Source organism: Hesperophylax consimilis, chromosome 29, assembly GCF_061612785.1.
Source record: "Hesperophylax consimilis isolate HC1 chromosome 29, BYU_Hcon_1.0, whole genome shotgun sequence".
NCBI classification, from domain to species: domain Eukaryota; kingdom Metazoa; phylum Arthropoda; class Insecta; order Trichoptera; family Limnephilidae; genus Hesperophylax; species Hesperophylax consimilis.
Genome location: NC_142864.1, coordinates 5,194,221 through 5,407,608, shown reverse-complemented (window position 1 = coordinate 5,407,608; position 213,388 = coordinate 5,194,221). Strand labels below are relative to the sequence as shown.

The following is a 213,388-nucleotide window of genomic DNA, read 5'->3' as shown; positions in this document are numbered from 1 at the left end:
TTTTCGCATTTAGTAACTAAATTATTAATATGGGAAGACCATTTAAGTTTCCTATCAAATGTTACTCCCAAAAATTTTACTTCAGAAGCGTTGGGGATTGGAGAATTTTTAAATAAAATTTGAACGGGGGGGTTTTTATGGCGGTTTGAGAAGGTGACACACTGAGTCTTTTGGATTGAAAGTTCAAAACCATTTAAGGTGAGCCATGTGCAAAGGGCATTCATGGCTTCGTTAAGATATTTGACGGCGAGAGGGATGATTTTGGATGATAAGAAGAAAGCTATGTCATCTGCGAACTCAATAACTTTTACTTGTGGGGGAATAGTGACATGCATATCATATGTATATATATTATACAGTAAGGGGGACAATACATCGCCTTGTGGTAAACCCTTCCAAACAGACCTACTTTGAGGAGAAATATCTGGAAGTTCAATGAAAATTTTTCTATCTAGAAATAGATTAATAATAGATTGGACAAACATGGGGGGAAGGCCAAGGCCTAGAAGTTTTTTTTTCAGGATTGGGATGGAAACATTGTCAAAGGCGCCTTCTGTATCTATAAAGACGGCAAGACAAACTTCCTGTTTAGAAATTGATAAATTAATATCAGTGCTGATGATGGCAAGGTTATCTTGAGTGGATTTTTTTATCCTAAATCCAAATTGAGATGGAGAGAGAAGCTGTTTACTCTCGACAAAAAATTCTAATCGGTTTTTAATTAATTTTTCATAAAGTTTACTGAGGGTGGATGAAAGAGCGATCGGCCTGTAGTTGGATCCAGAATTTGGTGATTTGTTTGTTTTTAAAATAGGGATGATTATTTGACAACTCCAGTCATCAGGCATTATACCAGTCTGGAAGATTTTGTTTAAGATGCTTAAGAAGTGGTTTAGAACATTATCATTACTATTTTTGATTATGCTGTAAGGTATACCATCTCTGCCTGGAGATGAGTCCTTGACTATTGATAAACAATTTTTTAGCTCAATTAAGGTGAATGGAGAGTCTAGCCAATGATTAGACATAGGAGTATTATAGATAGGCGTTATTTCATCTAAGTTAGGTACAGAAGGGGGGGCAATTTTGTCCAAGAATTCATCTATCCATTTAGAATGAGACGCTCGAGGAGATGGTGAACTGAAGGAGGATCGAAATCTTCGGATCATAGACCAAACTTCCGAAATTGGAGTGTTCGGAGATACTGAACTGCAGAAGTTGTACCACCCAGATCTTTTTTTTGACCTCAATACCCTTTTGGCATTGGATTCAGCGTTTTTGTATATAAGATAGTTCTCCATAGTCATATTGTAACGATAGGAAAGAGATTTAGCTTTCCGAATTCTTACTACTTTGGAACATTCCTCATCCCACCAGGGAGTTGGAGGGAGTTTTTTTAAAAGAGATTTAGTTTTAGGGGGAGGATTTGATTTATTTATTCCAGTTATGAGCATTGATTTGAAGTTATTATAGTCATCTTTGACGGAAAATATATTGGTGTCGGGTAAATTTAGTAGGAACTTGTCCATATGAGAGTTAAATTCATCCCATTTGGTGTGTTTCGTTTTAATCTTTGTCGAAATATGAGACTTGTCCGATTGGAAAGAAGTTTGATAAGTAATGGTGATCGGGAAATGATCACTGGAGCAAGGGTCGGGGGACACCACCCAAGAGGAGAGAGAAGCCAGACTAGTAGAACATATCGAGAGATCCACTGTACTGGGGTTTGTGCTGGGGCGAGAGATCCTAGTAGGAGATCCGTCATTCAAAAGGAAAAGGTTGGATTGATCTAGGAAATCCATCACACTTCGACCATCTCGGTCGGAGAAAGCAGAATCCCAGACGGGGGAATGGGCATTAAAATCGCCGAATATAAAGAAAGGAGGGCTTAGTTGACTTACAATTTGCAACCAAATTTGTTTATTGAAGTGGGCTGTTGGGGGAAGATAGACTGAAATAAAGGATGTGTCCTTTATTTTAGCTGCAACCATTTGGAAGTCAGCATTGGGGGGTTTGATATTATTTATTGGGGAAAATGATATGGATTTCTTAATAAAAAGGGCAGCACCGCCGCCCGAACCTTCCGGGCGGTCGTCGCGGAGACAGGAATACCCTCCCACATTAAAGTGGGTGGATGGAGTAAACCAAGTCTCCGAGATAGCAGCCAAAGAAATAAAGTTGGAATTTAATAGGTTAAGGAGATCAGATTTGTTAGAAATAGCACTTCGGCTATTCCACTGAAGTATTTTGAAATCTTGAAGAGTCATTTTGAATAAATGATTTTAATGTGGAAATAATAGTAGCAGCGTTGGACGGTAGATTAGTTTGAGAAGAAATAAGGTCAATTAGAAGCATAATGAGAGTTTGAATAAATGCAGAATTGTCTTGGGAGAGTTTTTCAGAAAGTTTTAGAGAGTTCATTGAGGACGGATTATAATTATTTGCACACCCATTTGTGGCATTTGAAAGAGGTGAACCATTGGGATTTAAGAGCAGTGAGTTGTGTTGTTGCTGATCGTATCCAGGAGCCGGTTTAGAGATATCGTTTTTGTATGTGAATTTAGTTGAACGAGAAAAAGTTGTTGTAGAAGAGGGAAGAGGGTTGGATGAGGAGTTGCTGGATAAAGCCTCAGCAAATGATTTTTTGACAGGCGGGAATAGTTTAGAAGCCTGCAGAAAAGACAAGTTCTGAGAGGCCATAGAAATTTTTATATTTTTTTGGCGAGATTGTTCTGGGCAAGAAGTGTTGATAGCTGTATGTGAGCCTGAGCAGTTAAAACATTTGGGTGAGGAGGAAGAAGGACATTGGTCAGCTGCGTGGTTTTCTCCACATTTAAAACATCTGGGTTGAGATCTGCATGCAGCTTTGGTATGACCAAAACGGCAGCAATTGAAACATTGAGTGGTGGGATAAGTATACATTTCAACTGGTAATGAGTTGAAGAATAAATATATATGGGAGGGAAGAGATTGACCTTCAAAGGTGATAACTACAGATTGGGAGGGCTTCCAGGAAATTATACCCTCAGAGGAGTCCTTGTAATTTAGCCTCCTGGCTTTTATGGGATTGCCAATGTGTTGGGGGGTTGAAAGTGAAGACAGAATTTCTTCGATGGACAGGTCGGTCGAGATACCTCTGACCAGGCCCATGCGAGTGACATTGAAAGTAGGGATATATGCCTTGAACTTTGAATTAGATGAAATGAAGATATTTTTGATGAAACTGTTGGCAGCTGACCCTGAGAGGAATTCGACGGAGATTCGGAAGCGACCCTCGGCTTTTACACCTCCAGGCTTGATTGAAAGGTTCTTGCTATTTGATAGGAATTTGCCAAATTCAAGAGGGTGGATGGTTTTTCCTTGCTCAGTTTTTTGGGCGTATGCTATGAATGGGCCACGGGAATGAGGAGAATAAAAGTTTGTTGGAGGAAGTTGAGAAAGTGCTGGTGGGGATTGTGAAGTCGAAGGAGAGTCAAGTTTTATTGGGGAAGAAGGAGTAAATTTCCTTTTTTTAGTAGAAGTCAAAATGACAGAATCACTGTCAGAAATTTCTCCATTTTCCCCGTCTGGGGGGTCTGGAGAGGGATCTGGGGGCTTTGTAGGGGGTCCAGGAGGGAAATCTTCCTCCATTATTCACAACAGTAAACAACTACAATAATAGTATGGAAAATGACAGAAGTAAAAAAAGGTTATAAATATCTGGAAATCAGCAGCGAAAAGTGACTCCTGGAAGATCAGGAGGGAGAAGAAACCTCAAGGCACAACACACTACACTTTTTTTTTGCCAGAAAACAAAAAAAGAATGGTAAAAAATTAATTTTAGATAGAGCAAAACAAAACAACTGATGACAGCCAAATGTTATTGTTGCAATCTCCCCAAACCCACCTCCCAGATTGAAAATTTGAATGTTCTAGATGATAGCGTATACCATTTTTTTTTTTTGTGCGCATATATATATATTTATCATACGCCATTCAAGTGATTTTTCAAACGGCGCTATATAAATTAGCCAAATATTATTCATTTTCGGGAAATTGACAGTTTACATTTAATCAGTTTGTACATAAGTATTATATAGTAAAATAAAACCAATATATGGATTTCCTCAGCAGTCCACAATGGAGTGCTGGTACCTACCCTGATGTATGGAAGTGAGGCATGGAACTGGCAAAGAAAGGATTAAAGTAGATTGAATGCTGTTGAAATGAGATCCCTGAGGCATATGTGTGGTAAAACCATGTATGATCGTGTGAGGAATGTGGATATCCGCAAAGAGTGCAAGGCTGATGTAAGCGTAATGAGTAAGATCAAGAAAGGGACGCTTAGATGGTTTGGGCATGTAGAGCGAATGAGCGAAGAAAGGAGTGTAAGGAGAATATACAATGCAAATGTGAATGGTAGCAGAAGTCGGGGACGCCCGAGGAAGACATGGCATGACCAAGTAAATCAGATACTTGAGTCGGGCCATGTCAAGAGTCAGAACAATAGAAGAGTATGTATGAGACGATGTATGAATGTGAATGAGGCAAGGAGTGTGTGCCAAGACCGAGTTGTTTGGCGGTCCGTCCTCTCTGCCTACCCCTGCGGAGAAACGGCGTGATGGTTAGTTAGTTAGTTAGTTAGACTATACCTCTACTGAGATAGCATAATATGGAATAAGTTATTTCAATTTGTGAGAAAGGAATATGAATTAAAAAATTTATACAAAACAAAAGATTATATAAAATGAAAAATTTACAAAGCAATACATTTATAGCCATGGAGAGAGGTTGTAGATATAAATCAAATCATAATAGAGATATAAACATTTTTCACAAACCATCAGAGAAATATTCTTTTATGGACCTCTTGTATTTGGTAAGTTCGCAACTGAAAATATCAACCTTGGATAATAATCTATTGTAATTATTGCATAGTCTGTTCAGGCAAGAATATGTATAATATGTATATGTATAAACAATGTGAAATTGTTTATTGTTTCTTTACATTGTATCGTTTTTATGTTAGAATTTTTAACCTCATTAGGACAAGCCTGTGTTGAGGTATAAGTCTCTCCCATTTTTATATCTTCTTGTCTCTTGTGTGGAAGAATATTTAATGAAAAAGAAACTATACTAAACCTTTAGAATGGGTATAATACATAAACGAAGATGCGAAAATCCCAATTCTTTTTGTACTAAAATATGTACATTTTTTACACATAAAACATCACTAAATGGCCCAAAACTGACTTTAACTTCAGTTTGTAATGATAATTGGATAACTTATGTAGCTAGGTTTTGGTGAAAAATCGGGCTTTAATTTCAGACAGTATTTTTATAATTAGGGTGCGGTGACTACTGTATAAAAAAAATCCATTTAAAACAGGGTGCGGTAAAACAGACAGTGCAGCTTTGAAGGGCTGTTAAAAAAGAAAACAGCACAACTTACAGAAATGGGGTTTATTTTATTTTATTCGGTACATCATGCTGTTTTATGCATCTAGTCCTGAAGATGATATCAGAAAGATGTTGGCCCCCAGCAAAGATACATTGATGAAGGCAATTTATACAGTTTTCGGCTTCATTTTCCAGTAGGGACAGGAAGAAGTCGCAAATTGCAGCCGAAAGGCCGCTGGGTTGCGACAAAGAACAGCCATTTTCAAGAAACGAGAGGACGGTGAAGCCCTTGTGTTGTCCAGAACAAACCATGGTAACGACTGAAAACGGTACGACCCACCCGATAAATGAGACCCCTCCCAGGTTCCTACCCATACCATACCGGCCCTTCATAACTGAACTATCTGTTTTGCTGCATCCTGAAGATTATTATTTTCAAAGATATAGCTAGCGGTTTAAAGCAAATTCATTTTCTTGAGCAGAACCCTATTTTTGACCTACAACGTAAGCACTTACATAACAATAATTATTACAAAATAAAGTGATTTTACACAAAGTTATTTGTTAAATTATTGAAGATAATATAAACAATCCTCGAAAGAAAAATGTGAAACAGAAAAAGATTCAAATAATTATAAGCAATAATTAGTCGCCTGAAATATCAATACAAATTGAAAATATCTCCCAGAGTAAAATTAAATGCCGCCAACGGGAATTGAACCCGTACCTTCTGATGTCCGGTCAGGTGCTCTGAACCACTGAGCTATGTCGGCTTATTTCCAACCCGTCAAATAAATACTAGTACCTCAATCGTACCGCCAATATGTACTAGTACCTTAATCAACAATTACTGCTTATTATATTATCAGAAGGTATTACTAATTATTGCTTATAATTTTTTGTTATCTATATAGGAATTGAACCTAGGACCTCAGCCCTGCTGGGGCTTTGCTCTAACACTTAGAATAACTATATATAATAACACTAATCCGACCCTATCACCTTCGACATATGTAACTGTTTCATACTTTGACTATATTTTTCATTTTCTTAACACTTTCCAGGCCATGCCCGGACCCTGTTCAGTATGTATTTTTCTTCCATTTGGCTGGCACCTTACTCTCCTTCTATCCTCATCCGGCCGAGTAAGAACACTGTTTGCGTAAATATTATCGGCTCATTCGAACTGTGTTCATTTTGGTTTGTATATTTTTCCCATCTAAACTACATGTCCTGTTCGTGAGGTGGTTTAGAGTCAAGTGGGATTGATTTATCACGCATACTCCCAAAATCGTCACTGTATAATAACAAACCGTTTTTATATGGCGAGAGTTCAAGTGTTTCAGTTGCCGCGCAAGCTTGGCTTGTGATAAACATTTGCGACTTTTAGCTCTTAAATGGCTAAACAATGAAATTATTTTTAAAATGTAATAATAAATAATCATTCTAACACATTCAAAAAGAATAACCTTAATTTAAATAATGGTTATGTAAATATGAATTATTGAAGTATGTTTACTTAAATCAGAGGTTTCCAAACTTTTTTTCCCCGTAGACCACTTGCCAAATTTTTTTTTTCCGTAGACCCCCTCCTGCCGAATATTAAATTTTCCTAAAACTATTAACGTCCCATTTGATAATCATTTATTTTTTTAGTAAAAATATTCCCTTCCCTCGCCTGCCCTACAACCGGGTGGCGGTATAGTTGCTCTGTCTTTACATTGTGCAGATAGGGGCACCCTTGTGAGGTATTACACCAAATGAAAATGGAGCAGGATAAGCAACGGGAATTTCTTTCTGTAGCTAGCCCTACAGAACAGTCCCTTAAGTTCTTTGTTAGCGCTTATTCCGATCAGTTCTTCTTGCCATATGATATCCGATTCTTCAACATTCCATTTCCATAGTCAAAATGTCCTCAAACTTAGTTTTGAAGTCTGTGTGAAGTACATCTAAATGTTGAACGTCATTATTACCCTGGACGTTTTTAAGTTGGGGAACTAGAAAGATTCGCGGCTTCCAATGTGCAATGCTTTGGTTCAATATATTAATTCTGACGAGAAAAGGAACATAGACTCTATTTATATACTTCAATAAACAACTTTACAATATATAAACATACAAATATCAAGTAATTTCTTAGTTTATTATATTTGTGTTAGGTGTGTTGTGTCATTTACGGAACTCCTAAATATTGAGTTGAGGTAAATGGGGGTCTGCTCGTATGTACCCCAATTTCAATCTCGTGGACCCCAATTTTTTTTCTCGCTGACATAGACCCCAGCAAGCCGATATCGACCCCTGGGGGTCCATATAGACCACTTTGGGAACCTCTGACTTAAAGCAACCCGGCCAGTTGGATGATAACTGCGTCACAAACTATATTTGGACGCAGTCGGATATGCTTACCACGCATGCAAATTGTTAATGCATATTTTTGGCTGCTATATTTTTATCCAATTGCAACATTCTAACTGAATTTAATTGCAACCTAGTGTCCTGGTTAAATATATATATTTTTTTTTAATTTCCGACATTTATTGATGTTCTAATTAAAATCTAGGATGAATATACAATATTTTATAGAGGATTAACTTATTGAGTAATGCCTTAAATTTTAATTATAATGCCAATACTAAGGGGCCGTTCAAGTATTATGTAAGCACTATAGGGGGGCAGGGGGGTCTTGCGCTTTGCTTATTTTTGATGACATGTGGGGGGGGGGGGTCGAGATAGTGATTACGTCAGCACTGCTCAGCAGTAGTTATTTTTTTTTACACATTGTCTATGTTTGAAAACCGAATACATATTTGGGGATTCCCACAAATAATTAATATGTTTGGGTACTCTCTTAAAAAACAGAATACATTAACAGAAAAATGCATATAGGTACCAATTTTTACGTAAGCATGGGAGGGGGGGGGGATAAGAGCTTTGCTTACCTTTGGTGACAAGGGGGAAGAGGGGGTAAATAATTGTAATAAATCTGCTTACGTAATACTTGAACGGCCCCTAAGTGAAAAAACTATTTAGAATAACTTTTCTTTGAAAAATGTACTATTACTATTTAGTTGAGAACCCAAGTTTTCAAGAATTTTTTTTTAATAAATATTCCACACGGAACCAGTTCCCCAGAGAAATCATATCGACGGTTACAGTGACAGCAAAGAAACCGGTTCCATGCACCAGGGTCCGGAGTATCAACCATCTCTATGGTTGACGACATCTAGATCAGATATTAGCTGTAGCCTAATATTATCTACAAGGGAAACACACTTCTATATAGGCGAGTGACGAGATGTCTATAGATATATCTCCCATCCACAGAATTTACACACAATTCAAATTCAAATTAAAAAAAATATTTATTGCACAAAAAGAGTGCAAAGGGTATAGCTTATAGGTTAAATCCTATTTCTTCCAGCTAACCCAACAAATACACATTATTTTACATAACCCAACAATTACATGTTAAGGCGATGCACTACGTCGTGTAATATTTTAAATTGAGCCGCTATCAATAACAACCCTTACGTAGATGGCGATAAGGTTTACATTCCCGTTCGTAAGTAAGAGATTTTGAAATAGCAGTTTTCATAGGCCTTAAAAATTATTTTTTTCTGGGCTTATAAAAAGGCTTATCTAAAAAATACTCGATTATTTCAATCGCAAAGATGTATTCTACTCGCAGTATTTATTAAAGCATCTGAAACATTTCTAGGCGACCAAATTTTCAAACCAAAAACACATGATTTTGCATTACTACGTATGGCATCGCCTTAACAAATGTATGTAAATAATAAATAAAAACTGAAATTGATTTGTATTTAATTTATGTAAGGTATTCATTTAAGGTGTAGTGACATTTGTTTAAAAGAAATGTTTTTATTGTTGATTTAAATTTAAGTATCTCGGTTATTTGTTCGATGCTACGTGGAAGGTTGTTATATACTTTAATGGCCATGCAGTGTGGTCCTTTTTGAAATATAGTTTTGTTTGCTTTTGGGATTAATAAGTTTTCTGTGAACTTTGTAGCGTGTTCATGTGTTGAGTTTTTTTGTGGGAACTTTTCTGGAGATGATCGAACTCCGAATCCCAGTGATCAGAATTTGTAATTTTTCGTAGGCACCTCTTTTGGATGATCAAAACATCTTTCGCGTTTACTGAGTTTCCCCAAAAAACTATTCCGTATTTTATCATTCAATATCTAGTATTTGGTAGAAAAAAATACTAAATTTGAAAATATTTTTGACATACCTGCTCCAAATATCTATTCTAGTATATAAGCTTCACCTTCAGTATTAACCATCTCTAGTCAGATCAAATATTAGCCTAATATCTGGGAATGATATCAGTATTAGGCATTTTTGTTGTTTGTTTTTGGGGTGTTATGCCGTGTTGCGCTAACTCCTTCTTTAGCCGACGTTTCGGACAACGTTGCAGTGTCCATCATCAGGGCAGATCCGGTAGATCCGAAGATGTGTCTACCGGATCTGCCCTGATGATGGACACTGCAACGCTGTCCGAAACGTCGGCTAAAGAAGGAGTTAGCGCAACACGGCATAACACCCCAAAAACAAACAACAAAAATGCTTTTGGCCGTGAGAATCTAAAAACTTACCTCAGTATTAGGCAATTTTACAAACAAAAAGGTATGACCGAGGCGTCGCTAGTCGGCGACTAGGGAAGCGAATCGACACTCACAAGTCCTCTGATGCATTTCTCACCGCGCAGAATCTATGACTTTCGTCTTCACCTTGACACAAACCTTGACAGAAGAAGCTATGAAATTTTGATGACGACACTGCTTACCATAAGAGAGGTTTTGCTGTTTCAGAAAATATTTTTTCAGCTTTTATTTTACGGTTAAATAATTGCACGGGGCCTCCATCGAAGAAAAGTCAAGTTAGCTTCTCAGAAGCTGGGCGTACTGTGCAGGGTCCACAGTTATGCTGACTGTACAAATACCTGACCCAGCGCAAGTGCACCCCGCTGTTGAATTTGACAGCCAGCTCTGGTCTGAAAATATATATTTACAAATTATAAATTTAAATAAAAGGGAATAAATCAGTGTGAGAATGTCCATTTATTATTTTTAAATCATAAAACTATGCAAAAATCTCCAGCAATCGGCAAACAGACGATTTACAAATAAAATGATTTTATATAAATACTCCACGCTACATTCATTAATTAACAATAAAACAATCTCATTATCAAATCAAATACTGACTTAAAAATAATATATCCATTTTCTTCATTGATCGAATACTTGGATGGGCCGACTCAGATTAATAAGAACAATCTCTGTACACTGAATAATATTTATTATGAAAACATTTTCAATATATGAAGAATAAATAAATTTATTTTATTTTTAAAATACTCTAAATATTATTATAAATTCTGATTCATTAATTCAAATCATAAAAGCGTTAATTCTACATTTTCAAAGATAATCTAAAATTGTAAAATTACATGCGATTTGTTAGAGCCGGGACTTCAACCAATAAAAAAAATAATTGAATTTAAATAATCGTAAAATATTTTTTGAGATTCGTGATTTGCAGGTTGCAAAAATATCTAATTTAATTCTATTGCTGAAATATATTTTAATTCTGAACTGTTTTCACAGCCTTTAGAAAGATTGTTTTTAAAACAATTGTCAAAATTTTTTAACCCTTTGAAAGCCACGGGTAAAAAATTTCAAGTGACAAAATTCTTAACGCTTTGCCAAGGAAGGGTTAAAAATTATTTTATTTCTAATTTCTGTTGATAAATTGATTAAAATGATGATTATTGTGAAAAATCATTGCTTACGAATTACGAATTAGCCCAAGCTCTGTGATTAAGTAATAAAAAAATCTTCAAATAAAATGATTTAAAAATGCGACTATGACTAATTTGTAACATTTTCTGATTCACAAAATGCAGCTAGAAAAATAGCACTGGGGAAATAAACAAAATATTTTTTTTAAATGTGTAAAAAAAAAAGCAAAAATAGCAACCTATATAATTATTATTTAGTACTAACAATAAAGTTTGTGTTATTTACAATAATATAAAAAGAAAAAAAAAATAGTTACACAATCATAATATATTAAAAAAGTTTTGTGGTCATCTTCACATATTTTTAATGAATTTTACAGGAAGTAATTAATTTTTCGTAATATTTTGAAGTTCAAAAATGCTTTTCTTAGTGATGTCCTTCGATAAATTAAAAATAGTTATTTTATGTAAATAGCATCAGTTGATTTTGTGATCTATCACTAAAAAATTTAAAAAAACTATTTATAATCAAAAATTGTGCGAAACCATGAAACTGTGTTTCGATAGTACCTATTAAATAAATACAATAATTCAATTTTTTTTTTTTCGTAAAAGTACCATACCACAATTAATTAATAAATATATTTCGGAGTATTGTCAGAATTATAAATGATTTATTTTAGAGAGAATTTTATAATATGCAGATATTATTTGATATATTATAAAAATTAATACAAAAAAAAAAATAATTATAAAAAATCACAAATATGTGCCAAAATTCTGATTTAGTTGTAAAAAAAAATATATATCCAAGCAAAAAAAAATCTGAACATGTGGTAAAATTTACATTTTAAAAATGTATTTACTAGGTACATAATGAAATAATTAGTTTTCACAGAAGCAACCATCATTATAGTAATATTTCCAATACAAATAAAAACAATTTGTTTATTAACGCTTTTTAAAATAGCCGTAAAGCCATTAAAACAACAATCAACATCGCAACATCCAGACCTGGCAACACTCGTATATTTAACTATTCATATATTTTGCGCTGAGCGGGAATCGATTCTGGCAACGTCCCAAATTAGTGTTAAATGCGTAGACCACTATTCGACGGAGGTCGTTAATTGTATCATTCTGTCCTCTCTGCCTACTGCAGGTTTTGCAGGCAAGCAGTCTTAAAGTTAATAAATTTATAATGTACTTAAATCAGTGGGATAACTTCCATTGGCACTCTTTGCTGTTTTCTTGTAATCATGATTTTAATTTGCAAGGAAATTCATTAGAAACCGAACGTAGTAGCTTTGAGATACGACCGGCAATAGAACTTCTGTAGAATATTTAATCAGGTACCCGATAATCGATATCCTACTGTTATTTAATTATTTTTAATAATCCATCGACTTTACCAAACGTCGCACAGGCAATAACACCGCCTACTGCTTACCGACAATTGGCTTATGATAAGTTGCTCGTATGTCCACAAAGAGTTAATTTAACCTTGTCACACTGGCGACAACACCATCTACTCGTTACCAAGAATCAGCTAATGATAAGCTGCCAGTAAGTTCACAGTACTCATTAGCAAGTTGCCGGTACGTCCACAAAGATGCTAATCAGTAAGTTTCCCATATGTCCACAAAGGTATTCATTAGTAAGATGCCTGAATGTCCACAAAGATATCCATTAGTAAGTTGCCTGAATGTCCACAAAGATATCCATTAGTAAGTTGCCTGAATGTCCACAAAGATATCTATTAGTAAGTTGCCTGAATGTCCACAAAGATATCCATTAGTAAGTTGCCTGAATGTCCACAAAGATATCCATTAGTAAGTTGCCTGAATGTCCACAAAGATATCCATTAGTAAGTTGCCTGAATGTCCACAAAGATATCCATTAGTAAGTTGCCTGAATGTCCACAAAGATATCCATTAGTAAGTTGCCTGAATGTCCACAAAGATATCCATTAGTAAGTTGCCTGAATGTCCACAAAGATATCCATTAGTAAGTTGCCTGAATGTCCACAAAGATATCCATTAGTAAGTTGCCTGAATGTCCACAAAGATATCCATTAGTAAGTTGCCTGAATGTCCACAAAGATATCCATTAGTAAGTTGCCTGAATGTCCACAAAGATATCCATTAGTAAGTTGCCTGAATGTCCACAAAGATATCCATTAGTAAGTTGCCTGAATGTCCACAAAGATATCCATTAGTAAGTTGCCTGAATGTCCACAAAGATATCCATTAGTAAGTTGCCTGAATGTCCACAAAGATATCCATTAGTAAGTTGCCTGAATGTCCACAAAGATATCCATTAGTAAGTTGCCTGAATGTCCACAAAGATATCCATTAGTAAGTTGCCTGAATGTCCACAAAGATATCCATTAGTAAGTTGCCTGAATGTCCACAAAGATATCCATTAGTAAGTTGCCTGAATGTCCACAAAGATATCCATTAGTAAGTTGCCTGAATGTCCACAAAGATATCCATTAGTAAGTTGCCTGAATGTCCACAAAGATATCCATTAGTAAGTTGCCTGAATGTCCACAAAGATATCCATTAGTAAGTTGCCTGAATGTCCACAAAGATATCCATTAGTAAGTTGCCTGAATGTCCACAAAGATATCCATTAGTAAGTTGCCTGAATGTCCACAAAGATATCCATTAGTAAGTTGCCTGAATGTCCACAAAGATATCCATTAGTAAGTTGCCTGAATGTCCACAAAGATATCCATTAGTAAGTTGCCTGAATGTCCACAAAGATATCCATTAGTAAGTTGCCTGAATGTCCACAAAGATATCCATTAGTAAGTTGCCTGAATGTCCACAAAGATATCCATTAGTAAGTTGCCTGAATGTCCACAAAGATATCTATTAGTAAGTTGCCTGAATGTCCACAAAGATATCCATTAGTAAGTTGCCTGAATGTCCACAAAGATATCTATTAGTAAGTTGCCTGAATGTCCTCAAAGATATCCATTAGTAAGTTGCCTGAATGTCCACAAAGATATCCATTAGTAAGTTGCCTGAATGTCCACAAAGATATCCATTAGTAAGTTGCCTGAATGTCCACAAAGATATCCATTAGTAAGTTGCCTGAATGTCCACAAAGATATCCATTAGTAAGTTGCCTGAATGTCCACAAAGATATCCATTAGTAAGTTGCCTGAATGTCCACAAAGATATCCATTAGTAAGTTGCCTGAATGTCCACAAAGATATCCATTAGTAAGTTGCCTGAATGTCCACAAAGATATCCATTAGTAAGTTGCCTGAATGTCCACAAAGATATCCATTAGTAAGTTGCCTGAATGTCCACAAAGATATCCATTAGTAAGTTGCCTGAATGTCCACAAAGATATCCATTAGTAAGTTGCCTGAATGTCCACAAAGATATCCATTAGTAAGTTGCCTGAATGTCCACAAAGATATCCATTAGTAAGTTGCCTGAATGTCCACAAAGATATCCATTAGTAAGTTGCCTGAATGTCCACAAAGATATCTATTAGTAAGTTGCCTGAATGTCCACAAAGATATCCATTAGTAAGTTGCCTGAATGTCCACAAAGATATCTATTAGTAAGTTGCCTGAATGTCCACAAAGATATCCATTAGTAAGTTGCCTGAATGTCCACAAAGATATCCATTAGTAAGTTGCCTGAATGTCCACAAAGATATCCATTAGTAAGTTGCCTGAATGTCCACAAAGATATCCATTAGTAAGTTGCCTGAATGTCCACAAAGATATCCATTAGTAAGTTGCCTGAATGTCCACAAAGATATCCATTAGTAAGTTGCCTGAATGTCCACAAAGATATCTATTAGTAAGTTGCCTGAATGTCCACAAAGATATCCATTAGTAAGTTGCCTGAATGTCCACAAAGATATCCATTAGTAAGTTGCCTGAATGTCCACAAAGATATCCATTAGTAAGTTGCCTGAATGTCCACAAAGATATCCATTAGTAAGTTGCCTGAATGTCCACAAAGATATCCATTAGTAAGTTGCCTGAATGTCCACAAAGATATCTATTAGTAAGTTGCCTAAATGTCCACAAAGATATCTATTAGTAAGTTGCCTGAATGTCCACAAAGATATCCATTAGTAAGTTGCCTGAATGTCCACAAAGATATCTATTAGTAAGTTGCCTGAATGTCCACAAAGATATCCATTAGTAAGTTGCCTGAATGTCCACAAAGATATCCATTAGTAAGTTGCCTGAATGTCCACAAAGATATCCATTAGTAAGTTGCCTGAATGTCCACAAAGATATCCATTAGTAAGTTGCCTGAATGTCCACAAAGATATCCATTAGTAAGTTGCCTGAATGTCCACAAAGATATCCATTAGTAAGTTGCCTGAATGTCCACAAAGATATCTATTAGTAAGTTGCCTGAATGTCCACAAAGATATCCATTAGTAAGTTGCCTGAATGTCCACAAAGATATCTATTAGTAAGTTGCCTGAATGTCCACAAAGATATCCATTAGTAAGTTGCCTGAATGTCCACAAAGATATCCATTATTAAGTTGCCTGTATGTCCACCGAGATATCCATTAGTAAGTCGCCTATATGTCCAGATAATGTGTTTATATATTATAAAAATAGTATATAATCTACCATAATTTGAAGTTTCCACGGAACAGCTAGTTATATTCATAGAAATGATATTTTTAAACGTATCTTTAAGGATACACTAGCGTTTGAGAGGTTAAAACTTTGACCAAGTGGCAAAACATTTTTAAAATTAACAACATTAAGCCAATGGTAAGCATTTGTATCGTTCAAAATGTAAAACAAAGATTCAAACTGACGTACAATATTACTGTCTGTTAAATTACAACTTGCGTATTTGCCGGAGGTGTTTTAAGAAATAGACACAAGTGTTTTCATTTTTGATTCGTTTGGTAAAGTCGAAGTTTACACATCATAATGTAAAGTAGATTGTTGCAAATATTGGCATCATATGCAATAGAGATATTAATATTACAATGTTAAATATTAGTCAATGTCATAAAAACGCACATTCTACAATATCGACATCGCGAAATTTGTTAAAAATATCCGAAAAAACATTTTCACTGGTGCTCAAATTTCAAGTATATATTATAATAAGCATAGCAAATATATAATATTCTTCTATACATAATTTCTAGACTTAACCACACTAACTAGGTTCCAATTGGTTTCATTTTAAAATAAAATATTCAGGGATTTTTGCAATTATATGTATCGCGAAATAGTTATTTGGCCTCGTTAAAGTGTTCTAATCTATAGAAAACTAAAGAGTCTAGTATATTTCGCAAAACTTTCATGCTCCAATCCCCAAAACATGTCACATTTTGTAATAGACAACATTGTAATCTCATTGTGACACGGGTGTTCCCCATAAAAATATATGTTTATATACAGGATAAAATGCAGTATTGCCGTTGAAGATGCCAGCAATATAGCATGCCACAAAGAACGACAAATATATGCTGAATGTTTATATGTTTGAATGTGAATACTGGACAAGAGTCCTGTCTGCTCCCAATCATCAAATCTGGAGCCAGTGGGACTATGGCATCCCCAATTGAGATATGTTGTGATGCTGAGGGGAAGGAGATGAGAAGCGGAAGGCGCTGAAGTACCTCGATGTTCATATATGATCACCAAACACTGGCAAAGCCATTTCAAACAATGTTTCAATTCTGAATAGTGGTCTCAATCACGCTAACTCGGGTAGGAAGGGAACAGTTGAGATTCTTGTGCAGAATTCACATAAAAAAAGCGAAGAAAAAAAAAAAAAATTGGTGATGGCGTAAAACGTACAGAATTATTTGGTTAGCCAAATGCGTCATGGCTTATAATAGCACCTTGTAATGCGCTATAATAACAGTTATTAATTTAGCTGCCGCGATTGGATTAGACCAATTGGAACTGAAGCGACAAGTTTGCCTTAATTACAATAATGTATTCATTACAAATATTCAATAAATAAAGAACGCATCAAACATGCTCTTTACAATACAATAAAAATATCTATGATTAAAAATGCACCTATTCCATTTTGAACATGCCGTTTTTGACAAATCTCCAGTATTTTGCTCTCAAAAATATACATAAGTTTAAAGATAATGTAATGATCATTTCCAGGTTTTTACCCTTGTTCGTAAATCGTTTCTAGGTTTTTACCCTAGGTCACAAATCGATTCCAGGTTTTTACCCTTGTTCACAAATCGATTCCAGGTTTTTACCCTAGTTCACAAATCGATTCCAGGTTTTTACCCTTGTTCATAAATCATTTCCAGGTTTTTACCCTTGTTCACAAATCATTACAACGTTTTTACCATATTCAGCAACAAGTTAAATGGATTACATTTTTAACAAACCTTTTGGTAGGTTTTTGAACACATATCCAGTTTAGGTTAAGATTTTTTTACTTTGTAAAAAAACTTCACATAGGAACCTTTCCGAATACAGCTTAGATGCAATTTGAACACATTTTCAAGTAATTTGTTACCAAAAACAATATATCCATGCAATTTGAACACATTTTTAAGGAGTTAACCAACAATATAGGTAAGTAACTCCTTTTAAACAACATTGACAGCGTAAGTCACATTCAAAATGGAATAGACAATTAAGAATATGTATATATCATATTTACAATTATATTTTGAACAGTAGTGTTTTGAGATAAAATTTATAATGAACAATAATAGTAGCAATAAAGATGACCTTCTGGTAGACGGATGGATTAATAATTTTATCCTTAAATATTGAATATAATAATTTGACAATCTAATATATCATAAACGGCGACAATAGACAATAGAAACAAAGGGAGACGTGGCATGGAAGCGTGACGACTGACGCCAAGCTACAACTAAACTGCACAGACCATCAAAGCGACACCGCAATGAAAGTTATGCATTTGGTGCGTAGTTAGAAACAAGGCAGCTGTGTTTAGATGCGATTTGCAATAGTACGAGTGAACAATGTTGGCGATACTTGGTTTCATATTGATGACAGTTCATGGTCCGTTTCCCTTGTTTCTATTATCTATGACGACGACGCAAGCATTCAGTGGTGACGACGAATGATGCCGGGGACGCATTATTCTACCGCAGTCGATCCCGAGCTTAGATGATTCAAGGTAAGTTCCCTAAAACACAATAAAAAATGTATTAGTAAAAATAATTAAAAAACGTATTTGAAAAATTTCCAAAGCCCAAAATTTTGCACCTTTTCCAAAATAAGACATCATATTAAAATAAAAAAATAAAGCCAAAATAATAATAATATATGATACATGGTGTCCGGGTAACTTATCAAAATGACAGTTCAACACACCTACAAAAAGTGATATAAAGTCATGAAAAGTGATGAAACAAAAACTAGGTTAAACACTTTTAATGACTCTATATCACATTTGAAAGGTGTGTTTAATTGTCATTTTGATGAAATATCATGAAACCATAATACACATAGACCATGGTGACCAGATAAATCATCACAATGATAATTCATCACATCTTTAAAAAGTTATATAAAGTCATGGAAAGTGATGAAACAAAAACTTTATTAACTGGGTTAAGTAGGTTAGGTTAGGTTTAAATTTATTTTTTTTCATTGTTGCCAATGACTTTATATCACTTTTTAAAAGTGTGTTGAATTGTCACTGCGTTGAGTTATCGTGGGACCATAGACCACATGTGGACATTTTGTGACAGTTTTAATGTGTTTATTTGCAGTGTATCTGTTCTAATTGCAGTGGTTTAAGTGTGTACAAATCAATTACACATTTGAGGTGAAAAACATAATTTGGATAAAGAAATTATTTTGTAAAACTAATATAAATGTTTTCTCTTATTCCTAGTATTGCAAAGAATATTTTTTCTTTAGTAGAACTTGAGAAAACCTAGAATAAATGAAATGCAGTGAGATAAGCCACCAAGATCTACCTACGAACTTCTTCTGCAGGAATATCCAAGTATCCGTTACTGATGTTGTGTATTCACGTTACAAACAACTTGTCGCGCAAAGTCCGTACATGTCGCTACTAAAATTACGAGCCACCACCTCTTGAAACATTAAAACTAGCTTTCATAACCTCGATCACAATTTCTGTAATTTTGATCTTAGTCTTTGTCTAATTGTTTTGTTCTTAGCATTAATATAAATGTATTCACATGCATTGTTACATAATGTCTGACACAAGCGACAATGAGAATGGTTTTAATTGCTCTGCCACGTCTAACGTCTCGACGACGTGAATGGTAACAATTTTGACTGGTTGGTTGAGATAGACTGGCGTCGCCGACAAGTTTACATAATGTCGGCAATGTGTGCCAGATGAAAACAGTAGTCACCAAGATACTTGAATCGTAGCGTATCGGATGCTTGCATATCCCTGTGCAAGAACAGCCTAAGTGTAGTATTCTTGAAGTTTCTTCAATCTCTACAATCCATTTTGCAATGACCCATGAATACAAGCTTACAATTCTAGAAGTTTCTTCAGTTAGGACATTCTGGACTCTTTGATTTCATTCAATTTTAATTCAATTCAGTTTATTAATTTAAAAACGTTATTCATTTTGCTGTTTTTAAATAAATTTGTAAAGGAGAACTAAATTATACTAGTAGTAACAGAGCTTGACTTTTTCATTGATGCTAAATATGTCGATATCCGAATTGATTCAGTTCAACAGCAAGATCGCTCTCCCCACAGGCATGAACATTGGCAAGTTAGTTCTGCAGGCTGGGAGATAAAATAGTCTATGCTGTCGGTGACGGAGATAACCATCGGGAACATAGAAATGAATGCTCTCCATGATGATCGAGTTTACAAACCATCCACGATTCAGTCTGAAGAAATGTGAAGCAATGTGTATATATACATATATCCCTTCTGACCGAGCATACCCAAAATAAAGTCAGTAGGATAGAGCCACGGGTAGTAATTTTACCTTATTACCAAAGTGAAAATATTAGTAACAAAACAAAAAAAGCGTTAATGTGATTAATGAGTGATTTTTTACACATTTGTGCAATGTGAACCATTCTTAAATTAGTATTAGTTACTTTTAGTATCACTATCGTGTTATCTTTCTTCAACCTTTAAAGTTCAATGGCATGTATTTTACCACAGTAATTTTTTTTTTTACCGATGGTAAAAATACCCTACCACTAGCACTTGAAAGGTTAAGGAACTGTGCAGTGTTGTAAATGGTTGGCCCTTTTGTCGGCTTTACCTAATAGCGTCCGTTAATGTTTCCCTTTTTTTGAACCTTTCTTTTTGCCTCCGCTCTTTGGGGATTTCATGAATCCGGTAACTGTGAACAGGTTCAAACACACAACCAAATAAAATCATAAGAAAAATAATAATAAAAAAAATAAATAAAATTAAAAATACAAGAATCTAAAATGTAATTCATTTACAGTCGAATCCGTACTAACCGGAAAAGGAAAATAATTGCAGATTGTAAAACAAAGATTATATAGTGTAGCCAATCCTGGACACATAGAAATACTAAAGGATACAACATTACTCGCAATACACTATCAATGCGATTAGCGGAAAACGTCCCAGACGCTGTAATCCCTAAACAATGGCATTCGCAACTTCAGACTTGATAAGCCACGTCTCTTCGTCTTGTTTGCTTACTTGTGTATCATTTGCACAATATCTTGGTCTTAATTGAAATTTTTTTTTTTTTCATTAACTCCACAGAGGCCCTGAAGGAAAATATTTCCCTCGTGGCCCATGTCATCTTTTGGGATGCTGTGTGGAGGGTCTTTTTGAAGGAGAGGATGATCTTTCTTCATCTTACGCATTACATTTACATCAGCCTTGCACTCTTTGCGGATCTCCACATTTCTCACACGATCATATATGGTTTTACCACACATACGCCTCAGAGAACTCATTTCTACAGCATTCAGTCTACTTTCATCCTTTCTCTGCCAGTTCCATGCCTCACTTCCTCACATCAGGGTAGGTACCAGCACTCCATTGTGGACTGCTAGCTTTGCATCTTTTTGACATTTTTTTGATAGCACCAACTACGTTCAATCCTCCATTAATGGAGTTACCTGCATTTAAGTTTTTTCTTTCACTATCTCTGTCAGCCTTCCCATCTCTCGTAAACATACTTCCTAAATACACAAACTCATCCACCTGCTCCAAGTATTCCTCATTCACAACTATATTGCACACTGTTTTCGTACTCTCTCTTTCAAACACCATGACATTACATTCATCATTAACTCATTTTTCATACATACTTCGTACATCCTAGACACGAGAGACTGTAGATCTTACATTCTGTTAGAAGAAAAAAAATATATTTTTCAGTTGCTTTTGAATAAATTCAGTGTTTTTATGCTACATTATGACTAAACAAAACTACATTTTTGGAAGCTTTGATATGAATGAAATGGAACACTTAAAAAAGAATGTAATATTATTTTTCAACGAATTAAGACATGCTATGTACAAGTAGTTAACAGAGAATTGACTGTAAATGTAATGAGAAACAAAATGATAATAAAATAAATGTTTTGCAAATTAGTCCAGTTAGTCTGAAAACTGATATAATGAAGGAGTTCCTCAATGATCTCTCTTAGGGCCACATTTATCTCAGTCACATTAATTACTAACAGTATGCTTTGTCATGTGACAAATAATACAAACAGGTCAGAAAAATTATACTATTTAACTAACTGGACTAAGATTGCATGTACCAAAACATTTGAAATAAATTTTAATTAGTAAAATGGACAGTGAAGTTGTCTTACATTTGTCTGCAAAGTTTTTGGTCTCAGCTATCCCCGCATCGATTGCTTTTTGTCCCTCTTCCGCTGTTTTGTTGGCTCCTTTCTGTGCCCCGTCTACCAAGTTGATCAATCCTTTCTGTCCATCTTCTACCAGGTTGCTCACTCCCTTCTGAGCACCATCTACCGCATCACTTGCTCCTTTGGCTAGCTCGTCCGCTTTTCTATCAGCTTCTTCTGATACCTGGTTTAATCCTTTCTGCCCATCATCAACTAGATTGCTCACTCCTGTCTGAGCCTCATTCACTATACTGCCAATTTCTTTCTGGGCTCCATCTACCGCACTGCTTAATCCCTTCTGACCATCGTCTACTAAACCGCTTATTTCTTTTTGCGCACCATCCACTGCACTGCTAATTCCCTTTTGCCCTTCATCGACAAGGTTGCTGGCTCCTTTAGATAGCTCCTCTCCTTTTTGATCCACTTCTTCAGATATCCTGACCACCTTGCCACTGACATTGTTCTTCAGACTCTCTTTCCTGTCCAGAACCGCTGTGGAGAACTGATCAAACTGGTTACTGGCTTCGTCTCTTCTCGCACTTAAATCTGTTGAAAGATATCCAAATTTACTTGCCAAAGCGTCTTCTTTGAGTTGCAGCTCTCCTGTAAACTGTTCTGTCATCTCATCGAGATAGTTACCAAGGTCCTCTTTTTTTCCCTCCAAATTCTTGGAGACCTCCTCACTTTTTTGGTTTGCCTGGTTGGAGAGATCCTCGAATCCTTGTCCCAGGGCGGCTTTCTTTTCGCCAAAGGTGCTCGACAGCTGGCCAAACTGTTGAGTAAGTTTATCTTGCTCGTCATTTGCTTTGTCGGTCAAATCATCAAACTGGTCTTTGAGGTTCTGGCTTTGCTGTGAAAAGTCGTCAGAGACGTCATCATATTTCTGACTCAAGTCCATGCTCTGTTGATTTGAGAATTGTTGAACCCTCTGTGTTAAATCATCTTCCTTACTCTTGATACTTCCAGAAACATCCTCGTACTTTTTCAGTAGTTCATTGTTGAAGTCGTTTGAGAGCTCTTCGTATTGCCTTTCTCTGTCGGAGAAGTCGCTTGAGATCTGGCCAACTTTTTGGACCAAAAAGTCTTCCTTTTGGTTCAGTCCTCCGGTCAGCTCATTGTATTTCTGGTTGAACACATCTTCCTTTTCCTGCATTTCTTGGATGAATGAATCCTTCTTAGATCCCAAGTCGTCACATTCAGCATTGTATCTGTCTTCCATACTCTCATTGAAGTCTAACAGTTTTTTGTCTGCTTTCTCTGGCAAATCGTATTTGAGTGAATCTTCAACATCTTCCTTGAAGCTGACAATGTTGTTCCCCATGCTGATGATCTTACTCTCCAGTTTATTGCTCACTTCCTTGGCTTCACTTTGGATATTATCAGATGCAACCTGGACTTTATTGGATCCATCCTTCAGTCGATCATCAATAGCAGTATCGAACTCAGCAAGTTTTTCATCTGAATCAGCTAGGACATTGTCCATCCTTTGTCCTGCCTTTTTTACTGTTTTGATGCAGACTTCATGGACCTCTACTCTGTCATCTTCTAGATCCTTCTTGAACTCTGCCACCTTCTCGTCAATATCAGTTTTGATGTCCTCATCAATGATCAGTCTAGTATTGTAGACCTCCTCTTCCTGCTTATATCTAGGCTTGGCGAGATTTTCAAACATATCATCCATCTTCAGCAAAAGATCTTCATGGATAATTTTGGGAGAAGAGGGAGCTTTTTCTTCAGCATTTAAATCTGGAGAAGGAGATTTTTCTCTGATCTTAAGATCTGGTAATGGTGAGTCTCCCTTTGGCAGTTTGATGTCCGGTGAAGGAGATTTTTCTCTGATCTTAAGATCTGGTAATGGTGAGTCTCCCTTTGGCAGTTTGATGTCCGGTGAAGGAGATTTTCCTTTGGGTGGCTTTGTGTCTGGTGATGGAGATTTCCCCTTAGGCTTAATATCTGGAGAAGGTGACTTTTCCTTTATCTTCAGATCTGGAGAGGGTGATTTGGCTTTCTTCTTGGCATCAGCAGGTCCATCCTTAATGAGGTCTGGAGTGGAATCTCTTGGCAATGTCTTGGGCAGATCATTTGGATCAGGAGAAGTGGATCGTTCTCTCTCTCCCAGCCTGATGGGTTCAGGAGATTCAGAATACTCCTGGACTGGGGGAGTCTTGGATTTTTCTTTGATTGGAGCTGGGCTGGGGGACTTCTTTCTCCGTTCCATTGTGGAAGCCCTCTCTTCGTCAGAATCGAAGATCTCCAAGGACTGCCTGGCGGGCTTTGGAGGAGGTTTTCTGCTGTCATATTCGGAGCCACCATTTTGGATCACTGGAAAAAGAGGCACAATCATTATTTACAAAAGTTCAATGTGTAATAGACACTTGTAATAGACACATCGTTCTTGTGTTATGTTGGAGAATAGCTTAAAGACTTACCTTGTCCATTGGCCTTGGCTTCCTTGTTCAGAAGGTCTTTAATAGGTTTGGTCCCCTTAGATTCAAACTGCAAATAGAAAGTACATGTTATGAATTAAGGTTGACAATATTCATCAGAAGAAACAAACAACACAAAAACCTGTGGATTATTTGGCAGGTACACATAAATTATCTCAGCCTGGCTTATTAGCCAGAAAAACCCAGTCATTGCCTTATATGATTTATGATGAATTTAACAATTAAGTAGACTTACCTTGTTTTCATCATCTTCAGAGTCCATCTCCTGGTGCCGGGGAAGAGAGAACTGTCCGTGGCGGCCGAGTGAATCTCCCCAGTGACCGCGGAGGTCATCATTGAGAGCGTCGAAACCTAAACAACAAACATAACCAAACAAACGTTAATACAATGTGCTCTGCAGCGGTTAAGTATATTTATCAGGGTAGGGTTCCATCAAGAGAACAGCTAAAAATCTTTGATGATATTGTGTGCAGGTAGGCCCTGTGCAGGCATAATTGGCACAATTTGCTCCGGGCGCTGTCTTGCCAAGGCCCTAATAAAACCTAATACAGCCCCCTTGAGGTTTTACTAGCGCCAGGCGCGGTTTGGCTCATGGCAGACCCTGGCTGTGTGGAGGGTATATTTAAGGAGTTGAAAGGGTGAATCTGGGCCTTGAAGAGATCTATTTTGAAGGAAGGAAGAAACAGGCGCTAAGTCTTTCAACAGTCAAGCTGTAGAGCATGAAAATGAGTCGTAAAAAGGAATGTGCCAAATGTCAACCTGCTATGCAATTTCTTTGGCGCAACTTCTGTTGCAATGCCAGTGAAACACAATACATAATCAGTAATACATGACAGTAGTACACGAGTTCTAGTTCTAAAAGATTACAAACTGTCCATTAAGATTGGGGAATCTATTGAACGGCCTCCCAGTGGACCTGAAATCTCTGACTGAGGAATACTTAACACATTATCTCTGCACTGGAATGAGGTACGGAGTTGAATTAAGGACGATAGAATGTAATTTTTCAACAGTAACAATGTGGATTTCACAATACTACATGAAGTGAATGGTAGAAAAAGTCGGGGACGCCCGAGGAACACATGGCATTAGAAAATGAACCAAATACAGGCTTTTCCAATAAGAGGTGTTATTTTGATATTCAATCGTAAAAGATCAATGGTTTCGTTGCTTGTGTGGCACGTAGCGCCGTCTTGTTGAAAGTAAACGCTGTCCAGATCAATACCATCCAATTCTGGCCATAAAAAATCATTAATCATCTCTCGATAGCGCAATCCATTCACCATAACTGTTGCTCCAGCCTCATTTTCGAAAAAGTAAGGTCCAATGACTCCGCCGGACCATAAACCGCACCAAACAGTCACACGTTGAGGATATATAGGCTTTTCAACAATAACTCTTGGGTTTTCCGAGCCCCAGATGCGACAATTTTGCTTGTTGGCGAAGCCACCGAGGTGGAAATGGGCCTCATCACTCAAGATGATTTGCATTTGATTCACTCAAGTGAATTTTAATAATTACAATGCGTTGTTGAAGCGTGTATCGTTCCATTTTTATTAATGGCGTAGTTTCTACTTGTCAAATGTCAAAAAATGACAGCTTCAAAAGTAACATCTACCGAAATAGCAGGCTATTCAAAATAACACCTCTTAATGGAAAACCTTGTATTTATGCGGCGTACATGATGAAAGAAGAAAGGAGTGTAAGAAGAATGTATGACGTGGAAGTGAATGGTACAAGAAATTAAACTTTTTGAATTCTTTACAATAATATTATTTCCAACTTAAAAATGCACCCAGTTTTCCGCTACACTGGAATACACGATCCATAATCCTGGAACATGTCAGCTGATTGATATATAAACATGGGTCATGATCTAAATCTAAAGACAAAAGTACATTTATTACAATTAGAAAGTATGATTTATAATCTAATGCACAGATGTTAGCTTACCGGACTGGTCCAGGTTGAGGCAATCAAGATGAGACTTGGCTGCTCTAGGAGCCACAGATCTTGGAAGCTGCACATCCAGTGCGCAAGACGCTGCACCACTCACTTCTCCACGGGAAGCCTGCAAACATATCAAAAAATGGTAATTGCACAATTGAAACCTCCATCGTACGCATGTGTCGTTTATACATACAAAACTTGGAAAAATAGATTGTATCTATCGTATTTAAGTAGAAAACTTTGTAGAAAAGTTAATAGATGTCGTACATTAAAAATAAAAATGGATATATTAATCCAAGACACTATCTACATTGCATTTAGTTCAGGTAGAATCTTACAATCATACACATAAAGATAGCAGCTAATAAAAACGAAGATATGTTTAGGCTTACCTTGGGTTCTCCCATGAAGTAGATGCGTCCAGCGGCCATGTCTTCTGGGTCCTTCACTCGTACAGAGAATTCACACCTGTTATCTTTGAAGGCCTGGAAAAACAATTACATATTGTTTAAATAATTGAAATCTCTAAAATTACTATCCTCCACGTAAAATTTTAAATAGAGACCTTACAATTTTGATATTTTTGTATTCCTACTCAGTAATGTAAAAAAAAAAAGTTTTACAAATCCTACAATTATAATATCCTGCGATTTTTCATAGGTCTTCGCTAGTTTCATACTAATAATGGTTCATGGCCCATCTCCCTTGTTTCTATTATCTATGGTGTCAATAATGTTTATAATTAAATTTATTTCCTCTTATGGTAGTGTCAAAACTTACCTCAAACTTGAAGTTGAGCTGGTGGCCAGCCTTGGACACAGGAAGTAAGTTCCCGGAGAACTCCAGGAACAGGCTCTTGCTGTCCATCAGGACTATGGGCGAGGACTGCGCCAGCTCCGTGTAGTGCTCCTGAGGAAATAAGGATCATCGTTAGTGAAGAATGTCAATAGGCAATGTTGAAATGGGACTAAACTATCAATAGGCAATATGAAATGGGACTTAACTATCGATAGGCAATATTTAAATATGACTAAGCTATCAATAGGCAATGTTGAACTGTGACTAAGCTATCAATAGACAATGTTGAAATGGGATTAAACTATCAATAGGCAATGTTGAAATGGGATTAAACTATCAATAGGCAATATGAAATGTGACTAAACTACCAATAGTCAATATTTAAATATGACTAAGCTATCAATATGCAATGTTGAAATGTGACTAAGCTATCAATAGGCAATATTTAAATATGACTAAGCTATCAATAGGCAATGTTGAAATGTGACTAAGCTATCAATAGCCAATGTTGAAATGGGATTAAACTATCAATAGGCAATGTTGAAATGGGATTAAACTATCAATAGGCAATATGAAATGTGACTTAACTACCAATAGGCAATATTTAAATATGACTAAGCTATCAATAGGCAATGTTGAACTGTGACTAAGCTACCAATAGGCAATATTTAAATATGACTAAGCTATCAATAGGCAATGTTGAACTGTGACTAAGCTATCAATAGGCAATGTTGAAATGTGACTAAACTACCAATAGTCAATATTTAAATATGACTAAGCTATCAATATGCAATGTTGAAATGTGACTAACCTATCAATAGGCAATACTTAAATATGACTAAGCTATCAATAGACAATGTTGAAATGTGACTAAGCAATCAATAGGCAATGTTGAAATGTGACTAAGCTATCAATAGCCAATGTTGAAATAGGATTAAACTATCGATAGGCAATATGAAATGCGACTAATCTAACAATAGTCAATATTTAAATATGACTAAGCTATCAATAGGCAATGTTGAAATGTGACTAAGCTATCAATAGGCAATATTTAAATATGACTAAGCTATCAATAGGCAATGTTGAAATGGGATTAAACTATCAACAGGCAATATTCAATTGTGACTAAAGCCTCTATCTATTTATATACAGAAGAGTGTCTTTGGCGGGCCGCTCAGATTTGTGTATAAATCTATAGTTTTATTCCGAAATTTCGCACAGTCCTTCAAAACGAGAGGAAGGTCACTACCTATATTAGATTTCGAAAAATTATGTGTAAAGCCCGGACAACGCCGGGGACATCAAATAGTAGATTGCATCAAAAGTCATTAATGAAATACATGAGAGCCTGACCTGTTCCAAGAGTGTCTTTCCAAGTTGTTGGTCCGTGAGACACAATATCAATAGTCTTCCCTCCAGGGCGTCCACCCTCTTTCCCAGTACCACGATGCGGGCCTCAAATGGAACCAGGAGCATCTCTCTGCAAAGGAAACGTTATACATTAGTTGGTACATGTTGGTGATGACAAGAATCTTATGTAGTGGTTAAATGTATGTCGCGCCAAGAGAGAAATATGAACTGTGATATGGAGTAGTTATGAAAGGCACAGCATTAGAATTCAATATTGGAGTGTGGTATTAAATTAGGAGTATGTAAATATTAATGTGTGACATTGCATCAAGAGTCAATATTGAAGTGTGACATTGCATCAGGAGGCAATATTGAAGTGTAACATTGCATCAAGAGTCAATATTGAAGTGTGACATTGCAACAGGAGGCAATATTGCGACATTACACTAGAAAACAATATTGAAGAGTGACATAAACTATAATATAAATTGAAACATTGTATGAATCAACATTGAGTTATTGAACTGCAAAGACAATATATTCAACTTTGCATAACAACTCAAGAAATATATGTGACATTGCTTTTGATTGCATCATAAGTCAATATTAATCGAGTATAATGTATGACATATTGAAATGTACTTACTTATAGAGCTCGGTGGCCATTTTAGTGGCATCTGTAATGTTGCGGCAATCCATCAACCAGAACCTAAAAAAAAGAAAAGTTCACATAAATAAGTAATTAAAGATAAAATATTTATGATCCACCATACCAGGATATTTAAATGATTTGACTTAAACCTCGGTAATACCACCATCAAGAGATTGCTTGTGGTGAAATCAGGAAGCACAGACATTAACACATATAGTAACTTCCGATGCCATCAATTGGCTGAATAATCTCGGCATCCCACTTGACCTCCCAACAACTCTCCTTCACCACAGAAGTAAGAATAATTAGAAGTTGGTAGCAGATGGTACACGTGTTTGTTACCTGGCAGACACGGTGGTGGTGAAGCTGACACAGTCTCCGACCTGCGTGAGAGGGGTGGAACCGGTGACGTCCTCCCAGACGGCGCTGGCCTGTCCACCCATGATGGAGCACAGCAAGCGCAGGGTGCTACCACTTCCTGTGGCCCCCTGGGTACCCTGGAGGCAAAAACAACATAATTCAATTAGATACTGTGATGGTTTTATAAAGCACACACTCTAGGAGGAATTGGAGAAAGCAATCGAAATGAAACAATCCATAAATTGTACGAACCTCAAACTTTCTAGGAAAGTGTTCATTTTGATTAGAAATCTTCTCAGGGAGCGATTAGGACCATCGACAGGAGACTGTCGACTCACAAGGAGTGGTACTAATCAGTGGCGGCTAGTCCTAAGGAGCGGAGGAGCAATGCACTCACTGAATTTCTGCCAATCTAAACATTCACGAGCGCCGAACAATATAGGACACACGCCTCCTCACAAATACACCCACAAAACTCGATTCGGTTATAACATAACGCATAGGTGTCTATACAATGCGTGCTGAACAAAAGCAGAGCAATTTGTTTTTGCAATGGTTCGTTTCACATATCACTCAAAAATTTTACGAGAATGTTCGCTTATATTGTCATCAAGTAAAATCCGCGGGTAGAGACCGCGTTCGAAATTTTTCCACCACATCAAACGGAACGGTTTGTCAGTAGCATTTTTATCGGGACGTATTTGTGTCATATATTGTTGTCAACACTGACTCTTTTTCATTCAATGTTCCGCTCAACATCGATCAAGGCAGAGTAGAGACACTTTCACTCAATGGGGTTCTACTGTCTGTGAGTCAATGGCCTAAGCGCTTACTTTACTTTGCTTAAAGCTTTTTAGCTGACGATTTTTTCAAGGAGAGAAAAAATTAACGTAGGTCTCCTAAAGACCTAATAAACAACAATTAAATTAAATGGGCTAACTTGAAGAGAACTGAGGTCTTCGAATGGTTAGGAGTAACATAATGAGTGTCTTTTTAATGGAAATCTCATGTTATGATGGATGTATGCACTAGATGAGTGATGGTACATGGCATCTCTTTCTCCTAGTAGTTAGTTACCTGTGCGGTGGGCGGCAGTGGCATGGTGAGCGTAATGCTCCTGTGGAACTTCCTGCGGCGGGGCTCCACAGTGAGCACGGGGCTCGCGGATCCCCCGCGGCCCAGCACCCGCTGCACGAGCCCCGCGGGGGCTGGCTGGGCCTGGAGACCCACGCGGATGCGCTTAGTCAGGGCGGCTGACGGGAACAAGGCTTGAACCTGGAGGAATACACATTTAATAATAATAATAATAATAAATTCTTTATTCCAGGATGTGGGGAGGTTAGTGCAATCCCACACATCCCATAGAGGATATAAGTACAGATAGTATTTACATATAGTAAAATAAATAAAAACAAATAAATAAATAAAAAGAGATTAAAAATTAAAACTTAAATTAAAAATGAAATTAAAGCAGAGAAGCACGGGAATCCATTGGATCTAAGATTGTGGGAGCAAGTATCTTTCTCCAATGGCCTTCAATGCTCGATCCTGAAGTCAGACGGGATTCTATGATAAGAATGTTTCTGGAATGGTTTATCCTTCCCCTCAGTCCTGCAATCCTGGTTCTTAACAGAGCTGTAAATCCTGGAACTCGCCCTTCTGTAAACATCGAGGAGGCACTGCAGTGCCTGGGGAGTCCGAACATCAATCGGTAAGCGTTGTTATATTGCACCCGAAGCCTTTCCATTGTTCTTTTCTTGAAATTAGCCCAGAGCTCGCATGTGTACAGGGTGGTGCAAAAGGCTAAGAAGAGCGTCCTTTTCACTCGTGGACTACAGAGCCGAAATCATTAAAGATTTAAAAATAAATTTAATTTTATAATAGGCCTATAACAGAACCTTGTGTGACCCTTCTAGAGATATCTTATGCACATTTTAAATGGATTCTGTAAATACTGGCGATTTTTGTTAGACAGGAATTTGAAGTGTATTTTTACTAGGAGGACCATATCTAAACCCTGTGGGACCCTTCTTGAAAGATATGAGGCATAGTTACTTGAAATACTGTTAATTTAGTTATATGGGGAATTTATTTTATTAGGAGGAATATACTAGAACCATGTGTTTGGTGACCCTTCTTGAAAGAGATATCTACGTTTTACAAGAATTCTCTAATTACATACTGGTCATTTTGCAAGATACGATTATGGAAAATATGTTTGTAGAAGGCCCACTCCAGAACCATGTGGGACTCCTGTTACCATGATCAAAAAGAGATCTATATTCTATATGAATTTTGAAATGCATGTTTATTCACATAATTTTTAATACTAGTATCACGAGGACCAAAAAAAGATTGATGTAAGGCCGTAAATTACGTATAAATTACGTAAATTACGTATAAATTGAACATAAATTTTGCAAACCGGCAGTAGACCTAATTAGATAGGGTACAGATCAGATCCTTGTGGGTTATCTGGTTTGAGTTAAATTCCATGTTTTAAGGCATTTTCAAATACAGTAGTGGATTAACTGGTGTGGACTGAGTTAGTTTTGGCTGCCATCAAAACTCTCCAAATAAAATGAAACCGTACCTGTGGAATGGCACTGCTGGAGATGGTGCCGCCCTCGGGGCCAATGATGTGCATCTCCTGCTTGATGCGAGACACCACCGCAAAGTACTGCGGGAAATCGCAGGTGATGATCTTGGCTATGCGGCCACCGGTAGGGTCACCTTCTAGCTTGTCCTTTGCAAGAGCTTCCTGCAGGTCAAAAATGAAAAAAACATGAATCAAATAATAACTCCCACTTTAGAAGATCAGCTTTGTATGTGGTAAGTTTAAGTACAACCATAAGCTATACCAATTCAGTTGGTTTGAAGAGCTGTCAATAATAAGACCATATGTCTATTCATCCGTTTCCTGAAAGTGTAACTGTGAAGTGTAAAAGCAAGTTAATGACAGTGCCGTTGACTTGCTGAATAACCTCAGCATTCCACTTTGACCTCCACCAATTCTCCTCCAATGTACGAAGAAGAAGATTTATAAAACTGGGACCATTCTGCAGTGCAGGACATGTAGTAGCAAGGATGAAAGACGGATGCACAAAAAGGCTTCTCTATAATAAGGCTGCAGAATGAAGGTATGTTGGAAGACCGAAACCTAAGTAACTGGAAGATGTTAAGGCAAACACAATATCCTGGGGTATGACGTTCTCCGTGGTTGAGTTGCTGCATACCATGGTTGCGGGTTCGAATTCTGGCATGCACAAACAATTTTATTTATTTACTTAATTTCAAATAATATATTATACAGAATCAAAATGTTGCTTTAAATGCCTTCTTGAGGACCAGATCTGAATAATTAGTTACTTCCCCACCTCCCTCTCCCCATCTCCTTCCCTTCCCCACTACCTACCTCACTACCACTACCGCCCTACTAAGTCACTAGTTATAGGCCTTAGTTGTCCCTAGCTATTAATCTTAACCCACTAGTAATAAATCGAAGTTATAAGTCCAATTAATAAGGCATAGGTTTGATGTATAAATTAAGTTGCTAAGTGCCCTTGAGGATGAACCAACAGTATTTTTATAGCCTTCAACCTCATAACATACTATGGGGATGACATAGTCTCACTAACTCCAGACAGTTGGGAGTCGTTGGTGACTCCTGTACGGTGTTCAGAATAATAATCAGGGAACTAGAGTTAGAAAGCAGGAGATCGAATGGAGGCAATTACAAAAGACAGTCAGAATGTAGCGCCGATGATGATAAGTGCATTTGCCTAGTGTATAATCGCCAAATAAATTGTTTTTTCTGTGATATTGTGATGGCGGAATATCAGCCAATTTCTTCTTTTTCATATGGTGGAGGATAGTTGGAGATCAAAGTGGGATGCTGAGATTATACAGCCAGTCGACGGCATCAGGAGTCTCTTGGTTCAGCACAGATGTGCCTCCAAGGAACTGATGATGACGGATGTTTCTACGATACATTCTGTTGTTTGAATATGACCACATTCCCACAATTCAGAATCCTTTAGGCCCCATGTACGCATCACACGCACATAATGGCTGACTCTGCATACTCATAAACAACATCTGTGGCACTTTCATTACAGCAAAGATGAGGATGAGAACAGTATATTTTAAGAGAGGACTAACCTGTATCATCTGGTTGTCATTGTTTTGCAAGAAGTGATCATGCCATGTTTCTCCCGTATCGGATCGGAGAACCACCAGTTCTCTCTCTTTGCACTGACTGGTGAAAGCAGGAACCTCAATCACCACAGGACTGTAAGAATTCATACAAATACACAAGTTAAAGAGGGAATCAAACTGAAAATTGAAACGGCAAACAGAGCTACGGTGATTATTTGCGCGGTGTTGAGGGATGTAGCGTTACAGACAGCCTTGCAGTATCCAGTGCAGTTTGTTCAAGAGTAAGGAGGTAAAATCCTACGAATAGGATCCTAGAAACAAATATAGGGGGTTGAGTCATGTTTCCGAGGGGAAACCATATTTTGGATGGGGAAAATTACTTTTGAAGGGTGGACAAGGTGTTTAGAGAGGTGGACAAGATGTTTCAAGGGGTGTACATGGTATTTTCAGGGGGTGGACAGTGTTTTGAGGGTGGGCAAGTTGTTTTGAAGGATGGATAAGGAATTTTGAGGGATGGACAAGTAAAGGGTGAGCAAGGTATTTTGAGGGTGGACCAAGGAATTTGATGGGTGTTTTGAGGAGTGGATAAGTTATTTGAGGACCTAATGTGGATCTGCGTTACCTGAGGAAGGTAGCTTGCGCCGGCGCCAGCTGCAGTGGTCTAGCCGCTAGGGCTTCACCCTCCATGAGCGGGGCGGGGTGCGGGGGCGGGCGACGTGCCGGGCGGCAGGTCACGCGAGTGGGCTGAGACACGGCGCCGGCTGGAGCCACCACGGCCAGACCAGCGCGGCGCGCGCTGCGCATGGCGCCACCACGGGCGTCCACTACAAACGAGGCCAGGAAACTAGAAACATGAAAAATCAACTAGTAAAAAACAACATTTTTTTAATATAATTTATCAATTTTCAAAGAAAATTTTTAAAAATGGTTTGAGTGAGGATTGAACCATCCTCCCCAGAGCTAACTGTGTCAAATCGCGGTTGGGTAGGACTGACACTTATTTCATACATTAACTGCTGTTATGTGATTCTATTTCAGAAAAATGCGTATATGTCTACATGTGTGTACGTGATTGCCACGAAAGTTGATAGAATACATTGTCATCGACAACGAATCAATCTGCCGAGTTTCCACCCGATCAGATGTCAGAAAGTGGGTTAATTTCCGCTTCCAAGATTTGCATTCATTCATTTGATTTGCATTTTAATAAAATGGTTAGATGGAGGATAAAAATTATCGGTGAAGAACGAGTCAGCACTATTTAGTAATACTTCGTTCACAGAACTGCTCAATTTGGGAGGCGGGTATTAGTATTACCGCTCCGGTAACCATTCATTGTTGACGCTTTAGCAATCACATTTCCAGAATCGAAACATTGCTTAAAATGGCTTGAACAATATCAAGTCAGCATATCCAAATAACGAGGCAGTTACCAACCTTCTCATGAGTCTCACAATATCCCTTCCACTGGAAATAAATACCATAGTTCCACCAACTTTAGGCAGAATGAAATGAATCCTGTTGCATTGGAACCAATTTCACATCTCTAATGTTCAGAGCCTGCTATAATAATAATTTGATACATAAATATAGATAGAGAGAGAAAAAAAGTTGGTTGATTGATTGATTAATTGTTGACGTACCCGATATGCAATGGTTCCCTGTCCACGTTGACATTATTGGCAGACGCCTGCAGCAGGGGCACGTTGTCGGGCATGTCACGTGTCCTCTCAGCCTCGCGCATGTATCGGTACTGTTGCTGTTGTTGCGCCGGGCATTCCACTTCTCCTGGGGGCAACAAATGCACACTTTTTATATTGCCCTTGTATAGGGGTGGACCAGGGAATTGAGAGAGTAGACCATGGATTTAAGAGGTGGACCAACTGTTTAGAGAGATGCAACAGAAATTTGAGGGATGGAAGAGGAATTTAAGAGGTGGCCAGGTGTTTTGAGGGATGGAACAGGGATTTGAGAAGTGGACCAGGTGTTTTGAGGGATGGAACAGGGATATTAGAGGTGGAGCAGGTGTATTGAGGGATGGACAAGTGTTTTAAGTGATGGACAAGGTGTTTTGAGATATGGAACATGAATTTGAGTATTATTCAAGTATTATTACGGATGAAACATAAATTGGAGGTAGTAACAAGTGCTTTGAGCAGTGCACAAGATGTTTTGATTGGAGTAAAATGTATTTTGAAGGGTGGACAGGTGTTTTGTGGGGTGGGCCAAGAATTTGAGGGGTAGAGTAGGTGTTTCGAGGGGGTGTAAAGAGCATCATGAAGTGTAATCCGGATACTAAGAGGAGGGGGAGTATACCAGGATACCAGACGTTTTGAGGAGTAAATCAGAATTCATGTCAATGGAAACTTTAACTATCAAAAATAAATGTAGGTTATCTTACCTCCTTCATCCTCAGAGTCACTCATGAAGGTGTCTTGCATCAACTCCGGCGCAGCAACTCGGTACCTGCCCTCAGGTCCAGATCCTGAAACACAAAGAAAACAATTTAATAACATGCAGGTGCTTGTTCCAGAGCGGAAGATACTCAATTGCTCTGGTTCAAAATCTCTGGTTTAAATGGCTTTAGCTAGCTAGTAGCCAGGTATAAATACTGCTTCTCGTCCACTTCCTCAAATATCACAAAATTCTCCAAATGAGGAGGCAACTGTCCCACCGGCTCCGAACATTTAAGACTCTTGTGCATTACGTCTGTTAAAATTCGCTGCGAAAATAAGTTTTTTAACCTATGAGAAGGAGCGCTATGAGCATTTTGCTCAACAATTTTGGTAAGGTTAAGATTATTTATTTTTTGTGTTGAAAGCTGCTGATGTCACTTAGTTTTAATAAAACACCATATATAGGGTGTCCGGGGATAAAGTGATCTAACTTCGGGAGATGATTCTACATGATGGAAGAAGTAAAAAAGGTAAAAAAACTTTTTTCGAAATTACATTGTTTTTTTCCATAAAAAAATATTTTTCCATAGAAGAAAAACATTTCCAGACAAACACAAATATAACTATTTTACCTCAAAATAATTTCGAATATATTTTTTACTTATACTAAATCATTTTTTATTATCTTCCGAAGTTAGTGAACTTTGCCCCGTCAGCTCGTATAATATAATTAGGTTATAAATTATGTTTAAAATAGCATGAGAATTTTACTCACGTGCGCCTTTCCATGTCATTTTTAAGACGCGCCTCTTCACAGGTTAACTGTCTTGAAAACTGATGGACAGTTGCATTCACAGTGAAGATAAACAAACATATGCATCCGCAAGATCATCATCGTGAATGGCGTTGTTAAGCTGAAAATGTGCGCACTAAGAGTAGAATGAGTAATGAATGCGTGATAATACCTGCAGCATTACCTGTGTCACCGACGCTCTGACTGACCGTGTGCTCCGTCACGGGTCTCAGGGCTTCCACAACTCCGATGTAACCCAGTCTGTCCGCAACACCGCAGGCTGTTTGACCGCTCTGCAAACATATCATATAATAACATATAATCCTAAATAATGGTCTAGACTCACCAGAACTTACCAATTTAATAAATCTTCATATTCCGTCTAGATCAACCCGACAATCTGATTTATTTTATCTACCCTCTTGTAGAACAAACATTCGAAAAAATTCCCCAATTCCTCGTATATGTGCACAATATAATACAAAATTTTACATCATTGACATTTTTGGTAATAACCTAAAGAAATATCGATATGAAGTAATGCGTACAATCGATTATTAATATGAGAGTATGGAATGTATCGGGAGCATCTCCTATCCTCTTCCTATTTTCCTCTTCCTCTCCCCTTCCTTCAACACAAAATTAATTTTAAGATATTAAAACTTCATTTCCAATGAACTTTAGCATAAGAAACTTCTGTGGCTTGACTTCAGTTAACTTGTATATTTATATCTATCATTGTATATTATGTAAAAGCTGTTTATTTCTTACAAATAAATAAAAGCACCCAAAAAGTCCTGTTTTAACTCGAACACTTTTTTTTGACGCATTTCGTCTGTAAATTTGTTTGTACATAGTATATTCGTAGATTTGTGAAATCGTTGTGTGGATTTGGATTATTTTATTTGCATTTTTTTTAATACTATGGCACCTGCAGAATGCTTGAAAAATGTCTCATTGAGATAGAGATGTTTCTTCAAACAAATTAACATGTTTTTTTTTTTTTCAATGGCTCACCTGACGTTTTTTGTAACTAAAATTACTGAAGCATTTTATTAGCATCAAATATATTTATACAAAGTTATTGTCGTCTCATTTTATTGCAGTTTCATATAAAAATAATTAGTAAAAAATTCGTAGTTTCAGAGAGTTGTACATTTTAATTCTTCTGTGGTTAATTTCTTGATTAGAATGTTTAGCTTTAGGTTTTTTTCTTTTTAAACCCTCCACATATCCAACAGAAATGCTATTTGCAGATTTTGGGGTGCCTCGAGTAGAGGATATCTTCAAGAAAAATGCAATTATCCAAATTTACAAAGATAATATAATCAAAAACTTTGAAACCCATCAAAGAGATATCAATACAACATCAAAATACAAAAATTTAATACCAAACAAATGCAAAACAATTATATCTATTTAAGAATAAAGTATTTGAAAGATTGAAATAAAGAAATTAAAAGATATCAACAAACTGAAGTTATACTTGTCAGGAATAATTAACGAAATAATTGCCTAATTTTCCCTTTCTTTATATTTATTATCAGTCTATATTCATTTCTACTTTATTTAGATGTTTCTAATTACTCTCTTAATTAAAGTGATTTGTTTTTGGGGTATTATACCGTGTTTTGCTACCTCCGAAACGAAACGTTGGCTAAAGAAGGAGGTAGCAAAACACGGCATAATACCCCAAAAACAAATCACAATCAAACATGCAATGACAAACCCGGGTGAACTTTATTAAAAACTGAAACTAGAGATTCTATTTCAGTAATTCAATCATTCTATCTACATAGATTTATCCTTATACTTAGCCCGCTCATCTGGAATAGACTTCCCTCAGCTCTTACTAATCTCCAGAATCTGGCTGAATTTAAACGGGCTTTAAAAAGAAAAATTATTTAAAAAATCTTACCATTCATAAATCTTAACTTCTTTTCAATATTTCATAATAAGCCATATTCTAAAACTTCCGGTAATTGTTTGGTTTCGGTTGCCTCCTAATTGTACCTTTTAAAATGTCTGCCCAGAAGATTCTCATTTCTGAGCACAAACTGCCTCCTGTTTTATATTATGTTTTAGTTTTAATATTCTTGTTTTGTCCTGTCCTGCTGTTATTGTTATTCTAAGTTTTGTCATCACTTTGCATAAACAGTATATTTAGTGTTATGTATAATATTAGATCTGTATTGGCTAAGGCAATACTAAATTACCGTTTTTAAGTTTGTTATAGTAAAGCGCTCTTGAAGTGAAATAACACTAACCTGCGCTATATAAATGCCATGTTTTTATTATTATTATTATGTGTAAATAAATAGTTACGTTGGTGAGAGCGTTGGGATCAGCCTTGTTCTTGAGAAGGATGTGGATGACCAGCGTGTGTCCTTGTTGGGCAGCCTGGTGAAGAGGGGTATATCTGAGGAACAAAGTACAGAAGTAATTCACTTGTTCTTTGTTAGTCCTTATCTTTTCCAATCACTGCAAATCATTACATTTCAAATCGAAATATTTTCAAATAAATTAAATACCTATAACATAATATTTTATTCAGAAAATTATTTTAACCACTTCATGCGGGCGAAAACAAGGGTTCCATTTGAGAAAATAGATTTTGTTCTAAACAGCTATATCTTTGAATAAAATTTTTTACACAAGTCACAGCATCCCAACTATAAAATTATTATCTGAAACTTTTTATTTTATTTTTACATTTTAAAAGATTACAATTTTGTTGATTTTCTCAACTACCACACAAGACTCATGCCCGTATTATGGTAGTCGTACATGATTTATGTAAGAATAACAAAATAATATTTTGTAGAACAAATAATAAAACATAAGGGAAAACAACTAACTAACTAACCATCACGCCGTTTCTCCGCAGGGGTAGGCAGAGAGGACACCCCGCAAAAAAAACTCGGTCTTGGCACACACTCCTTGCCTCATTTACATTCATACATCGTCTCATACATACTCTTCTATTATTCTGACTCTTGACATGGCCCGACTCAAGTATCTGATTCACTTGATCGGGCCATGTCTTCCTCGGGCGACCCTCCACATTTCTCACACGCTTATGCATGGTTTTACCACATATACACCTCAGGGATCTCATTTCTACAGCATTCAGTCTACTTTCATCCTTTCTCTGCCAGTTCCAAAAATGGAAAGGGAAAACAAAAATTTAAAAAATACATATTATTACAGAAACCATATTAGAAATAAAAATAAAGATTAAACTGATTGATAAAAAGATATTTTAAAGAAAATAAAAATAAAATTATTAAATATAAGATTAAAATACATGCAAAATTATACCTATTATTTTATATCATTATTATTTTTTTTCTTTAACACAGGTTAATCCTTAATTAAAGCCCACTTTTGTAATACATATAAACTGAAGTTAGAAGCGTGGGGAGTGTGGCGAGCCCATCGCTCAGGAAGTGGAAACACGACCTGCAATAGCCATCCCAAGCTAAGGTGTGAGCTACCATGCTCAGTCTCAATGACCTGGGGAACAGTGTCACGAACGGTGACTCCGAGATACAGGGTCGCATCTCGGAGTGTTTAGACCTTACTCCAGCACTCGGGGCTCTGCTGGAGTAGACCTTCTATTTCCCTAGATACCCGTGGGACGAATATTGGACCATTTGAAAACTCCCTTTTCCCTCGTGGGGCCTTCAAGGAACTGAGGGGGAGTGGACTCTTCTGCCATGTGGCCTTCAGGGAACCAAGGAGGAGTAGACTCCTCCGTTGCGGGGCCTATAGGGAACCAAGGAAGAGTAGACTCCTCCGTAGCGGGGCCTTCGGGGAACCAAGGAGGAGTGGAGAGGAGAGACGAAGTCCTCTTCCATCGTGGGGTCTTTAGGGAACCAAGGAGGAGTGGAGAGGAAAGATGAGGCTCTCTTCCCTTTTGGAGCCTTCAGGGAACCAAGGGGGATTGGAGAGGAGAGATAAGACCTGGGAAGACACATTGTGGAACCAGAAGACATAGCCACATACCCAATGACAACCCCAGTGAACTTTATTAAAGGGACTGGGTTGTTGTTAAAGGATTGAGGTAAAATGGGAGACAGCACAATGGGCCTATGGCCTAAGTGCTCACGGGAACTATAAAACTGAAGTTAAAGTCAGCTTTTGGCCATTTAGTGATGTTTTATGCATAATAAATATACGCATCTTATAACATTACAATTTTTTTCCATTTTCACAGAAATCATTACAAAAAAAAAAGCAAAAAATATTCACGCATTTTGGGTGGAATAAGGGAACGGATGTGTTACCCGTTCTACGAATTTAAATATAGTTTAATTTTATTTATTATTATTTATTTATTCTTCCACAAAAATGACAAAGAATTTTAAGATGGCGAAGACTCGGTTGACATTTTTAAATATGTATTTATACATATAGTTGGGATCTTTACAAAGAGATTAATAAAAAATATTTATATAAAAAATAATTGAACAGCAATGCCTTTTCCGCCATTCAAGAAGGACCGGCGTTAAAGTTAGAACTATGTACTACCCTTCCCGCCAGAATTGTGTTAATTGCCACTTTGAAAATTGGAACTGATTTGTTTGAGAATTCAGACTACCCGTGATTTTTCACGGGTCTGCGCTAGGTATTTTATAAATAAAATAAATGTTAAAACGTGAACCTGTCGACAGGAATCCCTCTGACCCAAATATACCAACTCTATAATAAGACGACTGTGCTGAAGTAGACATTTTCTTCGACAATTGATATAAAAATATTCTGCTATTCTCTCTTTATATCTCCAACCTCCCTTTGAAATATTTGTCGCTTGAGTGAGCTTTTACATATGTTTTATTTATTTTTATGTATTCTTATTTTCTTACAACAGGCTTATACCTACAAACTATCATGTTTCCATTTGCTTTTTGCTTGCTTTTATATGTCAAATGGTGAAGGTTATAAAATTGCTTTTACTATTCTATACTTATAATCTTCACAATATTTTTTTATATAAACTATTTAAAATATGTACGTAAAATGGCAGACCGAACGCCCTCGATTTAACAGGCCACGATAACCAGTCAAACGCTCTATATTTTGTTAACAATACATTTTCTTATTTTTGTACAAGAGGTTCATACCTACAAATAATTGTTGTATGCATTTACTATTTACTTGCTGTTATAATATGTCAAATGGATTTGGTTAAATGTATTATTACTGTAACTATTGTGAACTTACAATCTTCAGAATATTTTTCTTAAGAACTATGTATGTAAAAGCCCAATGGCCGTATAAATAAATAAATATATTATACACTCTTGAACTGAGTGAGTTTTTGTAATTTTACGTACCTATTTGTATATTAATTGAGCATTTATAACTGGATTTGTACTTGTGTAAGAATTCTTCATCAAAAGAATTTCTATAAAAGAACACATTAAATCGACAAATTCTGATCAATTCTTTTATAAGAACATCAGAATATAATTACCCGATTGAAGTGGTGGCCCCCACATCAGCTCCCTTCTCCAGCAACATCTTCACGATGGCGTGTTGTCCAAAGTGCGATGCCACGTGCAGGGGCGTGTAACCATCGTGCGTACGTACGTCGGTGCCCGCTCCGGCGCCGAGCAGTGCTGCCGCTGCCGGAGCGCGTCCCTCTTGCGCTGCCAAGTGCAGAGGCGTCAAACCTGCATTCATCATTTTGTATTAAATAACATTTTATTTAACAAATTTAAATTAATTGATAAACTCACTGAGCTAGCTAGCGGGATAATTAACAGGACACTACCATCTCGGAAGACACATGCAGTTGTTGGGAGCAAGCTGCTCGTGAATTTTTAGCGAGCTAAGTAGTTATCAGTTGCTAGTAATAAATCTTAGTTGTAAATCAATTAGTTGCTAGCTCTAAGTCTTAGGCAGTTGTTGTCCCACGGGTCGGTAAAGAATAGACAAAAACCGAATGCGATATACCCGTGGAGAGCCCACCGATAGGCCTGCAAACAGTGCAAACGGGTCGGGGGGCAAGAGGGATCGAGGCGATATACTTCCCTTATACAGCTAGCGGTACCAGGTTTCAGTGGGCGCTCGGTATTAATAGCGAAATAACGAACTTCTAAATATCATTTTTACCAATAACTTTTATTTACTTAAAAATTTACTATTTAATACATATCAGGCGCGGTCCATCCATACATGCTGTGGATGCTCCGCATCCCTTGCATTTTAGATTAAAAAGATTTGGACTTCTAGCCGTAAACAGCAATACTGCAATTTAAATGTTTTAATATTTCTACATGATTTGTGACCTTAATGTGATTTTTTTTACAAAAACGGCGGTGTAAAAAATCATACAAATACTATTATTATAAGACATTGTGCATATTATCGTCTAACGTACGTTCTTTCCGCGCATGCGCACTGAGACCCGCAAGTCAATATCTTCGTCAACTTTATACGATATTAATGACAGCATCCAACGTGTAAAAACCGTCTTTAATGCTCATATGTATAATGCACAGAATCGTATACTCTATTACTAATCCATTGGATTGTATGCGCGCGCTGCTTTGACAGTTTGCTTTGAGCTTGGATACTTCGCCAACTTGTTCTAAATGATAATAGTGAATTGTGTGGTTGTATAATTGAATCATTAATGCGAAAAAGTTTTGTGTCTCGGCCATTTGCGGAAAAAAACTTATTCTGGATACTGTAAATATTGAGTTATGGAGCTTAATGGATTTATGGAGATAATTTTAGACGGTACCTAATTGTATCTTGTTCGTGGGCTAGCGTCTAGATGCGCATATTTGATATCAAGTACGTAGTAAGTATGAGTATAAACATTTGATGTCCAGCATCCCTTCTACAAAAAGGCACATCACAAAAAATTCCTCAATCTCACCGTTACACAATGACTGACTTGATTCACAGTTGTTTGTCATTGTTCACACGTTTACATGCCGTCGTCTCAATATTTTGTCAAATTACAATTTGTATTAAATTACGTGTTACTATACAATTGACGATGTTAAGATAATGACATTCAATGCAAAGACAGAAATCTGCAATACCGACAGTTTGATGAGCTACAAGCCGCCACTAGCTACCTAGCTACATAGCGGAGTACTGCAGAGATCATGCAACATTTCCCGTGCCTTTACAGCATTCGGTTTTTGTCAATTCCTTCCCGACCCGGGGACGTCTGCCTTAGTAATAAGTGATAAAACTGAGAAGTTACATCATTTTCAGCTACAACAACATCAAAAATGTTGTGTTTTTTTTCAATCTTAGCACCCTAAAGTCACAACTTGCCCTGGTTAGGAGTTTTTTTATTTCTAGTTTCAAAATTTTTTTATACAATCAATGTTTTATTTCATTAGGTTCTTGGAGTAATATTGACAAAAACCCTTTTACTACAAATATTATCAAAATACTGACCTGTAAAAACTTTTTTATTGATCCTTGAAGGACCTTTAATACATGAAAAAATAAAAAGCATAATAATTTTAAACAAGCAAAACAATTATTTGTGACGCATGACAGAATTTTTAATGAATGTTTCACAAATAAGTGCGTTTCATTTTATGTATTTATCACCTAACATTTGACGTGTGAATTTTTGGATCTGTGGAATTTAACCGGTTGATACTCTCAGTATCACCCTGGCCAGAACCGTCTCAACAGTTAGTGACAAAATTTGGATGGGTACTATTTACTTCCCAGTGCTATCTTCCCCTTCTCGTTCCCCTCCAATATATCCTAAAGCCTCACAACATTCCCACTGGCTCCAGAAAAAAAAATTAATTAAAATATAGAAAAAATTAAATTTTTTTAGAAAAATATTTAGTAAAAAAAAGTGTGTTATGGGGTAACTGGACAAATTAGAACAGTGACAAAGTGGAAAACTTTTGAAAAGCGATTACGGTTAAGGTCCTAAAAAGTAAAGAAAAAAAAAGTAGGTTAGAATTGGCTTTCACGCTTTATTATTTAATTTTTTTAATGGCATTTAATGACTTTATCCACTAGGTGTTTATCAAAAATATAGAAGTTTCAACAAAGTAACATTCTTCTTTCATATGGTGGGGGGGTCAGAGGGGGACATCTAGGTCTGCGAGCCAGTCTAGGACCTCAGGCGTCGCCATGTGAACCTCATCAATCCCGCCGGGGAATGAATGGAGCGGGCAATCGTTGACCACATGGAATAGAAAATCCACCTTTGATCGCGAGGTTCCCTCAATATTCAGGGACAATGAAATGACAATGAAACAGGAACAAAGTAACGTTGTTTCTAACAGATAGCCCCCCTATAAGCGCCCCTGAGGTGATATCTCACAAAATAATAGCCAAAAATTGATAGAACGGTCACTCTCCCGAGAAGGTCAAAAGGTGTTCGCGCATTGGTATTTTCATTTTAAATATTTACTATATTACTAGAATTATTAATTAATTATTAATTACTATTGCATTGTGGCATTAAGAACTAACTAAGTTTAAAGTTTCATTTGAAAATATTTAAAGCTTTCCGAAATAATCAATATTTTGTGGTTCAAAAATCACATTAGTGCAGTTTGCAATGTTTTCTGTGTATTTCAAATGCGCTATATACATCTTAAAGAATATTTCTCCGATGGTTTGTGAAAAATGTGTATGTCTCTATTGTTTATATTTCTATTATGATTTGATTTATATCTACAACCTCTCTCCATGGCTATAAATGTATTGTTTTGTAAATTTTTCGTTTTATATAATTTTGTTTTGTATAATTTTTTTAATTCATATTCCTTTCTCACATATTTAAATAACTTTCTCCATATTATGGCTGTCTCAGTTAAAGCCACAAGGAGGAAATCCATAATTGGTTTTATTTTACTATATAATACTTATGTACAAACTGATTAAATGTAAACTGTCGATTTCCCAAAAATGAATAAATAATGTCACATCGATAACCAATTTAAAGTTTGATTGGATTCTTATTTGGAGAAAAGAAAGGATTAACTTATTTTAAATATAAAACAACTTGATTACTGTTAAACTTATTGTTATAAGCCACTAGTTATAAGTCACTAACTATCAAACTTAGTTATAAGCCACTAGTTATAAGTTACATGTATAGGAATAGATTAAATGCATAAATTAAGTTGTTAAGCGCCCTTGAGGTGATTTTCTCACGAAAACGGCGCTGTACAAATAATCCAATCATTATTATTATTAATGTAAAGAAAAATATAATTTTCTTTAATTCAAGGCAATGCCGAGCTTGTCTCGTCATTGTGGCTGTGTGTGTCGTGGACTGTCACTGGCTGGATGTGCGCCACAGTACCTACACAGTCGACTCGAAATTTCGTAATCTATGGTTTAAGACATAGTAAAAATAATCTATGGGTTGTGACAAGGCAGATTGATGGGAATAATTTCAATAATTTGTAATTGCTATCGTGATTGTGATTAAGGAATTGACATAACAATTAATAACATTAAATTTCGTTTTATATAATGATATTTTCCTTGTGATTTATTTATTTATTTATTTATTTATATATTTATTTAGACGCCGTAAAAGGCTTTTACAATATACATGATTTATGTTTACAGTGGTTCACAGGAGCGAAACAGTATTATGTTAAACAGAATAATTACTGAGAAATTATGTTGAAAATTAAACAAGAATAACATCTGGTATACATAGGTACAATAGCATTTTTATTTTCAATCCGTACAGTAGTTTAGTATTGAGGTTATTGTTACCTTCAATATTGAATTTGGTTGAATTTGCTGAGAACTAAGAGTTAGCTCTATTGAAACAGGGCTGTCAGTAAGACATCTCATAACAATTTTGGGAAAAAATATAGTTTTGATTAAGTATATAAAATTATTAAATAACACTCTTCTGTCTGATATCTGATGTAAGTGCATAGTTTAGGTTCTGTGATAACTTGTGAATAGAATGGTATTATGCCTAATAACATTGATAATTACGACAGAGGTATGTTATTATAGCCTTCTTATAACTATATTCCGTGCAGTTGAACACATCTACTACTTCTGAGAAAGCATTGCCAACTGCATGCAATCTAGGTATAAGCGAGTTTCTAAATGACTCAGTCCTGATATTGTTATTGAAATTAAAAAGAATTTTGGATCGAGTGGTTCTAGTGGGTATATGGAAGGTAATTAGGCTTAATATATCAGGGCTGTCTATAATACCATTGACAATTTTAAAAATAAAAGTCAAATCGGAAATAAGTCTTCTATCTGAGAGTTTAAGTAAGTTTAATTCTTTCATCAAGTGATTGTAATTTATTGATTCTATAGGTAGACCGAGTTTATAGTTAATGTATCTTAGGAATTTATGCTGAATTTTTTCAACAGAGTCGGAGTGGATTTTAAAGTAAGGACACCAAATAGGAGAATTATATTCGATTTGACTTCGAACAAGTGAGGAATATAAGATTTTTAGTGTTGAAATATTTTTAAAGTCTCTGCCATTTCGGAGAATGAAGCCGAGCATTTTTAATCCTTTGTTGATGACTGTTTCTACATGTGAAAGAAAGTTAAATTTTGAATCGAAAATAATGCCGAGATCGTTAATTTCACTTACAGAGGCGAGAGAAACATTATTAATTTTGTATTGATAGTTAAGGGGTTGTGTTGTTCTAAAAAATCTTATAATGTGGCATTTACTAATATTGAGATAAAGTTTGTTAGTTTTGCACCAATCTTGAAGTTTATTTAAATTTAATTGAATTTGAATACAGTCATTTATTGTTTTTATAATTTTAAATAGTTTAAGGTCATCGGCAAAAAGTAGCACTTCAACATTTTTATCAAATACAGTAAAAATATCGTTTATGAAAAGGAGAAACAGTATTGGGCCTAAATGTGACCCTTGGGGTACACCGCTAGTAGCTATGAATTTGTGTGAAAGGTTAGAATTATTTTTTACTTGTAGATTTCTATTTGTTAAGTAGCTTTTTATCCATTCCAATAGTTTACCCTCAATTCCGATTTGACTAAGTTTATTGAGAAGAATTTTATGGTTAACTTTGTCAAACGCTTTTACAAAGTCTGTATATATTGAGTCGACTTGGGTTTTGTTTTCGAGTGAACATGCTATAAAATTTTCATATAAGGAGAGATTTGTTAGTGTGGATCTGCCTGGCATAAATCCATGTTGATTAGTTACAATGATGTTGTTAATATGTATGGAGATTTTATCGTGGATAAGTTTTTCAAACAGTTTGGGGATAGTTGAGAGCATGCAGATGGGTCGGTAATTAGTGACATCATGAATATCGCCTTTTTTAAATACAGGTGTTAGATAGCAATTTTTCCATAGGTCGGGGAAGCAGCCAGAATTTAATGATTGGTTAAATATATGACATAGTGGATTGGCTATTATTGATGCACAGTTAATTAGAAAGGCAGGACTAATTTTGTCAGGACCCGCTTTTTTCTTTAAGTCGAGTGTTTTTATTTTGCGTATAACATCAGGAACATTTATATGTAAAGCGGGAATGTGGACCGATTCCTTTGGATGAAAGGGTGGAAGTTGAACATTTGGGATATCATTATCGTAAACATTTTTGAAGAAGTCGGCAAACAAATTAACGATGTCATTAGTATCACTACTACTTTTCCCTTCGAAATACATGTATGTTGGTAGGCTAGGTTTGTTTTTTCTTAGTGAGTTTACATGTGTAAAAAAGTTTTTGGTATTTGAAGGAATAGACTTTTCTGTGTTGAGTATGTATGTTTGATATAATTTTTTGGAGAGCTTTTTACAGTCAGTTCTATATTTATGAAATATTTTGTAGTCAGAGATAGAGTTGCTCTCTTTGAAATTTTTGTGCCAGATTTTTTTGTTAATTATTAAGTGTTTTAAGTCATTATTAAACCATTTGGGGAACTTTGATGGTTTGAATTGAATTAAGGGAACATATTTTTCAATAGCCGTGTTGATGATGGAGTAAAAAGATTCAAGATTTTGGTTAACATTTGTGTTTTTGTCTAAAAAGGACCAGTCTGTACTTTCTAAGTATTTTGTTATGAGTGGATAATCTGCCCTTGCAAAATTGTATGAATATTTAGGAACACTATTAGAGTAAATGTTTAGGAAGTTGTTAGTAATAGTGATGTTTAAGGGAGGATGGTGGGAATCTTCGGGAAGAAGGGGGTCTATGGATTTACATAATTTTACTGAAGGATCGCTACTAAATGCAAGATCTAGTAAATGGTGATTAGAGTTGTATACGTTATTAATTTGTTTAAGACCTAGGAAATTTGACATATTTATAATTTCACGAGCATTAGCAGATGTATTAAAATGAGTTGATGAGTTATCGCTATGGGTAATCCAGTCTGTATTGGGAGTATTGTAGTCGCCGATTAGCAGCATTCTAGCTTCCGGATATTTGAGCTTGAGGGCCTCTACATCTTCAATGTGGTTTACGTAAATTTGTGTAATTGATCCGGGAGGAATATAAACACATCCAAGAATGATTTTTCCTAGGTTCGTCTTGAGTAGTAGGAAAATTTGTTCTATATTTTTGTGTTTGCATTTTAGCCTGGATGAAGTTATAGATTTGGTGACTGATATTAATACACCTCCTCCTCTTGATTTGGCGCTGGTGGCGGTACTTCTATCTAAGCGGTAGGTGTTGTGTGAAGTGAAGCCTAGTTCTTCTGTGTTAAAGGACGGATCCAACCAAGTTTCAGTCAGGAAATATATATGAAAGGGATGGATTGGAATCGATGATCTTAGCTCATTAAGTTTTGTGCGGCAGCCTCTGATATTCTGATAGTAAGCCATGATAGGTTTTAGTTTTTTGAGTTACTATTTACAATAACAGGTTTATTATTTTTGTATTTTATTGTGAGTCCAATCTCACCATCTTTGGTTCTTTGTTCTAGTGTTAAACGTAGCTTGGTGAGATAGTTTCTTTGAGCTGGGGTTTGGTCTGAATAAATTTTAATACCGGGGTATTCGGTTATGTTGTTCTTTTTCTTCAGTATGTCTATGGCTTGGATGGAACTGTCAAGGATGACTTTAAGAGGTCGAGGTTTGTCAGGTTTTGTGATTCCCAGACGAAAAGTTGTTATGTTGGCTCGGGTGATGGATGAGTTAAGAGTTGTTAGTGTGGTTAAGATTCTCGTTGTATCATCAGTATTTTTTTCTATATGGGAACTGGCTGAGCTTTCAGGGAAGTTAAAAATAATTATGTTTTTTGACCGTTTTTTCCTCTCTTCGAGCTCATCGGCAGCTTCACACATTGATACAGTTGATGAGTTTGTGGATTCTTGTGATGAGTTTGAATCTATCAATTTTGAAGAGACCATGTGCTCGTACGACTTGACCTGTCCCTCGAGAATTCCAACTTTTACACCTACATCCAACATAGTGCCAGAGAGGTTGGACAGTTTATTGAGTAGTTTGGTCATCTGATCTTTAGTTAGTTTTAAAGCGGGATCCGTTATGTTACTGTATAGAGCACTAATTTCTTCTTTCGCTTTATTGATATAAGAAAGAGCATCTGTGGCACTCATTTTGCAAGTTGTAATTTATAAAATTATTTTAATTTTATTTTATATAATATAGCGGTGACAACCCTGCACTTGAGTTGTCTGTGACAAGTTAGATGGGCAATTCACTTGCACACTTCGATACTCTGAATGTGTATGTCAGTAGTGCTTCCAAGTACTTCCTTCTGTATGGCGTTTGTTTGTGTGTGTCTAATACGCTCTGGTGACAGTTGAGATTTGAGATATTAAGTTATAAATAAAGAGTTACCAGTTAGGCAGCTGCAACTATTATTTCACTGTTTAAGTTTAGATTTTAGTTGAGTTTTTGTAATAAAAATCACTACATAGAGTCCTTAGATTAATGTTTACTGTTAAATTTTGTGGAGAAAAAAAAGTATGTGTTCACTGTGACACTTGGTATTGTTGTATTGAACGACACAGTCAATTAAAACACAATTGAGTTTCTCTGTAAGGAAAGAAGAGGTTTATTTTGTTAATCTCACAAGATTTACATAAAGAAAAGCATTCAGTAATAAAACATTACCAGTAAGGAAAGAAACGACATTTAATGTTATTAATTGTTATGTCAATTCCTTAATCACAATCACGATAGCAATTACAAATTATTGAAATTATTCCCATCAATCTGCCTTGTCACAACCCATAGATTATTTTTACTATGTCTTAAACCATAGATTACGAAATATCGAGTCGACTGTGTAGGTACTCTGGCGCACATCCAGCCAGTGACAGTCCACGACACACACAGCCACAATGACGAGACAAGCTTGGCATTAGCTTGAATTAAAGAAAATTATTTATATTTTTCTTTACATTAATAAAAGAGTTGAGTTGGCAATGCTGAAGCTGTTCGAGTCAAAGTTCATTTGGCAGCTCCATTATGCAAGGCTAGTCAAGTGGAGGTGAAATTAATGGAGTTGATGTATGAAGCGACGCAAACGCCTGCGCAAAGAGCCGCAGTTTGCCGACCCCTGCAGTAGACTTTAAACAAGATATAGAAAGAGTAATAATCAATATTGTTAATTAAGGCAATTTGAGCGAGTGAGGCATCCCCAATTGGGGTATGTTGTGTGGCTGAAGTTAGTGGGGAGGGGAAGGATATGGGGAAAAGAAAGATGGGCTAACAAACACAGCTAAAGCCATTTCAAACAACGTTTCAATTCTGAATGGTTGTCTTACACCGGGGCGATACTGAGAGTATCTTCCACTCTAGGACGTATCCCCAATATACTATATTTATTTGAATTTACTTGCGCACCCCGGGATTTAAACGCGACCTAAAGTTTGCTAGTCGAGAGCCTTACCCCTCGAACACTGACTCCGTCAAAAATGGCGTCGCGTTTACAAATTTTATTTTGCATTCGAAGGTATGATTTTTGGAATGAGCGCGGCCGAAACCAAAATCGAATGCCCGTAAATCTCTATCAGTTAAATTACTTTTCAATAGTGCTCTGATTTGTCATAGAACGATTGTGCTGGATTGATTGAATTGACTTACCATTGTTGGCGGTCTCGTTAACATTGGCCTGCCTGTCCAGCAGCATCTCCACGCAGTCCGTGTGTCCCTCCTGCGCCGCCATGTGCAGCGCGGTGAAGCCGGCTCGCGACTTCACACATGCATCGGCACCTGCACATTACATTACATTATTCACTTTCATTACTATTTTATTAACGCTCCCGTTTCGAAGGGGAATAAATGCACTCACCCAGGATGAATGTAATCTTTCAGAGTAGCTGGACGAATACAAATATTTTTTGTAAACAACGAAAAGACAACTAGTTATGGGAGATTTTCTGTAAATCAAAGTTTCAAAATATCATGAGGAATGACAGTTTCGGCAGAAAATATTGTAAACCTCGTAGTTCAGGATGGAAATGATGCTGCAAGCTAAAACAGTTTCCGTGACCCTGAAAATAAACACAGACTGTTTTTGCAAATATAATGACACCAGAGCTCACAAAATATGAAATAAATGTATGAAAACAATGATAATTGTGGTTGTGTAATATTTACCATGCTCGAGAAGCGCAAAGGCGATATCGGGATGGTTGTGCCGGCACGCGACGTGCAGCGAAGAGTGTCCGTTCTTTGCCAGCGAATGCGGAGACGCGCCTGGTGATGGGTACACAACACACACAAGGAGTTAGTACAGGTTACGCAATCAATGGGGAGTAGATGCAAATCAGTGTTTCTCAAACTTATTTTGTGTCATGCCCCACTCCAACAGTTAAAAAATCTCCAAAAATTTTCATAGTTCAGAGTCAAATATCCAGTGAAAATTGCATGTTTCATTAATTACGAATATGTTTTTATTCACGTCTCTCTTCTATGTGGATTGCATGGAAATTTTACACAATTTCAGTTATAATTGAGTAATTCCAATCTGGTTCCAACGAGGTTGTCTTCTATTTTTTTATTTCAATGAAAATGTATTATATTCAAAGAGTTAATAACGATGGTAAAATCAGTTTGTGAAAGTTATGAGCTTTCAAAGTGAACTTGGGTAAAAAATTGTGTATCGTGACGTCACACGAGACACGATTCAGTACAATTCATAATTCGAATGGCAGTGCTGCAGTACCGCTGCGCATGCACCGTGAAGTCACATGCTTTTCGGTCAGCCGCAAATATCAACACTTCGACGGCTTATATCTTCGGTACTACTCGGTATTTTTAAAAAATTGAATAAGTTCTATCCTCAGCATTCTCTAATTAATATGATACTTTTGTAACAAACTTGAAATTTCGTTGTAAGCGACAATCTCACGAAACAATATTAATTTTATAATTTTTGTTTACATGCAAATCAATAAACCGTGTATAACTGATTTGAATTCATGAGAAAAAAAATGCCCCACATCTCAGACCTCCATTTCCTGAAAAAACCAGGGTTTAAAAAAAAAACTTTCAACAATTTCAGCCAAAAATACATATTGACGGTCCCGAAGAACAATGTCGGAAGTGCAAATTTGTAGTTTTGCAGTAGAGATGTTCGAAGTTTGTTTCTGAATTTTTACTGTTTTGATAATACAAACACTATATTATTCTTGATCACAAAAACAGTAAAAATGCAGAATTTGCACATCGCACATTCGTTCTTCGAGACTGTCGATATATTATTAAATAATTATTTGCGCATTGCGTGCGCCCCATGTTGAGAAACACTGATTGAAAGGTTATTCACTGGTGATGGGAAAACTTGCAATGAAGTCAATTAACGCAAATCAGTATTATAAACATTAATACAATAAACAAAGGGTGATGGGAGAATTGTATCTATCACTTTGTTTACACATATACATATTTATAGTTGAGACCCTTACTAAAAGATTGGTATACAATATTCATAAAGAATTATTGGAAAAACCCTTCCCGCCGTAAGTCTGTTATTACATACCACCAATTTGTACTCAATTACAAAGTAAACAGTATACAATTATAGAATTTTTCCAAAGCACACCAGAATACTAGCTTATTGGAGGGGTTAAAGTCAAAAATATGTGATATTTAAAATAGGTATTATTGAAATGTGCAATACACAAAACACAAACGGACAATAAAATCACACAAACAACAATGTTCTTGTTCTTGTATTGATTGGGTTCACACGGAAACTATTGACGCATGAAGGTCTGTTTCCACAGACAACCATATTGCGCATGGTATCATGTTACCAAGCCTTGATTCACAAGACAAACAGATTAGTTTTAATGTTATAAAATATTTTCTTGGATCAGTTATAAGCAATAATGATTTGAACTACATTGATTACAAACGAATTGATTAGGATTTTTTCATCATACCTTTATATAGCTGCATAATTATAGTAAATGAGAACTAAATATTCATAAAATATGATTAAGAAATTTATAAGTGGATCTAAAAGAGATCCTTGAAGAACTCCTGAGAAAAGTGAAAACTAACAATTATTGTTCATTGTACCTGAATTCAGTAACATAGATACTGCTGTCATATGCCTGTAATTTCCAGTTCAAACTGGGAGTAAAAACAACTCCCCTATTCTTTTTCTAGCCAATGAGAATCTCAAAAATGGGCAACACATTAATCATTGTACATTGTTGCTGACTTTTTTTAACTCCCAATAAATTAACCAATAATTTAACCATCATCAAAAATACAAATTTTGGTTGTGTGTCTGTCTGTAACTCTGGTTAAATGAACTCTAAAAATTGGATTTGCTTTAATTTAAGTGCCTTTTTCAAAATTAGGTACCTATTATTTACTAATGTAACTATTTTAATTGTCTTTTTCAAAATCGGAATTGAATCCTGTGATTTTTCATGGGTCTGCTCCAGTATTATACTAATATACAGGATAATTTTGTAATACATGAGAATCAAGCAAGCAAGATCTGCCCTGATGATGGACACTGTAACGCTGTCTGAAATATTGACTAAAGGAGGAAGTGCAACACGGCATAATAACCCAAAATTTAATCACGATAATACTTTTGGCCGTGAAAATCTCAAATCATTTTGGATAATCATAATGTTTCAGCTAATACCGATAGTAGTTCCGGATCCAAGGATTAATATAATTTTTAGAGTGGTCCTAATGCAAATCCCTGTAGAAACCCAAAAAAGTTATGTGTTATTTTTTATACCTTTATCCAGGAGCAACAGTGCAATGTCGGGATGTCCATAGTAGGTGGCCATGTGCAGCGGAGTGATGCTGTTCTTTCCCAGTGCATCGGGTTCGGCTCCAGCCTTCAGTAATGCCCTGGCTACACCTGGACGTCCGTATTTGGCGGCGAGGTGGAGGGGGGTGAATCCCTTGCGAGTGGCACTGGAGACTGGAGCTCCCTGCTCAAGGAGGATGCCGGCTACCTCTTCTTTACCTGGAAACAGTAACATATATTTATAACATGAGTTCATAAAAGAAAATTATTGGTGAGAAATGAAAGGTGAATTTAAATATTAATTTTGTTTAAATAGGCAAATTTCAAAATTATGATGAAAATTGGAGTCGAGTTCAGACTTAGAAGAGATGAGATGTTGAATGGAGGGGAGGCAATTTTAGATAAGGCTTGATAGAAGAGAGGATATTTGTTTAGAGAGGGACAACCAAAAAATATGTGATCTAAAGTTCCCACTTCTAGACCACAGAATGTACAATCTGGGGAGTCAAGGACGTGAATTTTAAAAAGATGGGAAGGAACGGAACAATGTCCGATCCTCATTCGAATGAGTGAAGAAATTTCTTTTTTGGAAAAATGAGGGAATTGCTGAAACCACGGTTTTGATGGAATAGTCCTTTGTATTGGGGCATAGCAGGCTCCCTTGAATTGACTAGCAATGTGCCAATACTCCGACCAAACATTGCGGGATCTATCTTTGATGATGGAAAAAATGTCAGATAGGGGAATGTGGTTTACGAGGGTAACAACAGGGTTGGACGCTCCTTGTTTTGCCAAGGCATCCGCAATATCATTACCCACGATACCAACATGTCCAGGAATCCAAATCAGAGTTACAGTTTTACCAGATCTTTGAATGGAGGCTATCATCTCTCGAATAAGGCATACAAAGTGATCATCAGGATGAAGAAGAGGACTGGATTTAAGTTTTTGGAGGGAACTGAGAGAGTCAGAGAGAACGAGGGAATGTTCAAAATTATTTTTGATTATATATTTGAGAGATTCTATTATTGCAATGCACTCGGCTGAAAATATTGAAAATTGATTTGAAATTGAATAAAATATTCTGTCATTAGAATTATTGTGGTAAACGTTAATACCTATACCACAGTTAGGAGAGTCGGGAGATTTGGATCCATCAGTAAATAAAAGAGAAAAGTTGGGACATTTAGATGAAATAATGTCATTGAACATATTATTGACAGTTCGGGCCGGGAGATTGGAATGACTTTTAAGGATTCCGATCCCTTCTAATATTGTTGGGGATAGGGTGACGTGACTATATTTTAATTTGTATAAGGGAAGTAGATCATTTTGGACGATGTGAAGCTCTGAGAGAGACTTAAAATTTTTACAGATGTCAGGAAGAGGTTTAGTTGAAGCTCTGATTGTAGATGAATGGGTTGAGTCAATGAACAACGAGACGCTGGGGATAACCTGATGACATTTAGAATTTAAACATTTAAGAACAAATTTGTCAGCAAATAGTTGACGCCTTAAATAAAGAGGAGGATCAGAACATTCTACTTGAAGGGAATTAATGGGTGACATGTATGTATGTTATGTTGAATGAAATTGTTACCTTCCTTGGCAGCGATGTGCAGAGGTGTGTATGCGTCCTTAGTTCTGGCCTCAACAGCTGCTCCGTGCTGGAGCAGGAGTGAGGCAATGTCGGCATGACCAAGGCGAGCGGCCACGTGCAGGGCCGTCTGTTCCTCTCTGGCTCGAGCGTCAACCTGTCAATCCGCAAAAAAAAAACATTCAAGTAGTTGTGCAGTAATTAAGGCATTTTTCCATTTTTTCTCTTTTTTGGTGCATAGTCTGAAAGACTGCAATAAGAAAAAATCAAATGCCAAGCAATAAATACAGGAAAATAGATATTATAGAAATATGTATATCCCTGAGAATTGAAAATACGCGATCAATTGAATCCGTTCAAACTTAGCGAAACAGAATTCAAAAAGTTGTTCAGAATATCAAGAGTTGAGAAATGTATTTCAATTCGACATCGTCAATTTATTTATATTTATGAAGCCGTTTGACGTTTAGGAATGTCGATTCCTAGACAATACCTGCCGGTGTTGCCGTCGTAAAACGATTTCTTATTACACTGTCAATGTCGGCCGGGCTATCGACATGCCTAATGAGCGCAATCGTGCTCGAGAAGTTGATATAAAATTTTTGTCAGTTAAACCTATCGACCTGATATTGCTAAGGTTATCGATTAGATCGTTCTAGACCCCAGAGCCTGCCATTTTAACAGTATTAGTAGTGTTATGCATGCCTTCCTGTCGACAGCAAAATACACCGTACATTTGAATGTCACTTAACATTTGCCCATGTTAACCCGTCGTCCCACGGGTCGGTAAGCAAACGACATAAACCAAATGCTGTAAGACCCTATGCAGAAAAGTTCCACACTGACCGTTACCTTACTATAGTGTACTTAATTTTCTGCGTAAGGTCTTACGGCACTCGGTTTATGTCGATTGCTTACTGACCCGTGGGACGACAGGATTAAATGTCTATATACTGTATTTTCACTGGGTGCTCCACCATACCTGAGCTCCGTTCCTCAGCAACACCCTGATGAGGTCGGTCTGCTGGGCACGGGCGGCGAGATGCAGCGGAGTCTCTCCACGTGCAGTAGCCCTGTCGGCGGGGGCCCCCTGCTGCACCAGGTGGATGGCCACGTTGAGGCAGCCCATGAAGGCGGCCACGTGAAGGGGGGTCAACCCTGACTCTGTGGTGGCCGAAATATCTGCAAGAGAAAAATAGGCAAATTAGAAAAATTGAGTGGGTCCAGCGCTTGGGATATCCCAAACATAAAACTAAGAAACTATAGTAAACTGAGGACCTAGTATGGCCACAATGATAACCATTCGAGCGATTATATTACAAAATAAATGCCTTGAGCGAAGGAGATTTCTGGGCATTCAGTTTTGCTCATCAAAAAAATTATATTATTTATATATTTACCTCTACTGAGACAGCACAATAAGGAATAAGTAAAGTAAATTTGTAAGAAAGGAATATGAATACAAAAATTTATAAAAAAACAAAAGATTATATAAAACGAAAAATTACAAAAGAAAACATTTATAGCCATGGAGAGAGGTTGTAAATATAAATCAAATCATTATAGAAATATAAACAATAGAGACATAACATTATTCACAAACCATCAGAGAAATATTATTTTATGGACCTCTTGTATTTGGTAAGTACGCAATTGAAAATATCCACCTGGATAATACGCAATTCTAATTATTGCATAGTCTGTTAAAGCAAGAATTCTGCTTAGAGTTAGTTTTGTATTGATCCACCCTGAACAGGACAGAAGAGCGTGTTGAACGCGCAGGTACATGGGCAAAGATATTAGAAGAACGAGATATGCTATGTTGGCCGCCGGACCGTAGCCGGAGTACTACCTAATTAGGGTACTTTGAACGGTATCGGGACGTGTACGCACAGAAATCTGTTCTATGTATTAGTGCGGATACCTTAGCGCAAGCGAAGGTGTGTAGTATTGGTGAACAAAACTGGCGACACTCGGCAAAACAATTCCACTCAGTACTGCGCATAGCACATCTCGTTCTTCTAATATCTTTGTACATGGGCATTGAATATTATTGTTACTTACTGATATACCAAGCATATCAATAGAAGGCATGTTGAGAAAGTTGTTTCCGTTGAAGGACGGATATGAATAATAATAATTTTTATTCTACTCACTGGCTCCGTACTTCAGAAGGAGTTCCACAACCCTAAGTCTGTTCTTTTTGCAGGCTATGTGCAGAGGAGTGAAACCGTTCAGGGCACGGGCGTTTGCGTCAGCATTTCTATCCAACAGCAACTTAGCGACCTGCAAATAACAAAGAAAATAATTATCTAATTTACATTTCAAAACTTCACAGCTTACGATGGAAATGACATTGAGAGCTTATAGCTCCGTTATAAACAACCACAATTTTGTAATCTTCTCTGTAATATATTGGTGCATAACCGTTTTATAGAGAACATAAATAAATAATTAAAAAGAAGATGGTTTGAAAGAGAGATATGAGACGTCGACTTGCAAAACCCGCTTTGGATATTTCTGCTTGTTCCGATACATTCGCAAAAAGTATTTAACTCTTTACACGCGGCCGTATCAACTGTTGTTACGGCAAAAAGTCTATACTCACACGCGGCTGTATCAACAGTTGATACGGAAACTTTGACGGCCGATATTCCAGCGCTCTTTCGTCATAAATGTATTTCTTGCTCACTTGGACATTCGTAGAACTATCACGATGCTGACATCTACAAGAATTTCTCAAAAATAAAATAGTATTTCATAAAAAATGATCGATAATCAAGTGCGCCTCTTCGCGCCTTTTAGTCCTTTAGTTTACATTTTTGTCAACGGATGGCGTTAGTACTAGTGTGTCATTCATAACTAAAAATGATAAGTGATCATGGTGTCCCACTTGTGTCTATCACCTAAGTACACACACGCCGAGTGAATGGCGGGACCACATTCAAAAGATACGGTACGTCTTTGTATGATATTTTATGTTTTTGTTTTTATAAACATCTAAGAGTGTTGACACACGAGGATTTGTTTTCATATTGTGGAGAATAATCTGTTCTGTCTATATAGTCCAATAAATCATGCCAGAATGATATAATTTGACATTTAATTGCGTGCATAGGTGTTTGAAAATATGTACTGCATACTATTTGACATTTAATTGCGTGCATAGGTGTTTGAAAATATGTACCGCATACGGGTATAGATAAAACGGAGCAAATCAACGCGTTCAAAAGGTTAAAGAAAATTGAAAATAAATAAATTAAATATTTTTCACTAAATATCAAAAGAATAATGTATAATTATATTGAAATTTAGGATAAAAGGTATATTCAAAGTGTTCCAAACAGTTTTTAGTGACATCTACAGATTTCCAAAAAATTCCAGTGCAGATTTCTCAATTCGACGATACATATATATATAAATACGAATGTTAGAGGGAGCATGCTGATATTAAAAAATTATTATAATGAATAGGAGTAAGCGACTGTTGTTAAAATCAATATACAGGGTTTTCCAATAAGAGGTGTTATTTTGAATAGCCCGCTATTTCGGTAGATGTTACTTTTGATTTTGAAGCTGTCATTTTTTGACATTTGACAAATAGAAACTACGCCATTAATAAAAATGGAACGATACACGCTTAAACAATGCATTGAAATTATTAAAATTCACTTGAGTGAATCAAATGCAAATCATCTTGAGTGATGAGGCCCATTTCCACCTCGGTGGCTTCGTCAACAAGCAAAATTGTCGCATCTGGGTCTCGGAAAACCCAAGAGTTATTGTTTGTAAAGCCTCTCTATCCTCAACGTGTGACTGTTTGTTGCGGTTTATGGTCCGGCGGAGTCATTGGACCTTACTTTTTCGAAAATGAGGCTGGAGCAACAGTTACGGTGAATGGATTGCGCTATCGAGAGATGATTAATGATTTTTTATGGCCGGAATTGGATGGTATTGATCTGGACAACGTTTACTTTCAACAAGACGGCGCTACGTGCCACACAAGCAACGAAACCAATGATCTTTTACGATTGAATATCAAAATAACACCTCTTATTGGAAAACCTTGTATATTATAAGAGTAAGTGTACAATGTCCGTGCCGCTAAAAGTCAGAAAGGAGTCCCAGTACGATAAAGGGAGTTATATGGTGTGGTAGCCCTCTATCCCACATTCATGCAGAAGGTTCCCGTTTTTACCTGAAGAGCGTGCTTTTGAAGATATAAGGGCTGGAAGTTTCACCCTCATTCAAGAGTATTCAAGAGCATTCTACAACATTCCAGAACATCCTGGAACATTCTGGAATGTTGTGGAATGTTCGGGAACAGGCTAGAACGTTCGGGCACATCCCAGATCATAACTAAAAACGGGATTACAGGCAGTTTCCTGATAAACTTTTAGTAAATTCGTAATCGTGACAATACATTGGTATCTCTAAATAGTATAAAATAAAGTCATTATCCGCGCCTGTCTGTTTTTTTTGGCTTAGTTCTTCTAAACTACGTAACGTTTTCACTATCATTTAGAGTATTTCTTCCGGAAGGTTTACACATATAATACAAGGATATTATATTTATTGAAAGTAGAGAAAAGTCGAGTACATGTCAGCTTGTCAACGCCGGGTACATGTCAGCTTGTATTTAATAAAACAGAACATATTTAACCCCTTAGGCCTCTGGCATATTTTGTTAGAATGTGGGAGAATTTCCTATTTGCAATAAAACCCAAATAAATGAAATATTTTTTTAATGTATCCGAAAACTAAAAACTGTTTTTGAAAGATGATGAAATAAATATAGGAATAAATACATAATTTTTGAAATATAAAAATTTTGAATGCAAACACAATTATTTTTTTTAAATGGCTCATTTAACGTTTTTACTGAACAAAAATTACTTTAAATTACATTTTATTTTAAGATTTAAATAATTTCAAGAGTTAAGGCATCAAAAGGTGCTAAAACCGTTGGTGCAGTTTAAAGGTGGAAAGTCATTCTTCTGCTAACATTACAAAAGCGGCCATAAAAAAAACCTGAAACTTAAAGTGCACGTACCTTGGTGTGGCCGCAGTGTGCCGCCACATGCAACGCCGTCAGATAGTCGACCGTCACGTCGTCGATTGGCGCGCCTGCCGTCAGCAGCGCCCTGGCTACTTCCACATGCTCTCCTTGCACGGACATGTGCAGAGGAGTGAGACCATTCTGAAAACAAAGAAAAATATTTATTTAATAATAATAATAAAAGTCTGACAGGCAATATTTCAACTAATAGACCGCCACAAACACTCTGTCCCAGCACACTCTCCTTGCTTCATTCACATTCATGGACCCAATTTTCATTTCAGTAGACAATTGCTCGCATGCGAGGATCGCGCACGATAAATTATCTACTGTTTCGATAAATGCGTATTTTCGACCGTCGTAGATAATGTAAAACAACCGATATTAATACCAACATAAAAATGTAGCAATTTTATTTTTTTATATTGTAACCCGTGTATTTAACTCCATAAATTTGATACATTTTTCTATATACATCTATTTACGACTGTCAATTTTCAATTAACTTTGTTGTTCTTTGAAGAAGTAGTAATTTGACCCAACAGGATGTTGGTAAGATCCTGTGCCAAAAAAATTCAACGCAATTAAAATCTGAAAAAAAAAACAATGTTTTATTATCATATAACTGATTTGAGTACAAAAAATGATTTGTTTGCATATAACGGAGATCATTAATCGTTCTTACCTTCGTTTTAACATCTACAGACTTGATTTTATACGGTTCTTTCATCAAAGGCGACAATAGATCAATTAATTTGAGCACCAATTGTTTAGATAGTCGAAATTTTTTTATGAACAGTTCATTACTCAGACTAAATGCATCATTTCTTGAAAAAAAATTTCTTGGTGGCCTTTCAGTTAAATATTCAGCCTGTTCCATGTCTTCGATCGCTTGTATGTGCGTCAAATCTTCAAAACTCACCATTTTTATAATAATTAACAAAAATACGACACATGCAAACCGTACAAGTAACACTTTTTGACAGTTGAACTACTACTAAAACCAATAGTCCAATTATATACTGCTTTGTAATAGATAATTATCTATTAGAAATTCCAAAATACGCTTTCTATCGAAAATTAGTAGATAATTACTCGATGATAGAAAAACCATAGACAACGTAGATAATTATCGCATGCGAGCAGTTGTCTACTGAAATGAAAATTGGGTCCCATATATTATCTCATACATAGTACTCTTCTATTCCAACTTGCGACATTATCAGTTACTTAAGTATTTAATTCACTCGATCGTGCCATGTCTTCCACAGGTGTCACCAACATTTTCTACCATTAACTTCCGCATTGTATATTCTCCTTACACTCCTTTCATCTGCTTTACAGGCCCAAACCATCTAAGAGTCTCCTTCTTTATCTTAACCCTTTCAAATTAATATGAACTTTGTGAATTTTTGTACCGTAACGGTAGCGATTTAGAAAAGCCATGTTTTTGTTTTCTTATAGCTTGTAATCTTTTCTGTGGCGTCTATTTTTTCCACTCGGTTCAAATCCTTATTCCCGCCACAACAACGATAAATATTTTGACATCTGCTGATTGTGAGTTTCATCGAATTTCTGCCGTCATTGATTACTTCATTTAAGGTGAGATATCAATATTTTCTACTCGAAATACAAATATTTTAAAGCATTAAGATGTGTTCTATAATAATAACATTAGTTCAATTCACTGTTCACGGTCATTTTCCAGAATATTGTAAACGAATTTCAATGTTCATTCAAATTAACACTGGTAGTGACGGACATATTTTCGACTAGTATGGCAAATTTTTAAAGATTATCATCCTAGATTATTTCGTTATTTCTGAATGAATTTTAGTTAAAATGTTATTTGTTTGTACCTTAGAGATTATCACTACATTGTAAATGTGCATTTTTGACATGAAATAGTTATTTGTATTACTTTTGTGTTATGTTTATTTTACCTTAATATTTAAAAAATACCCTCCGACGTCCAATGTTAATCCAAATTAACATAGAATAATTTCTAAAAAACATTACATATTTTATATATTATGTGGAAACAATAATGCGGGTGTGAAAGAGTTAAGCCCACGCATACCAAATTTCTATCGATTTATAACTAGTTTCTCGTTAACTCTTTAAGTTTTTAAGTTCCAAAAAAAATATGTGTTAATTTTGAAGATAATATCTATACATTTGTTATGCCGAAATGTTAATTTATAAAATTCCCTCGATAGAAAAAAATCGCAAAGTAAGCTCTGAAAATTATTAAAAACACGTTTTGTTCTGTTATTTAATATGTTATAGGCATGAAAAAATTCACAGTGTATCTTTAAATGCCACTAAAGCATTTTTCGGGAGATTTTTGCTCTATTTCAAACGAGTCGTGTTTTATTAAATATTTTCACCGTTTTCGCTTAATTATTATTGTTTTTTTAATATTAGCGCGCATCTCTAACATTCGCATTTACATATCTCCCTTTCAAACCATCTTTGAACGCTTACTACGGGGCCTTAATTAAAATATTTGTAACTAAATCTGAATTGTACAATTTAATGAGAATTATTATTGGCAAACTTCACCCGCCATAAACATAGGGATATCCAGATCATTTCAAAAATGCATCTACTGTACAATTTCTTTTTGCATGAAAAAACCTGCGAAGATATTTATAATTCGTATTGTATTTTCGTAAGGTTGATAATTACTCTCTAAATAAAAATAAAATCGATTCAGGTTATCTTGTAAATATGTGGAGTAATGTAACTTTGAAAATATGTGGAGTAATGTAACTTTGAAAATATGTGGAGTAATGTAACTTTGAAAATATGTGGAGTAATGTAACTTTGAAAATATGTGGAGTAATGTAACTTTGAAAATATGTGGAGTAATGTAACTTTGAAAATATGTGGAGTAATGTAACTTTGAAAATTTGTGGAGTAATGTAACTTTGAAAATTTGTGGAGTAATGTAAATTTGAAAATGGGAAATATTTTTTCCTTTCCCCAGTTTCAACAAGCCATGCGAAACCCCACTTCTGACCTGTTATTTTCTTGACAAGCGATTATAGTTGATAGAAGCTACTATAGCCAGACAGCAAGCAAAAGATGAGCAGACGCATGTCTATTGCTGTGCCCAGAAAGGACATGATTTATTAGTAGTTCGCTAGAGGTTCATTGGTGGCTTGCCACGCCGCACTCGCCGCCCCCACCGTCCTCTATTGTTTAAATTACATATACAAAATTACATATTGAAGATGCGTACCTTGGTCTTGCAGGCGATAGGTGCACCCTGCTGCAGTAGTCTAGCTACCACAGCACTGTGTCCCGATCTGGCAGCGCAGTGCAGCGGAGTCAGCCCATCTCGGGTCACTGCGCCGATGTTGGCTCCTGAAATGATAAGAATTTAATTTAAAAAGTAGATAGATACACTCACAATGTGGTTCTGGAATAAAAAACATTTCAGGATTCCGGTATACTAATATATCCATTCTGGAAGAGCTAACATCCATAATAGACTATCAACTGTCTGCCTACAGCATATCCTAGGATACTTTGAACACGTTGCTCGCCGGGCTGTGAACTCAAACCTAGAGAAACCAACGATCACCGGCAAATTCGTTTGGCAGGAGAAGCAGAGGATGATCACTAATACGTTGGAGTGATTAAATACCGCAAGTGTCTGGTACATACCAGAGTCTGCGACTATTCATGCAGCGCAGGACCGCGGGGAGTGGAGGAGATTCGTTGGTCATTTTAGAGACACCCGGGTTCTCCAAGTGCTATACATTGCGTTGGTTAGGAGTAGGCTTCAGAGTGGGTCGGTGGTTTGGAGCCAACATCAGGTGTAGTATTCTCTCATGTTGGAGAGAGTGCAGAAGAAATTTCTGAGATTCCTCTACCTGAGGGAGTATGGCTACTACCCGTGGCTCTATCCTATTGACTTTCTCTTGGGCATGCTCGGTATGAACCATCTACATGTCAGAAGAGATGTGCTTATTGTATCACACTTCTTCAAACTGATTCGTGGATGGTTTGAAAATCCGACTATCATGGAGAGTATTAGTCTCTATGTTCCTGATGGTTATCTCCGTCACCGACAGCATAGACTGTTTTATCTCCCGGCCTGCAGGACTAACTTGCCAATGGTCATGCCGGTGGGGAGAGCAGTCTTGTGGTTGAACAGAATCAATTCGGATATCGACATATTTAGCTGAAGGTGAAGCTGCCTTTAAAAGGCAAGCTCTATTGATGCTGGTTTAGTTGATACACCGCTTACTTATTATGTAATACTATTTTAGAGAGAGAGTAAGACAGAGTAGGGGTGACCAACCATTATCGATAAGCATGTCCACCATGCCCGCCTGCCCCCATTTAGAGGCCACATGCAGGGGCGTGATGGAATGCTTGGCCGCGTGGTTCACGTCCGCGCCGCGCGCTCGTAGCACCCCCGCCACTGCCGTGTTGCCGTAATGCGCCGCGATATGGAGCGGGGTGAATCCAGATTTGCTGCAGGCGTCTGGGTTGTGGTCATTCTGAAAAAGAAAACATACTAATTTAATCAAAATTTCTTTTCAATGTCACACAATCATACGCCATCGCCACCAATCATTGAATTCTCGAAAAGTCAATACAAGAATACATTCATAACCTCACTCATATCTGATTTCACAATAAGTTAAACAGTAATAGAGTAGTTAGTAGTAAAATTTGAAATTAAGTTAATCCTTTCTTCTCTCCAAATAAGGATCCAATCGAGCTTTAAATAGATTTATATATTTGTAGAATGGATGACATGTTGTGGAAGGATATTACATGTATCCACTACTCTATGTGAAGGATTGGATGCAAAAGGTGCTTTGTTAATTGTTTGTTGACGGTTTGTTGATTATTTATTTATTTATTTTGTAAGAAACAAACAGCTTTTATATAATATACAATGACAGATATAAATAAACAAGTTAACTGAAGTCAAGCCACAGAAGTTTCTTAAGCTAAAGTTCATTGGAAATGAAGTTTTAAGATCTTAAAATTAATTTGGTGTTAAAGGAAGGGGAGAGGAAGAGGAAAATAGGAAGAGGATAGGAGATGCTCCCGATACATTCCATACTCTCATATTAATAATCGATTGTACGCATTACTTCATATCGATATTTCTTTAGGTTATTACCAAAAATTTCAATGCTGTAAAATTTAGTATTATATTGTGCACATATACGAGGAATTAAGGAATTTTTTCGAATGTTTGTTCGACACTAGGGTAGATAAAATAAATCAGATTGTCGGGTTGATCTAGACGGAATATGAAGATTTATTAAATTGGTAAGTTCTGGTGAGTCCAGACCATTATTTAGGATTTTAAACAATAAGATTTGATCAAAAATTATAGCACATGCATGTTAAAAAATGTCTAACACGAGTGACGCCATGTTTAAAGTTTCGACGACGTGAATGGAAACGACATTGTTCAGATGGGCGCAGAAAACTGGTGTCGCCAACGAGTTTACAAGTTGTTGGCAATGCGTGCCGATGATACTTGAATCGTCGAGAATCTGATACTTGCGTATCCCTGTGGAAGAAAAGCCTTATTCTTCTTGATGTGGCCACTCTTAAGCAGAGGCGGTTCCTTGGTACGTGCATTTGTGCATTGCACTGCTTGTCTACAGTCTCCACATGACAAATTACAACGACATCTGTGCCCCAGTGATCGATGTAAGAAATTCGTAATTCCCGTCAGGTCATTATTTGAGCTATCTTCTAGTAAAAAAATCCCGCGCAAGAGCAAGCGGTCGTGCATACCCCGATATGCGCAGAACCAACTTTTACCATACCACTAAAACAGCATCGGGCGGTATCGAGACAGCCCGAAGTAGCCCAAACGGTGACATGAGCGAGACAGATTACACTCTTAACGTCAAATTACGTGTTAGAGCAGTGCAGATACATAACCCATCCGTCCATTATCGAAACGCTTTGACGGCGAGTGAACTTTGAATCACTTTGATGATGTGTAATCCAATGCGTCTGGAATGGATTCGCTTAGAAAAACTAATGTTTAATGTTAATGCTACGACATTCACACATTGGAACTCGAGCGGGGTGATTTCAAACGGTTTCGCTATATTTTCAACGATGAATTGCGTGTCCTTTATTTTCGAGATAATTTTGTATTTTTGTATTATCAGTTATTTTACAAATATAACTTAGAAGATAGAATGAATTGCAGTAGGTGTTCCCATTCATTAATTTGCTCCACCTAAATTACAGACTAGGTACATTTTAAAAGTGAATTGTACTGCTGGTAATTACAGTCACGGGCCGCGTCTGCTCTTAAGACGAATACAAGTCACCGAGAATGGCATTTATACCAGAATTGTCAGTTAGTAAATCACAATTTGATTGTGTAGTTGTTTTGAAGTTGTTATTACCTCTAGCAGTAGCGTGGCGGCCTTGACGTCGTCTTTTTTGGCGGCGATGTGCAGCGCTGGGAGCCGAACCTTCCCTCTGGTGTCCGCCTCCAGGAGCTCCGCCACCACACGCTCGTGTCCCTGCTGCATAGCTACCGCTAGAGGCGTGAAACCATCCTGCAAAACAACAAAATAAACTGAAATTAGCAAAAGCGCTAGCTATGAGAAATTCAAACAAAGAATACAGTGAATCCCACGTATTGGACCTTACTAATAAAAGTGTTTTAAATTTTACACAACTGATAAACAACCATTAAATGTAGGTTAAATGGTTGTATATCAGGTGTGTAAAATTTAAAGGGGATAATAAAGTTCTTATTAAAGAATTTTCATGCTATGGACATGAATTTATATTCTGATGATGCTTGAATTAAATAAATTTGTGGTTATAAACAAACTTGTTGTTTATAAACACAAATCCCCGTTATAGTGTTGTATATAATTTGTGAATTTCCTTATTGTATATAATTTGTGAATGTCCTTATTGTACATAATTTGTGAATGTCCTTATTGTATATAATTTGTGAATGTCCTTATTGTACATAAATAATTTGTGAATGTCCATATTGTATGTAATTTGTGAATGTCCTTATGTATATAATTTGTGAATGTCCTTATTGTATATAATTTGTGAATGTCCTTATTGTTTATTTATTTATTAATTTTCGGGAAATCGACAGTTTACATTTATTTCAGTTTATACATGAGTATTATATAGCCAAAATAAAACCAATTATGGATTTCCTCCTTGTGACTTTAACTGAGACAGCATAATATGGAATAAGTAAATTAAATTTGTGAGAAAGGAATATGAATTAAAAAAATTATACAAAACAAAAGATTATATAAAACGAAAAATTACAACACAAAACATTTATCAATATATTTATAGCCATGGAGAGAGGTTGTAGATATAAATCAAATCATAATACATAACATTATTCACAAACCATCAGAGAAATATTCTTTTATGGACCTCTTGTATTTGGTAAGTTCGCAATTGTATATTATTTGTGAATGTCCTTATTGTGTATAATTGGTGAATGTCCTTATTGTATATAATTTGTGAATGTCCTTATCAATGAAATGGCCCCACCCTACATCTCAGAACTAGGCGTCCCGGAAAACACTGGTCTGAGGCAGTCAACTCTTAGATCAGCAACATCATCAGCTGTAGGCAGACTGATGGAACCTAAGCGCAAGCCAAATACTAAGTTTGGTGATCGCGCTTTTGGAGTATCTGGGCCGAAGGCTTGGAATAAACTCCCTCCGGAACTAAGATCCATAACAAGTCCAACAGAATTCAGATCTAAACTAAAAACTTACCTTTTTAAGCTGTCATACCCTTAAATTAAATATACCATTCCTGAGAGAAAGTCCAGTTATATCCAATTTTCCAATTACGTCCTAAATCCTGTATCTAAATTTCGCTAATAAACAATTAGTTAATGTTAATTACGTGTTAATCTCAAGTGACCTACCAGGTAAGTATTATCTCCATATATAGTTAGTGATAACATAGATCATTGTAGAAATTATATATTTGTACAGCGCCCTTGAAGTGATTTTGCACAAAAACGGCGCTATACAAATCATCCAAATATTATTATTATTATTGTATATAATTTGAAAAATATTTTGGTAACAGGTTTTTTATTATTTTATATATAAATATCATCGCATTCAAAGGTAGCCAATTTAGCTACTTTTAAAAAATCTATTTTGCTTAAGTTAATTATTCTCGTTGCTCTGTTTTTGTGACGGCTGTACCTGTCAAGTCAGTTAAGCATGACTTATGAGCCGCAGCAAGCAATTATTACGACTACTGAAGCAGTATCAATTATGTATGGTATTTAGTGACATCACATTCCATCACTAATTTCACCAACACCAATAAGACTTCCTATTTAGTTTCGCAACATAACTAGAATGATAAAAGTTTGGTTGATAATTTCGAGGTAAATATGCTTTTTTAAGCACTGCAAATTTAATGTAATTGATGGGTCATACAAGAACATAATGTCTGGCAGACAATTTAACACTTTTTAAGTGTCGTTAATAACAAGAATTGTACAACTGGGTCAATGATTAGCAGGTCTATGTTGAGTTTGTTGTAAGGATATTGTATATCGGACGGGTTGTAGTAAATTTTTGTATTTTTATGTGTGTACCCTGTTAATCTGCGAAACTTTATCTGGGTAGGCAGAGAGGACGGACCGCCAAACAACTCGGTCTTGGCACACACTCCTTGCCTCATTCATACATCATCTCATACATACTCTTCTATTATTCTGACTCTTGACATGGCCCGACTCAAGTATCTGATTCACTTGGTCGTGCCATGTTTTCCTCGGGCGTCCCCGACTTCTGCTACCATTCACATTTGCATTGTATATTCTCCTTACACTCCTTTCTTCGCTCATTCGCTCTACATGCCCAAACCATCTAAGCATCCCTTTCTTGATCTTACTCATTACGCTTACATTAGCCTTGCACTATTTGCAGATCTCCACATTCTTCACACGATCAAACATGGTTTTACCACACGTACGCCTCAGGGATATCATTTCAACAGCATTCAATCTACTTTCATCCTTTCTTTGCCAGTTCCATTCCTCACTTCCATACATCAGGGTAGGTACCAGCACTCCATTGTGGACTGCTAACTTCGCTTCTTTTGACAATTTTTTGTTAGCGCCAACTGCGTTCAGTCCTCTATGTGGGGTTACCTGCATTTACCCTTCTGTCAATATCTCTGTCAGCCTTCCCATATCTCTAGAACACACTTCCTAAATACAAAAACTCATCCACCTGCTCCAAGTATTCCTCATTCACAGCTATATTGTACACTGTTTTCGTACTCTCTCTTTCAAACACCATTACTTTAGACTATTTACTTTAGACTTTTTAGTATTCCTCATTCACAGCCATATTGCACACTGTTTTCGTACTCTCTCTTTCAAACACCATTACTTTAGACTTACTTACATACATCATTAACTCATTCTTCAGGCATACTTCGTTCATCCTAGACACGAGAGACTGTAGATCATCCATACTATTAGTAATCAGCACCGCATCATCAGCATACAACACGCAACATATGTAATCTGCGAATGTGACATTATTAAACTATTTGGGATTGTTGACATCCGTGGACACTTGTTTTATGTACCAATCTTACAAATATTACTTGTTACGAATGTCTTCTGAAATTTGTTAGAAAATAAATAATGACATACCGGCAGGCAATAAATACGGGGTTCAGGCTAGCCCATACGATATGACGTAAATGAGATTCAGCTTCACCCTTCAGTATACCCGAGGTCGGGCTACGAGGCTTATAAAAAGGCATGTCAAAATCACCGTTCTCTCTCTGTTTGGATTTCCTCGAATACGGACTTGCCTGGACCTGCTGACTTCTGGGACTTTCATCGCTGAGGCAACCGACCCACCTATCCTCTATCTACTCCAGCTTCTTCAGTACACGAGGAAACACAAGACGTGCAGCAAGCCTCAACATTAATATATGTACCAGGCGCGGTCTGTCCGTACATGCTGTGGATGCTCCGCATCCCTTGCATTTTAGAGTAAAAAGATTTGGACTTCTAGCCGTAAACAGCAATATTGCAATTTAAATATTTCTACAGCGACTTTAATGTGATTTTTTTTACAAAAACGGCGATGTAAAAAATCATACAAATATTATTACTATAAGACATCGTGCATATTTTTCTGCGTACGCACAACGAATCCAACGAACGACACAATACAAACAATGCTGGCAAATCTAATACTGTGAAACGCGTAAAACACACTGTGGTGTGGAAGCGATCTGTAAACCGTATCCAAGAATGCTAGAACGTACGTTCTTTCCGCACATGTGCACTGAGACCCACAAGCCAATATCTTCGTCAACTTTATACGATATTAATGACAGCATCTAATGTGCAAAAACCGTCTTTAATGCCCATATGTATAATGCACAGAATCGTATACTCTATTACTAATCCATTGGATTGTATGCGCGCGCTGCTTTGACAGTTTGCTTTGAGCTTGTCTACTTCGCCGACGTGTTCTAAATGATAATAGAGAATTGTGTGGTTGTATAATTGAATCATTAATGCGAAAAAGTTATGTGTCTCGGCCATTTGCGGAAAAAAAAATTATTCTGGATACTGTAAATATTGAGTTATGGAGCTTAATGGATTTATGGAGATAATTTTAGACGGTAACTAATTGTATCTTGTTCGAGGGCTAGCGTCTAGATGTGCATATTTGATATCAAGTACGTAGTAAATAGGAGTATAAACATATGTCCAGCATCCCTTCTACAAAAAGTCACCGACTACCACTGATATGTACATGTATAACTGTCCTCTTTAAGACAGGTCATCTTTACTGTAAGATACAATATCGTGTGAGGAATGAACTCCTTTTATCATAGTTTGTGTATGTGTGACGACAACATGTTGGTGGGAATACTTACCTCGGTGGCAAGAGCCTGGCTAGCACCCTGCCCCAACAGCAGGCGGACACAGGCAGCGTGGCCTTCCTGTGCCGCCATGTACAGCGGGGTGAAGCCGGCAGCGGACTGCGCGTCCGCAGCAGCCCCGGCACCGAGCAGGGCGCGGGCTGCAGCCTCCTGGCCCGCTAACGCCGCTATGTGGAGGGCTGTGTTGCCTGCAAATAGTTACCAGAATACATAAGTACAAGTAGATGGAGAATACAGGAGTATGGAGAATAATGCCACTAATTGGTAGAGAATGCAGGAATTAGGAGAATAATGTCACAAATAGATGAAAATTCAAGATTACGGAGGATAATGTCATAAATAGATGAGAAATTCAGGAGAAAGGAGAGTAATGTCACAAATAGACGGGGAATGCGGGAGTAAGGAGAATAGTGTCACAAATACAAGGTGGGCCAAAAGTAATATCATTTGTTAGAAATGAAAAAAAATTGGGCTGTTTTCACAGAAAGTTTATTTGAAGGTGCAAAATGATAACATTATGTTGAAAAAATGATATCGGTCTCATGACCACCTCATGGGTTGATGCAAATTTGTACTGGTTTTACGGCATTTTGAATTGTTGCTCGCAAAACATCTGGCTCCAAATAGGTGATTTCTTCTTCAATATTGGCTTTCAAGACTTGCAAGGTGTGTGGTTTGCTGTGGTAAACGTGACATTTAAAAAGCCCCAAAGGAAGAAGTCTGGCGCCGTCATATCAGGTGATCTGGCCGGCCAGGTCAAATCACCAAAACGGGATATCACATGGCCCGGAAATGGATGTTTCAAAATCTCCATCGTCGTCCGAGCTGTGTGAGCAGTTTCTCCGTCCTGCTGAAACCAACAATGCTCGAGACAACATTCAGCAAATTGCGGAAAAAAAACTCGTTTAACGTCTGTCTGTAGCACTCACCAGTTACGGTTACCTTGGTGCCGTTGGCGTCCTAAAAAAAATAAGGGCCAATCACTATTTCACTGCAAATGCCGCACCACTCAGTGCGGACTCTTTGAGGGGATGCAACGGCTTTTCGTGCATTTCATGTGGAGTCTTCTTGCCCCAGATTTGCAAATTTGGTTTATTCATATAACCAGTTTAGTGGAAACGGGCTTCATCACTCATTATGATTTTGGATACGTTTAATAATAATAATAATAAGTGTTTTATTATCTTATTATTTTGTGGCAATTAGATATAATTATATCCTCACTGGGATCTCCCGTGCTGAGGATAGAGCATGGAAGTAAGTTAACCTCACTTGACGGTCAGCATCGAGCATTTGGTGAACGGTTTGCACTTTGTATGGAAACATCTTCAGGTCTTTCACCAAAATTCGACGCAACGAAATGTCTGTTGATGCCAAATTGTGTGCATCGTTGTCTCGTCTATGTTTGTGGACTCTCTAGGACGTCCTCAGCCACAGCAGCGATATTCTCAATACGGTGCTGGCCACTTCTTGCGACATCTCTAGTGGACCCAGTTTGCACGAGATGCTCAGCCAAACGCATAACTGTTCACGCACATGGTGCAGGACGATGAGGAAAACGAAGACGAAATTCATGCTGCGTTAAAATAACAGACCGGAAATTTTCCAAATAAGCAGTAACAATAATTACACAATCTTCAGGTGTATATCACTCCATTGCTTGTTGTCAACTAATAATACTCTATCTGTCTGCATAAATGTCAAAGCACAATGACATTTGACATCATTTGCAAAAATTATGGCACATTCACATAATGACATTACTTTTGCCCCACCTTGTAGATGGAGAATGCAGGAGGACGGAGAGTAATACCACAAATAGAGGAGAATACAGGTGCATGGAAAATACAGGAGAAAGGAGAAAACAGGAGTATGGAGAATAATAACACAAATAGAGGAGAATAAAGGAGTATGGAAAATACAGGAGAAAGGAGAAAACAGGAGTATGGAGAATAATAACACAAATAGAGGAGAATACAGGAGTATGGAAAATACAGGAGAAAGGAGAAAACAGGAGTGTGGAGAATAATAACACAATGATATGAGAACAATATCACAATGGACAAAAGTGTCAATGCTAGAGAAGAAAGAATACACAAACGAAGTGGAGGAAAATTGACAAGAAGCTAAGTAACAGGCAAATATGTCAGAAAAATTACAAAAATAAGTGAGAATATTAGAATACAAGAATGCAGGTGAATGTAAAACTTTGTCGGAAATTGATAAAAATGACTCAAATTACACAGCAAAATTGAAAGAAATGTCAAAACTTTACAAAAACAAATACCAACAGAAACATCACTAATGGACAAGATTGAAGTCCACCATCATTATTGGTATACAGAACTCTTATAGAATAATAATGAACAAACAGAGAACAAGCAAAGAAGCGGTTACCTTTCTTGGTGGCAGCGTCCACAAGGGCGCCCCTTGTGAGCAGTTCGGACACCACCTCGACGTGGCCATCCTTGGCTGCCAGGTGGAGGGCATTCAGTCCATTCTGCCACAAGAGAAATGACAAGTCAGTTGGATTGCCTGATACTTATTCAACATTAAGACCGGTTATAGGAACAATTGTTTCAACTAACTAACTAACCATTACGCTTGTCTCTGCCGGTTAGGCAGAGAGAATTAACCGCCAAATCACTAGGTTTTCGCTCATTCAAATTGATATAACGTCTCATACCTGTCTTCCTCGGGCGTCACGGTCTTCTTCTACCATTCTTCTTACACTCCTTTCTTCATTTATTCGTTATACATGCCCAAAACATATAAGCGTCCCTTTTTTAACCTTACTCATTATCTTCTTCTTCTTCTTCCTAGCACTATCCCAACTCATTGCCTAGGTAGGCTGTTGGGGTCGGCTCTTCTCGTTCTCAGGTTATAGCTTCTTCGGTTCCGAGTGTCGCTTTCATCTAGGCCGTTTCTTTGTAGGATTTTGGAGCATTGGGTCATCCAGGAGTTCTTTGGTCTACCTCTGGATGACTGTCTTTGAAGCTCTATAGACATTGCCTGCTTCACAGTGTGGTCTGGTGGTCTCCGTCTTATGTGCCCATACCATCTTAACTGTCGTTCCTCTAGCTTACTGTTTATGTCAGTGACACCCAGGCTACCACGAATGCGTGAGCTTTTAATTTTATCTTTTAATGATACTCCTGCCGTCCATCTAAGCATTCGCATTTCTGCTGATTCGAGTTGCCTAGAGTAGGAGTTGTACATAGTCCATTAGTTACTTAATTACCTTACTCATTATGCTTAATAATATTATGTTCCTACACATATATATATATATTTTTTTGTATTTGTATATTATTTGTGTTTTTTACAATAAATATACAATGTTTACAAGTCATACTGTTTTAATTTATACTACACTTCCATTAAAAGCATTTGCTTGTGGATGGAAGAGGAGTGTACATTTGCGAAAAAATAATATAACTAGGTTACAAAGTAAAAAAAATTACAAATTTAAAATCCATACAAATTATTGTATTTGGAAGGAAGAAAAAATATATATTATGAAGGGTAAATAGAGTATAGTGGGATAATTTGTGAGATTTTCAAGTGAAACTAGGGGAATCAGTTTTTTTGGTAACGATTTCCCTAAAATATTTTTTTACATACATAGTTCAATATTTGTTTTTTATTATTAATGCTTCTAATTTCTTCTGGTAATTTATTAAAGAAATGTTTTCCTTGGTGGGTATAATGGTGCTGGGCAAAAGAAGTGTGTAGTTTAGGGCATGCAAATATATATTTAAGTGTGGTTCGATTTTCAGCTATGAATGAGTATTTATCTTTTTCTTTTATAATTTGAATAATTGAATTTGTCATAAATAAGTGTTTAAATGTAGGAACTTTGAATTCTTCGAATACGCGTTCAGTGGGGAAGTCTGGAGGTTTTTTTAGTATTATTTTTATTATGACTTTTTGAACAATTTCTATGGGGGTCAGGCTAGTTTTGTAAGCTATATGTCATTAAGATAGTAGTTATAAGCCTTAGTCATAAGACAGTAGTTATAGGCGTTAGTCGTAAGTAACTAGTTATAAGTCTCAGACGTAAGTCACTAGTTTTAAGTCAGTAGTTCTAGTATTAACTATTTAAGAAAATATTTGTACAGCGCCCTTGAGGTGATTTCTCACGAAAATGGCGCTATATAAATTAGCAAAATATTATTATTTACATCAGTCTTGCATTCTTTGCGAATCTCCACATTTTTCATACATTCATACGTGGTTTTATTTATTTATTATTTATTTATTTATTTTTCATGTTCTCCGTAAAACGGTTATTCACCAATACATTATGGAGAAGATTACAAATTAGACAAAAAGTATAGCAAAACACATAAAAAGGTCAGTTTCACTACTTTGTGACATACGTCAAAAGATAATTGTTAAACTGCCTGTAGGTTACGTTAAAAATGTCGATGGTCAATGCAGACTCGTTGAGCAGTTCAGTCGCTCTGTTGACTGGGGCGTTCTGATAGGCAGAAGTCCCCGCTTTTGGAACATAAAAAATGGTATGGGACCTTCCACGAGTATACTTGTCTGGGACATATAAGTTAATCTCTTTCAAAATAGGTGGATTATGTATAGTTCCAGAGATTATCTTAAAAAAATGTTTTCCTAAAAATATTTTTCGGCGGGCTTCTAATGTATTAAGATCGAGCATTCCTGCTAAGAATAAGGATGGATACAGGAAAGGGTAGTACATATATTCCCTCATATATAGGTAACGCATGAATCTCTTTTGTACTTTTTCTATTTCGAGAATATGGTTTTGCTCAGAAAATACAAAATATAAAATTTCTCACACATACCAAAAGCATGTGTGAGAAATCTGGAGAACCGCAAAGAATGCAAGGCTAATGTATTTGAATAAGATTAAGAAAGGGACGCTCAAATGGTTTGAGCATGTAGAGCGAATGAACAAAGAAAGGAGTGTAAGGATAATATATGACGCAAATGTTGATAGTAGAATAAGTCGGGGACGCGCGAGGAATACATGACACGATTAAGAGATACTGGAGTAAGAATAATAGAAGAGTATGTATGAGAAGGTTACCAGATAACTCATCAAAACGAAAATTCAACACACCTATAAAAAGTGTTAAACTAGGTTAAATAGGTTACATATGTAACTATTTTTTATATATGTAAGTTTTTATTTCATCACTTTTGATGACTTTATATCGCCTTTTAAAAGTGTGTTGAATCGTCATTTTGAGGAGTTATTATGGAACCGTATGAGACAATGCATGAATGTGAATGAGGCAAGGAGTGTGTTCTAAGACCGAGTTGTTTGGCGGTTCGTCCTCTATGCCTACTCATGCAGAGAAACGGTGTGATGGTTAGGTTAGGTTAGTTAGTTTATGTTATTGATGTTGCTCTTTTGACAGTCCCAGCAATATGCGATTCCCATTTTAAGTCTTGTGATATGGTTAGCAGTTTTAGCAGTGTTTTATCATTGTATAATCTAATATCTATTCATTATGAATGGGCATTTAGTGATGTGTATTAAATATGAGACAGATAATACATGCTGTAACACAAGTAATAATGAATTATGCATTCTGTTTGTACGTAGCAGGTAGGTACTGCTCTTATCAATAAGTAATGCACTAACATGTTTACTCCAGTCACACTGGGGGTCAGGAATGTGATGTCACATGGTTGTATATTAATATGTTGTTGCTTTGTATGACTTGATAATTAATTGATAGAGTGACTAACCGAATATGTAGGACAACGAATGACATTGAAGGTTGATTATTTTTTATTTCTCTTTTAACTGCGCTTATGTCACACTTTCCTAAGATTTTTTACTATTTATCAATAGCGCGGACCTGTGAAAAATACTTAAAAATCACGGGAAATTATTTATTAAAAAATATATTTTTGACTTTCAAAAACAAACATTGTCAATTTTGGAGACAATCAGAAATTTACCTTTCAAATGAACACCATTAATAAACTTGAAAAATTATGACATCCGTCAAAAATTTAAACAAAAGAAATACATTTTTGTTATTTGTTTTGGGGGTGTTATGCCGTGTTGCGCTAACTCCTTTAGCCAACGTTTCGGACAGCATTGCAGTGTCCATGCTGTCCGAAACGTTGGCTAAAGAAGGAGTTAGCGCAACACGGCATAACACCCCAAAAACAAATAACAAAAATACTTTTGGCCGTGAAAATCTTAAATCCTATTTAAAAGAAATACACATTTCAAGTATACCTAATTTATCGCTTGTTTCTATGTTCCCACAATCAGTTCCAATTTTGAAAATAAAAGCAAATCTCAGTTCTAGAGGTAATTGGACTGGAGTTACATGCGTACACAGACACAAAATCGAAATTATTATTTTTAATTGTCATTTTTTAATCCCTAGGATACCTGCGATAAATGTGTGGTTAAACCATGTATGATGGTGAAACTAATAAGAACACATTATCGTGAGCATGTAACGCAATATATATAACTTTGTTTTTTTTTTTAATTTTGCAACAATGTTTTTTGCGACTTCACTCATGTGCATTATAATATTCTTTAAGCGCGCAAACCGCGGTTGACAGCTGTTTTTATGTCTTCTTGAAATATCTTCACAGATCGTGTTTTGTTTATAAAATTATCAATTTACTATTATATTTGTGTAAGTCAACACATTTACATAGATATTTGTGTTCTTTTTCGTCAGTTTTAGACACGTAATTACATAATAACATCATTTGTAAAATCTACTTGCATGTTACTCGTATGTCATAAAGTTAGGTTAAAATGGTTACGCCACAATTCAAATTGAATTTTATGGTCTATATTTTACAAGAACTTTTTTTAAATGATGTTTTTTTTTATAACATAAATGCCTAATGCACTTGTTTGAAACCATGTATCGAAGAAAAAAACGTTTGAAAATGTGCAAGAAATGCGTTAAACATATCAGTTTTTTTATGTTGTCTCCAGGAAATTAAAAGCAAGTTCAATTTGTTTTTGTATGAACGAGATGAAGAGTGAGGTGACAGTTTTCTTGCAAATTCCCTAAATAACTGTTTTTTGAATTTTAATTTCTCTGAAATTTTGCAACGTTTTGAACATAAATGTTTGTGGAAAGCTTTTTTTTTCAACTCTTTTCATGATTTAAATTAAAATATTGCACTTTTTAAGTATTAAAATATATTTCTAATACAAAAATCTAATAGGTAATTTTATCTAGTTTCAAAAATGGTAACCGGTTTTTAAAATAAATAAATATATAGAACATTTAAAGTACCTTGGAAAATTCCGAAATTCGATGAGAAATCATTATTATTTTAAGTTTATACAACGGACGATTGTTTGTCCCTGTGACTAGGGTTGCCAGATATCCGGTTTTGTCCAGATAGCCGTTGAAAAAACCGTACTGTCCGGTGTAGAAAATTTTGGAAAACCGGACAATAGAATGTCCGTTTTTTTTTTGAAAATACGTGACATATACAGTATTTACACCTCACGAGATAATTTACAGAGCAAACGCCGTGAGCGATTCTGGCGGGTCTTTCGAAAATGGTACAATATGTGTGCAGTGTTCCCGTCTCCATATGCCTTCGTAGAAATAGTTTATAGTGTAATGGGTAATGTATGGACTGGCGAAAGAAATCTACTAGGTGTGAATACCGTAAAAAGCGAATTATGTGTTTTCTTCAATTTAAATGTCAATTGCATTGAATTTAATTAATAAACGATTATTTAAAGCAGTAGTATCTAGTGCCAAATATGTTAAAAAGTGATTTTTTGCTTACCAATAGTAATAATAAATATAAGTTTTAATGTTTAATAAGTGTTTCATCGTGTTTACCCTCACAAATTTTCGGTATTTTCTCTATTTGTTTTGGCCAAAATCAAAGGGGTTTATGATTATCAAAAGACCCTTTGATTTTCGACACATTGTACCAAAAAAAATCTTTGATAAATAATGTTCGGTTTTTTTATCTGGACCAGCTGGCAACCCTACCTGTGACTCGATAAGCAATGTATATATCTTTAAGGCGAAGTTTAATGCCAAATCACTATTTTGATTAATATTTATAACGAATTGGTGTACATTATGAATACCAAAAATATGTTTTAGATAAATTGAAGGTTTTCCTATCGCTTCGCTTGAGTAGAATACAAATAAAAATATAAATTACTCAATAAAAAATATAAATGCAAGCTACCAAAAAATTTTTTTTTTCAATAGAAATTTATGAACGCATAAAGGAAACAACTTTAAAAAAATACAGTATTATAGCTAAGATTATCTGTGACAGTTTCACTTGATTAACTTTTTTGCTTTCTTATAAAATTATTTACAAAATAAATAAAAACCAGTTTTTTGCTTAAAATCGAACGTTTCTAGACTTCCGTTTGTCAAGCGATTTTAATGCCTATTACCTACGATATAAGGTATACCAAGAATATACACATTTTTGGCTTGTAGCTTCCTCTTAAATGAACTAGTTTATGTCAGTTTCTATTTAAGGTTTCAATTAGTAAGGTTTTCACATACACAGTCGATTATCAATTGAAAAAAAATTTTCACCACGTTTTTTAGCAAGTCTTTGTTATTTTTTGTGTTCATATTATTTGAGATCACCATAGGCATAAAGGTTGTTCAGTTGGTACCTACTAAACACCATAAAATCCTAACTGTGTACGTATAACTGTAGATAAAAATTAATGCAAAGTAGCTGAATAATATAGTGGCCTAGAACCTAGAACAGCATGACAAACTATTGTTACAACCATGGACAATTTGTTAGTTAATTCATTCAACAACAGGTGGCATTGTTCCCTCACTAACACACAGACAAAAGATACTACATGCATTACCTATGTAAATTTATTATAGTACACATTGTTTAACAATCAGGTGCCGCTTATGGTTAAATAACTGCAGAGGAAGCAGCGTGAAGATGGAATTACGATAATTAAAACTTGGTTATAACGAGCTCGTAGGACCAACTAAATTTGCGCCTTATAGCCATTACCCATTATAGGTTTTATAAAAGTCGCATGTACCTTCCTACCTACCTACCTACCAGGTAGGTCCTATCTACCTCTGCTATCAATATATTCGCAAAAGTTTAGTACAGGGTTTTCCAATAAGAGGTGTTATTTTGATATTCAATCGTAAAATATCAATGGTTTCGTTGCTTGTGTGGCACGTGGCGCCGTCTTGTTGAAAGTAAACGTTGTCCAGATCAATACCATCCAATTCCGGCCAGAAAAAATCATTCATCATCTCTCGATAGAGCAATCCATTCACCGTAACTGTTACTCCAGCCTCATTTTGTTATGATGCAGGGCTAGATTCCTTTTGTTTTTATATTTTATTAATTAATTTGTTCTGCATCATCGCATCTATCTCCTTCGTTTCTCTATTCTAGTTAGGAACCGGACGATTGTCGATGGTAGTTTGAAATTTTTTCATGCGGCGGGCCGAGAGCGACATCTGGGCCCGGCGGAAATGAGCAACCACTTCTTAGCTGGGCAAAAGTAAGGTCCAAAAGTATGACTCCGCCAGACCATAAACCGCACCAAACAGTCACACGTTGAGGATAGAGAGGCTTTTCAACGATAACTCTTGGGTTTTCCGAGCCCAAGATGCGACAATTTTGCTTGTTGACGAAGCCACCGAGGTGGAAATGGACCTCATCACTTAAGATGATTTGCATTTGATTCACTCAAGTGAATTTTAATAATTTCAATGCGCTGTTGAAGCGTGTATCGTTCCATTTTTATTAATGGCGTAGTTTCTACTTGTCAAATGTCAAAAAATGACAGCTTCAAAAGTAACATCTACCGAAATAGCGGGCTATTCAAAATAACACCTCTTATTAGAAAACCCCGTATATTTTCAAAATACGAGTAAGTATTTCTTATTAAAAGAAGAAATTAGAAAAAAAAACTTTAACTAACCAAATTTACAATCAACGATTTTTAAGATTTCGCTTTCATGCTTCTCTATTTCCTTATCAAAACAATCCACGCATTATAACTGTCATCACCTACTTTAGCTTCTTATTTATTTTATTTTTTCGACCCAACGACCCATTCAAGTTAAATTTTTAAATTAAATTTAAAGAAAGACAAACATTCCCGGGTTACGAATAACCTGACAATGTTTGAAAATCTCCTACTACCACCACAGTACGCTGAAAATGTTGCTTGTGTTGTGATGGAGGACTTAGCCAGCCGAGGAATTGAACACACTACGCCTGACCCAAGCGCAATGTCAACTCAGCCACCGACAGGTTAAGTATTAAGAAATTGTGTTGACAAAATTTTTTGCACTGTATATCAGTGAATCGACCTCGTTATAACAGCCAACAATTATATGAAGTTAAGCCTGAACTGAAATATCGTTTTGTAATTGCTCATTATAGCCGTGTACTCGTTATTGCCGTGATCGTTATAACCAAGTTCGACTGTATTATGAAAAATAAAAATCATAGAGAATTGCAAAACCATATTGACATATCCGATAACTTTTCCATCGTACGGGCTTGCCCATTACTGTGAATGAAATGTCAAAGTGCTTCAACAAGCAGACAATAGATGTCACCGTGTTCCTTATAATATTGTGACATAAGCGGCACCCCCTTTGAGGTGGCGCCAGTTTGTCTATCGCCCGGTCTGTCATGGCGGCCCATTTCTCGGCCATTGGGTCACAGAGAAAGAAGAGGAGATAGGGAAAGGTCAACGGTCGGAATGTAATAGCAAGAGGATAATAATTGATGGATTGATGAATGGGAAAAAGTTATGGCAGATTGCACCATGAAAAACTGAGCGAACTCTCGCTTAAAATTTACCATTTTAGAGTCTTTTTGGGAGATATTGTCCCAGCCTGACACAGTCACATAAAAGTTATACTATCTCTCCTTTGTATTACTGTGAGAACTATGATTTAAACAGTGTTCGAAAGAGAGAATAACGCTCGTCAGTGTGCTTTAAAAAATACCATAATCGCTCCCGTGATTGACATTTTACCCCGACATGATAAGGGTTAAGAGGAAGCTGCAAGCCAAAAATGTGTATATTCTTAGTATACCTTATATTGTAGGTAATAGGCATTAAAATCGCTTGACAAACGGAGTCTAGAAACGTTCGATTTCAAGCAAAAAACTGGATTTATTTATTTTGTAAATAATTTTATAAGAAAGCAAAAAAGTTAATCAAGTGAAACTGTCACAGATAATCTTAGCTATAGTACTGTATTTTTTAAAAGTTGTTTCCTTTATGCATTCATACATTTCTAATGAAAAAAAAATTTTTTTAGTAGTTTGCATTTATATTTTTTATTGTATAATTTATTTTTTTATTTGTATTCTACTCAAGCGAAGCGATAGGAAAACCTTCAATTTATCTAAAGCATATTTTTGGTATTCTTAATGTACACCAATTCGTTATAAAGATTAATCAAAATAGTGATTTGGCATTAAGCTTCGCCTTAATCTGAAATGTTAATTAATTAATTAAAAATAATATGTAATATAAATGTGGCGCGCTTAACTTCACTGAAATCTTACTGCAATATTCAACGATCTCATTACATCGCCATAATATGATTTCATAACATCACCATAATATAACTTCATCACATAACAGATTATAAGTCTTCATCGCTCACCGAATTGCAGGTGTTGATGTCCCTGACTTGCTGCGTGTCCAGCAGTTCCTTGACCGTTTGCAGCTGTCCTGCGCGCGCAGCGCGGAGAAACGCTGTGCTCGGTTCCATCTGCAAATACAAAAAAAATCATAGGTTATAGGACATCATCGGAAAATTCAAAGGTTATAAAAAGCTGGATCGAAATGTCACTTGATTGTAAAATGAAAACACAAATTAATCGCAAAATATTATTTTACGTATCATTAGAATACCTTTCATATTGGAGGAAAATTATTAAATTTCAGTACAGAAGACTTTATCTATGAGCTCCCTGGTTATAATACTTCATCAGAATTTCACATAATTGAAATGAACACGAGAGACACAAAATCAGGAGTGACTATTACATTTCATCAAAAGGAAAATCATGTAGTTATAACAAACACTTCATCGGTGAAATCATTGGTTTTGGACTCACCTGGTAGGTCACTTGAGATTAACACTTAATTAACATTACTTAATTGTTTATTAGCGAAATTTAGATACAGGATTTAGGACATAATTGGAAAATTGAATATAATTAGAGTTTCTCTCAGGAATGGTATATTTAATGGTATGACAGCTTAAAAAGGTAAGTTTTTAGTTTAGACCTGAATTCTGTTGGACTGGAAAGTTTCATATGGCTTATTTTTATCATGAAAAAAAGTGAATTCCTGGAAAAATAATTAGATTCTGAACATCACACCAAACAACTTGGTACACACTTCTTACCTCATTCATACATCGTCTCATATTAACTTCCTAGGGTGTCCTCGATTTCTCCTACCATTCAATTCGCGTCATATATTCTCCATACACTCCTTTCATCGTTTATCCGCTCGACATGCACATACCATCTCAGCATCCCTTTTAAATCTAAGTCATTATTACGCTTACATTAGCCTTGCATTCTTTTCGATGGTTTTACCACGTATACGCCTCAGGGATCTCATTTCTACGGCATTCACTATATCAATTCAGTAAAAACATCGATAAAACCCTGGAGACCTTCAGAACGTGCCGGAACGATTATTTCCTTATCAATTTATGGGCAGTTAATATTATGTCGTGTATTTATGAGTAAAGTAATGGGCGATTGTTGTGAGTTTTATGGAAACATTACAGTTTTACAATAATAAAAGAAATTCCTCAGACACTACGTAGTTGTGGTTGGTTGTTATTTTTTTATCTATTCTTATGTACATCGTGGAAACTTGACACAAAATCAAGCATTAGTCCCAAACACTGTAAGACGTAAGCGTTTGACAGTGTGTTTATATTAATATAGCTCCACCAACAAAATAATTAGAATTAAATTAGAAATAGAAAAAGTACGAAAGAGGTTTAAACGTTACCTATATGAGATAATATGGGTACTATCCGTTTCTTGTTCTGAACAGGACAGCTGAAAAATAAAACACGCTGAAAAATATTTTTAGGCAAACTTTTTTTAAAAACTGTTAAAAAAAATGTTGTAGCTGAAAACGACTTTTTTTTCAAAGATTCGATTATTTGTATGAATATTTTCAGGAAATTTCAGTTTGGCCGTGGTCCTAATACAAAATAGCTTGGACAGAGTTACATGTGTCCTAATACAAAATAGCTTGGACAGAGTTGCATGTGTCCTAATACAAAATAGCTTGGGCAGAGTTACATGTGTCCTAATACAAAATAGCTTGGACAGAGTTACATGTGTCCTAATACAAAATAGCTTGGGCAGAGTTACATGTGTCCTAATACAAAATAGCCTGGACAGAGTTACATGTGTCCTAATAAAATCCTTTTAAATATATTTAATTTAAATAATTGGATTTCATTACAGCAGTTAATATCCAAAAAAATGTAAGTCCTACCCGATCGGCATTTGGTTCAGTTGTTAGCGCGGTTGGCTCCAGTCTTTGGGGAGGAAGGATTGATCCTCAGCCAGGCCAAAAAAACTTATTTACCGATTATATTATACTACCGATTTATAACAATTTTCTCTTTAAAGTTTTTAAGTTCCAAAAAAATGTTACTTTTGAAGATAATATCTATATATTTGTTATGCCGAAACGTTAATTATATGAAATTCCCTCGATAGACAAAAATCGCAAAGTAAGCTCCGAAAATTATTAAAACCACGTTTTGTTCTGTTATTTAATATGTTATAGGCATGAAAAAAAAATTACAGTGTATCTTTAAATGCAACTAAAGCAATTCTCGAGAGATTTTTGCTCTATTTCAAACGAGTCGTGTTTTATTAAATATTTTCAAAAATTTCGTTTAATTATTATCGTTTTTTTAATATCAGTGCGCACGCTCTAACATTCTTATTTATATATCTCCCTTTCAAACCACCTTTGAACGCTTAATACGGGGCCTTAAGAGCCAGTCCTTGGTTTACGATTTGCAAGCAATGAGAATTACAACTAGAAGACCAAATGCATGAATTATATTTACAGTCGTTAAGAGTTACATCACTGTTTACTAAGAAATTACCATGATAGTGCTTGAACGTAAAATTTGCCAAGATATGAATTATTCGACGTACCGGCTTTATTTGCCAAAAGTCCAGCATATAAAATGATTACCCATTGGCTTATGCCAGAAGACGCAAACTAAAAATACCTATTTATTACATTCCCCATCGACGCAGAGGCCGAATCAACAAGTTATTCGTTGTTTATGATGAATTTGTGTTGGAAAATATTATTTAATGGATAATAAATTTAATACGCCCATAGCTTTTGAAACCAGCAGCACGCAATGGCGTCTATTCTGGGACACCCCAACTCTAAACCGTAAACAATCAACTGTAAACAACCAACAATAAACATTGATTGTTTAGATTGTATCTCTATCAATCAATAAATCAGTCAATTCTTCAGGGATAGGATAACCAGAGGCAAGTGAATGATATGAAATTTCTTTCAGTTCTGAATGATAGATTATAAATATAAGGCTGGCTATACACTACGGCTATGTAAGTTAATCACAGGAGCGTTTATATATGCATCCAACTTACGGTAATTAATGCTCACGGAAGTTTAACTTACAATAGTGCTCACAGCGACTTTTTTTTATTTTTTATAAAGCGGAGACGGTTTACACGTAGTTCCCGTGAGCACTTAGGCCATAGGCCCATTGTGCTATCTCCCTTTTTACCTCAATCCTTTAACAACAACCCAGTCCCTTTAATAAAATTCACCAGGGTTGTCTTGGGTATGTGGCTATGTCTTCTGGTTCTACTGTATGTCTCCCCAGGTACTGAGCCTAGTTCCCACCAGGGCAGGACATTGGCACCAAAGGTGAATTGGAGTCTCTTCATCCTCTTCACATTTCCTGCATCTGTTGGTGTTTTCCACTCCCAATATCTGCATGTGTCTCCTGAGATGGCAGTGTCCCGTTAGTAGTCCTACCAGTTCCCTCAGCGAGTTTCTGTCCATATCGAGTAGTTTCTTGGTTCGTCTAGGGTCTGGTCCTTTTATGAGTACTTTGGATTGTCTCATTCCAGATGCCCTCTCCCATTCTTTGCGGTGCTGGGATTTAACCCACCTATCAATATGAAATTTGGTGTGGCAAGCTGCTACTCCTACGGCCGGCTCGGATCCTACAAGTGGTGCTTTCGCCCCTTTCCTTGCTAGTTCGTCAGCCCACTCGTTGCCCTCAATACCTTTATGTCCTGGTACACAGATTAGGGTTATTTTATTGATGGTAGCGAGTTCTGTAAGAACAGTCCTGCATTCCATCACCATTCTGGAGTCGCATCGGTTACTTCCCAGTGCCATTAGGGCTGCCTGGCTATCGGAATATATGCTTATGTTTTTATTCCTGTTCCCAATACGTATATTCTCCTGTGCGCAGGCCAAGATAGCTTTCATCTCAGCTTGAAACACAGTACAGTGTGTTCCTAGAGGTATACTGAGTTCCCTCTTGGATCCCTGCAGACAGACTCCGGCCCCTGTTCCCTCCTCCATCTTGGACCCATCTGTGAACCAGATTAGTTCCTGTTTGGAGGTAGGACCTGGAACCGTGTCCCATTCCTCCCTTGTGGGGTAGGTCACCCCAAACTGCCGTCTGAAGAGGTATTCGGCTTGTTTGCCGTCCTGCTTCATTCCAGCTGTCGGGCTAATTGCCCTCAGTCTTGCTCCAATCTCTGTATGACTGTTTTTGGGCAGCTCACCTCTCCATTGACCTTTGCATTGTAGCGTGTAGGCTGCCGCTCACAGCGACTGCTACACACGTAATTTTATTCGCGGCAAGATTGCTTCTTGTAAACAATAATTTGCTGCTGTAAAATTTACGCGATTTTTTTTATCAAGGCCTAAATAATATGTTGGAATAGAAATTGGCTCGAGAGAAACAATTATTTTTGTTCAGTTAACGGTGGAATTAAATGGAGTTCTTTAATTTTATCAGAATGACAGCCAGATGACAGCAACAGACTTCGAATTCAAATAAGTAAGTAATTTTATAGACAGAAATGTTGAGATTAGAAAGGATTTGACCGATAATTAAAAATAATGATCCTCATTTTCAGAAAGCTTTTTTCCACCTGACAAATAACTGATATCTCTTCGCTTATTGGAATAAAAAAAAATATTTCCGTTTACATTCGTTTTCGTGGTGCTTATGGTTCTATTTAGTGTTATTTTATATATTATTATCGGGAGTTAAAAATGTACTTATCCACTTATCGTAATCAGATTTTAGTTCATTTAATAATGAAAAAACTAGTTTTTTTGGAAGATCCTACGAAAACCTTTAATTTTATTTTTTTACATCTCGCATCGGCACGTTCAGGTAATATGTCTTACGGTAAGCGTGTCAACTTATCACACTGATTTCGTAAGCTATAAGAAGTCTGTTATTAAGTTCGATTAAACCTGTCAAAAACTTACGACTGTCTCTTACGACTTCTGTAACTTGCTATAAATAACAGTTGTTAGTGCGCCCTACTGTCGAATTTGGCAGCCATCTCTGGTCCGGAGCCCCTAAATACCTGAAAAAAACCCTTGACTCTGTGCAGAAACGGGCGGTCCGTTTGATAGATTCCCCAATCTTAACAAACGGACTGCAATCTTTAGAGCACAGGCGTCAGGTAGTTATGCTGTCCTTGTTCTATCGGTATTACAATGGAAGATGCTCTGAGGAACTAGCGTCATTGATCCCTACGGCACCGGTGCGTAGTCGGAATACACGCCAAACGCGCGCCCAACATTTGTACACGGTTGACATTTGTCACATGAGAACGGGTCGCTTCTACGATTCGTTCTTAAGTTCAACAGCTCGGCTGTGGAACGAACTGCCGGCCTCTGTGTTTCCTCCCTCCTACAACATGGGACTCTTCAAGACCCATGTTCACTCCTTCCTCTCCACAAAAAGACCCTCCACACAGCATCCCCAAAGATGACATAGGCCCTGAGGGAAATTATTTTCTTCAGGGCCTCCTGTGTGGAGTTAATATAAAAAATTTTAAAAAAAAGTAAGCGACTTACGTAAGCGATTTACGAGAAAAAACTTACGAGTGTAAAGGCAGCATAATAATATATGTGAATTGCAGGCGAGAGGAACGGGGTTTGAATGAGAGGGGCGATAGGTGTGACATCAGTCAAAGATCAGAGTGGTAGCTACTCTCAGTATCGCCCCGGTGGAAGACTACCAGGCAACTACTAGAAAATAACTCCCAATTCATAAACACGATAAATCTCCGGGTCAAAGTCTTAATTCGCGTTTGATCCACCCAAGAGCAACGTTTAATAGCCGGATTAAAATAGACCCGGAATAGCGTGGGTACACCGAACAGAAAATACTTAGAAGTGCGATATAAATACAAGTACACGGAGAAAAATGAGAATTGCTTATTTATTAAGAATAATTTACGTAAGGCCGAATGAATTAACAGGTTTCCTAATAAACTTTTAGTAAATGACCAATATATTATCGCGATGTCCGAACACGTGTTTATGGAAATTTTAATATTATTCTCATATTCGACGAGGAAAATAAGTTGGAATTTCGAAAAAAGTTTTTCATCTTTTTTACTTCTACCATCATGTAGAATCACCTCCCGAAGTTAGTTCACTTTATTCCCGGATACCCTGTAGGTACATGGCTATAATGTACTTCCGCTAGACGTATGATTATCTTTGGTGTAATACATGTGTATAACAATATTATTTTACTTAGACTGATACTATTATAGAAGAAAAATATTATTTTGTTGATTTATGAGAGTTTTTATGTTTGGAGATAAAATTTTCTAATTAATAAATATAATTACAAAATACGGGTTTAAATTACAATAATGCATTAACTAATGCGAAAAATCTAAAATATACTAAAAAGTACATGTATATATATATTCCATCTTATATACTAATGTCGTTGCATACGTCTCTGGGACGTATGATGACAGTTAACCCCATTTATTATATGATAATTAGGAAAAATGTCAATAGAAATTTAAATATTGTTAATAATCTAATTAATTTTGTGAATAACCCTATCCTAAACATATTTCCATTGTAATTTTTTGTCTTTGATCTTCTAAGCTTCCCCCCTTTCCACCTCTCTTCCCCCCCCCCTCCCTTACTTTCATTTCTACCCACGCCTTTTCTATACTTGATAATTAGTTTTAGTACAATTTATGTCCTGATGAAGAGAACATCGTTCTCGAAACATTTCGATTTTTAAAAAATAAAGATTATCGTGGTAAAAACAAAGTGTTTTAATTTATTTCATTAATAAAATGGTGCCACAAAGTGAATTTGCAAAATTTGAAGAAATCATTAATATTTTTCGCAAAATATCGAAATACTTCGGGCACACATTTCTACCCGTTTGTCTCTTCGGTGGTTAGAAAAGTACGCGTTGGCTAAATTTACAAGTTGTGTAAGGCAAAGCTCAGAAAGAAGCAACGTTATTTTATAGGTAGATTTTATGATATTTCTTGTTAACCGCCTTCCCCACACCAGCGACCAAATTCTCGTAAACGTGTTGCGAAATCTATGAGTCAATCAGCTACTATACATCGCAACCAAATCTAAAATGTAACTGTTTCTCTAAACATCAATAGGTACGCACATGACGTGTCAATATATTGGTTCCATGATAACTCAACACAGTGAAAATTCAACACACTTTTAAAAAGTGATATAAAGTCATTAGAAACGATGAAAAAAAAAATTTAACCTAACCTAACCTAACCTAACCTAACCTAACCTAACCTAACCTAACCTAACCTAACCTAACCTAACCTAACCTAACCTAACCTAATCTAACTTAACCTACTTAACCCAGTTAATAAAGTTTTTGTTTCATCACTTTCCATGACTTTGTATAACTTTTTAAAGATGTGATTAATTATCATTGTGATGATTTATCCGGTCACCCAATATATTATCTAGTTTTGTAAGAAGTATGTTAAAAACAATTGTAATTTTTTTTTTGTTTAATTTGTAAATCTATTTCGTGATGATGAGTGTATCCGTGGCGGATGGCGTGGATTTGATTATTTTTAAATCAAAATCTGCAGTTTTATTCCGAGATTGATGACATTTTGCACACTTGACCTTCAAAATAATACGAAGGTCACTGTCTACATCCGATTTCGAAAAACCTCTGCGTTAGCCCCGGGCAACGCCGGGGACTTCAGCTAGTGATAAATATAAAAATTAAACATGCAAAAAAGCTTCTTTTTTTTAATTTTGCAAACCTTTATCTATTTTAAAATGTCTTCAAAATAAATGGTTTGATTGAGGATTGAACCTTATTCCCCGGGAACTGTTGTCGAAAATTATACCAACCCCCCCAAATGCCGATCGGGTAGGGCCGACATTTATTTCGTATATGTTTGTATGCGTGATTTCCCTCAATTTGCCAGAGTATCAGCTCGATCGGATGTAGGGGAGTGGGTTAATTTCCGCTTCCAAGATTCGCTAATTCATTCATTACCGAAAACAAAATTTAAATTCAAAAAGATGCATTTAAAAATGAAAATCATTCATGCGGTAGGCACAGGCGTTCATTATAAATAATTATGTATAAGGTAAAAAAATATAAATATAGCAACAGTATAGTAATAGCATAGTATAGTAAGATCAGCAACATCATCAGCTGTAGGCAGACTGATAGAACCTAAGCGCAAGCCAAGTACTAAGTTTGGTGATCGCGCTTTCGGTGTATCTGGGCCGAAGGCTTGGAATAAACTCCCTCCGGGACTAAGATCCACAACTAGTCCAACAGAATTCAGGTCTAAAATAAAAACTTACCTTTTTTAAGCTGTCGTACCCTTAAATTAAATATATCATTCCTGAGAGAAAGTCCAATTATATCCAATTTTCCAATTATGTCCTAAATCCTGTATCTAAATTTCGCTAATAAACAATTAGTTAATGTTAATTAAGTGTTAATCTCAAGTGACCTACCGGGTAAGTATTACCTGTATATTATCTAGATCAGGGGTTCCCAAAGTGGTCTATATGGACCCCCAGGGGTCGATATTGGCTTGCTGGGGGTCTATGTCAGAGAGAAAAAAATTTGGGGTCTACGAGATTCAAATGGGGGTACATACGAGCGGACCCCCATTTACCTCAAGTCAACATTTAGGAGTTCCGTAAATGACAATATAATACACCTAACACAAATATAATAGACTGAGAAATTACTTATTTCATATTTGTATTTTTATATTTCGTAAAGTTGTTAATTGAGGTATATAAATAGAGTCTACGTCCCTTTTCTCGTCAGAATTAATATATTCAAGCAAAACATTGCACATTGGAAGCCGCGAATTTTCCTAGTTCCCCAACTTGTTTTTGAAAAACGTCCAGGGTAATAATGACGTTCAACATTTAAATTCACTTTTAAGTTCGAGGACATTTTGACTATGGAAATGGAACGTTGAAGAATAGGATATCATATGACAAGAAGAACTGACCGCATTAAGCACTGACAAACTTAAGGGGGAGTTCTGTAGGGCCAGCTACAGAAAGAAATTCCCGTTGCTTATTCTGCTTCATTTTCATTTGGTGTAATACCTCACAAGGTTGCCCCTGTCTGCACAGTGTAAAGACAGAGCAACTATACCGCCACCCGATTGTTGGGCAGGCAAGGGAAGGGAAATTTTTTACGAAAAAAATAAATCATTATCACATGGGACGTTAATAGTTTGAGGAAAATTCAATATTCGGCAGGCAGGGGGTGTACGGAAAAAAAAATTTGGCAACTGGTTTACGGGGCAAAAAAGTTTGGGAACCTCTGATCTAGATATATAGTTAGTAATAACATAGATCACTGTAGAAATGTATTATAAATTTTTACAGCGCCCTTGAGGTGATTTTGCACAAAAACGGCGCCATACAAGTCATCCAATTATTATTATTATTATAGTAGGTGTACATATTTGCGGCCCGCTCCAGAGTAAAAAATACTCTCAGTATCACCGTGGTGAAGGACCACCATCGAGATTCAAAACGTTGCTCAAAATGGTTTTAGACGTGTATGATCCGAATAGTCGATTACTTCCCATCCTTTCTCTTCCTTTCCCTTCCCACTCCCTTCAGCCCCCAACAAACCCCAATTGGGGTTGCCATGGTCTCACTGACTCCAGCCGTTTGGTAGCAGATGGGCCTCTTATGAGGCAAATTAAAAATTATTGACTATATTTTGGCACATTTTACAAGCTTGCCCTGGGTTCGCAATTCAGTTGCCACGCCACTAAATAACTGAATCAGACAAAGATGACACAACAAAATTAAATGATGATATTTGGCAGGTTTTCTCAGTCATCACATCACAAATCGCATAACGCACGCACTGGGGATGAGATTACATCACAACCTGGAATGAAGAATTGATACGAGATTAGCCCGCTGACTCAGCACACTGCTGTGAAATACCTACAGCACGTACAAAATAAACTATCCGTGTCAAATCGGCGATTAGAACCGTTTCGATTGTATTTGAACTGTACCGCGTTAAGGAGAAGCAATGCCAAATCACTATTTTGATTAATCTTTATAACGAATTGGTGTACATTATGAATACCAAAAAATATGCTTTAGTCATATTGAAGGTTTTCCTATCGTTTCGCTTGAGTAGAATACAAATAAATAAATAAATTACTCAATAAAAAATATAAATGCAAACTACTAAATTTTTTTTTTCAATAGAAATGTATGAACGCATAAAGGAAACATCTTTAAAAAAATACAGTATTATAGCTATGATTATCTGTGACAGTTTCACTTGATTAACTTTTTTGCTTTCTTATAAAATTATTTACAAAATAAATAAAAACCAGTTTTATGCTTGAAATCGAACGTTTCTAGAGTCCGTTTGTCAAGCGATTTTAATGCCTATTACCAACGATATAAGGTATACCTACCAAGAATATACACATTTTTGGCTTGTAGATTCATCTTAATTGCGTATTCACGGCACGTTTCAGCGTTTGATCAAATTTTTATCAGCCGTCCACCATTTATCAGCATGCTTTTGTATGTGAATACCGCACGACTGTTCCCAGGCGTCTGGAGCTAGTGAGATTACAGCATCCCCAATTGAGGTATGTTATGAGGCTAAATGAGATGGGAAGAGGAAGGTGGCTAGTCAAATATGGTCACCAAACACGGCAAAAGCCATTTCGAACTACGTTTCAATTCTGAATGGTTGTCTTTCACCAGGGAATTACTGAGAATGTATACTTACGAACGAATTGTTTTTACTTAAGACTGTACTTAACACGTGTGTGCGCTAGACCATCGATATACAGACGGTATGAAAGGGTTAATACAGCCATGCCTAGTATTTTATACCTATTGGCATCCATTAAAAACAGATCGAGGTGATTTCCTGTTGGAGTAAGAATAAACTAGTCGAATTCAATGTTTCAAAGACCAATCATGTCTTATTATTATCATGACTTATTATTGTCATGTACCCAATCATGTATTATCATGTCTTATTATTGTCATGTACCCAATCATGTATTAACGTTTCTTATTATTGTCATGTACCCAATCATGTTTTATCATTTCTTATTATTATTATCATGTACCCAATCATGTATTAACGTTTCTTATTATTGTCATGTACCCAATCATGTATTATCATGTCTTATTTTGATCATATACCCAATCATGTATTATCATGTCTTATTATTTTCATGTACCCAATCATGTATTATCATGTCTTATTATTGTCATGTACCCAATTATGTATTATCATGTCTTATTTTGATCATATACCCAATCATGTATTATCATGTCTTATTGATCATATACCCAATCATGTATTATCATGTCTTATTATTTCCATGTACCCAATCATGTATTATCATGTCTTATTATTGTCATGTACCCAATTATGTATTATCATGACTTATTTTGATCATATACCCAATCATGCATTATCATGTCTTATTATTTTCATGTACCCAATCATTATCATGTCTTATTCTCTTATTACGTCTAAAAGGGATCCAAATGACAATCTACTTTCCTCCAAAGGGAGCAATCTTCCCAACATGCCTTCCTTTCCTACAGGACCCGCAGATACTTCAATAGTACACTTGTACAAATTACCACAAATTTGACAGCCACCTCTGGTCTGGAGCCCCAAAATATCTGAAAAAAAACGGTGCTGAAACAGGCGGTCCGTTTGATATATTCTCCTATCTTAACAGGCAGATTGCAATCTTTAAAGCACAGGCGTCAGGTAGGTATGCAGTCCTTGTCCTACCGGTATTACAATGGAAGATGCTTTGAGGAACTGGCGTCATTGATCCCTTCGCCACCGGTGCATAATCGGGAAACACGCGCCTAACATTCGTACACGGTTGACATTTCTAACATGAGAAAGGGTCGCTTCTACGAATCGTTATTGAGTTCAACAGCTCGACTATGGAACGATTTGCCGGCCTCTGGGTTTCCTCCCTCCTACAACATGGCCTCTTCAAGACTCATGTTCACTCTTTCCTCTCCTCAAAAAGACACTCCACACAGCATCTACAGAGTCCCTATATATATAATCACATAGGCCCTAAGGGAAATTTTCCTCAGGGTCACCTGTGTGGAGTTAATTTAAAAAAAAAACACAACAAAAATATGAAGTTAGTAGTATTTTTTAGAGACATTTCCATCTATAATGTACATATATACATATTGCTTAAGGCGATGCCATACGTTGTAATGCAAAATCATGTGTTTTTGGTTTGAAAATTTAGTCGCCTAGAAATGTTTCAGATGCTTTCATTAAATACTGCGAGTAGAATACATCTTGGCCTTTGAGATAATCGAGTATTTTTTTAGATTAAGTCTTTTTATAAGCCCAGAAAAAATAATGTATAAGGCCTATGAAAACTGCTTTAAAGTTTAAAATCTCCTACTTACGAATCCATTTTCGGTTATGATTTTATTGTATAATGTGGCAAATTAAGTTATTTATAAAATGAACGAAAAAAAAATTAAATATTTATGCCTGAACATTCACAAAATAAAATAAAAGGCACTTTTTGGCCATGTTTTTTTCTTGAATAAATCAAAACAGGCGGATGGTGTTAAGCGGGAATTTAAACCTTATCGCCATCTACGTAAGGGTTGTTATTGATAGCGGCTCAATTTAAAATATTACACGATGTAGTGCATCGCCTTAATGGACTATGCCAGATGACGTAATCCGGCAATTCTGTCGCCGGATCAGCACAGGCAAACGTCACCGCTCCGTATAACTACGAACGACAGTGTAACGTTGTCCGCTACTGGCAATGCATAATTATTATTTGGGGACCGCAGCCTTGACGCGAGTCTAATGCGAATGTATTACGTACAAATTATGATCGTTTTCTGGGAACAGACGAGGTGACGCCACAAGTTCTTAGTTTCGTAGTGAATCGTATATAAAGAGTTGCTTCGTATGGCTACTAGTGTTGGGTAGGACACGAAATCAGGTACTCAAATACTGAAATGAGGTGTTGAGGTGTCTCACCTCAAACGAGGTGATGTGTGGCAATATTTTCGCATCCGAGGCGAGACTCCCACTTAAGATGCACTACACATGTCCTATGCTGTTACAAAAATGTATATACACTAACCACCTCATTTGTAGTAATACTAAGAAAGAGAGGTGGGACATTAAGTGAGATGGCGGGACATTCTGCGTTTTGTATGGGACATTTGTAGTGCATTTTTTATGATGTAGTCAACACTACTGGTTACATTGTATATTATAACAAGTGAGCCACACTAGATGGGTTCTTCTTTAATGTATCAGCTATGGACAAAGGAGTTTTTCTTATAAAGCTTGCTTTATAACATGCTCGGTGAAAATATGAAAAGAAACTATAGATTCGTTCAATCTATTCAAGAAAATGGTGAAAAATTACATACTGGACAAGAGTGGTGATGTTTGTTGGATTGCTCATGTCGTGGATTCTGTCGTGAATCACCTTAGGAGCCCCATATTCGATGTGATCCATCTGTGTATGTGTTATGTGACTTGCTTGTGCAGCTGTAGGCAAACTGATGGAACCTAAGCGCAAGCCAGATACTAAGTTAGGTGATCGCGCTTTCGGAGCATCTGGGCCGAAGGCTTGGAATAAACTCCCTCCGGAACTAAGATCCTTAACAAGTCCAACAGAATTCAGGTCTAAACTAAAAACTTACCTTTTTAAGATGTCATACCCTTAAATTAAATATACCATTCCTGAGAGAAAGTCCAGTTATATCCAATTATGTCCTAAATCCTGTATCTAAATTTCTCTGATAAACAAGTGACCTACCAGGTAAGTATTGTACAGTATATTATCTCCATGTATACAGGGTTTTCCAATAAGAGGTGTTATTTGTGCGGTTTATGGTCCGGCGGAGTCATTGGACCTTACTTTTTCGAAAATGAGTCGGAATTGGATGGTATTGATCTGGACAACGTTGACTTTCAACAAGGCGCTACGTGCCACACAAGCAACGAAACCATTGATCTTTTACGATTGAATATCAAAATAACACCTCTTATGGGAAAACCCTGTAGTTAGTAATAACATAGATCACTGTAGAAATGTATTATAAATTTGTACAGCGCCCTTGAGGTGATTTTGCACAAAAACGGCGCTATAAAAGTCATCCAAATATTATTATTATTACTTATTTGATTGAATATAATTGTAAAGCTTCTCATCTCGACACAGGAATTCCCTAGTGAGACGGGCAGCGGAGGAAACAAAATTTAATATTGAAAAACACAAACGAGGAAGATTCCAAATACAATATTGGATTGAATCACCGATACAATTTTGTGTTTGTATGTCTTCCTTGAAAAAATTGATTGAGTTTTTATACGGACAAAACTATTTATTCATATTCACATTCGTCTTAATATTTAAAAGCATAAATTATCGACTTCTATGAATACGTACATTATAACGTACGTTTAACCTTAACCGAAACGTAAATTGAACATGTGAACAGTCAACAGAACATTTTCTTTCTGACAGAACACATTAACACGATAAGTTCTTAAGACAAATAATCACCAGTTGACGCCTTTAGCCAGAGCTGGGTCGAGATTTTGTTCATTTGATTGATCTATGACCTCTCCTCTCCCACAGAGCTGGCCATCAAATTAGATAGTAAAATCATAATCCCGACAGATTCAATTCTGTAATTGACTACTGCTGTACTAAAATGATGTTTGTAAATCTACCATTTAGGGTTTTTTTACTGCCTGTCAAATTACAGATGATTTATGATCGTCGTTAGATGTTTTTATTTTTATTTGTTTGTTAAGTCTTTTAGGGAGGATTGATGTAGTTGTTAGAAGGAAATATTACATAATAATTAATTAATATTATGTAAATCCATACATCTATTTTAATTTCAGTTTTGTTTTTCGGAATTAATGCAAATCTTTGCAGCTGAAATTAACCCACTTCCCGGTATCCGATCGAGCTGAAACTCGGCAGATAGACTCGTTGTCGATTCATCAGGGTTAATTAAAACATATTAGTAATATATAGTATAATATAATATAGACTTCACACCATGGGAAATCATTACTTGGTTGATGTTGACATATTCAATACCAACTTGGCAAATTTTGTGGATCATTTAAAACATTTATTTCAACAATACTCCTAAACACATCATGTAAACCTACAAATAGCTGTAGTTTTCTGTTTTTGTTTCTTGTGTTTGTATGACTTGTTGCATAGCTTTTATCAAATGTAATTTTATTCTTATTTTTTGTGTTTCAAAGTATTTGTCAAATTAAAATTATACTACCAACCATGTAAAAGCCCTCTGGGCGTTAAATAAATAAATGTTAATAAATATGTTTTTAATACTAATATGTTTTTATTAACCCTGATGAAGGTTCGGGTTGAACTGAAACCGGTTGGTTCTAAATATATACAATAAAGTGGTATTCAAACAAAGTTTTTTTTTAATTATTATAAAAGAATAATCATTTAGATAGTGACGTTTATTTGGATAAATTGTATAATTCAATATTTTAATTTTTTTTAAATGTTGTAGGTACTTATTTTTTAACATTTTTTATGTAATTTGAGATTTTCACGGCAAAAAATATTTAAGTGATTTATTTTTACGGTATTATGTCGTGTTGCGCTACTTCCTTCATTAGCCAACGTTTTGGACAGCATTACAGTATCCATCATCAGCCTTAATGATGTCCACATCACATAACGGCATAATAACCCAAAAATAAGCTTTTTTAGACGCGAGGTCTACTATTCACTGAACTACTATTAATTCCATTATACTTTCAAAAACTGCAACAATTTTTTTTATCTGTTTCAAAAATCTTTAAATTGTTTAATAAGAAAACAAGCCGCTGAAATTTCCGGTGAAACCGGGTAGCAAAGCATGTACGTACATCATAAAATCCTTATTGTGATTAATTGTTCGTCACACTACTTCACAAAGTGCCCTCCAAAAAAGTGTATTTTTATGTACTTGCGTGTTTTTAGACACTTCCAATTACCAATCTTCATCACGCGATGTTATTGTTATTTGTTATTAAATAACACAAGTAACAAAACATCAGTGGGTATGTACATTGTACACGGTTAGCGTTTTGTAAAGTTGCGCTACACTTACGAGCCGAAGCGCGAGCGAGCGGTTCGGCTCGTAAGTGTATACGCACTTCCAATTTTAAAATGAAGCTTATCGTTACGTTTAAAAAAAAATTCAAAGCAAAAGTTCATTGAACCGGGGTTACATACAGACGCATAACCGAAATCAGTATGTTTAATATTATAAATTGGTATATTATTATTATATATTTTATTGTATTTAGACATCTGATTGAGGCTTTGTTTTTTATACAAATCTACAGTTTAATTCAGAGTTCACTAGTTATTCAAACACCCCCATCCCTCAAAGCAGAATTTTGAAAATTCTTGACGAAATTTTGCACACTGGACTTGACATTCAAAATACGATACGATTTTACCACCAAGACAGAAGCACGCCTGTCCCGGTGTTACCGGTACACCAGGGGGCACTGATTTGTTAGGACATGGACCACGTGCTCTGAGGAGGAGGTTGGAGTTCAATCCACCGGCATATATGGCAACGTAATAAACCAATACTGGAATTTAAGATGGGCAGGAAGAAAATAATTTTATTGGGCGTTGTTTTTTTTCTGTGTCTTTATACGTCATGCCTTGTCTTGGCTCTTCATTGTTCTTCCTTGACCTTATTGTCTCTTGTCTCTTCTTGTCTCTTCATTGTTCTTTCTTGTCCTTATTGTCTCTTCTTGGCTCTTCATTGTTATTTCTTGTCCTTATTGTCTCTTCTTGGCTCTTCATTGTTATTTCTTGTCTTTATTGTCTCTAGTCTCTTCTTAGCTCTGCAATGTTCTTTCTTGTCCTTATTGTCTCTTCTTGGCTCTTCATTGTTCTTTCTTGTCCTTATTGTCTCTTCTTGGCTCTTCATTGTTATTTCTTATCCTTATTGTCTCTTCTTGGCTCTTCATTGTTCTTTCTTGCCCTTATTGTCTCTTCTTGGCTCTTCATTGTTATTTCTTGTCTTTATTGTCTCTAGTCTCTTCTTAGCTCTGCATTGTTCTTTCTTGTCCTTATTGTCTCTTCTTGGCTCTTCATTGTTCTTTCTTGCCCTTATTGCCTCTTCATTGTTATTTCTTGTCCTTATTGTCTCTTGTCTCTTCGTTGTTATTTCTGGTTCTTCGTGTCTCCTCTTATCGCTTCCTGGCTCTTCTTGGCGTTTAAAATAAGAGGAAAATTACTGTCTACATTTGATTTCTATCTCTATTATAGTATAGAAGATAGATACATTTTTTTTAAATTCAAAACAAATATAAACATAGGAGCATTTGATTTCAATTCTAAACAATAAAAACTCACCGTACCTAAACTGAAATTGTTGGGGCTTCGAAAGTTCCACATTTTCGTTATGGTTTGAATTTATTATGGGCGAAAAAGGCGTTCGCGTTTCAAAGGAAAATAATGAGAAACAGCAGTGGCGCCGGGGAAAATAGCCGTCCCCCGGGTACACTGCTTCATAATTTTTAAAAGATTTATGTCCGGCATTCTCACCGCGCGGAATAGCTTTGTTTTCTGTTTTGCGGGGTGTAACTAAATAAAAACGCGATAGAATTAAATTCCTGAGATGAATAACCGCGAAAAACATACTAAAACAATATGGATTCGGCACATTTTTAGAAAAAAAATCGTTCTTTTGCATTACTAACTGACTAAACATCACCCCGTTTCTCCTCAGGGGTAGGCAGAGAGGACGCGCCCCCAAACAACTCGGTCTTGGAACACACTACATGCCTTATTCACATTCATACATACTCTTCTATTATTCTGATGCACTTGATCATGCCACGTCTTCCTTGGGCGTCCTCTTCGTCTAATAATAATAATATTTGACTCATTTATATAGCGCCGTTTTCGTGAGAAATCACCTCAAAGGCGCTGTACAAATATATTTCTTAAATAGTTAATATTAGAACTACTGACTTAAAACTAGTGACTTACGTCTGAGACTTATATCTAGTGACTTACGACTAAGGACTGTAACTACTATCTTAATAAAATATATAATTACAAATGTAGAAACTAATAAATAAAATTAACATTAACAATCTAATTTTACAAGCGACAGAAGAAGGAAGAAGTTCTATTATATTAGGGTGTTTTTAAAATTACTTTTTATTATTAGCTGGAAATATGAATGAAATTAATCGTCGATCTTTAACGCATTTAAATGATTCATCTGCCAACAATTAAACCGATTGACGTGTTATGTTCCCGCTGATATTGTCCATTGTCCATTGGTAGGCAAGTCAATAGCATTTTGACATTATCATAAGTAGTTGAACGCAATCGCTAGAGAATGTATGTGTGTGAATCATCAATTACGGTTTAACAAAAGGAAAAAAATGCAATATTTGGATAAAATGAATGACATTCACATTTGCATCATATATTCTCCTTACAATCCTTTCTTTGTTCATTCGCTCTGCATGCCCAAACCATCTAAGCGTCCTTTTCTTAATTGTAGGTACTCATTACGCTGAAAGAACTCCAGAGGCTGAGCTAGGAGGGGTTGGTCTGCAATGGATGGAGGCCGCTGAAATAGCACATGACAGTTATGTCTGGTGGCCTTTGTCGAAACAATGGGTCCTCAACTGAAATACGACAAAGGAAAGAAAAAAAATAAGATGAGAAGGGAAAACAGTTAAATGCGTCTAGAGCAAAATATGTAGTGAAAACATTGAATGATTGTTGTCTAATTTTCCTCAAGTCCATTGGCCATGAGCTATCCATGGCTAGCGTAAGGAAATTAGAGAATTCTCTGCAGGTGGGATATTTCCGTCACCTTGCAAATTGATTGTTCACTAGGCAGGTAATTTTGTACAATTTGTAAAGAGAAAAAGTTAACAAAGAATCTTCCGGTCTATTGTGTTCATTTCCGCAAATCCCATTAATAAATCAACACATTTTTCTCACTACCTTTGACGATTTCGAATATATATTTTTACACTCTCTCAGCGGTTTGACGATTAAATGAATCCAAATTGGTAGACTCTCAGTATCATTAAAAAACCATTCAGAAACGAAACCTGACTTTGGCCGTGTTTAGTAGTGACCAGCGTAAATAGTCAGACATTTCCCGATGCACCCAAATTGGGTATAATAGTATACAGGTTGTCCCAAAAGTCAACTTCAACCCTTTGGAGGGCTGATACGCCAACTCATGACGTTAAATTTGCCAAGTCTGCAACTTTATACGGAAGTACTGTTACCTAAAATCGGCTGGCCACAAACAAACTACACTAGGCTGCTTGCTCTAACACGGGAGTTGTTAAATTAAAAGAAGAAGATCAGAACGCGGAGCAGATGGTTTTGAGAGAACCGGCGGAACTCAGTACCAGCGGGCGGGCAACAGGATTAGACCTGTGAAATCTGGCGGGTGACCTCTGGATAAGATGGCTACGTGTTAGTTAGTTAAACCTTTTACTGGACACTGTCTCCTTAATTACTTTTATTCTGTAGATATTATCATATCTACATGGCGCCCTACACTATTTCTAAGGTTAGTTGATCTCATGTGTTTCTATGCCACTTTTACCAGAGCTCTTCGAACCTGGCACATGGCCCTGAGTTATTGAATCCATTAAATCAAAAGTCTCATGTTTAATTGCTAAATAATAAATATTTGTTAACTTTAACATTCTTTTAACATTGCAATCTTATCTAATAGGAAAACCTAATTTGGTCTTGCTTAATCAATAATTATTTTATAACAATAGCGTACCACCACAACACCACCAGCGTAACACCAAAATAAAGGACTTCAATAAAATGTCATTAGTTTGCGAGATATTGGCACTTTTACTAATTTTGTAAACATAGATCAGAACCTTAAATCAGTTTTTCAAATGCCACAGTTACAAAATTTCATATTCTAAGATTCTAATTTATACTAAGCAACCCTGAATAATTCCTTGCTATTGATCACATTCCAAAATAAAAATAACAGAAAAAAAACATTTTTTTTAACGATTTTTTTTTATTGGCAAAATTTTTTGATACATGCAGGTACATTTATAACTAACTAACCATCACGCCGATTCCCCGCAGGGGTAGGCAGAGAGGACGAACTGCCAAACAACTCGGTCTTGGCACACACTTCTTGCCTCATTCACATTCATACATTTATTTATTTTTAAAAAACATTACATATTACAGTGATCTTTGGCTGTCCAACTAGGAGATTAAGCTGTTTTAGGACAGTCAGAAGTAGGTAGATTTATTAAATGCGATTCTTGTTTTGTCTAGTGTATTGATATTTACTTAATTATTGCACTTTATAAATCATCGTCTATCATCACTTTATAAATCATCGTCATCGTCTCATACATACTCTTCTATTATTCTGACTCTTGACATGGCCCGACTCGAGTGTATGATTCACTTGATAGTGTCATGTCTTCCTCGGGCGTCCCCGACTTCTGCTACCATTCGAATTTGCATCATATATCCTCCTTACACTCCTATCTTCGCTCATTCGCTCTACATGCCCAAACCATCTAAGCGTCCCTTTCTTAATCTTACTCATTACGCTTACATCAGCCTTGCACTCTTTGCGGATCTCCACATTACTTACACAAAATATAAGACAGTAACAAATAAATTAGTTAACTTCGGCTCTTCGTACTATTATAAAAATGTACAACGCTAACTTAGAAAGATATTGTTGCTTATTCAGTGTAGTTTTTGAAAAGGCATAATTTTTGTTAGGTTTTACTTTAATGTACGTTTTACTGCGCTGGCCAACTGGCGCCAGATAGTTGGGACTTAGTTAAGTAAACACCAATTTTTAAATGACAGTAACAATTTTTTCAAGTCCGATTTTAGTGCACATTATTTTTAAACTTTGAGAATTTTTTAATGCATATAGTTATGCTAATAGTTGTGAAAGGTTCAATAAAATAGGCGCAACAGCTGTAACTTTCGGTATAATTACTTTCCCGGCATTATCGCGGGAGCCCATACGCAAAAGCCCGGGATTGGCGTAACGCCACTGGAGTTATTCGATAATTCGACCCACTTTTTAGTGTTTCTAGCGTCGCATGTCGTGTTGTGATGACACTCGTAAATTCAAACCCTCCCTCAACTATACAGTAAAAAAAAAACACTATAAAAAGGCTCCATACAAAAAAGGCTAAACCATTTGAACGGGAAAAATTAAAAAAAAAAATAAATAAAAAATCCACACTTTTTACAAATTAGCTTGAATTTATCAGATTTAATTTGCGTATTTTTCACGTTGATTTACACAAGAATATCATATTACTACTATAAAAAAATCAAGTATAAGTTTCGCAACAAAAAGGGCATGTTTTGAGTGTAGAACATTTGGAGAGTTTATACAAAAATATATCACTCTTTTTACAAGAATGCTAATTTTAAATGGATATTTTTAAAGTTGATTTATACTTTCATACATTTCTGGATGGCGATATTATGACCCTGACCTCAGCCGCCACACCTCAAAGGTGTGAAAATTAATTATTAATAATTATTCAGAAATTAATACCCCTCGGTAATTTTATAGAGACTTGGTTACGATTGCTAATTCGGGTAGAAAAAATTAATTAATTAAATAAAGCAAACCTTGTTGAAAGATTAACATTCAGAATCAAAATGTGGCGTGTATCTTGAATTGACATTAGCCGTGTTTGGTAAATTCCATATTGTCTACCTTGGGCGTCTTCCACGTCTCCTTCGATTCATGTTTATGTAATATATTCTCCGCATATTCCTTTCTTCGTTCATTCGCTCTACCGCCCAAATCGTGTGAGCGATACTTTCAAGTGCTTATCGTTTTCTTTACATATATATAAACGGAAAAATCCAGATACAAGTAAGATGCTCATGTACATGTTCCTAATACATGTTCGAACGTAAAATACTTGGGGCACATTATTAATCAAAACCTATCGGACGATGGCGATATCGAACGACAAAGGAGAAGCCTAAGCATAGTGTCTAATATGATTTATTTATGTCTATTCTTGAATACACGTTTTACAAATGATTACAGTGGTTTATATTGTAGTACAGAGAAAAAAGTACAGAAAAAAGGTATAAAAAATAAAGAACATAGGTTGATATAGATAAAACTGTGTGTGGGTGATATTGTATGTTACGTGAACACCTCACTAGGAGAACCTGTGCTGAGGTGTTAACGTGTTTGTGATTAAGGGTGACAGGTATTTATGTGTTGTGGTAGAAAGTTATTATTACTATTTTTTTTTCACAGACATATATTGAAACATGAAAACACAATTTTATATGGGAGTGTATGTATTTTTGGATAATTCTTGAAGAGCGTGTATAATATTTAATTTTACTTATTATATTTTGGTTTGGAATTATAATTTTTTGAATAAAGTGAATATCTTGATTTTTTATCCAGGCTACGATATGTTTTTTGAGAAAGTTTGTAGATATGTTTGTAGTCAATAATTGTTTCAAAGTAATGGGCATACTGTTAAAAAGTTTGGTTGCGTAGTATTGAAAGTGTCTTTGTCCGTGTGTGGTGTGTGTTATCAGAATGTTCAGTGTTTTATTTGTTGAGGACCTGGTTTTTATTATGGCTTTTGCCCGCAGATTTTGCAAATGCAGCAATACCGTTAAAAACCTGTTAAAAGTATACTACTGTTCAACGCATTCTGTACTGGCCTGTATACGTGTGAGACATGGTGTCACTACCGAACTTACTCGACGGAACGACTCCGAATTCAATATAATGACGCCTGTAGAATAATATTTGGATACCGAAGATACAGCAGCGCATCGACAATGTTCACGGAACTAGGACTGAATGGATTTGCCGGCCTGATGAGACACCGGGTCACTGGAGCCAGGATGCGGCTAATGGCCTCCGCCAACACGTTGGTGACCGCAGCCTACCAACACCAAGCGCCACTCCTGAGTGGGTGCTGGGCCCAAGCTCACTCAAGACCAAGGTTGCCAGTCCATATTATGTTCTAAAATGTTCAAAAATAGACGTTCAAATTCCCCACAAGTTCCTTTACCTCCAAAATCAACCAAAGTCTAGTGAAATTAGCATTTATTTTTTACTATCCGGTCATTTTCGTGTTTTCTCTTTCGTTCAGGGCTAAAAAATTAAATTTCCTTGAAATTTGTAGGGAAGAAAACGAAATTATAGTACATTCTAACAATTATTATTTTTTAATATGGTTGGATATCAAGAAACACAATCACCGCATTTTCCCCACAAAATACACAATTCTTACTTGCTTATTTTAATTTTATTTGGATTTTCTTGAATCTCTTTAATCTATAAAAATAAAAATAAAAATGTTCGTTTGTTCAAAATTTTAAATCTCCAAAGGTTCTTCACCGATTGCTTTCAAATTTTGAAACAACGTTGATGAAAGGCGTTTTCTATGTCATAAGGACATTGTAGCCAGTTGGAACTGTTTCGGAATGTGTGGTTTTAGATCGTTTTCAAAATCAATCAATTATTATGAATGAAAATTCAATGATCAGAATTAGAAAAATAAACTTTGAATATTCCATCTGTGAATCAACTTGTCCTGAAACTTTTTATTATAGGTAGGATGAGTTAGGTTGTACTGACAGATAAAACATAAATTAATTAGCATGTAACTTCATCCCTAGCGCGTAAAGCACTTGACCCTTTCATTACGGGGTTGTTAGTGTTTGTTAAAGGTAAAATAAACTAAGGGTTTTTAAGGGTGGGCTGCCCTAATTTACAATGACATCATGCAACACGCACGATGTAACGCTAAACTTTTCAGTAGGGATGCAACGATTATTACGGAGACGATTACGATTATTTAATTAAAAATCAGGATAGCGATAACTCCATCATAAATCGTGTACAAATCAAAATTGTGCTTAGTAGCATTGGCGAGATCAATATTGTGCGTTTTGAGTAGGTACACTTTTTATTAACATTTTGGTGCACGCATTGGCGACGTCAATATTGTGCGTTTGGCTACGCGTTCATGTTATTTAATGAGATAAATGAGTAGGTACACTTTTTTATTAACATTTTTGGTGCACACATTGGCGACGTCAATATTGTGCATTTGGCTACGCGTTCATGTTATTTAATGAGAAAAATGAGTAGGTACACTTTTTATTAACATTTTTGGTGAACGCATTGGCGACGTCAATATTGTGCGTTTGGCTACGCGTTCATGTTATTTAATTGAGATAAATGAGTAGGTACACTTTTTATTAACATTTTTGGTGCACGCATTGGCGACGTCAATATTGTGCGTTTGGCTACGCGTTCATGTTATTTAATTGAGATAAATGAGTAGGTACACTTTTTATTAACATTTTTGGTGCACGCATTGGCGACGTCAATATTGTGCGTTTGGCTACGCGTTCATGTTATTTAATGAAAAAAATGAGTAGGTACACTTTTTATTAACATTTTTGGTGAACGCATTGGCGACGTCAATATTGTGCGTTTGGCTACGCGTTCATGTTATTTAATTGATATAAATGAGTAGGTACACTTTTTATTAAAATTTTTGGTGCACGCATTGGCGACGTCAATATTGTGCGTTTGGCTACGCGTTCATGTTATTTAATGAGAAAAATGAGTAGGTACACTTTTTATTAACATTTTTGGTGCACGCATTGGCGACGTCAATATTGTGCGTTTGACGTTATGACGCAATGTCACTGATATAGGTATGTACGGACTCCATACTATCAGACAGGGACAGATTATTGGGTAACAGGTAGTGGAATGGAGGAATGCAGTAACATATGTTAAAGGGAGATGCATAAAGTTGCGTCAACATACCCTTTAATAAAGTTAACAAGGGTTGTCACTGATTGAACACGTTGCGTTATTTTTAATGTATGCGAAAATAACTAACATTAGGTAATCGTTAATCGGAATCATAATCGTTACATCAACGGTGCTTCCGAGAGAAAACCATACGAAGGGGAAGCTACGTAGATGTAAATGATAGTTAAAACACGTTAAGTTATTTTTAATGTATGCGAAAATATTAGGTAATCGTTAATCGGAATCGTAATCGTTGCATCAACGGTGCTTCCGTGAGAAAACCATATCAAGGGGAAGCTAGGTAGATGTAAATGATAGTTTAAACACGTTACGTTATTTTTAATGTATACGAAAATAACTAACATTAGATCAATGGATAAGATAAATTTAAAATGTAATACTTTTTCTTTTTAAATGCTTAGGCCGACAAAGTTCAGAATTTCATCTCTGGTTACCACGATTGAAGTAATAATCATGTATTGTTTCATAGTACTTTCACACAAACGAAGTATTGAATTCCGTAAGTGTTAACTTAAACTTAAGGGTGCACGGTTTACACCCGCGCTGTGCAAGCCGGTTCCCTACAGAGCATCTGACCATCCTTTTATGCGAAAACTTAATAAAAACAACACAAACTGAACAAGAAAAAAAAAATTAAATAAGACTTCCTTTTCGAAAGAAGTCAAAACCACATAATACATTACTGTATATATACAAGTTGTTAAGGGACGTACATGACTTATTTGATTCCTGACATCATTTGAAGATAAAATGTAGATGAAATTTTGGAATCCGGTGACGTTTTTTTGCTTCAACTTAAACCACAAAAAAGACAGTAGGTATTGGACAATCAGGGTCGGGTTGAGGGGTTGGTCGGTTACTAGGCTAAGTGACCAGTAATTACATGTGGAAGATTTTTATTTGCTCGGTTTAAAAAAAATAACATTTTTTACTCCAAATAATATCAGAAAACACTAATAAGTCGAGTAAGTCCCTTAACGACCAAAACAAAAGAAGAGAGAACGACCAACATAAAAGAGATATATTGACATTTCAAAAGTTCTGCTTAAGAGGAAGCTACAAGCCAAAAATGTGTATATTCTTGGTATACCTTATATTGTAGGCAATAGGCATTAAAATCGCTTGACAAACGGAGTCTAGAAACGTTCGATTTCAAGCACAAAACTAGATTTTATTTATTTTGTAAATATTTTTATAATGAAGCAAAAAAGTTAATCAAGTGAAACTGTCACAGATAATCTTAGCTTTAATAATGTGTTTTTTTCAAGTTGTTTCTTTTACGCGTATATTTGAGTTGAAAAATATTTTTTTTAGTAGTTTACATTTATGTTTTTATTGGGTAATTTATTTTTTTATTTGTATTCTACTCAAGTGAAACGATAGGAAAACCTTCAATTTATCTAAAGCATATTTTTTGGTATTCATAATGTACACCAAATCGTTATAAATATTAATCAAAATAGTGATTTGGCATTAAGCTTCGCCTTAAAGGGGTGGTGAAAATGCGATATTTTTTCTAAATTTCATATAGTCATTAACCTTTCCCTGGTTTTTGTAGAATCTCGGAATAAAACTTTAGATTTGTATAAAAAATAAAGCCACCCATACATACCCTTCTTTATATTACACTAGATAACGTGTACCCGGCGTTACCGTGAATAGTTTTGAGGTTGTGATATCTAGTGCACCTGAAAACTGTGTGTAGTTTTTAAGTAGAATTAATATGATTCTAAAGAATTGAAAAGTTTGCTTTTCGTTCGATCGTTAAAATTGAAATCGATGTTTCACTCGTTATTGATGTCAAAATTTTAAGGTTAGTTTTGAAGTGAAACTTCTTTACGCGCGTCATGCAATTTCGAGGACCGGAGTAAAACCGACTCATGACCGAAACGAAAATGCGGGTACCCCCACCACCGATTAAAGTTCATTTGATCTAGTCAAAGTTTTGAAGTAACATATAAATGCTTCTTAGCTCATCCCGACAACTGGCGTTGGTGGTGTAATGGTCAGCATAGTTGCCTTCCAAGCAGTTGATCCGAGTTCGATTCTCGGCCATCGCACATTATTTTTTTGTTTTTAACGCCTTTTTCATTCAATATCTTATTTTTTAGTAGGTCAGAACATTTTTTAAAAGAAAATAATATTGCAAAATAATAAAAACACTTATCTCACTGTGATAAAACATTACTCCGCTAGAGCGCGCTTTGCGTTATTGTGTTGGATTAAAATTATTATCTAATCCGTATATTATGATAATTGTATTACATTTATTTAATTAATTTATTTATTTTGATAATATGTAATAATTTACAGAAAAAAAAATTAAAACTATCTCCCTCTGATAAAATATCCGTTCGCTAGAGCGCACTACGCGATCTTGTGTGGGATTCTATTTCTGTACATTGTACATTATTTTTAAAAATATATTATATTTTGGGTGTGATGTAGGTAACATTATAAAACATAACAAGCTCTCATATTTTCAGAACCTACATAATATAATCAATTTATGCGGCTTTGCTTACAGTTGGTGCTCAGCGTGGTTGGCTTTCAATCAGTTAAGCGAGGTTCGATTCTCGGCTGTGGCATTTTTGAAGTGAAACCTTGTTGAGGTGGGGGAGCCGCTCACGAACGTTCTCTCTCTTCTCTTCTTTCCTCTCTCTCAGACACCAGCGAACTGCGCCACGCCAAGCATCAGCTGAAACTAGAAGTTTCACTTCTGTCTTGCGTAGGCTTGACACACCCACTTTTTTTTTTTGTTATTTAAACCAAAATATGAATATACGATCCTAACACAGACATAGGAATTAATAGACGAGAAGATAATGGCGAGGGGTAAAATCAACTGTTGAAGAACGAAGGGGGTTAAGCTGACTGTGATTCGTCAATAAATCAATCTGACAGTAAATAGGCATCTCGCATTATAATATCACCATTTAGTTCTTAAAAGTAAAATCTGCTTTTGAATGAATAGACATTTTTACATGGGAGCGCAAATTACTCGCCACGTTATGAACTAATTTGCGAAGTCCAAATTCGGCAAAGTAAATTTATTCTGTTTGCAGAGTCGTAGTTAGTTTCAGAGTATTTAGTTAAGACACTTTTACAAATGTTTCATAATTTACTTACCCCAGTAAACAACGATGAGCACACTTGAGAATCGCTACATTGTGATGTGATAGTATATGTTTCTAAAACTGACCCATATAATACGGTGTGAATAAGCTTAAAATAAAGTAAAATAATGCTTACTTATGGAATGTAATACGACAATTGGGTTTATTCTCTTTTTCACATCTATTTTTACAAGTTTTCATATCACAAGTCAACATTTTGCCGTGTTATTTCGTAAAATGAACCGATGATGCCTCGACCATAGTTCGCACAAGAATGATGACGTCACGTTTTCAAATTTCACTTGAGGCCATACGCGAGCCCAGCCGGCTCCAATGGAACCGGTATGGGGAGTGGGGATAATACGCTTTTAATCACTTAGGGCAGGTCTACTAATATTCATATGTCTATGGATCCTAACGACTTTTAACTGTGTCAAAACATGGTGTGAAGAAAAGCGTTATGCGAGGACAAACATACGAGTACGTAGGCTGAATGTGTATATATAAAGACTAGCTGACGTGTACCCGGCGTTGATAGGGGGTTATCCTTAGGTGATAGATTTCTGTAGGCCTTTTTAAGAAAAAACAATTTCATATTACATTACTAAGGTTTAGCCAGCGCTAGCAATCAATGTAAGCGCCTTAAAATATATATATATATATATATATATATATATATATATATATATTTTTTTTTTGGGAAACAAACAGTTATACAAATATATTTTAATACAAATCATTTTTACCAAGTTGCATAAACCAGTAAAGTTTCCACAGAAGATTCATTTTATATATAGGTAGAAAAACATATGAATATAAATAATACAATACAATATAAATACTAACTAGTAGAAAAGGAAAATCTCCAAAAAAATAAAAAGACTACAGATTCAACCCATACAAAAACAATACACACACTACTAACACTACTAAGTTTCCCGCAACTATCGAACGCTACTCTCTTAGGAATGCTATGAATCCTGCGAGGCTCGTATTGAACACATCGTTATTTGTGCATAATCTATTAAAGGTGCTACAGCTTCTTCTTATAAATACATTTTCAAGATAATTAGTATTGCTCTTAGGAATATAAAATGTGTCCGGAGATCGAGTTACTCTTAATGGACATCTGAAATGAATATTTTGTAAAAGGTATGGGCTATCAATAAAATAGTGGATTATCTTATATAGCATTACTAGGTCTCTGATATCTCGGCGTTGATCAAGAGTTTTAAGGTTCATGGACACATTGTTTTCATCATTTCGCATGCGATAAGAGACATATTTCAAAAACTTTTTCTGAACTCTTTCTATGTTTGATTTATATATAGAACTATGAGGGTTCCACACTGTTGATGCATACTCTAGGTGGCTTCAGACGTAAGATATGTAGAGAATCTTAAATGTTTGTGAATTTTTGAAAACTGAACATACTCTAAGTATAAATCCCAGCTTTTTCAAAGCCTTCGACGTAATATGCTCAATATGAGATTGAAAAAGAAGCTTACTGTCCATTAGGACGTGATTACAAAACATCGACTTTTCTCTATATTCTATTTACATAATGTGCATGTTTTATGTAAATTTAAACCTTTTGGAAGAAATTCTCTAAATTATAGTGAAAACCTTATCAAAATCCGTTGCGTAGTTTAGAAGGACGCGGATAACGACTTTCTTTTATATTATTTAGAGATAATTATTAAATAAATGAAAACTGCCTAAATCTACAGAATGTGTACAAAAAATCCTCTTAATACCGCGCGAGAGGCATCAGGTAGAGATGATTAAGACCCACTGTAAAGCGAAAGTAAAGATTAAATCCGCCTCTCCGCTGTCCGCTCAATCTGCTGTACCGAAAACCCACCCCTTGTAGAGGGTGGGGGGTGGTATCGATTTAACCTTCATCGTATCCCTCCCTTATCCTATATCCCGGCTTGTTATTGCTGCTTGTTACCAGTCGAAACCCTCCCCCCCACCTACCCTGCCCGTCTGTCTTCTCGCCCTACAAACTATTGCCTAGTTGCCTAGTGCCCTAAGGGTAGGTCGAATCTCGCACCCTGGGGTGGAATACGTTATACTGTATAAATAGTTCAGAAGTGAAGGAATTTCGTTAGGTAACGCGCGTACAGGGCGTTTATGCTTTGCTGTATAATTTTTACTAAATTAATGAATTAATTGATACTATTTATCTATAGTTAGCACTGCAGATAGATTTTTCACGACAAATAAACTGACTAGCCATTTCATATTATGCACTTGATAACTATGTACGTACTTGGATATAATTTGAGATTTTCACGGCCAATATAGTATAATGATATATTTTGGGGGGTATTATGCCGTGTTGCGCTACCTCCTTCTTTAGCCAACGTTTCGGACAGCATTACGGTGTCAATCATAAGAGCAGATGTGAAATTTGCCCACAGATAGTAATTGCCATCCAAAGCGTTGCCAAGGTCTGGTATCTGTGAGAGGATATTGTGTCAGCGTTTTATTAGCAGCAGACACATACCTGGACGGATGACGAACCTCGTGCTGGCACTCTTGGTGGACTCGGTGGACTCATTCGCTACAGCAGCTGGTCCAGTTTCTTCACCACCTAGGATTCTTGCTGCAGAGTCTCCATCTTCTATCTTCGTGTCACCTGTTCCTGTACTTCATTTTATTTAACTTATTTTCACTTTATTTTTGTAATATTTATATTTTTTTGTAATACCTGCATCAACTGTAAAGTGCCCCTGAGGCGATATCTCACAAAAGCGAAGCTACACAAATTTTCCAATAAATAAATAAAGAAGGAGGTAGTGCAACACGGCATAATATCCCAAAGATAAATCATTATAATCTTCCCAAATGTTAAGAATATCAAAATAAGGAATCTTGTAATGCAACTTGATAAAAAAAGGCTCTCATACAATCTATCTATATTTAAATAAAAATTTAAATGTTCGTTTGTTCAAAATCTTAAATATCCGAAATTTCTACACCGATTGCTTTGAAATTTTGACACAACGTTGAATTTGAATACGCGTGTGTTTTTATATACCTATATTATATAGATGTCACCTGTGACAGATAAAAACAAGTTTTTTAAAAAAAAACAGCGCCATCTGTTGGACAAACATGGTTTAAAAAAATCGTTTATTGAAGCTGAACCATTACGGCGATTGCATAATGTCATCGACTGCCCTTCAGTCATTTTTAAAGGGCGTATGTTTACCGTAGAAGGAAAACGCAAGCGGTGTAATGGGTGTCAGTGGGCCACGCACATCCACGGCACGGTAATGTATGCAGGGGTATACTGACAGTAGTGGGTGCACGAATAGCGGCACGCGAGCCACCTCTAGATACAGTTTGATGGGAGAAGATGATTTTTCACAAAAAAACGTGCCATCAAAATTTAAAGAAATTGAAAAAAATAGAAAAGATATTTGGTTCCAGTTGAGCAACAGATCGTTCGAATATAACCTTTGCAGATGTTTAGCACACGGAGGGTATGATTATTGCTAATTTATCAAGAATCTTTTCAAATTATTGGTAATCCGGTTAAAAACGATATATATTTTTTGTGCATAGCACAAAGGATAACAAACTATTATAAGCAATAATTAGTCGCATTAAATATGAATACAAATTGAAAATATGTATCTCCCGTACCTTCTGATGTCCGGTCAAGTGCTCTGGACCACTGAGCTACGTCGGCTTATTCTCAACACGCCAAATAACTCAATATGTACAAGTACTTCAATCAACAATTACTGCTAATTATATTTTTACACCTGTAAACAACCAACTTTATTTTTGTAGGAAAGGCTTTGTTAGTGCTAAATTTCCCCACTAGATGGCGTCGAGACATATTATATCTGCATTGGTTGGTGAAATATTTTATTTTTTTATAACGATAAACTAATGTTTACAAGACAAGGTTTTTATGACTAGCACAAAGGATAACAAATTATTAAAAGCAATAATTAAAAATTTAAAACACCCATCTAATAAGCATATAATTATTGAATAAAAATACTTGTATGTGTGGAATTATTTAACGGGTTTAAAATAAGCCAACGTAGCGCATGGTTAGCGCAGGTCAGTCGGGTCAGGTTGCGGGTTTAATTCCCGACGGCGGAATTTTTTTTCAATTTGCATTCATATAGTAATTATTGCTTGTAATAAATTGGCAATACTCATTTTTCTCCGTGCAGTATTTCATTTTGGGACAAGTTAAAAATAGCGAATCTGTTTGAAATTGGATGTTAATCGAGATTATTTGACGACAGGATATATTATTTTGTTTAGGGCTGAGGGGTTAAGGCCCCGTAGTAAGCGTTCAAAGATGGTTTGAAAGGGAGATATGTAAATACGAATGTTAGAGGGAGCGCGCTATTATTAACAAAAACGATAATAATTAAGAGGAAGCTACAAGCCAAAAATGTGTATATTCATGGTATACCTTATATTGTAGGTAATAGGCATTAAAATCGCTTGGCAAACGGAATCTAAAAACTTTCGATTTTAAGCACAAAACTGGTTTTTATTTATTTTGTAAATAGTTTAATAAGAAAGAAAAAAAGTAAAAGAAGTGAAACTGTCACAGATAATCTTAGCTATAATACTGTATTTCTTTAAAGTTATTTTCTTTACGCGTTCATACATTTCTAGTGGAAAAATATATATTTTTAGTAGTTTACATTTATATTTTTTTAGAGAAATTTATTTTTTTATTTGTATTCTACTCAAGCGAAACGATAGGAAAACCTTCAATTTATCAAAAGCATATTTTGGTATTCATAATGTACACCAATTCGTTATAAAGATTAATCAAAATAGTGATTTAGCATTAAATTTCGCCTTAAGCAAAAATGGTGAAAATATTCAATAAAACACGATTCGTTTGAAATAGATCAAAAATCTGTCGAAAAATGCTTTAGTTGCATTTAAACATACACTGTAAATTTGTTCATACCTATTACATATTAAATAACATAAAAAAAGTGTTTTGAATAATTTTTGGAATTTATTTAGCGATTTTTTTCTATCGAGGGAATTACATGTAATTAACGTTTCGGCATAACAAATGTATAGATATTATATTAAAAAAATAACATATATTTTTTTTGGAACTTAAAAACTTGAAGAGTTAACGAGAAACTTGTTATAAATTGGGTATGCGGGGGCGTAAAAAAAGTTTGCACGCCGCTCAACCGCGCTACATACAAACATAATATAAATATATAGTGCACTTCTATAAAAGCTGTGTTCTGTGTTATTATTGTTATTGGTTTGACATGACGCGAACACATTTAGATTACCGACCGCTCCCCAAGGCCGTCGGCAGTTTTACCTACCTATTTGTATGTTAGGGTGGGCCGGCGATATACAGGTTGTATCGGCACGTACCCGACAAACTTTAACCAGCTTTTCCTTAGCACATTTGGAGTAAAAGATGTTATGGGCACTTTGCTGTCCGGTAACATTTTTTTTCAATTAAAAACAAAAATTATAAAAAAATCCACACTCCGTCACTGTCATTGGCATTGTTTCTCGTGTTCAACAGCTGTTATTAGCAAGTTTGTCAAAAAGCGTCTTCGCTCTTTCATACACACTAAATAATAATAGTTAAAAATGAGACGAATGGTGCCATGCCATTTCGTTGCGATTGTAAAAGCGCGCCAATGTAGGTACGTACGTATATTATTCAACGAAACTCGAATAAAATATTGCCAGATGGGTTTTCAAACTGTGACAAAGGATAAAACATTGGTGACATGTGGTGAATGGTAAATTTTTTATTAAAAAAAATGTTACCGGACAGCAAAGTGCCCATAACATTTTTTACTCCAAATGTTCTAAGGAATACCTGGTTAAAGTTTGTCGGGTACGTGCCGATACACCCTGTATAGATATAGATTTATTATTGACGTATCGTTACCGGGATTACCTTTGCACGATGATGCCGTCTCTCACCGTGCATGCCGCTTGAAGTCCCGAAAATCCTTCTGGATGGAAGGAGAGAGAACTAACTAGTTAATTAACTTACCATCACGCCGTTTCTCCGCAGCAGTAGGCAAAGAGGACGGACCGCAAAACAACTCGGTATTGGCAAACACTTCTTCCCTCATTTACATTCATACATCGTCTCATACATACTCTTCTACTATTCTGACTCTTGACATGGCCCGACTCAAGTTTCTGATTAACTCGGTTGTGCCATGTCTTCCTCGGGTGTACCCGACTTCTGCTACCATTCACATTTGCATCGTATATTCTCCTTACACCCCTTTCTTTATTCATTCGCTTTACATGACAAAAACATCTAAGCGTCCCTTTCTTGAACATCCATAAAATAAAATAAAAGGCACTTTTTGGCCATGTTTTTTTCTTGCATAAATCAAAACAGGCGGATGGTGTTGAGCGGGAATTTAAACCTTATCGCCATCTACGTAGGGGTTTTTTATTGATAGCGGCTCAATTTAAAATATCACACGACATAGTGCATCGCCTTAAAGGTATGTTATCAAACCTGAGTAATGAGTGCGTGATGAGTTCGCCAGATTCCTAATGTTACACGTCGAAATGGATCGCCTAAAATATTAAAAACTCGTAAAAAAATAATAAAAAAACTCTAACAGTCCACCCTACCGTTCATTGCACATAATAACACACGGTGAATTCGCACCGATTAGCATGCACGTTGCGTGCGGCCGAACTACGACTGCTGGTTATTTTCAACATTCGCCTGCAGCGCAAAATGCAAAATGCACGATGCACCATACTTAAAGCTGCACATCTGGTGATAACTGCACATTGCATACCTGCATTTGTCTTACACTCAACAATAAAGAATACATTATGCAGTTATTATAATATTATGTTATCTCAGAGATGATTGCGGGTATTTATTTTTTGTATTGGGGTGATTGCACTTAACCCCTAGTGTGCCAAGAAATCCACGATGGATTTGCTATTAGCTATATGGATATGGGTAAGAGGAAGGTTTGGAACTACCTGGCTATTCTGATCTGGTCACCAAATACGGCTAAATCCATCTCAAGCAACAACGTATCTAATTTGAATGGTGGTCTTTCACCAGGGCGATATTGACAGTATCTACAACTCTGCCATGTTGGTGACATATGAAAGGATCCAAGGCCCATTTCAGCGTTTAAACAAATATTGATCATGAAACACGCCAAACCAAGTATTGATCGACCGGTTGCAAATCAACTTAAATGCAAACTTATTAAGGCGATGCCATACGTAGTAATGCAAAATCATGTGTTTTTGGTTTGAAAATTTGGTAGACTAGAAATGTTTGAGATGCTTTAATTAAATACTGCGAGTAGAATACATCTTTGCCTTTGAAATGATCGAGTATTTTTTAGATAAGTCTTTTTATAAGCCCAGAAAAAAATAATGTATAAGGCCTATGAAAACTGCTTTAAAGTTCAAAATCTGCTACTTACGAACCCATTTTCGGTTATGATTTTATTGTATAATGTGGCAAATTAAGTTTTTTATAAAATGATCGGAAAAAAATCAAATATTTATGCCTGAACATCCACAAAATAAAATAAAAGGCACTTTTTGGGCATGTTTTTTTCTTGCATAAATCAAAACAGGCGGATGTTTCTACGTAAGGGTTGTTATTGATAGCTTCTCAATTTAAAATATTACACGACGTAGTGCATCGCCGGAAAGGACAGAAGGACGGCCGAGCATTTAGACGTGGTGGCTTCAGTTAGTATCTGGGCCGACCAGCTGTCTGTAGAGGCCTTTACTACTGACTGCAAAAAGTTTTTTTAAAAAAAGGACAACTCACCGAACGATGAGTTAACGTAAAGTGTTACGGGTTCGCTCCGTTGCTGGTCCACATCCGCTTTGCATGCTATTTGCAACAATAACAATACAACGCGATCATAATATCTACCGTCTCGGATGTCAGATGATTCAAAAAATTGTAGGGGATGCAGTAAAATTATACAAGTATGAAGAAGGTAAGAGAAATTCCAGTCAAAACCAAGATGGTTGCGCACACATTTTGTTAACCCTTTCAACCCAGGTGTTAATTCAAATTAACATGAACTTTGTGATTTTTTTTACCGTAACGGTAGCGATTTAGAAAAACCATGTTTTTGTTTTCTTATAGCTTGTAATCTTTTCTGTGGCGTCTATTTTTTCCGCTCTGTTGAAATCCTTATTCCCGCCACAACAACAATAAATATCTTGACATCTGCTGATTGTGAGTTTCATTGAATTTCTGCCATCGTCGATTACTTAATTTAAGGTGAGATATCAATATTTTCTACTCGAATTACAAATATCTTAACGCATTAAGACGTGTTCTATAATAATAACATCAGTTCAATTCACTGTTCACAGTCATTTGCCAGAATATTGTAAATGAATTGCAACGTTCATTAAAATTAACACTGGTAGTGACGGACATGTTTTTGACTAGTACCTACGGCGAATTCTTAAAGATTTATTATCCTAGATTATTTCTTTATTTCTGAATGAATTTTAGTTAAAATGTTATTTGTTTGTACCTTAGAGATTATCACTACATTGTAAATGTGCATTTTTGACATGAAACAGTTTATTGTGTTACTTTTGGGTTATGTTTATTTTATCTTACTATTTAAAAAATACCCTCCGACATCCAATGTTAATCCAAATTATCATAGAATAATTTATAAAAACATTCTTTGAATTAGCTACTAGCCGGCTCGAGAGGTGGCCAGAAAATTGAAAATAGATAAAGTATTATAGTAAAAAAAACTTTGTTTTCATGATCATTTTTTCAACAACTTGCAAAACCGCATCAGAATTAATTGTGTAACACATTTTCTCCATCTTTCATCACAAACCCGGTACAAATCACCAATCAGCCGGTAACCCGGCACCGTCAGGTAAGCAGGTACCAACTAGTCGGACCGGTAGTATACACTACAATAACATACAACAAGTAAAGTAATGCGTGGAGAGATAAGGTGATGGTTGCGCGTATCGAGTTGCGTGGGATAGACATATTACTGTGCACGGTAGAAGGTGTCGGTGATAATCGATGAAGGGTGACTGTGCGGAGATAGGAATTGTCCTTTGTGGCAGGTGTGAAGACATTTCGTAACATTTAATCAAAGAAGATATAATATCAACAACTCTCTAACGAAAAAACAAAAAAGATTCGGTGGCATGTAGGAATTGAAATCATGACATCGTGAGGGCAAAAATAGATTTCTCTCAGTCAAGTTAATCTCTGGAACTATACTTAATCCACCTATTTTATTTATTTATTTATTCAAACCCCATATAATGGCTTTTACAATACAGTGATAATCGAATTATAAGCGTACAGTGGTAAACAGGATAATAATAGCAATAAATTAAAGAACAATTAATGTGTACACAAATACACTATTGCAAGTGATGCAGTTATTAACATAAGTGCTTTAAGACAATCCCTAATTCAAAAGAAATATATACCAGTGTAACAATAGTTGAACTAATTTATACTAGGTTTGTATAAGACATGTCGACATAAGTCGAACTATGAGGTGTCTATGATAATAGTCAGTAGTGAGTTTATTATTGTTACCCACAAAATTAATTGTACTTGGAATAGCTGAGTAGGTATCGCAACTTGGCATTAACAGTTCAGGGCTGTCAGCGATTCAATGATACTTATGAATAAGAAATAATATTTTTTAATAAAATAATACATATGTTAGTTAACACTATAAGATATCAAGGAGTCATGCAGAAGAATATTATCATTCCTGACATTCATTATTGTGATGAGGTATGTTATTATAGCCTTCTTATAACTAAAGGGTTTTCCAATAAGAGGTGTTATTTTGATATTCAATCGTAAAAGATCAATGGTTTCGTTGCTTGTGTGCCACGTAGCGCAGTCTTGTTGAAAGTAAACGTTGTCCAGATCAATACCATCCAATTCCGGCCAGAAAAAATCATTAATCATCTCTCGATAGCGCAATCCATTCACCGTAACTGTTGCTCCAGCCTCATTTTCGAAAAAGTAAGGTCCAATGACTCCGCCGGACCATAAACCGCACCAACAGTCACACGTTGGGGATAGAAAGGCTTTTCAACAATAACTCTTAGGTTTTCAGCCCCAGATGCGACAATTTTGCTTGTTGACGAAGCCACCGAGGTGGAAATGGGCCTCATCACTCAAGATTATTTGCATTTGATTCACTCAAGTGAATTTTAATAATTTCAATGCGTTGTTAATAATAATAATAATAATACTTGGATGACTTGTATAGCGCCGTTTTTGTGCAAAAACACCTCAAGGGCGCTGTACAAACTGATAATACATTTGTACAGTGGTCTATGTTATTACTTAACTATTTATGGAGAAAATATACAGTTCAATACTTACCTGATAGGTCACTTGAGATTAACACTTAATTAACATTATCTAATTGTTTATTGGCGAAATTTAGATACAGGATTTAGGACTTAATTGAAAAATTGAATATAACTGGACTTTCTCTTAGGATTGGTATATTTAATTTAAGGATACGACAGCTTAAAAAGGTAAGTTTTTAATTTAGACCTGAATTCTGTTGGACTTGTTGTGGATCTTAGTTCCGGAGGGAGTTTATTCCAAGCCTTCGGCCCAGATACTCCGAAAGCGCGATCACCAAACTTAGTATTTGGCTTGCGCTTAGGTTCTATCAGTCTGCCTACAGCTGCTGATGTTGCTGATCTAAGAGTTGACTGCCTCAGACCAGTGTTTTCCGGGACGCATAGTTCAGAGATGTAGGGTGGGGCCATTTCATTGATGGATTTAAACACCATCCAGCACAGTTTGTACTGGATTCTTTTAGGGCACTTGAGCCAGTGAAGGTTACGAAGGTGTTCTGAAATGTGCGAATATTTTGAAACCCCGGTTATGAGCCGTGCTGCTGCATTAAACACTGATTGAAGCGTGTATCGTTCCATTTTTATTGATGGCGTAGTTTCTACTTGTTAAATTTAAAAAAATGACAGCTTCAAAAGTAACATCTACCGAAATAGCGGGCTATTCAAAATAACACCTCTTATTGGAAAACCCTGTATATTCCGTGCAGTTGAACACATCCAGAGAAAACATTGCCAAATGCATGCAATCTAGGTATAAGCAAATATCTAAATGACTCAGTCCTGATATTTACGTTACAATTAAAAAGAATTTTGGATCGACAATTTTGAAAAAGGTTAACTTTTATGTGCCCAACGTTAAAAAGATCCCATGCATTTTTTATGCTCCGAAGGCGAGGACTTCTGCCTATCAGAACGCGCCAATGAACAAAGCGAATCAACTTCATTGGCCATTGACATTTTCAATTACAGACAGTTCAGTAACTTTCTTCTGACGCGTGTCACAAAATAGTAAAACTGCCCCCACGTGACCTTTTTATACTTACGTGTACCTCAAATGTGTAACCTTCAACGGGAATGATGCAAATGGTAGCTGAAGTCGGGGACGTCCGACGAAGACATGGTACGAACAGGTGAATCAGATACTTGATTCGGGTCATGTCAAGAGTCAGAATAATAGAAGAGTATGTATGAATGTGAATGAGGCAAGGAGTGTGTGTCAAGACCGAATTGTTTGACGGTCCGTCCTCTCTGCCTACCCCTGCGTGGAAACGGCGTGATGGTTGTGTTAGTTAGTTAAGAAATAAATATTTTTTAAGCTTTTACGATAATTTCATAAAAAATCTCCAGTCCTAAATAGCTCTTCTTTTTTTGGTTTGACTAAGGATCGAACCTTCTTCCCCAGAGACTGGGGTCAAAACCGATAACACCTAAGCCAAATCTTAATTGGATAGTGTATTTTTCACAAAAACTGTAAAATACAAATTGTCCAATTATAACTGACTAACCATCACGCCGTATCTCCGAACGAACAACTCGGTTTGACACACACTTCTTGCTTCATTCACATTCATACATCGTTTTATGAATACATACCCTGTTAGTTATTCTGACTCATGACATTGCCCGACTTACTCACTTGATCGTGCCATGTCTTTCCGGGGCGTCCATGACTTCACTCAAGTGAATTTTAATAATTTCAATGCGTTGTTGAAGCGTGTATCGTTCCATTTTTATTAATGGCGTAGTTTCTACTTGTCAAATGTCAAAAAGGAACATCTACCGAAATAGCGGGCTATTCAAAATAACACCTCTTATTGGAAAACCCTGTAGTTTCCATGTGGGGACCAGTGTGTAGTAAAAACAATTTCTCTGACCAGTCTGGGGCCTAGGAGTAGATTGTTAATTTTCTTTCAAATGAGTGTAAAATACACTTCTAAAGACGATCTTTCAAGTGTCCTTGTCAGATATCAAATTAATAATGTGGTCGCCTCGAATTAATGATTGAGTTAATTTACAAAATATTTAGATATCGACGGGGAGCGTGCCAAGATATTCAAATGCACAACGAAATTATTTCTATCTGTGGAAGAACACACAAATATTCATCGGCGCTAATAATTTATCTGCGCTTCCTTACAAGATACGATGCAGTTATTCCATGAAAATATATGGAAGTCCAATAAAATTTAAATTGTGAGGTGAAGCTAGCAGTCCACGTTGAAGTGCTGGTTCCTACCCTGATTTATGGCAGTGAGGTATGGAACTGGGGAAGGACGAAAGTAGACTGAATGCTGTACAAGTGAGATCCCTGAGACTTGTATGTGGTAAAACCATGTGTGATAAATGTTTTGTAAACAAAACAAGGTTTATGTGAGCGACGAGTAAGAATAAGAAATTGACGCTTAGATGGTTTAAATGAAGACGGGAATATAAGGAGAGAGGTTTATAGTTAGTTCAATTTCATCATATGAGTATTTGCCTTTTTCTAATCCTAGCCTCCTAGCAATCCCTCATAAGAACCGATGTTGAACAGATTCAATGCGTCGAATGTGGACAGCATAAAAAGGAGACCAAATAACACAAGCATATTCAAGATGGGGGCGAACCAAGGAGCAGTAAAGAGTTCTAAAGCGGCCGCTACACTACTCGCTTCGACGCTTCGACGAAGTCCTCGACGAAGTTAGCCGAAGTTCGAAGTGCGTGCCCACACACTCGTGCAACTTCGCGAGTAACTCAGTCCAACCAGTCAGTGATTGGTTTATTTTTGCCGTGACGCTTCGAGTTCTTTGACTCGGGCGCATTTACCGACAACAATCGGAAGTCGGGCGAAGCGAAGCGAAGTTGCCCGAAGCGAAGCGAAGTTCGTGCCCACACTATCGTATTCGGTCAACTTCGATCAACTTCGCGAGTAGTGTAGCTGGGCTATAAGGGTATTTACGTTTTTGAAGTCCGAAGTGATTCTAGTGATGAAACCAAGTAGTTTGAGGGATTTATTAACGATTGCAGTTATGTGATCCCGAAAAGAAAGCTTGCTATCAAGAGAGACACCAAGGTCTTTAAGTCGATGCGCTACGTCGCGTAATATTTTTAATTGAGCCGCTATCAATAACAACGCTTACGTAGATGGCTATAAGGTTTGAATTCCCACTTAACACCATCCGCCTGTTTTGATTTATGCAAGAAAAAAACATGGCCAAAAAGTGCCTTTTATTTTATTTTATGGATGTTCAGGCATAAATATATTTTTTTTCGATCATTTTATAAATAATTTAATTTGCCACATAATACAATAAAATCATAACCGAAAATGGGTTTGTAAGTAGGAGATTTTGAAGTTAAAAGCAGTTTTCATAGGCCTTTACATGATTTTTTTCTGGGCTTATAAAAAGACTTATCTAAAAAATACTCGATTATTTCAAAGGCCAAGATGTATCCTACTCGCAGTATTTAATTAAAGCATCTGAAACATTTCTAGGCAACCAAATTTTCAAACCAAAAACACATGATTTTGCATTACTACGTATGGCATCGCCTTAATAGATGTAACAGTTATTAAGCAAATATTATTAAGTTTGTATTCGAAGACAATCGGTTTTTTTGATCTACAGAAGGGCATAATTTTGCATTTATCGACATTTAGTTTTGAACAATTAATTTTACACCAATCATAGAAAGAGACGATATCCGATTGGAAAATAAGGCAGTCATCGTGATTTTTTATTATTTTTAGAATCATTAAATAAAGATTATAAAAAATAATCAAAATAGTGATTTGGCATTAAGCTTCGGCTTAAAACCATTCCAAGTATCAAAATGGTTTGGGCATGTAGAGCAAATGAACGAATAAATGAGTGTAAGAAGAATATATGACGCAAATGTGAATGGAGGAAGAAGTCGGGGATGCCCGGCGAAGACATCTCACGATCAAGTGAATCTGATACTTGAGTCGGGCCATATCAAGAGTCAACAGAACAATAGAATAGTATGTATGAATGTGAATGATGCGAGGAATGTGTGCCAAGACCGAGTTGTTTGGCATGGTTTTCACGCAACGTTTAAGAGATTATTATTATAAGATTTATACTGAACAAATAAACCATCCTCTGCGAGTACCCTCAAGGTCAGGCAGAGACGCATTAGGTACACCGGATAAGCAATAGTTACCTACAAGATTACCTGACGATATAACATTATCATACATTACAGACAGAATCAGATCTAAATCTATAATCTAACCGCATTCAAATCATCAAACCCATCACGTATACCATTAAATTCTGAAAACAACACAAGTGGCGTAGCTATTAGTTTTACAGCAGGGCAGCCGCCCAGAGGACCCACCCCTCGGGGAAACCAGTTTCTAAGATATATATGTTTGTTGTTGAAGAAGAATACTAATAAATCTAAACGGAACAAGAAATAGAAAATAAAAATACAACGGCCACAACTAGGAATCGAACTCAGGATCTCTTGTCTTACTGGGCCAATATGGGCTTAACCATTCGACCATTGGGACCTATTTATTAAACGTCACATTTGTCGATTTCAGATTTCAAATTCAGAATTAACAATATCAGCTTGCAAATAATTTTTCCCTTTTTCTATTTAAATGTTTTTACACAATATTAATTATCTATTTCAATTACAAGATTTCTTGTTTTTGCTACAAATTTATTTAAAGAGTGATTAAATATATTTACAGTTCAATAGAACCATTCTTCTCGTCGTGAAATAATGTGCTAGAATATCTGTTCGGCCGTGCGGTATCGTGGTGACGACTACCGCTGATGATTTCAGGCACGTAAAGATTTGCATAATGTCTGGTTGTCAGGCTAAATCCAATCGTTGCCTCAAGTAAGTCCACATGGTGTATGAACCTCGAATAAGTTCCATGGGTCCGCATATAGATCTAAAAAGGTATTTCAAGATTTGCATAATGTCTGGTTTGCAGGCTAAATCCATCAGTTGCCTCAAGTAAGTCAAGTAAGTTCCAAGAGTCCGCGCATAGATTTCAGAAGGTATTGCAAGATTTGCATAATGTCTGGTTTACAAACAAAATCTATTCGTTGCCTCAAGTAAGTCCACATGGTGTATGAACCTCGAATAAGTTCCATGCGTCCGCATATAGATCTAAGAAAGTATTGTCTGGTTTCCAGGCTAAATCCATTCGTTGCCTCAAGTAAGTCCACATGGTGTATGAACCTCGGATAAGTTCCATGCGTCTTCATATAGATTTAAGAAGGTATCTGTCCGAAGAAACCTTCCTACAGAAGTAACAAAACTACTTATGATATTTTATTTTTATTTTTATTGATTTATTGTGAAAAACTTATCTTATCAACTCTAACGTAGTCTCACGTCTCGATTACTGCAACGGCATTTATGCCAGCCTTCCAAAATAACAAATTGACAAACTTCAATCAGTGTTTAATGCAGCAGCACGGCTCATAACCGGGGTTTCTAAATATTCACACATTTCAGAACACCTTCGTAACCTTCACTGACTCAAGTGCCCTGAAAGAATCCAGTACAAACTGTGCTGGATGGTGTTAAAATCCATCAATGAAATGGCCCCACCCTACATCTCTGAACTATGCGTCCCGGAAAAGACTGGTCTGAGGCAGTCAACTCTTAGATCAGCAACATCATCAGCTGTAGGCAGACTGATGGAACCTAAGCGCAAGCCAAATACTAAGTTTGGTGATCGCGCTTTCGGAGTATCTGGGCCGAAGGCTTGGAATAAACTCCCTCCGGAACTAAGATCCATAACAAGTCCAACAGAATTCAAGTCTAAACTAAAAACTTACCTACCCCTTAAATTAAATATACCATTCCTGAGAGAAAGTCCAGTTATATCCAATTATGACCTAAATCCTATATCTAAATTTCGCTAATAAACAATAAGTTAATGTTATTTAAGTGTTAATCTCAAGTGACATACCAGGTAAGTATTGTACTGTATATTATATCCATAAATAGTTAAGTAATAGCATAGATCACTGTAGAAATGTGGTGATTTTGCACAAAAACGGCGCTATACAAGTCATCCAATTATTATTATTAATGCAAGATTTGCATAATGTCTGGTTTTTAGGCTAAATCTATTCAAAAGTAAATGCATATTATGGTGCACTGAGCTCGGATAAGTTACATGCGGCCGCATAATACGCCTGAGAATTTTTTCCTAGATTTGTTCCATCTTATTATTTACGTATTTCCATAGTTTGTGGAGTCCAAACACCAACAATTCAAATAACGTGAAATTTTCGATAATTTTCGCAAACTCTGTTGCGTAATGCGTGGATACATTTGAGGATCATGAATTAATTGGGCAAATGAAATCTAAAATTTACGCCTGTGGCGCGATTCTCCGAACCGACCTTAATTAAAACGTGGATGCATTCCGGATGAATGCCAAATATTTGTGTGTTAAAAACATTTTGATTTATTGTAATTTTCTCACGACTGGTGCTAATTAAATAATGTTTTCACAATGGTCATCCGTACGTATAGTACACATAAACCGACATAAAACTGTATAGGCACAAACTTTTCTTACTTCATTATCTTAGTGAATTTCAAACTGATTTTTGAAGTTTCTAGTCAACGGTTTTAAGTTTTTAAGTTCCAAAAATATATATTTATTTTTTAAGATAATATCTATACATTTGTTATGCCGAAACGTTAATTATTAGAAATTCCTTCGATAGAAAAAAAATCGCAAAGTAAGCTCCGAAAATTATTAAAAACATGTTTTGTTTTGTTATTTTACATGTTATAGACATGAAAAAATTCTCAATGTATCTTTAAATGCAACTAAAGCATTTGACGAGAGATTTTTGCTCTATTTAAAACGAGTCGAGTTTTATTAAATATTTCCACCATTTTCGCTTAATTATAATCGTTTTTTTTAATATTAGCGCGCTCTCTCTAACATTCGTATTTACATATCTCCCTATCAATCCATCTTTGAAAGCTTACTACGGGGCCTTAAACTTAGTTCGTGTAATATCCTTGATATTTGTGTATGAGCTCACCCATATATGGCACTAGATGAGTCTATTCAGACATTCATTTCCAGACGGGTAGGTACTTTTTTTTATTATCACCCTAGTGTAAAACACCATTCAGAATTGAAAAGTTGCTTGAAATGACTTTCGCCGTGTTTGGTGACCAGATCTGAATAACCAGATACTTCCCCGACTTCCCTTTACCCGCCTCAAAACATAACCCAATTGGAAATGCCTCACTAGCTCCAGACGATTGGGAGCTGTTGGGACTCATGCAACACACTCTACTGATATCCTGACTCAAGTATTTGGTTTACTTGGTCGTGGTAACGTTTTCCCTGACTTTTTTTAAATTCATTCACACGGAGAAAACTTACTGAAAATATTGCTAATTTATTAAAAATCTTTTCAAATTAGTCGTGTTCCGGTTAAAAACGTGACTGCAGGCCTTTAACGAATGAATTGACAGGTTTCCCAATAAACTATCACTAAAACACGAATGTGTTCATAAAAATTCAAATATTTTCGCATTTCGTCAATACGCGTTCCCATACATTATTAATGTGGTAAAAGTTTATTAGGAAACTTCATACGATCCCATTTTTGTTTTTTTTATTTATTTTTTTTTTTTTTTATATTTACTCCACACAGGAGGCCCTGAAGAAAATAATTTCCCTCAGGGCCTATGTCATCTTTGGGGATGCTGTGTGGAGGGTCTTTTTGTGGAGAGGAAGGAGTGAACATGGGTCTTGAAGAGTCCCATGTTGTAGGAGGGAGGAAACACAGAGGCCGGCAGTTCGTTCCACAGCCGAGCTGTTGAACTCAAGAACGAATCGTAGAAGCGACCCGTTCTCATGTGACAAGTGTCAACTGTGTACAAATGTTGGGCGCGCGTTTGGCGTGTATCCCGACTACGCACCGGTGCCGAAGGGATCAATGACGCTAGTTCCTCAGAGCATCTTCCATTGTAATACCGATAGAACAAGGACAGCATACCTACCTGACGCCTGTGCTCTAAAGATTGCAGTCCGTTTGTTAAGATTGGGGAATCTATCAAACGGACCGCCCGTTTCTGCACAGAGTCAAGGGTTTTTTTCAGGTATTTAGGGGCTCCAGACCAGAGATGGCTGCCAAATTCGACCGTAGGGCGCACTTGCGATTTGTACAGGGTGAGCAGTTGTGTACTATTAAAGTATCTGCGGGCCCTGTACAGTACGCCCAGCTTCTGAGAGGCCAACTTTACTCTGGCTTCGATGGAGCCCCCGTACCTGAGCTGGTCACTTATAGTTACACCAAGCATATCAATGGAAGGCCTGTTCGGAAGATGGCTTCCGTTGAAGGAGACTAGATTATCATTTGGATCCCTTTTAGACGTAATCAGACAGGATTGGGTCTTTGAAACATTAAATTCGACGAGATTATTTTTACCCCAGGAGGAAATACTCTCGAGATAACCGTCCATTCTCTGCTTCAAAGCCCTCCGAGCTGTTGGAGTTTGTGTGCCCTTTGGGGGCTTATCAAACAAAAAGCTATCATGAACTGTACTGTCATCCGCGTAACAATGAATCGGTGCACATGTCAAAAGGTCATTGATGTGCAACAAAAACAAAGTCGGAGACAGAACCGATCCCTGTGGGACGCCAGCATTTATGGAGTGCGAGGAAGAGGTGAAACCGTCAGCAACCGCCTGAATCGACCTATCCCTTAAAAAGTTAGCAATCCACGTACACAGGGATGCGGGAAGTCCGTAAGAATGCAATTTGTTGACAAGTCCTCGGTGCCAGACCCGGTCAAAGGCCTTGGATATGTCTAGTGCGACCGTTTGGGTCTCACCGTGACGTTGCGTTGACCCCCAAACATGCGTCACATACGCGAGAAGATCACCGCACGAGCGGTTCCGCCGGAATCCGTATTGACGGTCGTTGATAATTTTGTTCTTCTCGAGGTATGTGAGCAGTTTGTCGTTGATCACACGTTCCATCACTTTGGACAGAACTGATGTGATCGCTATGGGGCGGTAGTTGGCCGGGTTGGAGCGGTCACCTTTCTTGGGAATAGGGTGAATTACCGCTTTTTTCCAACCAGAGGGCACAGTGCCACACTTCAGGGACATTTTGAAGAGCTTTGTCAAAACCGGAACTATTTCCGCAGCACACCTCTGCAATACCAGGGCAGGTATTCCATCAGGTCCACTAGCTTTGTTAACTCTACTATGTTGTATTTGGCCAATGAAGGAAACTTGAACAAGCTAGATGTTATACAGAATAGAGCTATGAGATGTATACTAGGAAAAGGAAAATACGCAAGCATAGATCAAATGAGAGAACAGCTAAATTGGATTTCTATAAAAAAGAGACTATTATATAATGTGTTAATTTTTGTACATAAAATCATGAACAACCAAATGCCAAAATATTTTAAGGATGAAATTGTTTTTAATAGAGATGTTCATAATTACGAAACCAGAAATGTAAATAGGATTAGATTGCCACATATGAAAAAAAACAAAATCACAGAACTGCCTAATGTACAAAGGACTAAAAATGTATGATGAAATGCCTGAAAGTCTGAAGAATGAAGGAAGAATGAATGTATTTAAAAATAAATGTTATATTTACTGTAAAAATATGTAAAATTACAAAATGAAATATGATCTTGTTTATATTAGTTTATATTCAAATGTATAAACTAACTCAATAAATAATAAATAAAAAAAAACATCGAGCCCCCGTATGACGTGGAGTACATCCCGATGCCGGATCCTCAGCTTTTTCATATAGAAGCCGCAGTGAGGAACCGACGGCGGAACAGCACCCCCGTCGTCGAGGGTCGAGTTTTCCGCAAACATTTTCCCTAATAAGTTAGCCTTTTCGGTGGCGGTGTTTGCTAGTGAGCCGTCAGGTCTGGTAAGAGGTGGCAAACTGGGTTTGCAAAAATTTCGACCTATTGAGCCCGCAAGCGACCAGAATGCTCTGCTGCCATGCGGGCAGGCAGCCAGCTTTTTGCTGGTCTGCAGGTCGTGTTCGAATTTTGACCTATTAATGATTCTCTTGCATTCCTTTGCCGATTTGTTGTATGCTAATCTGCTTTCGGGCGTTCGAGATGTGTTGTAGGCTCGGTAAGCCGCGTTTTTTCGTCGAACTGCTTCGGAGCATTGCCGACTGAACCAACAACAACTGTTTTTTAACATGATTTAAAAAAATCAGCAATACTCATTTTTGTTCGTGCATTCGCTTTACGTATCCTTATTATTCACTGTGCTCATATAAGCCTTGCATTATTTCAGCATCTCCACATTTGCAAATATCATTCTAAATTAATAATATATAATAATTACAATAACGTATTATCTAAGGTTGATATTTTCAGTTGCGAACTTACCAAATACAAGAGGTCCATAAAAGAATATTTCTCAGATGGTTTGTGAATAATGTTTATGTCTCTATTGTTTATTTCTCTATTATGATTTGATTTATATCTACAACCTCTCTCCATGGCTATAAATGTATTGTTTTGTAAATTTTTCGTTTTATGTAATTTTGTTTTGTATAAATGTTTTAATTCATATTCCTTTCTCACAAATTTAAATAACTTTTTCCATATTATGCTGTCTCAGTTAAATTTACAAGGAGGAAATCCATAATTGGTTTTATTTTACTATATAATACTTATGTACAGACTGATTAAATGTAAACTGTCGATTTCCCAAAAATAAATAAATTTATCCTTTCTGTGCCATTATCACAGTGTAAATATTTTGACTTCGTTAGTGTATTTGCGGGTCTTCAATATGTCAGTTCAGTAAACAATTTTGCCCAGGGTCTGACAGTTCTTCGATACGCCACCGTACAAAAGGTATAATTATTTATACAAGAGAACCTTCCTGCGATGGGATACGGACCGTACGATGAGTCGGCCTGTCGATAGGAATTATTCACATTTAAACATTATAAATAGTTCCACACACAGAATATTATATAACATCTGAAGCCAGATGCGGCCACTTCTACGGGAGCCGGCGTGTGCGTGCTATTTTAGAATTACACGAGTGGATTCATAATGAATTATTCATTATTTATCGAAGCGTCAAACATGTATATATATCGATGGCCACCCAATACCCATTGCTTAAGTCATAAAAATAGGTGTTTAATCAGTTGCGAGTTAAATATAGAGTGAAAGTCCACCATCTGTAATGTAAATGTTGCTTAAAATGGCGTTAATAAATTTACTGGACAATTTGTATAGCGCCGCTTTTGTGAGATTTCACCTCAGTGGCGCTTTACAGTCGATGCAGGTATTACGAAAAATATAAATATTACAAAAATAAAGTTAAGTTAAGTAAAATGAAGAACAGGAACAGGTGACACGAAGATAGAAGATGGAGACTCTGCAGCAAGAATCCTAGGTGGTGAAGAAACTGGACCAGCTGCTGCAGCGAGAGACTCCACCGCGTCCATCAACAGTGCCAGCGCGAGGTTCGTCATCCGTCCAGGTATGTGTCTGCCGCTAATAAAGCGCTGACACAATATCCTCACATAGATAACAGACCTTGGCAGCAACGCTGTGACGTTCGACGAAGATAGAAGATGGAGACTCTGCAGAAAGAATCCTAGGTGGTGAAGAAACTGTAACAGCTGCTACAGCGAGAGAGTCCACCGCGTACACCTACAGTGCTAGCACGAGATTCGTCATCCATCCAGGTATGTGTCTGCTGCTAATAAAGCCCTAACACAATATCCTCACATAGATACCAGACCTTGACAGCACCGCTGTGACGTTTGACGAAGATAGAATATGGAGACTCTGCAGAAAGAATCCTAGGTGGTGAAGAAACTGGACTGAGTCCACGCGCTGGACTGGAGAGTCCACCACGAGGTTGGTCATCCGTCCAGGTATGTGTCTGCTGCTAATAAAGAGCTGACACAATATCCTCACATAAATAACAGACCTCGGCAGCACCGCGGTGACGTTCAGCGATTATAGTGTCTTGCATCAAATAAAATTTACTTGCTCACGCCGGGATCGAACCCGCGACTTCCGGCTTACGAGTCTCTCGTCTATTCGCAAAATCAAAAATTATGCAGGTACCTAATATCCGAGATCAAACAGTTTACATACTAATTATTAATTTTCTTTCCGGTAAATATCACCTGATATCATTTCATCGGGGCGATACTGACGGTATATCGAATTTCCTACGCGTTGTGTTTGCGTTGCAGTGTGAAGTGTGGCGAGAGGTCGCATGCTTCTATATCATGTTATTCGCATGTGATAATTTATCGTGTCTACTGTCGTATCAATTACAGGCTTAGTAGAGGGCAACTAGTATTCGATGCGATACATTGAAGGAACGTTAATCGATTTGTTTTTAACAGTCAATAGTCAACAGTCAATAGTCAGTTTTAACTTTACAAATATAAGGCAAAAAATCCCGATAAAATGCTTTTTAGCAGTTTGTATAACGGGTTATTTACATTATAAATCTTATTACGGTGAGTTTACAGTTACATTTTTACAATTATATGTATAAAATAAAAAATTACAAATTTTACAGAAATATAGTAAAAGAAAATTATGAAAAGCATTAATAACAATTTTAAAAGTCTTTAGAATAATATATTATTGTAAGCTAATACAAATGAATTCTTTCAGTGCGCCAAGTCTTCAGTAAGTTCACCAATTGTTTGTTTTGGGCACAGTTTTTAATTTTTAGCAGGTAACATATTTAAAGAACTGGGAATCATATAGTTTAACGTTCTTTGTCCATATTTATTTGTATGCTTAGGTATAATAAGTCCTTCATTAAAGTTAAAACGAGTATTATGATTGTGTTCAAGCCTGTTTATATATAAGGGGTTATTTATGTGCTGAAATATAATTTTGTACCACAGAATTGCTCTCACTGAAAGAATTTTGAGACTCTGATAGAAGTAAAGATTGCATTTAGTTCGGGTTGAATCTAGCGATCATATATAGATAGTTGCCAATAAAATAGTGCGGTGATAAAATGAAGACAATGTTGGTAGTTCTTATTCGAAGTATGATAAAGTTAAATATGACCGAAGGAGATAGGGTCCCATTAGCTCAGTGGTAGAGCAGTGCCCCGGCAAGGCAAGGGTCCCGGGTTTGAGTCCTAGATGTGACCGTATCCTTTTCTGATTTTTCTGTTTCAGATTTTCGTTTAGAAATCGCTAATATTATCTTCAATAATTAAATATTACAATTTGAGGTTTTACTCAATAAGTTATTAAAAAAATAGTGTTTAAAGTTATACACGGAGAAAAATAAGTATTGCTGATTTGTTTAAAATCTCTTAAAATTATTGGTAATCCGGTTTAGAACGGGACTGCAGGCCGCTTCCCCGTAATAATACCGGAACACGCGTTCATACACCTGCGTTTGTCTTAATAAATGACGAAATGGGAAAATACTAGTATTTTTCCGACATCGTGACCAAATATTGGTATTTTATTTATTTATTTACTAACGGACCAAGTCCAATGAACACATTACGCATTACGCGAAGTTAATACATCAGAAATGTTACAATAAAAGATGCGATGACAAAAATAAGACACAAAAACAATGTCAAGTCATCATCGCATCCGTCTTCAAGACCTGGACAAACCTCTCCCCATGAACCCCTGCTAAGTCACCAAACGTAGCCTATGGCAGAGGTTTTGCTTATCAAATACCTGGGGCGGCGGTACACATACCCGCCTCCCAAATTGGAATGCCTGCTTCTTACGTTTTTTTTTATTAATATTTCACATCAAATACGAGTCACAATGTAACACAGTCACACTCCATTCATATCGAACACACATCGTGAAATAACTGGAACGTTTAGAATAATAACGGCAACATGTAATTTAAGATTCCTTTCAAATCGATCAATGTCTATTTTACCGTTATTATATTGAAATATGCTTAGCGACAGTTAAATCGACACTTTAAAGCAAGGCTGCCCAACCTTTTTAACAGTTGGGCCAAATTGACGATTTTGAATCACTGGCGGGCCACTGAATACCTGACGGTTCCTATTTCCACGGGGGGGGGGGGGTTGTTAGAGAATTTCTATAAAACATAATTCCCCACAAAAAAAATTCAAAATGAGTGCTCCCCACAAAATATTTGAAATCCATGGGGGGGGGGTTGTTACGGAACTTCGCTGAAAAAAAATTCCACGCACCCAAAAACATCATATGTGATTCCCCACAACAATTTTTCGAATTCCATGGGGGGGGGGGGTGGCTACAAGATTCCATTTCGGACGCAAAAAATATTATATCAAAAACCGGTGTATTTTTGTTTATATATGTATTTTTTTTTTATTTGGCGGGTTTTTTGAAAATGGTTCACGCGGGCCACTTATAATTCGTTCGCGGGCCACATTGTGGCCCGCGGGCCTGGGGTTGGGCAGCCTTGCTTTAAAGCATCACGGGTAATGGGCGTTCGTTGTTGATTAGTTACGATTAGGGTTGCCAAATGTCGGGTTTTGGACCGGACAGTACGGTTTTTTGAACGGCTGTCCGGTGTAGAAAATTTTGGAAAACCGGACAATAGAATGTCCATTTTTTTGAAAATAATAATAATTTTTGAAAATTCGACAGTAAAATGATTTTCGATAAAAAATGTTCGTTTTTTTATCTGGACTATCTGGCAACCCTAGTTACAATCCTCGGCTACGAATCCTGAGGTTGTCTCTCTCTCTCTCTCTCTCTCTCTCTCTCTCTCTCTCTCTCTCTCTCTCTATCTCTCTCTCTCTATCTCTCTCTCTCTATCTCTCTCTCTCTCTCTCTCTCTCTCTATCTCTATCTCTCTATCTCTCTCTCTCTCTATCTCTCTCTCTCTCTATCTCTCTCTCTCTCTATCTCTCTCTCTATCTCTCTCTCTATCTCTATCTCTCTCTCTCTATCTCTCTCTGTATCTCTCTCTCCATCTCTCTCTCCATCTCTCTCTCTCCATCTCTCTCTCCATCTCTCTCTCTCCATCTCTCTCTCCATCTCTCTCTCCATCTCTCTCTCCATCTCTCTCTCTCCATCTCTCTCTCTATCTCTCTCTCTATCTCTCTCGCTCTATCATTTTCTTCCTTTCGTGTGGATTTAATGTACGAAAAAAAAAGTCTATCACTTCTATTGCTATAATACTGAACCTCCCGTTATAAAATACAGAATGTGCGGCCATCTGTTTTATGTCAAGTGTGGAAATAATGTTACATCGGTATGCGGTGGATTCTCCTTCCATCGAATTGTTAAATCCGTACGTTACAAGGTCCAGGGCAATACTGAAAGCATTATTTATTGCGATAACACATTAGCGATTACGAAACAGGAGTCAATTGGATTCAAAAAGTACTCCTTGCGTTAATCACATTCATATATCATTCATTCTGTTATTCTAACCCTTGTCCCGACCCCAGTATCTGATTCACTTGATCGTGCTTGACTTCTTCTACACTACAATATATAATATGTATCCACGCCTAAAAACGGTCTATGATGCGTAGGTATAATGTGGTATTCAATTTACTAACTTGATCGTGTCATGTGTATTCTACCATTTACATTCGTGTTATATGTTCTTCTTAAACTCCTTTCTTCAGCATCCCTTTCTTAATCTTACACATTTCACCGGTCTTGCATTATTAGCGTATCTCTACATTTCTCACACGTTCTTACCACACAAGAATCTCTTCATTCTACAGCATTCAGTTAACTTTCGTCTTTCCTCTGCCCGTCCCACAACTCACTGCCATGATAATAATAATATTTGGATGATTTGTGTAGCGCCGTTTTTGTGCAAAATCACCTCAAGGGCGCTGAACAAATATATAATACATTTCTACAATGATCTATGTTATTACTAACTGTATGTGGATATAATATACAGTACAATACTTACCTGGTAGGTCACTTGAGATTAATACTTAATTAACATTATCTAATTGTTAATTAGCGAAATTTAGATACAGGATTTAGGACATAATTGGAAAATTGAATATAACTGGACTTTCTCTTAGGAATGGTATATTTAATTTAAGGGTAGATAGCTAAAAAATGTTAGTTTTTAGTTTAGACCTGAATTCTGTTGAATTTTTTTATGGATCTTAGTTCCGGAGGGAGTTTATTCCAAGACTTCGAACCAGATGCTCCGAAAGCGCGATCACCAAACTTAGTATTTGGCTTGCGCTTAGGTTCCATCAGTCTGCCTACAGCTGCTGATGTTGCTGATCTAAGAGTTGACTGCCTCAGACCAGTGTTTTCCGGAACGCATAATTCGGAGATGAATACTAAAATTAATGTCCTTCATACTACTAGAGACTTCATATACGAGAGACCGAAAGGCTGATAGAGATATTGAAAGAAGGGTAAATGCAGGTAACTCTATTAATGTAGGAATGAACTCGATTGGCGCTAACAACAACCTGTGAAAAGAAGCGTAGCTAGCGGTCCACAATTGAGTGCTGATACCTACCCCGTTGGATGGCAGTGAGGCATGGAACAGGCAGAGAATCAATATACTATCATTAGAAGTTCGAAGAAGCTCGGCCGATGTACTCTTTCTTCAAAAAATAGCCAGGTCCGTTGATGATTGCCCAGAACTCCTAGAAATAATACAGATACGAGTTCCTAACAGACGAACCAGATCAAACATGATTTTTAGCCTCCCTCGATGCAACACTAATTCTAAGCAGAATTCTTTCATCTATCGTGCGTCTAACACTTTTAACACACACTATTCACAATTTGACATATTTAACTCTGCACCACACTCCTTAAAATCCCACAGACACTCTCTCGATACCTTACAATAACAATAACTACAGATACCATCCAATACAACCACCACTTTATTAACTTCCTTTATACATACCTCAACCTAACCGATCCCCCCCATCCTACCCCCTCCCTATTCCCCCCTAAATAACTTGTCTCTTGAAATGTAATTTTCCTTAGTAAATATCTCGGAATCACTACACTTGTATACAATACCTATGTGGAAACCTGTAAATGGTTTAATTATTGTAACTCAATTATTATTATGTTTTTATTAATATAAGCTGTTGGTATCCCAAATAAAATAAAATAAAATAAAATAAAGGATGAAATTAGACTGTGAAAATGAGATCCATGACGCATATGTGTCAGAACGAATGAAAGCAAGATTAAGACAGGCACCAAACCAGTGAACCAAATATTAGAGTCGGGTCCATGTGAAGAGTCAGAATAACAGAAGAGTATGTATGAATGTGAATGAGGTAAAGATTGTATGCCAAGATAGAGTTGTTTGGCGATATGTCCTCTGTATGTAAGCCTTCGGGGAAACGGCGTGATGGTTAGTTAGTTACATATATTATGACATTCCTATCGACAACTTAACCTACATATTACATAGACGTATCAGTATTTTTTAATGCAACCGTAACCGTAACCGTAACCGTTCGTGGTATCAAATATCAACGAAAGTGTATGTAAGTTTTTAGATTCTCACGGCCAAAAGCATTTTTGTTGTTTGTTTTTGGGGTGTTATGCCGTGTTGTGCTAACTCCTTCTTTAGCCGACGTTTCGGACAGCGTTGCAGTGTCCATCATCAGGGCAGATCCGGTAGATCCGAAGAAACGTCGGCTAAAGAAGGAGTTAGCACAACACGGCATAACACCCCAAAAACAAACAACAGAAAGTGTATGTAGTCGGGTAACTCCTCGAGGCGTGCAAAAACCGGTTTCGTCGAAATGTCTATAAAACAACTCGTTGCAAAAACACTGTTTTACATAACACACCGGAGTCAGATCTCAGACGTGTCTGAAACCGAAAAGATATATAGATTGAGAGGAACGGTTACGCGGACTTTTTCATACAAAACTTACATCTGGATTAGAGGTCATGATAACGAACCAAAATAAAAATTTATTTTTTGGAATAACTTTATTGAGTAAAACCTCAAGTTGTAATATTTAATTATTGAAGACAATATTAGCGATTTCTAAACGAAAATATAGCGAAGAATTGCGGGGTTCACTAATGAATGAAAAGTGCGAATGTAAAAGGGGCCTGGCTGTTCAGACCTAGTCTCAAATAAAACTAAAGTCACTTCAACAGCAAATGTTTCACCCAATCGTCGAAATAAAATAATAATAAACCTTACCAGAGTTCTAAGAAAATTTCACCGAAGACAAGGAATGTTTCTTATTGTAAAGTTTGGTCAAATTCTACTTTTGTTGTTTGGCAGAATTGAATAGCTCTCCTTACCTGAAACAAAGATAAAAAATATTAAAAATCATCAAAACTACAAATTTTTTAAATTTTTAATTTATTTTACAAATTTTTAAAAATAAATTTTTGGTGTTTTTCTCAACTACCATACTAGGCTCATGCCCGTATTATGATTTATGTAAAAATAATAACATATTATTATAGAAACCATATTAGAAACAAAAAATAAAGATTATACTTATTGATAAAAAGATATTTTAAAGAAAATAGAAATAAATATCAAAATGTAGGAAAATAAAAAAATAAGAAAGTACACAGATTTAGGAAATGAGATTAAAAGAATTTGACATTCTCAGATTATAAAAATATTACGATTTGTTGTTACGGCTACTGGCATTATACCTAGCTCTGTCATTCAAAATTTAGGCGTATTAGATCAGTCAAAGAATTTATACATAAAAATGCAAAAGTCAGTCATTTTAAATACATGTAGGATTACGAAAGATTTTTTAAATATTTATATTGAGGGATCAGTAGGATTTATAGGTCCAGTTAGAAGTTCTACCGAGCCGAACCCTCTGATATGAAAATATCTGGAGTCGGTGAATTATTTTCCCATTTGATCTCTGGTGAGTTGACGTGTTGTTCTTGTATTGTTTTGTATTTATTATGCTTATATAATGCACTTGCATAATGTGGATTGAGTAGATGATCATTTGTGGAAAAGTGTGTGGAAGGGTTTAGTTTTTCCTGTGGGGAAGATTTAACCCGAACATAAAGTCGGAAAATAAAAAAAAATCATTATTTATGTTTTTTTAACACAGGTTAATCGTGGTACATACTTATCTAGAAATGTGCCTATTTACGGTCACATTTCAATTTAATTTCTTTGACCGGGCGGTATCTGAGTTGACATCGCGTTTGTGTCCCACCCAGGCGTAGTGCGTTCAATTCCTCGGCTGGCCAAGTCCTTCATCACAACACAAGCAACATTTTCCGCTTACTGTGGTGGTAGTAGGAGATTTTAAAATATTATCAGGTTATCCGTAACCTGGGAATATTTGTCTTTCTTTTAAAAATTAAATAAAAATTTAAAAAATGATAAAAATAAATTAGTGATATCTTTTTTTTAAACAGTGTTAGGAACTCCCGTATTTTTTAAAGAAAGCTAGTCCTCTTTGAAATAGCCAATGTTGAAGACGGATAGTAAAAAGGGATATAGAATTAATTGACTTTATATCGGTGATTAAAGCATTGTATATTTTAGGAGCGATGAACCAGAATTGTCGTTGAGCGAATGTTGTTCCAGTTTGATGAAAAGCGAGTATGTGCTCGATGATGTGGAGATACCAGCAGGTTATTTTTCCGTATAGCTTGTCTTAGTAAATAACTGAAGAATATCTAAGACCCTAATTTTATCAAATAGTTCGTTTGAGGGGTGGACCGGTGGTAGGCCGGCGGCCGGCGTGGTCTAGTGGTATACGCTTTCGACTACAGATCCGAAGGTCGCGGGTTCGAACCCGGCGTGCGCAAATAAATTTTATTTGATTAATTTGTGTTATTTCACAATTAATTCATTTAAAATAATATATAGTATATTTGCGGCACGTTCCAGAGTGGAAGATACTCTCAGTATCGCCCTGGTGTAAGACCACCATTCAGAATTGAAACGTTGCTTGAAATGGCTTTAGCCGTGTTTGGTGACCAGATCTGAATAGCCAGGTACTTCCCCACCTTCCTCTTCCCCATCTCCCTCCCCTCCCCAATACCCTCAGCCTCACAACATACCCCAATTGGGGATGCCATAGTCTCACTGGCTCCAGACGGGAGCAGTTGGGACTCTTGTGCGGTAATACTGTAAAAAAAAAAAAAAAAAAGGCATTTAAATATAATTCTCAAAATGAGTTTTTGTACTGTAATAACTGAATCGATAATAGATTCAGCACAGCCACCCCATCCCACAATACCATATGTTGCTAAGGATTGAAAAAGGGAAAAATGGACGCTTCATCGGGTCTCCAGGTCTAAGTTGGACCTAAGAGAGCAATAGATTTATTATAGCAGAAAAACTTTCCTTTACTGGTATGAATGATTGCAAATTAAGAAGGTTCAATCCTCAATTAAACAATATTTTTTTTAGGTTGTAAAAGACATTTTAAAATAAATGTATTATAGGACACTGTGTTCTTCCCTCCTACAACATGGGTGTCTTCAAGACCACATGGTGGTCCATAGGAAACATAGGCCCCGAGGGAAATTATTTTCTTCAGGCCCTCCTATGTGATGTTAATGTAGAAAAAAAAAGGTAAAAAAACATAGGAAGGGTTGTTTCAGAGATTTTGAACAATTCATCAAATTTAAAGGTGATTTTAAAGTTCTGTGAAGCTTCAATTCAAGTTCTGTTATTATAACCTGAAAAAAATGAAAACCCTATCAAAATCCGTGGCGTAGTTTAGAAGAACTAAGCGCTCAAACAGACAGACGCGGATAGCGACTTTTTTTATGCTTAACTACGAGAAGAGCAAACGCCGAAATTAGTTTTTGATTTCGGCTAAAAATCTAGTTTCGGTCGGTCACATTAATTGGTGACGAGGTATCAAGGAATCGTTGCCAACTCTGTTGTGTATTTGACCTCTAAAGTATACTTAGAGACCAGTACACGAATATCCTGCCCCTGAATTCATTATAACTTGTAATGCACTTGGTGTGCTTGGATACCAAGCAAGAATTCGCCACAACAATTGAATAATGGCACCCACATATCCTGCCAAAAGTAATTCAGTGCAATTAGTACTGTCATTGCTGACTGGACTGCCGGCTGTTGGCTCCATGTACCTGGCGTTATTTGCAACTACTGGCAGATTAAAATATAAATAATAACAATATCTAACAAGGAAGTTGTACAGACATCTGTGAAGATGTTTAAGAAGATTTTAGATTGTTGAAACTGAACTTTTTATGTAATGTTTTGTCCCAGCCCTTCGAGGGCGTGGATCACAGACCGTCGTCCCTGCAGAAAAACTGGCTTCTCCTTTATCCTCTGGACATGGTGTATGGATCACGAGTCGCGCCTCCCACATACGAGGTGCTCTTGGTTGTCGTGAGCAAGAGCTAGACCACCTTCCTTGCGCTCCTCTCCCGTCTGACGCTCGATTTCTTCTTTAGGGTCTTCGGCTGCTGACAGCCTATATATCAGCTTATCTCTTTCTTTGGGGCAAAATCAGACGGTCACCGCGAGCGTGAGCGGTTGTCGAACCTCACCTGTGGACCAACCGACGTCTGATTGCACCTGTGAGGGACTGCCGACTCGGAGAATGTGATTCCACTTGTATATACTTGTTTTGCGTTTATCTGATGTGTAAAAACTAACAATGTCCCATATACACTATTAACACTTATACTAACCTGAGCATCCTGCATAGTGCTAACTAACCCCTCATGCAGGGACATTTGAGGTCTAAAATCGTTATATACCTAGAGTCTTTTATCAATATAAAAAAATAGAGTCCTGTTGTGTACCCTGAGGAGTAACCATCTGTTACTTATACCGGGGTGGGAAAGTGGTGGGAGCCTCAAAAGACATCTGTGAAGTCATCTTGGAGTAGGTAGGTGATGGATAGAAAATATGTTTTTATAATTCTGAGATGAGTTTAACATTGTATATGGGGCGCTGTTGTGCTTAAATGCGTTTGCATGCACCAGCCGAATGCTCGGCCGAATCACTCGCTTTGTTACTCGGCTGAGCAACTTATTGTATTGGAGAGTAGAGGTAATCACATCGATTGTACTGATCCCATCAGCTGAGCACTCGGCAGGTGGAATTCGAACAGCATGGTTGTTGTACCCATATCACCCCGGCATGCACCACATCAGCATCGCCTCAGAATTCCTTACACGGGACAAGCTAGCGAAATGAAGCGAGGCGGTGCCGGTCAGATGCCGAGCTGATATGTGTGCGATAACCTTTACAGGGCCAGTATATAAGGAGTCTTGATGTTAGTGGGTTATAGAATAAGTAAGAATTGCGAACGACAAAGTCCGGCAGTTCATAAGAAAAATGATTTGTGCAAAAGAGTACATTATGCTCTGCAGATTAAATCGTCTTCATGATGGTGAAATGTCATTTCATTGTCGACAGAAACTCCTAGATCTTTTATCTGAGTTAGGCGAAGACACATATTACCGTTGATTAAATATTCAAACTTGCTGTTTCGCCTGTGTGTACGAGACGATATTGCATTTTGTTGTACTCAAGCAAATAGTATGTTTTTGCCCAATTTGCGATGGAATTATGCCAAATTTTCAAAAGAGCGCAGTTGTTAAGATTCTTGATGGTTTTAAGTCATCAGAAAACATTAAATATATATTTTTATTATTTAATATACATACCTGCATATTATAATAGATTTAAAATTAAATATAGTTCTAAAAGCTAATTAACCACAAATATGCGTATTATTCGTAAGTGATAACAGAACAAATATCGTTAATAAAAAGTAGGCGGTTAATCGTTATCGTTAATGTAAACAGAAGCGGACCCAAGATAGACCCCTGAGGAACTCCATAGAAAACCAAGATTGGTTAAGTGAAATAATCTGCGTTTATTTTACTAACTTAGTAATGGTCAGAAGCAAATATACAAAAGTATTTATTGGCAGTATTTTTCCGGTGACCGCTTTTTCTATCCTTGCTATATGCTCCGCTTAGCGGAACCGTCCCACCAATAAATGATATTGTTATTGACATTAACATTGATAATAATAATATAATCGAAGCAGGAGCGGAACAAATGGCTTGAAATTTCTGGATGTCAAGGACAAAATTTTGGGTCGTTCATTCTCTGTTTGACGATCCGCACGACAGAGCAGTAAGATCTTTGGATCCGGACCCAGAGGTCGTGAATTTTTAATTTGACACATAGCGAGGGGCACAATAATGGAAAACATGCATAGTATATTTTGGAATTCATTCCAGAATGGTAAATACTCTCAGTATCGACCTGTTGAAATGTTACTTGAAGTGGCTTTCGCCGTATTTAGTGAGCAGATATGAGCAGCCAGGTACTATGTACTTTCTTATCTAAAACCGTAGAGGGTATTATAAAGACCATTTTTAAAGCTTGCACAAGGACACCAACAAAAGAAATCTTCAAGTTATTGACAGTTCCACACATTATAAATACTATGCTAAGATATTATATAATAAAACACATCTTTATCGCGATGATGGACATTATAATGCTGTACGAAACGTTGGCTAAGAAAGGAGGTAGCACTACACGGCACAATACCCCAAAAATAAATAACTATAATTTGGCCGTGAAAATCTCAAATCATATCTTGAAAAATTATGTTTTTGTAAATTGTACCGTTTTACCAGATAATTTGTTAATATTTTTTTAAATAAAATTAGTGGGTATATAATCTACCATAAGTATTTTCCCCAAAATACATATCGAAAAACGATTTTTTTATCGTGCCAATCGGTTACTGCAGCGCACGTTAGGTTAAATCGGCCACCATCTTTAGCCGGAACCGGAATTCAAAATTTAAAAAAAAACATTTATTGCACAAAAATACAAAGGGTATAAATAGCTTATAGGTTACATCCTATTTTTTCCAGCTAACCCAACAAATACACATTATATTACATAACCCAACAATTACTTGTTAACAAATATCTATATGTAAATAAAAAATAAAAATAGAGGTATTTAATTTATGTAAGGTATTCATTGAAGGTGTAGTGACATTTGTAAGAAATGTTTTTAGTGATGATTAAATTTGAGTATCTCGGTTATTTGTTTGATGCTACGTGGAAGGTTGTTATATACTTTAATGGCCATGTAGTGTGGTCCTTTTTGAAATATAGTTTTGTTTGCTTTTGGGATTAATAAGTTTTCTGTGAACCTTGTAGCGTGTTTATGTGTTGAGTTTTTTTGTGGAAACTTTTCTGGAGATGATCGAACTAACAGTTATAACTCCATTATATATATGTTCGTTACTGTCAGAAGTTTGAGATATTTAAAAATTGGTCTACATGAATCCCGGTGATCAGAGTTTGTAATTTTTCGTAGGCACCTCTTTTGGATGATAAAAACATCTCTGGCGTTTACTGAGTTTCCCCAAAAAACTATTCCGTATTTTTTCATTGAGTATACGTATTCATAGTACCAATGTAACAAACATATTTACAGAGAGACGAAATGCAAAACGGTCAATATTCCGTATTAAAATAGGACATTCGCTAGGATATTCGTTATGATCAGTAAAAAATAATATGCTTTTGTGATGAAATTAACTCCTTCAACATCATATTGTGCAATAGCGTTGTGCATGAAAGTACAAGCAGTAAATATTCTGTTGCAAAACATGTCGTAGAAGAATCGCATGAAAAAAACGCGAGAGCTCAATCAACTCTTCATTATTGTGCCATGTTGTATAACCGTATCATAGCATAACCGGTGTTTATTAGTTACGCATGACAGGCCCCAATGATTTATATGCCGTCCAAATAGATAACCGACGATTGAGGGTTACCGCCCAGAGTGAAAGTTTTTTTTCTTGGATTTTGGACGCAATTCTAGTTTTTGAAGGAATAATAATAAGAAGATTTTAGGTCTCTTCAATAAAAAAAACTCATTTGAAATTCACTGTCTTAAAAAGGAGCAGTACCTCTTAGGTAGTCTGAAAGTTTGAACCCTGCTTGCTATAATAATAATAATAACATGGCATTTATATAGCGCAGTTTAGTGTCTATAACAAACTTAAAAACGGTAATTCAGTATTAATGGTTATGTTCTTAAAGTTATTCCTACAGTGTGCCTTACCCAATACAGATCTAATATTATAACACTAAATATACTGTTTATTTTTCGGAATAACTTTATTGAGTAAAACCTCAAATTGTAATATTTAAATATTGAAGACAATATTAATGATTTCTAAACGAAAATCTGAAACAGAAAAATCAGAAAAGGAAACGGTCACATCTGGGACTCCGATGTGACCGTTTCCTTTTCTGATTTTTCTGTTTCAGATTTTCGTTTAGAAATCATTAATATTGTCTTCAATATTTAAATATATTGTTTATACAAAGTGATGACAAAACTTTTAATAACAATAACAGCAGGACAGGACAAAACAAGGATATTAAAACTATAACATAATATAAAACAGGAGGCAGTTTGTGCTCAGAATTGAGAATCTTCTGAGCAGACATTTTAAAAGGTACAATAAGAAGGCAACCGAAACCAAACAATTACCGGAAGTTTTAGAATATGGCTTATTATAAAATATTGAAAAGAAGTTAAGATTTATGAATGGTAAGATTTTTTATATAATTTTATTTTTAAAGCCCGTTTAAATTCAGCAAAATTCTGGAGCTGAGGGAAGTCTATTTCAGATGAGCGGACCTGTTACACTAAAAGAGCGATCATAGTAAACGGCTCGATTTGACCTAGAAAGTTCGATTAGACGATTACTAACATCTAAATCTGTCTAACATCTAGATCTATGCGGTTGGTAATGGAAGAAGAAAGATTCTAACAAACGTATATGTTGACAGCCCGGTGATGACGACTGGCGATGACCGCACAATGCTGTATGCAAGTAAAGCACCTGTGCGAGTACTGTTTTTGCATCAACATTCGAAGCAATATCTACATATACCTGAACATATAACCCATGAATGTGATGGGTGTAAGTAAGTCTTAAAGTGTAAGTAATGGTGTTTGAAAGAGAGGTACGAAAACAGGCCCAATATAGTCGTGAATGATAAATACTTGGAGCAGGTGGATGAGTTTATGTTTTGGGAATTATGTTTACGAGAGATGGGAAGGCTGATTGGAAACGTCCATTCGCTCTACATGCCCAAACCACCTGAGAGTCCCATTCTTAAACTTACTCATTACGCTTACACCAGCTTTGCATTCTTTGCGGATCTCCACATTTCTCACACGATCATACCTGGTGTTACCACACATACGCCTCAGGGATCTCATTTCTACAGCATACAGTCTACTTTCATCATTTCTCTGCCAGTTCCATGCCTCACTTCCGTTCATCAGGGTAGGTACCAGCACTTCATTGTGGACTGCTAGCTTCGCTTCTTTGGACACTGTTATTATTTCCTATATAATACAGAGATTCTCCTATTGTACACTGTCACATAAATATTTTGTGACAAGTAGAGTTCTTGCCTAATTAGGGTTATTTTGTCTATGGTGTTTTTTTTGAAGTTTGGCAATATTTTTTGAGGAAGGAAAGACAGTTTTGTTTATGGTCACTTCCTCGGTTGTTATTCCTTCGATTCTCGGCCACGTAAAGTTAGCTTAGTTTGGTTCAGGAGTCCATCTGGTATGTGCCTACTTTTATTCTTATTGTTACATGGATATTATTTGTACTCCCTTGTTGTACTTTTGATGGTTTCAATATAATTTCGATTAAGTATTTACTCTTATTATTTCTGATTTCCCACCTTACTTGACAGAAAATTAACCCCACAATCATGAGATTGAGTTCTTTGCTCTACCGTTTTTTTTGTACTCTCTACTTGATCCTGGAGATCTCACTATTACATGCAAACATTGGAATGTTCCTACCTTACACAGGCGCTCCGACTTATCCTACATTACATTTGTTGTATCTTACATTACCTTTGGCGCCCCAACTCATATCTTACATTACAACACTTCAGCATGCATCACTTTTATGTAAAAGCCTCGTATTAAAAAGGATTGTATTAGGTAATGGGTATAGACACAATATATCTATTTAAAAAACGTGAACAAATAAAATGTATGAAGGTCATTTATCCCCAGAACCGTCGCGCCCATCATTCTACAGATCCGTCTGTATGGACCACACGACCGCTGTATGATTAATTTGGTCAGTGCTGTATTGTTGATGTATGCAATATGTTGATTGGTACAGTGACAGTCCGGTGATCTGACGATGACCGCACAAAAGAGCAGCGCCAACTGCGCGACGCACAGTGGGCTGAAAATCGCCTTTCATTGACATAGAGACTTGAATTTTCAAGGGTATTTTTTATGGCTAGAAATGGATTCTGCTGATCATTACTATGCTATAAAATTTCATATGAAGCAATTGCGTGTACAAATGAAGGAGTTATCATTTTTTTAAGAAAAATTTGTATGGCACTGACATTAAAAATGAGGCTATCTCTGGAATCACAAGGTTGGCCATTCTATCCTTACACACAGATATACTACTATTTATTTGTATTTTTTTGACATACTTCGTATTGTGGCGCAATTTGCGATTTTTTTTTTTTTTAACCTCAAGTTGAAAAAAAAACTCTTTTATGTTGATGATTCATTTTGAAATACGATTCATCATGAAAGGCGATTTTCAGCCCACTGTGCGACGCATGGAAATTAGACGTGTTCGAGTTGATTCGCTTTTAGGCGTAAATAAGCACGGATAATTGCGTAATTGCTGCTACTGTTATCTACTGGGTGGGTATCAAGTCACTTAAATAGAAATACAACAGCAAAAAACAATATATATACCGTCACTCATAATAGGGATAAGAACGGGTTAATAGAAAACGTTACTCATAATCACTCGCTAGCGTACTCTGCGTATACCGGCCATAATACGAAAGTATTAGAAGTAGACAGATTTAAACCACCCGAACCCCAGATTTAGGAATTACGATCGTAGTAAAACGGAGATCGCGGACTTGGTTAACAATCTGGTTGATTTGACAAATATCGATCGGTCGCGCAATGAACATGTAAAAAAAGCAGTAATACCCATTTGCAAGCATTATCAGTGAAATATTTTAAATCGGAAATATTGATTTACCAAAGCAAAACCGGAACGCATAATCGAATTGGCCGGATTTCGAAACAATTCAAAACAGACCAGGACATTGACATTACAAATGTCATCTGAATAAACGTGAAGTAAGCATCAAAATGCGAAATGCGAAAATTACCGTGTTTTTGAGGATTGGAAAAGTGGTACCAGTCTAAAAAAATCTTGAATAAATAATATTATTATGGGTAATTTTTTTAACCCGGGCAGTATACGGTCCAAGTTGGAACAACCTGCTAGCCTAGTTCGTACTGCACATACCTCATTCTCAGCATCTGTCCCTTACCATCGTGGTGTGAAATTTCCCTACATATAAGGGAGAAAAAAATTTGAGGGAAAAGGCAAAACGAACAAAATCTATGGTTATTCTAAAATGTTGACTACACAAGGTCAAAATTTGGGGAAAACAAATATTCTGGAGATATTTTTCTCTGAAATTCTCTAGGATACGAAATTATTCTGGGGAAATTTTATTCTAAAATTCTCTGCCCCTGCCCCTCTTGGTAATTTGGACTGCTTTATTAAAAAAAAACTTAATTAGGATTTTTTTCTTAGATTGTCATGAATAATCAATCACACCCAAAAGTTTCGTGATATGAGCTTAGAACACGGAGTAGGTACAGTAAAAAAATTTAAAACAATATATTATGGCATATTATACACGAATAATAGATAATGAGTATTGCCAATTTATCAAAAATCTCTTCAAATTGTTGGTTATTCGGTTAAAAAGGGGATTGCACGTCGCTTCCTGATAAACTATTAGTAAATTCCTAAAATATCGGAACACGTGTTCGTGCACCTGCACTTGATAAAATTCAATGACGAAATGCGGAAAAATTAAGATTTTTATGAACACGCGTTCTGACAAAGTGATAATACAGGGTTTTCCAATAAGAGGTGTTATTTTGATATTCAATCGTAAAAGATAAATGGTTTCGTTGCTTGTGTGGCACGTAGCGCCGTCTTGTAAAGTAAACGTTTTCCAGATCAATACCATCCAATTCCGGCCATAAAAAATCATTAATCATCTCTCATAGCGCAATCGATTCACCGTAACTGTTGCTCCAGCCTCATTTTCGAAAAAGTAAGGTCCAATGACTCTGCCGGACCCTAAACCGCACCAAACAGTCACACGTTGAGGATAGAGAGGCTTTTCAACAATAAATCTTGGGTTTTCCGAGCCCCAGATGCGACAATTTTGCTTGTTGACGAAGCCACCGAGGTGGAAATGGGCCTCATCACTCAAGATATTAATAATTTCAATGCGTTGTTGAAGCGTGTATCGTTCCATTTTTATTAATGGCGTAGTTTCTTGTCAAAAGTCAAAAAATGACAGCTTCAAAAGTAACATCTACCGAAATAGCGGGCTATTAAAAATAACACCTCTTATTGGAAAACCCTGTATAATTAAAAATGCTGATTTTAGTTATGACCCCTATAACCTATAACTCCGGTTTTATGAACCCTAGAATTAAAGTTTCATTTCCAAAATTGGAAGTGTCTGTTATTTAGTCGTTCGTATTTTACTAAAAGTTTATTAGGAGACCTATCAATTCATTCGTTAAGAACCTGCAAGCCAGGTTTTAACCGGATTACGAATAATTTGAAGAGATTCTTAATAAATTAGTAATTTTTCTCGGCGTATTATGTTTTGGTAACTACCCGAAACGCCGTGTCTGTAGTACTGAGTAGATGTAGGTAGTCCGTACTAAGTTACTCACACGGCGCGGGCGCGATGATATAGCCTGATTAATACAAACAATTTTACATTGTTCCACGGACATGACTGTTTGAGGAATCTCATTAGATCGTGCCGTTCGTGGTACGCCTGAAACTGCTGCACACACAATAATGATAATATGACATACAACACCCGTTCATTACCAAGAATGCTTCAATTGAAAACTTATTGTTGAAGTTAATGGTGATGAAATTTGACTCGGGGTACGTGGATCCGAATTAATTAATATATATTTTACAAGTAAGTGTACAATGTGCGTGTCACTATAACTCAGAAACGAGTCCCGGTACGATCAAGGGAGGTATATGGTGTGGTAGCCCTCTATCCCCCATCCATGAAGAAGGTTCCCGTTTTTACCAGAAGGGCGTGCTTTTGAAGATATAAGGGCTGGAAGTTTCACTCTCTACAAATATCCAGAACAGTCCAAAACATTTGAGCATTCCACAACATTTTAGAATATCCCGGAACATTCTGGAACGTTATAGAACATCACGGAACATCCCAGATCATAATTAACTAAAAACGGGATTACAGGCCGTCTCCTGATAAACTTTTAGTAAATTCATAATCGTGACAATACATTGGTAACTTTAAATTTCTAAATACAGGGTTTTCTAATAAGTGGTGTTATTTTGATATTCAATCGTAAAAGATCAATGGTTTCGTTGCTTGTGTGGCACGTAGCGCCGTCTCGTTGAAATTAAACGTTGTCCAGATCAATACCATCCAATTCCGGCCATAAAAAATCATTAATCATCTCTCGATAGCGCAATCCATTCACCGTAACTGTTGCTCCAGCCTCATTTTCGAAAAAGTAAGGTCCAATGACTCCAAAGGACCATAAACCGCACCAAACAGTCATACGTTGAGGATAGAGAGGCTTTTCAACAATAACTCTTGGGTTTTCCGAGCCCCAGATGCGACAATTTTGCTTGCTGACGAAGCCACCGAGGTGGAAATGGGCTTCATCACTCAAGATGATTTGCATTTGATTCACTCAAGTGAATTTTAATAATTTCAATGCGTTGTTGAAGCGTGTATCGTTCCATTTTTGTTAATGGCGTAGTTTCTACTTGTCAAATGTCAAAAAATGACAGCTTCAAAAGTAACATCTACCGAAATAGCGGCCTATTCAAAATAACACCTCTTGTTGGAAAACATTAGTATACATTAAAGTCGCTTTCCGCGTCTGTCTGTTTGTTCGCTTAGTTCTTCTAAACCACGCAACGGATTTTGGTAGATTTTTCACTATCATTTAGAGAATTTCTTCCGGAAGGTTTACATATATAATAAACGCATATTATATTTATAGAAAGTAGAGAAAAGTCGATGTTTTATAATCAAGTCGTAAAAATATTTTTTCGGGCACTTCATTGCTAACGCTGCGCTGGCTAAACCTTATGAGATACATCAAAATAATGTACTACGGAATTGTATATCTTTAAAAGGCCTACAGAAAAGTTGGCAATGGTTTATGTCTATCTCCTAAGGATAACCCCCAGTAACGCCGGGTACACGTCAGCTAGTACTTGATAAACCTACCCCATAGCTTCGCACCTATCGGCTACTGACAGATCCTACTAAAGAATGACAATTTGTTCCACTACACGGAATATAGTTACAAGAAGGCTATAATAACTTGCCCCAATAATAATAATAATAATAATAATAATAATAAAAATTAAAAGGGATGAGGTTTATAAGTATTTAGGATACCCACAATCAAATAGATTAGACCATAGTAGTATTAAAAATGATTTCTTCATATGAAGCGGTTACTTTGTGATGTGACATTATAATTTTAAATTAAACAGTAACTTTGTAAACATCACTTATGGGTACATACTTAATGCCGACCGGGTTTCGCTACAACCGTAGCCTCATCAGGGCAGTATAATACTGCCCTGATGAGGCTACGGTTGTAGCGAAACCCGGTCGGCATTAAGTATGTACCCATAAGTGATGTTTACAAAGTTACTGTTTAATTTTAAATTAAAAATGATATTAGGATTAAATTTCAAACTAGGATCAGGAAAATTTTAAAATGCAATCTATCTGCTAAAAATTTAGTAAAAGCAATAAATACTTGGGCAATACCTCTATTAACGTACTCATTTGGCATAATTAAATGGTCTAATACAGATTTAGATAACTTAGAAAGATTAATTAGAACTACGCTAACAAAGTTTAATTGCCATCATCCAAATTCAGCTATAGAACGAGTTAATTTACCTAGAAATTTAGGAGGTAGAGGTATAGTCAAAATAACTTCTTTGAAACATAATCAGGTAGAAATGCTAAGAACTTTTTTCCATAGGAAAGCTCATAGCTCAGAAATGCACAAAATAATTTGCAAGGCAGATATAAATATTACACCTTTAAATTTATACGATGAGAATGCCAACATTTTTATAAATCCCAACCAGGAATTATTAGATTCCTGGTCAAATAAAATTTTACACGCAAAACACTTCAATTATCTCAACCAAACGTATGTTGACAAAATTTCGTCAAACAAATGGTTGAGTATTGGAGAGTTGAGCGCAGAAACAGAAGGATTTATGCTTGCCATTCAGGATAGAGTCATTAATACTAAAAATTATAGAAAGCATATAATCAAAGATACAAATCAAATTGATGATTTGTGTAGAAAATGTTTGGCTTTTCCGGAAACTATAGAACATATTATATCGGGATGTTCTATATTAGCACCGTCCGAGTATACATTTAGGCACAATCAAGTTTTAAAAATAATTCACCAAAATTTGGTAATTAAACATAACTTGATTGACTGCCGTAATGTAGTACCATATTATGAATACGAACCAAATTCATTTTTAGAAAACGAATTTTATAAAATATATTATGATAAAACTATACTAACAGACCGAGCGATTAGTCATAATAGACCCGATATAGTTTTACATGACAAAATTAAAAAAATAACTTATATCATTGATGTCGCTATTCCAAATTCCTGTAATATTCAAAAATCTGTTAGTGAAAAAATAAGAAAATACACAGATTTAGGAAATGAAATAAAAAGAATTTGGCATTCTCAGACTATAAAAATATTACCATTCGTTATTTCGGCTACTGGCATTATACCTAGCTCTCTAATTAAAAATTTAGGCGTATTAGATCTATCAAAAAAATTATATATAAAGATGCAAAAGTCGGTCATTTTGAATACATGTAGGATAACAAAAGATTTTTTAAATATTTATGTTGAGGGATCAGTAGAATTTATAGGCCCTGTTAGAAGTTCTACCGAGCCGAACCCTCTGATATGAAAATATCTGGAGTCGGTGAATTATTTTCCAATTTGATCTCTGGTGAGTTGACATGTTGTTCTTGTATTGTTTTGTATTTATTTTGCTTATATAATGCACTTACATAATGTTGATTGACTAGATGATCATTTGTGGAAAAGTGAGTGGAAGGGTTAAGTTTTTCCTTTGGGGAAGATTTAACCCGGACAACTAAATCGGAAGTTAAAAAAAAAAAAAAAAAAATATTGGGATAATACTATTCTTCTGCGTGGGTTCTATATAATTTCAATGGTGACCGGAATAATAAGCCATACTAATGATTGGATTATTTGTATAGCGCCGTTTTCGTGAGAAAATCACCTCAAGGGCGCAATATTCTCAAACTTTCGGTAATTGTTTGGTTTCGGTTGTCTCCTTATTGTACCTTTTTAAAATGTCTGCTCAGAAGATTCACATTTCTGAGCACAATCCTCATCTCCTGTTTTATATTATGTTTTTAGTTTAAATATTGTTTTTTTGTCCTGTCCTGCTGTTATTGTTATTCTGTTTTATCATTACTTTGTATAAACAGTATATTTAGTGTTATAATATTAGATCTGTATTGGGTAAAGCACACTGTAGGAATAATTTTAAGAACATGTCCACTAATACTAAATTACAGTTTTTATGTTTGTTATAGTAAAGCGCACTTGAAGTGAAATGACACTAAACTGCGCTATATGACATATGACGGCCGGCATAGTCCAGTGGTAACGCATTGGACTGCCATTCCGAAGGTCGCGGGTTCGAACCCGGCGTGCGCAAATAAATTTTATTTGATTAATTTGTGTTATATCACAATTAATTAATTAAAATAATATATAGTATATTTGCGGCACGTTCCAGAGTGGAAGATACTACCAGTATCGCCCTGGTGTAAGACCACCATTCAGAATTGAAACGTTGCTCCAAATGGCTTTAGCCGTGTTTAGTGACTAGATCTGAATAGCCAGGTACTTCCCCACCTTCCTCTTTCCCTTCCCCACTTACCTTCAGCCTCACAACATCCTCCAATTGGGGATGCCATAGTCTCACTGGCTCCAGACGGGAGCAGTTGGGACTCTTGTGAGGTATTCACTATAAAAAAAAAATATATAAATATCGTGTTATTATTATTATTATTATAACTTATCAAAATGACGATTCAACACACCTATAAAAAGTGCTGTATAGTTATAAACTAGGTTAAATAGGTTACATGTGTAACTATTACTACACCTATAAAAAGTGCTAAATAGTTATGAAAAGTGATGAAACAAACCCTAGGTTAAATAGGTTATATATGTAACTATTAAACCTAGTTTTTGTTTCATCACATTTCATAACATTATAGCAGTTTTTATAGGTGTGTTGAATTGTCATTTTGGGGAGTTGTCATGGAACCAATTTCGATAGCCAATTAAACTTTTTTATTATTGCAGACGGTTGACATAAGGTTACCGTGAGCACTTATGCCATAGGCCCGTTTTTACCTCAATCCTTTAACAACAACCCAGTCCCTTTAATAAAGTTCACCAGGGTTGTCATTGGGTATGTGGCTATATCTCCTGGTTCTACAATGTGTCTTCCCAAGTATCTGAGCCTTGTTTCCAACAGGGCGGGACACTGCCACCAAAGGTGAATTTAATTTCTTGATTACAGTTCCACTAAATTATTACGTTTATCACATGTTTGTAAAAGCCCGTATGGGCGTATAATATAAATAAATTATTATGATTCTTTGCAACGTTTTAACATGGCCACGTAATAATACATATCACAGAGTAGTATTTAAATTTGAACTAGATCAGACAGGTTAGATTGGGGCCTGTACTGTGTATGTAAATTAGTAAATGGTCTAGTAAGCACTGTACTCGGTTTTTTACTGTACATTGTACATAGGCTGTTGTTAGGTAATTGTAATAATTTTTATGACATCATACAGGAACACCTCCCGCGGCATCATCACAGCAACTGGACAACCAGTCACTTGGCCGAAAGCACACAATGCCACAAGGAGAAAAAAATCTGTATATACCACAGACATAGGAATTAATAGACGAGAAGATAATGGCGAGGGGTAAAATCAACTGTTGAAGAACGAAGGGAGTAAGGCTGACTGTGATTCGTCAATAAATCAATCTGACAGTAAATAGGCATCTCGCATTATAATATCACCATTTACTTCTTAAAAGTAAAATCAGCTTTTGAATGAATAGACATTTTTACATGGGAGCGCATATTACTCGCCACGTTATGAACAAATTTGCGAAGTCCAAATTCGGCAAAAAAATTCGGTTATATTTTCATAGTCGAATATTTCGTTTAAGTATTTAGTTAAGACACTTTTATAAATGTGCATAATTTACTTCCCAGCAACCAACCAGCTTTGTGTTTCGCGTCCAGACGTTTCTCGATGTGATAGTATATGTTTCTAAAACTGATCTATATTATACGATGTGAATATGCTTAAAATAAAGTAAAATAATGCTTATATATGGAATGTAATACGACAATTGGGTTTATTCTCTTTTTCACATGTATTTTTACAAGTTTTCATAGTACAAGTCAACATTTTGCCGTGTTATTTCGTAAAATGAACCGATGATGCCTCGACCATAGTTCGCACAAGAATGATGACGTCACGTTTTCAAATTTCACTTGAGGCCATACGCGAGCACAGCCGGCTCCAATGGAACCGGTATGGGGAGTGGGGATAATACGCTTTTAATCACTTAGGGCAGGTCTACTAATATTCATATGTCTATGGTATATACCCTATCAAACTATCAAAGATTGCGAGGCTGATGTAAGCGCAATGAGTAAGATTAAGAAAGGGACACAGATGGTTTGGGCATGAAGAGCAAATGAGCGAAGAAAGGAGACGTCGGGGACGCCCGAGGAAGACATGGCACAATCAAGTAAATCAGATACTCGAGTCGGGCCGTGTCAAGAGTCAGAATAACAGAAGAATATGCATGATTGTTCATTTATTCGTAATCCGATTAAGAGGAAGCTACAAGACAAAATGTGTTTATTCTTGGTATACCGTACATTGTAGGTAATAGGCATTCAAATCGCTTGACAAACGGAGTCTAGAAACGTTCGATTTCAAACAAAAAACTTGTTATTTATTTTGTAAGTAATTTTACAAGAAAGCAAAAAATGTTAATCAAGTGAAATTATCACAGATAATCTTAGCTATAATACTGTATTTTTTTAAAGTTGTTTCCTTTATGCGTTCATACATTTCTATTAAAAAAAATTATATTTTTAGTAGTTTACACTTATATTTTTTATTGAGTAATTTATTATTTTATTTGTATTCTTCTCAAGCGAAACGATAGGAAAACCTTCAATTTATATAAAGCATATTTTTTGGTATTCATAATGTACACCAATTCGTTATAAAGATTAATCAAAATAGTGATTAAGCACTAAGCTTCGCCTTAAGAAACTACGTATGTTATTCATTCGGCAACACTGGGCGACTAAGCACAGACAAAACAGTAAAACAGAACAACAAACAAAACGTAAGGAAATTTTAAGACAGTATAAAGTTTAAACGTATTTGTATTGTAGTATTCAATGCGGGATGACTTAGCAAATTTGTTTATAAAATATTGTATGTAACCTATCAAAAAACGAGTTAGTCAGTTCAAGGTCATTATAAAAAAGGCACCAAATGGCAAACAGTAAAATTCCCGCTCACGAGGTGGACAGGGTATATAAAGAGTTTTCCAATAAGAGGTGTTATTTTGAATAGCCCGCTATTTCGGTAGACGTTACTTTTGAAGCTGTCATTTTTTTATATTTGACAAGTAGAAACTACGCCATTAATAAAAATGGAACGATACACGCTTCAACAAAGCATTGAAATTATTAAAATTCACTTTAGTGAATCAAATGCAAATCATCTTGAGTGATGAGGCCCATTTCCACCTCGGTGGCTTCGACAACAAGCAAAATTGTCGCATCTGGGGCTCGGAAAACCCAAGAGTTATTGTTGAAAAGCCTCTCTATCCTCAACGTGTGATTGTTTGGTGCGTTTTATGGTCCGGCGGAGTCATTGGACCTTACTTTTTCGAAAATGAGGCTGGAGCAACAGTTACGGTGAATGGATTGCGCTATCGAGAGATGATTAATGATTTTTTATGGCCGGAATTGGATGGTATTGATCTGGACAACGTTTATTTTCAACAAGACAGCGCTACGTGCCACACAAGCAACGAAACCATTGATCTTTTACGATTGAATATCAAAATAACACCTCTTATTGGAAAACCCATAATTCTAACGGATCACTATTCACTCACTATTCGGTGTTCAATACAAATAATTAATCAATGTTCACTTTGTTCAATGTCCGATTCTCGGCCAAACAGCTGTTCAAATTGCAGGTGTGGTTGCAAACCACATGGTCAATCGACAATTTTGTGTATTTTCGTCAATGTGCAATTCTGGGAACAAGATTAAAATAATTATGATGCAACGTTTCATTCGGGCAGCTATCGTTCTTCGAAAAACGTTCCGTCTCGGCCATGAACCAAATGGCGCCCGCAAGGTGAAAATTGGCGCCTATGAAATGTTAAGCCGAGAAAGGCACGATTTTAAGGTTTAAGGCCCCGTAGTAAGCGTTCAAAGATGGTTTGAAAGGGAGATATGTAAATATTGATGTTACAGAGAGCGCGCTAATATAAAAAAACGTTAATAATTAAGGCGATGCCATACGTAGTAATGCAAAATCATGTGTATTTGGTTAGAAAATTTGGTCGCCTAAAAATGTTTCAGATGCTTTAATTAAATACTGCGAGTAGAATACATCTTGGCTTTTGAAATAATCGAGTATTTTTTACATAAGTCTTTTTATAAGCCCAGAAAAAAATAATGTATAAGGCCTATGAAAACTGCTTTAAGGTTCAAAATCTCCTACTTACGAACCCATTTTCGGTTATGATTTTATTGTATAATGTGGAAAATTAAGTTATTTATAAAATGATCGCAAAAAAAAAAAATATTTACGCCTGAACATCCACAAAATAAAATAAAAGGCACTTTTTGGCCATGTTTTTTTCTTGCATAAATCAAAATAGGCGGATGGTGTTAAGAGGGATTTAAACCTTATCGCCATCTACCTAAGGGTTGTTATTGATAGCGACTCAATTTAAAATATTACACTACGTAGTGAATCGCCTTAAGCGAAAATTGTGAAAATAATTAATAAAACAGGACTCGTTTAAAATAGAGAAAAAATCTCTCGATAAATGCTTTAGTTGTATTTAAAAATACACTGTGAATTTTTTCATTCCTATAACATATTAAATAACAGAACAAAACGTGTGTTAAATAATTTTCGGAGCTTACTTTGCGATTTTTTTCTATCGAAGGAATTTCATATAATTAACGTTTCGGCATTACAAATGTATAGATATTATCTTCAAATATGTTTTTTTATGACTTAAAAACTTAGAGTTCGAAAATGAGAAACTTGTTATAAATCGGTAGAAATTCGGTATGCTGGGGCTTAAGGGAAAACTTCAAGCAATTCAAAATCTGCTCTTTCGTAGATGGAAAAAACACCTTTGGCAAAGTTATGCTTTAAAATATTAGCAAGTCGGAATCTTAACGACGTAAGTGAAGAATCCATGCACAGAAATATGCGACGCTCGGCCCAATGTATTGGACAGACCTACGGTTGCATTTGCTCTAGCAAAACTCTACAAATAAAGTGGGAATCGTAAAGACATAAGTGAAGAAGTCGTGTTAAAAATATTCGGCGCGCGTCCCGGCGTAATGGACGGACCTACGGTCGAATTTGCCTAAGCAGGTCTATATAATTGATCTATCCGTGGGGTTAATTTTAATTATTTCTGATGAACTAAAATCTCAGATGTTTCTAGGGGAATCCTTCGGGAAGTTACGAATTCACCACCTAGAAAAATAAAATCTGGTGCTTACAGCTAATTTTATATTTTAACGTTTTATAAAATTTTCAAACCGGTTTTACATAAAATATTTTAATTGTGAGGTACTGTTTTTATTAATCTTAAATATAAATAACTTACATTTGTAGGAAATGTTGGAATGGCTCTAAAAAAATTGTACTATTCGCAACGACGAATTCCTCAGAATTAATTAGGCATTAAAATCGCTTGACAAACGGAGGCTCGAATCGTTCGATTTCAAGCACAAAACAGGTTTTTATTTATTTTGTAAATAATTTTATAAGAAAGCAAATAAGTTAATCAAGTGAAACTGTCACAGATAATCTTTGCTATAATACTGTATTTTTTAAGTTTGTTCCTTTATGCGTTCATACATTTCTATTGAAAGAATATTTTTTTTAGTAGTTTACATTTATATTTTTATTTGTATTCTACTCAAGCGAAACGATAGTAAAACCTTCAATTTATCTAAAGCATATTTTTTGGTATTCATGATGTACACCAATTCGTTATAAAGATTAATCAAAATTGTGATTTAGCATTAAGCTTCGCCTTAAGACAAATTATTTGTTTGCGCCCGTACATAAGCCGAATCCTAATTGGATGGTACCGACGTTTATTTCGTATATTAACTGCTGCAAATTTTAATGTCGTCCAATTTCAATTTATGCGCGATTGACAGAATGCATTGTCATCGACGATCGGATGTCGGGAAGTGGGTTAAATTACGCATCCAAGATTCTCATTCATTCATTCCCCAAAACAAAAAAGTCAAATTCAAATAGATGTATTAAAAAAAAAGCAACACGGGATTTCACGTAGAGACGCGTGCAATATTTTTTCCGCCGCTTCGGTGAACAGAATATGGCAAACAAAAGAACGGGAGGATGGAAGAATGAAAGAAAAAAAGAAAAGAAAAAGTAGGAAACGCAGAGAAGAGAACAAAAGAAAGGAAACACAAAATACTTTCATCGTTAGCCAAAGCAGTAGATGCATATTTAGTGCCGCATGAGTTGTTCCATATTTCTCTAGAAATAAAAACGAAAAAAATAATGTAAACCTTTGAGGCTTTTACCGTTTATATGGACTTCACGTATTACGTTGAGTACTCTAATAATAATGCCGTTACCAAAATCTGAACATTTAATTTTAGAGGAAGTTACAAGCCAAAAATGTGTATATTCTTGGTATACCTTATATTGTAGGTAATAGGCATTAAAAATCGCTTGACAAACTGAGTTTAGAAACGTTCGATTTCAAGCACAAATTTGGTTTTTATTTATTTTGTAAATAATTTTATAAGAAAGCAAAAAAGTTAATCACGTTTAATTAATTTAATTTAATCAACAAAAAGAAGCTCCCGTTGCGACGTACCTACTTCAAAACCACACTGCGGCAAAACTGTCCGTTTTCGTTTCGTTGACTTTGTAGAACTGAGTTACTACAATTAGTTTAGATTACAATTCTGTTCGTAGTTAGACATACTGAAAACCATAAGTAATGGGCGGTTTACATGATGCTTTTAATTTAATGCATGTATTTGAATTAAGATTTTGTGAATTTTGAAACGGAAATTAACCCACTTCCCGACATTCGATCGAGCTGAAACTCAGACAATGCACTCTATTAACCTACGATGGCAATACACACAGACACACGCGCGGATATATACGCATTTCTCTGAAATCAGATGAAATTACAGCTGTTAAGAGGAAGCTACAAGCCAAAAATGTGTATATTCTTGGTATAACTTATATTGTAGGTAATAGGCATTAAAATCGCTGGACAAACGGAGTCTAGAAACGTAAATAATTTTATAAGAAAGCAAAAAAGTTAATTAATCAAGTGAAACTGTCACAGATAATCTTAGCTATAATACTGTATTTTTAAAGTTGTTTCCTTTACGCGTTCATACATTTCTATTGAAAAAATATTTTTTTTGTAGTTTCAATTTATATTTTTTATTGAGTAATTTATTTTTTTATTTGTATTCTACTCAAGCAAAACGATAGGAAAATCTTCAATTTATCTAAGCATATTTTTTGGTATTCATAATGTACACCAATTCGTTATAAACATTAATCAAAATAGTGATTTAGCATTAAGCTTCGCCTTAAATATCGAACCTACTCGAGGATGGTAGAGTTGTCTTTTCTAGTTCCTGTGTAGGAAGGTTCAATCGTCAGTGAAACCATTTTTAACTTTTAAATGACGTTTTAATTTATACGTAGAAATATTTTTTAACGTACGACGTTTTTTACGAAGCGTTCGCTTTACTTCACTTCTGTATATACAAAACGTCGGTCTCATTTTATCATGCACCTACCTGTAAATTGTGTAGTATAGATACGGATCTGGACCGAATGACGCTCGCCGACTGGAAATAGGCAATAACAATGGGAAACGTGTATTTATTACTGGCAAGAGACTATGTAGCAAACCAGTCAGTCAGTTTTATGCAGAGATCACCAACCGTAATGCTTATCTAACCATCGCAGCTATAAGGCCATTCGTACACTTACAAGCAGTGGCAGTTTTCTCTAAAGTGCGTAAAAAGATGAGAAAATGTATTAAGGAGAAGCTTAATGCTAAATCACTATTTTGAATAATCTTTATAACGAATTGGTGTACATTATGAATACCAAAAAATATGCTTTAGATAAATTGAAGGTATTCATATCGTTTCGCTTGAGTAGAATATAAATAAAATATTTTTTCAATAGAAATGTATGAACGCGTAAAGGAAACAACTTTAAAAAAATACAGTATTATAGCTATGATCTGTGACAGTTTCACTTGATTAACTTTTTTGCTTTCTTATAAAATTATTTACAAAATAAATAAAAACCTGTTTTGTGCTTGAAATCGAACGATTCGAGCCTCCGTTTGTCAAGCGATTTGAATGCATATTACCTACAATATAAGGTATACCAAGAATATACACATTTTTGGCTTGTAGCTTCCTCTTAATTTAAGACAAAATTGCGTTATTTATGTTTGTTATGTTAAAATTTCGCCTTTAAAATCCGGTTGAAGTGCAAACCCGATTTTCCCATGTTGTGGTGCTTTATAGAATCAGCATTAAATACTTCATACAAAAACTGAAAATAACCCAATCGCCCTGGCGGTGTTATTGCAAATCTGAGCCAAATTAAGACTAGCGTTGTGCGCCGCGATCGATCTCCGGAGATTGACGACGTCACCGAGATTGCCCGAGATCGGTTACTTACAAGCGACTCGAGTTTGGTGCGCGTAGCATACGCGCCGCTCGTGAGTATACGCCAGAGGGCTGATAGCATGCTACGCGAGTTGCATTCGCATCTACTATTAGTTTTTCAGAAATGACGTCCGAACATTATTTGAATGTTAAATTTGTTCTGGAGGTAAGATAATATCCAAGTTTATATAATTATAATTTACCGGAATACGTTAGAAAGCATTTAGCGGAGAAGGCGCGTGGGTTGTGGTTGAAAAGAAAAGTCAATTTGACATCATTCGCATGTAGTTCCTTGGCAGCGACGAACGCCCTACAATCAACATTAATTTCGTTGTATGGGTGAACCCAAAATCTTATTTTAGATCGTTTTTAATGCTTGTAAACATAAAGAAGAACAATATTATTGTCTTCGTCGCGAGAGTCACTGGACATCGTATTAATTCCACGGCTGCACTACAATAATGAAGTTCAGTATTATTTGGGTAGCGTCGTGTACGGAAAACAGCCGTAAAGAGTAGCATATCAGTAGTAATTGTGCTTGCGTCACAGTCAAGTACAGGGTTTTCCAATAAGAGGTGTTATTTTGATATTCAATCGTAAAATATCAATGGTTTCGTTGCTTGTGTGGCACGTAGCGCCGTCTTGTTGAAAGTAAACGTTGTCCAGATCAATACCATCCAATTCCGGCCATAAAAAATCATGAATCATCTCTCGATAGCGCAATCCATTCACTGTAACTGTTGCTCTAGCCTCATTATCGAAAAAGTAAGGTCCAATCCGCCGGACCATAAACCGCACCAAACAGTCACACGTTGAGGATAGAGAGGCTTTTCAACAATAAATCTTGGGTTTTCTAAGCCCCAGATGCCACAATTTTGCTTGTTGACGAAGTCACCGAGGTGAAAATGGGCATCATCACTCAAGATGATTTGCATTTGATTCACTCAAGTGAATTTTAATAATTTTAATGCGCTGTTGAAGCGCGTATCGTTCCATTTTTATTAATGGCGTAGTTTCTACTTGTCAAATATCAAAAAATGACAGCTTCAAAAGTAACATCTACCGAAATAGCGGGCTATTCAAAATAACACCTCTTATTGGAAAACCCTGTAGCTTGTAAGTATCTGTGAGCGAAACTGTGGCATAAAGCCTAGTATTCACGCGCGGGCACGTGCGGTCGAGCATGACGCCACGGGAAATTGCATGCAGACACGTTCGTCGCTTGGCCTGTGACATCATGCTCGCCTGGACTGTATCGGCAATATGCTGCATTACCTAGTTTTGAGATAAATGACTTTAAACTATTTTGAACATTATAACATAGAAAGGCACAGTGGGCGCTAAATATAATACGTGGGGCGCCAAACATTTGAAAACGTTGGGGTATTAAATGTCATGTACAAATTATTGCCGGGGCTATTGAGTTGAGACCCTCTCTTAAAGTGTGGAAAGGCAAAGATTATGCTGTTTTTGGGAATAAGGTTCTATCTTTTGTTCTGAAATAAAAGAGTTTGCTAATTTTCGTGTCAAAATTTTGGTCCTGTCCTCGCAAACTAGCAACAAGTATAGCAACTGAAAAGAAAAATAAATTACAATAACGAGATACACGGGACGAGAAATTCTAAGCAAATTAGATTGCCAACAAGAAAAAAAACAAGCACCCAAAAATCTCTGATGTACCAGGCCGTTCAACTCTATAACAAAATCCCGAAGGAAATTGCTGTGATAGAAAATATTAATAAGTTCAAAAATGAATTAAGAAAATATGTCTATCTCAATTATTAATGTTTCTTTTTTTGTGACTTTAGTGAAATATTTAAAGAAAGATTATGTTTGCCAAACAATGTACATGTTTATATGTTTATAAAACTATTAGCACACACGAAGATGTGAGCTAACTTAAGATTAATAAAAAAATAAAAATAAATAAACAATATCAAATTCGGTAGAAGGTTAGATTGACCCTTCATTAAAAATATATATACAGGGTGTATCGGCACGTACCCTACAAACTTTAACCAGCTATTCCTTAGCATATTTGGAGTAAAAAATCTTATGTGCACTTTGCTGTCCGGTAACGTTTTTTTAATAAAAAATTTATTATTCATATTTTCACCACATGTCACCACTGTTTTATCCTTTGTCAAAGTTTGAAAACCCATCTGGCAAATATTTTATTCGAATTCCGTTGAATAATGCACGTGTGTACCTATATTGGCGCACTTTTAGAATCACAACGAAATGGCACGGCACCATTCATCTCATTTTTAATTATTATTATTTAGTGTGTGCGAAAGAGCGAAGACGCTTTTTGACATACTTGCTTATAACAGCTGTTGAACACGAAACGCAATGCCAATGACAGTGATGTAGTGTGGAATTTTTTTTTTTTGTTTTTAATTGAAAAAAAAAAATGCTACAGGACAGCAAAGTGCCCATAACATTTTTTACTCCAAATGTGCTAAGGAATAGCTGGTTAAAGTTTGTCGGGTTAGTGCCGATACAGCCTGTATAATGTATTTTGAAATTCATGATATATATATATTTCCCATTTAAACATGTGAAATAAATTCTCAATCATATCTTGCACGACCGCGCCACTCTATAAATAGGATCACTTATCGTTTTCTTGCTCTAAACTATAGAAGCCAAATAGGTGTTTTTTTTTAAACTCTAACGCAATTTTTTAGAAATAATTTGAGTAACAATGTTAAGTAAATAATATTAAAAAACATTACGAAAATTTTATTTTTCTAATAACAATTTATTTTTTCGCTCTCGAAAAAAAAGGTTCTAGATCACTGCCTCTGTTGTAAAGCTAACGGTACCTGCTCCGTGACTCATCACAAAACATCATCATCATCATCATCAGCGCAACAGAATCCGATGACCACCGGCACAACAAACGAACAATGCACAAACAACAATAATAATTCAAATAATGCATCAGAAGGTAGAAGATGGACAGAGTTTCATGTTTTAATCAATAATAATAATAATTGGATGATTTATATAGCGCCGTTTTTGGGTAAAATCACCCCAAGGGCGCTGCAATCACTTATCTCTAATCTCCCTTCATACTCGTACATCTCTCACATTCCTTATTCAATTTTCGTAATAAAATCCTCTTAATCAACATATAAAAAACTGGCTGACGTGTACCCGAAGTTGCTGGGGATTATCTTTAAGGCGAAGCTTAATGCTAAATCACTATTTTGATTAATCTTTATAACGAATTGGTGTACATTATGAATAACAAAAAATATGCTTTAGATGAATTGAACGATTTCCTAACGTTTCGCTTGAGTAGAATACAAATAAAAAAATAAATTACTCAATTAAAAATATAAATGAAAACTACAAAAAAAAATTTTTTTTCAATAGAAATGTATGAACGCGTAAAAGAAACAACTTTAAAAAAATACATATTATAGCTAAGATTATCTGTGACAGTTTCACTTGATGAACTTTTTTACTTTCTTATAAAATTATTTACAAAATAAATAAAAACCAGTTTTGTGCTTTAAATCGAACGTTTCTAGACTCCGTTTGTCAAGCGATTTTAATGCATATTACCTACAATATAAGGTATACCAAGAATATACACATTTTTGGCTTGTAGCTTCCTCTTAAGAGATAGACATATACCATATGCAGACGCGTTAATTATTCCTTGGGTGTCCCCGACTTCTTATATCATTCAAACCACTCTCTAAATACTCCTGGCACTAATAAGAACAACTTCGACTACTTTTCGATGTTTACGAGCACTAACATACGTAGGCTAAATCTCTAAATAGTATAAAATAAAGCCCCTATCCGCGTCTGTTTGTGCGCTTAAGTCTTCTAAAATACGCAAAGGATTTTGATAGGGTATTCACTATCATTTAGAAAATTTCTTCCGGAAGGTGTACATATATAATACGTGCATATTATCTTCTTCTTCAATTGCGCTACAGCCCATTTCGAGCCTTGGCCTCCTTTAACATGAGCCTCCACCGCCCTCTGTCCTCGGCCGTCGTCTTCCAATCTGCAACATGGAGTAGTCCTCTGGCATCTTTCCTGACATCGTCCTCCCATCTCAGCCTAGGTCTGCCCGCCTTTCGTTTGCCTCCCGGGTGTCCTGTTAAAACCTTCTTTGGTACACGTGTGCTTGGCATTCGGTGCACATGTCCGGCCCATCTTAGTCTTTGGAGCCGTAAATGAGTAGAGAGTCTGGGAGCTTGGTAGATGTCATATAGCTCCTTATTGTGGCGGATTCTCCATGCCTCTCCCTCTCGCACCGCTCCTAAGATTCTTCCAAGTACCCTTCTTTCGAAGGTGTCCAGCCGTTCCGCAGACTTTGCTGTCAGTGTTCCCGCCTCACATCCATAGGCCAAGACCGTTCTAATAATTGTTTTATACAGGGTTATTTTGATTTTCCTACGTGCATATTATATTTATAGAAATTAGAGAAAAGTCAATATTTATAGTCGTAAAAATATATTCAGGCACTACATTGCTAACGCTGGCTAAACCTTATGAGATAGGTACATCAAAATAATGTACTGCGGAATTGTATATCTCAAAAAGTCACACAGAAAAGTCCGTGGTGGTTTATGTCTATCTTTTAAGGCGATGCACTACGTCGTGTAATATTTTAAATCGAGCCGCTATTAATAACACACCTTACGTAGATGGCGATAAGGTTTGAATTCCCGCTTAACACCATCCGCCTGTTTTGATTTATGCAAAAAAAATGGCCAAAAAGTGCCTATTACTTTATTTTGTGGATGTTCAGGCATAAATATTTAATTTTTTTCCGATAATTTTATAAATAACTTAATTTGCCACAATATACAATAAAACATAACCGAAAATTGGTTTGTAAGTAGGAGATTTTGAACATTAAAGCAGTTTTCATAGGCCTTAAACATTATTTTTTTCTGGGCTTATAAAAAGACTTATCTAAAAAATACTCGATTATTTCAAAGGCCAAGATGTATTCTACTCGCAGTATTTAATTAAAGCATCTGAAACATTTCTAGGCGACCAAATTTTCAAACCAAAAACACATGATTTTGCATTACTACATAGTGCGGAACGCCGGGTACACGTTAGTTAGTTCATAATAAATTGTACAGCGCCGATGAGATGATTTTTAACAAAAACAGCGTAATACAAATTATCCAATTATTATTATTATCAGGGTTTGTATTACCACTACATTATGGACTGCCAGCTTTGCTTTACAATAACAATCCTTATAATAGGAAATGCCTCAGGAAGTCTTGTACGTAGGATCGATATAGCCCTATATCAATACGATATTGACGAAATCCGCCATATATAATCAGATAGCGATATTTGCGAGCACGATCAGAGTTTGATTTAGTCCCGGAAAACACTAGTCTGAGGCAGTCAACAATTAGATCAGCAACATCATCAGCTGTAGGCAGACTGATGGAACCTAAGCGCAAACCAAATACTAAGTTTGGTGATCGCGCTTTCTGAGTATCTGGGGCGAAGGCTTGGAATAAACTTCCTCCGGAACTAAGATCTATTTTTTACTCCAAATGTGCTAAGGAATAGCTGGTTAAAGTTTGTCGGGTACGTGCCGATACACCCTGATTATATATATTTTAGGGGATGAACCATAATATTTGAAGCGTAATTTGTAGAGTTAAATTTTTAATATATATTAAATTCTGTATTTAGTTTGTTATTTTATTGTTACATATTACGTAATTTTTTGTATCAGCCAATATGTAACCAATGTATATAATATAGTAAATAAAATATATTGGCAGTGAAAATAGTTACCCCAGCAGCACATTTTTAATTATCTGAGATTGAAAAGCGTCTCCCAAGATCATACCTGAAAAAAAAGAGAAAACATCAAATTAATACAAAAATAATACATAATTGAAAAAGAAAGTATATTTTATTCATATACCCGTGACTGACATGACTATAATATTAAAATCTACTAGAGTCACGTCGCGTTATGCGAGGAATATTAAAAGTTCGTGGATTTCGGGTTTATAGAATGTTTCTAGTCCCAACTGATCGATCCCAACCGTCTGCACCCAGTGAGACGATGGCATCCCCAATTGTGGTATGTCGTGGGGCTGAATGTAGTGGGGTGGGGAAGAAGATGGGGAAGAGGAAGAGAACGTTTCAATTCAAAATGGTGGTCTTACACCAGAACGATACTGTATCATCCATTCTGAAACGTGCCACAAATATAGAAATATATGTATAACAATATTCATCGAATTTCAAAGTTAATTTTAAAATTTAATTTGATAATGAATCCAAGCCCATGCTAAATGCTGAATGGTAATCAGTAATTACATTCCTTTCTCTATAGTGTATTGACGTTATGGCGCTAGATTAAAATATCAGGTAGCTGACAAAGTAAAGATATCGCTTCCAACGTAATCGTGATCTTATAATGCGCACTAAGCGGTTTTCACTGTAGCCAACCTTTGACCCGGCTTATCTAGCCTATAAGATATAAAGCATTAACTCATATTGCTTGCATCATTAAATTAGTTTCTCCGGGTGTACAGTAAAATACGAAAGAGGTATACTAACACAAAAAGTAGAGTACAAAATATGCAGTATTCAGACGTAGACTTTGACGCGTGGATTATTGAAATAACAAATCATTTAAACTTAATTACTCTTAGGCTCTGAAGGACAGGTTTGTCCATACATTACTAACCAAAAACGACATATTCAATTAGAGCCTCTGAAGGACAGGGTCGTCCATACATTACTAGCCACAACATATTCAATTAGAGGCTCTGAAGGACAGGGTCGTCCATACATTACTAGCCACAACATATTCAATTAGAGGCTCTGAAGGACAGTGTCGTCCATACAGTACTAGCCACAAACGTCATATTCAATTAGAGGCTCTGAAGGACAGGGTCGTCCATACATTACTAGCCACAAACATCATATTCAATTAGAGGCTCTGAAGGACAGGGTCGTCCATACATTACTAGCCACAACATATTCAATTAGAGGCTCTGAAGGACAGTGTCGTCCATACAGTACTAGCCACAAACGTCATATTCAATTAGAGGCTCTGAAGGACAGGGTCGTCCATACATTACTAGCCACAAACATCATATTCAATTAGAGGCTCTGAAGGACAGGGTCGTCCATACATTACTAGCCACAACATATTCAATTAGAGGCTCTGAAGGACAGTGTCGTCCATACAGTACTAGCCACAAACATCATATTCAATTAGAGGCTCTGAAGGACAGGGTCGTCCATACATTACTAGCCACAACATATTCAATTAGAGGCTCTGAAGGACAGGGTCGTCAAATCAAATCAAATCAAATCAAAAATTATTTATTGTAAAATTAAAATTACAAAAGGTATAGCTTATGGGTAGACCCCATTTCTTCCAGCTAACCACATTTATTTAATTACAATGTTTATACAGATAAAATAACAATATACCAATGTAAAAATAAAAAAATACAAATATATATACCAATAAAAATAGGTGTTTCATTTACGTGAGGTATTCACTCAACGTGTAGTGACATTTATTAACAAGGAAAGTGTTTAGTAACGATTTGAATTTGTGTGTATCTTGTATTTGTTTAATGTTATGTGGAAGGTTGTTATATACTTTAATGGCCATGTAGTATGGTCCTTTTTGGAATATTGTTTTGTTTGCTTTTGGTATTAGTAAGTTTTCTGTGAGCCTTGTAGCGTATTTATGTGTTGAGTTTTTTAGTGGGAACTTGTCTGTAGATGATCGCACTAACATGCATAACTCCAATATATATATGTCTGTGACTGTCAGAATTTTCAGATTTTTAAACATAGGTCTACATGAATCTAAACGATCAGAGTTTGTAATTTTTCTTATGCATCTCTTTTGTATGATGAAAACATCTTTAGCGTTTACCGAGTCCATACATTACTAGCCACAACATATTCAATTAGAGGCTCTGAAGGACAGTGTCGTCCATACAGTACTAGCCACAAACGTCATATTCAATTAGAGGCTCTGAAGGACAGGGTCGTCCATACATTACTAGCCACAAACATCATATTCAATTAGAGGCTCTGAAGGACAGGGTCGTCCATACATTACTAGCCACAACATATTCAATTAGAGGCTCTGAAGGACAGTGTCGTCCATACAGTACTAGCCACAAACGTCATATTCAATTAGAGGCTCTGAAGGACAGGGTCGTCCATACATTACTAGCCACAAACATCATATTCAATTAGAGGCTCTGAAGGACAGGGTCGTCCATACATTACTAGCCACAACATATTCAATTAGAGGCTCTGAAGGACAGGGTCGTCCATACATTACTAGCCACAACATATTCAATTAGAGGCTCTGAAGGACAGGGTCGTCCATACATTACTAGCCACAAACGTCATATTCAATTAGAGGCTCTGAAGGACAGGGTCGTCCATACATTACTAGCCACAACATATTCAATTAGAGGCTCTGAAGGACAGGGTCGTCCATACATTACTAGCCACAACATATTCAATTAGAGGCTCTGAAGGACAGGGTCGTCCATACATTACTAGCCACAAACGTCATATTCAATTAGAGGCTCTGAAGGACAGTGTCGTCCATACAGTACTAGCCACAAACGTCATATTCAATTAGAGGCTCTGAAGGACAGGGTCGTCCATACATTACTAGCCACAACATATTCAATTAGAGGCTCTGAAGGACAGGGTCGTCCATACATTACTAGCCACAAACGTCATATTCAATTAGAGGCTCTGAAGGACAGTGTCGTCCATACAGTACTAGCCACAAACGTCATATTCAATTAGAGGCTCTGAAGGACAGGGTCGTCCATACATTACTAGCCACAACATATTCAATTAGAGGCTCTGAAGGACAGGATCGTCCATACATTACTAGCCACAACATATTCAATTAGAGGCTCTGAAGGACAGGGTCTTCCATACATTACTAGCCACAAACGTCATATTCAATTAGAGGCTCTGAAGGACAGGGTCGTCCATACATTACTAGCCACAACATATTCAATTAGAGGCTCTGAAGGACAGGGTCTTCCATACATTACTAGCCACAACATATTCAATTAGAGGCTCTGAAGGACAGGGTCGTCCATAAATTACTAGCCACAACATATTCAATTAGAGGCTCTGAAGGACAGGGTCGTCCATAAATTACTAGCCACAACATATTCAATTAGAGGCTCTGAAGGACAGGGTCGTCCATAAATTACTAGCCACAACATATTCAATTAGAGGCTCTGAAGGAGATCTGACCGGGGCATCTGTTGTTTTTTTTATTTTATTTTTATGATACGAGTTGATTTATATTTTTCTTTTACCTATGTAACAATCTTCGTACACCGAATAATAATACTATTATCGTGACCGAGTAATTATATAAAATTATTTAAGGTTAAATTATCAAATATTCAATTTGGTAGGCGGGTTTGGGTACCTCCGCCCCGGGAACCATTTATTGGATAACCAACACCTCTGCCACAGGTCACCTTAAGTGGTTCGCAACGTTTGGTAATTTAGCAGGGGTGCCCGGGTTCATCAGGTGAGGTGTGTTCAAAGAGGCAGGTTTGGAGAGACCCTTTGAGCTCTCCAACTGGTCTCAAGACCCATCGCCTTGCACCGCAGTTGGAGACATATGTTCGTCACTCTTGGACACACCCTAGATTCCAACCCAATCTTCATACCTTTTAGCTTCCCAGAACTTCTTCCATTCCTTAAAAAAAGACCCTCCACACAGCATCCCAAAATATGACATAGGGCCTGAGGGAAATAATTTTCCTTAGGACACCTGTGTGGGTAAATTAAAAAAAAATCAACAACAAAAAGAAAAAAAAGATGATGTTAATTCCATTCCTTTTATGTATAAACCGCACAAGAGTCCCATTGTCTCCACATGGTTGGGGCATCCCCAAATCGGGTATATTGCGAGGCTAGGTGAAGACGGGTAAGAGGAAGGTGAGGAAATACTAAACGCGTGTTCGGTCGATAATTAAGCGCATCCCACCTGTTTCTGGCAATAAAAATGACGCCAAGCTGACAAGTTGGCCTTGTGGGAAACGTTAATTGGTAAAAAAAAGAACATACACACACAATTAGTTTCAGCTCAAAATAAAGATGACAGTGTAGGTGATTCACTTAAACCACATTTAAACCCAGCCTAGAACATTAACATTAGAATATATACTACATACCCTCCCTTGTATTTTCGACAGATAAAATTTTGATAAAATGAACACGCCGAGGTCAAATCAACAACCTTAACATACTTTACTCAAATATCTCAAAATGATAAATAGTCAAATTTTCTCGAATAAAAATCCAGTGATCTTTAATTACTTCATTTTATAACAATGTTCTTGATACGTTAACACAAATTTAAGACTTAGGCATCACTTTTCAATCAAATCTTTCACTTGTTAACCACGTAAGAAAATCTCTGGCAAGGGCTTAGAAATTTTGGGATTTATAACTAGGTTAAGGCGATGCCATACGTCGTGTGACATTTTGAATCAAGTCGCTAACAATAACACCCCTTACTTAGATGGCGATAAGGTTTAAATTCCCGTTCAACACCATCCGTCTTTTTTGATAAATACAAGAAAAAAATATGGCCAAAAAGTAGCTTTTATTTTATTTTGCGGACGTTCAGGCACAAATTGTTTTACGATCATTTTATAAAGAACTTAATTTTCCACACTATACAATAAACCCATAACCGAAAATGCGTTCGTAAGTAGGAGATTTTGAACTTTAAAGCAGTTTTTATAGGCCTGATACATTATTTTTTCTAGGCTTATTAAAAGACTTATCTAAAAAATACTGGATTATCTAGTAGGCCAAGATGTGTTCTACTCGCAGTATTTAATTAAAGCATCTAAAACATTGTGATCAAATTTTCAAACCAAAAGAACATGATTTTACATTACTACGTATGGCATCGCCTTAAGAGGAAGCTACAAGCCAAAAATGTGTATATTTTTGATATACCTTATATTGTAGGTAATATGCATTCAAAACGCTTGACAAACGGAGTCTAGAAACGTTCGATTTCAAGCAAAAAACTGGTTTTATTTATTTTGTAAATAATTTTATAAGAAAGCAAAAAAGTTAATCAAGTGAAACTGAAAGTGAGATAATTTTAGATGTAATACTGAATTTTTTTAAAGTTGTTTCCTTTACGTGTATACACATTTGTATTGAAGGAATATTTTTGTTAGTATTTTACATTTATATTTTTTATTGAGTAATTTATTATTTTATTTGTATTCTACTCAAGCGAAACAATAGGAAAACCTTCAATTTATCTAAAGCATATTTTTGGTATTCTTAATGCACACCAATTCGTTATAAATATTAATCAAAATAGTGATTTAGCATTAAGCTTCGCCTTAACTAGAAATTTTAACAATATAAATGCATTAAAATGTTATATATTGCATTTGTTAGTTTAGAGTACAATTCTACAAGATGTTGAAAGAATTACATAATGGGTTACATAATGGCTAACAACTTATTCCTCAATATCGATAAATGTAAGTCATTAACATTCTACTATTATTCACATACACAATAGCAAGCAAAATCTTAGAAAAAGTCAACCAAATTCGGGACCTTGGAGTTATGTTTGACACCCAATTAAAGTTTGTAAATCACATACAACAAATAACTAACAAAGGTATGAAGACATTGGGATTTATAATCAGAACCATCAAAGACTTCGACTCGTTGGAGGTTATAAAAATCGTGTATCTGTCGCTAGTACGCAGCTTGTTAGAATACAATTCAATAGTGTGGTCCCTATACTACCAAATTCATATAAAAAATATTGAACGTGTGCAGCACAAATTTTTAAGATTTATTAACCTCAAATTACACATACCTATTCAACACATAAACTATACGTTCTTACTAAATACATTCTCTAGAAAATAGAAGAAAAATAAACGACCTAACTTTTTTATTTAAGATTATTCACTCCAAACTAGACTGTTGTGAACTCCTGCAATTCATAGATTTCAGAGTACCTACTCGAGCAACTAGGCAAAATATTTTATTCTGAACAATGAATTCAGTACCAACTACCACATACATGCACCTATTTCTCGCTTTCACACACTTGGAAACAAATTCACCTCAAATATCGACATATTTAATATAAGTTTGCCCGTGTTCAAGAGATACCTGAATGACATTTTTATGTAGCATATTTAAAGAGCGATTGCGTATATTTGTTGTTTTCTTGTAGATATGTTGTGAACCTAAAAATTTTTGTTTTTTTTTTTGTTGATGTTTTAAAAATAAAATAAAAACCTTCTATTGTCACTGTATTACGCAGCAAATGATGTAAAAAATGTATCATGTAACACCCATCAGGGCGTTTAAATTAATAAATAAAATAAATAATGAAGAATTCCGCAAAACGAGAAAAACTCAGAGGTTACACTAGTTTTGTCCAAATTTAGGATACAAAATATTTTTTTACGATTTAAAATGGGTATTCCAGCAAATTTGTTAAACTACAACACTCTAAAAGACTACAACACTACAAAAGATACGAATATGCTTAAATTGTCGGAGAAACTATGTTTGTTCATACTTTCTTGAATTGAAATTATTTTAAATTAGGTTTAAATCTTGGGGTTGCGTTTTCAATCAAAATGATTGTATGGTGTTAATTAAAAAATATGCAAACAAAATTTGTTACGTTTTTACTTTAGAATAATTAATAACGGAATTTTCTACGCATTGATTAAAGATTTGCGTCAATTATAATGAAAAAATAAACGCTTTTCAAATCAAATCTTTCATTTTTTAACCACATAACAGAAATCTCTAGTAAGGGCTTAAAAATATTAGGATTTATAAATAGGCTAACCAGAAATTTTAACAATTGTAAAGTGTATTAAATTGTTATATTTTTCCTATGTAAGAAGTCAACTTGAGTACGATTCTCCTGTCTGGAACCCACATTATAATATTTAAAGAAATAATTAAAGCCCCTAAAAATGGCGTCAATAAATAAATAAATACTATAATTCGCACTGATTTTCACTGTAGCCACTCTCTTTAACCCAGTCTACACACAATATGTTGTAACACATCTTTACATAATTTATAAAATATTAAAATGGAATTGCACCACGAATTAACAGTTTAAAAATGAGAAATAACCAGAGTGAAATATCACGGGATAGTCATAGAGAACCTGCTGTTGTTAGTAATATCTCATCGAAACGTGTTCCACTATTATCACGCGGGCAGCAATGGGCAGGGACCGGATTCTGTAATTTCCGGTCGTTCGGCGTTAGAGCGTTGGTGGTCAAATTGTACTAATTGGAGGTAAAACAGTGGAACCAATTTTCCGCTTCGTGTCTCATATAAATACAATACATCAATGGGAATAATCTGAATTCACGACATTATAAGAATAATACGTAATTGTCTGAGTTGACTAAATAACAGACACTTCCAATTTTGCAAATGAAACTTTAATTCTAGGGTTCATAAAACGGGAGTTATAGGAGTCATAACTAAAATCAGCATTTTTAATTATACAGGGTTTTCCAATAAGAGGTGTTATTTTGATATTCAATCGTAAAAGATCAATGGTTTCGTTGCTAGTGTGGCACGTAGCGCCGTCTTGTTGAAAGTAAACATTAAGCCCATTTCCACCTCGGTGGCTTCGTCAACAAGCAAAATTGTCGCTTCTGGGCTCGGAAAACAGAAGAGTTATTGTTGAAAAGCCTCTTTATCCTCAACATGTGACTGTTTGGTGCGATTTATGGTCCGGCAGAGTCATTGGACCTTACTTTTTCAAAATAAGGCTGGAGCAACAGTTACGGTGAATGGATCGCGCTATCGAGAGATGATTAATGATTTATGGCCGGAATTGGATGGTATTGATCTGGACAACGTTTACTTTCAACAAGACGGCGCTATGTATCACACAAGCAACGAAACCATCGATCTTTTACGATTGAATAACACCTCTATTTGGAAAACCCTGTAGTATCATCATCCAATGTATTTTCGATAGATCAACTACGTCTTATCGATAAACCGAAGTAGCCGGGATGAAGAAAAACGTATCAATATTATCAATATCTAATTTCATCGTAATCATTTTCAGATCTACAGTAAATTACATCCCAACCCTCGTGTTTTCGACACGTGACAAGCATGACGTAAAATCGAAAACTGAAAAGCGGGGAGACCTAAAAACGTCTCAATTTCCAATCATTCGTATTAAGGCGAAGCTTAATGCTGAATCACTTATTTTTTATTATATGAACGAGATAAAAGTGAAGGTACAGTTTTCTTACAAATTCCCCAAACAAAACGAAAGTGCTTAAGAAATATCGAGTTCTCTCAATTTTTCCATGATAGCAGTAAAAAATGAAGTAAAAACGTGGTTGACGTTTTTGAAAACATTTCTCAAGTTTGATATTATAATTTTATTATTCAAAAATAGTATTGTTTATTTTAAATGCACACACTGGAAAGATAATTTTATCTAGTTTCTAAAACAGTATTTGTTTTTACGGAAATTTAAAAATAAGATGTATATAACGCATTTGGAATACACAGAAAACATTGCAAATTGTACAAAAGTGATGCAAAATACTGAAGGTTTTATGTCCCATAACCGGTATCTCGTTAAAAGCAGTATTCACTGTATTCGCCCTCAAATCCCGCTTATATGTTCGTTCCACGTGCCCTGATAATCGGATTGACGTCAAATCAACGATTCGTAGCAATAATAATAATAATAACAGCAATAAAATACCAATAACTCTTTTCTGTAATATTCAAAAATCTGTTTCTGAAAAAATAAGAAAATACACAGATTTAGGAAATGAGATTAAAAGAATTTGGCATTCTCAGACTATAAAAATATTACGATTTGTTATTTCGGCTACTGGCATTATACCTAGCTCTCTCATTCAAAATGTAGGCGTATTAGATCTGTCAAAGAATTTATATATAAAAATGCAAAAATCAGTCATTTTAAATACATGTAGGATTACGAAAGATTTTTTAAATATTTATATTGAGGGATCAGTAGGATTTATAGGTCCAGATAGGAGATCTACTGAGCCGAACCCTCTGATATGAAAATATCTGGAGTCGGTGAATCATTTTCCCATTTGATCTCCGGTGATTTGACGTGTTGTTCTTGTAATGTTTTGTATTTATTATGCTTATATAATGCACTTACATAATGTCGATTGACTAGATGATCATTTGTGGAAAAGGGTGTGGAAGGGTTTAGTTTTTCCTGTGGGAAAGATTTAACACGGACATAAAACGGAAAAAAAAATTACTCGTAATACACGGTTTTCACTGCAGTGAAGTTAATCTCCGATCCCGCTTATAATGCTAGTCCCTCTTGCTCCTGACAATGGGAATGACGTTCAATGAAAAGATTGAATAAATCGGTAGGTAGAAAAAAAAAGTAAACAAAACATCGATAGCCATAACTCGTTATAAGCGGTTTTCACTGTAAATAACCGCAGTCCCCCGCTTATAACGCTATTCCCTCGCGAATAAGAGAATATAAATGACGTCACGCCGGCAGGTAGCAATTAACTGTCACGGCAACGGCTAATATCATCGGCGTTGTCATCAATGCTCACTTAATCTGTTTACTCAATCGTGCCTGCCTGTCATCTGCCAGGGGCGTGCGGGTCGGTTCCATGATAACTCCTCAAAATAACAATTCAACACACCTTTAAAAGATAATATAAAGTCATTAAAAGTGATGAAACAAAAACTAGGTTAAGTAGTTACATATGTAACCTATTTATTTATTTTTGGTACAATATTTTTTACATTTCAGAATTATCCAGTAATGTTGGCCTCACTGGGTGGCTTACCCGTGCTGAGGCCTTCATTTTACAATATAAAAATATAATATACATCGTATTTGCAAGTGTTACACTGTTGAATGCTTTTATAGCATGGTATTGATAGTGTCTTTGTCCAAAGCTTGTATTTACTGTCGAAGTTTTTTATGTTTTCTTTGTACGCTTGTCTAACTGGTCTGTTAGTGATATTTTGTGTATGTTGATATTTGTTTTTTTTGTCTTAAATGTAGTTTAGTAGTGTTTTAACGAATAATTGGCGTATATCTAGTACGTCACGGTGTTGAATATTTGGTCTGTATCAGTCAGTCTATGTTTTTTTTGTATTACCTTTAAGATGAGTTTTATGTGCGATTTCTATGTAATTGATAGACGAGTTCTCCTCCCCAAGCAATAATTCCATATTCTATAATTGATTGGCAAAGTATTTATTAACATAAGTATAAATTCTTATGTTAAGGTTAAATGTGTATTGTTTTGAGGAGAATTAAACCTAGTTTTGATTTCATCACTTGTCATAACTTTATAACACTTTTTATTTGTGTGTTGAATTGTCATTTTGATGAGTTATGCGGTCACCGTGCGAGTCATAGTAAAATGATTCCAATTGACTGAAGAAAAAAAGTGTAGATTTGGTCAATAAAAAAGGGCATAAATCTCTAAGCGCAATTTTGTAAGTATATTTAATACAACAACAAAAAAATTGTTTCCATCACTTTTAAAAACTCAACTTTGATACATTTTTAAGGTTTTCAAAATTTATAAAATTTCTTGAGTAAATTTAGTTTAACATTCCAAACGTCAAAAATCACCAGCATTTTATTGATTTGACATTGAACCTAGCAATTCTTTTGCCTGACATTCTTTAATATATCAGATTTTCAATTGGGGAATGTTGTGCATCTGAAGGTAGTGGTTATGGGAAGGAGGTGGGGAAGATGAAGTACCTAGCTATTCATATCTGGTCTCCAAACACGGCTAAAGCCATTTCAAGCAACGTTTCAATTCTTAATGGCGATATTAAACCAAGGTTATACTGAGAGTATCTTCCACTCTGGAATGTGCCGCAAATATGCCGTATATTATTTTACATGATTAATTTGTGAAATAACACAGATTAATCAAATATAATTTAATTGCGCACGCCGGGATTTGAACCCGTGTCCTCCGGATTTCTAGTAGATATCCTTACCCCCGAACATGGGAACCATCCCCTAATAAAAATCGACAACATTATTGGTTTGGCCCTGGAGAATTTGGACACACCTAAAAATATGCTTTAGATAAATTGAAGGTTTTCCTATCGTTTCGCTTGCGTAGAATAAAAAAAAATGACTCAATAAAAAATATAAATGTAAACTACTAAAAAAATATTTTTTCAATAGAAATGTATGAACGCGTAAAGGAAACAACTTTAAAAAATACAGTATTATATCTAAGATTATCTGTGACAGTTTCACTCGATTATTTTTTTTGCTTTCTTATAAAATTATTTACAAAATAAATAAAAAACAGTTTTGTTCTTGAAATCGAACATTTCTAGATTCCGTTTGTGAAGCGATTTTAATGCCTATGACCTACAATATAAGGTACACCAAGAATATACACATTTGTGGCTTGCAGCTTCCTCGTAAGTGAAATCATTCCGACTAAATCCCTATTATCGTATATATATTTATAATTTTTGTTCTTATTTATGTTACCACCATAAAACGGGCATTTGCCTAGTTTTGACGTATTATAAATAATAAATAAATAAATAAATTGTAGGGGGTTATTGTCAGTTTGAATGTTAGTTGAAAGTTTTATGAAGTTTGTTTCTCTGTTTTATATTCGACGTTATTTCTGTTGGGTAAATGTTACCGCACGCCATTGCCGTCTTCCTATATGTATCTTCCACCTGCGAGATGACAGATTATGTCTAGGTTGGTGCTCAATAAGGAGTATTAGGCTAATGGTTTTACCTGTAGTACGAGCTGACTGAAATCAATTATGTCATCTGCAGAGAATCGAGATGAAAAATAAAAACATACTTACATTAGTATCCAGCGTTGAACGGGATTCAATTAGATAGAAGAAATGCTGGCTTTTATAACAATTTGTATTAATTATTGAAGACAATGTTGGCGATTCCTAAACGAAAATTTGAAACACAAAAGATACGATCACATCTAGGACTCGAACCCAGGACCCTTGACTTGCCGGGCGCCTCTCTACCAACTGAGCTAATGGGACCCTATCTCCTTCGGTCATATTTAACTGTAACACACTTCGAATACGAACTACCAACATTGTCTTCATTTTCTCCCCGCACATTTTATTTGGCTGCTATCTTTATCTCTATGGAGTCAATCAAGCTAACAAATCGCGCCAAAACGCGATTGGGTAAGACCGGCATTTATTTCATATATTAACTGTTGCAATATCAGCCGATTCCGATAAATGTGTATATGTCCACGTGTATGTACGCGATTGCCACAAAAAGTTGACAGAATGCATTGTCATCGACAACGAGTCTATATGCAGAGTTTCAGTTCGGTCGGATGTCGGGAAGCGGGTTAATTTCCGCTTCCAAGGTTTGCATTCATTCTATCCGAACACAAAAGTGAAATTCAAAGAGTACGTATTTAAAAAATAGGTAACAAGGCCCAGTTTCAACAGAACTTGAATTCGGTTATTTTAATGCTAATGAATTAATCAGTAAGATTATTGATGTACTAACAATTCATCCATTTATTAATCTGAACATAACATAGGTTTATAAACGTTAGATAATTCTTTTAAAAAAATCAATAAATATATGGTCATATATTTTACGATATTTAATAATCGATATTTCAAGTATCCACATCACTACGCCAAACATTAACACATTTGTCATGAAAGTAGGGCTGATTTGAATAATGCATGCGTTTCAATGCAATCGATATCTCTTCGCCACCCCAACACCTCCCGCTCCAATGCGGATTTAACAAACGGGCTGTGAATGAACGATGAGTTGTACTGACCTAGATAGTAAGTATGCATTTTTTTAGTCTACAACCACCCTTTACTTATAATCGCGGTGTAAATATTACGCGCCGTGTAAGAATGCAATAATGAGAACGTATTACCATGGCGTAGGCGGTTCTATGATAACTCATCAAAATAATGATTCAACGCACCTTTAAAAGATGATATGAAGTCATTAAAAGTGATGAAAAAAAAACTAAGTTAAATAATTATGTAACCTATTTAACCTAGTTTTGTTTCATCACTTTTCATAATTTTATAGCACTTTTTATAGTTGTGTTGAATTGTCATTTTGATGAGTTGCATATGTAACATACCTATTTGACCTAGTTTTGTTTCATCACTTTTCATAACTTTTTATAGGTGTGTGGTGTGTTGAATTGTCATTTTGATGAGTTGCATATGTAACCTATTTAACCTAGTTTTGTTTAATCACTTTTCATAACTTAATAGCACTTTTTGTAGATGTGTTGAATTGTAATTTGGATGAGTTGCATATGTAACCTATTTAACCTAGTTTTGTTTCATCACTTTTCATAACTTAATAGCACTTTTTGTACATGTGTTGAATTGTCATTTGGATGAGTTGCATATGTAACCTATTTAACCTAGTTTTTGTTTAATCAATTTTCATAACTTTATAGCACTCTTTATAGGTGTGTTGAATTGTCATCTTCAAGAGTTGCATATGTAACCTATTTAACCTAGTTTTGTTTCATTACTTTTCATAACTTAATAGCACTTTTTATAGTTGTGTTGAATTGTCGTTTTGATGAGTTGCATATTTGTAACCTACTTAACCTAGTTTTGTTTCATCACTTTTCATAACTTTATAGCTGTGTTGAATTGTTATTTGGATGAGTTGCTTATGTAACCTATTTAACCGAGTTTTTGTTTCATCGCTTTTCATAACTTTATAGCACTCTTTATAGGTGTGTTGAATTGTCATCTTCAAGAGTTGCATATGTAACCTATTTAACCTAGTTTTGTTTCATCACTTTTCATAACTTTATAGCACTTTTTATAGGTGTGTTGAGTTGTCATTTTGATGAGTTATCCGGTTACCATTCAGATCTGGTCACCAAACACGGCATTTCAAGCATCTTTTCATGAAAATTGAAATCTGAAAATTTTATTTATAAAACACATGAAATCATTTCTGAATATATGTATCTGCCACACGAACTCGGCTGTCGATACGGAAGATTTAAATTTTTATTGCCTACTAAACATATTAAATATCCAATTTGAATATTCCGATAACCTCCCGAAGGCCAAAACTTTAATGTGTTTTGTAAAAATAATTTTAGTCTGATGCTCTCCCCGTCTCGCACCTCTGACCTCAGCGCTTCTAAGCGAGACGCCCAATCTAACGACCCAAATAAAATTATTTATTATATATGCAAGCTGATGCGAGCTTCCCTGCTTTTACAACACATATTTACATCCATACGTACAGACGTAAATACGCATACATGCCCGATCGAGATTATTGCAAAACGGAAGATGCTGAAGGCAGTTAGCTGACTGTACCGCTAATAACTTTTTATCTCTCGAACTTTCTCGAAAACGGCAACAAAAAATGCAACAAAAATAGAGGTTACGACAGAGCTCTTTAAGAAAAAAAAACATTTTTTGGAAATTCAATTTTTCAAGTTGATAAAAATTAGTTGTCTCCATGGACCCGCAAATACGATAAAATTGAGTTAGGTCTCTCACAAGATGCCTAAGGGTACGTATACATTTGCCAACCGTAGCAGACACATACCTGGACGAATGACGAACCTCATGCTGGCACTGTTGGGGGACGCGGTGGACTCTCTCGCTGTAGCAGCTGGTCCAGTTTTTTCACCACCTAGAATTCTTGCTGCAGAGTCTCCAACTTCTATCTTCGTCGAACGTCACAGCCGTGCTACCAAGGTCTGGTGTCTATGTGAGGATATTGTGTCAGCGCTTTATGAGCAGAAGACACATATCTGGACGGATGACGAACCTCGTGTTGGCACTGTTGGTGGACGCGGTGGACTCTCTCGCTGCAGCAGCTGGTCCGGTTTCTTCACCACCTGGGATTCTCGCCTATTCTCGTATATTCATTTTACTGAGCTTAACTTCACTTTATTTTTGTAGTATTTGTATTTTTTGTAATACCTTCATCAACTTTAAAGCGCCTCTGAGGTGATATCTCACAAAAGCGGCGCTATACAAATTGTCCAATATTATTATTATTAACGAATTACGGGAAAGGAACGAAACAACTGCAAGCGACGTTTCGCGCCATTGGCGGTTGCTTCGTTTCTTTCCCAAAAGTTGAGGTTCAGTTCGGCTAGCGGATGTATAAATAGCATAACGTTTATAGTTTTATTAAAAACTTATTTGATATTCTAATATAATAATGTAATCAATTCACGACAATAATACTACCTGTTGACGCGACTATATGCATCGGCCTGTAACATAATATGTTCCTGCATTCCTCCACCCAATTACTTGTCCCTGTCTGACAGTGAGAAGTACCCAAATTCAGTGACATTGCAATAACTTATTTATACAAAACCAGTTTGTAGAAAACTGGTGCAGTAAACACGTTCGTTTAGTGGGTTTAATTCGAGAGAGACCAAGGGTAAGTCATAATCCTTTTCCAATTCTAACTGTTAACCACAGCTACCCCAATAGTTGTGTCAAATATTGATTACACTCCACAATAACACCACAAACTGATTCGACCACAAATATTGCGAATCCAATGCCCATATCAAAAACGCCTCAGCACAGGATCTCTTAGTGAGGTGTTCACAAACCACTAACATATAATACATATATGTCATATTTGGGGATGGTGTGTGGAGGGAGGAAAAGGAAGAAGAAGAAAAAGATTTGAGGAGTGGGTAGGAATCTGGGATCAATGTGTCCAGGAGTGACAGACGTACGAATCCATTCCTCCCACTGCGGTGCAAGACGATAAGTCAAGGTCAAGTCCAGCTCGATAGGTCGAAAGGTGTTCCTCAACCAGTCTCATCCGATCCGGCGCAGGTGGGCAAACGCATTCGACGCCAAGACTCAGACGAACCTCACACCATGGACCCGGTCACCGCTGCTATGTCACCAAACGCAACAAACCACTTGGAGTGAGCTCAGTGGCGGTTCTTCCCTTAGGTCGATTGGTGTTTGACCCCCCAAAATTATAAGACAACAATAATAATAAATTATGTGCATCAAAACAACTGGTCTTATTCTTAATTTATTTGAAATGTACCGCGAAACAGCAGAGCTGCGAGCGGCGAGTAACGAGCAGTGACATCTGTTGTCTCTAATAGAAGCTTTCATTCACCAGTCCACACGATTCGCTGGGTCAATTTAAAGAATGTTCCAACTTTGGCATCTTCTGCCCCCATGCGCGTCATAGAATAAACGAGATGGCACTATGTTTTTCGTCGAAGTAAAAATTAGGTACCGAAGAAAGCTCAGGGAAGCTTAGGTCATGACCGTGAAGGAGACAGCATGATGAATATTATATATTTTAAAGAGATGGAGACATAAACATACGACGGTTTTTCATTTTACACACTTGTCGTGTGTGGAGCATTGGTTGTTTTCAATTGCTTTGCACCCAGATCTTTGCATACTGCGGACGGACGTTTCAAACTCCTATTTTATTTACTTTAATGTTATGCACAACTACATTAAAACGTAATCTCTTAAAAATAATTTGCCGCAAGTACACGGATTGAGTAGTTATGTAGTGTTACGCCACTACTTCATTCGAACGGAATTCTAGAAGTTTCGGTTTTTCCAAACAAGCTTCTTGGAAGTTCTTTTATTTTTTATTTATTTGTTTGGCAAATTTTACATAGCAACCAAATTGTTCGAGAAGCTTCTTCACCTTTTAAAAGCGATAGCATGAAGAATCTAGTCAGTCATCAATCCGCCATCAGTTAACAAGGTGCTCAACGAGTGATAATCCGCGCACTTCACTTGCGCGAAGGACATTCTTCCCGGCTCTGCTCATGGACTCCATCGGGATATCATCATAGCTCTTTGGCCCAGATCGCCGTCCCTGGCCAACGCTACATGGATTACAGCGCCCTGGTTCCAGCGTCTCTGACCAGCGCTTCATCCACTCACCATGACCACCACGAGGACACGCAGCATCCTCACTGGTCTACTCAGCTCCCGCTCAACCGCCTACAAGGTCCACCGCACCTTCGGCCTTCCCGTCAGCACTGGAGTACTGATTGCCAAGATCGCCAGTGCCTGACAGTCAACGAGTCCGGTCACTACCGCCCGGCGTCGACTCACTGACCCGCGCTTGACCTGCCATCACCGCCTGCATCCGGAGGATACTACATCTGTCCAACGTCATCTCATCACGGCTACCTGTCTCATCAAATAAACACTCTGACCTTCACGACACGTCTTTCATTCCGTGCCTCCTCACCAGATCCCTAAAGTTATTTCCAATTTACTATATTAACATAATATGTATTTAGTGTCGCGGACTTACAAAATTGATAATAATGTATGGGCCTTTTTCACAATATAAAATTAAGATTAGTCACACATTTTTTTCAAATGCCCTACCACGCCTGGATCCCTAGAGCTGCCTAGGTAGGTGTGATGTCTGTACGAATGTGGATGAGTGCAAGCGAGGTGGAATGCTTGCAAGATCTTATAAAAGGCGATGCACGTTAGTTGTGCGCCCTCTTTTGCTACAAGCAGCTCCCCAACAAATACCAGTAAATAGATCACCTAAGAATATTATTGCATACTAACCGACACGCTGCGGTATTGGTTATTCAATAGTTTTATATTATTAATGACGAACCGGTGGACTCAATATGTTATAATATACTGTCTAGTCCATTGTCAGTAATAATTTGTACAGCGCCCTTGAGGTGAATTTTCACAAAAGCGGTGCTGTACAAATCATTCAAGTATTATTATTATTATTAAATGTTATACCTTATCTTGAACCAATACATTATCAAGATATTACATAACTCGAATTAATTTAACCTCAAAATAAATACAAATTAAAAAATATCATATCACATGAAGGGCGATAACTGAAATTCAGTTCACCTTTTCCTGATAAGCGGAATAACAATTTAATTCCCATGACGCTACTAAAATCATCATAGATAAGAATTCACCCAAAATAACAGTAATCACGAGCACATGTCAGGTTTATCGTTATATAATCTTAATTAATCCACAGTTCATTATCATTTCATTATCTGATCTATGTCTATTTGTAGAGATATAAAAACATTGTAAATACGAAAAATAAATTCCTGGAGAACGGTACGCACGTGAAGATAAAAACATGCAGGCATAACTTGCTCGTAATAAAAGATGCTTGCTTGTTTGAGAAGTTAAAATGTAATTGAATGAAATTTTAGTAAATAGATCTATCTGTGACTTCGCAGGGTTGCCCGGGTTCAAGGGATGAGGTTCGTCCAGGTCTTTGCAATGGATCCCTCTCCCCTCCGGCTGCGTGGCAGGCGGGTTGGAAGAAAACTGTTAAGGCGAAGCACTACGTCGTGTAATATTTTAAATTGAGCCGCTATCAATAATAAACCTTACGAAGATGGCGATAAGGTTTAAATTCCCGCATAACACCATCCGCCTGTTTTGATTTATGCAAGAAAAAAACATGGCCAAAAAGTGCCTTTTATTTTATTTTGTGGATGTTCAGGCATAAATATATAATTTTTTTTCATCATCATCATCATTTTATAAATAACTTAATTTGCCACATTATACATCATAACCGAAAATGGGTTCGTAAGTAGGAGATTTTGAACTTTAAAGCAGTTTTCATAGGCCTTTACACTATTTTTTTCTGGACTTATAAAAATATCTAAAAAATACTCGATTATTTCAAAGGCCAAGATGTATTTATCCTACTCGCAGTATTTAATTAAAGCATCTGAAACATTTCTAGGCGACCAAATTTTCAAACCAAAAACACATGATTTTGCATTACTACGTATGGCATCGCCTTAAGGGAGACCCTTTGACCTGGCCGGACTCTCTCAACCCAACGCCTTGTATTGCAGTGGGGGGGATGGATTCATACAGATTCCTATCCACCCCTCATACCTTTTTCATTCTCAGAACTTCCTGCCCTTCCTTATATTGTGGAGTTAACGTAATTAAAAAAAAAAAAAAACTGAATGAAAAAGTTGAGATCACAATTCGCTTGATTTAGTGACGTCTATAGATTCAATATTGCGTCATTTTACACAACAATAAGGTGTTTTTTTTTTCAATGGAGCCAGACAATAACAAGGCGTGTATAAAAAGTTACAACATGGAATCTAATAATTTATGAATGTCAGACATGACATAATATATTTCCAGTTCTCAGGCCATCGTCACGCACAGTGGGCGACAGTCTGTGCTCTTCATACCCCGGAACAACACACGCCACATTATGTACACTGGTAAGCCGTTTTACATGGGCTAGCAACAGTCTCGGAGGCGTAACTATGGACAGGAGCGTGTAAACCACAGCCATAACAAGCAATAAAACTAAAAGTGCCAAACTTAAGGCCCCGTAGTAGATGGTTTGAAAGGGAGATATTATTATGTAAATACGAATGTTAGAGGGAGCGCGCTAATATTAAAAAACGATAATAATTAAGCGAAAATGGTGAAAAACATTAATAAAATACTACTCGTTTAAAATAGAGAAAAAATCTCTGGACAAATGCTTTAGTTGCATTTAAAGATACACTGTGAAGTTTTTCATGGCTATCACATATTAAATAACAGAACAAAAAGTGTTTTTTATAATTTTTAGAGCGTACTTTGCGATTTTTTTTCCTATCGGGGGAATTTCATATAATTAACGTTTCGGCATAACAAATGAATAGATATTATCTTCAAAAATAACATATATTTTTTTGAACTTAAAACTTGAAGAGAACGAGAAACTTGTTATAAATCGGTAGAAATTGGGTAAACGGGGGCTTAAGAGGAAGCTACAAGCCAAAATGTGTATATTCTTGGTATACCTTATATTGTAGGTAATAGGCATTAAAATCGCTTGACAAACGGATAGAAACGTTCGATTTCATGCACAAAACTGGTTTTTATTATATATTTTTTTAATAATTTATTTTTTTATTTGTATTCTACTCAAGCGAAACGATAGGAAAACCTTCAATTTATCTAAAGCATATTTTTTGGTATTCATAATGTACAGCAATTCGTTATAAAGATTAATCAAATTAGTGATTTGGCATCCGCCTTAATACATAATTGGTACAATGATATCGGAGACCAATATTGACAAAAATGTCACGTTAGTCAGGTAGCCGGTTTGTTGTCATTAATTTTTTGTCATGTCGGATGCGAAAGACAGTTTACGTGTGACGTGTGAATAGGGCCGAGGTATTGGCATGTGTATCGGCGTTCTATCCATCACAAATGGAGATAATAATAATAATACTTGGATGACTTGTATAGCGCCGTTTTTGTGCAAAAACACCTCAAGGGCGCTGTACAAACTTATTTGTAAATGAATTTCTACAATGATCTATAAAAATATTAGTCTATACGACTTCATAGCTGTCGGCAAGGTGGTTTATTTTTAAATGTGAATTCCGCACGGAAACTACCGCATCCCTAATTAAGGTATGCAGTGAGGCTGAAGGTGGTGGAGAGGGGAATGAGATAATGAGAAGGTTGGGGGATACTCGAAAAGGTATACGTATGCACCAATACACACACAATCCTATAAACGTCAACTGAGCTAATTCTAATAAATGATTTTTTGTCTTATTTAAATGAAAATAACAAAGTTTGTTTACACTACTATTGTAATATAATTTGTTAAAACAAACTTTGTTTGCACTACTATTGTAATATAATTTGTTAAAAGAAAGTTTTTTTTTTCATTTAATTTTGAAGAAGTGAAAATAGCAAAACTTATAACTACGTTTCGAAACTAAAGGTTTCTTCACCAGGATACAAAATATACCGAAAATTAAGACATAAGAACAGACAAGTAAGTATGGACAAATAAATACCCATAGACAAAAATATAACAATAAGCAGTGGGAGAAGCTTAATTAATTAGTTAATTATTGTAAAAAATATATTATAGATAACAAAAACTTTTAGAAATTAAAACAAGGAAACAAGGCGCCCTTGAAGTGATTTTTCACGAAAATGGCGCTATATAAATTAGCCAAATATTATTATTATTGGAAGAAATGAATGGGAAACCGTTTTTTTTACATTAACCCTACACAGGAGGCCTTGAGGAAAATAATTTCCCTCAGGGCCTATGTCATCTTTGGGGATGCTGTGTCGGGGTCTTATTTAAGGAAAGGAAGGAGAAGAAGTTCTGGGAAGGAAAAAGGTATGAGGGGTGGGTAGGAATCTAGGGATCAATGTGTCTAAGAGGGACGGACGTATGAATATATCACTTCCGCTGCGGTGCAAGACGATGGGTCGAGATACCAGTTGGAGATACCAAACCACGCTCGTCCGATCTGGCATACCACGCAGTTGGTGGGCAGGCGCATCTTGAACACATCTCACCCGATAAACCCGGGCACTCCTGCTAAGTCACCAAACGTAGAGAACCACTTGGGGTGACCTACGGCAGAGGTGTTGGTTATCCAATGCTTCCCGGAACAGCAGTGCCCAAACCCGCCTCACAATTTAAAAATTATTTTGAATACATATACATATATATATGTAAATAAATTAAGGAGATAAAAAATGGTTATTAACAATATTTAATTGATTATTAACACTTTATCTTATATCTAAGATTTAAAATTATCTAATAATTATAATCCCATTCGTTTTGTACGCAAATTTTTAAAAACATTTTTTATGTGAAATAAATGATTAATTTTCAATTGTCATTGAAGGAGTTTTAAAGAAACAATATTTAGGGGGTTATCCACCTTTTAACCTGAGAACGCCGGGACAACAACATTCAGTGATTACAAATTTCTCACAGAGTTGGGAAAAAACATTGAACAATGAATTTTTATTCACACGTTTGACATTTTTATTCTCGCCTGGGAATAATTACGTACTTTTTATATGCCCGTTCAAGGTCCACGTTATATGTTCAAATTATTTTATTTACGGGTGTAACATTTTTCTCATTTTTCCTGCATAAAAAGGTTTTCGGTTGGTACTCAATTTGGATTCAGTTTACATTTTAAAGTTCGAGCATCGCTTTATCAGTTGTTCTATCGGTATTACAATGGAAGATGCTCTGAGGAACTAGCGTCATTGATCCCTTCGGCACCGGTGCGTAGTCGGGATACACGCCAAACGCGCGCCTAACATTTAATAATTTTGTACACGGTTGACATTTGTCACATGAGAACGGGTCGCTTCTACGATTCGTTCTTAAGTTCAACAGCTCGGCTGTGGAACGAACTGCCGGCCTCTGTGTTTCCTCCCTCCTACAACATGGGACTCTTCAAGACCCATGTTCACTCCTTCCTCTCCACAAAAAGACCCTCCACACAGCATCCCCAAAGATGACATAGGCCCTGAGGGAAATTATTTTCTTCAGGGCCTCCTGTGTGGAGTTAATATAAAAAAAATAATGAACTCAATCTGGCTTCGGTTTACATTTTAAAGTTCAAGGATAGGTTTATCAGTTGTAAATAATGAACTAAATTTGGCTTCAGTTTACATCTTAAAGTTCAAGCATCGCTTTATCAGTTGTAAATAATGAACTCAATTTGGCTTCAGTTTACATTTAAACGTTCAAGCATCGCTTTATCAGTTGTAAATAATGAACTCAATTTGGCTTCAGTTTACATTGTAACGTTCAAGCATCGCTTTATCAGTTGTAAATAGTGAACTCAATTTGGATTCAGTTTACATTTAAACGTTCAAGCATCGCTTTATCAGTTGTAAATAATGAACTCAATTTGGCTTCAGTTTACATTTAAACGTTCAAGCATCGCTTTATCAGTTGTAAATAGTGAACTCAATTTGGATTCAGTTTACATTTAAAAGTTCGAGCATCGCTTTATCAGTTGTAAATAGTGAACTCAATTTGGATTCAGTTTACATTTAAAAGTTCGAGCATCGCTTTATCAGTTGTAAATAGTGAACTCAATTTGGATTCAGTTTACATTTAAAAGTTCAAGCATCGCTTTATCAGTTGTAAATAATGAACTCAATTTGGCTTCAGTTTACATTTTAAAGTTCAAGCATATGTTGCCCCCCTCGTAACCAATGGATTGCTTGCCATAATGAGTATGTATGGTGTATAAATGTATTTTAACGTGTTGCCTTGTAAAGTGTGTGTACTTGGGACGTTTTAATGAGTTCTGTATTTATATGTGTGAGTTTATTATTTATTTTGTATATAAGGAGACATGTATTATATTCATATAATTTTCTTAATTTTAATAGTTTTGTTTCCATGTATAATTTTTTTGTGGATGTTCCGAGGTTTGGGAATGACGTGTGAAGGGTATTTTTTAAGGAAAGGAACAAGTAATTTAACAGTTTTAACTGGATTTAAATCAAATACGTAAACAGCAAAGCTACTGCAGAGGTCACCAATTCAAATACAAGGTCACAAAAAACACAAGACTGATCGCGAAGATTCAATAAGAATCATTTTAATATCAAGACGTAGGCGAAAAATGCTTCAGTTGCATTCGTTTCCATCAATTTAAAGGTCAATGTCGCGTGTTTCCTTATTAAACTGTACAGATTATTGTAATTTAGTCCAGAGGTGGCTCCCAACGTGTGATATTATTTTCTATTACCTGTGTAATTAAAAAAATGTATTTAATGCAATAAAAAAGTACCTAACCATCTTTTATTTAACTAATTAATCATCACGCCATTTCATCGCAGGGGCAGGCAGAGAAATGAACCGAGAAACAAATCGGTCTCTGCACACACTTCTTGCTTCAGTCATTTTCATATATCGTCTAATACAAATCTACCCTTTTGTTATTCTGACTATTGACATGGCTCGACTCAAGTATTTGGTTTACTTGATCGTGCCATGTCTTCCTCGGCGTCCCCGACTTATTCTACCATTCACATTTGCGTCATATGACGGCCTCCGTGGTCGAGGGACAAGGCTCTTGACTAGCAAGCCGGAGGTCGCGGATTCAAATCCCGGCGTGCGCAAGTAAATTCTATTTGATTAATTTGTGTTATTTAACAATTTACTCGTTAAAAATAATAGAAAGTTCAATTGCGGCACGTTCCGTAGTGGAAGATACTATTAGTATCGCCCTGGTGTAAGACCACCTTTCAGAATTAAAAGGTTTCGTGAGATTGATTTGGCTTTGACCGTGTTTGTTGACCAGATCTGAATAGCCAGATTCTTCCCTATCCCCTCACAACATACCATAGGATGCTATAGTCTCACTGGCGGGTGGGACTCTTGTGCGGTTTCGCAAAAAAATGTATACACCCTCCTTTCTTTGTTCATGTATAGCGATGCCTAAATCAGCATCCTTTTCTTAATCTTACTCATTACGCTATTCTTTGCGAATTTGCACATTTCTCACACGATTATAAATGGATTTAACACACATATCCCTCAGGGATCTCATTCCTACAGCATTTACTCACTGTAATTTATAGTTTTAAAACACAAATAACTTTGTTTACATCACTTTAATATATACAGGGTGTATCGGCACTAACCCGACAAACTTTAACCAGCTATTCCTTAGCACATTTGGAGTAAAAAATGTTATGGGCACTTTGCTGTCCGGTAGCATTTTTTTTTCAATTAAAAATAAAAAAATTTAAAATTTCCACACTACATCACTGTCATTGGCATTGCGTTTCGTGTTAAACAGCTGTTATAAGCAAGTGTGTCAAAAAGCGTCTTCGCTCTTTCGCACACACTAAATAATAATAGTTAAAAATGAGACGAATGGTGCCGTGCTATTTCGTTGTGACTGTAAACGTGCGCCAATATAGGTACACACGTGCATTATTCAACGGAATTCGAATAAAATATTTGCCAGATGGGTTTTCAAACTTTATCAAAGGATAAAACAGTGGTGACATGTGGTGAAAATATGAATAATAATTTTTTTATTAAAAAAAAAACGTTACCCGGACAGCAAAGTGCACATAAGATTTTTTACTCCAAATATGCTAAGGAATAGCTGGTTAAAGTTTGTCGGGTACGTGCCGATACACCCTGTATATATAACGTATACATTAGGGTGGAGTGACATTGCAAAAATCAAATCTCGGTATTGTAATAGCTGCCAAAAGATGCTTCATGTCATTCATATTCTCGTAAAAATACTTAAAAAAATCTAAACTTATGTCTTCATTCAACAACCTAGTGATTTCGTAACGTAAAAAACGTAAATTTAGCCTTTTTTCCCAAAATCTGAGTACAGTCTCAAAAATATAAAATAATATCCATTACATTCAATTGCATTTACCTTATTGAACATTACATGTTTTATAAAAAAAAAAACACTGCATAAATTGCTCTTAAACTAGTGAGTTTGTGAGCGCTGTGGAGGTGGGGGGGGGGATAATTTCTCTCCTATTGTTTCGTCGCAGAAACTAGATGCGACTTGCATCTAGTTTCGTTTCGGCTACCGCTGACCGTAGACGTGTTAGAATCCTTGTCCGATTAAATTTTAACACATATAATTGTTGTGAAAATGAATGCAAATTACACGAGAAGCAAAATTTTATGTCCAATATTCGGGGCACCAACTGAAATGAACTCTCAAGTGTTACCTACTGTCTCAGAAGTTATTAAACATTATTTGTTCTTACGATATGAGCGTAATCTTAACTCTACAAAAAAACCGTCAGTATTCGAAATAAAAAGTATTATATCTGCAATTGTTGAAGGAATTTGGAAGCGCGCTTCTATTCCCATTGTTTCACATAATCGAGTGATGAAACTGATCCAAGATCATTATAACGAATACTTAAAACTTAAAAATTGGCCAAAAAAAAGTGTGCATTATTATGTTAAGTTAAATTCTTATAAAATCAAAATGAATAAACTTTTCGATATTGCTTCATGCAAATGTAACAATCTTAATATGTGTTCCTGCGAAAAGACGCGCAAGGTACCCACCAAAGAACAAGCATTCCTTGAAGACCAAAGATCCTCGAGAAAAATGATGCTGGGAGCAATAGACACCGACACAACAAAAAAATTACATCGGAAAATGAGGATGCAAGCTCGTTTATCTGAACTTGCTTCGAAGGTCAGCTCATCTACAGCATCAGCGACAAAACCACGTCAACCCTTTTTTGATGAAAACCAATCATTTTCTTCACATTCTTTGCAACCTCCAGAAAATTCCCGCATGATGTTAAAACTCCCCACTTTGGCCAGAATCTGCGATCAGTATGGTTTGTCAGACAGGTCGGCATCAGCTGTTGCAAGTGCTACATTACAAGATTTTGGCATAGTAACCGAAGACGACTCTAAAATGGTGATTGATAGGAGCAAACTCAGACGAGCTAGACAAACGTGTCGCACTTCTTTAATCAAAACATGGCAGATGTCGTCGGAGTCAACAAAAATTCGAGGTCTGTATTTCGATGGAAGGAAGGATAAAACACTGTCTCAGGAAAAAATAGGGGATAGATATCATCGGAGAACGATTTCAGAAGAACATTATCCCATTTTATCTGAGCCGGGGTCTCAATATGTTGGACATGTTACACCATCATCAGGAACTGGCAAAAACATCGCAAAGAGCATGTTACACAATTTAAAAGTGAACGGTTTTAATTTGAATGATTTATCAGCGATTGGATGTGATGGGACTGCTATCAATACAGGCAAAAGAAATGGAACTATTAGATTCATGTAATTGGAATTAGGTCATCCGTTACAATGGTTTATCTGTCAGCTGCATGCAAACGAACTTCCCCTTCGCCACTTGTTTCAACACTTAGATGGTGCTACAACAGGACCTAAAGGGTTTTCAGGACCTATTGGAAAACTTCTTTCAAGCAGCTCTGAAAACACCGTTATAAATTATTCACCAATACACTTTGAGATGCACAAACTCAACGCAGAGGAATTGAAAAATTTGAGCACGGACCAAAAATACTTGTACGAAATATGTTTTGCAGTTACAACAGGTCACTGCCCACCAAATTTAGCAAACCGTCATCCAGGTAGTATTTGTCACTCACGCTGGTTGACGACAGCAAACTCAATACTTCGATTATATATAGGAACAACTAACCCTTCAGTGAACCTAAAAATTCTTGCTGGACATGGTTTGAGATAAAGAGGCACCCGTCGTGTAAAGATGGGGCATTACATGTTTTTACTATAATAAAACTCACCCGATATTTGAGCACCGATCTTCGAGATATAATTAATCCAGTAATTGAAAGAAACGCCTATTTTTGCCACCCGGAAAATCTGCTACTATCCATGATAATGGATGACAACCTTATTGTAAGAGAATTGGGTTTGAGACGAATATTAAAGGCGCGAGATAGATGTCCGAGTCCATCTGTTGTTAGAGATTTTATTTTTCCAACAATAAACTTTTCAGCAAGTAAATATTACGATATTATCAACTGGCAGGAATGCGAAGTTACACCGCCACCGATACTATCCGAAATCAGTAATGATGACCTAGTCAAAATAATAAATAATTTCGGTGAAGAAAAGGACAGTATTGAATTTCCCAGATTTCCCTGACACACTCAAGCAGTCGAGAGGTGCATCAAATTAGTTACCCAGGCATCGTTGTCTACAGTTGGGCCTGAAGCAAGAGATGGATTCATTCGGGCGACAATAAAATCTAGGCATATAATGCCCGAATTTCACACCAAATCTCATTTCAAAACACGATAAATATTATAAAACTTCGATAATGTTTAAAAAAATTCTCTTTGTTAAAGTATTTTATTAAATAAAAAAACATTTTTCTCAAAAACACGAAAAAAACAATAAAAAATCAATAATCCTCTTCAAAAAACCAAAAATAGACCCCGCCTTGAAACTATGGTAATTTTATTTTTATTTTCACATGTGTTATGCACCTTATTAGCTATAAAACCCCTAATAAAATTGTATTTTTGCTATGAATATCGCTTGTTTATAATGCTTGGCAGAGTTTTCAGTGACTTTTTTCATACAATTTTTTTCTAAATATAAATGTGCTGGTTGTTGAATAAAGGAACGTTTTGATCGAGTTGATTTTTTTAGACGAAAGAGGTGTTATATAAAGGCAACTTTTTTTTGCTATTACAGTACTGGCATCTTTAAAAAAAAAAGTCCCATACAACGTCACTCCACCCTAGTATACATGTTTCATGAACAAAGTTCACCTCATCAGGAGTTGCATCCAGCAACTTTGTTCATGAAACATGTAGAGATTGTAGAGGTTATATATATTAAAGTGATGTAAACAAAGTTATCTGTGTTTTAAAGTAGTAAATAATGACATCACAAAGTGATAAGCTTTCAGAAGAAATTTTCTTCGAAAAATTAGTAATTTATAGATTAAATTACTAAAGGTAGCCGGACTTATCCGGTAATCAGAACGTTCAAAACTGAAGAAAAGATCAGGTTGATAGGTTAAAAATTGCAGAATTTAATAAAAAGCAGACGGATTTGAATACCTCACAAGAGTCCCAACTGCTCTCAACTGTCTGGAGCCAGTGGGACAAAGATAGGAGGGGAAGGAGACGGGTAAGAAGAAGAGTTGGGAAATAACTGACTATTCAGATCGGTCACCAAAAGTGTCTAAAGTCATTTCCAGCAACGGAGCGCTGCTGCGAGTATCTTCCACAATTACTGTACGCGGCATCAGCGTTCAAAAACTTTAAAAAACATTTCTCAGTACGATATATTATTTTCAAAACACGTTTATATCCGAATCGAAGTTGCAACATTTCGGCATGGTTTATTATACGCTAGGCCTTCCAAGAAATTTAATACATAAACTGCGCAGCCAATAATAAAATAATCTCAAAGCAGAATCAGTACCTATTCCAATGGAGGAATTTATTTTTTAAGGTAAGCTGCTTCAAACGACGTAACGGCAGATTTATCCTTTTTAAAAGTCGTACACGAAAACATTATTTCTAACGCGCCTTTTGTGGTGGCAGAATTTACAGTTTGCGAAATAGCTATATATATATACTGCCGATGATTCATCAGGAATATGTATTTGATACAATGAACAAACGTCTTCAAACAGACGTAGTGTACACCGACTTAAGTAAGGCTTTTGATTTGAAGTTTCACAAAAAATTAAGAACCCTTGGAATAACGGCGAATATTTTGAAATTTATCTGCACAAAAGAAAAATATTAGTTAAATTCAATTCATACTTTTCACACCAGTTTGAAGTCTCCACCGGCGTTCCACAAGGGTCTCATTTGGGACCAATATTGTTTCGCTTGTTTATCAACGACATAACTACTGTTTTTTTGTTATGATACTCCTATTTGCTGATGATCTTACAATTCACAAAACTATTACTAATCTCAATCAATGACTGTTATGCATTACAATTAAATCTTGCGAGATTAGAGGAAAGAGTGGTCCACCCGTAATCAAAAAAAAAACAAATGTTAACTTTTGCCAATATAAAAATCCTACATGCATCAATAACATTATTCTAAAAAAAGCAAATTAAGGATCTTGGTATTATTAACAAAGACATGAAATGTTTGGGGTTTATTTTGAGGACGGTAAAAGATTTTTTAATTTATTCATTCATTTAAATTACTATTCACTTGATTGGTGAGAAGCAATCTACAGTATAATTCGACAATCTGGGCTCCTTTGTATAAGATCACCTAAGACCAACTAAAAATCGAGAGAGTGAAGCATAAATTTCTACGATTTGTGTCATATATATATTTCCCATATTATTTAATTATTACCATTCCTGAAAATATTAATATGGAAACATATAAAACTGCTTACTGTGGTTAAAAGCTAATGAATCCACCTAGAGAATTTTTATGAACACGTGTTCCGACATCGCCATAACACATTCGTGTTTTACTGATAGTTTATTAATATATAACCTGTCAATTCATTCGTTAAATGCATGCAGTCCCGTTTTTAACCGGAATACGAATATTTTTTTTAAATCAATCATTTTCTCCGTGTGGGGAGAGAATCGGGCCCAAATTAACGTTGGGGTAATTTCAAACTTTCAATTGTGCGCTTAGTCTCTTCTAGAACTAGAAAAGGGATTAATTAATAGGGTTTTCATTATCATTTAGAGACTTTTTCTGGAAGATTTATGTATATAATACATGCATATTATATTTATAAAAAGTAGATAAAAGTCCATTTTAGTAATCTAGTCGAAAAAAATATTTTCGGGCGCTTATATTGTTAACGCTGGCTAAACCTTATGAGATACATCAAAATAATTTAGTGTGGAATTGGATATCTTAAAAAAGCCTACAGAAAAATCCGAGACGGTATACGTCTATCTTCTAAGGATCACCCTTGAGGTGATTTTTGACAAAAACTGCGCTATACAAATTATCCAATTATTAGTATAACCCCCAACAACGTCGGGTACATATCAGCTAGTTAACTATATATTTATTTGTACGGCGCCCTTTAGGTGATTTTTCACAAAAACGGCGCAATTCAAATCATGCAGATTCCTATGTTCCTTTCAAAAATAAATATAGAAATAACGTCCACACAGCAAGCGTAAAAATGACATATAAATAAATTCTCTCATGGCCTTCTGTGTGGAGTTCATGTAAATGTTTTAATTTTGAAATGTTTGATCAATTTCACCAGAATATAAAATTGACTTTACTTTAGACCAGAGGTTCCCAAACTTTTTTGCCCCGTAGACCACTTGCCAAACATATTTTTTCCGTAGACCCCCTGCCTGCCGAATATTGAATTTTCCTAAAACTATTAACGTCCCATGTGATAATCATTTATTTTTTTAGTAAAAAGATTCCCTTCCCTTGCCTGCCCAACAACCGAGTGGCGGTATAGTTGCTCTGTCTACATTATGCAGCCTTGTGAGGTATTACACCAAATGAAAATGAAGCAGGATAAGCAACGAGAATTTCTTTCTGTAGCTAGCCCTACAGAACTGCCCCTTAAGTCCTTTGTCAGTGCTTATTTCGGTCAGTTCTTCTTGTCACATGATATCCGATTCTTCAACGTTGCATTTCCATAGTCAAAATGTCCTCAAACTTAGTTTTGAAGTCTGTGTGAAGTGCATTTAAATGTTGAACGTCATTATTACCCTGGATGTTTTTCAAAAACAAGTTGGGGAACTAGGAAAATTCGCGGCTTCCAATGTGCAATGTTTTGCTCGAATAATAATAATAATAATAATAATAATAATTGGATAATTTGTATAGCGCCGTTTTTGTGAAAAATCACCTCAAGGGGAATATATTAATTCTGACGACAAAAGGAACGTAGACTCTATTTATATACCTCAATTAACAACTTTACGAAATATAAAAACACAAATATCAAATAAGTAATTTCTCAGTCTATTATATTTGTGTTAGGTCTATTGTTTACGGAATTTACGGAACCCCTAAATGTTGACTTGAGGTAAATGGGGGTCCGCTCGTATGTACCCCCATTTGAATCTCGTGGACCCCCAAATTTTTTTCTCGCTGACATAGACCCCCAGCATGCCGATATCGACCCCTGGGGGGTCCATATAGACCATTTTGGGAACCTCTGCTTTAGACACACAGATATGATATTCTGTCTGTTTATCCACCGGAGTATAGGTATGTAGGTACTACCAAAGGAATCAAAAATGGATAATCATTAAAATATTCACGCGTGCTTCACAGGAAAAGCAAAATAATTGTACACTCGTTTCTTAAACTAGTTAAATAACTGCCAAAACAACGCGTCATTTCCTCTGCAGTAGTAGGTATGGAGGAATGCTAAACAAATGTGTCCTGGGACTTTTGTTTCATCAACTTTCATAAATAGTTTGCCACGTGTAATAAATATACTCCTCTGTCATTCTGACACTTGATAAGTCCCGGTTCAAGTATTTGATTGACTTCATCGTGCTATATTTTCCTGGAACGTGCCCTACTTCTTGCATTCCACTTTAGTGTTGAGCACCTCATACAAGATGTACAAGTTTTCTGTGATTGAAGACAAAACAAAAAATTATATCATTTTCCGAAAAACAGAGTTCAACACGTTCGGGCCTTCATTACAGCTGGCAATGTTTTTAAATTCCGCCATGCATGTTATATGGGTAACTAAATAGTATTAAAATTATTTTTATTTAGAGATCTGACCAGATGCTCTGTTCATCTCCTGCTCTGCGTGAATCATGGCAAATTCTACAGCATCCGAATATTATTTCTGGAACACATCTGAGAAGCAAGCTTCATTTTGTACTGTGGATTTTATCTTGGCGATCTCAAATTGTACTTTATTCAATGAGGTACATAACGAACACTATTATGTAAAATTATTTTTAATTAACTCACTAACACTTTAAGTTTTCAGTTCTTAAATATGTTATTTTTCAAGACAATATCTATACAATTGTCGAGCCGAAACGGTAATTACATATATAAAATATCCGCGATAGAAAAAAATCGCAAAGTATCCACCCAAAATGATTATAAACTATTTTGTTCTGTTATTATGTTTTAACTGTACCCCGCCACGCGTTTCTGCGACTCAGTCTGTCTGTGTAGATATAGAAGCAATAGCGCGTTTTGCTTTAACGTCCAACAGATGGCGATGTTATAATAAAAAATGTTTTTACCTGTCACATGTGACATCTATATAATATCTATATATAATATCTAAAAAAAAAATTCTACGTTTTATAAATTTTAAATTAAATATCCCTGTCGAAGACTTAAAATACAATTTCTTATTAAATACTCTAAAAATACATACATTAGAAGATAGACGTAAAATAAACGATTTAACGTTCTTATTCAAAATACTTAACTCTAAATTCGACTGTTGTGAACTCCTGCAACTTATAAACATACATACACCCACAGTAACAACACGACAAAATACAATATTCTACAGCAGCACACATAAGCGTAACTACATTGCCCACTCTCCGATACAACGACTTCACACCATGGGAAATCATTACTTGGGTGATGTTGACATATTCAATACCAACTTGGCAAGTTTTGTGGATCATTTAAAACATTTATTTCAACAATACTCCTAAACACATCACGTAAACCTACAAATAGCCGTAATTTTCTGTTTTTGTTTCTTGTGTTTGTATGACTTGTTGCATAGCTTTTATCAAATGTAATTTTATTCTTATTTTTTATGTTTCAAAGTATCTGTCAAATTAAAATTATACTACCAACCATGTAAAAGCCCCCTGGGCGTTAAATAAATAAATAAAAAATAAAAATCTGTATAAATAAAAATTTTAATGTTCGTTTGTTAAAAATCTTAAAACCATGAAAGTTCTTCACAGATTGCTTTGAAATTTTGACACAACTTTGCCTGTATCATATAGATGTCACCTGTGACAGGAAAAATCATTCTTTTTTTAAAACAGTGCGATCTGTTGCACGTAAAAGCAAGAGGCGCTATTGTTTCTCTATCTGCACAGACAGACTGACCAACAGCATTCTGCAAATTCTGACAATATTACGAACTAGAAAAGTAGAACATAAATCTGACATTAAGCCAGTTAATTTAGTAAACATACAACATGCAACATGGCCGAACAGCGGCGGTTCGTACGCAAACAAACACTCTGGCCTTGACTATGTTATAAGCAAGCTACAATATATTTATTATTTACACATCGTTACCTCAGTTGGACAGGGCTCCAACTTCACTTTAAGGCCGAGTGTAGTTTTTTATTAATTTTAAATAATGATTATATTATTAAGCAAATCGATTATGATAGTGTTTTCAACAAGTAAAAATTTTTTTATACATTTTTTAAATTAACATAGGCTTAGTAATTATCAAAATCAAATCGAAAATATGACCTTTTTCAGACCGTAATACGTGCGTTTTAAAAAATACTATTAAAGGCTGAATATCGTCAAAAAATACCTGAAGGGGTTTTCTTTAAACGTACGAAAAAAAAAACTAAAAAATAAATAAAATAGGTTCGTAGTTTAATTTTTTCATAAACTCTAATTGTACTTGTTTTTAAAATGCAGATTGTAAAACTTTGGATACGTTTATTTAACAAAACTAAACGATAAATTACTGGTATTATATTTTTCCATTTTTTAAAGTTAATTTAATATTTTTTATACTACAATTTAAGAAAGAACTTTTAGATTTTTAAATTACTTTTAAAACAAGCCGTCTGCTGGCGCCTATTTGAAATTTTAAATACGGTAGAACATCGAATTAAAAGCTTCTTTTAAATATCCCAACAGATGGCGCTATCATGGTTCGCTATCGACTCTTCCCATGTCCGCCAATATTCAATGTATAAATCGGTTTCAGTTATTCAAGCCAAACGGCCACTGGCTTAGGTTATGCTATTCTGTACACTATACTGTAAAACTCTCGCCTCGAAGTTTGCGGGATCGAATATCGGGGTGGGCAAGTAAATTTTATTTGGTTAATTTGTGTTATTCACAATTAATGAATTAATATACGTATGGTATATGCGCGGTACGTTCCATAGTGAAAGATACTCTCAGTATCGCCTGGTGTAAGACCACCATTCAGAATTGAAACGTTGCTTGAAATGGCTTTAGCCGTGTTTGGTGACCAAATCTGAATAGCCAGGTAGATTCACTTATTCAATAAATAATACCCGTTCTGCGGTCTAAATTTAAATAATGATTTGTGGTCTTTCATCGGGGCGATACTGACAGTATCTAACGCTCTGGAAAATGCCGCAAATATAATACTTATGTACATTGTGAAATAACACAAATTATTAAAATAAAATGTAGGTTGGTATTCGTGCACGCCAAGATTGTAACCCGCGACGTCACGGAGGTCGTCATCCTGTTGAGTCGGGCCATATCTCGATATTTATTATTGTTTTTGTAAATTATTCTAAAAAAACATGAATGAAAAGACAAAACACAAATAACCTGACATTTTTAGGTCGGGATATCAATTTACCGTCCACTGTAAAACAACTTACAAAAATGTCCACCCGCGCAAGGCGCTTTTTAGTTATGAGTGCTATGTGGCATCGTTGTAAATGAACTGAATGTTGCCAAATCTGAGGTTTTGCTTCACCAAGGACTGTTGAATACAAGCGAATTTTGGGCCCGATGGCGTTTCTGTGGGCCTTAGAAAACAATAATGTTATTTATAACGCTTATTGTTGACCGAGGTAGAACGAACAGAGGTACTCTGTTTTTTGACCAGATGTAGGTATATTTTTTACAATGCGTGCATCTGACGGCCGGCCTGTCCGGTGGTGAAGCTTTGGACTCGAGCTTTGGAGTTCGAACCCGGTGTACGCAAATAAAGAAGTATTAGCATTTATATCTGAACCTAGATATTTATTCTGGACCACAGAATCAATAAAATTTTATTTTGTTAAAAGTATTTTGGTATTTAAAATTTTAAGTACTTAAAAAATTATTTATTTATATTATTTCATTTAATTCATTGTTATCTATTGAATTTAATGTGTTAATTATTGTGCATAAAACTATGTAAAACCAAATGCCAAAATGTTTTTAATAGAGATATACATAATTAAGAAATTGGCACATACATCATCATACATGTCATAATATGGAAAATCAGGACTAAAGATATATGAAGAAATAATAATAATATAAGCGATTAGTCATAATAGACCCGATATAGTTTTACATGAAAAAATTAAAAAAATTAACTAATATCATTGATGTCGTTATACCAAATTCCTGTAATATTCAAAAATCTGTTAGCGAAAAAATAAGAAAATACACAGATTTAGGAAATGAAATAAAAAGAATTTGGCATTCTCAGACTATAAAAATATTACCATTCGTTATTTCGGCTACTGGCATTATACCTAGCTCTCTAATTAAAAATTTAGGCGTATTAGATCTTTCAAAAAAATTATATATAAAGATGCAAAAGTCGGTCATTTTGAATACATGTAGGATAACAAAAGATTTTTTAAATATTTATGTTGAGGGATCAGTAGGATTTATAGGCCCTGTTAGAAGTTCTACCGAGCCGAACCCTCTGATATGAAAATATCTGGAGTTTGTGAATTATTTTCCCATTTGATCTTTTGTGAGTTGACGTGTTGTTCTTGTATTGTTTTGTATTTATTTTGCTTATATAATGCACTTACATAATGTTGATTGACTAGATGATCATTTGTGGAAAAGTGAGTGGAAGGGTTTAGTTTTTCCTATGGGGAAGATTTAACCCGGACAACAAAATCGGAAGCATAAAAAAAAAGAAATGTCAGGCTTTCTGTAAAAATATTAAAATACATACAATTAAATTAAATGTTACCTTGTATATATTCGTTTATATTCTAATTAAATAAATAATACAAAAAAATAGTGCCATCTGGTAACTGAAATTCATAACTTTTATAACGAAGATTTACACTACCGCCATCTTACTGTTTTCAGGCAAACGTTTTTAAAATAAATTCTAGTTAGAAAAAATATTGTTTTGGAAATGAACAACAGAGTTCGTGTGTGTCGAAAATAGTTGATTTTGTCAGGTATACAATCACTCTTAACATGTTCAGATATTTATTTATTTATTGTATTGGTACATGTGGTTTTTTGTGATATTTCACCCTCCATTCTAGGGATGACCCTGTGTTATGGCGGGTGAATTTTACAGTTTGCGGACATAGAATCTATACATTACTATAATATAAAAAAGAAAAATAAGAAAAATTTTGTAAAGCTAGTTTGGGTTGCAAGAAGAGGATGGAGAAGTTAGAGAATTATAACAAGATGAAAAATTTGAGAAATTATTAGTATATGTATAGATCACACTAATTAATTATGTACATACGATACCGCTAAGTTAGGGAATTAGGATATATTATGTTTTCTCTGAAATGTGATTAAATTGATAGAGTGTAGAATGAATGAGTCTTTGAGTTGACGTGGTATGTAGTGAAGGTACTTTGTAGTGACCGTTGGTTATTGTTCCCTTGTGGACCCTTCAGGGAACCAAGGGGGATTGGAGAGGAGAAATGAGACCTGGGACATTGTGGAACCAGAAGACATAGCCACATATCCAATGACAACCCTGGTGAACTTTATTAAAGGGACTGGGTTGTTGTTAAAGGATTGAGGTAAAGTGGGAGGTAGCACAATGGGCCTATGGACCAAGTGCTCACGGGAACATCACGTAAACCGTCTCCGCTCTATAAATAAATAAACTAACTAACTAACCATCACGCCGTTTCCCCGAAGGAGTAGGCAGAGAGGACGGACCGCCAAACAACTCGGTCACACCACACACTCCTTGCCTCATTCACATTCATACATCGTCTGATACATCATCTTGTATTATTCTGTTTTTTGTGGGAACTTTTCTGAAGATGATCGAACTAACAGGCATAACTTCATTATACATATACAGGGTGTATCGGCAAGTACCCGACAAACTTTAACCAGCTATTCCTCAGCACATTTGGAGTAAAAAATGTTATGGGCGCTTTGCTGTCCGGTAGCATTTTTTTTCCATTAAAAACAAAAAATAAATAAAAAAATCCACACTCCGTCACTGTCATTTGTATTGTTTCTCGCGTTCAACAGCTGTTATTAGCAAGTGTGTCAAAAGGTGTCCTCGCTCTTTCGTACACACTAAATAATAATAGTTAAAAAAGAGACGAATGGTGCCGTGCCATTTCGTTGTGATTGTAAAAGCGCGCCAACGTAGGTATGTACGTATATTATTCAACGAAACTATTGCCAGACGGGTTTTCAACCTTTGACAAAGGATAAAACATTGGTGACATGTGGTGAAAATATAGATAGTAAATTTTTTATTAAAAAAAAATGTTACCGGACAGCAAAGTGCCCATAACATTTTTTACTCCAAATGTGTTAAGGAATAGCTGGTTAAAGTTTGTCGGGTACGTGCCGATACACCCTGTATATGTCCGTCACTGTCAGAAGTTTGAGATAAGATTAGGAAGTAACTTTAAAAATTCTGCCTGAAAACAGGCTAGCCTAGTGAGGCAGTATTTGAGAAACCTCAACTAACTGTACTTTTATTTTCTTTTTTTACCTTCATCATATTAATTTTATATTTTTCTTTTAATTTTATAACCCTAAAAAAACGTTACAAATCAATGTACAATATACATCATAATATGCATTTTTAGTTGTAATGTGCAAACTTTCTTAAATTAAGATATACATTATTATTATTATTTATGAAAAAAAAGAAGTCAGATAGAACGTTGTCCAACTGATGTAATAATGCATAAAGGACCCGATATCATTTCGATAATATTAATTTAATTATTTATTCGCGTCACGGCGTGACGCAAATGGGAGAATAACGAATTGGGAAGATTGGAAAATGTGACGCGAACTGCATACGAAAATCAAACTTCGGCTTTCTAAGTAACTACATAATAATAAGCATTACTAAATGACGGGTGAATGAATCCACACTTAATATGCATAACAACGCGTACTAGGTTTTAACTTTGCTACCCGGTTTAGCCCGATATTCAACACCATTTTAAAAATATTTTTTCTTGTACAATGTTTTTGTTTCTTTTAAGAGGAAGCTACAAGCCAAAAATGTGTATATTATTGGTTTACCTTATATTGTATGTAATAGTCATTATATTCGCTTGACAAAGTCTAGAAACTTTCGACTTCAAGCACAAAACTGCTTTTTTTATATTGTAAATAATTTTATAAGAAAGCAAAAAAGTTAATCAAGTGAAACTGTCACAGATAATCTTAGCTAAAATACTGTATTTTTTTAAAGTTGTTTTCTTTACGCGTTCATTTACATTCATATTTTTTATTGATAATCAATTTTTTAATTGTATTCTACTCAAGCGAAATGATAGGAAAACCTTCAATTTATCTAAAGCATATTATTTGGTATTCATAATGTACACCAATTCGTTATAAAGATTAATCAAAATAGTGATTTGGCATTAAACTTCACCTTAATATGTGAATAGGACAAACTGCTCTCAATCATATCTACGGTACCTACCCAAAGCTAGTGGGACAAGTGCATGGCACCATAGACGTTTTTAAATAAATTAGTTTGTAAACAAGAATTATTAAGCCAAAGATCGTAAGCAAAAGATTGTAAGCAAAAGATCGTAATGAAAAGATCGTAAGCAAAAGATCGTAATGAAATGAATATAAGCAAAATATCTTAATCAAATGATCGTGAGCAAAAGATCGTAAGCAAAGATCGTAATGAAATGATCGTAAGCAAAATATTTTTATTTTTTTTAAAGATAGACAAACATTCCCGGATTACGAATAACCTGACAATATTTGAAAATCTCCTACTACCACCACAGTAAGCTGAAAATGTTGCTTGTGTTGCGATGGAGGACTTAGCCAGCCGAGGAATTGAACACACTACGCCTGAGTAGGACCCAAGCGCGATGTCAACTCGGCCACCGACCAGTCCAAATATTTATATTAATCAAAAGATCGTAATAAAATGATCGTAAGCAAAATAACTTAATCAAATGATCGTAAGCAAAAGATCGTAATCAAAAGAACGCAATGAAATGATCGTAAGCAAAATATATGTTTTTAAATAAATTAGTTTGTAAAGAAGAATTATTAAGCCAAAGATCATAAGCAAAAGCTTGTAAGCAAAAGAACGTAAGCAAAAGATCGTAAGCAATAGATCGTAATCACCATTTGATCGTATTCTATGATTACAATCATTTGCTTATTTTTGTCCTACGATCATTTTGCTTACGATAATTTGATAGCTACAATCACTTGATTACAATATTGATTGTATACAATAAGCAATCATTTTACCAAGAACTCATAAAAACAGCGCTGCACAAATTAAGCAATTATTATCATCATTATACCTTTACGTATAAATCTAATAGCCATCATACTTTCGTCATAAATAAGAAACTTAAAAAAATGGATATCAAATTACACGAAAAATAAATAAACAAAATACAATATACTGTCCATGAAATAATAATCAAATAAAATATACTCACGCAGGGATTTGAACCCGCGACCTCCGGATTAGTAGCTAAGGATCATAATCAAATCACTCCGCCACAGAGTACATTTTATATCGAAATGTTGTGACACTAAACGTTCGCCATTATTGTATAATCACTTCAATTGAATGACAATAGACCGAATTCAATGAAACGCTATGAATAATGTAATTACTAAATGATACACTGTGATGACGATATATAGCTTCGACAACAAAAATAATAAAACTAACAATTAATAATAAAAATAAGTAATAATAATCCCACTATATCATTAAGTCTTTATTTGTAAGTCTATTTCACGAAGCGTGTCGGTTGGATATGTAAACAATAATTATTGGTGTCATCCATTGATGTAATTTAGTGTTTACTCGCAGGTTCAATCCTCTGGTAGCTCTCTTTTTTGTTTGACTAACGATTGAACCTTCCTACCCAGGAACTAGAGTACACAACTCTACCAATCTCGACAAATGCCGATCGGACCGACATTTATTTCGGATATAACTACTGTAATGTATTTAATTTATTCAATCCGATTTTTTTTTAAAGGCGTATATATTCGCGTGGATATAAATGATTGCCACCAGTGTATGATAGAATGCATTGTCATCGACAACGAGTTTCAGATCGATAGGATGTCGGGAAGTGAATTAATTATCGCTTCAAAGATGCATTCATTCATTATCGAAAACAACAGTGAAATTCAAAGATGTATTTGAAAAAAAGCAATTCCCTTTCCCGCTAAAAACAATAGGCATAAACAAGAAAAACAACTATTTACTAGTAACGTTTAACAAAGACATTACTGTCGGTATATAATTATATACATAAATATGCACCAATACATATGATTCTAAGTTAGTATAGGTATTTATTTTGCGTTAAAACCTAATTGCGCTACCTATAACACATATTACAACATGGCGGGAACCGAATCTAACCTTTTTAAATCAAAGTAATGTGAATATAATATAATTATTATGCCTCTATAATAATAAGTATTATTACTAGCTTCTAGGTTATTCATAGTCAGTGTTGTCGGCATCTGGCAGTCTAGAAGTGAGTTGAAACACTGGTGATTAGGTCACTTCCAATGTTTATACGGCGAAGTAGTGTTATTATAGGAATCCACGGAGCGTTCTGCCGAAACCCAAAAATAGGTCACTAGAAGAGCGAGCGGCGTCGACATTTTGCGCAAATTCCACGGCAATTCGAGCGGAAAACACTTAAATTAAACCGATAAGCCATAGCATAATAAAACAGCATCAATTTAAAACCATTATTTGACGCAGCACGGTCTAAAATAGTCGATTCAAAAATAGGTAATTGCGATGAAATTTTTGACATTATTGGAAGCATTGACGTAAAATTTGATACTAAAAATAAGGGCGATCCTAGCGGTGTGACTGATAACTACAATAACCTTTCGTATAAAAAATACATTCTTTTTTTAAATTATAAAATGTACTTATAAATACCATAGTGTATAAACGCATCGATAGATGTGAAATGTACATAAATTATCAAAGAATACTTATTTCACCTTCAAACAGGGAAGCAAGATGAGATCATCTTCAACAATATACGAAGACCTCTTATAAATTTTGACATTAAAAATCAGGGGCGATCCTAGCGGCATGATTGAGAAGTAAAATAATCATTCCTATTAAAAAATACTTTCTTTTTTAAATTTTTAAATTCCCTATACAATACGTAGTACAAATAATACTTTCCGATAGGCATAAATGTATATCGAAATCACAGGAGCCTTTATTGAATAGCTTTTCATATAGAAGTTAGGTATGAGGTTGGGTTTAACACACCCCCTTACCTGTTTACTACCCCTGTCAGCACCATTGGCCTTCGCATCGGCGGGTATCTCTCCTGTTTCCTCTTTGCCGTCAGCGGCGCTTTTCACGCCTTCTAGAGCCATGGTCGTCGTTAATCCCGGGCACTAGTCATGCACTCACTGTTGTATTTAATTCTGTCACTTCACTCGCGAACACACAAACACACACCACCGACCGGCGGTACACTGACACATTCACTGGGAAAAGAGACGTGCACCCGCTGCGACGCTGTTGGCTACACTGGTGAATTTTTGACGCTCCGTGCAGAGCTTCGCCAGTTGGCCGTTAGCGCTGCGTGCATGGCCGAGGGAGCGCCCGATCGATACTTGCGGAGCGACATTGTCCGGTACATCGACATTTAAATTTTGATTAATAAATTTATAAATAAGTGTTATGAATGCGGTTCAAAGAGTAGAAGAAGGATATTGTGAGAGTTTTACATAAGAATGAATACTTTTTTATTTTTTTATTGTAAGTAGTTAATTGCAAGAATTTTTGTATTTAAAAATGCATTGATAAAATAAATGGTAGACCAGTAAGGTTATGGGATGATGATTTTTTAGGAACATCCAT

At 35.9% G+C, this 213,388-nt stretch overlaps 1 protein-coding gene across 1 annotated transcript; it reads right to left on the bottom strand.

The window, feature by feature from the left end:
• Positions 1–14,491: 14,491 nt before the first annotated feature.
• On the bottom strand, positions 14,492–213,043 carry LOC149409806 (uncharacterized). The gene is made up of 34 exons (XM_089649202.1): positions 212,797–213,043; positions 84,298–84,405; positions 75,044–75,146; positions 72,641–72,834; positions 68,113–68,268; positions 66,018–66,219; positions 64,950–65,074; positions 61,697–61,843; positions 58,800–58,929; positions 57,626–57,825; positions 56,647–56,800; positions 55,032–55,265; positions 52,421–52,519; positions 51,905–52,033; positions 42,353–42,551; positions 39,199–39,292; positions 37,058–37,166; positions 36,086–36,169; positions 35,328–35,472; positions 34,307–34,528; positions 33,688–33,817; positions 32,120–32,287; positions 30,604–30,801; positions 29,509–29,663; positions 29,161–29,223; positions 28,518–28,644; positions 27,147–27,275; positions 26,759–26,851; positions 26,370–26,487; positions 24,652–24,767; positions 24,399–24,465; positions 21,934–24,291; positions 20,388–20,468; positions 14,492–18,298 (listed from the first exon to the last, which is right to left on the bottom strand). The coding sequence occupies exons 1-33, from the start codon at positions 212,896–212,898 to the stop codon at positions 20,401–20,403; spliced, it is 6,726 nt and encodes a 2,241-aa protein (XP_089505328.1). The 5' UTR covers positions 212,899–213,043; the 3' UTR covers positions 14,492–18,298; positions 20,388–20,400.
• Positions 213,044–213,388: the final 345 nt, after the last annotated feature.

Bases quoted from the DNA above. Each gene is read 5' to 3' on its own strand.
- LOC149409806 (XM_089649202.1), bottom strand. From the start codon at position 212,898: ATGGCTCTAGAAGGCGTGAAAAGCGCCGCTGACGGCAAAGAGGAAACA. The intron at 29,224-29,508 runs GTAACAAACACG...TCTTTTTTTTAG, and splicing joins ACCACCACCGTGTCTGCCAG to GTTCTGGTTGATGGATTGCC. The intron at 24,466-24,651 runs GTAAGTCTACTT...TTCTATTTGCAG, and splicing joins CTGAAGATGATGAAAACAAG to TTTGAATCTAAGGGGACCAA.